General features: G+C 43.8%; 5 protein-coding genes across 6 annotated transcripts; 1 reads left to right on the top strand and 4 right to left on the bottom strand.

Annotated features, from left to right (window-relative positions):
* Positions 1-5503: 5503 nt before the first annotated feature.
* On the top strand, positions 5504-28143 carry LOC124122561 (GTP-binding protein 4-like). The gene is made up of 17 exons (XM_046485621.2): positions 5504-5612; positions 7558-7728; positions 10051-10154; positions 11119-11202; positions 12548-12701; positions 12942-13034; positions 13621-13770; positions 14022-14129; positions 20948-21037; positions 21756-21866; positions 22346-22426; positions 23669-23720; positions 23939-24039; positions 24420-24532; positions 24674-24827; positions 25470-25604; positions 26850-28143. Exons 1-17 carry the CDS (start codon positions 5565-5567, stop codon positions 27000-27002), a joined length of 1902 nt encoding a protein of 633 aa, XP_046341577.2. The 5' UTR covers positions 5504-5564; the 3' UTR covers positions 27003-28143.
* A 3048-nt stretch (positions 28144-31191) lies between these two features.
* Positions 31192-74349, bottom strand: LOC124122563 (contactin-5-like). Its single transcript, XM_048380587.1, has 26 exons — positions 74111-74349; positions 68412-68496; positions 65184-65278; positions 64267-64352; positions 63644-63810; positions 62969-63082; positions 62300-62444; positions 61570-61760; positions 60545-60640; positions 59894-60127; positions 59060-59165; positions 57024-57208; positions 56182-56454; positions 55450-55752; positions 55118-55287; positions 54531-54657; positions 53279-53440; positions 48088-48240; positions 47784-47878; positions 43357-43452; positions 42051-42201; positions 41052-41173; positions 36429-36615; positions 35620-35735; positions 32290-32464; positions 31192-31661 (listed from the first exon to the last, which is right to left on the bottom strand). Exons 2-26 carry the CDS (start codon positions 68470-68472, stop codon positions 31537-31539), a joined length of 3735 nt encoding a protein of 1244 aa, XP_048236544.1. The 5' UTR covers positions 68473-68496; positions 74111-74349; the 3' UTR covers positions 31192-31536.
* A 2437-nt stretch (positions 74350-76786) lies between these two features.
* LOC124122566 (contactin-like) lies at positions 76787-125789 on the bottom strand. Its single transcript, XM_048380618.1, has 25 exons — positions 125673-125789; positions 115229-115326; positions 110759-110853; positions 109364-109449; positions 108181-108329; positions 107903-108016; positions 104579-104914; positions 103177-103272; positions 99424-99657; positions 98920-99025; positions 97187-97383; positions 96120-96392; positions 94980-95267; positions 94122-94288; positions 93540-93666; positions 92324-92479; positions 91390-91533; positions 88391-88485; positions 88145-88234; positions 87462-87609; positions 86016-86137; positions 85179-85365; positions 83910-84028; positions 82933-83110; positions 76787-77074 (listed from the first exon to the last, which is right to left on the bottom strand). Exons 2-25 carry the CDS (start codon positions 115308-115310, stop codon positions 76962-76964), a joined length of 3702 nt encoding a protein of 1233 aa, XP_048236575.1. The 5' UTR covers positions 115311-115326; positions 125673-125789; the 3' UTR covers positions 76787-76961.
* A 29290-nt stretch (positions 125790-155079) lies between these two features.
* LOC124123731 lies at positions 155080-162466 on the bottom strand. 2 transcript variants are annotated; one of them, XM_046486918.2, is made up of 4 exons: positions 162406-162466; positions 157073-157295; positions 156627-156673; positions 155080-155166 (listed from the first exon to the last, which is right to left on the bottom strand). In XM_046486918.2, the coding sequence occupies exons 2-4, from the start codon at positions 157287-157289 to the stop codon at positions 155122-155124; spliced, it is 309 nt and encodes a 102-aa protein (XP_046342874.2). In that variant the 5' UTR covers positions 157290-157295; positions 162406-162466; the 3' UTR covers positions 155080-155121. The 2 variants fall into 2 exon arrangements, with proteins under 2 accessions (XP_046342874.2, XP_046342873.2); XM_046486917.2 differs by lacking the exon at positions 162406-162466 and adding an exon at positions 160271-160378.
* Positions 162467-174956: 12490 nt separating this feature from the next.
* LOC124123721 (probable methyltransferase-like protein 24) lies at positions 174957-220594 on the bottom strand. Its single transcript, XM_046486905.2, has 6 exons — positions 220470-220594; positions 191772-191874; positions 188787-188903; positions 185543-185614; positions 182105-182276; positions 174957-178709 (listed from the first exon to the last, which is right to left on the bottom strand). Exons 1-6 carry the CDS (start codon positions 220573-220575, stop codon positions 178413-178415), a joined length of 867 nt encoding a protein of 288 aa, XP_046342861.1. The 5' UTR covers positions 220576-220594; the 3' UTR covers positions 174957-178412.
* Between the last annotated feature and the right edge of the window lie 4460 nt (positions 220595-225054).

Below are 225054 nucleotides of genomic sequence, written 5' to 3'. Positions count from 1 at the left end.
ATCCTTGTTTTAGCCCCATAATTCCCAGCGCCAGGCAGAGGAACAACAAGTACCATCTGGTAACGTCTTTGGTGTTGTACGTATGATGAAGATTGATGATTGCTCATTGGCGTGTTTGTACCATACCCGTGCTCGTGGGTTTCACCAAAGTGGTAATTCACTTCGGGCTTTCCTCCAACATTAAGTGGTATAGCTGGAATTCTGTTTAAAGCGACGTTAAACCTAACTCACCCAAGACGCGTTGAGTCTGTCGAAACTGCCACTTCATTTTCCAGGTTAGATCAACACCTTGTAGTTAGTGCCGAGAGTGAAAGAGAGACGTTGTCTTTTAGTGAATAGGGTTGATACACGTCATCAAATTTGACGTTGAATTTGAATATCTTGAATGAAATTTGATGGTACGGCCAAATGTGCACTTAGGCTAGAGTTTATCAGGTAACGAAGTACAACCCCCATCTCAGACTTTCTTCGTTATTCTATCTCTAACTGTGAATCAATAGTTTGTTAAACTGTTACTTAAACAGACGATAGCCTGGCCTGTCCAACAAGCGTCGGCATAAACCTCGTCACGTGACCAAGCCGTGCGATGTTCATTTTATGTCCCTCCGTGAAGATATGTTCAAAAGATATGTAATAATAAACGTTTTGTTTTGGTATGTGTGGATAATATTACACTCCCAAAAAGCAGAAACTGTTCGAGTAACAAAGAGAACCAAAAACCCATGGTGGTCAGTGTAATATTCTTACGCTTTAAGAATGATTTTTAGCTGCCTCCGACGAATAAATAATGGAGAACGACATTCTGTGTTCCGTCTTGTATTTATTGCCATACATACACGGGTGGTACATCCGGTAAAACAGGGGGTAACATATAGAGAGCTCCGCGAACGGGCTATCGCTGTGGGGAGCTTGACGGCTAGGTCGCCAAGGGAGATTACTCTAATACGTTTAACACCATCACAGCCGCTAATGGCATAATGCAGTATGATAACAGTACAGTCAGAGTGTGACGGTCCGCAATACCAGTCAAAACATCTTTCAATCAACAGTATGTAAAGTCTCTGCAGTAAGTAAACACTGGATAAATAGCGAGTATGTCTTCCTCGTGCATCAATGCAAGTCACAAAACAAAGCCGCGACGATGACGTGAAGCACCGGGAGACGTTGGCGGGAATTCTTCCCATTCACACAGAAGACACCGCTGCATGGTCGCAAATCTTCATCTTGATACCTCTGTGTCTGGAACGATAACCAGAATGTTTTCAAGTCCCCACAGGTTCCTCTCAGGACCCTGACACCACGTCTGTATACATGTACACGTTGATGACAATCGGCCCCTATAAAACAGGCACAACTTGCTCTCAGAGAATAAAACTCGTCCCCAACCCGGACTTGCCAACAGCGTGTCCTACTGGCCCATCTCAGTCCGACACGTCGGTGTTATTGCGTTAACGTCACTCCTCGGTAGGGTCGACGTGCTCTGATACCGTGTTCAAACCGGATTCCAGCCTTGACAGTCTCGTCCGATATCCTCCTCAAACCAGGGATGCGTCCTGCAGTCTCCGTAGCTGTGGCATTGCAATGACGTAGGTGGAACAGTCGAATGTAGCGATCCTGTGCAGGGGTGGTAACTCTTGGTCGGCCGGTTCCAGGACGGTCTGCAATGGATATGAACTGTGTGTATCGGTCACAAAGGCCGATGGTGCTGTGGTGGGCGTTGCGATTCCCCTCTTTGGATATACGTCCTATGGCGATGTTCCGATCGGCAGCGCTGAGTTCCGGCAATTTCGAACTTGAATAATGTTGACAATTGAATGACAAATTATTGGTTTATGCTTGCCTTTTTATAACCACTACCATGAGTTACGAATGCCATAACTCGCACGTGCATTTTGCTTCACTGTTTTCCTCCATGACATGTTTTAATAAGTGTGAAAACACTGCTGTGTAAGACATTGCACATCGCAAATGGCTGCGTTTTATGCACCGTTTGTCGAATATCAGACCACCAACATTTTCCAATAACATATATCCAATTTATATACCGGATTTTTGTGTTGTCAGGTTCAATGAACTACACACTACCTGTGCGTTTCTTTTTTTGAAGAGTGTATTTGAGTAGATTAGCATATATATATATATATATATATATATATATATATATATATATATATATATATATATATATACACACACAATAATCCTTTTCATGGGTTTTAGCACTTGGTTCAAAAGACGTATGTGACCTCTATCACTTCGGCTGTCCTCCCTCATTTGGCTGACCCGCCGCGATGTGACATCGATGCTGTTTAAAACAGTGTGACACTCACTCAGCGCATGTTGCGCATGTAGCATCGTAATTGCACGTACCATACCTTATTTCAAACAAAGAACAGAATGTTGAAGAATCTTCACGATGACTTATGATCTCTGCAAATCGCCGCATGACCTTTGGTGTGTTTACAAAATCTTCCTTGACCTGACTCGCTGTTTCTCATTACTTTTGTAAGTTATGTATGTATATGTGTACAAAATGTAAAAAAATCATAAATGAACGAAGAAATGAATGTAAATGAATGAATGAAAGGAATGGATGAATGAATGAGTAAATGAAGGGAGGAAGAAGGAAGGAAGAAGTAATGAATGGATGAATGATTGAATGCATGAAGGAAGGAAAATGGAACGAATGAATACATACAATAATGAATGATTGAACGCATAAATGAATGAATAGAGGAATGAATGAAGGAGTGCATGAACAAACGCACGAATGAAGGAATGAAGAAAGACGTTTGTAGCTGTTTCCTATTAACTTGGTAAATCATGAATCATATCTGCATAGATAATTGAATGAATAAATTTACCATTATTTAGAAACGTGGATTACTATATATAGTGTTGGGAAGTCTAACACAGAGACGACACAGTGAGTGACATTGATTATCAGACCAGTACCACGTGTGTCTTACACTGATTATCAGACCAGTGTGTCTTGCTTTGATGAAATTATATCGATTATAGTTTCCTGTTGTATCGACATCCCATTCCGCCGAACTCCCTGGGTTGTTGACACCTGTAAACACCTTGCATTGAAAACACCATCAACTATGTGGCAATATAGTTTGACTCTGTTGTTATATGTCAGTGTATTTAATTGTTAAACAATGTTTGTAACTGTGTTAAATTGTTTCTGTCGAAATTCGGTAGACGCTCATTGCATTTGGTCAGTGATTAGTTGTCGGGAATGTAGTACTATATAATATAAGCAGTCGTCAGGAAGTTACTATGTTTAGATATGCTAGTGTGATATGTAAACTTCCGGTATACCGTGGAATATTCTGTAATGTTCTAGTGCCAGACTGGTGGGGGCACTGTGTAGAAATTTCCAGCAGCTAGTTGGACTATATATATAGTGAGACAAGAGCGTGTTTAGGTATCTTTCACAATTTTCTTCATATCAAGACCAGCTTTTATGTGTGGATTACTCATCACCCCTGAATCCCACCTAGGTCGCCGCTAGGTCAATATGTATTATTATCACTGACACTGACACTGCTTTCACCACTGTATTTTTGCATCTGATACTGACCACTGCCAAAATATTATATATTACCATTGAATATTGTGCCACCACTCTATTGTTTACTGCCATTGTAATTCATGTACAGTAGTTTGTATTGATTTGTAAACTTTTTTTAAACATTTTTGTAATACATTTGTTGATTGAATAACACTTGTTGATTGTTTGTTCTTTTACGCAAAGATATCTGGGATAACATATTGTTTCAATTTGGGAGTCGACATGTAACACTGTAAATAACTATATATCAATTGTATCAGGGTAACCTACAAAACAAGTTACCCAGTGGTAAAACAGGTGCTGCGTATCTTGTCGTATTTACGATGGAAAGTCTGAAAGATCCAATGCTATTCAATAGCGTTGTTCAACCAATCAGATTGTAGCACCCACTCCCATTCATTTCAGAATGATCCGCCATAATGCAGAGTAAGGGCATTATCAAATGGCTCGCACTTTGCCTTGTAACTTGTGGGCCCGCTTTTTGATAATTATGAGTGATAAATTTATGACTGGTGACAACATTAAAAGCTAGATTTTGAATTAAAGCGCATGCATATGTTTTTTTATTTGTTATTTGTGGTTTAACGCTCCAGTCATCAATACTCTGGATATATGTCGACGACGAGTCTGAACCAGACCAACCAGTGCTCGACATTATGAGCGATGTCCCACCCAGTCACTAAGCCTGACCACCCGATACATGTTGTCGCTTCCTGCTACACACATGGGAGAGCTAGGTGAAAGGTTCGAGCCTAACTACGAAGTATGTAAAGTAGGCTGTTAACTGTTTGCATGTATCAAGTACAATACTATCCATGTTTACAGGGTGCATTTAAATCAAATACACATCTAGGCAGCCTATTTCTGCAGGCATCAAAGTGACAAGGCATTCTCTGTTGATGAATGGACACAATTGGCTTCTATGCTGGCATCAAGTATCCCCCACTGAAAGTTGCTAACTCAAACAGCCAGACAGTGTGTGTGTGTGTGTGTGTGTGTGTGTGTGTGTGTGTGTGTGTGTGTTATCTGTCGGTGAAGGTATGTATCTGATGTGTGATGAGGACACAATACAGATATGGTTGAACATCAACCCCGCCCCTGTTGCAGAATGCAGGACATAATTAAATCTAAACAAACCCTAACCTTTTTTAACCGAGGTGGAACTTGTCATGGAAATTGTAAATAAAAGTTTGGAACCTAAGTACTCTTGTTGCCATGGAAACGTAAAAAATAGAAAATTCTAAAATTTCTAAATAGCAAAAGGCACCAGTTCAGCATGTACTTGACAGACCTGCAAAGTTTCATGAAACAATATTGAATTGTTTATGAGTTATGCTCCAGAAACGAACCCTACCCTCACAGAACCTAAGTCCATCTTGTTGCCATGGAAACGTAAAAAATAAAATATTTTGTACAATTTCTAAATTGCAAAAGGCACCATTTCGGCATGCCAGAAATTGAAAAATTTAGATACATAATTAGACGTGGTTTACTTTTTATTAACCGCCACTGAATAACCTTAACTTTCTGACTTTTTTCTTGAGATAATTGAGAAAATTACCAATAAACGCTGTTGTTTGGAATTCAGTGAAAAGAATAGCAAGGTTTCGAATGCTATTTGTATGTCAGTTAAGACTCAGTTCACTCTTATGATAACTTTAATTAGAATATCATCTTTAGAACGTGTCAACTTTGTAAAACCAAACGAGACCTTTTATGAGGGCTTCAAACTGTGGATAACTCTTGACTAAGTTGACCGCTTTTCAAATGTTTTCATGACGACCATAAAAAATACAGTTGCAACTACAAACACATTTTAGGGGCCACATTATAATTTAACGTACTTCACAAAATGTTACATCTTAAAAGGTTTCTAAAACTAATGGTAAACCAATACAAAAACAAACCGGAAGTGACCTCATATTTACTTCGGTACTGTCCTTTACCCAAATACACGTGAGGCTTTTGCAACCCAAACAGCAAGATGTCTCACTATAATTTCAAGAAGTTAACCGTTATTCCTTCTTCAAAGGTAAGGACCAGCTGTGTTTGATTGTAAATAAACAAAGTTATTCTTGTCATGGCAAAATCTGGTGATTGACATCTGTGATGTTGTGTTTTTGATTGACGAAGTCGATCGACAGTACACCATGAAGACTCGATTGCAAAACACAAACCTCACAGGAGTCACTGGGATGGCATTAGGGTGATAATACGTTCTGAGACTTTAGCCACATTTGTCACCGATGTATCCGTTTGGGCGTTTTTGGTTACTGACAGTATCACGATGATGACTCGTAGTCTTACCTGTCAATAAACAAACTTATTCTTATATACGACCAGACAGTCCTCATGCAAGCTTTACATATTGATTTGCATAATGATTTAAGTAATAAACTACGAGTAGTCGTTTTTATCATACAATAAAACACTATGGAAAAAATGACCCACGAGGGGCGCAACCACTCATGGTTTATTCTCCCCACAGTTTTTTATTGTGCGATAAACAACGACCACGATCGTTTATTTCTTATATGATATCTCAACATCATGTATGGTCTCTTTAAGGATGTTAAAATATTTACGCAAATTTTAATAATGATGACTCATGTATAGAATCCGACCTCGGAAATGTCAGACAAGTTCATTTTATGAACAGGTGGGTTAAGTTTGGTATTTCCCCCATATTCTAACAATCCTCACGCAGATTATTTGAGACTTTGTACCGATTGTCACATGTTTCCCACTTTATGTTGCGATTGTTTGGCCACTGCATTTATTTGCGTAGCCGAGCTACATCTATGGGGAACAACTTTGTGGACACTCTCAAAAATTATGTCAGCCAGTTTATGACGTCATCAGGTTGTGAGTGCATATTCGAATCTTCAGAAATGACGTCATGACAGAACATTTTTTAATTGTGAAGTAAACCACGCTTAGTTCTTTATTGTTCTTTGTGATTTATTTCGTAGCTATCTTACATATATGCTTTATAGGCATACTACTAACACTATGGTGAGGTGTGTTACTATACAGCTTCACACATTAAAGTGATTGTATCGCTAGCTCCCCGGAGGATAAATATATGCAAATAGAAATAGTTTTTTATGTTTTGGGGTATTTTCTCATTGAAAGTTATGTTTGTCTAAATATATGTAGACTCATCCAAAATGAAACTGATGAAAAAGACATGAATGGACAGTGTAATATGTGATGATGTCAAAGAGATACCAGGCTAACTGCATGAAAATCTGGGTAGGAGAGTGATTGGCTTCATTCAATGAGGCATATTTATGTTGTAATCACACTCAGAAAATATTTCATGCATCTAAAAACACACAGCACCGTCGACATCCTCTCCCTTCAAGGAGCTCTTGAGGTCCGAAATATATCCTTCCATGTTGTTTGAATCTGGGGACCCTCTAAGTCTTTTCCTTTCAACAGTAGGGCAGTGACAAGGACCCTTAAACTTTCCATCTTAGTTTCCAACACTGTGAGTCGGTTAAATATACTTTTATTTCACTAAAGGAAAAAGCATGGGTTACTAAAACTGGTCTTCAGCAACCCATGCTTGTCGTTATTCACAAGTAACAGAATCAGATGGCCAGACTTGCTGATGTGGTTGATGCATGCCATCGCATCCCAACTGCATAGAGTGATACTGATTATGTCAATCACTGCATTTTCTGGTCCAGACTTGATCATTTACAGTCTCTTTGTATTGCCGAAATAACACTAAAACCAAAAAAATAGGGTAACTGGCAAAGGATATGATACGCTAAAAGTGCTGGTCTAAAATATTGTGGTGACGTGATTTTAGTTCAAATTTGAGAATTTGTAGTAACGAATGCTGTTGACCCGGGATCAGATATTACCCTGACAACACCTAGATATATCCCTGTGTGAATTTACTATGCCATGTATGTTGGCAGTATGGCACTGGCTGTATTAACACATGTATTTTTTTACCTTTACAGGACTTTGTTGACATCGTCCTTTCGAAGACCCAGAGAAAGACACCAACTGTCATTCACAAGAACTACAAAATCTCACGGATACGGCAATTTTACATGCGTAAAGTAAAGTTTGCCCAACAGACTTTCCATGATAAGCTGTCGATGATCCTCACCGAATTTCCCAAACTTGAGGTAAGATACTCGTTCATAGTATTACTAATCCTGGTCATGACGATGCTACTTGCATTGAGCTCAAGGATTCATCAGCACGATGAAGACTGTATACCTACTGCTGTTGGTGGCACGATGTAGAGTATGGGATTAGTGTACTATATGGCTACTGCTGTTGGTGGCAAGATGTAGAGTATGGGATTAGTGTACTCTATGGCTACTGCTATTGGTGGCACAATGTAGAGTATGGGATTAGAGTACTCTATGGCTACTGCTATTGGTGGCACGATGTAGAGTATGGGATTAGTGTACTCTATGGCTACTGCTGTTTGTGGCACGATGTAGAGTATGGGATTAGAGTACTCTATGGCTACTGCTATTGGTGGCACGATGTAGAGTATGGGATTAGTGTACTCTATGGCTACTGCTGTTGGTGGCACGATGTAGAGTATGGGATTAGTGTACTCTATGGCTACTGCTGTTGGTGGCACGATGTAGAGTATGAGATTAGAGTACTCTATGGCTACTGCTATTGGTGGCACGATGTAGAGTATGGGATTAGTGCACTATATGGCTACTGCTGTTGGTGGCACGATGTAGAGTATGGGATTAGTGTACTATATGGCTACTGCTGTTGGTGGCACGATGTAGAGTATGGGATTAGTGTACTATAAGGCTACTGCTGTTGGTGGCACGATGTAGAGTATGGGATTAGTGTACTCTATGGCTACTGCTATTGGTGGCACGATGTAGAGTATGAGATTAGAGTACTCTATGGCTACTGCTATTGGTGGCACGATGTAGAGTATGGGATTAGTGCACTATATGGCTACTGCTGTTGGTGGCACGATGTAGAGTATGGGATTAGTGTACTATAAGGCTACTGCTGTTGGTGGCACGATGTAGAGTATGGGATTAGTGTACTCTATGGCTACTGCTATTGGTGGCACGATGTAGAGTATGGGATTAGTGTACTATAAGGCTACTGCTATTGGTGGCACGATGTAGAGTATGGGATTAGAGTACTCTATGGCTACTGCTATTGGTGGCACGATGTAGAGTATGGGATTAGTGTACTATATGGCTACTGCTGTTGGTGGCACGATGTAGAGTATGGGATTAGTGTACTATATGGCTACTGCTGTTTGTGGCACGATGTAGAGTATGGGATTAGAGTACTCTATGGCTACTGCTATTGGTGGCACGATGTAGAGTATGGGATTAGTGTACTATAAGGCTACTGCTGTTGGTGGCATGATGTAGAGTATGGGATTAGTGTACTCTATGGCTACTGCTGTTTGTGGCACGATGTAGAGTATGGGATTAGAGTACTCTATGGCTACTGCTATTGGTGGCACGATGTAGAGTATGGGATTAGTGTACTATAAGGCTACTGCTGTTGGTGGCATGATGTAGAGTATGGGATTAGAGTACTCTATGGCTACTGCTATTGGTGGCACGATGTAGAGTATGGGATTAGAGTACTCTATGGCTACTGCTATTGGTGGCACTATGTAGAGTATGGGATTAGAGTACTATATATAGTTCTGTGAACTGACTGACCCCACGCTATCAACCTTCAGTTTGTTCCAAACCCACGTCAGATTGCAAGGTTTGTTAGATATTGCTGATTGAGTTGTCTGTTTGCTGGAGGAAGTACTGTGATTAATTCTATGATTATGTGGCTGTATTTGTTGCATTAGCATGTGGGACCGGAATGACAATTGAGAATGTTTTTCTTTGCCCAAAAACATGTAACGGTTTTGTGTCAATCAATTATGCTCAAATGTTAGCCTTGTTATAAACATTTTGATAAAGGGGCATGGCATATTCTCTGGGCAATTTGAGATGTGAAATTTTGGTGGAATTTTGTAATACACTGATAAAGTACACTGGTAGTGAACTGGGACTTGGAGCACAAGATGAAGTCATGATGGAGCTAACCTGACATTTCGTGTATTGCAGAGTTCACTGCCTCGATCAACCTCTTGTCCCTCCAGACATTGTCTTTGTGTCCATGCATTGCATTGGTCACATCGTGTGTCATTAGATGTACTACCTGTATATCATGAAATGAATAGTACACAAAGCTACATGTACATTTTGAACTGAAAGACATCAGCTTTAATATAATCAGCTGATAATGCTTATGAAAATGGGTGTGTGTTTATTCCTAGCAATGGTGCTGAATTGTGTTGGTTCCATGTCAATATTGACAACTATTTGTATAGTAACATCTACTAGCAATTCATTACATTTAATTATCACCTGGACATTGTCCAAATAATGATGTTGTGTTGTAATGAGGCGACATGTAGCTGGGAGGACATTGTGTGTTTTCAGGACATCCATCCCTTCTACGCCGACTTGATGAACGTGCTGTACGACAAGGACCACTACAAGCTGGCCCTGGGACAGATGAACACAGCGCGACATCTCATCGACAAGTCAGTGGCTTCAGTTATCTCACTTTTAACGAATCATTTTTCAGTGTACGGCTGCAGTGATGTGGTATTATGTGTCAGTAAGATGTTATGGTCAGAATTGTACACAAATAACATGGTTAGGGGTCTGGTCCGGTCACTTAGACTCCAAAATTCGCTGTGCGGAGTTCAGTCCCTTTGGGGTGCAAGAATCCTATGTTACCTGTAAGTAAGGGCAAGATCGATATATGGATGAACATCTTTATATTTTTATAACTTTATATCTTGTCTGTCTCACAACTATGAGAACTCTCTAAGAGAGAGTTCTTTAGAAACTGGCTGAATTGTAACTTTTGTAGTGACAGTGTTAATAGACATCATGTTTTAACTTTAACTTAAGCATTTATACATGACATAAGCTTATGACATAAAAACATGTATGTCATACCCCAGTGACATAAGTATGCAAATTAGATATGCAAATTAGATAACCGGAAGAGCGAGCGGTTTGATTTGAAACTATATATTATAAGTGAAGTTACACCAGAGATATAATCAGATTATTCCTTAATTTGGAAGCAAAAATGTGAAAATGATAAATAGAATTCATCACTCGTGTTTTGTAATATGGGAAATATCAACCTCGTCCCGTTAATGGGTATTTGCCTCGCCAAATACCGATTAACTAAGACTCGGTTGATATTTCCCATTTTAAAAAACACTCGTGATGAATCCTCTATTTATTTTCAGATTTGTGGGTTTTATTGAGAATCCATTGTCCGGAAAGTTAACATTTGAAACCTCTGGCTAACGTCATGAGTTCCAAATGGTATTCAGGGTATCAAATACTCAATAACACCCAAAAATCTGACATTTTGTGAAATTTACAGGACATTCATGTTGAAAACGAACATGAAAACGTGTTACATTTGTGTTGAGTGCATGTGTTATATTGTGTTGAGTACGTTTTGCATTTGTGTTATTTCAGTGTTTCAAAGGACTATGTCCGACTCATGAAGTATGGCGATACTTTGTACCGATGCAAGCAACTGAAGAAGGCTGCTTTAGGAAGGTAAACTGTTGGACTGCTTGTTATCAGAGCTGAGTGTTCAGGTGTATGCAGTAGTACTGTAGTGTACACATTCAGCGTATGGATAAACACTGTATTCATATAGCCCTTGGGGATCTGACAGGGACATGTTTTCTTCCATATTGTTGTCAAGGCATTAATTAATGGGTAAGCTGTTTAGACGTTGCGGATGACGTACAAAACTTGCGATTTGATGAATATTCCCACCATGGTGATGTGACTGATCACATGTTCAGCCGTCCAGCATGTTAGGAGATAAACCAGGTTATACACAGAGAAGAATGCACAATGTCCGTCTGTCGGTAGGGACACATGGGAACAGCTGCTTTGGCTTTTGTTTCATTACTGTAGTCCATGTTTTGCAAACACCAAACATTGACTGATATTTTGGTGTTGTTAGATCTGGTAATGTACAACTTTTACAAGATTTTGGCCCAACTACAACAAACAGTAATTTTCAATTGGACATTTTTTGGACATTTTACATGCATAGTTTACAATACAAAGTTGACTTATCTTACTTCGTGAAGCTGTCTTCTAGATGTTTTACGGTGTACAGCATGTGTACAGTATACCACATGAGAACCCTCCACTACATGAGCTGCCACCGACTTCTACATGAGTCTCCAATGCCAATGACATCACTTCCACTTATCGGGGGCACGGGTGGCCCAGTCGTCTAAGGCGCCGCGATTTGCTGTGCAGAGTTGCGTCCCTTGGGCACGCCAGAAACCTAAGATTGTGGGTTCGAATCCCGGTTCACCCCAATTATGTTTCTAGGTTTGTCAGCACCATACCCGTGCTCGTGGGTTTCACCGAAGTGGTAAACGTCTGAGACCTGCATCACTTCGGGCTTTCCTCCCACATTAAGCTGACACGCCGTGATATAACTGGAATAATGTTAAAAGCGGCGTTAAACCCAACTCACTCACTCACTCACTCACTTCCACTTATCAATACCCTGCTTGTCTTCACCCATGAAGATCCGGGTTGGAAATGGTCTTCAGCAACCCATGCTTGTCTCAAGAGGCGCCCAGCGTGATCTGGTGGTCAGACTTGGTTGATGCATGCCATTGTATACCAATTGTGTAGATTGATGCTCATGTTGTCAATCACTGGATTTTCTGGCCCAGACTTAATGATTTACAGACTGTCGTTGTAGAACTGGATTAACACTAAAACCAAAAATATAGGCTAGCTGGCAAAGGTCATTTTCTATGCTGAAAGTGGTGGTCTTAAATATTGTGATGACCTGATGTCATCATGTTGCTGAAGTATTGCTGAGTGCGGCGTTAAACAACAAACTAACTAACGTGTCTGTCTGCAGGATGTGCACCATCATGAAAAGGCAGAAGCAGAGCCTGGAGTACCTGGAGCAGGTGAGGCAGCACCTGTCTCGACTCCCGTCCATAGACCCCAACACTCGCACCCTCCTCATCTGCGGCTTCCCCAACGTTGGCAAGTCCAGCTTCATCAACAAGGTGCGCAGCTCCGTCGTGATGGTTGTTGTACATGCGGTGACAACATCATCATCAGTGCAGTATTCAGTAGAACATGGATATAAACAACAGGGATGTCATGTGCTCAGATTAGTACAACTATTTCAAACGTCCAGACTGCTTTTCTGTATAATGCATTAAGTACCACTGGTCCGTTAGTCCCATTGAAGAGAAACGTGTGTGACTGTTTTCATATATATGTACGTGTGTTACTGATTCCAGATAACAAGAGCTGATGTGGAAGTCCAGCCCTACGCCTTCACGACCAAGTCCCTGTACGTTGGCCACACCGACTACAAGTACCTCCGCTGGCAGGTAGGTTTCACTGAACATCCAAACACTTTGCGAACGTTTATCACTAATTTAGAACTTATTCTAGGTCCCCAGCACTCTGTACTTGTCATAAGAGGTGACTCAATATTGATCGGGTGGTCAGGCTTAATGACTTGTTTGATTGCTTGTCATTGTGCATCTTGTGGGACTTCACACATAGTAGCTGGTTTGTCTGTTCTTTGTTACCATGGTTACCTGGAATATTAATGATCTCGGCGTTACACCACATTTACTTACTCTCTGCACACATGGTGTTTATGTGCTCACGTGATGTGGCTGAAGTGTTAAACAACAGGTCGGTGATTCAATCCCCGGCCACAAAGAAATTAAAAGATGATACTTCTTGTTACCCTGCCTGGCACTCATTAATCTGATAGAACAAGGACTGGTCAGCTCGGAGTATGTATACTATATGTCAGTGGGGTATCCACTGTGGCACGGTATATCACTGGACCAGCACCTTTAGTCTTGACTCATACAGGCAGCCGCAGCCATGTATTCACGTCTCTATAGGACTGCAATAATCTTGAACGCAGCGTTAATCCCCCCTGCCTGTCCCCCACTCCAGGTGCTGGACACGCCCGGCATCTTGGACCACTCCCTGGAGGACAGGAACACCATCGAGATGCAGGCCATCACCGCCCTCGCCCACATCCGCGCCGCCGTGCTGTACGTCATGGACCTCTCAGAGCAGTGTGGACACTCCCTACAGGAGCAGGTAACACCCCCCACCACTAGCTCCAGCATTAATAAATAAGTTCGTCTATCATGTTTGTGGCTTGAATTTTTTTTTTTAAGATCCGAATACATTTTACTGAACAATGATTCAGATCTCAAATCTTCATTTATGATTTCATAATTTTTAGAATCTAGTGTATATTTTGATTTTGATGTCATGGTTCTATTCTTCTGTACACTCCTTGTACGAACCTTGTAGTTCCGTTCTAATTAAGTAATGCTTTACTGCAGGTGTCCCTCTTCAACAACATTAAGCCTTTGTTCGCCAACAAGCCACTGCTGGTTATAGCAAATAAGATCGACGTAGTTCGACTGGAAGAGTTGGATGCGTCTAAGAAGGTGAGTTGTGCACCATCGCCTACACTAGTGAGGAAGATTTGAGCTGTAGCTGGGAATCAGGCCCCTGAGTCAATCCTAGGGCTAGAACAATGTGTGCTGTGTATGTGGTCATTTGACCTATAAAGGTAGATAATCAAATTACATTAAGTAATACGTTACCACTGTTATACCGAGGCTGTTGTCTCCCACAACTGCTGCTATAGCGAAATCTACCACAGAGATCTCAATTACCTCATGCAGCACGTGCGTAGCCACCTAGCTGCCATGTGACACCCTTCACTCTTGTCTCCTTCGTCTGCTTAGCAAGACGTGTTTTCTCCTGCTGAAGCGTTCCTTGAAGATTTGGTGATATTTATTATAGTTTATTATCTAATAAACTGTGCTTTTATGGGGCGTTGCGGTAGCTACGCTTGGTTATAATTTTCCCGCCAAAAGGGAAAATTTTTCCCGCCCTTTTTTTCTATATACTTGCGGGGTTCGCGTATGCACGTTGTGTTTTACGTTTCCCCTGTTCTTGTATGTTTTGGGGGTTAACATAACTTATTTCTTTAATAAAAGTTATATGTGTATGTTATATGTTCACATTGCTCGTTTATTTTCTTGTGAAAATGTTCGTTTGTGAATCATTGTGGTGCGTGCGTTGTAACCATGTTTTGTTCTTTGTTTATAGCAAACAATCAATGTCTGACATGGATATGTCCCCAGTATCCACCCCCTCTACCCCTGCTCCTCGGAGTTATGGGGTGTGCAGAAAGTTTTTGTCGTCCCGGGATCCCCACGTTCGTTGCCCGCGGTGCAGGGTTCCTTGCGGGGACACCCGGTGCATCCTGTGCGAAGGTCTGGGGCCTGCGGATTTTGAGCGGTACCGGCTGTACGTACAGTCCGTCTCCACCCCTGTGGTGGCCGGTTCGTCCGGTCGGGGTCCCCGTGCGGGTACCACCTCCTCGGCTGCGGCGGATCCCCTTGCGGCCCTCGGGCTGTCTGGGGATTCCGTCGCCGCATTGTTGTCGAAACTTGTGGATTCCATGCTGGCGGCCTTATCGCAAGATAGGCCGCTGGCTGTTCCGTCCCCGGCCTCTTCGGTGGCCGCGGGGTCGGACGCGGGGTCCACCAGTAAAGCGGCGGATCTCTTGGCGGCCCGTGTGCTGTCCGGGGATTCCGTCGCTGCATTACTTGCATAACTTGTGGACTCCAAGCTGGCGGCCTTATCTCAGGATAGGCCGCTGGCTGTTCCGTCCCCGGCCACTTCGGTGGCCGCGGGGTCGGACGCGGGGTCCACCGGTACGGCGGCGGCTCCCGTGGTCACCGGTCCTTCCCCCGAACCGTTGCTCCCGCTATCGGTTTAGGACCGCGTGGCCATGGTTTATGACCTCTTTGAGGACATGCCCCGGCCGGTACCGCGGGGAATCCACGACTGTGGGTTCCTCCGAGGTATACGATGAGTCTTCCGACTCGGCTTTCCCCGCATCAACCTTGCTGCGCGGTTTCAAGCCTTCCTTGGAGAACGCCTTCGCGGCGGCCTCCGGTCGGGGTCTCCCGTTGCCTCCGACGTCGTGGAGAAAGGGTTTCTTCCCGGTACATGACCTTGCCTTTCCCGAGGCTGGTCCTACCGCGGAGGCCCATGTTGAGCGGTTGGGTGTCCGTGCCCCACCGGCTGCTACGGTAACGCAAGCTACCTTGCACCAGCTGGACGCCCTCGCTCGGCACTCCATGTCTCACGGAGACACTTACTTGGCTGCAGCGGCCCGTCTGGTCGAAGGTTCTCCCACGGACCGTGACCAGCGCATTTACAACTGCCTGCTCAGCTTAAATGCTTGCCTGGAGTACGTTGCCGAGGACTCTCGGCACACACTTGCTCTTGTTGGGTCCCTGCATAGGCGCCTGGGTGCCGCTCCTAACCGGAGCGCGCCCCAGGCTGCTGCGGCCGGTAGGTCTAAGGGGTCGGGTTCTTCTTCCTCTGGGAAGTAGCCCCGCCCTGAGGGCTCCGGTATGGGCAATCAGCTGCCCTTTCGCGGGAAAACGGGGAACTGGGGGAAGCCCAAGTCGTCGACGGACGGCAAGGGCCCCTCCAGGTGACTCTCATTGGAGGGGTTCGTATGCCGACAGCGCCAACTTCGGTTGGCCCTTAGGCGAACCCGAGTCACTTGGCCCTGGACAGTTGCGCCTTCGATTCGGAAACCGATCTTCCCATCCTCGCCGATGCCATCGGCAGGTTGGTGGAGAAGGGGCAGTACGGGAGTTAGCTCTACCAGAAATAACACCGGGGTTTTACTCCAGGATATTTCTCGTTCCCAAGTAGGACAGTGCCGAACTCAGAATGATTCACACGTCCGCTCCCTGGCTGTTCACCCGGTTAACCACCCCCATAGTGGGGTTCCTCCACAGGAGGGGTGTCCGGTACTTCGCGTACCTGGACGACTCGCTAGTAGCAAATCGAATGACGGACACCCTGTCACGCCATCTCGATTTCGCACGTCGGCTCTTGGAGCAATTTGGGTGGATTATCAATCTCCCCAAGAGCGAGTTAACCCCTTCTCAGAACTTGCTGTTCATCGGAGGTCGGTTCAACACGGTGTCCCATCGCCTCTTTGTCCCCCCAGACCGGTGGCACAAAATTCAGGCGATGATTGCCAAAGTCTTAGCGGTGCAACAGACTGTTCCCTTTTGGGAACAGCTGTTAGGGCTACTTGTATCAGCCCAGGACTGCACCGCACGGGGTCGTCTCCAACTCCGCCCGCTGCAACGGTTTTTAATCCAGTTGTTAGCAACGGAGGTGAACAGTGCGACCGTCGCCCTCCCGGATCGGCTCCGACCGCATCTGGAGTGGTGGACGGTCCCTTACATTGTCTTATCAGGAGTCTCTATGCGGCCCTACCGGGCCACGTTGACCCTGTATACAGACGCCTCTCTAGTGGGCTGGGGCGCCCATCTAAAGGGGGAGGTGAGCTCGGGGCTGTGGTGCTTAGACGAACTAGGTCTTCACATCACTTGTCTCGAGTTCAAGGCAGTGATCAACGCAGTCAATCACTGGAAGCATCGTCTCGTCGACGCCCGGCTCATGCTGGCGACCGACAACACGACGGTAGTGTCCTATGTGAACAAACTGGGGGGAACCCACAGTCACTCGCTACTCGATCTCACGTTCGAGTTTTACGCTCTGGTGGACAGTGTCCCGTGCCAGATACGCGCCCGTCACATCCCAGGTGTGCGGAACGTACTGGCCGATGCTCTATCGAGGCCTCAGGATCCGAGCCCCACAGAGTGGATGCTGAACCCAGTAGTGTTTCAGTGGCTGTGCGAACGTTTGGGTCGTCCGATGGTCGACCTGTTCGCAACGCGGTTCAACAATCAACTCCCGTTGTTTGTATCACCAGTCCCGGTCCCGAGGGCCATCGATCACGATGCTCTCGCGTTAGACTGGACGGGCTTGGTCGCTTATGCTTACCCGCTGACAGCGTTGATACCACACATTCTAAGCCGGCTCCGAGGAGTTCGCTGTCGAATGTTACTGATCGCGCCCATGTGGCCGAACAGATCGTGGTACCCCGACTTGCTGACCCAGGTCACGCAGTCGCCACTTCCACTGCCTGTGAGACCGGATCTCTTGATCCACCCTCACACCCGTCAGCTTCATCCAAACGCAGGGCAGTTCAATCTGCACGCGTGGATGTTGTCACCGAGCGTCTGAGGAGTAAAGTTTTTTCTCGCCGGGCGTCTCGGGCATACGTTAGTATGCATCGTGATTCTACCCAGAAGGTGTATAATGCACGTTGGGTTATTTTCACGAAGTGGTGTTGTAAACATCACATTCATTCGCCAGATAAGGTATCTGTGCAGGATATTGCTCGTTTCATGTCTCACTTGCGAGAGACCCGGAAACTCTCCGGGGGTTCCATTGCCAACTATGTCTCGTCCGTTGCTACGGTACGGGACGTTGCTATGGGTACCAGTCTCTCCAAAGAGCCGGTGATACGGGGTATTATCAAGGGTTTCAAACAGCACGATCTTAAGAAGGGCCGCCTTCGGGCACCGGCCTGGGATCTTTCCCTAGTGTTGCAATCACTTACGGAAGCTCCGTATGAACCCTTGCATAGTGCTTCGTTCCGGCATGTGACTTGGAAAACAGCATTTCTCCTCTCCTTTGCCACGGCGGCACGTGTATCCGAAATTCATGCACTCGATGTCGCCAAGGTACGATTCGATAGGGGTGACGAAGGAGCGGTCCGCCTGGGCCTGCTCATGGGCTTCGTCGCCAAGAATCAGAGAGTCGGGCAAACGGAGAGAGAATTCACTGTAAGATCACTCAAAGAAATCTTACATCCTGCTGATACTGAGGACAGAGCGCTGTGTCCGGTTAGGGCCCTTAAGTATTATCTTAAGGCTTCGAATGAACGTAGACAAGGGCGTGACCGTCTGTTCATATCGTGTAACCCTAATCGCACGGTTGACATACCTCGCAACTCGATTGCGTTGTGGCTTCGTTCTGTCATCAATCTGGCGTACCGGTCTCGGGGGTTACCGGTAGCGGGGTCAAACCCGCACGAGATCAGGGCGCTAGCGGCAACATTTGCCCTACACTCGAATATCTCTGTTCGCAGAATATTACGAGGTTGTTACTGGCGTTCTGACTCGGTTTTTGCCAATCATTACCTCAAACAGGTCGCTGATGCCGTCGTGGAGAGTGTGCACCGTCTTGGCCCGCGGATCGCGGCGCAAGCGGGCACCTAAGGGGTGTGCCCAGCGCAATTCCGAACTCCTCAGGCGTCTGACCTTGCACGGTGGTCAATCTGGGTCTACTCCAATGTTCCCACTGCCGTGGGTACAGGAGTTGGGGTCCCGCAAACCAGCGCACTCACACCACAGGTGAGGGCGGCTTTTTGTGTGCTTTGTCCTTATTTGTATTTTGACAATTATGTCTTTAATTGTCTGTCGTGTATCCCAACCTTGTGATGCATGCTTACAAATACTGGAATTAGGTCACGCGCCTAATGCATACTTTAAGTAGGCTTGCTCTGGGATATACGGTCTGAATGAAATTAATTTCCCTCTTTTCGACTGTTTAACCTGATCTAAGATTAAGCTCACGCGGATACAGTGTTCTCATCCGCTGCGGCGATGAAATACCTATCCAGTGGGGCCGTTTGGAGTCACCAATCGTTTTGGCAATGACGATTGAGCCTTACGGTATGCGCTTGACAGTGCTTTGGTATTCCTATAGGGTAACGCCTAGCTAGGTGCATGCGCTTTGAGTGCTTCCGCCTTGGTGTTTACTTCCGCTGGTCGGAAGGAACGCTAGCAGTCAGGATTCGGGTTGTAGGTGCTCCCCACCGCCTACTGTGGTAGTCAGCCTCGGTATAACAGTGGTAACGTATTACTTAATGTAATTTGTAGAATTTTCCTATTCGGAATATTCTATAAGTAATACGTTACCACTGGGCTGCTGCCCGCCCGTCCGTCCCCCGAGCACTTGCTCTCGCAGGAGACAAGAGTGAAGGGTGTCACATGGCAGCTAGGTGGCTACGCACGTGCTGCATGAGGTAATTGAGATCTCTGTGGTAGATTTCGCTATAGCAGCAGTTGTGGGAGACAACAGCCTCGGTATAACAGTGGTAACGTATTACTTATAGAATATTCCGAATAGGAAAATTCTACAAAATTATCATCTATTGGACAAATTATTAATGATTATCGAAATGAAACTGTTGTCATCAATAATAACTAAATTTTTGTGATTAAAATAAATTTAGGTTTACTGAAACGCACTTGTCAATGTCAATTGTCAAAGACGGAAAGCAACTGTTTTTGTTATCATGGTTATGTCTCAAATGTTCACAAAGTAATCCATGCATAAATGTGTCACTGCTCACCAGTGGCGTGAAATATATTTGGTCTTTCTTGCATATTTGCTTAAAGTTACCTCTCTTTATCTATAATTGATCAATATTTAGTTATCAAAAGACCTATATCTAAATCGATAGCCCTAATGATTATGATGATCGGCTGTTTCATGTTTGTATTTCTGAACATGGTCCACCATGAGGACCTGGGTTAGAATAGCATAGCTGCCAACTGTCCTGATTGCTTCATGTTTGTTACACATTTCTTCCTCCATCTATACAATTGATATGCAAATCTACTGAAAAGAAATCACAAGGACTAAATGTTCATAGACACCAGTAAAGAAAGGTAGTTATTTAGCCCTACACTCTGCTGTGCATAAGAATTGTTTGTCGACTGATATGAAGTCTACTTATCATGCTGCATCTGTCCAGTCAAGACACTCCATTGTCATAAGTTGCTGTAGTAGAAATATAAACTGAGCTATAAAATTAGTTTCGGAATCACATGGCTGTACTGTCAGGCTTTGGTGTCCAAACAGAAGATTGTAACTAAATACTACCTGTAATTTGGGAGAGTTTGCAGCTATGGAATAGGTCCCAGCACCCTATTTCCTTCTTACCATTGTTTAGATGAAACTACATAGGCGGGTCCAGAGGGGGTCCAGGGGGTCCAGATCCCCCACCCCCCCCTTTGAAAACCAAATGTGGCATGTGTTGTGGGCAGTAAAATTATGTGAGAGAGGATTTTGATATTTTGGAACCCTCTCTTTCAAAAATGCTTGCTCTGCCCTTGAACCATGTGAACTAAGTTGGAACTGTGCGTGTTTGGTTGTGTCTTGTGTGTCACCTCTCAGGTTGGTAATGTTTCATATATCCAGTGTTGTTTGTTTGCCCCAGCTACTGGCCTAGGGGAGGGATACAGCTGGAGTGTGGCATCAGGTGTGAACATCTTGCTAGGTCTGTGTGTTTCTCTTGCAGAAATTCTTCGATGAGTTTGAGAGTGAGTCTATCCCTGTGCTGTCCATGAGCACGCTGACGGAGGAGGGGGTCATGGATGTTCGGGCAGAGGTGAGTCCACTCTTCTCCTGCAGACCATGCCGACTTCTGGAGGAATGGTTACCATGCTTACAACCATCACTTGTTTAAGCCGCCAGAATGCTGGCAGCAGTAGGATGTACTGCACCTGCCTATTCACTCTAACCATATCAGGGGGCAGGGGTGGCCCAGTCGCGTAAGGCTCCGCGATTTGCTGTGCAGAGTTGCGTCCCTTGGGCACGCCAGAAACCTATGACGGTTGGTTTGAATCACGGTTCGCCTCGATTATGTTTCTGGATTTGTCAGCACCATCTCGTGCTCGTGGGTTTCACCAAAGTGGTAACGTCGTGAGACCTGCATCACTTCGGGCTTTCCTCTCACATTAAGCGTGATATGACGGGAATTCTGTCAAAAGCGGTTTTAAACCCAACTCACTCACTCACTCTCTCTAACCATATCTAAATCTTAAGTTCAGTTTAATCTACTTAAACAGTACTGAATGACTACTGAATCATTATTCTTCCAGCCAAGGTTCTCGAGCTGGAGTTCTTTTTTCAACCAAACTTGCGTGGTTTCTCTGACATATTCACATGTGTTCAACCATGTTTTACCTAACAAAAGCTGTAGAATAAAAACTTAATGGAAATGTTGTATGAAGTCTGGTGCTGGGTGTTTGTTATGAACTGCCCGTGCTTGTACTTTGTCGATGTATTGTGTGTGTTCTCCCTGACTTACCTCCCCTTTCTGCTAGGCTTGTGAGAGACTGCTTGCTCATCGTGTTGAAACAAAACTGAAGACGAAGAAAGTTGCTGATATTGCTAACAGACTGCGGGTGGCTTTCCCCTCACAGAGAGACAAGAAGGTAGGAACACCAGAGTACCTGTGTTCTGCAACTAGTGACAACAGGGCTCACTGTTAATGTAGACATTGGTATGGTCAAGAAACTGTTAATTTTACTGCTGCCATTGTTGTAATCACTGTCACACTTTAAAATAATATTTTGCTACATCAAGTCACGATACAAACATACAACTAAAAAAATGATCTGATGTTTGTATGAACGTAGAATTGGCACTTCTGGGAATGAGAGTTATCTCCCTTGCATTGCTAGGTGAAGTTCTTGTGCCTGATGCTTTACTTGATACACACAGTATACATGAGGTTAGAGATGTAGCACTCGGCATATGTGTCTGCCTGTCAGTAATCATTTTATAGTGAGGATGACGAACACAGCTGTCTGCCTGCCTGGATCATGTTGATACGAGGGTTATATTCTCTGAAACTGACCAATGTTTAATAGTGCCCCTGTTTGTTTCATTCATACCCATGTCATTGTTTTAGGAGCGGCCTCCATTCATCCCTGAGTCGGTTTTAAAGAAGAGAGAAGAAATGGACACTGATTCTAAAAAAAAGAAAAAGCTGGTAAATATCCTATTCATGTTGTCATCCAGTTAATTCTTGAGTTGTTCTAGCTCTACTTAATAGTCAATATAGGTTTATGCCATATTTTTTTTTCTGTTAGCTGTGAAATTACTTAGCTAAAAGCTAGGGATGTCACGATTCACCAATACATCGATGCATTGATATTGATATGCGATACACACTTACATGTATTTATATTTTAGTCCTAAATTGTTTCACACATAGAGCATTCAAAACAGCAATGGCAAAATTTTACCTACATTTTGTAAACAATTTGACCATTATATATTTATGATATATCTACTTGTATAATGTACATATTTTCTGGACTTATTTCTGTTCTAGTCTTTTTCTAACAGGCGTTGACACTCTAGTTTTATCTAATATAAAGTATTGTTTGAAATGAGATGTTCTGGAGCTTTAATGATTTTCAGGATTAGCATCATATCGTAAACAAAATATTGCGATATTTATTGTGTCGGGAGAGAGCCGTATTCTGAGATTGCCACTAAAAGCTCACAACAGTAGTTTACTGTATTAACTCAGTAGGCCAAAGTCTTGAATGTACGAGTGGAATGTTTTGTTTGAATGTGTTTGGAGGTTCTTCTCATGTTTGTTCTTTGCAAAAATTATAATGATTTCAAAATGGCAGCCATGGCAGTGATCAGTGACAGTGCAGCTGAATATCTGGGTTTTTCTGCTCCAGATCCACCATACATGTCAGATACTTCATACTACTTGGACCTGTGAAGATCCGGGGTAGAATAGGTCTTCAGCAAACCATGCTTGCTGCAAAAGGCGACTATGCTTGTCGTAAGAGGCGACTAAAGGGATCGGATGGTCAGACTCGCTGACTTGGTTGATGCATGTCATCGATTGCAATTACGTGGATTGATGCTCATAATATTAATCACTGGATTGTCTGGTCCAGACTCTATTATTTACAGACTGCTGTCATATAGCTGGAATATTGCTGACTGCGGTGTTAAACAACAAACCAACCAACCAACCAAATCATACTATACTACTTGGCTGCAATTCACTGTCCCAGGATTGTGGGTTCGAATCTCAGGTTTACCTTGATTTTGGTCCATGGTTTTTCAGCATGCAGGTTTCACCACGTGGCATATGAAGCTAACATGCCGGGAGGTAACTGAGTACTGTTTATAATGGCATGAAACCCATCACACTCTTTTTCATTTGTGTCAGAATCTATTAATTATTCATTTCTTCTGTTTGCAGCTGCGCGAGATTGAACTTGAAATGGAAAATGAGTACATTGTTGATTTGAGAAGTGAGTATCAAACTCTGGTCATAACACATTATTAGTTACTCCTAGAAGCAAATATTTTCACACCTATGGGAGTTTTTAGAAAATAATACAGTTATAACATGAATGTGACCCATAGATGTTGTCTCTTACAGTGATTGCTAATATAAAGTAGTATGTTGTAGTGTTTAGAATATACCTGCACTTGTTGCCATGGTTACTAATCTTGTTGCATGTTGCAGGGGAGTGGGACTTGAAGAATGAGGAAGAGAAGTACGATGTGATGCCGGAGATCTGGGAGGGCCACAACGTTGCCGACTTCATCGACCCTGACATCATGGAGGTACGCACAAGCCCTGTTCATTGTTGTGGGATTCTGCACAGAATTATTTTTCCATGATTTTTTAAATGGATTTTTCTTTATGTTGTAGTGTAGTGTAGTGTAGATTTTCTTGCTTCATGACAGAAGAGACTATGGCTGCTCAATACTATTGTAGTGTAGTCTTGTTGTTTCAAGGAAAGCGTGGTTACTATGGTTACTCAATATTGTAGTGTAGTCTTGTCGCTGCAAGGTAGGAGTGGTAACTATGGTTACTCGATATTGTTGTGTGGTCTTGTTGCTGCAAGGTAGGAGTGGTTACTATGGTTACTGAATACTGTTGTTGTGTAGTCTTGAAGTTGCAATGCGGGAGTGGTTACTATGGTTACTCAATACTGTTGTAGAAACTGGATGCCCTGGAGAAGGAGGAGGAGCTGAGAGAGGCGGCTGGTTTCTATGCCGACGACGAGAGTGAAGAAGATGAGGAGATGATGGAAATTCGAGAGAAAGCCGGCAGGTAAGGGAGACAACTGTGTTTTGTGGGGACAACTGTTGCCATATTTGCAGAATGATAAAATCAATCAAAACAGGTTGATAACTAAGCACATGCAGATCTTGTGTACTGTCAGAATATACTGTACTGTAATGTGTCCCCCAGGATCCGAGAGAAGAAGGGCATCATGATGATGGCGTCCCTGGAACAGAAGGGGGCCAACAGGTCCCGACTGCCCCGTACAGGGAAGAAGGTGGACAAGAGTCGCCTGGAGTCTGAGATGGAGGCGCTCGGGGTCGTGATTGACAACAAGTCAGAGGTGAGTCTGTCAGGTCATAAACTGTAGTTTCAAGCATACTCGTACTGTCAAGCATACTCATACTGTCAAGCATACTCGCACTGTCCCCTAGTCAGCCACCCTAGTCCAGTAATATGCTGTGTAGTCTCGTAAGCTCATAACTAGACTAAGATGACAGGATAAGGAGTCACGCTGTTTCATCAAAGGGAATGACTGGAGACACAATCAAAGACCCGAGTAGAAGACTTGAGTAGTTAAGTATGCGGAACGACTCACCCGAGAAAGAACCTGTTGCCACTGAACGTGTTGCCAATTCTCATGTTGTTGGGACCACTGATGACCATGATGACAATGCTGTCTTGTCTTGTCTTGTGTGTTGAGAGATGCGGTCGGGTAGCCTAGTGGTTAAAGCAATTGCTCGTCAAGCCAAAGACCTGGGTTTGATTCCTGACCAGGGTACAATGGATGAAGCCCATTTTCTGGTGTCCCCCGCCGTGATATCTAATATTGCCAAAAGCGGTGTAAAACCTCACTCACTCACTCACTCACTCACTCACTCACTCACTCACTCACTCACTCACTCACTCACTCACTCACTCACTCACTCACTCACTCACTTGGGAAAGTGGAGGGAAAGACTGAGATTGTGTTTTTCTGTTTCAGACACATTATGCCCGCAACAGAACAAGAAGTGCTAGCCGTAAACCGCTCAAGAGGAAACGAGATGAATTTGAAGATCCGAGCAGAAGCAGGTCAAGGTCAAGAGCACGTGACCTGTCTGGAGTCCGAGATACAGCGGTGAGTTTGGTGATACTTGAGTTGTCCTTTTTCTGTAACTTGAAGATGGTAATAGGCAGGTTACTTGATCTGAAGGCAAAATGAGCAATGTAATTTTACACATTTCACAAGTAGGTAGACTTAGGTTTCATCTGACCTTTTTGGTGAGTCCATTGATGGGTTATCATGTTCGGCAGGAGTTTCTAGGGCTTCCGTCCTGCCCCACACTGCAGCACATGTAACATGTGGTGTCACCTAAGGCAAGTAATACGCCTCTGTTCAGCCAGCAGTGAATGGGTACCTGGTAGGATGAGATAGTAATGTCAACTTTCTAGTGCCACACAGGCAGCTTGGGTTGTATACCCCCCAGGGAGCTGAGAATGACAATCAAGTGCATCTTGATCCATGGACCGGAGTAATAAACGTATTAGCACTACTGAGCCGAACGGGTTGGATATCAGGTGCTTTTCTAATCAATTATGACTTTTAACTGATTGTTTCGGTGGTCCCTGGTGCATTCTGGATTAGAATAGGTCCCCAGCAACCCATGTTGGTTGTAAGAGCCGATCAAATGGATCTGTTGGCCAGGGCTTGGTAACTTGGTTAATTGTGTGTCCTTGACCCAAAGGTGTGGATTGCTGCACACAATATTGATCATTGGCTGATCCAGACATGATAACAGGCCACCTTTATATCTGGAATATTGCTGAGTGCAGCGTTAAGCAACAAACACACATTCAGGAACAGATGTTCTTGTGGTTGGATCCCCGGACACGTCATAGTGGAAAAAGTAAAAAGATGGTATTTGTTGTTACCCAGCCTGGCATTATAGGGGATAAAGCGAGGCGTGGTTGGCTTGAGTCAGTATGCTGTGTCTGAGTTGTTGGGTATCATGTTCATCTACTGTGTGATGGTGTCTAAGTGGGCTGGCGCTATAAAACCAGCAAAAGTCACATGGAATGCATGACACAATGAGTGCAATAATCTCCACCTCATCAGTAAGTCACTGGTGTCTCATGTGCCTCTGTTCACCCAGCAGTGAATGGGTACCCGGTAGAATGAGGTGGCAATGTGGTGGTTAACCTTCTAGCACCTAACAGGCAGCTTGGATTTTATACTCCCCAGGGAGCTGAGAATGATTGAGATGTGTGAGTGCACACTGATCCAGTGATGGGTGTAATAATAACACTTCGAGCATGCCCCAGGGGTGTGGAAATACACACAATATGAATGGCCTATCATTATTGTTATTTCAATATGTTGTAGATGGTCACCAAGATTCGCAAGATAGCCAGGAAGGCCCAGAAACCCAGGGCCCACCAGGCCAAGAAGGGAGAGGGAGACCGTGTGATCCTCAACATGATGCCCAAACATTTGTACTCCGGCAAACGCAAGATGGGGAAGACCAGCCACAGATAACCTGCCCCTGCCTCATTCACAGACACCTGGTGTCGCAGGCTGAACATCACGTTTACCTGTCATCCTTCAAAATATGATTGATCAATAATTGAAACATTGCCAGTGAACAGTGTTGCACCTAGGTGCATATTTACAGGAGTGTTATTAGATACGAACACATTTATGTTTCCCTGGGCCATTTATAAAAAAAATAAATAAAATAGCTGGTAGATGTACAGACATGTTGATGTATACTGCCTTCACTAGGATGTTAGACTCGCATGAAAATATGGACACAGGGAAGCAATCATTTGATTAATAGTCCTGGTCGACAAGGCCACCTTCAGGCAGGTCCTAGCTGCAACACTGCGAGGAACACGTCAAACCTCCCCCTGAACGTGGAGGCAGGATGATGATGATGATGATGATGGAGGTCTGCCATCCTGAAGCCCAAATCAAGACATTTCTACTGGTGCAGCCAACCAGCTGTGGGCAATCTGTACAAGCTGAACCAGGTTTGGGCTGGAGGATGGAATGGTCTCTGGTCTTCATTATGTGATATTTTTTGTTGAAGGAATGTTGTGAGATTTGTTACGGACTGGTTGATGAGTATGTTACGGAAACAAACCTTGACGTATCACACTGAGTGATGTGTGGTACATAGCGTATCACGCCATGTGATGTGTTGTACTATGTGTATCACGCCATGTGATGTGTGGTACATAGCGTATCCGCCATGCCATGTGATGTGTGGTACATAGTGTATCACGCCGTGTGATGTGTGGTACATAGTGTATCATGCCATGTGATGTGTGGTACATAGCGTATCTCACCCTGTGATGTGTGGTACAAAGTGTATCATGCCATGTGATGTGTGGTACACAGTGTATCACGCCATATGATGTGTGGTACATAGTAGTGTATCATGCCATGTGATGTGTGGTACATAGTCTGTCACACTTAGTGATGTGTGGTACTTTGTGTATCACGCCATGTGATGTGTGGTACAAAGTGTCTTCACAATGTCATTGTAGACATGGTCATATCATATACAGTAATATTGCCGGATAGTGCTGTGTTACAGCACATGCAGTGCTGTGTAATTACACCCATGTCATCTGAGCTGTTTGCTGGGTCAGGAATAAACGGTTATATGAGAACACACTATCTTCCTGTTTTATATTATTACCATTGAAACAGTGATAGATATGGCTTCAAGCTCACTCACTTTTAGCTATCTATCCCATCGTTCAGATGTGTAACCATGGCAACATATTCTCAACTTTTGCCCCATTATTTTGTTCATATTTGCGACATTCCCAAATTTGATTTTAAGATAAGAAGTAAGGGCTCAGAACATTTGGTTCTCTGTCTTTCTGAGCAGAATTATATTGAAGTAGCTGGTGCTTGTCTCCCCAGAGCAGAATGAACTGTGGATTGGTTGATGACAATGTGTGACCTTGCTGACTGTGTTTCATCCTGCTAGACAGCGATTCCCGACATGGGTACAATGTGTGAAGCCCATTTCTGGTGTCCCCTGCCGTGATATTGCTGGAATATTGCAAAAAGCAGCGTAAAACAATACTCACTCACTCACTCACTCCTGCTAGACAGTGGGAATCATTAAGGCAGTTTCCTGAGTGTAGGCTTAGACTTGAGCTCCGTTGCCATGGCAATTGGTTTCCTCAACCACCTGCTTATGACAGATGTGAGACACTTCATACTTGAAGTGGCTCCTGTCAGTCATTGTAATAAAAAAGATGGTTCAGTGTATTGTATACAAACATTTTTCTGAAGTAAGACTCTTTATTACAAAGTGTAAACATAATTTGTATGTTAGTCATTATAAGAAATGATTACCCTGACACATGGTGTGATATATGATACACAAGGGATGGAGATTATGATAAACAAAATATGATATTTACAAGAATCAGGAGATAAATATACCAGTACATCACAAACAGTATATTGTTCACCTAAAGCCAATGGTTATGCTCCGAAAGGATAATTGTGTACATCATTTGTTTTTCCAAATCAGTGTGTTCGTGATACTGAGAATGATTGAACTGACAACCTTGTGTTTTTTCTTGTCACTGTATATATCAAAATGAAATGACAGAATATGACTGATTACATTTTAACCTCAGATTTATGTTTTTCAACTGTACAATGACTCCTATCTGCCACTTGGGAGCTAACCAGCATCATCTTCCCGAGGCAAGGTAGTTAACTGACTTTAAAAGTCCAGTTTCCACCCTTGCTGAACTAGGCTGGAATTCCTGGGCTCGATCGTAGCGCCACCAGTGGCTATTACGAGTTATGTCCTTTCTATGCCTCTCCTATTGACCAATCAGATTCAACCTCTCGTATCACTTGCATTTGTTTCAAACAAAACGGTGGCGCCCAGTCAAGACGATCTGATCGATAATCAAGATCTATATTGTGATAAAACGAGTCTTACATCGCGAAGTGCATCGAATCATGTGAGCACCTTGATTAAAAACATGAAAAGATTTAGAAAATATCTGTTGACAACGAGTTAGCGGTGCACATGCTTTGCAAATCCTGCAGTCAACCGAAATCTGCATGACACTCTACGAACCGGATTTCGATTTCGGTGCGCGATTTTGATTGGACTATGCATAGACTCGTTAGTCCAGCCAAAATGTAACTCCATAATACCAGCGTGGTTCGGCAAGGGTGGAAACTGGACTTTTATAGACAGTTAACTCACTTGCGTCGGGAAGATGACCAGCATAAGCAGAGTAACCTGTTCAGGGAGGGTCTTGATGGGGTATACTGTCGCGCGTAAACCAACTGAAACACCTATTTTAACATGGCAAGTCAACATCGTAATCGTGCTGAATTAGGGTAAAAGTTACATATAACAAGATCCAACCACAGGACACATACTTATGTTTGGAAAACACAAACTGCAGTAATGAACGCACAGCAGAACCAGCTGTCCCCATGTTTCCCTACAGACTGATGCATGGAGATGATATGGCTTTTTAGATTCAACTTGACAACCTGTCATCTGTTTGAGTGGTTGTTTTGACTGACTAATCTTAAATAAATACTGACTACTGACTAAAGCCCTCAAATTTACTGACTACTGGTATGTAAACACCCCCCATCAAGACCCTCACCAGAAGGAAATCACAACAGGAACAGTATTGTTGGTCCATGAGATAGGAAGGTCTGGTGACAACGACTGAATCGACTTGCACACAACACCAACCACTGTTATATGTCTGTGTTGGAGGGTTCAGTCATGAATTGCTGAGATCGCTTGGGGTAGGAGGCCTTTTGTAAACCTGCCCCAGATTGCAGGAAAATAAAAGGATATTAGCTTAAAGGGCAAGTTCACACGGAAATGAACCTATTTTTCTTGTACTTTTCCACATTAAAAGTGTTAACCTAGAAGTGTCATAGACAAAAATATAAAAATATCACAATTAATTAACATATTTTTCGCATTAAAACGATTTATATTTTTCACATTTACCAAGTGTCCTATTTCCACCAAAAACACCATGGCTTATGCCCCTTGCAATATGACGTCATTGGTGCCAATTGATAAACATTATGACGTCATCATGCTTTGTTAGAGCCGCTTCACGTGGTGTAGGTCTGGGTGTGTGATTCTAGCGTCTCATATGCCAGCCAGCATGGTGTTATGCTGAGTCACCACTGCGCCGGAGTGTGTCGTAGGCCATGTTGTTTTACCGCAAACTGGTACTTGATATCTTTTGCGTTGAGAATAGACAGGGACCCAGTTGAATTGGCACCAATTACGTCATAATCTAAGGGGGATAACTCAGGCCTGTTTAGCTCGAAAAACGAAGGCCTCATAACGGCATATCATTTTCACACTATTGTGAGCTTCCTACTTTCACTGTGAAAAAAATGAGTGTATATTTTCAAACACAGATACTAATTAATTCTAAAATTGCGTTTTGTTTAGAAAAAGAAAGAAAGTGATTTTTGCGTGTACACTTCCCCTTTTAACAAGGTTGCTGCTAATGCTAGACAGATCTGTGGAATGGGAGGGATTGTCAGTAGATGTAGATTGTCAGTAGATGTAGGTTGTCAGTAGGTGTAGATTGTCAGTCGGTTGTCAGTAGATGTAGATTGTCAGGAGATGTAGATTGTCAGTAGATGTAGATTGTCAGTAGATGTAGATTGTTAGTCGGTTGTCAGTAGATGTAGATTGTCAGGAGATGTAGATTGTCAGTAGATGTAGATTGTCAGGAGGTGTAGATTGTCAGGAGATGTAGATTGTCAGTCGATGTAGATTGTCAGTAGATGTAGATGGTCAGTAGATGTAGATTGTCAGTCGATGTAGATTGTCAGTAGATTTAGATTGTCAGTAGATGTAGATTGTCAGTAGGTGTTGGGACACGTGACAACACTCGGGGCCACATGGTGACTTGCAGTGTGTAGATGAGCGGGTCAGGCCGATCTCGTGACAACGGAGGCAAGATGTGTAAATGAGAAGAGGTCGATCTTGTGATGAGGAATTAGGCAAAGCAGTGAGCAGATGAGCAGGTCAAGCTGATCTCGTGACATGGAGGACCGCAGCGAAGCAGGTCCCCAGAAGGAGAAGTGAGGCACTCAGTTGTTGCCCTCCAGCCCTTATTTCACTTGTGATCCGGTTATATCGAACTTGGCCACCTAGAAAAAAGCAGATATATGAGCAAACGTATTAGACAGCGTAAACCTCGCATGTGCAGCTGTGACTATCTACTCCCAGGGAAACTGCTGGGAAAACACCTGCGAGCTAATTATGGAACATGTTTAACCAATGACATAACCTCTCATATATTTTCATATACAGCAAGTTTTAAGGAATAAGAATTTAAGAAAACCTGGATGTAAAGTTACATTATAAACCATCAATTGAAATGAATTCGCTTTGCAAAGTCGCACCCCTTGATGAAACCTATGCAATATGCAATTTCATTAACACCAAGTATTAAGGAATTGGATATTGAGAAAACCTGGATGTAAAGTTACATTGTAAACCATCAATTGAAATGAATTCGCTTTGCAAAGTCGCACCCCTTGATGAAACCTATGCAATATGCAATTTCATTAACAGCAAGTTTTAAGGAATTGGATATTGAGAAAACCTGGATGTAAACCATTAATTGAAATGAATTCGCTTTGTAAGGTCGCACCCCTTGATGAAACCTATGGTCATGGGTTCAATTCCCCTGTTCACCCCGATTGTTTCTAGGTTTGTCCACTCCATACCCGAAACCATTTACCATTTAGTCCAGTACTGAGAGTGGCAGCTCACCAAGAGTGAAGTATACGGTGGGGCTCTTCTTGCCGTCCCCCCCGAAGCTGAAGCCCATCATCCTGAGGTTGTAGATGATGCCCTTCTCCACGTGGGGGATGACTGCGCTGTCCACCTTGCCCACAATCACGCTCTTGGCCGACCTGAGGTCGTCCCCAGTCTCCCAGTAGATGAGCTGCAACACCGACAACGTATTACAACAACGTCAATCACCACAGTTACTCCCCTTGGCTTTTTTACAAGAACGTGTGTTTACCCAGCCACAGAAACTAACCAATTTAATCCACTGGTCCTTATAACGATAACCAATGTCAAAACCTAAAAAATGACAAATTTCCACTTGTCCTTATGATACCCTAACTATTTTGCAGTTTGGCAGGGACAATAGGATGAGTGCCAATTTCATATGCTGTGATTTATGTGGTGGTGGGTGTGGGTGTAGGTGGTATATTGTACTGGTGAAGCTGGGTAGAGGTCAGGTGGCATAGGGAAGTGGTGAAGTGGGGTAATGTGGTGTATTGTACTGGTGAAGCTGGGTAGAGGTCAGGTGGCATAGGGAAGTGGTGTAATGTGGTGTATTGTACTGGTGAAGCTGGGTAGAGGTCAGGTGGCATAGGGAAGTGGGGTAATGTGGTGTATTGTACTGGTGAAGCTGGGTAGAGGTCAGGTGGCATAGGGAAGTTGTGAAGTGGGGTAATGTGGTGTATTGTACTGGTGAAGCTGGGTAGAGGTCAGGTGGCATAGGGAAGTGGGGTAATGTGGTGTATTGTACTGGTGAAGCTGGGTAGAGGTCAGGTGGCACAGGGAAGTGGTGTAATGTGGTGTATTGTACTGGTGAAGCTGGGTAGAGGTCAGGTGGCATAGGGAAGTGGTGCAATGTGGTGTATTGTACTGGTGAAGCTGGGTAGAGGTCAGGTGGCACAGGGAAGTGGTGAAGTGGTGTAATGTGGTGTAATGTACTGGTGAAGCTGGGTAGAGGTCAGGTGGCATAGGGAAGTGGGGTAATGTGGTGTATTGTACTGGTGAAGCTGGGTAGAGGTCAGGTGGCATAGGGAAGTGGTGTAATGTGGTGTATTGTACTGGTGAAGCTGGGTAGAGGTCAGGTGGCATAGGGAAGTGGTGAAGTGGGGTAATGTCGTGTATTGTACTGGTGAAGCTGGGTGGAGGTCAGGTGGCATAGGGAAGTGGTGTAATGTGGTGTATTGTACTGGTGAAGCTGGGTAGAGGTCAGGTGGCATAGGGAAGTGGTGTAATGTGGTGTATTGTACTGGTGAAGCTGGGTAGAGGTCAGGTGGCATAGGGAAGTGGGGTAATGTGGTGTATTGTACTGGTGAAGCTGGGTAGAGGTCAGATGGCACAGGGAAGTGGTGTAATGTGGTGTATTGTACTGGTGAAGCTGGGTAGAGGTCAGGTGGCATAGGGAAGTGGTGTAATGTGGTGTATTGTACTGGTGAAGCTGGGTAGAGGTCAGGTGGCATAGGGAAGTGGGGTAATGTGGTGTATTGTACTGGTGAAGCTGGGTAGAGGTCAGATGGCACAGGGAAGTGGTGTAATGTGGTGTATTGTACTGGTGAAGCTGGGTAGAGGTCAGGTGGCATAGGGAAGTGGTGTAATGTGGTGTATTGTACTGGTGAAGCTGGGTGGAGGTCAGGTGGCATAGGGAAGTGGTGTAATGTGGTGTATTGTACTGGTGAAGCTGGGTAGAGGTCAGGTGGCATAGGGAAGTGGTGAAGTGGGGTAATGTCGTGTATTGTACTGGTGAAGCTGGGTGGAGGTCAGGTGGCATAGGGAAGTGGTGTAATGTGGTGTATTGTACTGGTGAAGCTGGGTAGAGGTCAGGTGGCATAGGGAAGTGGTGTAATGTGGTGTATTGTACTGGTGAAGCTGGGTAGAGGTCAGGTGGCATAGGGAAGTGGGGTAATGTGGTGTATTGTACTGGTGAAGCTGGGTAGAGGTCAGATGGCACAGGGAAGTGGTGTAATGTGGTGTATTGTACTGGTGAAGCTGGGTAGAGGTCAGGTGGCATAGGGAAGTGGTGTAATGTGGTGTATTGTACTGGTGAAGCTGGGTGGAGGTCAGGTGGCATAGGGAAGTGGTGTAATGTGGTGTATTGTACTGGTGAAGCTGGGTGGAGGTCAGGTGGCACAGGGAAGTGGTGTAATGTGGTGTATTGTACTGGTGAAGCTGGGTAGAGGTCAGGTGGCATAGGGAAGTGGTGTAATGTGGTGTATTGTACTGGTGAAGCTGGGTGGAGGTCAGGTGGCATAGGGAAGTGGTGTAATGTGGTGTATTGTACTGGTGAAGCTGGGTGGAGGTCAGGTGGCATAGGGAAGTGGGGTAATGTGGTGTATTGTACTGGTGAAGCTGGGTAGAGGTCAGGTGGCATAGGGAAGTGGGGTAATGTCGTGTATTGTACTGGTGAAGCTGGGTAGAGGTCAGGTGGCACAGGGAAGTGGTGTAATGTGGTGTATTGTACTGGTGAAGCTGGGTAGAGGTCAGGTGGCATAGGGAAGTGGTGTAATGTGGTGTATTGTACTGGTAAAGCTGGGTAGAGGTCAGGTGGCATAGGGAAGTGGGGTAATGTGGTGTATTGTACTGGTGAAGCTGGGTAGAGGTCAGGTGGCACAGGGAAGTGGTGTAATGTGGTGTATTGTACTGGTGAAGCTGGGTAGAGGTCAGGTGGCATAGGGAAGTGGGGTAATGTGGTGTATTGTACTGGTGAAGCTGGGTGGAGGTGAGGTGGCACAGGGAAGTGGTGTAATGTGGTGTATTGTACTGGTGAAGCTGGGTGGAGGTCAGGTGGCACAGGGAAGTGGTGAAGTGGGGTAATGTGGTGTATTGGGATATATATGGTAGTTTGATGGGGTAATAGTGAAATGTTGGTACCTGGGCAGTGTATATTGAGGTAGTGGTATAGAGTTGGGTAGGGGTTTGGTTTGGTGTATTGTGTCTTAGTGTCTGCTTGCCTGTGCCTGCCTGTGTACATGTGCCTGTGGGTGTGTGGGTGTGGGTGTTTCTGCATGAGTGCCAGTGTGTGCCTGTATGTACGTGTGTGTGCGTGCGTGTGTGTGTGTGTTTAATTAGGGTAGTGTACCCCTGCTGACCTTGTATCCTCGGATCGACTCCTCGTCCTGTGTGTACGTGTGCGTGCGTGTTTGTGTTTGTGTGCGCTAGCGCGTGTGCGTGCGTGTGTGTGTGTTTAATAAGGGTAGTGTACCCCTGCTGACCTTGTATCCTCGGATCGACTCCTCGTCCTGTGTGTACGTGTGTGCGCGTGTGTGTGTGCGCGTGTGTGTGTGTGTTTAATTAGGGTAGTGTACCCCTGCTGACCTTGTATCCTCGGATCGACTCCTCGTCCTGTGTCGTGCTGACTCCCCTCCACGTCACGTACACGCTGTCGGGGCCGTCACTGTTGACCGTCACGTACTCCGGGTACAGGATCGGACCTGGCACACAATATACCAACTAAACAACACCCAACGCAGCATGTAAACAACTGAACAACGTTTTGGACACGAGTTACGTCAGGCAATCTATCTGTGTACTCGACATGTTTATGTAGGTCTACACTCAACTTGGACATCTAGAGGACCAATATCGCGAAATGCGATGCCAAACAGCTTCGTCACCAATCCAAGTGCCTGAACTAAATACACGCATCAGCAAACCCGGGTCCCTTTCTAATCTCTTACTGGTGAAGTGAAATTGGGTTTAACGTCGCGTCCAAGATGATCGCACTTATATAGCGACTGTGTGTGTGTGTGTGTGTGTGTGTGTGTGGCGCTGCTTGTGCTGATTTATAGTGCTAGCTCACCGAGATACCATGCGGCATTGTAACATAATACCCCACTCAGACACAGTATACTGACTCCGAGCCGACCAGTCCTTATCTTAGCCCCTTAATGCCGAGCGCCAGACAGGGTATCAACAAGTACCATCTTTTAACGTCTTTTGGTATGACGCGGCCTGTGATTGAACCCCGGACCTTCCGCTCTCCAGGCGGACGCTCCACCACCAGACCACGGAGGCGGTCTAATTTCTTATAGACCACTGGGGCCATCGTCATGACCGAGCGCCTATGAGTTGGGAGTACCATGTACAGGATGAGTTACACTAACTTCATAAGGCGAACTACGTACCTTGATAGAAAGTTGAGACCCACCAGTTCTCACTCTTCGGGCCGAGTCCGGCGCCGTTAAAGACGTTGACGTTGCACCAATAGTCAGTGTTCCCTACCAGACCAATGATCCTGCCTTGTGACCTTTGCCCATAATGGCGGACAAACCGTGCGTCGTTGTATGACTCCCCGTCCAGCCAGTAGTTGATCTGGCAGCAGGGAAGTGGTCATGTTAGGGACCCAGCTACGTCACTACAGTACCCCGATATTCTCTTTCAGTTTAAATCCTCCTTGGGGCACTTATTGCATTTTCCTGGCTCAAGAAAATCTACACATGACATAGTTGTAACCATTTTCCCTAATAAAAAATGTTACCACAAAAAAAACATCGTTTTTGTATGATATACGACCACCCTTACGGGGCCTCACCCTTCACGGCGCGTCACGCCAGGGGAAGCAACTCTCACCCAAATCACTTTCCTTATGTCATCTGACTGAGACAGACGTGGCTGTTTTTCAAGAGACAAAAGAGTATCAAAGATTATCGTTCGACAAGAACCATGACTGACCAAACTGTATGTATGGTACATTTCTTTCATTGCAAAGGCGTAATACCTCGCATTGTAAAGTTATAGAGTTGTAATTATACGCCACGTGTACGGTACCTTTGAATTCAAATGGCCGTAATGGCGTCCATATTGTGGTTCCACGGTCTGATACATGTAACACCAAGGCCATTAAAAACGGCTTGGGGTTTTGTTATATTAAACAGCATTGGTCTACAATTTTTTCCTCTACATAAACCCAAGGTAGTGTGTTAATTATTAACTACACTTACCTTTTTTACAGGGTTTTTACACCTTCGCGCGTAATACGCCCCCTTTGGTGTTATAATTATACTACGACATTGGCTATTAGTATCGCGTTACAAATCGCATTATGCCTTTGCTTCTAGTTTCACAATTGATGCACGTATCTTTCCGATCTTTATATCGCACCTGATACACTTTAATACCCTTCCCGCCCACCTCAGAAATTACGGTCTTTTTTACAGACCTTCAAACTGTGTACGGGGTGTTCGGCATCCATTCCCCCTCAAGACCGGCATGAATGCTGCCTCAAATGTCTGGCGGAGGACGGGCATGACGATGGCCCGTGCACTACCGACGCACAGTTTTCCCTAGCGGAGCCAGACGCCTCTTCCGAGGCCGAGATTTCCTCTAGTGGATACCTAGCCCAGAGCAAGGTGGGTTCCCTTGAACCCCCGGCACCTCGGGACCGGGACTCGGATTCGGGCCGGGTGCAGCCCGGGGATGCAGCCCGGGGATGCCGGGGTTACCATTAGCGCCCGAAGAGCCCCGGTAGGACCAACAGTCGCAAGTTATCGAACTGCCGACAGCCGGGGTCCACTGCCTCAAGCCGGATGTCCCCGTAGGCGGCCGACTGGCTCTATTCCTGAAGAAATGGGAGACAGTTACATCCAATCCCTAGATCCTGTCCACTCTAAGGGATGGCCATTCGCCTGGGTGGAAACATCATCCGCCCCCCCCCCCCCCCCCCCTTCTCCGGGATAAAGCACACTCCGGTGCCTGCTACCCGAGAGAAGGCGGAATTCCTCCGTGCTGAGGTCGACGCACTTCTTATGAAAGCTGCGATTGAACCGGTTCCCGTGGGTAGTCAATCTCAAGAAGTCAGATCTGAGCCCTACTCAGAATCTAGTCTGGCTAGGGGCGAATTTCAACACGGTGAGCGGACTTGTATCTCTGTCACAAGATCGCATTACCAAGGTCAGAAGTGTTACTTCCCAGTTCCTTCTGTCCGCAAGTCACACTGCTCGTACATGGCGGCGACAGTAGATGTGGTTTGGCGGGCTCGCTTCAGAATGAGACCCATTCAAAAAGCGCTCCGTCGACTTTGGGTGAACTCGGAAGATCTCGAGACTGTTCTCGAGACTCCGCAGTGGCTCATTACACAACTTCAGTGGTGGACCGAGGTCGGGAATCTGTCCCGTGGGCTCCCCCTCGACACTCCCGTTCCGTCTCTCACAGTTCAAACAGACTATGGTCCCAGCAGGAGATCAAACTGCATATCAATGTGCTAGAACTGAGAGCGGTCAGGTTGGTGTTCCAACGCTTCCTGGATCTGCTTCGTGGCCAAGTGGTTCGTCTAGAGATGGACAACCAGACGGCGATGACTTACATCCGGAAGCAGGGGGTAACGGTGTCTCAGTCGCTTCTCCAAGAGACGTGGCAGTTCCTCCTATGGTGCGACTCAAACGTTATCAGGGTGATACCTGTTTATCTCCCGGGGTTGGACAACGTCCGTGCGGACGCTCTGTCTCGCCGGATCCTCGCTCCTCATGAGTGAAGGCTCGACCCGGGGATATTCGGGATTATCTCCCAGTTATACGGGTCGTTCCAGGTGGATCTGTTTGCGTCTGGGGTGAATCACCAGACACCAACGTTCTGCTCCCGAGTCCCCGACCCGAGGTCGGTGGCACCGGACGCCTTCCAGCTAGATTGGACAGACAGAATTATGTGGGCATTCCCCCCAGTACCTCTGATTTCCAAGGTCCTGCCTCAGCTAGCCAATCAGCCTGCGCGACTACTTGTGCTTCTGGCACCCCTTTGGTCGGCGCAGAGTTGGTTTCCAGTAATACTCAGGTTTCTGGCTCAGCCTACTGTTCTATTACCTTTACGACCGGACCTCCTATCCCAGAACGAGGCCCTCCACCCAAATCCCAGGATTCAGTGGGTGGCTTGGCCACTGTCAGGAATCGCCTCCAGAAGAGCGGTATTCCTGCACGAGTTGCAGACACAATACTGGCTTCGCGGAGGGATTCCACAAACGTTCAGTACGAGGATGGATGGGCCTGCTATGCGCGCTGGTGTGTCGATAGAGGGATTGCAGATGCCTTTTCTGCAGATCTCGTAGCCGTGCTTGAGTTCCTCCATTCGCGACTAGATGACTGCCTGGCCGCATCGACAGTCCGGGGGTACTCTACAGCTATCGCAGCTTTTCACGTCCCTGTCGACGGGGCACTTCTGGGTGCGCACCCATTAGTGCAGCGCTTTTTAGCAGGTGTGGACAGGATCCGACCGCCTGTTCGGCGGATCAGTCCCCCTTGGGACTTTTCAATCGTTCTTGATTGGCTGTCCGGTCCTTCCTTTCGGGATCTGTCGTCTCTCTCTCTTCAGCTGTTGAGCTGGAAGACGGCGTTCCTTGTGGCAGTAACGTCCGGCAGACGGGTAGGCGACATTGTCTAACTGTCTTCCACCGCGACAGGGTCAGTATTCGCCTGCCGCACTCTTACCGTCCTAAGGTCGCACACACCTTCCACGTGACGGCTCCTATTGAGCTACCTGCTCTTTCACAGCCTTCCTCGTCGGGGACCACTGCAAGACATGCTCATGTATTGGATGTCCGCAGGACCCTCAAGTTCTCGAATATAAGCCACAAATAATGGCTCTTTCATTGTATATGGTCGACAACGCCCTGTCTCTAGCCCCCGCCTTTCGACGGTGGTGCCTCACGATAAGGTTGGTTCCATTTATTGAACTCTTTTTTATTCATTGAAAAAATCAAAATACGATGTATATATTTTCGCTGGTTGCTGACGGATGCCACTTCCTAGATTATCTTTAGGAGTCTATCTTGATGCAATAAGTGCCCCAAGGAGGATTTAATCTGAAAGAGAATTTTACAAACCTGTTGAGGTTATGAATTCTCTGATGAAATCCTCCTTGGGGCACGGCCACCCATCTCCCCACCTCCCCACCTCCCGTCAGCATTAGACATATGGAAAGTGATTTGGGTGAGAGTTGCTTCCCCTGGCGTGACGCGCCGTGGAGGATGAGGCCCCGTAAGGGTGGTCGTATATCATACCAAAACGAAGTTTTTTTGTGTGGTAACATTTTTTATTAAGGAAAATGGTTACAAGTATGTCATGTAGATTTTCTTGAGCCAGGAAAATGCAATAAGTGCCCCAAAGAGGATTTCATGAGAGAATTCATAACCTCTACAGGTTTGTAAAATTTATACACTATTTTCTTTGTAAGGTTATTTAAAAAAAATAAAAATATGAAACAGTGCAGGTAAGAAATAAAGTTGATAATCTGAACTTGCACCTGCATGGCCAATAGCAAACCGCAAAAAGCATGATATTGTGATCGCTGTCGTGAAAAAAGTTTTCAAGGACCGCATGTTCGCTCTGACCTGATTTCGGTAGGTGATGAAATGGTGTTTAACGTTGTGTTCAAGATTGTTTCACTTATTTCGCGACGTCCAAGCATGTGTGCATCTGCTTGTATTAGTCCAGAGTTCTACCTGTTCTATTAAGCTAGTCCACTGAGATACCATACCACTGTTTAACATGGATACCCATTCCGACACACTATACTGACTATGAGACACCCAGTCCTTGTTTTATCCCCATAATGCAGAGCGCAAGGCGGGTCAAAATTAGGTTCCATCTTTTAACGGTCGGGGGATCGAAACATTGACATTTGTCTCTGTGGGCAGTTGCTCGACCCACTACACCGCGGAGGTGGTTTGATGTCGGAAAGGAACATTTGTAAGACAACACGATCATGGCTCTGACCTGATGTCAGAATAACAACACACAGACATGATATATGACTATTACCTGGTATCCATTCACACGGCCTTTCATGTGGAGTCGGTCATCGGGTATGGGCGTCCAGAACACCAGGGCCGACGTCGAGTTCTGTTCCTGGGCGTTGACGTTTGACGGCGTTCCCACGGGCACTGGTGGCAGCAATAGCAGTGCATGCTAACAACTAGGTTTGATTGTTGTTTAACGCCACACTCAGCAATATTCCAGCTATATGACGGCTGTCTGTAAATAATCGAGTTTGAACCAGACTATCCAGTGATTGACATCATGAGCATCGATCCACGCAATTTGGATACGATGACACGCATCAACCAAGCCTGACCACCCGATCCCGTTGGTCGCCTTTTACGACAAGCATTGGTTCCTGAAGACCTATTTTACCCCGGATCTTCACGGGTCTAACAACTAGTTACACATTGACCGTGTCCCCCTGGTGATAATGCATGCTCACAACTAGACGTCCCCACGGGTGATGGCAACAGTAGTGCCATTCAATAATAATAATAGCAATAATAATAATCATATTTATAATGCCATGCCCTAAAGCGCGCTCAAAGCACTACACTATTACCCTAGTCAATGGATAAGTGTGCACTCGATTTAGCATTCTCAGCTCCCTGGGGAGTATACAACCCAAGCTTCCTTTGAGGCGCCAAAAGGTTGATAGCCACCTCATTCTACTGGGTACACATTCCCTGCTGGGTGAACAAAGTCACTTGCCTCAGGAGACACCTCGCGTGCCACATGTGCTTCAGTGTGGAGCAGTATCGAAGCCCAAAAAACCTCTCAGGATTCAAGCTGCTGAACGCGGTCACCCGAGACCGACATTGCTCATCTGATTTGTGACCAGTGAGTATTGCACAGAACCATGTGCCACCACATGGTTCATACTCGGAGATGTTCTCACTACCATTGGTAATGTGAATACTAAACCAAATGTATCTTCTCGTGTACCAACTACGTATGTACTCGTACCAAGGCTAGATGCCTGGCCCGATGGTAACTTACTGTCCTCCGCTGAATACACAATGGAGACTGACGAGTTAGGCCCTGGTCCGTAGTTATTGAGTGCTTGAACTTTGACCTCGTACTGTCTGTAGAAGTTTGTCTTGGACCCGACCACCGTCACGTTCTCAGTTTTCGTGCCTGGAACTGTGCCCTGGTGCAAACATAATTTGTGTGAATACTGCCCTGTGCCGTGGTGCAAACATGACTTGTGTGAATACTGCTCTGTGCCGTGGTACAAACACTGGTTGTGTGAATACTGCCCTGTGCCTTGGTACAAACATTACTTGTGTGAATACTGCTCTGTGCCGTGGTGCAAACATGAATTGTGTGAATACTGCCCTGTGCCCTGGTGCAAACATGACTTGTGTGAATACTGCCCTGTGCCTTGGTACAAACATGACTTGTGTGAATACTGCTCTGTGCCCTGGTGCAAACATGACTTGTGTGAATACTGCCCTGTGCCTTGGTGCAAACATGACTTGTGTGAATACTGCCCTGTGCCTTGGTGCAAACATGACTTGTGTGAATACTGCTCTGTGCCTAGGTGCAAACATTACTTGTTTGAATACTACTCTGTGCCGTGGTGCAAACATCACTTGTGTGAATACTGCCCCGTGCCTTGGTGCAAACATGACTTGTGTGAATACTACCCTGTGCCCTGGTGCAAACATAACTTGTGTGAATACTGCCCTGTGCCCTGGTGCAAACATGACTTGTGTGAATACTGCCCTGTGCCCTGGTGCAAACATGAAATGATATTGTGCCGTACAACCATTTGATTGTGTGAATACGATGTTGTGCCCAGTAACAACTATTGGCTGTGTGAATATGGTGTTGTGCTCAGTAACAACTATTGGTTGTGTGAATATGGTGTTGAGCTCAGTAACAACTATTGGTCGTGTGAATACGGTGTTGTGCCCAATAACAACTATTGGCTGTGTGAATATGGTGTTGTGCCCAGTCACAACTATTGGTTGTGTGAATACGATGTTGTGCCAAGTAACAACTATTGGTTGTGTGAATACGATGCTGTGCTCAGTAACAACTATTGGTTGTGTGAATACGGTGCCTGGTACAACCATTAATTTGTGAATCAGGAGTTGTGTTTTGTAATAATCCGGAGTTAATTTTACGCCCTAAGTATTTGCACAGTGCCGTTTATTAAATTTATCAGTCTGAATGTGTGTTCTCAAACTATATTGTAGTTTGATAAGATACAAAAAGTATCCTTACAGCTTCTTTCTATTTCACCAACAGGCCAATTAATTCTCTAGACCAGTTACCCTTTTCTCCACTGAAGACTGACCTTGATCCACGTGTCACCTTGCCCCGCGGATGAGAGAGGGCGATGGTAGACATTATATTTGAGCCCCGGGCCGCCCACCTCGTTCCTTGGAAGAGCCTGGGGAGACAAAGCGTTGTAGTGATCAGTCGTCTCTCCAGTGAGACTATTATCGACATGCACTTTCGTTACATGGATTAACATGAACCTTCCTTGAACGAGGGCCAGGAACCCATCACGACATCACATTCTTCCCCCAATCGAGGGACAGTATGAGTTTGTGAGAGTTCACACTACCCTGCAGTAAGATGGAATATCCACCTCGTCTGAAGTAGCGCCCCGTCTGATGATCAGAATCGAGGTGGGTAAGGAGAAGCTGGAAAGCTAAACAAAATCAGTCAATATTGATACTTAAAGTCAAATAAGATGTTAATGTTATGAATAATATGAAAAATGAGCCTTTGCAAAGAAACAAAGCAATTGTATTTGCTAGCGACTACACGGAGTGTAATTGGGCATAAATAGAGGCAGTATAAGTAGGGTAAGTGTCAGGAATGAGATGGACAGGTCAACACGTACGCGTCTTAGTAACATGGTACCCCTGTCGCAGTTAAATGACCAACATTGTTGTCTCCTCATGTCAGACGCCTGATCCTCAACTGAGGGATGTGTTACAAAGCCTGGGTAAATTCGTGGAGATTCTGTACTGGAGGATCCCTGGCTCTGACCCTACGTCCCAACTGATCCCATAGAGGCCCGACTGGATTCAGGTCTGGGCTTCGGGAAGGCCAAGCGAAGTCTCAAAGGCGTTGTTCTGGAGATGGTCAGTCACAGCTCGTGCTGGGTGGAGTCGGTATTGTCGTCCACGAAGACAGGAAAGTGCATAGTAATCAAAATGAGGCACAGCAAAACCGTCAATAAGGTATCTTGGTACCTTTGTCCATTTAATGTCCCCTGAACTGTGACCAAATCAAGTTGACAATCACAGGAGCAACAAACATCCCCATGACATGCATCACTGAGCCGCCACCACATGCCGCTGTTTCCTGGAAGTTGCGCTGATGATAGGATGTTTCTCTTCCTCAGACACAAGACCTCCCTCCCATCAGTGCGATGCAATACAACCCGACTCTCGTCAGACCAACGATTGCTCCTCCACGATGTCAAGTTCCAGTGTGATCGACCCTGACACCAGGCTAAACGGTCCCTGTTGGGGTGAGAGGAGTGGACGTCTAACTGGTCTTCTGGCCCTTAATCCTGCTGCTTTCAGTCGACGTCTGATGGTTTTGTTTGTTTGTTTGTTGTTGAACGCCGCACTCAGAAATATTCCAGTATATGACGGCGGTCTGTAAATAATCGAGTCTGAACCAGACAATCAAGTGATTGATGTCATGAGCATCGATCCACGCAATTGGGATCGATGACATTAGTCGCCTCTTACGACAAGCATAGTCGTCTTTATGCTGAAGACCTATTCTACCCCGGATCTTCACGGGTCACGTGCTAAGGGACACTCTGCTGTGGGAATGCCAGTGATGACGAAGAACAGAGCAAGCTGAAGTTGGCAGCCGTTGGCTGGCGTACAAGGATCCTATCCTCTCTGGCACTGGTCTCCCGTGGACGTCCTAATCTCGGTAAGCCCCACACATATCCAGACAATGTGTCTTCTTTTACAATGAGTCGACTGATTACAGTATGATTAATGTTCAACACGGTGGTAATAGCTCGACGTGACATGCCAGTTTTGCCATTTTGCCAACTTTGACTATCTGGGATAGTACGTTTTAAATTGGTAGAGCGTTCATTCATAATGAATAGCAGAAAAGACGCATTAACTTTCATCAAACGCACCCACAAGGTGGGGCAGATAAGGTGGCTACCGTTCTACGGGCAGATGATGTGTCTACACAGTGACCATTTGAAAATCTCGGCATTGAAAATGAACTCGAAATTAAATTTAAAAAAAGGAGGTGCGATACTTTTGACGAGGTTTATAGTTTGGTGTAAACAAAGGGTGGATGAGTTTGTATTGGGGCGGGGCGGGGCGGGGCGGGGCGGTGTGTGTGTGTGTGTGTGTGTGTGTGTGTGTGTGTGTGTGTGTGTGTGTGTGTGTGTGTGTGTGTGTGAAACGGGCGGTCATTTAAATGTAAAATAACTGTCGAATTGGGCTGATTTTAATTAATAGATCACTGCCTCTATCACACAAGGCGCTGACTCATTAGGATGTTTATGTCGTAGTGAAGCTATCACAGGCAATCAGTCATACACACACCTTTGGAATGTATGCAAATAGACAATATCAAAGTTGAGGTGCGACAACAAACAAGGATTAAACTCTTGATATCAGGGATAAGGGGAAAGTTGAAAGTAGTATCCCGGTAGCATTTACGTCAATTTTAGACTACATCCACCTGGAACACGTATGGAAACCAAAGTGTCGTTAACACGTTTACATTCGTCAGTTACGGGGTCATGTGAGTGACCTTTCGTCCAACTGAAATATCGTTGTTAAAGCAAGTGTTGTCAAAACGCCGCATTCAGCAAGATTCCTGCTATATCGGAGGTCTGTAAACAGTCGAATCTGGACAAACCAGTGGTTGACATGTGGCCAGCATCTAACGCCGTTGGGGTAAGATTAATCAACCAAGTACCGTGTCTCACTACCCGATCCATTTTAGTCACTTTTTCTGAAAACATAGGATACTGGGGCCAGTTTTACCCCAAATATCCAAAGAAACTGACACAACTCTCAATTGCCGAGATTACATTAGAATATGACAAGGTATCGTTATTTGCTTTTTGTTAGTAATACATCACTGATCTGTAGCCACAGGTACCCTAGGGCCGGAACAACGGAGGATTTCCGCTGTTCATATGCCAAGTATCTTTCGCTTGGATAACATTTGACAATTGAGTAGATATATATACTCAACAACAAAAGTTCCCGTGACACCAATATTTTAGTGTATTTTTCAAACAAGTAAAGTTTGGTCTTCAATATTGTAGTACATGTTTGGAATCAAGTCACAAAAACGCAACTGCTACAGAAAAGCATGCATTCCATGCAAAAGTTGACTTTTATGCAAGCCCCATGCATTTCACTACCCAAGAATGGGCATAAAAACGTGCGTTAACGGGAATCTATATGCATTGCTTAGCATCGTGCTGACAACAACCACTCAGAAAAACAACAAAATTGCGCAATTATTTAACATTACGAAATGCCACGCCTGTCCCAAAATGAGCGTCTGCGAGCCATTGGTATGCTTGAAGCATGATCGAGTCAACGTGATGTTACAAGACAATTTTACGTCCACAGAAACACCATTTGGTGTTTATGGCAACGTTGGCAACAGACGAATGCAGTCAGAGACCATCCTCGGAGTGGCAGGCCAAGCGTAACCAATAATCGACAAGACAACTGGATTCGAACAACACACCTACGAAATCGATTCCAGCCAGCAACAGTGACTGCAAGAAGCATCCCTGGCCTTCGACGAATATCTTCACAAACCGTACGTCGTCGCCTCAGATGTGCAGGGATTGTCGCCAGAATACCCGCCAGAGGCCCCATTTTGACAGGAAACCACCGTCAAGCACGTCTACAGTGGTGCAGACAGCGTCTATGCTGGACGGCCATGCAGTGAGGAAAAGTTCTATTCACTGACGGGTCTCGTTTTCATCTCAGCCACAGCGATGGACGGATTCGAGTGTACCGACGTCGAGGTGAACGTTACGTCAATCATTGTGTCATGGAAGAAGATCGGTTCGGGGGCGGCAGCGTTATTGTATGGGGTTGGATTACAGCAAGACAGAGGACCCGTTTGATAGTGATAGAGGGAAATCTCAATGGACAGCGCTACCGCGATGAGATCATCGGCCCTGGTGTTCTACCGTTTTTGCGTCGTCACGGCCCAGGCATTACCTTTCAACATGACAACGCCCGGCCTTATATTGCTCGACTTGTTCAGGATTCTCTTCAACAAAACAACGTGAATGTCATCCCCTGGCCGGCTCGCTCCCCTGATCTCTCACCAATCGAGCACATGTGAGATGAGATTGATCGGCGCCTTCGACGTCAACCACGTGTTCCACAGACACTCCAGGAACTTCGAAACATGCTCCAGCAGATATGGACAGATATCCCACAGGACTTTGTGCGACGCCTGGTCCGATCCATGAGACGAAGATGTGTTACTTGCATCGCAACCAGAGGTGGACACACACGCTATTGATTTGTTAATTGACATTTTGGCATGTTCATGTTTTTTTTTAATGAAATGGCGCATTTTCTGAAGTCAGTATGGCAAATTAAACCATTTGAACACTTACAGGAGTCTTTTATCTGTTGCAAACCGAAATTGTTTCAGATTTGTTAAAAAAACATAACTTTGCATTAAATCTTATTCAAGGTCACAGGAAGTTTTGTTGTTCAGTATATGAATGCATACCTCCCACGTCATCCTGAGCAGCCCTACAGCCCCTCCTCCCCCGCCCACAAAAGCAGGAGCCACCCTCGGAGCGGCAGAATCGATGTGGTACCAGGCTGTAACGCAAGAGGTAAAGTCTGTACCATGCTGTGAGAAAGTGAGTGAGTGAGTTTGGTTTTACGCCGTGTTTAACAATTGTGTCGTGAATGCAAACATATGTGTAAAATGTTTATGCTGAAATATAGTTTTTGAACCAAGATAGATAGAACCCTTACCCTGACCATACATCAGACAAAGTGCGTGGGTAGCACACTAGGCGACTTACTTGAAGGGATACTGGGAACCCCCCAGCCGAACCTGTTCCTGGCGGCGACTCTGAACCTGTAGCTGGTGCCCGGGGCCAGCCCGACGATGTGCGTCCCCCTCTTGCTCTGGTCCTCCTCCAGGTTCAACAGGACTGACTGACTCTCCTGCAACTCTGGAGGAACATCGCCACTCAATACACAATACATACACGCGACAAAATCCTTTCCATAATCACACGAAATGTCCACTGTACGGTTCCTACTGTCATGAGCATGTGTTTAAGAATCACCATCAATTAGTAATGATACAGGTGTTCGCGAAAAGGTGACGTGTATCCATGGGCAAGTCAAGTCCAAATAGGGATATGCAGCGGACAATTAGTTTGTCACAGATGCGTCAAATTTAGAAATGTTCTCCACATGCCAACCATTAAACGTTCTGAAAGCCTGCAACACTGTGAACACACCAGGATATCGTATCGTAATAAACACACCAGAACATGACACAGTGAACACTCCCGGATATCGCCACACAATAAACACACCAGAACATGACACAGTGAACATTCCCGGATATCGCCACACAATAAACACACCAGAACATGAAAAAGTGAACACACCAGGATATCGTATCGTAAAAACACACCAGAACATGACACAGTGAACACTCCCGGATATCGTATCGTAATAAACACACCAGAACATGACACAGTGAACACTCCCGGATATCGCCACACAATAAACACACCAGAACATGACACAGTGAACACACCAGGATATCGTATCGTAATAAACACACCAGAACATGACACAGTGAACACACGAGGATATCGTATCGTAATAAACACACCAGAACATGACACAGTGAACACACCAGGATATCGTATCGTAATAAACACACCAGAACATGACACAGTGAACACTCCCGGATATCGCCACACAATAAACACACCAGAACATGACACAGTGAACACACCAGGATATCGTAACGTAATAAACACACCAGAACATAACACAGTGAACACTCCCGGATATCGCCACACAATAAACACACCAGAACATGACACAGTGAACACTCCCGGATATCGCCACACAATAAACACACCAGAACATGACACAGTGAACACTCCCGGATATCGCCACACAATAAACACACCAGAACATGACACAGTGAACACACCAGGATATCGTATCGTAATAAACACACCAGAACATGACACAGTGAACACTCCCGGATATCGCCACACAATAAACACACCAGAACATGACACAGTGAACACTCCCGGATATCGCCACACAATAAACACACCAGAACATGACACAGTGAACACACCAGGATATCGTATTGTAATAAACACACCAGAACATGACACAGTGAACACACCAGGATATCGTAACGTAATAAACACACCAGAACATAACACAGTGAACACTCCCGGATATTGCCACACAATAAACACACCAGAACATGACACAGTGAACACACCAGGATATCGTATCGTAATAAACACACCAGAACATGACACAGTGAACACTCCCGGATATCGCCACACAATAAACACACCAGAACATGACACAGTGAACACACCAGGATATCGTAACGTAATAAACACACCAGAACATAACACAATGAACACTCCCGGATATCACCACACAATAAACACACCAGAACATGACACAGTGAACACTCCAGGATATCGCCACACAATAAACACACCAGAACATGACACAGTGAACACACCACGATATCGTAACGTAATAAACACACCAGAACATGACACAGTGAACACTCCCGGATATCGCAACACAATAAACACACCAGAACATGACACAGTGAACATACCAGGATATCGTATCGTAATAAACACACCAGAACATGACACAGTGAACACTCCCGGATATCGCCACACAATAAACACACCAGAACATGACACAGTGAACACTCCCGGATATCGCCACACAATAAACACACCAGAACATGACACAGTGAACACTCCCGGATATCGCCACACAATAAACACACCAGAACATGACACAGTGAACACACCAGGATATCGTAACGTAATAAACACACCAGAACATGACACAGTGAACACTCCCGGATATCGCCACACAATAAACACACCAGAACATGACACAGTGAACACACTCGGATATCGCCACACAATAAACACACCAGAACATGACACAGTGAACACACCAGGATATCGTATCGTAATAAACACACCAGAACATGACACAGTGAACACTCCCGGATATCGCCACACAATAAACACACCAGAACATGACACAGTGAACACACCAGGATATCGTAACGTAATAAACACACCAGAACATGACACAGTGAACACTCCCGGATATCGCCACACAATAAACACACCAGAACATGACACATTGAACACACCAGGATATCGCCACACAATAAGCACACCAGAACATGACACAGTGAACACTCCCGGATATCGTAACGTAATAAACACACAGAACATGACACAGTGAACACTCCCGGACATCGCCACACAATAGACACACGAGGACATCGCCACACAATAGACACACGAGGACATCGCCACACAATAGACACACGAGGACATCGCCACACAACAGACACACGAGGACATCGCCACAAAACAGACACAGGAATACATCGTCACACAACAGACACACGAGGACATCGCAACACAACAGACACACGAGGACATCGCCACACAACAGACACACAAGGACATCGCCACACAACAGACACACGAGGACATCGCCACACAACAGACACACCAGGACATCGCCACACAACAGACACACGAGGACATCGCCACACAACAGACACACGAATACATCGTCACACAACAGACACACGAGGACATCGCCACACAACAGACAAACGAGGACATCGCCACACAATAGACACACGAGGACATCGCCACACAACAGACAAACGAGGACCTAACCTCACAACAGACACACGAGGACATCGCCACACAACAGACACACCAGGACATCGCCACACAACAGACACACCAGGACATCGCCACACAACAGACACACGAGGACATCGCCACACAACAGACACACGAGGACATCGCCACACAACAGACACACGAGGACATCGCCACACAACAGACACACGAATACATCGTCACACAACAGACACACGAGGACATCGCCACACAACAGACAAACGAGGACATAGCCACACAATAGACACACGAGGACATCGCCACACAACAGACACACGAGGACATCGCCACACAACAGACACACGAGGACATCGCCACACAACAGACACACCAGGACATCGCCACACAACAGACACACGAGGACATCGCCACACAACAGACACACGAGGACATCGCCACACAACAGACACACGAGGACATCGCCACACAACAGACACACGAGGACATCGCCACACAATAGACACACGAGGACATCGTCACACAATAGACACACCAGGACATCGCAACACAATAGACACACCAGGACATCGCCACACAACAGACACACGAGGACATAGCCACACAACAAACACACCAGGACATCGCCACACAACAGACACACCAGGACATCGCCACACAACAGACACACGAGGACATCGCCACACAACAGACACACGAGGACATCGCCACACAACAGACACACGAGGACATCGCCACACAATAGACACACGAGGACATCGTCACACAATAGACACACCAGGACATCGCAACACAATAGACACACCAGGACATCGCCACACAACAGACACACGAGGACATAGCCACACAACAAACACACCAGGACATCGCCACACAATAAACACACCAGAACATGACACAGTGAATACACCAGGATATCGTAACGTAATTAACACACCAGAACATGACACAGTGAACACTCCCGGATATCGCCACACAATAAACACACCAGAACATGACACAGTGAACACTCCCAGATATCGCCACATAACAGACAACGCGGACATCGCCAGACAACAGACACACGAGGACATCGCCACACAACAGACACACGAGGACATCGCCACACAACAGACACACGAGGACATCGCCACACAACAGACACACAAGGACATCGCCACACAACAGACACACGAGGACATCGCCACACAAGACACACGAGGACATCGCCACACAACAGACACACGAGAACATCGCCACACAACAGACACACGGGGACATCGCCACACAACAGACACACGAGGACATCGCCACACAATAGACACACGAGGACATCGCCACACAATAGACACACCAGGACATCGCCACACAATAGACACACCAGGACATCGCCACACAACAGACACACGAGGACATAGCCACACAGTAGACACACCAGAACATGACACAGTGAACACTCCCAGATATCGCCACATAATAGACACACAAGGACATCGCCACACAACAGACACACGAGGACATCGCCACACAATAGACACACGAGGACATCGCCACACAATAGAAACACCAGGACATCGCCACACAATAGACACACCAGGACATCGCCACACAACAGACACGCGAGGACATAGCAACACAACAGACACACCAGGACATCGCCACACAATAGACACACCAGAACATGACACAGTGAACACTCCCAGATATCGCCACATAATAGACACACAAGGACATCGCCACACAACAGACACACGAGGACATCGCCACACAACAGACAAACGAGGACATCGCCACACAACAGACAACGCGGACATCGCCACACAACAGACACACGAGGACATCGCCACACAACAGACACACGAGGACATCGCCACACAACAGACACATGAGGACATCGCCACACAACAGACACACGAGGACATCGCCACACAATAGACACACGAGGACATCGCCACACAATAGACACACGAGGACATCGCCACACAATAGACACACGAGGACATCGCCACACAACAGACACACGAGGACATAGCCACACAACAGACACACCAGGACATCGCCACACAATAGACACACGAGGACATCGCCACACAATAGACACACAAAGACATCGCCACACAACAGACACACGAGGACATAGCCACACAACAGACACACCAGGACATCGCCACACAACAGACACACGAGGACATCGCTACACAACAGACACACAAGGACATCGCCACACAACAGACACACGAGGACATCGCCACACAGGTTGCCTGCCATGGCATACCCACTACAGACAGACTACGTATATCAAGTGAATGCTGTCTACCTTTGACGATCACGACCCACTCTGAGTCGAAGTCGTTTAAAGCTTCCACCCTGTAGGCCTGTATGATGTCCCCGTGATCCTCTCCCGGCGTCCACCGTAGCGTCACATCCTTCCCCGAGGATCCCAACTTAGAGTACACCCCGGCCGGCTCCCCCGGGGGACCTACAGTAGGAGAACACACGTCAGTACGATACTGAGTTAATACAGTGGGAGCCTGCGGTGTGTGAAGACACGTCAGTACGATACTGAGTTAATACAGTGGGAGCCTGCGGTGTGTGAAGACACGTCAGTACGATACTGAGTTAATACAGTGGGAGCCTGCGGTGTGTGAACACACGTCATTACGATACTGAGTTAATACAGTGGGAGCCTGCGGTGTGTGAACACACGTCATTACGATACTGAGTTAATACAGTGGGAGCCTGCAGTGTGAGAACACACGTTGTAACGACATTGAGTTCATACAGTGGGAGCCTGCAGTGTGAGAACACACATTGTTACGACATTGAGTTCATACAGTGGGAGCCTGCAGTGTGAGAACACACGCTGTTACGACATTGAGTTCATACAGTGGGAGCCTGCGATGTGAGAACACACGTTGTTACGACATTGAGTTCATACAGTGGGAGCCTGCAGTGTGAGAACACACGTTGTTACGACATTGAGTTCATACAGTGGGAGCCTGCAGTGTGAGAACACACGCTGTTACGACATTGAGTTCATACAGTGGGAGCCTGCGGTGTGAGAACACACGTTGTTACGACATTGAGTTCATACAGTGGGAGCCTGCAGTGTGAGAACACACGCTGTTACGACATTGAGTTCATACAGTGGGAGCCTGCAGTGTGAGAACACACGTTGTTACGACATTGAGTTCATACATGCGGAGCCTGCAGTGTGAGAACACACGCTGTTACGACATTGAGTTCATACAGTGGGAGCCTGCAGTGTGAGAACACACGTTGTTACGACATTGAGTTCATACATGCGGAGCCTGCAGTGTGAGAACACATGTTGTTACGACAATGGGGTCACAGAGTGTATACAATGGGGGTGACCAATACCTGTGTACGACGAACTCATGACTACTCGACGTCGTGTACCTTGTTTGTGAACAGATTAACGTTCGTCAAGTGTAAACGTAATGTGGAGGAATCAGAGATGTTTAATACCAGGTGGATCGATCCGTCCATATTTCACCCGATAAAATGAACATTCGCATCACTATATTCGATTTCAGCAAGATACGTACCCATAACTGTGAGGACGGCCTCAGCCGTAGCCGCGTCCTGCACCGTCTCCGCCATACAGGTGAATGTGCCTGCGTGTTTGAACTGGGCGTTCCTTACGTACAATCCTCTCATACCATCGCGGATACCCTGTGGGGGCAGTTCGTTAATAAATGGCAACATAATAATACGGGTTAAAGTGTCACCTGTATTTCAAAATTCCTTTTCAAATTGTGTTTGTGCTTAATGTTATTAACATCGATACACGGAATTGGGATACGATGACATGCATCAACCAAGTCGGCGAGCTTGACCACCCGATCCCGTTAGTCGCCTCCTAATACAAGCATAGTCGCCTCTTACGACAAGCACGGGTTGCTGAAGGCCTATTCTTACCCGGGTTTTCACGGGCTCACATCACATTATGTTCATAATGATAGTATGAGTGATTAGTAGTGTACGATAGGCAGAGAAACAAAGAGACTATTTAACCCATTTTGGGTTCGAAAAGACGAGCGAATGCTGGCGCCACATGGCTAGCACGTGCTAATTTGTGCCGAAGCGTACAGAACCTACAACAGTGACAGTTTAAGGTGTGACAGGCGCTCACTCGGACGTAGTCGGGGTCATTTGCAACGTCGATGACGATCTCTCTGTTGAACTTCCATACGTAAATTAGGTCCGTGGTGAGTTGGTTGAAGGATGCCTCGCAGTAAAAGAAGGCGGTATTGTTGACCACGACGGCGGTGTTCGTAGGAGGCGTTGTTATGACAGTTTGCGCTGAAATGAGATGATAAAACAAATTTCACAGAAGGTCCATCATTCTCTGCGTAAACTGCATCCGGAAGTATCAATACATAAGATACGTTCCCAAGTTCACAGAATTTAAATAAAGATCGATTAATTATCTAGTGTGGAACATCCCTGTCAAAAGATTCTTACTGACGATGTTGAGTGTGCCCTCGGATGACGCCGTGCCGAGGTCGTTGGTGGCAGTGCACCTGTAGCCTCCCGAATCCCCCGTGGTCAGTCTCGTGATGAGCAGACTTCCGCTTGGGAGCAGGGCCAGATGACCAGTCGCCATTGTCTCATCGGCTACAGTGAGACCAAGGTCACGGCCATCCTTATACCACGAGATGGTCGGGGTGGGGGCAGCTTCTGGGTGGCATTTTATGGTGATGTTGCCGCCCTCGGTGCCGAGCATGGAGTCAAGAATTGGGTGCTTGGTAAACTTTGGCTGGAAAGCTGGTGACAACAAAGTTCAAATGAGTGAAAAACAAGACCACTGACACATTACTAGATGTTGCTCCATCTGAATGCATTGATTGTGTTTGTTTGTTTGTTGTTTAACGCCGCACTCAGCATTATTCCAGATATACGATGGCGGTCTGTATATAATCGAGTCTGGACCAGACAATCCAGTGATTGACATCATCATCTGTCGTAAGAGGCGACTAACGGGATCTGGTGGTCAGGCTCGCTGACTTGGTTGATTCATGTCATCGTATCCCAATTGCGTTGATCAATGCTCATGATATTAGTCACTGGATTGTCTGGTCCAGACTCGATTATTTACCGATTAGTATATGACCGCCGTCATACAGCTGGAATACTGCCTTAGTGTGGCGTTAAACAATAAACAAACAAACACAATCAATGAGGTGGTCTCCCTACCTAGCACCGTCAGCTGCCCGCTCGTGAGGACCTTGCCGTACTTGTTCTCCGCCACACACTGGTACATGCCGTTATGTCGGCTGGGGTCAGCGTCGTGGATGGTCAGAGTGTTCCTGTAGATGTCGATGTCCCCGGGGGTGGGGAGAAGCACCTTGGTCTCCTTCAGCCAGGTGTAGGTGGCGTGGGGGACGCCCACCGCATCGCACCTCCACGTTAGCTGACTCCCCTTGTCCACAAACTTGTTCTCCAGTGGGAACAGGAAGTACGGCTTGGCTAGCGGAGGAACGTATTGTGCGTTAATCAGGACATGAAATGTGAATTTGAATTTTGAATTACTAACTCATTTTGTCCTAGAATAGGTCTTCAGCAACCCATGCTTGCCGTAAAAGGCGACTATGCTTGTCGTAAAAGGCGACTAACGGGATCGGGTGGTCAGGCTCGCTCACTTGGTTGATGCATGTCATCGATCCCAATTGAATGGATCAATGCTCATGATTATCACTGGATTGTCTGGTCCAGACTCGATTATTTACAGACTGCCGTCATATAGCTGAAGTATTGCTGAGTGCGGCGTTAAACAACAAACCAACCAACCAACCTAAGATGGGCCCTGACATTGAACCTAGGCGGTACTACTATGCATTATTGTAAATAGCTACATACGTTGGACACTGCGCATGAAGATTACATAGTCGCAACAGGAAATTGTTGGATGTAATTTTGCGATAATGCAAGTTTTGGATACAAGATATGCAAGAGTATGCTTTACACTTGTTAACGACGATACAAGAACAAAATTATTTGTTCATGAAGATCAGTGTCCCAGTGTCAAGCAAACCTACATATTATGGAGAGGTGCAGGCTCTTGGTGTCGGAGGCGTCACTGCCCCGGCGGACGAGGCACGTATAGTTGCCGCTGTGCTCCAGCTTCGCATCCTTGATGATGAGAACGCGGTTGAGGTTCTCCATGCGGGACCCGGAGGGTGGAGCCCCGCCATTCCACTCCCAGGAGTAGGTCAACGGAAGCCTGAAGTGGAGGAGCACTGATACAGAGGTGACACACGGGTGTGGGCACAGCTCCACCTTCCAGGCCATCAGGGCCTCCTGCCATGACGTGATTGTACCGTTACTTGTGTTTAAGCAATGGCGTCAATCGTAACGTCATTGCTATTTTTAAATTTGAGTTTCCTTGGGTAATACTTTAACACCATCTGTGTTTAAGTTGTTATTTACGATATTCGTAGAGTCAGTACTACTGTAATTCTGTTTTAAGTATACTTGTTGCAGCGGTCGTGCCACGAGGGTGGTTTTGTTAAACGTGGCTCAGAGGTGGTCTTTACCAAAATAGCCAACTATTCTCCCTCAACTCTGCCACATCCTCAATCAAACCCCATCCTCAGCCTGCCACAAACCCCGTCCTCAGCTCTTCCACACACCCCGTCCAAACCACACCCTCAGCCTGCCACACACCCCACCCTCAGCTTGGCACACACCCCGTCCTCAGCCTGCCACACACCCCGTCCAAACCCCACCCTCAGCCTGCCACACACCCCACCCTCAGCCCTGCCACACACCCCACCCTCAGCCTGCCACACACCCCACCCTCAGCCCTGCCACATAACCCACCCTCAGCCTGCCACACACCCCACCCTCAGCCTGCCACACACCCCACCCTCAGCCCTGCCACATACCCCACCCTCAGCCCTGGCACACACCCCGTCTTCAGCCTGCCACACACCCCGTCCAAACCCCACCCTCAGCCTGCCACACACCCCACCCTCAGCCCTGCCACATACCCCGTCCTCAGCCTGACACACACCCCGTCCAAACCCCACCCTCAGCCTGCCACACACATTCCCCTCAGCCCTGCAACACACCCCGTCCTCAGCCCTAGAACACACCCCGTCTTCAGCCCTTCCACTCACCCCGTCCAAACCCCACCCTCAGCCTGCCACACACCCCATCCTCAGCCCTGCCACATACCCCGTCCTCAGCCTGACACACACCCCGTCCAACCCCCCCCCCCTCAGCCTGCCACCCCCCCCCCCCCCCTCAGCCCTGCAACACACCCCGTCCTCAGCCCTACAACACACCCCGTCCTCAGCCCTACAACACACCCCGTCTTCAGCCCTTTCACACACCCCGTCCAAACCCCACCCTCAGCCGTATCACATACCCCGTCTAAACCCAACACTCAGCCCTACCACACACCCCGTCCAAACCCCACCCTCAGCCCTGCAACACACTCCGTTTAAACCCCAGCCTTAGCCTTGCCACCCCCCTCCCCCGTCCAAACCCCAGCCTCAGCCGTATCACATACCCCGTCTAAACCCAACACTCAGCCCTTCCACACACCCCGTCCAAACCCCACCCTCAGCCGTATCACATACCCCGTCTAAACCCAACACTCAGCCCTACCACACACCCCGTCCAAACCCCACCCTCAGCCCTGCAACACACTCCGTCCAAACCCCAGCCTTAGCCCTGCCATCCCCCTCCCCCGTCCAAACCCCAGCCTCAGCCCTGCAACACACTCCGTCCAAACCCCAGCCTTAGCCCTGCCACCCCCTCCCCCGTCCAAACCCCAGCCTCAGCCCTGCAACACACTCCGTCCAAACCCCAGCCTCAGCCCTGCCACCCCCCTCCCCCGTCCAAACTCCAGCCTCAGCCCTATCATCTCCCCAACTCCTCACACCCCACCCACAACCTCCCCGTCAACCCAAGTTACTTGGTTGTTCTGATGAAACATCAACTCATCCCCACAGCGCAAGGACCTATAGTCTATAACGTGATATTCAATGTATTGTAATCCAATTTGTATTAGAACCCATGAACAATGGAAGCTAGGGGATACATAATACGCATTCAGTCGACCCACCTTCCATAAGCTAGACACTCCAGACGGACGGTCTTGCCCCTCTGTGGGGGATTGGGGAACACGGCGGGGAAGTCGTTGTGGATGGTTGGCCCAAAGTCGTTAGCGTCTGCAAGAAGTGATGGATAGGGTCGGTTAAGTTAAGACGTGTCGGAGAAAACACGCCTCCGAGGTTTTGGTTGTAAATGTATACACGCGGGAGAGGCGTTTCCCGACTCCCGAATGTTTACAAAAACCAAAACCGAGGAGTAGTGTTTTCTCTGGCTTATAAACCGTGTAAACAGTTTAATTCAAACAAAAAATCCAATTTACATTTGGCGCGTATTAACGGGACAGCTTTCAAGCCTGTCAGGAGTTAGAAACACCAAGTAGAAATTTCATCTGCTTCTCATCTTGTTAGGAATTACGAGGAAAAAGTAAAAATCCCCGAGAGGTTATTACGAGATTGGAAGATACAAAAAGGCAAAGGTGACAGTAGGTTAACTATTGTGACATTCAGTGTTCTCTTGTAGATGTGTTGCTCTTGGCTGGGACGGTGATGGGTCAGCAGTGAATAACTGAGAGCCATTGCAGACAGATTGTACAATACTTGACGTTGCTAAGCCCCTTTTGGTACGCGGGATTCGGGGTCTATTTCAGGGGGTATACTCAGCAGTGTGGTATGCGGGATGCAAAAAAGTCGTATTTGGTACGCAGATTTACGTACTTAATGAATTCGAGATTTATGTTCAGTAGAATACGGGATTCAGGGGTAAGAGATGACAATGAAAAAATACACGTAGATGGCACACCAAAGACGTTTAATGTCGTCATCTTGGTGCCGCTTATTCTACTAACTTTGCCCAGTGACGTCGAAGCCGATGGCGAGGCTGGTCCTGCTAGGTGGCTGCGTGGTGGCGAGCATCTGGTCGAAGGGAGCGGCCAGTGTGACCACACAGTGGTAAAGTCCTTGGTCGGAGGCTTGGACCTCGGAGATATACAGCCCTCCCTTCTCCGATATAAACGTATGGGGGTTGAGGGTGGGGCGGATGAAGTGATTGGCGTGCCCCTTGTACCAGGAGAAGCTCACCCCTGGAATAATGTCGTGGTGAATATAGGATCTACCATTCTATATTTGGGAAAATTACCACAAATCTTTAAATGGGTTTGAATGTTTCGAAAGCTGATGAAGATATTACTAATAATTAATAGTTGGTGGGTAGGGTGTGTGAACGAATTATCTCCTCTCAAAGGAGGAATCAAACTTGTTTTTAACCAAGAACACAAGTTTTTCATAGTCTTGAACAACTCATTTTTTCATAAATCCCAAGTTCTCTTTGCATTCACATACGAAATTGATTATATCGACCACTATCACTAAGAACACACTGCATAGGTTACTTCAGGTTTTAGAGGGGAAGTACTATACTGGAACAGATGACGTAAATGCATACACCTGGATGGATATTGAAACAAATTTGACTGCGATGCATGGATGTCTTCACTTACTTGGGTTGAAGTTTGGCGTGTTGCACTGGAGGACCGTCCCCTGGTAGAGCGGAGCGCTCAGCGTACCCACTGGTTCGTTGACGAACTCGTTCAAGTCTGTGGGGAGTGAGTGAGTGAGGGAGTGAGTGCGTGAGTGAGTGAGAGTGAGAGTGAGTGAGTGAGTGCGTGAACGTGATGGGGTTAACGCTGCATTGAGCAGTATTTCAATTATATCACTATCTGTCATTCAGACATAGCATTGGCGTAACCTACGAGCACCGGTGTTAACAATTCCAACACTCATGATCAGGAAGTCTGAGACGTGAACCTAAAGCGAATCGTTGATCCTAAGACCATGGGGACACCCACACACCCTCAATACGCATCCGCAACACGCACCCGCAACAAGCACCCACAACACGCACGCGCAACACGCATCCGTAACATGTGCTCGCAACACGCGCTCGCAACACGCACCAGCAACACGCACCCGCTACACGCATCCGCAATACGCACACGCACACGCAACTCGTACCTGCAATACGCACATGCAACACGCACACGCAACGCGCATACGCAACTCGCACCTGCAATACGCACACGCAACATGCACACGCAACGGGCACACGCAACACGCACCAGCGGATGTTTGTGATTGGCCATAACGTTTAATTGCTCACTCTATATGTCTAAGAAATCGGAAATACTTTCTATTGTGTTTGGCAGTTTGTCGACATTGACATTATAGCGATGGGAATCGGACTCCTTGAAAAAAACCACTTTGTGCTGCAAATGTATAATGACGTCACAGCATAAAACCACGTGCCGCTTAGAGCTGAGCAGTGAATTCCCCTGAACAACTAGTGTTCGTTATATTTAAGAATTATCTTCAATATGTCTTGCCTATGTTGAGGAATAGGCGTAAAAAACACCGATGTGCACACTACGAAACCTAATTGTTTTTTAAACTCATATAAATGATTGGTTGGCCAATCAAATACCATGGAATCACTTGATAAGACAGCACTGGTTGCCGACATACTCACACCCTCCTGATATGATGACGGGGTCGCTGATGATGGACCCGATCATGTTCGTGGCGATGCACTGGTAGTCCCCGGGGTCCTTCTGCAGGTCGGGGGCAGTGATGGTCAGTCTCCCATTGGTCAATGTGTAGCGAGGGTCAGTGGTTTCCGTCACTTCCGTCTCTTTCAAAGTGCCGACGTTCCGGAGCCATCTGTCATAGTGTATTTGTTTGTTGTTTAACACCGTACTCAGAAATATACCAGCTACATGACGACGGTCTGTAAATAATCGAGTCCTGAGCAGACAGTCCAGTGATTTACACCATGAGCATCGATCCACGCAATTGGGATACAATGAGATGCATCAACCAAGTCAGCGAGCCTGACCACCCGATCAAATTAGTCGCCTTTAACGACAAGCACAGTCGCCTTTTACAGTTGAAGGCCTTTTCAACCAAGGAACTGCACGGGGCCAGAGTAAGTATAGGCCAATAGGTGTGGTGTAGGCCAGTAGATGTGGTGTAGGCCAGCAGGTGTGGTGTAGGCTAGCAGGGATGGTGTAGGCTAGCATGTGTGGTGTAGGCTAGCAGGTGTGGTGTAGGCCAGCAGGTGTGGTGTAGGCTAGCAGGTGTGGTGTAGGCCAGCAGGTGTGGTGTAGGCTAGCAGGTGTGGTGTAGGCCAGCAGGTGTGGTGTAGGCCAGTAGGTGTGGTGTAGGCCAGTAGGTGTGGTTAAGGGGTGTATCCTTGATACCTGTATGTCGGGGCCGGTATTCCATCTGCTCGGCAGTCGATATAGGTAAGTGTTTCTCTTCCAGTGAGAACAACACTCTTTGGCTCATTTGTGAATACGGGCCCTCGAAGGATTAAGTTCAGGTCAGTGGTTTCCTGTCCGTATGCTGAAAACAAAGAGTGAGTGAGTGAGTTAACACTATTCAAGTTATATCACAGAGTGCCAGCTTACTGTTGAAGGAACGCCCGAGCATGAATATGGTGCTAACAAATCTAGAAACATAATGGCGAACCAGGATTTGAACCCACAATCAATTTCCGGCGTGCCCAAGGGATGCCACTCTGCACAGCGAAATGTGGCGCCTCAGACGACTGGACCACCCGTGCCAAATGGAAATGAAGACGTGAGGTTCCATTGTGGTCAAGAAACATAGCAACAAGAAAGATGAAAGACTTCAGTTGTGAAATAGTCACACTTGCTCCACTTTTCATGTTGTCTTGTAGTCGGGGTGGTCGGGTAGCCCAGTAGTTAAAGCGTTCGCTCGTCACGCCGAAGACCCGGGTTCGATTCCCGACAATGTATGGAGCCCATTTCTGGTGTTTCCGCCACCGTGTTATTGACGGAATATTGCTGAAAGCGGCGTAAAGCCATACTCACTCACTCACTCAGCAAGATTCATGTCCGACTTACTGAAGTCTCTGGGAGGCCGGTTGATCCTAAATGCCTCCAGCTTGTCGATCTCACATATGTACATCAGCACATCAGTGTTGCGCACCTTGGCCCAGGCAAACACGCTCTTCGTTGCTGAAAGTTAAAGTATACAAATAGTCTAAAACCAGAAGGGATTTCTAATACAGGTGTCACACGTGCGCTGGTCCAGAGTGTATACTAAATTGCTTTAATAGTTTCATGTGTAGATTTGTTTGTGCATTCTTGTTGCCGACATTCTTAAGCTGCTATTATTCGCTGTCTCTCAAGTGGGATGTTTTCTTTGTGCCGATGTTGAATGCTCATTACTTGATAAAGTGCAATAATTGGACATGCTTTCCTATTATACCTTACTCTGAGCCATTATGTTATTGTTTTCTGCATTAAATTTATTTTGTAAGTTGTTTATAGTTAGGGACCAGTTCAAAAGTTAGATGTTGGATAAAAAACTTTATTTCATAAGTTATACCCATAATTACGCACTGCACCAGACGGATTTACCAATATTGCCGATAACCTAACCTAACCTAACCTAACCTAACCTAACCTAACCTAACCTAACCTAACCTAACCTAACCTAACCTAACCTAACCTAACCTAACCTAACCTAACCTAACCTAAAACCAATTCCATACAATAAAGCGTCACTCTACGAACCAGAAAACATGTAGACGAGGTTGGGTTTGTTAATGGACTGCCCGGTAATGTCGGGAATCGGGTCGATGTCGTCGTCCCAGTAGTCGCCGGTCATGATGTCGGCGCCGTCGCCTTGCCACTGCCACGTGTCGCCCATCTCCACCCCGCTCGTGTACCACTTGTCGCGCCTTGAGGTATACACAGAAAAAACGCCGTATCATAAAAGAGTGAGTGAATGAGTAATTAAAGATTTAACGTTACATCGGCAATATCTAAAAACGTCGAATATACTACGTTTAAAAGTGTGGCATGCATACAAATACTTTGAATGATGTGTAACTTACATACCCCCTTTGGAAATAATTATTTGCGGCACTTAAATTGAACCTCCCTCGAGGAATCCGTACGAGCATGAGGATGTCAAGCACATCACTGAATGGCTTTATGTATGAGGGAAAACATCTTAATTAAACATGGTTTTATTTATTGTCCTTCACGGGCTTTACTAATAACTAAACAACACTAGCCACATTTGGAACTTTGTTTTACAATTGGAGCTATTAACCCCCCCGTATATTTTATATATAGAAAATTAAAAGTCCTATTGTAAAGGTGGATATTGGACAATGTACACATTGACGCACCTGTTGACGTCGTACTGCGTTAAGTAGTTGGTGATGAATTGGTGCTCTTCGTCGTCATTGACGCTGACGAGAGTCGCTCCATCAGCCTAGAGTTAAAAATGCAGGAGAGGAATCTGCCATTCTTGCATAACTATAAACACATTGTACGCTTTACTGCAAGGCTACAATATTGCTATAAACAGTTCGCTGCTACTATCGCTTTATGAAGCTGGTGTAAGCCCTTGACATGACTTATCATTTAACTTAGGCAAAATAATCAATAGAATCTCATTTAATCCTTTACTCTATGAAATGCTATCTATCTATATCAATCTGTCTCAAACAGCATTTGGACAATAAACTGCCGGGTAAAAGTAGGAATACACTTTAAATTGGAGTTGACTAAATAATTACAAACATTATCAAAACGTTACTAAACAGAAAACATTCACTGAATGTCCAAAACACAACCCGTATGAAATTCCTCACCGTCGAAGAACCATTTCTTGATCTTTTCATCTTAGCCACCGTCAAACATGGTGTATACTTTCGTGTGCTCGGCAGTTTATCGCGATCGATAGATATGATTTTAGAAAATTAGTATTGATTGAATTATATTTTGAATTCAGTTATCGAACACACGTAGCCATTCGAACTTTGATTTAGCATTAATGCTGTTTGAACACGGCAATGACGTATGTATATTAATGGCATGATGTCACGATAGCATGACGTATATAGCGGACGTGACGTCACAATATCGTGACATCCATCTGATATGACGTCACAGTATCATGACGCATACAATTGATATTACGCCACACTATAACATGATGCATACAGCTCATATGTCGTCACGATGGCATAATGTATTCGACTAATATGATGTCAGTATTTTATGACGTACACAGTTGATTTGACGTCACATTGACACTGACCTGGCAGGCCGTCTCAGCTTCCACGTATGGTCGTGGTGGGTAGAAGACGAAGTGATAGCAGTGGTCCATGTACACAGCCCAGTTCAAGGGGCAGTCTGAAATCACCAAGCAGGGATACATATTACATGCGCTACAAGGGGCGTTGAGTATGCAGGTAAACGCCGTCGTATACAACTTAACACGTTATGTGTCTTCAGTTAGGCTGTTTGTTTCTAGAAAGGGGTGAGTGAATATAGTTTTACGCCGCTTTTAGCAATATTCCAGCAATACCACGGCGGGGGACACTAGAAATAGGCTTCACACATTTGACCCAGGGAATTGACCCCGGGTCTTCGACGTGACGAGCTAACGGTTTAACCACTACGCTGCCCCACCGCCCTGTTTCCAGGAAGGGGTCTAAAAAGTGCTTCATGTGTAATGTGATAATTTCTTAAAGACCCCTTCTCGACACGTCGTGCAAATGGGGTTTGTAACATATATACTGAGTCAAATTAAAAACTTCACTTTTTTAAAAGTAATTCCATATGTGATATAAACTCACGTGCAAAAGAAACGTCTCCAAACATTTTTCAACTAACAAACAACACAAACACAAACACGAATAGATAATGACGTTCTGTATGAATAACAAAAAGGTATTTAAAGCATGTGTGACAGAAGTACAAAGAACATGTTTACTGGAACAGCTGTAGAGTCAATGTTATCACAAGGGGGTCGATTGTCCAGTATTCGAGCACAAGCCAAAGCGGCAAATCACAAAAACACAGAGTTGAAATTGGAATGCAGACTGTCAATACCGCGTATGTCCACCCCTACCGTCGATACATGCCAGAACACGTCGTCGGGCCGAGTGTGTAAGTCTTCTGATCACGTGATTTGGGATCTGACGCCATTCTCTCTGCAGTGTCTGAGCCAGTGCATTTCTCGTAAACGGAGGATGTGGCAGTTGTCGAATCCGACGTCCAAGATGGTCCCACAAGTGGTCTTGGGATCTTGGTGGCCAAAGCAGGACGGGCACGTTGTTGGCGTTGAGAAAGGCCGTTGTGACAGCTGCGGTGTGTGGTGTGGCATTGTCTTGCTGAAACAAGGTTCCTGGATTTTGCTGGAGGAAAGGCAGGACATGGGGCTGCAGAACTTCATCAATATACCGACGGGCTGTCAGGTTGCTATCGATGATAATGAGGTCGGTCTTGGTGTTCCCAGAAATGCCTCCCCAAACCATCACACTCCCTCCACCATATGGTTCCGTTTCCTGAACGCAACAACGTGCCGTCCGTTCCCAACGCCGGCGGTAGACACGTCTTCGGCCGTCAGCTCTGTTCAACTGGAACCTACTCTCGTCGCTGAAAAGGACTCTTTGCCAGTTTCGTTGCTGCCACTGACGAACACGTCTTGCCAATCTTCGACGTCGATATTCCAGCGTTAACGTCATGCCCTTGAACGGTCTGTAGGCTCTAATTCCTCGCTCACGGAATCGTCTCGAGACTGTCCACCTGCTGACAGGTGACCAATGTTATGCGCTGATGATGACGTCACAGTGAGGAATCTGTTCCTTAAATGAAGCGTACGTAGATAACGGTCTTCTTGTGGCGTAGTGACTTTTGGTCGACCGCTCCTTGGCCTGACTGCTGTCCTGCCAGTTTGTCTGTAACGTGTGACTAGTCTGCCAATTGTTCTTTTTGCGCAGCCCATGATTCTTGCAACATGGTCGTGAGTTGCCCCCATATCCAACATTCCAATCGCTCTTTGTCTCTGTTCCCCAGTTAATCTAAGCATCTTCTGCGGGTTTTTCAGACGCTGATGATTGCAAAGAACAGTTTCCAACGGGTTTTATAACCGATCTTCATGCGGGTGATTTCCTGCACGTGCAGGGAATTTCACTGAATAAAGTCATATTTACCCGCTTCTGACATGCAGCACGTAAATTTCCTCGAGATATCATGCATTGGTGTGTTTGGGCAATGTGTTCCGAACTGTTTTTCATGTTTGTGACTATATTCAACAATTATAATGTAATTCTAGCTTACAACAGACAAATGGATTAGAGAAGGTAATTTTTAATCATTAATGTCCAAAGAAGGGTTTTAATTAACGGTGGTAACCATAATTTGTTCCTAGCACCTACGGTATTCGGTAATAACATCAACAGTTTAAATCATAAGTCCCAAGCACGAGAATCTGATGGCACACAAGTTCAGTAGCGTGTATGGCCACCATGTGCGTTGACAACTGCCACACGACGCCTCCGCATGGACCTTGTGATGCTTGTGAACACATGATTGGGAAGACGACGCCATTGTTGCTGCAAAATGGTGCCAAGATCTTGCAAATTCTGTGGTTGGTTCTGGAGAGTGCGCAGACTTCTGCTTAGAGCATCCCTAAGTGACGTTGACGTCTGTGTAATTGAATCAGAATCGTCCCGCAGTATGGCCGTCGTGCTTAAAGGTGAGCAGTTCTCAGACGGTTTCGAACAGTTTGCGCACTCAGTCTACCCCTTAACAGTTCATTTCTGGTTGATGTAGCCGTCAAAAATCGGTTACGGAGGTGACGTAAGACAATCTGATGATCCTCTGCATGTGACGTCACACGTGGTCGACCTGGCCGAGGTCGATCAGCGGTGGTACCCGTTTGCTGTAGACGCGTCTGTAAATCAGAAACAGTCCGTCGCCTACAACCCATCGTCCTTGCGACTTCAGCTACGGCCGTTCCCGTCTGCAACATGCCGATGGCACGTTCACGTTGCATATTTGAAAGGCGTGGCATGACAAATGGCCGTAAAGACTTTTTCTTGTGTTTTTCTTTTTTTGTTAATGACTGCTAACAAGTATGGCTGAAAACACGTGCGATATTATGGCCACGTGACCAGTTACACGTGAAAAAACACTTTTGTCACTATAGTGCTGTGCACATGATTTTGATCGATTTACCTGCACAAAAACGGGTGTTATCTGAAGAAAATACGTGGCCATTACTGTTTAAATACACAATAAGGGCCCACAATGATAACTGGTCAAAATGTTAAAATGTTAGGATTGTGAAGTTTTTAATTTGGTTCAGTACATATTATCATGCAAATGGGGTTTGTCACATACATATTGATGTGCAAATGGGGTTTGTCATATATATTTAGTGATGTGCAGATATTGAATGTTACGGTATTAAGAGAGAAAGTGTTGATTTGTTACGTACTTTTTGTTGCGCAAGAGTATGTTGTTACAGAAGACTTACCTTGGCCTGAACAGCTGCAGACGGTTGCCATGACAACCAGGAGCCATTTAAGTGGCACCATGGCAGTGTGTACCGTTGGCGATATCTAGGTAAAAATAGTTATATTTCAGGACTATAAATCTGGCAGTTTTATTTCCTACTTTGTATGATGTAATCTGGTATTTATCGACGTGTAAATAAATACAGTTTCAATAGCATGTGAACTTATCAATAGCCATAAAAGTGATTAGCTATTAGATCGAGTCAAGGAACATACCATTGTTTAAAGAGTATATCATTGCTTAAACTGCATACCATTGTTCAATATGTTCAATGATTTTTTTTAAAGAATATTCCGTTGTTTAAAGAACACGCCGTTGCTTACAGAACATACCATTGTTTAAAGAATATACCATTGTTTAAAGAACATACAATTGTTTAAAGAATATACCATTGTTTAAAGAATATACCATTGTTTCTAGAACATGCCACTGTATAAAAGAACATACCATTGTTTAAAGAACATATCATTGTTTAAAGAACATACCATTGTTTATAGAGCATGTCATTGTTTAAAGAACATATCATTTTCTATAGAGAATATAATTGTTTAAAGAACACACCACAGTTTAAAGAGCATACCATTGTTTTAAGAACATATTATTGTTTAAAGAACATGCCATTGCTTCAGAACATACCATTTTTTATAGAGCATATAATTGTTTAAAGAACATACCATTGTTTAAGAACATACCATTTTTATAGAGCATATCATTGTTTAAAGGACTTACCATTGTTTATAGAGCATTTCATTGTTTAAAGAACAAACCATTGTTTAAAGAACATACCATTGTTTATAGAGCATACCATTGTTTAAAGAAAAAAACATTGTTTAAAGAACACACCATTGTTTAAAGAACATACCATTGTTTATAGAGCATACCATTGTTTAAAGAGCACCGACTACATACTGCTGATACTGTAGTGCCGACACCTGTGACAGAAACAGCCTCAATCAAGTGTCCATGTACCCATGTAAGGGTAATAAGGTCTAGCCAAACTAACATTTTACAATTTGAATATATTCTGCAAAGTATTCTCAAATCTGCGTCATGTATACGTTTTGCTTTTAATAACATCGTTCCTTAAATTCGTATGTCATCAACTTCACAACGGTAAATATATATACGTATTTCATGGAATGAAACTGCACAAGTCTCACCACCAAGAACATTGCTCATTTAAGTTATTCAATGAATTGGCATGAACAATGGCCATGGCCATCCGGCTTAACCACACAAACACCTCGATATGATTGATCTGACATTCATTGGTATTTAAGGAGTATTTCGTAAAATGAAAGCGACACAACCCGTTCATATTCATAAGAAATCTCTAGCGAAAGCAGAGTCAATTGTACGATCCCGATTTAATGAATGTTTAAAAGTAAAACACTTAAGGTGCGTGTTTCCCGTTGACAGAAAGCAGGCACCTATCTTTATTTCAAAGGTCAAGCCCGATTCACATATTCAACTGGACAACGCCGAGCCCGAGTACGGTTACAGAGCTGAGTCCCTCGTTGATACGGGATGGGATTTAAGCCCCAGGTCTCGTGGACTGTAACCCTGGTGTGGGTGGTATGTTGCTGATAACGTCCTCAGTGTATGCATTGGACATACAGAGCGGCGGCCAAGTGTACATTCCGGAAAACCCTGAACAGCTATGTTTAGGCGTTACCGACGGAGAAGCAACAGCCACACCATCCGTTATAATACAGAGTGAGATGATCACGGTCGTGATGTGTACATAATCTATGTGGAGGATGAATAATAAGATACATGTGAGCTGTTATTTAGGCATCTCGCTTTATAACCTAGATTGATCTTACGTACGCGTGTTTGTCTTCATAGTGGCCAAGTAGTTCTTTCCCCACGCATATTATGTCTACATATTCATAGAGTGGTTTTTAACCATGCATAATCTGTCTACATATTCACAGAGTGGTTTTTATCCATGCATATTTTGTCTACGCATTAACACAGTGGTTTTAACCATGCGTATTCTGCCTACATAATAACGGAGTGGTTTATAACCTTCCATAATCTGTCTACTTATTAAGGGAGTGGTTTTTAACCATGCATAATCTGTCTACATGTTCATAGAGTGTTTTTATCCATGCATATTCTGTCTACACATTAACAGAGTGGTTTTAACCTTGCTTATTCTGCCTACATAATAACGGAGTGGTTTTTAACCATGTGCATTATGTCTACATAATAACGGAATGGTTTTTAATCATGCATATTCTGTCTACTTATTAACGGAGTGGTTTTAACCATGTGTGTTCTGTCTACATATTAAGGGAGTAGTTTTTAACCATGCATAATCTGTCTACACATTAACGGAGTGGTTTTAACCATGTGTATTCTGTGTACACATTAACGGAGTGGTTTTAACCATGTGTGTTCTGTCTACATATTAAGGGAGTAGTTTTTAACCATGCATAATCTGTCTACATATTCATAGAGTGTTGTTTATCCATGCGTATTTTGTCTACACATTAACGGAATGGTTTTAACCATGCGTATTCTGTCGACATAATAACGGAGTGGTTTTTATCCATGCGTATTCTGTCTATATAATAACGGAGTGGTTTTTAACAATATGTAGACAGAACAAGCATGTTGAACAACGACTCCGACAATATGTAGACAGAACATGCATGTTAAACAACCACCCCGACAATATGTAGACAGAACATGCATGTTAAACAACCACCCCGACAAAATGTAGACAGAACATGCATGTTAAACAACCACCCCGACAATATGTAGACAAAACATGCATGTTAAACAACCACCCCGACAATATGTAGACAGAACATGCAAGTTAAACAACCATCCCGACAATATGTAGACAGTACATGCATGTTAAACAACCATCCCGACAATATGTAGACAGAACATGCATGTTAAACAACCACCCCGACAATATGTAGACAGAACATGCATGTTAAACAACCACCCCGACAATATGTAGACAGAACATGCATGTTAAACAACCACCCCGACTATATGTAGACAGAAAATGAATGTTGAACAACCACCCCGACAATATGTAGACAGAACATGCATGTTGAACAACCACTCTGACAATATGTGGACAGAACACGCATGTTGAACATCCACCCCGACAATATGTAGACAGAACATGCATGTTAAACAACCACCCCGACAATATGTAGACAGAACATGCATGTTAAACAACCACCCCGACAAAATGTAGACAGAACATGCATGTTAAACAACCACCCCGACAATATGTAGACAGAACATGCATGTTAAACAACCACCCCGACAATATGTAGACAGAACATGCATGTTAAACAACCACCCCGACAATATGTAGACAGAACATGCATGTTAAACAACCACCCCGACAATATGTAGATAGAACATGCATGTTAAACAACCATCCCGACAATATGTAGACAGAACATGCATGTTAAACAACCACCCCGACAATATGTAGACAGAACATGCATGTTGAACAACCACTCCGACAAAATGTAGACAGAACATGCATGTTAAACAACCACCCCGACAAAATGTAGACAGAACATGCATGTTAAACAACCACCCCGACAATATGTAGACAGAACATGCATGTTAAACAACCACCCCGACAATATGTAGACAGAACATGCATGTTGAACAACCACCCCGACAATATGTAGACAGAACATGCATGTTAAACAACCACCCCGACAAAATGTAGACAGAACATGCATGTTAAACAACCACCCCGACAATATGTAGACAGAACATGCATGTTAAACAACCACCCCGACAATATGTAGACAGAACATGCATGTTAAACAACCACCCCGACAATATGTAGACAGAACATGCATGTTAAACAACCACCCCGACAATATGTAGATAGAACATGCATGTTAAACAACCATCCCGACAATATGTAGACAGAACATGCATGTTAAACAACCACCCCGACAATATGTAGACAGAACATGCATGTTGAACAACCACTCCGACAATATGTAGACAGAACATGCATGTTAAACAACCACCCCGACAATATGTAGACAGAACATGCATGTTAAACAACCACCCCGACAATATGTAGACAGAACATGCATGTTAAACAACCACCCCGACAATATGTAGACAGAACATGCATGTTGAACAACCACCCCGACAATATGTAGACAGAACATGCATGTTAAACAACCACCCCGACAATATGTAGACAGAACATGCATGTTAAACAACCACCCCGACAATATATAGACAGAACATGCATGTTAAACAACCATTCCGACAATATGTAGACAGAACATGCATGTTAAACAACCATTCCGACAATATGTAGACAGAATATGCATGTTAAACAACCATTCCGACAATATGTAGACAGAACATGCATGTTAAACAACCACCCCGACAATATATAGACAGAACATGCATGATAAACAACCACTCCGACAATATGTAGACAGAACATGCATGTTAAAGAACCACCCCGACAATATATAGACAGAACATGCATGTTAAACAACCACCCCGACAATATGTAGACAGAACATGCATGTTAAACAACCACTCCGACAAAATGTAGACAGAACATGCATGTTAAACAACCATTCCGACAATATGTAGACAGAACATGCATGTTGAACAACCACCTCGACAATATATAGACAGAACATGCATGTTAAACAACCACCCCGACAATATATTAGACAGAACATGCATGTTGAACAACCACCCCGACAATATGTAGACAGAATATGCATGTTAAAAACCACGCGGTCCATGTGAAGTCAGAGCATGCATATTTATACAACCACTAGTGTAATATTTAGACAGAATGTACAATGTTAAAAAGTCACAAAGCTAATACGTAGACAGAACGTTGATGTTAAAAAAAACATAGGTCAATCTGAAGTCAGAGCGTGCATGTTTATACACAAATAATGTAATATTGAAACAGAAAGTGCATGATTAAATAAACAGCAGGTCAATATGTTGATAGATCGTGCGATGTGAGGTGCAAATGCCAACAGATGCTCTGTGCTCTCTGTGCACCTCTCACGGATATGAATCGATGTGTGTCCAGCTGTCCCTGTCCGTGTTTACAGAAAGTACTATCGCTCTGTCTGTGTGGTCAGTGTCGGTCAGTGTCGGTCAGTGCAGCCTGCGTGGTCTGTGCAAAGAAAGTCGAATGAAGCTCTATGGTTTACGTCGCCATGACACTGTCTTCTTCAACACAGGTATTCTAGCACACAAAAGTAAAGTTCTCCTGTCATACGATAGTGGTATTACAACAAATTTGCCCAATACCAACACAAACAGATACGCAACGATGGAATCAGATAATACGTTGTTTTACTGTAGATACTGTTTTATAATCGTTTAAAATCCTTTCCTTTCAATGTCTATGCAAGTAGAGAATTCTCATAACCTACGTAATATTATTGTCCACTTACATAAACAGCCATCTTACTTCCGGAAGTGACTCACAAAACAGAAGAACCAATGTGCCATTTCTGGATGGGAATTTGAACGAAATCGTTGCTCTATTCCTCCTCAAATTGTAATTCAGTTGTTGTTAGGTGATATCTTTGTCATCTATCCAAAGATATTACATTAGACATGTATATTATCAATTCGGGGTGTAATTATTAAATCCTCCTGTACCTTGTCACGTGAGTCAGCAGTTGGTGGAAAGTCCTCTGGGTGAAGCTACTAAAATCTTCGTCACGCTAGATCACTCCTGGGAGGGATCCTGTCCGGGTAATAACTTACAAATTTGAATATTTCTAACCAAAATGGCGTCGCTACAATGCGATCATACCCGCCAATAGGTTTATCAGTGTTAGACAAGCTCTTATCAGCACCGACCAGAGTTACTGGACTTACAAGCGGTCGGTGTGGGAGGTTGGGAGTGACTGGTGGCATGTGTGTTAGACAGCATTACGTGTAATAACGTGAGGTGTGTTGCACTGCATGTTTCTTGTGTAGATGTAATATAAGCATCCTTTCGTTGTTGTTGAAAGTCTCCATTGGTATATGTGTTTTCCAGGGAAGTTGCTTGTGTTTTTCTAGTTGCTGTTAGTATAGGATGAGGATGCTGTTGGCTGTTTCCCAGTCCGTTGAATTCATTGTTATGAAGAAAGGGTTTGAGTGAATAATGTTTTACGCCGCAGTCAGCAATATTACAGCTATATTTTTATCCTGTAAATGATAAAGTCTGGACAAATCAGTGGTTTATATCATAAGGAAAGATCCACTCCATCAATCCGCCAAGTTACCGGCCACCCAGTATTCTGTAGTCGGTTCTCACGACAAGCAATATAAATATAGGACCTGTTCTATCCTGGAACCGCATCCTGTCCCCCCGCTGTCCACAGCTGGCACGTCGACATATAAAGAAAATAGTTTGTACGATCATCATACGATCACTGAATCAATAGTACAAACCTTCTCCTCTTTCCGCAAAATGGTAACAGACAGCGAGTAATTCAAAAAGCTTGCAGAAAGCTTTCTAAAAAATACATTTAATCACATAAATATGAACAGCCATGACAATGTATACACGGATTTCTGTGAAACCATGAATATGTATAACGAATGACTTGCTGGTCTAATGTAATGTAAGCCAAATATATTTTATTGATTGTTGTAAATATTTAACGTCAATAATCAATCTCGATTATCTGACGAAACAGATTTCATTGGGCGTAAAGGACAGAATAGCGGTAAAAATTATCTAAAACGATCATTGAAAATCAGTGATGACACCAGGTGTTCGCTAAAAGCACTGGGGATTGAAACTAACGCCAGACTATAGACGTAGACGAAGACGTATATCCGGCGTTGGAGACAGACAGGAGTCTCCGCCAGTCTTCACAGGGTGCTTTGTTTGACGCTCTCCCTTACAGCACTGGGAGTGAGTGAGTATCATTTTACGCCGCTTTTAGCAGCATTCCACGGCGGGGGACACCCGAAACTGCGTTCACACATTGGACCCATGTAGGGAATCGAACCCAGGTCTTCAGCGTGACGAGCGAACGCTTTAACCAGTAGGCTACCCCACCAACCACCCCCCTCCCTCAGCACTGGGAGTCACCATCCATATTCTAACCGTACCTCATGCTTAGTACAGATTCATGTCCTGATGGTGCAGATCTCTCTACACCAAAATTGTCCTCTTTTCCTTGACCCTCAACGTAGATACGCAGGGTGTTTGGTCCGTGGCATGAAGATATATTGCTCACAAGAAGTAAAGGAACACCATTTTCATTCATATTATTATCGTTAATCTGTCATGGCATTACATATTAGATAAAGTATGTTGTTCTTTAACTTCTTTTGAGTTGTGTATATCAAAAGGGAAATATAAGCTAAATAGGTTGGAATATAACATGCGGACGCTATGAAACACTGACAATAGTTGATAGAATATTCCTCCTACTGCTATATACTTTGAAACGTGTCTAGCTGTAATAGTGTTGTAGATGGCAATGCAGCAGAAAATGCTGTAGATGAGGGTGCAGATAAATACTCTCAAATGACAGTTGTCACAAATATGTTTGTTAGAACCTCCAGATATATGTTATTTGGTGAAACAACACCCTTCCTACTACACGGGACGATACACGTGCACTGAAATAACACAACTGAACGGTAATGATTTAATCTGATGAAATGAACGAAAAATGCCTTATTAATGAACACATTCCCGTATAACCCTTCTATCTCACACCGAGATAACCCCCAATACCTTCATCCCTCACCCCCAATACCCCCTCACCCCAATACCCTCACCCACTCACCCTCAATACCCCCTCACCCCAATACCTTCACCCCCTCACCCCCAATAACCCCCTTACCCCAATACCCTCACCCATTCATCCCCAAAACGCCCACCAACTCATCTCCAACTCACCCTCAATACCCCCACCAACATCCCCCTCCCCGCAAATACCCTCATCAACTCACCTCAAACTTACCTCAAATACACTCACCAACTCACCCCCAAAACCCTCCCCCACTCACCCCCCCCCCTCCTCCCACTACCCCAATACCCTCACCCACATACATCCCACACACCTCCAATACCCCACCAACCCCATACACTTACTAACTCATCCCCCACTCACCCCAATAATATTGTCCACTCACCCCTAGATAATGAACTAAACTAAAGGAATCCAACACAATGTTCTAAAATATACTAACGTATATCATGTGACACTCTATAAATCGAAGCAAATAATTATGAAAAGTGGCAATGCAAGAAGAAATCTAAGAAATGAAGCATGGATTATGCTTATAAAATATCCTGCGAAGTTTGGCGTTTTTTTCACCAACTGTTCTGGTGGTGCTTTATCAGTAGCATCACTCAAGGTGGTATCCGTCTCTGGTTGATGCAGGTATCCGAGGTCACGCTATTCACAGGTCACACTATTCACGTTATTCACACAACGTATCCATCTCCATCCTCTAGGCGTCAGAACATTAAGCAGCACTATATCGACCATGACAGTTACGTCAGAATCCACATCAATGCGCATGACAGCAAACATAGGACAGATGAAGACATGTGACTTCCAGTGGCGAGGATTTCACTTGTTGTGGGATCAGCAACGATTTGTCCTCCTGCAAGGAAACAGAGAACATACATACTGGCATGACACTCAATGGGGAAATAGAATATACATACTGGCATGTCACTCACTGAGGAAACAGAGAATCTACGTGATGGCATGTCACTCACTGGGGAAACAGAATCTAAATACTGGCATGTCACTCACTGGGGAAACAGAATCTAAATACTGGCATGTCACTCACTGGGGAAACAGAATCTAAATACTGGCATGTCACTCACTGAGGAAACTGAGAATATACCTTCTGACATGTCACTTACAGGGGAAACAGAATTTACATACTGGCATGTCACTAACTGGGGAAACAGAGAATATACATACTGGCATGTCACTTACAGGGGAAACAGAGACTATACATACTGGCATGTCACTCACTGGGGAAACAGAGAATATACCTTCTGACATGTCACTTACAGGGGAAACAGAATATACATACTGGCATGTCACTCACTGAGGAAACTGAGAATATACCTTCTGACATGTCACTTACAGGGGAAACAGAATATACATACTGGCATGTCACTCACTGGGGAAACAGAGAATATACCTTCTGGCATATCACTTACTGGGGAAACAGAGAATATACCTTCTGACATGTCACTTACAGGGGAAACAGAGAATATACATACTGGCATGTCACTCACTGAGGAAACAGAGAATATACCTTCTGACATGTCACTTACAGGGGAAACAGAATATACATACTGGCATGTCACTCACTGAGGAAACAGAGAATATACCTTCTGACATGTCACTTACAGGGGAAACAGAATATACATACTGGCATGTCACTCACTGAGGAAACAGAGAATATACCTTCTGACATGTCACTTACAGGGGAAACAGAATATACATACTGGCATGTCACTCACTGAGGAAACAGAGAATATACCTTCTGACATGTCACTTACAGGGGAAACAGAATATACATACTGGCATGTCACTCACTGAGGAAACAGAGACTATACATACTGGCATGTCACACACTGGGGAAACAGAGACTATACATACTGGCATGTCACTTACAGGGGAAACAGAGAATATACATACTGGCATGTCACTTACAGGGGAAACAGAATATACATACTGGCATGTCACTTACAGGGGAAACAGAATATACATACTGGCATGTCACTCACTGAGGAAACAGAGACTATACATACTGGCATGTCACACACTGGGGAAACAGAGACTATACATACTGGCATGTCACTTACAGGGGAAACAGAGACTATACATACTGGCATGTCACTTACAGGGGAAACAGAATATACATACTGGCATGTCACTCACTGAGGAAACAGAGAATATACCTTCTGACATGTCACTTACAGGGGAAACAGAATATACATACTGGTATGTCACTCACTGAGGAAACAGAGACTATACATACTGGCATGTCACTAACTGGGGAAACAGAGAATATACATACTGGCATGTCACTTACAGGGGAAACAGAGAATATACATACTGGCATGTCACTCACTGAGGAAACAGAGACTATACATACTGGCATGTCACACACTGGGGATACAGAGACTATACATACTGGCATGTCACTTACAGGGGAAACAGAATATACATACTGGCATGTCACTCACTGAGGAAACAGAGACTATACATACTGGCATGTCACTTACAGGGGAAACAGAATATACATACTGGCATGTCACTCACTGAGGAAACAGAGACTATACATACTGGCATGTCACACACTGGGGATACAGACACTATACATACTGGCATGTCACTTACAGGGGAAACAGAATATACATACTGGCATGTCACTCACTGAGGAAACAGAGACTATACATACTGGCATGTCACTTACAGGGGAAACAGAATATACATACTGGCATGTCACTCACTGAGGAAACAGAGACTATACATACTGGCATGTCACACACTGGGGATACAGACACTATACATACTGGCATGTCACTTACAGGGGAAACAGAATATACATACTGGCATGTCACTCACTGAGGAAACAGAGACTATACATACTGGCATGTCACTTACAGGGGAAACAGAATATACATACTGGCATGTCACTTACAGGGGAAACAGAATTTACATACTGGCATGTCACTCACTGAGGAAACAGAGACTATACATACTGGCATGTCACACACTGGGGATACAGAGACTATACATACTGGCATGTCACTTACAGGGGAAACAGAATATACATACTGGCATGTCACTCACTGAGGAAACAGAGACTATACATACTGGCATGTCACTTACAGGGGAAACAGAATATACATACTGGCATGTCACTCACTGAGGAAACAGAGACTATACATACTGGCATGTCACTTACAGGGGAAACAGAATATACAAACTGGCATGTCACTCACTGAGGAAACAGAGACTATACATACTGGCATGTCACTTACAGGGGAAACAGAATATACATACTGGCATGTCACTCACTGAGGAAACAGAGACTATACATACTGGCATGTCACTTACAGGGGAAACAGAATATACATACTGGCATGTCACTCACTGAGGAAACAGAGACTATACATACTGGCATGTCACTCACTGAGGAAACACGGAAACACGGAACATACCTTTTGGCATATCACTTACTGGGAAACAGAATATACATACTGGTATGTCACTTACAGGGGAAACAGAATATACATACTGGTATGTCACTCACTGAGGAAACAGAGAATATACCTTCTGGCATATCACTTACAGGGGAAACAGAATATACATACTGGTATGTCACTTACAGGGGAAACAGAATATACATACTGGTATGTCACTCACTGAGGAAACAGAGAATATACATACTGGCATGTCACTCACTGGGGAAACTGAGAATATACCTTCTGACATGTCACTTACAGGGGAAACAGAGAATATACATACTGACATGTCACTCACTGAGGAAACAGAGAATATACATACTGGCATGTCACTCACTGGGGAAACAGAGAATATACCTTCTGGCATATCACTTACAGGGGAAACAGAGAATATACATACTGGCATGTCACTCACTGAGGAAACAGAGAATATACATACTGGCATGTCACTCACTGGGGAAACAGAGAATATACCTTCTGGCATATCACTTACAGGGGAAACAGAGAATATACATACTGGCATGTCACTCACTGGGGAAACAGAGAATATACCTTCTGGCATATCACTTACAGGGGAAACAGAGAATATACATACTGGCATGTCACTCACTGAGGAAACAGAGAATATACATACTGGCATGTCACTTACAGGGGAAACAGAGAATATACCTTCTGGCATATCACTTACAGGGGAAACAGAGAATATACATACTGGCATGTCACTTACAGGGGAAACAGAGAATATACCTTCTGGCATATCACTTACAGGGGAAACAGAGAATATACATACTGGCATGTCACTAACTGGGGAAACAGAGAATATACATACTGGCATGTCACACACTGGGGAAACAGAGAATATACCTTCTGGCATATCACTCACTGAGGAAACAGAGAATATACATACTGGCATGTCACACACTGGGGAAACAGAGAATATACCTTCTGGCATATCACTCACTGAGGAAACAGAGAATATACATACTGGCATGTCACACACTGGGGAAACAGAGAATATACCTTCTGGCATATCACTTACTGGGGAAACAGAGAATATACCTTCTGGCATGTCACTTACTGGGGAAACAGAGAATATACCTTCTGGCATATCACTTACAGGGGAAACAGAGAATATACATACTGGCATGTCACTAACTGGGGAAACAGAGAATATACATACTGGCATGTCACACACTGGGGAAACAGAGAATATACCTTCTGGCATATCACTCACTGAGGAAACAGAGAATATACATACTGGCATGTCACACACTGGGGAAACAGAGAATATACCTTCTGGCATATCACTCACTGAGGAAACAGAGAATATACATACTGGCATGTCACACACTGGGGAAACAGAGAATATACCTTCTGGCATATCACTTACTGGGGAAACAGAGAATATACCTTCTGACATGTCACTTACTGGGGAAACAGAGAATATACCTTCTGGCATGTCACTCACTGAGGAAACAGAGAATATACATACTGGCATATCACTTACAGGGGAAACAGAATATACATACTGGCATGTCACTCACTACACGATGTGTTGTCAATATCATGAAAACATAAAGATAAATGCACATTGTACATTCAAACGGTTTTCTGTTTTATGAATCTACTATTATCAAATAATCTCACAACTGGCATGGGTATCTGCAGTATCAGAGATCTAGTTAATGTCCTCAATGTTGCGTTTTTCTTCCGGATCTAAAATAGGTTATTATTTCCTTTTTTTAATTAATCGATTAAAATTAAAAGGCTGGGGAGGCATGGTGTTAACCGCAGATCTGAGACCTGGATTTACGCCCTTTTACCAGAGACCTGGATTCGCCCTCAAAATGTTTCTAGGTTTGTCAGGCCATAACCATGCGTGTAGGTATAAGGGTCGTAAACACACAGAACCTGCACCACTTCAGACTTTCCTGCCAGATCAAGCTGACATTCCGTGATTTGACAGAAATACCGCTCAAAGCGGCGTTAACCCCAACTACACTTGTAATTCACAAACTGAGAGCAAATCAATGAACAATTCAATGAAAATACCCATGAAGTAACTATGCTGCTGAATAGTAAAAGGAATTATATAATTAGATGTTGACAATTCTGAAGAAGATACCAAAATGTATTGACAAAAAATGTCGCCCACAATTTCACTAGACACCATGGACAACCGAATTGTCTACTGGGAGCTGCAGTCTCATTTTAGAGACATGGCTGCTTATGGCTATCGTCATTATATACGTATAAACCATTTAAACTAGACATGAAAGCACCGTGTACATATTCGTCACCAGTCACATCTCAACCTAGAAGAAATCTCGTCAAGAGGGCCGCCTGTGAACCGGCGTAAGCCAATCAGAATGAGCATCAGGATTTGGGTACTTCGATAAATATAAGATATGATTAAATTATGCATTCTTGTAAACTTTTGGAAAGAAATGTAGATTGTAAGCTTCACACCGTAACATATACGAACAACAGAATCGTGTTGCATAAATTTAATAAACAGAGGTTGTAACTTGTTACTACTGCTTCTACTACGAGAGTTATCGTATTTGTTTGAAGACCGCCTCCGTGGTCTAGTTCGATCCCATCAGACGTTAAAAGATGGTACTTGTTGTTACCCTGTCTGGCGCTCGGCATAAAGGGGCTAAAACAAGGACTAGTGGACTCGGAAGTAATGTTAAACTGCGGCATCTTGTCTCAGTGAGCTAGCACTATATATCGGCAGTAGTCCGGACTAGTACAAGCAGCCAGCCAGCCAGCCACAGACACAGACACAGACACACAGACACACACACAGACACACACACACACAGACACACAGACACACAGACACACAGACACACACACACACACAGACACACAGACACACAGACACACACACACACACACAGACACACAGACACACAGACACACACACACACAGACACACACACACAGACACACAGACACACAGACACACACACAGACACACACACACACACACACACACACACACACACACACACACACACAGACACACAGACACACAGACACACACACACACACACACACACACACACACACACACAGAGTTTCACCTCACCACTTGTTTGAAGTCGTTCTTGCGTTCATGTACGCCAATATGGAATCCTAGGAGCAGGAATGCGAGTGTTCATTCCCGACTTGTACACGATTAGGACACGAATGCCGTGTACCATGGACAAGCCTTGACCAACATATTACAACCTACCTAAAGTGAAAAAGATTGGCGGGGCTTTCTTCCCGTCTCCGCCGGCGTTGTAGCCTGTCAACCTCAGCTTGTAGACGATGCCCTTATCGAGGCCGGTAATCACGCCATGCGTCCTCTTTCCGTCTATAACCACATCCGTTGCATCTCGAAGGTCACTGTTGGCTGGCCAGTACCTCAGCTGAAGCAAAAACATTAGGAACATGAAGACTTGCAACAAATAGCTGCAGCGTTGTTTTTGGTATATAAGGTCTTACATACGGGTCACACAGGATCTTGGTACATCCTGGCGCCTGTACGTGTCCGGAGAGTCCTTAATATCAGTGTACTGGTATTTCTCCTTTGCGTCTGTGTACTAGCATGTTCTGAAACACCTTACGTCTGCGTACTGACATTTCCCTAGACACCTTAACGTCAGTGTACCAGCATTTCCCATTGCTACTTAGCGTCGGGTAGCCTAGTGGTTAAAGCGCACGCTCGTCACGCCTAAGACCCGGGTTCCATTCCCGACATAGGTAAAATATGTAAAGCCCATAGCTGGTGTCCCCAGCCGTGGTATTGCTAGAATAATGCTAAAAGCGGCGTAAAACCATACTCACTTACTCATGTGTACAAGCATTTCCCAAGACCCCCTAACGTCTGAGTACTAGAATTTCCAAGAATTCCTTAACGTCTGTGTACAAGCATTTCCCAAGACACCTCAGCGTCTGTGTACTGGCATTTCCCAGGACCAATTAATGTCCGTATAAGCATTTCCCGAGACACCTTAACGTGTGTTCACTAACATTTCCCGAGACACCTTAACGTGTGTTCACTAACATTTCTCAAGACACATTAACGTATATTTATAACCATTTCCCGATACATGTTAGTAAACAGACGTTAGGGAGTCTCGGCAAATGTTTTCAAACAGGCGTGAGCGAGTCTCGGAAAATGTTTGTAAACGGTAAATAAAATGCTTTCACTCGCAAGGTACTTACAATGTATCCCTGCAACGCCTCCTCCACGATGGGGACGGTGGAGATGCCCCTCCAGTGGACGTAGACGCTGTTTGGACCGTCACTGTGCACCTCCACGTACTCGGGGTAGGCGTTGGGACCTGCAGACACACAACGAACTAATACTCTATGTCTTTAATACAACATCTTGAAACGTGTTTTTGTTGTTGAGAATGGTATCATATTATAAGAAACACAAGATTTAAGCAAAGTAATGTGTAGAAACAGGAGCGTGCTTGATACGAATGTAAACAGACGAACTTTCCCCTGATGTATTTGATAGGTGCGTACTTGATACAGATGTAAACAGACTAACTTTCCCAGGATGTATTTGACATGTGCGTACTTGATACAGATGTAAACAGACTAACTTTCCCAGGATGTATCTCACATGTGCGTCCTTGATACAGATGTTAACAGACTAACTTTCCCAGGATGTATCTCACATGTGCGTACTTGATACAAATGTAAACAGACTAACATTCCCAGGATTTATTTGACAGGTGCGTACTTGGTACAAATGTAAACAGACTAACATTCCCAGGATTTATTGGACAGGTGCGTACTTGGTACAAATGTAAACAGACTAACTTTCCCAGGATGTATTTGACATGTGCGTACTTGGTACAAATGTAAACAGACTAACTTTCCAAGGATGCATTTGACAGGTGCGTACTCTGTACAGATGTAAACAGACTAACTTTCCCAGGATGTATTTGACATGTGCGTACTTGATACAGATGTAAACAGACTAACTTTCCCAGGATGTATTTGATAGGTGCGTACTTGGTACAAATGTAAACAGACTAACTTTCCCAGGATGTATTTGATAAGTGCGTACTTGATACAGATGTAAACAGACTAACTTTCCCAGGATGTATTTGACATGTGCGTACTTGGTACAAATGTAAACAGACTAACTTTCCAAGGATGTATTTGACATGTGCGTACTTGATACAGATGTAAACAGACTAACTTCCCAAGGATGCATTTGACAGGTGCGTACTCTGTACAGATGTAAACAGACTAACTTTCCCAGGATGTATTTGACATGTGCGTACTTGATACAGATGTAAACAGACTAACTTTCCAAGGATGTATTTGATAGGTGCGTACTTGATACAGATGTAAACAGACTAACTTTCCCAGGATGTATTTGATAGGTGCGTACTTGGTACAAATGTAAACAGACTAACCCTCCCCGGATGCATTTGATAAGTGCGTGCGTGACACAAATGTTAACAGACTCACCTTCCCCTGCTGTAGAGCCAAAGTTGATTTCGCTCTCGGGACCCAGACCGGCCGAATTGAACACCTGGACATTGGCCCAGTAGTCAAAGTTCGGGATAAGTCCGATGACGACGGCTTGACTCCGCTGACCATAGTGATAGGAATGTCCTATATAAAGGTCACGTTCCCCATCGACCCAGAAGTTCACCTACATCATACATGCATTTTCTATTGTCATACAAAATGTTATTATAATTATATGTGGTGAGAGTAAATAAGTTTCACTATTTTCATTTCTTTATGTCTCAGTGTGACTATTAAACACGTCGTCATTTTATCTGAGACCGCCTCCGTGGTGTAGTGGTAGAGCGTCCGCCCGGAGAGCGGAAGGTCCGGGGTTCGATCCCCGGCCACGTCATACCAAAAGACGTTAAAAGATGGTACTTGTTATTACCGTGTCTGGCGCTCGTCATTAAGAGGCTAAAACAAGAGGACAAGGACTGGTCGGCTCGGAGTATACTGTGGGTGAGTGGGGTACTCAAGTTAAACTGTGGCATGGTATCTCAGTGGGCTAGCACTATAAAATCGGCATTAATCCGGACTAGTGCAAGCACACACACACACACACACACACACACACACACACACACACACACACACACACACACACACACACACACACACACACACACACACACACACACACACACACACACACACACACACACACACACACACGTGTGCATGCATGTCGCTATAGAAGTGCAATTATCTTGGCCGCGACGTTAAACCCCATTTCACCTCACCTCTTATTATCTGAGGCAGTATTATGACGATGTGATAATGGCTTTAAAATACCTGATATCCAATAATCTTGCCCTTGACCGCTGCCCTTGTGTCGTCCACGGCGTCGAAGTAGACAACGATTGCTGTAGCGTTGTAGGTGTCGATCCAGATATTGTTGGGTGTCGCGTAGGGCACTGGGTACACAGAAAGAGGGCGAGTAACTCTTCTGAGGATATTGCAAAACACATACTCCTCTCTTCTGGGGATATTGCATAACACATACTACTCTCTTCTGGGGATATTGCATAACACATACTACTCTCTTCTGGGGATATTGCATAACACATACTACTCTCTTCTGGGGATATTGCAAAACACATACTCCTCTCTTCTGAGGATATTGCATAACACATACTCCTCTCTTCTGGGGATATTGCATAACACATACTCCTCTCTTCTGGGGATATTGCATAACACATACTACTCTCTTCTGGGGATATTGCATAACACATACTACTCTCTTCTGGGGATATTGCAAAACACATACTCCTCTCTTCTGAGGATATTGCATAACACATACTCCTCTCTTCTGGGGATATTGCATAACACATACTCCTCTCTTCTGGGGATATTGCATAACACATACTACTCTCTTCTGGGGATATTGCAAAACACATACTCCTCTCTTCTGAGGATATTGCATAACACATACTCCTCTCTTCTGAGGATATTGCATAACACATACTCCTCTCTTCTGAGGATATTGCATAACACATACTACTATCTTCTGAGGATATTGCATAACACATACTACTCTCTTCTGGGGATTTTGCATAACACATACTCCTCTCTTCTGGGGATATTGCATAACACATACTACTCTCTTCTGGGGATATTGCATAACACATACTACTCTCTTCTGGGGATATTGCAGAACACATACTCCTCTCTTCTGGGGATATTGCATAACACATACTACTCTCTTCTGGGGATATTGCATAACACATACTCCTCTCTTCTGGGGATATTGCATAACAGATATTCCTCTCTTCTGGGGATATTGCATAACACATACTCCTCTCTTCTGGGGATATTGCATAACACATACTCCTCTCTTCTGGGGATATTGCATAACACATACTCCTCTCTTCTGGGGATATTGCATAACACATACTCCTCTCTTCTGGGGATATTGCATAACACATACTACTCTCTTCTGAGGATATTGCAGAACACATACTACTCTCTTCTAAGGATATTGCAGAACACATACTACTCTCTTCTGAGGATATTGCAGAACACATACTACTCTCTTCTGAGGATATTGCATAACACATACTACTCTCTTCTGAGTATATTCTGTGATACGTTCTACTGGTTATATTCTGTGATATGTTCTACTGAGTATATTCTGTGATACGTTCTACTGAGTATATTCTGTAATATGTATATTCTGTGATACGTTCTACTGAGTATATTCTGTGATATGTTCTACTGAGTATATTCTGTGATACATACGACTTTCGGCTGAGTAGATGACGGCTACTGTGGAGTTGGGCCCCGGACCCAGTCTGTTGAACGCCTCAACCATCACCTCGTACTCCAAGTAGTAGTTCTGGTCGCCGACGACGACCGTGACGGTGCCGATACGGCCGGTGACGTTCACCTACAAAAGTACACATCTCATGATAGTCGAACACTTATTTTTGTATACTGATACAAAGTACTCGGTACATTTCAAATTTTGTACCTACATGCACTATGTATGTTACATGCACAGTTCGAGTGTTTTTTTTCTCTATAATGCATTTAGGCTAGAGTAATGATAAACAAAGTGTCACGTTGGTGTTGAAGTTACAGTCTGACATAAGTATATGCCAAACCTAATCAACGTCCATTTCGTTGGGAAATACCCTTTTGAATGCCGGAGTCGTTGTGTTTAAGTGCGTGTTAGTCTTGCCAACTTTTGATAACAGTATGGCTGTATTAAACCTTCTTTACAATTCGTCATAGGGTATAATTTTGAATAAATGCAAATATTTCCTGAATTCATGCAAATATTTCCTGAATTAATGCAAATATTTTCCAAACAGTTACTTATTCGTAACTAGAACCACTGTGCGGCGTGAAACAACAAACAAACAAACAAACAAACAAACTGACCATGAACATTATGATATCTGCCACACTGTGTAACGTACCCGCTGCCACAAGTCATCCACGTTCAGTTTCCTCCGCCAGAACACATAGTACCCGATCGCCGGCCCGCTCTCATCCTCCAGCAACAGTGGCTGGAATATAACATAGTCAATGAAGGGTTACTCCCCTTGGCAAGAGGTCATCCTTAGCGTGACGTGGTATTGCAACAATACCGATAAAAGCCCTTTTCTCTGTTTGTTTTTATGTTATGTTTTTATGATATTTTCTGTTTTCCCTGGAATACCCACCTCCCACGTGATGGTCAGCGTTCCCACTCTGCCTCCCCCACCCCCTACCTCCAGGGGGGGCACCACAGGGGCAGCACTTGGCAGCCGGTACATGCCTGCAAAGACAGGAAGACTGATATGTACATCGCTGTTGCAGTGACATGTAGGCTGTGATATGTACAACGCTGTTGCAGTGACATGTACAACGCTGTTGCAGTGACATGTAGGCTGTGATATGTACAACGCTGTTGCAGTGACATGTACAACGCTGTTGCAGTGACATGTAGGCTGTGATATGTACAACGCTGTTGCAGTGACATGTACAACGCTGTTGCAGTGACATGTAGGCTGTGATATGTACAACGCTGTTGCAGTGACATGTACAACGCTGTTGCAGTGACATGTAGGCTGTGATATGTACAACGCTGTTGCAGTGACATGTACAACGCTGTTGCAGTGACATGAAGGCTGTGATATGTACAACGCTGTTGCAGTGACATGTAGGCTGTGATATTTACAACGCTGTTGCAGTGACATGTAGGCTGTGATATGTACAACGCTGTTGCAGTGACATGTAGGCTGTGATATGTACAACCCTGTTGCAGTGACATGTAGGCTGTGATATGTACAGCGCTGTTGCAGTGACATGTAGGCTGTGATATGTACAACGCTGTTGCAGTGACATGTAGGCTGTGATATGTACATCGCTGTTGCAGTGACATGTAGGCTGTGATATGTACAACGTTGTTGCAGTGACATGTAGGCTGTGATATGTACAATGCTGTTGCAGTGACATGTAGGCTGTGATATGGACAGCGTTGTTGCAGTGACATGTAGGCTATGATATGTACAACGCTGTTGCAGTGACATGTAGGCTGTGATATGTACAACGCTGTTGCAGTGACACGTAGGCTGTGATATGTACAATGCTGTTGCAGTGACACGTAGGCTGTGATATGTACAGCGCTGTTGCAGTGACATGTAGGCTGTGATGTGTACAGTACTATTGCAGTGACATGTAGGCTGTGATATGTACAACGCTGTTGCAGTGACATGTAGGCCGTGATATGTACAACGCTGTTGCAGTGACATGTAGGCTGTGATATGTACAACGCTGTTGCAGTGACATGTAGGCTGTTATATGTACAACGCTGTTGCAGTGACATGTAGGCTGTGATATGTACAATGCTGTTGCAGTGACATGTAGGCTGTGATATGTACCCGTTGTTGCAGTCACATGTAGGCTGTGATATGTACAATGCTGTTGCAGTGACATGTAGGCTGTGATATGTACAACGCTGTTGCAGTGACATGTAGGCTGTGATATGTACCCCGTTGTTGCAGTCACATGTAGGCTGTGAAATGTACAACGCTGTTGCAGTGACATGTAGGCTGTGATATGTACAACGCTGTTGCAGTGACATGTAGGCTTTGATATGTACAACGCTGTTGCAGTGACATGTAGGTTGTGATATGTACAGCGCTGTTGCAGTGACATGTAGGCTGTGATATATACAACGTTGTTGCAGTGGCATGTAGGCTGTGATATGTACATCGCTGTTGCAGTGACATGTAGGCTGTGATATATACAACGTTGTTGCAGTGGCATGTAGGCTGTGATATGTACATCGCTGTTGCAGTGACATGTAGGCTGTGATATGTACAACTCTGTTGCAGTGACATATAGGCTGTGATATGTACAACGCTGTTGCAGTGACATGTTTAATCTTCTGCTGACTGATTTCAAGCAAATACCCCTTGAGCTTTGTCTTCAAATCAGCAGATTGTTTCAATATTTACATCAGTTTCCCATGAGAGGATCAATCATGTCCAAAGTATCATAGTACGTTCCATCAGACCCATGAAGATCCGGGGTAGAATAGGTCTTCAGCAACCCATGCTTGCCGTAGTAAAAGGCAAACTTGCTTGTCGTTAGAGGCGACTAACGGAATCGGGTGATCAGGCTCGCTGACGTGGTTGATGCATGACATCTTATCCCAATTGCATGGATCGATGCTCATGATGTCATTCACTGGATTGTCTGGTCCAGACTCGATTATTTACAAACCGCCGTCATATAGCTTGAATATTGCTGAGTGCGACGTTAAACAACAAACAAACGTTCCATCAATGGACGTGAAATGGACAGAAACAATAACACTAAAGCTACGTATTGCAGCATATTTGAATTTTATTGACTGGCCTGAACAATGTACACTATCACGGTACTAGATACCAACTTCGTGTAGTGTTCCCTGACGTACTGTACTAAACACTGCACCTACAACCTACTGAGTGTTCCCTGACGTACTGTACTAATCACTGCACCTACAACCTCCTGTAGTGTTCCCTGACGTACTGTACTAAACACTGCACCTACGACCTACTGTAGTGTTCTCTGACGTACTGCACTAAACACTGCACCTACAACCTCCTGTAGTGTGCCCTGACGTACTGCACTAAATACTGCACCTACGACCTCCTGTAGTGTTCCCTGACGTACTGTACTAAACACTGCACCTACAACCTCCTGTAGTGTATTCTGACGTACTGCACTAAACACTGCACCTACAACCTGCTGAGTGTTCCCTGACACACTGTACTAGACACTGCACCTACAACCTACTGAGTGTTCCCTGACGTACTGTACTAAACACTGCACCTACAACCTCCTGTAGTGTTCCCTGACGTACTGTACTAAACATTGCACCTACAACCTCCTGTAGTGTATTCTGACGTACTGCACTAAACACTGCACCTACAACCTGCTGAGTGTTCCCTGACGTACTGCACTAAACACTGCACCTACAACCTCCTGTAGTGTATTCTGACGTACTGCACTAAACACTGCACCTACAACCTGCTGAGTGTTCCTTGACACACTGTACTAGACACTGAACCTACAACCTACTGAGTGTTCCCTGACGTACTGCACTAAACACTGCACCTACAACCTCCTGAGTTCCCGGACTTACTGCGCTAAACACTTCACCTACGACCTACTGAGTTCCCGGACTTACTGGAGTGAATGCTGGGGTCTCCGTGGCCGAACATGTTAGCTGCGAGGACCCGGAACCTGTAGGCGGTGCCTGGACGGAGGGACGCCAGCTTCGTTATCTTCCTGTCGGGGTTCTCGTCGTCCAGCGTCTCTGTGACACCCAGACCTGGAGAGGACACACCTTGGAGTAAGTTAGCGATTATTCAAGCAGCTCCAGACTTTGGTGTTTACATTTCACAACTTTTGAGATACAATGGGCAATCTCTTTCCACCATGTTTTCATACGACTCTTGCTTATAAGTTGTTTGGTAGACACCTTTTTATACCGAAACGTCGCTTTTTACAGTATTAAAGAAGTTGTTGTCCATAAAATTGTGTCGACCTTGTCACCCGTCAACTTCTAAGTAATGCCTATCAAACAAGTTGTTTGATCAAGGTTACAACATTCAAATCCTCAATAAAGCTTTCAAAACGTTTTATGGTAGACATGTGCAGGACATTAACACATTTGACGCATCAGTGACAAAAATAATTTTTCAGATGAATATTTCACTTTCCTTTGCATGTGTTTGTGATGGGTGCCACCGGAGGGTAAGGATACACTCACCGTTTCGCGAACACCTGGTATCATCACTAATTGATTCATAAACACGTGCTCGTGATGTAGTCGGAATCTTACTGCCGACTGTTTTATGCAGGGATGTCTATTGGATATGAAAAGGGTTTTGTCGCTTTATTTACACGACTTACCAAAACGTAAACTGCCCTATTTCACTATATAACGGCAAAAGGTACAACATAGAATAGTCAGAAATAGAATATTTCTCTTCGTACAGATCTGCAACGCCCACGTAATCAGAAACTAATATATATTAGAGGTTGTGTTAGGTACACACCAACACGTTAGATCAAAACTTGTGTAGTGCTTCAATGTCTTAAGCGTTAAGTGTACGCACGTTGTATCATAACTCTCCAGTTGCTGTTGAAGTTGGTGTTGAACTCAACGATGTAGTAGATAATGGGGCTGCCCCTGTCGGTGCCGTCTGTCCAGTGCAAATTGAGCGCCATGCCCTCCTGGTCACAGTACACCCCCGCGGGCTCCCCCGGAGGACCTGGCCACACAGTCAACAGTTGTACAGGCATGGTTTACATGTTTTCCATAGACATTAACTATATTCCCCTGAGTCCCTCTCCTTTAATGAGTGAGTGAGTGAGTATGGTTTTACGCCGCTTTTAGCAATATTCCACGGCGGGGACACCAGAAATGGGCTCCACATACTGTACCCATTTCGGGAATCGAACCCGGGTCTTCGGCGTGATGAGCGAACGTTTTAACCAGTAGGCTACCCGACCGCCCCTCTCCTTAAATGAGGACCGTGCTGAATATACGACTTAGGTTATCGTCAAGTTCCCTACGAATTATATCTCTGGAGTATGATTGTAACGTGGAGCGCAGAACTCCCCCCCCCCCCCCCCCCCCCAACCCCTCAAAAAAGAAAAGACCTAAAGAAAGAACAAAAAACGAAAAGAAACCAAAAACACACACAAGGTAAACAACAACATCATCAACAACAAACAAACAACAAATAATAAAAATATATTAATAAGAAACGAAACTAATCAGATTGTTATTAATCCGTGTTTTATATGAACGAGAACATGTATAATGTGTTAAGATAATCGATGTTAGGCACGCGGAACGTGTTTTGAGGCTAAAATACCACGTGTCTTGATATATTTAGAGTTGTCTAACATCAAAACATGGGCCATCGAGATGGGCCATACTGAGTAAGTGAGTGAGTGAACAGTCAGTATTTCGGATAAGATGATCTTTATGAAATGTCAGGAAATACACACGTATGGTCAAAAACGTTTGAAGTGATACACATAAATAAGAGAAAGTATGGATGTCAACGTCTTTATTGTGATGAAGATGTTGACATCCATCAATTCTCTTCCTCGTTGTGTGATAGTATTTTTTAAAGCTAATTTTCATTTTTGAAGCTAATACTGGTTTTGTCATCAATCACTTGATCGACTAGTCCGATTATTTAGATCTACATTTGTTTATGTTCAAGAATTTGGTACAGTAAATATTACTGTGCGTCGGGGACGCAATATATATTTTTCACACACACACACACACACCCCTCACACACACGCGTCACACACCTTGCACGGTGAGCGTGGCTGATGCTGACGCTGTGTCTTCAACTGTCTCTGCTAAACACGTATATTCTCCTGAATGAATGAACTGCGCATTCCGGATGTAGAGACCCCGGATGTTGTCTCGTATTCCCTGGAAGAGACCATGTGTATACGGGTAGCGTCATGCATATATGGGTAGCTACATTCAAACACACAGTGAGTGAGTTTGGTTTAACGTCGAATATCAGTTACATGTACATGACGTCGTGCTGGCTTGATGTGGAAGGAAACACACGAGCATAGGTTCCTGGTGCGCCTGAGGGACGCAACTCTGCACACCGAGTTCCGACATTAAGACGACTGGGCCCCCTGTGCACCGTGCAAGATAATAACAAACTTACTCTCATTTGGCCAATGTTAAAAAAAACCCAGAGGAGTGAGATATACCGTTATAGAACAAACTTGTCCAGTCTTCATCACTAAACACTCGTTACATTGTAAATAAGATAACTTGTCGAAAACCAACATTGACCTACGTTCACATCTCAACTAAGTAGATAAAATATGTCTCTCCAGACCACGGTTAGTGAATATTTATGTACATACCTGGACAAAATAGGAATTATGACTGATGTCAATAGGGTGGCCATTAAACCTCCAGGCGTAAACGAGGTCGTAACGTGAGTTGTCGAAGGAGGCCTCGCAGTAGAGGAAGGCGGTGTTGTTGACGATGACCCTGGTGTCGACAGGAACTTGGCTGATCTCAGTCCGCGCTGTCGCAATGCACAGGGTTTACCGTTATAAGCAATTAAACCGTTAACAACTATCTCACAAATTGTTACACTGACTACTAGTATATATAACATTTAAAGTATGGAGTGGCTTCGAGGGCATAATCGGTTTAGTGTTCACAATTGCTTAAAGATGAAGACGATCCCAAATACTACAGCTCATTGTCTTGACGGTGTAAATAGCGACTTGTGTGAAACTAAGACAGTTTCTGTCCTCATGTATTGCTAGATTGGCCAGGTTACTCAGTGTGAGAAGAAGTATATATAGTAACCACTCGAGTAACACTTGCCAGTACCGGACCCCAAGGCACCAGAAATGAGCTTCATAATTGTACCAATGTTGGGAATTGAACCCGGGCCTTCGGCGAGACGAGCGAACGCGTTAACCACTAGGCTACCCCATCGCTGCGAAGGGACGAGGGTTTGTTTGTTGTTTAACGCCGCAATATTCCAGCTATATGACCGCGGTCTGTACATATTCGAGACTGGACCAGACAATCCAGTGATTGACATCATGTGCATCAATCTACGCAGTTGGGATACGATAACATGTATCAAGCAAGTAAACGCGCCTGACCACCCGATCCCGTTAGTCGCCTCTTACTACAAGCATGGGTTGGTAAAGACGTATTCTACCCCGTATCTTCACGGGTCAAAGGGGCAAGGGACTCACCCGACACTAACAGGGTGGCTTGACTGGAGTCTGACCCCTCGGTGTTGGTGGCGGTACACGTGTACTGCCCGGCATCCCCTGACGTTACCGAGGTGATGAGCAGGTTCCCGTTGTGCAGCAGCTGCAGCCGTCCCATGACCCCTTCGGTGAGGCCAAGGTCACGGCCGTCGCGGGACCACTTGAAGTCGGGTTTAGGTGCTGCCTCAGGGTTGCAGATCATGGTGACGTTGCCGCCGATGCTGGCGACCTTGTCAGTGACGGGCTGTTTGGAGAAGATGGGGGCGAACGCTGAAAGACAACAGGGCACTGCATGGAAGAAACAGTCTTCTGGTTTCCTTAACATTTCCAACCCAGTTAGTGTGTCCTCAGATAGCTTTTAAATGTAATCCAGTCAGGGTGGAACTCTTTCTGTGAGTTAGGAAACAACTTCTTTGAGTGGCATTTAGAAGTTGGAATGGTAACTAAGACAAAATTGTTTTGGATGAGCAACTTCTTTATTTCAATTGGGCGACGTTTCGGTGTAGATTCTAACACCGTTATCAAGCAAATGATGTACAAACTACGAAACCGAAACGTCGCCCAAGTGTAATAAAGAAGTTGCTCATCCATAACAATTTTGTCTTAGTTAGGAAACAGTTTGTTTCACAATGTATGTTGACGCATTGTAGCTGAAAAGCTACGAAACAATTCGACACAGGAATGTCTGTTCCGTGAGAAATAGTTCCTAGAGTTACAATACCTGCTGACAGACAGATTTAACGGTGTTCCTCATAATGCTAAACACATTTATTTGTTCCAATGATTAGGGTGCCGTTGTACAAAGCGATCTTAGCGCTAAGCTAATCGTAACGCCTTCACCCTAACATAGGCTTACAACCGCCTTAGCGCTTGTTTTGAAATAAAGCAGCCTGATCTTCGATTCGTCCACAGAACGCCGTGATATAACTGGAATAATGTTAAAAGCGGCGTTAAACCCAACTCACTCACTCGATTCGTCCACAGAACAAAAGATCGTAGATTAAAACACGCACCCAAGCACGCACGCACGAACGCACGCACACGCACACTCAAAAGATACATTTTGTACGCACGCAAGCTCATACTTTGTAATACACACACGCACATACATTTGGTACGTACACAAAACCTTCAGCTCGGCAGTACTGAACGATTCCCCATGCATGTTTTTCGCTGAACACTGGTACATGCCGTTGTGTTTGTCGGCGTTAGCATTCTTGATGGTGAGGACGTTACCGGAGATCTCAACGTCGCCAGGAGTTGATGTCAGCAGTACCGTGTCTTTGTACCAGGTATACTCTGCTGACGGAATAGCGGTAGCCTGGCAACGCCATGTCGTCTGACTCCCTACGTCCAGGAATTGGTCTTGCAGTGGAAACATGAAATATGGCCTCGCTGAAACGTTGAAAGGAACAGTTATCATTGTCTGTTTTGGCACATATTCTGCTATAGGAATAGGTAGGGGCAAGTATCCGACCTGACATGAATGTCGAACATGCTAGGACCCATTTTACTACTTTCAACGGACCCCGCTAACATGGAATAGACTAGAACTATTGGCACTACATTTGCGACATACCATAGACGCAATTCTCCGGATACCTACGAACATTTTCGAATGCAATTGATCTGGGGGAACTCTATGTTTGTTTTCTGTTTGCTATAAATGCTTTAGCGTGGAATCAAATTTTAAGCATGCACGTAAAAGACGTATCTGGTATATAATTAGGTGGGATACATTCGTTGTCGACCGCCTCCGTGGTCTAGTGGTAGACCGTCCGCCCGGAGAGCGGAAGGTCGGGCGTTCGGGGCCCGGCCGCGCCATACCAAAGGGCGCTCGGCATTAAGGGGCTAATACAAGGACTGGTCGGCTCGGAGTCAGTATACTGTGTCTGAGTGGGGTATTAATGTTAAACTGGTATGGTATCTCAGTGGACGAGCACTATAAATCGGCAGACTAGTACCAGCAGCCACACATACACATACCGCACGTGGATGCACGTCGCTATATAAGTGCAATAATTTTGGACGCGACGTTAAACCCCATTTCACCTCACTTATCATTCGTTGTCCATTGGTCACTTCTGACTTGGGGAACATGAAACTAACATGGAGAGTACATGCACCCCCACCAACCACACCCCCCAAACAACACCACTGTCCAGAGCAATGCCCGCGTCAAGACTCACATTCAATCGTGACGAAGAGGGGCTTTATGTCCGCTGCGCTGGCGCCTCTGTTGACGTGGCAGGTGTAGTTGCCGCCGTCCTCCACCCTGACGTCGTCAATCAGCAGCACCCGGTTGTGGTCTGCGAGGTGGGAGTTGTGGGGTAGGCCGATGTTGGTGATGCCGTCACCGCGGGTCCACGAGTAGTACATGGGGAGCCTAGGTAAGTAAGATAGTTTGTTTGTTTATTTGTTGTTTAACACCGCACTCATCAATATTTCAGCTGTATGACGGCGGTCGGTATATAATCGAGTATGGACCAGACAATCCTGTGATTGACATCATGCGCATCGATGCACGCAATACGATGACATTCATCAACCAAGTCAGATCCCGTTAGTCGCCTCTTACGACAAGCATAGTCGGCTTTTACGGCAAGTATGGACATAAAGGCGTGTTTCGCACACGGCGTTTGCACTATTTTACTGGGGGATATATGAAAAAAGGTTATTAATTAGGTTAAAGTGCAAACCTCCCAAAACGTCAAGATAAGTGGGACCTACAAACTAAAGGTTTGGTTGGGCTTGGACTGGGTGGGGGGAGGGTAGTTAAAGAATAATAGTTGATAATATAAGACAGCTGCGCGATAAATCGCAAAGATTAATGAAGATAGATAATTTCACCATAAAACATTGTTATTCCGTCATTTCTGGAGAAGCGGACATGCGCTCGCAACTTGATGACGCCGTACATTGGACGTAAAACAGATTTGTCCGACATTTCCGAGGTCGGATTCAATTGAGGGAGTCATTATTACAATTTTGGTAAATATTTTTAAATGTTATTAACATCCTTAAAGAGGCTGTACATTAAGTTGATATCTGCGCCCTTCATGGTTTATTCTCCCTGCGGTCTTTTATTGTACGATAAACAACGATAACAACAATACCACGAACCGTATATCCTATATACTTACAGCACAAGCTTCACTGTGTACATTACATCTGCAGGTTTTAATGTGAATAATACATATTTCAGACGTTTTACGGTTCATACTGTATTCTTTTGGCACAGCATATAACTTATAGGACTCGTTCTTCTGTATAAAGTGTACATGAACACATTAAACATGCTGTTGATCCGTGAAGATCCGGGGTAGGATAGGTCTTCAGCAACCCATGCTTTCTGTAAAAGGTGACTATGCTTGTTGTTAGAGGCGACTAACGGGATCGGGTGGTCAGGTTCGCTGACGTGGTTGATGCATGTCATGGTATCCCAATTGGGTGGATCGATGCTCATGATGTCAGTCACGGGGTTGTCTGGTCCAGAGTCTATTATCTACAGACCGCCATCATATAGCTGGATTATTGCTGCGTGCGGCGTTAAATAACAAATAAACAAACAAACTGAACACAGTGTACATGTTCTCCTGTGTATCGTAAACATGCTGTACTGTGTTTAATTTGTAGAGTGCGATTCGCTGTGCAGAGTTGCGTCCCTTGGGCACGCCAGAAACCTATGATTGTGGGTTCGAATCCCCGTCCGACACGATTATGTTTCTAGGTTTGTCAGCACCATACCTGTGCTCGTGGTAAACGTCTGGGACCTGCATCACTTCGGGCTTTCCTCCCACATTAAGCTGACACACCGTGATATAACTGCAATACTGTTAAAAGCGGCGTTAAACCCAACTCACTCACTCACTCGTGTGTATAGCGTTCATATGTACTGTGTATATGACTAGTGCGCCCTTACTTTCCGTATGCCAGACACTCCAGTCGGATGTTCTGTCCCCTCAGGGGGGGACTGGGGAAAACTGCTGGGAAGTCGTTGTGGATGGTGGGCCCGAAGTCCATGGCGGCTGAAACGGTCATGTTTAATTTACAGATACTTCATATTGACAAGGGGCTGTCGGGGAACCTGTTGGTTAAAGCATTCGCGCGTCACACCGAAGACCCGGGTTCGATTCCCCACATGGGTACAATGTGTGAAGCCCATTTCTGGTGTCCCCCGCCGTGATATTGCTGGAATATTGCTAAAAGCGGCGTAAAACCACACTCACTCGCTGTTATTGACAATGAGCGACCTGAAGCTCAATGTACTCCTCGTTTCTCACCTAGCGGAAAAATAAAGTTGTGTGTCTACAGATTGATACAAGTAAACAAGAACACGTTACTGATGGCCCTTTCTAACAGTCCCTTGAACTCGGTTACCACTCAACAATGAACAGTTCGAAGAATACAATATTCTGGCTCTTACTTTCTCCTCCCACTTTGAGCTCTATGCCGAGGCTGGTTCTCGAGGGGGGTTGGGACGTGGCCATCACCTGCCCCGAGGGCACGGACAGTGTGACCACACAGTGGTAGAAGCCAGCGTCCGACTGCTGGGCCTCAGACAGGTACAGGTTCCCGTTATGGGAGATGAACTGGTAATCATTCAGCTCAGGCCGGACGAAGTGCGCAGCATCCTTCTTGTACCACTGGTACGTCAGTGCTAGATACACACACAAAGATGTATAACCTTGGTACGTCAGTGCTAGATACACAGACACAGATAACCCTGGTACGTCAGTGCTAGATACAAACACAAAGATGTATAAACTTGGTACGTCAGTGCTAGATACACACACAAAGATGTATAACCTTGGTACGTCACTGCTAGATACGCACACAAAGATGTATAACCTTTGTACGTCTGTGCTAGATACACACACAAACACAGATAACTATGGTACGTCAGTGCTAGATACACACACAAACATTTATAACCCTGGTACGTCAGTGCTAGATACACACAAACACTTATAACCCGAGTTCCTCAGTGCTATTTACAACTCACAAGCCTCTTATAACCCCGGTTCGTCAGTGCTAGATACACACAAACACTTATAACCCCGGTTCGTCAGTGCTAGATACAACTCACAAACATTTATATCCCCGGTTCGTCAGTGCTAGATACACACAAGCCTCTCATAACCCCGGTTCGTCAGTGCTAGATATAACTCACAAACATTTATAAACCCGGTTCGTCACTGCTAGATACAACTCACAAACACTAATAACCCCGGTTCGTCAGTGCTAGATACAACTCACAAACACCTATACCGCTGGTTCGTCAGTGCTAGATACACACAAACACTTATAACCCCGGTTCGTCAGTGCTAGATACAACTCACAAGCCTCTTATAACCCTGGTTTGTCAGTGATAGATACAACTCACAAGCCTCCTATAACCCTGGTTCGTCAGTGCTAGATACAACTCACAAGCCTCCTATAACCCTGGTTTGTCAGTGCTAGATACAACTCACAAACATTTATAACCCCGGTTCGTCAGTGCTAGATACAACTCATAAGCCTCTTATAACCCTGGTTTGTCAGTGCTAGATACAACTCACAAACATTTATAACCTGGTTCGTCAGTGCTAGATACAACTCACAAGCATTTATTACCCCGGTTCGTCAGCGCTAGATACACAAACATTTATTACCCCGGTTCGTCAGTGCTAGATACAACTCACAAACATTTATAACCCTGGTTCGTCAGTGCTAGAAATAACTCACAAATACTTATACCGCTGGTTCGTCAGTGCTAGATACAACTCACACGCCTCTTATAACCCTGGTACGTCAGTGCTAGATACAACTCACAAACATTTATAACCCTGGTTCGTCGGTGCTAGATACACACAAACACTTATAACCCCGGTTCGTCAGTGCTAGATACAACTCACAAGCCTCTTATAACCCTGGTTCGTCAGTGCTAGATATAACTCACAAACATTTATAAACCCGGTTCGTCACTGCTAGATACAACTCACAAACATTTATAACCCCGGTTCGTCAGTGATAGATACAACTCAGAAACCTCTTATAACCCTTGTTCGTCAGTGCTAGATACAACCCACAAGCCTCTTATAACCCTGGTTCGTCAGTGCTAGATACAACTCACAAACATTTATTACCCTGGTTCGTCAGTGCTAGATACACACACAAACACTTATACACTAGTACGTCAGTGCTAGATACACACACAAACACTTATACCGCTGGTTCGTCAGTGCTAGATACACACACAAACACTTATACCGCTGGTTCGTCAGTGCTAGATGCACACACAAACACTTATACCGCTGGTTCGTCAGTGCTAGATACACACACAAACACTTATTACCCTGGTTCGTCAGTGCTAGATACACACACAAACACTTATAACCCTGGTTCGTCAGTGCTAGATACACACACAAACACTTATACACTAGTACGTCAGTGCTAGATACATACACAAACACTTATACCGCTGGTACGTCAGTGCTAGATATACACACAAACACTTATTACCCTGGTTCGTCAGTGCTAGATACACACACAAACACTTATACACTAGTACGTCAGTGCTAGATACACACACAAACACTTATTACCCTGGTTCGTCAGTGCTAGATACACACACAAACACTCATACCGCTGGTTCGTCAGTGCTAGATACACACACAAACACTTATTACCCTGGTTCGTCAGTGCTAGATACACACACAAACACTTATACACTAGTACGTCAGTGCTAGATACACACACAAACACTTATACCGCTGGTACGTCAGTGCTAGATACACACACAAACACTTATACCGCTGGTTCGTCAGTGCTAGATACACACACAAACACTTATACCGCTGGTTCGTCAGTGCTAGATACACACACAAACACTTATTACCCTGGTTCGTCAGTGCTAGATACACACACAAACACTCATACCGCTGGTTCGTCAGTGCTAGATACACACACAAACACTTATACCGCTGGTACGTCAGTGCTAGATACATACACAAACACTTATACCGCTGGTTCGTCAGTGCTAGATGCACACACAAACACTTATACCGCTGGTTCGTCAGTGCTAGATACACACACAAACACTTATTACCCTGGTTCGTCAGTGCTAGATACACACACAAACACTTATACCGCTGGTACGTCAGTGCTAGATACACACACAAACACTTATACCGCTGGTTCGTCAGTGCTAGATACACACACAAACACTTATTACCCTGGTTCGTCAGTGCTAGATACACACACAAACACTTATTACCCTGGTTCGTCAGTGCTAGATACACACACAAACACTTATACACTAGTACGTCAGTGCTAGATACACACACAAACACTTATACCGCTGGTTCGTCAGTGCTAGATACACACACAAACACTTATTACCGCTGGTTCGTCAGTGCTAGATACACACACAAACACTTATACCGCTGGTTCGTCAGTGCTAGATACACACACAAACACTTATACCGCTGGTTCGTCAGTGCTAGATACATACACAAACACTTATTACCCTGGTTCGTCAGTGCTAGATACACACACAAACACTTATACCGCTGGTTCGTCAGTGCTAGATACACACACAAACACTTATACCGCTGGTTCGTCAGTGCTAGATACACACACAAACACTTATTACCCTGGTTCGTCAGTGCTAGATACACACACAAACACTTATTACCCTGGTTCGTCAGTGCTAGATACACACACAAACACTTATTACCCTGGTTCGTCAGTGCTAGATACACACACAAACACTTATACACTAGTACGTCAGTGCTAGATACATACACAAACACTTATACCGCTGGTACGTCAGTGCTAGATATACACACAAACACTTATACCGCTGGTTCGTCAGTGCTAGATACACAAACACTTATACCGCTGGTTCGTCAGTGCTAGATACACACACAAACACTTATACCGCTGGTTCGTCAGTGCTAGATACACACACAAACACTTATACCGCTGGTACGTCAGTGCTAGATACACACACAAACACTTATACCGCTGGTTCGTCAGATACAACTCACAAAGACGTGTAAGTTCTGCGAGATTCTCTTTAAATAGCTATTAACAGTTGTGTTAGTCGTGAGATTCACCGGAGTAAATATATACTTCTAGATTTCATAAGAACCATTATCTGTCTCAGGAGTGATATGTCGCCTGCGTGTTTTACCTGGGTTATATGCGGGGACTTTACACATGATGTCCGCTCCCTGGTAGAGTGCGGCGTACAGGGAGCCGGGGGGATCGTTGGAGAACTCGTACAGATCTGCAACAGGCACGGCAAACACGTCCACGCTCACCATAATCTCTGTACGGTAACGTCGCACATCACCATTCATTCATTCATTCATTCAACCCCACAAAACAACATTCAGCTTGATTTCTGTAATGTGACGTCACACGTAATCATTCACCTTCAGCTTGACCTCTGCAATGTGACGTAACATGTCAACACTCAGCATCTCTGTAATGTGACGTCACATGTCAACATTCAGCATCTCTGTAATGTGACGTAACATGTCAACACTCAGCATCTCTGTAATGTGACGTCACATGTCAACATTCAGCATCTCTGTAATGTGACGTCACATGTCAGCATTCAGCATCTCTGTAATGTGACGTCACATGTCAACATTCAGCATCTCTGTAATGTGACGTCACATGTCAACATTCAGCATCTCTGTAATGTGACGTCACATGTCAACATTCAGCATCTCTGTAAAGTGACGTCACATGTCAACACCCCCTCACTACCCCCTCCATCAGTAATAATGTTAAACAAACTCTTGCACGTTTTGGGGATGCTTAAATACTTGTGCATATGTACAATGCATAAACACGTGATCTTTTGCAAAGCAGTAAACATTTAGCTCCCTCCCCGCCCTTTGGATCTGTGTCAAGGAACATGGTTTAACATTTCATTACTTTTATAACATATAGGTGAGGTGAAATGGGGTTTAGTCAAGGTTATTGTACTTGTACAGCGACGTGCATGAACGTGTGTGTGTGTGTGTGTGTGTGTGTGTGTGTGTGAGTGAGAGAGACTGCCTGGACTAGTCCGGACTGATGCCTATTTTGTAATGCTAGCCCACTGAGGTACCGTGTCGCGGTTTACCATGAATACCCCACTCAGACACAGTATCCTAACTCCGAGCCGACCAGTTAATCTCCTTAATGCTGAGCGCCATACTGGGAAGCAACAAGTACCATCTTTTAACATCTTTTGGTATGACGCGACCGGTGATCGAACCCCTGACCTTACGCTCTCCGGGCGGACGCTCATAGCATATACGTGTGAGTGAGTGAGTTAACAGTTCTCACGTTATATCACGGCGTGTCAGCTTAATGTGGGAGGAAAGCCCGAAGTGATGCAGGTCAAAGACGGTACCCACGAGCACGGGCATGGTGCTGACAAACATTGAAACATAACGGAGGCAAACCAGGATTCGAACCACAATCATAGATTTCTGGCGTATCCATAGGACGCAACTCTGCATAACGAATTGCGGCGCTTACACGACTGGACCACCCTTGCCCCCCCTAAGTAATAAGAAGATTGTGAAACACCGTACATCCAAATGACACCTGAATTGGGTCGCTGATGATCCTCCCGACAGAGTTGGTAGCAGTGCACTGGTAGCTCCCCAGGTCCAGTGTTGAATCCGGGGCCTGGATAGTCAGTCTGCCATTGGTTAACGTGTAACGTTCATCTACCGATGACGTCACTTCCGTTTGCTTGGCGGTGCCATAACTCTTGTACCATTTGAATGTCGGCTGAGGAGTTCCGGACGCTCTGCACTCGATGGAAGCGGTGGGGTTGCGGCCGGCGATGACGATGTCGGGGTGACGGTTGAGAAACTTTGGGCCACGCGGAATGCGGCTTGGGTCTGTGACGTCTTGGCCATACGCTGACAGGACGGAAAGAAGTGATTGAGTGAGTAAGTGAATTAGGAGATAAACCTACTGTGTTTTGAAATTTGATGTTGTACCACTGTAGATTACATACCTCTTATGTAAATTAGGAACCGGGCGCTTCAGCAAAGTAGTTATAAATTGAGCAAGTATTACTAAAGTTCAAAGTTCAAATAATCACTTGACTATTTCGAATCATGGTTAAAGAACCTCACAGTTTTTCAAAATGAAGTTGCCAAATAACCCTCTAAAGATATTAATTTAATTTTACCGCAATCTGTTGTATATTTGTACTGTTTGGACTCAACCAAACCACTTCTTGGAAATCGACACCGCACGTGATTTCTTGGAAGTCAGCGCGACAGGTAATTTCGTAGAGGAGACTGTTCTCGTAACTCTCCATTCCTTAAAAGTAATAGGCCCCTACTTAAAACACAAACCTACTTTTACACTTTTACTCTCTTTTGGAAAATATTTGAAAAATATATCTATATATAACTCTTTGTAGACTGTATTTATTCTGTGTGAGTCGTCCTTGCAGTAATGCACGAGGAATTCGTTCTCTGTCGCTGTTGCACGTGCACCAAGCACCGTCGCGAGCTGACATTTACAATGCATAGTACACGGCTCTTCATAACTTTGTGAGGGTCCTATACCAGTATTTTATTACTCGCTTGCACGTTATAAATACATGCTGACAGGCATTATAGAAAATCTAGAGCCCTTAACAAGCATATGTATGTTTACCTGATTATTCTTTTCGTCAAAAGTTTATCTGATTGCTTTTATATATGAACATGGTTTTAGGTAACCTGCTGCAATCCAACATTATCTACATATTTTTCTAGCTTTTAAGGATAATGCAAATATTTGAAAATATTTAATAGTTAATTTCACAAGCGATGCGGGGGCTGGCGACACATGTGTTCCGTCATTATTTTATATCATTCACATGTAAAAATATATAAAGAACAGTTCAGTCTATTCAAAGTGTAAACTACTTGAAATGTTGGTTCAAGATAACGTATAATTAACAAACACCTGCAAAACATTCCTGCAAAATAATGGAGGGTTTAACCAATAGAACGACATCACAGTTGTGTTTTAATTGGGAATCAGCATGACATGACATGCTGAAGGAAATGCTGAACAAATTTATTTCTCCAACGAACTTGATTAAATAACCGGAATTTAGTTATTTTGAAGTTGTTCTCAGGTAGCAGTTGGGTTGAAACATTCCCTCAACAATAATACACATTACGGAGGACTAGTTCTCCACCCCGAGCTTGGGGCGGTCGGGTAGCCTAGTGGTTAAAGCGTTCGCTCGTCACGCTGAAGACCCGGGTTCGATTCCCGACATGGGTATTATATGTGAAGCTCATTTCTGGTGTCCCCCGCCGTGATATTGCTGGATATGGTGTTAAACCAGACTCAGTCAATCAGTAACATCGAAGCCATTTTTTCAGACCACAATGAAGATAGCCTGTTGTCTGGTTGTGTTGGGTTTGGCCGTGGTGAGGGCGGACCTGCTGAGTCTTCTCAAGAGGGTCCACAACTCCAACACATTCGAACACATTATATGTGAAGTCCATTTCTGGTGTCCCCCGCCGTGATATTGCTGGAATATTGCTAAAAGCGGCGTAAAACCATACTCACTGACTATCTCACCACCCAGAGCCGTTGCTGAGTTTTAGCGGCAGACGATGTCACTAGAGAGACTGTATATTTGTTACCGCTGATTATGTGGCCAAGACACAGTAGTAAGTGTGTGTTCTTCTTGTGGTCATCTCAAAGTGACATTTCTGAAGGTTTTAAATGATGCTCAAATAAATATGTATTTTCAGTCCTTGAATATCACCTTAACGTAAGTTCCAGGTACTTTATATAAGCCTGTAAATATCTATCTGTCATCTCAGACAAAGAACATCGTAACATGATTATTAGACTGGGAGCAGGCCTAGGATTGTTAAAACTGCTGGGTAAAGAAGGTAGGTGGTTAGGACTAGAGTGATCACCACGTGCAGGTCCTGTATGTAAACTTGGTATAGAAGATGAATATCATAACTATTGTGATGACCTCACACAGTGTCACTTACCGACAATATACTATCAATATCCAGCCTTGAATAAGTTTAAGATGCTACTGTCTGGAAACTGTGAACATTGTTAAAGAAACTATGTAAATTCCTGTCGCAACTTATAGAGACAGAGAGTTATAATCGCAGGTTTACCATGATGTATTGAAGTTTGCTGTAATTCCTGTCCCAACTTACAGAGACAGAGAGTTATAATCGCAGGTTTACCATGTATTGAAGTTTGCTGTATAAACTTATGTAAATATCGTGTATATGGTCGAGTGGCCTTCATACGAAATACAAACTTGACTTGACTATTTAACCGTGTTTTCGGAAATAAGTTTCATCATGTGTAGTAAGCTGTTCTGATATCGAACTTTTACAATATTCTAATGGGCTACCGGCAGCCATTGTCACGCGTTGTCTGTCGACAGATCGATGTTTTGGTACGCACGGTTTTTGTGTTTGACTCTGCGAACACCTAGTGTCATCGCTGATTAGTGTTCCCTTCATATAATGTTCACCACTATTTGGCCGTTACGTCCAATGGCGTCTGTTTCACCAGATATTCGAGACTTATTATTCTGTGGCGTATATTTCATGCCAGTGAAACGTATTGCGATATGATGTGAAATGTATACTGGGGTGATTACATATTGAATGAATGAATGAATGAATGAATGAATGAATGAACAAACGAACGAATGTATGAATGAACGGATGAATGGATTATGGATGGATTAAGAATGAATGAATGAATGAATGAATGAATGAATTTTGAATGAATATCTCACTGACGTGACAGGACTTGTAAGACTGACGAGACAGCTCCCTAAGTGATAGGCAAGGCCTGGCACACCGACATGAGTATCAGGCCAGTTTCAGCCCGTGATGTCGTAATCAACTCACTGTAGTCTCGCACAGCCTGTGTTATTCTGAAGGCTTCGTTCCTACTGATCTCACAGATGTATGAGAGAACTGCTCTCTTCGGAGACCGACTCCAACCAAATTCTCCAAGTGGAACTGAAAGCGCAACACAGTTTCTTGTTACTGTATATAAGATATGTGACATGTCGACATGAAGTGTTCACGAAAACATGGTCACGGATAACTTGGGCAAATTCGTTGACCAAATACGACAGCTTAAACATTTACGAATATTTTAAATAACTGAAAACAATATTTACCGGAATATTTATAAACAACGATCTCATTGGTCAGATTATAATCGCTTGCTTCCAACCACCAGTCGTGCTCCTGTTGACTGGAGGAACCGTCGCCCTCCCACTTCAAGCTGAGCTCGCTTCCGGTTCCGCTGGTGAACCACAGATCCTGTCTAAAACAGACATGCTCCGCCTTAACACCTAATAAGATTAGGGGAAGCTAATAGCGACGCTGTACAATTCTTCAATAGTCTTTCAATTTAAACTATAATAGTACCATGACGTGTGTATGTGTCTCTGTGTGTGTGTACTATTTATGAGTGAGTGAGTGAGTTTCAACACCGCTTTAACAGAAGGTCACTTGAGGGTAGGGGAAGAACTAGGTGATGGGGTCATTGACGTTTACTACACGAATACGGATATGATGCTGGAGGAATGTAAACGGGGCGGACTGGAATTTGAACCCACTGCCAGCTTATCCTCTCCCGACTAAGGAACACAACTCCGCATCGCGACCCTTTAGACAAGTAGGTTACCCTTCCTTTGTGTCTATGACTGGGTCTTGTCAAATATAATACAGGCGACTTGACGGTAATACGAAATAAAAACTTGACTTGACTATTTAACTGTGTTTTCGGAAATAAGTTCATCATGTGTAGTAAGCTGTTCTGATATCGAACTTTTACAATATTCTAATGGCATATCGGCAGCCATTGTTACACGCATCAACGCGTTGTCTGTCGACAGATCGATGTTTTCCTACGCACGGTTTTTGTGTTGACTCTGCGAACACCTGCAGCATCGCTGATTTTTGTGTTCCCCTCATATAATGTTCACCACTATTTTTCCTTTTTACGCCCAATGGCGTCTGTTTCAGCAGATAATCGAGACTTATTATTCTATGGCGTATATTTCATGCCATGTGAAACTGTTGTGGGTTACCATGCTAGTAGGGACATACATATCTGGTATTAAGTGTACATATTTAATTAACTCATCCCCATGTCCTCGTCACACAAATCACACTTGGCCGTGACAGGGGGTATATGGAATGAATGGTACCGCTCCCCTCACTAATCACACACTCCGTCACCTCGTCAACCTTTATGACAACCATATGCCAGCCATTACTCGAGTAATAATCTTGGAGAATACTGAGTATATCACGTATCCCGATCACATGTGTACCAGCGAGAAGTAATCTAACCTGTTGCCGTCGTTCTTGGTGAGCCATTGGCTGAGAAACTGGTGCTCCCTGGCATCGTTGACACTCACCAGACTCGCCCCGTCTTCCTGGAGAGAGACACACAACGTCATAACACCAAGCAGACTGATTGACAGAGCATGATAGTGTCTGATTTCTTCAACACTTAACAACATGATAGTGTCCCTGGTTTCTGCAACACTTTACAACATGATAGTGTCTTACTTCCGGAACATTTTACAACATGATAGTGTCTGTGACTTCTGCCATACTTTACAACATAATAGTGTCTGATTTTTTCAACACTTTACAACATGATAGTGTCTAATTTCTGCAAGACTTTACAATATGATAGTGTCTGGCTTCTGGAATACTTTACAACATGATAGTGTCTCTGGCTTCTGGAATACTTTACAACATGATAGTGTCTCTGACTTCTGCAATACTTTACAACATGATAGTATCTCTGGTTTCTTCAACACTTTACAACATGATAGTATCTGATTTTTTCAACACTTTACAACTTGATAGTGTCTGATTTCTTCAACACTTTACAACACTATAGTGTCTGATTTCTTCAACACTTAACAACATGATAGTGTCTGATTTCTTCAACACTTTACAAAACTATAGTGTCTGATTTCTTCAACACTTTACAACACTATAGTGTCTGATTTCTTCAACACTTAACAACATAATAGTGTCTGATTTCTTCAACACTTTACAACATGATAGTGTCTGATTTCTTCAACACTTTACAACATGATAGTGTCTGATTTCTTCAACACTTTACAACACTATAGTGTCTGATTTCTTCAACACTTAACAACACGATAGTGTCTGATTTCTTTAACACTTTACAACACGATAGTGTCTGATTTCTTCAACACTTAACAACATGATAGTGTCTGATTTCTTAAACACTTTACAACATGATAGTGTCTCTGGTTTCTTCAACACTTTACAACATGATAGTGTCTGATTTCCTCAACACTTCACAACACGAGAGTATCTGATATCTTTAACACTTTACAACACGATAGTGTCTGATTTCTTTAACACTTCACAATATGCTAGTGCCTGATTTCATAAACATTTTGTATCATGAAAGTGTCTTATTTCTGATAATGTTCCGACAACAGTTATTATGGGTTGTTATAGGCAACCATTCTTCTTACATCGGTATGTAGGCTATCGATAGATCAATGTTATCACGCGAAAATTTTTGTATGAGAAGTGTCGTTACTTTTAATGGAATGAGATACCTGATGTTACTGTTTGACCAATCAGAATCACGCATTTTTCAGTGTTTGGGAGAATAGTGCATATACGTTTATAAATAATGCACACAACAAACAGACATTGAGAAACTGACAATTGAAGAACGTGTGACCTTACCTGGCAGGCCGCCATTGCCTCCGCATACACCCGAGGTGGGTAGACCACGAAGTGGTAACACTTCAGTTCATACTCATCCCATCCTAAAGGGCAGTCTGAAACAGCAACATCATCATCATCATCATCATCATCATCATCATCATACCAATCTTCAACATCACCACAATCATCACTATCAAACATCACCTAAACCACTGTCATCAGCATCATCATCATCATCATCATCATCATCATCATCATCATCATCATCATCATACCAATCTTCAACATCACCACAATCATCACTATCAAACCACTATCATCATCATCAACATCGTCATCATCATCATCATCATCATACCACTCTTCAACATCACCACCATCATCAGTATCAAACATCACCTTAACCACTATCATCATCATCATCATCATCATCATCATGAAAACCTCAGCATGGCATCCGTATCTGGATTTTGTCACGTGTTTGAAATGACTTCGTCGTATAAACGTATACAGGATGCAAGTAGAGAAACACTATACAATCCAAGATACATGTGACTTTCCAGTTTAATTAAAGATTGAAAGAAGAATACTATTAAGTAGGAGAGATATTGGCAGAGATTTTATTGGTTCTTCGAATTAGTTTTCAAAGCAAAGTTTTTTTTATCTGATTATATATACACTGCCATTGACATTCACGATTAACTGTTGGCCACGTGACAGTGACATGGCCGCCCGGCGGACGACGTCCCCCACCCCTACCAGCAGACAGGCCTACGTGACAGTGACATGGCCGCCCGGCGGACGACGTCCCCCACCCCTTTCAGCAGACAGGCCTACGTGACAGTGACATGGCCGCCCGGCGGACGACGTCCTCCACCCCTTTCAGCAGACAGGCCTACGTGACAGTGACATGGCCGCCCGGCGGACGACGTCCCCCACCCCTTTCAGCAGACAGGCCTACGTGACAGTGACATGGCCGCCCGGCGGACGACGTCCCCCACCCCTTTCAGCAGACAGGCCTACGTGACAGTGACATGGCCGCCCGGCGGACGACGTCCCCCACCCCTACCAGCAGACAGGCCTACGTGACAGTGACATGGCCGCCCGGCGGACGACGTCCCCCACCCCTTTCAGCAGACAGGCCTACGTGACAGTGACATGGCCGCCCGGCGGACGACGTCCTCCACCCCTTTCAGCAGACAGGCCTACGTGACAGTGACATGGCCGCCCGGCGGACGACGTCCTCCACCCCTACCAGCAGACAGGCCTACGTGACAGTGACATGGCCGCCCGGCGGACGACGTCCTCCACCCCTTTCAGCAGACAGGCCTACGTGACAGTGACATGGCCGCCCGGCGGACGACGTCCTCCATCCCTACCAGCAGACAGGCCTACGTGACAGTGACATGGCCGCCCGGCGGACGACGTCCTCCACCCCTTTCAGCAGACAGGCCTACGTGACAGTGACATGGCCGCCCGGCGGACGACGTCCCCCACCCCTACCAGCAGACAGGCCTACGTGACAGTGACATGGCCGCCCGGCGGACGACGTCCTCCACCCCTTTCAGCAGACAGGCCTACGTGACAGTGACATGGCCGCCCGGCGGACGACGTCCTCCACCCCTACCAGCAGACAGGCCTACGTGACAGTGACATGGCCGCCCGGCGGACGACGTCCTCTGCCCCTTTCAGCAGACAGGCCTACGTGACAGTGACATGGCCGCCCGGCGGACGACGTCCTCCACCCCTACCAGCAGACAGGCCTACGTGACAGTGACATGGCCGCCCGGCGGACGACGTCCCCCACCCCTACCAGCAGACAGGCCTACGTGACAGTGACATGGCCGCCCGGCGGACGACGTCCTCCACCCCTTTCAGCAGACAGGCCTACGTGACAGTGACATGGCCGCCCGGCGGACGACGTCCTCCACCCCTACCAGCAGACAGGCCTACGTGACAGTGACATGGCCGCCCGGCGGACGACGTCCCCCACCCCTTTCAGCTGACAGGCCTACGTGACAGTGACATGGCGGACGGCGGACGACGTCCCCCACCCCTACCAGCAGACAGGCCTACGTGACAGTGACATGGCCGCCCGGCGGACGACGTCCTCCACCCCTACCAGCAGACAGGCCTACGTGACAGTGACATGGCCGCCCGGCGGACGACGTCCTCCACCCCTACCAGCAGACAGGCCTACGTGACAGTGACATGGCCGCCCGGCGGACGACGTCCTCTGCCCCTACCAGCAGACAGGCCTACGTGACAGTGACATGGCCGCCCGGCGGACGACGTCCCCCACCCCTTTCAGCTGACAGGCCTACGTGACAGTGACATGGCCGCCCGGCGGACGACGTCCTCCACCCCTTTCAGCAGACAGGCCTACGTGACAGTGACATGGCCGCCCGGCGGACGACGTCCTCCACCCCTACCAGCAGACAGGCCTACGTGACAGTGACATGGCCGCCCGGCGGACGACGTCCTCCACCCCTACCAGCAGACAGGCCTACGTGACAGTGACATGGCCGCCCGGCGGACGACGTCCTCTGCCCCTACCAGCAGACAGGCCTACGTGACAGTGACATGGCCGCCCGGCGGACGACGTCCTCTGCCCCTTTCAGCAGACAGGCCTATGTGACAGTGACATGGCCGCACGGCCGACGACGTCCCCCACCCCTTTCAGCAGACAGGCATCCGTGACCTGGCGTTATCTCGCCACAAGGTTGAAGGTTCGTGGGCTACCTACAGTTCAGGAGTTCAACGGATTACATGCCTTGACAACGTCGCGTCATTGAAGTTGATGAAATACGCTAAAAGTCACATAACGCTTCTTGGCGAAATCAGTCAAATATTGCAGGAAGATCATACTTTAATAGGTCAAATAACGCTGGTTTGAAATAACTCAAATAACGCTGCTTGCTGAAATGAGTGAAAAAATGCTGCTTTTTAAAATAAGTCAAACAGTCATATGCTACTTTATTATTTGTTTGTTTGTTTGTTGTTTAACGTCGCACCCACCAATATTCCAGCAGTCTTCACATAATCGAGACGACAGGTGATTGAAGCAGTAAGCATGTACACAAAACGTTGTGTTCCTCATACTAAAGAAGGTGACATCCATATATTCTCTTCCTTTTTTCAGGTATCATCACTTGTATAAATTTTGCATAATAATGAAGACTTAAAATACTGTCACAATTAAAAATAATCAATGTTCATTTTCATGCTATAAATCTGAGAAACCATGCACTAACTGGTTTAATTTATAAGTTATCAGGGTTATTGATGGATATTCGGTTGTATAAATGTACCCTAAACTACTTTGTATATATGCACTATAATCATATAACATCGGTATTAAGAAATAAAGATTGGTGGAATAACTTTGATAAATGCATTACACAATGCAATTATATTTTTGAAAAATAATTTATGCTGTGGAATATAGTAAGCTAGACTTGCCCTTTTTATCATCTAAACTAGTTATAATTAAATAAAAGCAGATATTTTTCACATGGAACAGGACCAAGCTCATACTCCTACATACAGGGTAATGTTATGACCTAGCAATGGCCATAGTGTAAGCGTGTTACTCTACATACGAGGTGTTCTGCACAAAACGCTATCAGTCCGTGCTGCTTGCTTACAGAGGAATGTGTCGCGGCCAGGCTTAGCGTTCGTCATGTTGGGACCGACCATTTAATATTCTAGGGGAGGGTGTGTAAATTGGGAATTTTGAATGAGACGAAATGGTTTTCAGAAAACTTGTAAGACATTCATTTTATTCCCTGAGAAGAAACGCCAAACCTTTTTTTCTTACCCACAACGCATAACTTTGCAGAACGTCCAAAATGTCCGGTTTACGATCGTTATCCCTGCAAAACATTATTTTCTGAAACAGATTATTCTTCTAATGCCCCCCCCAAAAAAAACAACAACAAACAAAACAAAACAAAAAACAAACAAAAAACACAACAAAAAAAAACACAACAAAAACAACAAAAACCACAAAAAAACACATTCAAAACGCCAAAGCAAAAAAATAAGCAGTATCAATTATCTGCCGAAACAGATTCCATAGGGCGTAAAAGGCAAATTAGTGATGGAATTTAAATTAAGTGATCACTGAAAATCAGTGATGACACCAGGTGTTCGCGACAAGGGTAAGCATGCCCTGCTCTGCGGTAGCACCCGCCATTCACACAATTTCCCAATACGATTATTGAATGGTCGACCTCTAAGGGAGAGTGACTTTAGGGGCTAATCTAGGTATTCTAGCAATAGAAGATACATTATTGCGATACTGTAGCGGTAGAACTATTTCAGTATTCGTGCTATAGCCAGCCGGTGGGCGTGCCTCGAGTCTTCTACGCTGGCATTCGAGAACGTGGAGGACTTTGATAGCGGGACTCTCTGATGGGAGGGGCAGGATGGGGGAAGGGGGAAGATGGGGGGAAGGGGGAAGATGGGGGGGGAGTAGTTACTTACCGTATGTTTGACCTGCGACTTGATTCAAAGATAAGAGGATATAAAGCACACATACTTCAGCTAAGACGTGGAGTATCATCATCTCAGGACCATTGCACCTGAAAAGGACAATGACCCAGTAGATGTACAGGCTCGTTATTGCATGACATATATACATAAGTCTCGTTAATGAAATTTCATTTCAAACATAATGATTTGGCACAATAATTTATTGAGATTAACGTTTCGTATGAATCAGCTTTTATACGTATATTTTTACTTCCGGGCAGAAGAAGTGTACACTTGATTCGATCCAGAAATTACACACGTGTTCAACTGCAAACTTAAGATCCTAAACTGTCATACTCTTATCATATACATCAAATATGGGAATATTCTTTTAGTGGCTGCAGTTTAGTTTAAACACATATGTGCCGTCACTTTTCACACTTTTGCCTTATACGCCCTATTGAATCTGTTTCGGTAGTTAATTGTCACTGATTATTGTTATGCTTTGACGTTTATGAATCCGTTGTTTAAACGATCCATCGTTTTGTCCGCATGGACAATTGTTTGTCAGCCGCCCATGCCCTCGATACGTTGAACCCACATTACAATAAATACATTTAGATTTAAGGGAACGGTTTTAGCTGTGACTGAAATGAATGATTTGAAAATTTGTGCCACACTATATATGGCCAGCTGGGCGGAGGTGTAATAATCAACGGATACACATGACAGAACGGTTTGAAATTAAGAGTTATTAAATTCAAATAATTATATAATCCTTATAAGTTTCGAAACTATGATGTATAATGTTGTGTTGCATTACGTTATGATGCCCATGTTAAAGTAATCAGGTAACTCTTTGATGTGAGAAAACTAAGAAATATATCAACATATAAACTTTACCATAGTTTTAAATCACCCAGGTGTAAAGACCTGACAAGATCGATGGATAAAAAGATAGAAAAATCTCAACATAATCAACATTTAAAATTACAGGCATATAGAATCAGTCTGATAGGACAGCTTCCCTAATTGAGGCGGGGTAGCAAAATCAAGCTTTCAACGTAAGGGACAAAGGGCACACAGATCTAAAATCTAAAATCCAAAAGTATTAGCGTGTATGACCAACCCCTGCTTACAAAACACGCAAAGAAACCTCAAGAACAACGAACAGAAGAAAGGTCAGTCGTCGGATGATGTCGCGTGGGATACGTCGACATTTTTCTTGGAGGGCCTGGATGAGTTCTTCCCGGTTAGCTGGAGTCAGTGGTCACTGTGGACACGGGGACATGTCTGGGGAGCACACAGGCCACGGGAACAGGAACTCATGATACAGGAGACTTTTGTCACTAGTCATCGGGCGTAGAAACAGGAACTCATGATACAGGAGACTTTTGTCACTAGTCATCGGGCGTAGAAACAGGAGCTCACGATACAGGAGACTTTTGTCACTAAGCATCGGGCGTAGAAACAGGAGCTCACGATACAGGAGACTTTTGTCACTAGTCATCGGGCGTAGAAACAGGAACTCATGATACAGGAGACTTTTGTCACTAGTCATCGGGCGTAGAAACAGGAGCTCACGATACAGGAGACTTTTGTCACTAAGCATCGGGCGTAGAAACAGGAGCTCACGATACAGGAGACTTTTGTCACTAGTCATCGGGCGTAGAAACAGGAACTCATGATACAGGAGACTTTTGTCACTAGTCATCGGGCGTAGAAACAGGATCTCATGATACAGGAGACTTTTGTCACTAGTCATCGGGCGTAGAAACAGGAACTCACGATACAGGAGACTTTTGTCACTAGTCATCGGGCGTAGAAACAGGAGCTCACGTTACAGAAGACTTTTGTCACTAGTCATCGGGCGTAGAAACAGGAACTCATGATACAGGAGACTTTTGTCACTAGTCATCGGGCGTAGAAACAGGAACTCATGATACAGGAGACTTTTGTCACTAGTCATCGGGCGTAGAAACAGGAGCTCACGATACAGGAGACTTTTGTCACTAGTCATCGGGCGTAGAAATATGAGACATAGACTAACAAGACTGATAGCACTGCAACATATGAGGTGCTTTACATAACATAAGGTGTGCGTATAGTATGAGGTACAGATTATATAAATAATGAACACTGTGTATCATTATATTTTCCTGTTTCTACTGTACCACAGCCTTACATAATATCTAGGGCTGGGACGGGTCACTCGGGTACTCGGGTACTCGGGTTGGGTAGGTCCTGAGTAGGACCCGGGTACGCACATGACTACCCAGACCCGAGGTTAGTCACGTGATATACTGTAATGACATAACAATAAAACTCAATGGTTACACTACAAGTACAGCTAATGTTCACATTTCTTTCTCACTATGCAAGCATTCGTTCTGACTTTTATATGTTCGAGTAAGGATAAAGCGTCTATCAACTGCAGTGTATCTAAAACGTTTTTGCTAGGGCAGCGGTAAAATAATTTCCCGTCGGACATTTTGTACCCCACTCTTGAGACCTATAGCGGGTATCCAGGAAGGGCTGGGTGATAGGTGCAGGGTACCCGGGTAGTAAATTTGGACTCTCCCCAGCTCTAGTAATAGCATTCTCTTGCAAACATGTTCTGATATCAAAACGTGCAATTAGTACATGCGACGTAATCCCAATGTTAGTCCACCGAGTGTAAAATACATTGAATATGATTACATTTACATTGCTTAATGACATCTAGGAAATTAGCTTTATAGTATAAACCTGAGCCAGAGAAAGAAGTATGTTTCATTGGCGAAAGATTTAACTACATTCAGTTTCATTCCTGTTGTATCGTGTCAGTTGAACAACCAGTTGTTGCAATTGGAATTAAAAGAGACGTTTTTTCACAACTGTGTGGCAATCCCATTATTCAAATAGCGCCGGATAATTCGAAAACTTAGGAGTTTCGAATACTTTCGAGTTGATTTAGTCCCCTGGAGTTCGTCATATCGGCAATCTACAATGTAAAGACCGCTTCCATGATCAAGTGAATAGAATCTCTATCAAGAGAGCGGAAGGTCGGTGGCCCCTGGTCGCGTCATGTCCAAAACGTTAAAGGTGGTACTTGTTGTTACCCTGCCTGGCGATCGGCATCAAGAGCATGAAACAAAGACTGGTTGCCGCGGAGTATGATGTGTCTGAGTGAAGTGTCTATGCTACGCTGCCACATTGTATATTACTTGGGTAGCACTATAAATATAAGCGCATAAGCTTTTTATATATACTATTCAAAAAAAAGAAACGCATAACCCGTATTTGCTGATAAAATGTTGTATATTCAAACATGAATAACTTGGTAGGAAATGAACTTGAGTACATGAAATTTTACATCCGTTTAGGAGAGATCAATGTCTATACAGTGATGCCCATAACTTGAGGTAATGCATTCACAATATTCCTCAAACGTAAATGGAGTATCAATATCTGTTGTGCCCACCACGTGCACGAATAACAGTTCCCACACGCCTTGTCATGGACTGGATGAGACGCTTGATAACGGCCTGGGGAATCCTCCGCCACTCCACCTGCAGAAATGCAGCTAGTGCCTGGAGGGTTTGGGGTTAATGCTGACGCTGACGGTGACGGCGATCAAGTTCATCCCACAGGTGCTCTATTGGGTTAGGATCGGGGAACGGGACGGTCAGGGGAGCACGTTGACATTGTTAGCAGCGAGAACGGTCATTGTGACACGTGCCGTGCGGGGCCGGGCGTTGTCCTGCTGGACAATCTCACGTTGGACGTCAATGGCTGGCAGGAGGTGTGGTAGCAGGATGGTGTCTCTGTAGCGTACAGCCGTCAGGTTTCCCTGGACGTGGACAAGATCGGTACGATCAGTGTAGGATATTACCGCCCACATCATCAGACTCCCTCCACCAAATCTGTCCACTTGACGCACGCAGTTAGGGGCATAACGTTCATGAACACGTCTGTAGACCCGGTTCCTACCATCGCGTCTCTGCAACAGGAATCTGGACTCTTCGCTAAACCAAATGCGTCGCCAGTTGCGAAGGTTCCAGGTAGTCACGTTGTTACACCAACGGAGATGATGAGCACGATGGTGACGACGTAGCACGTTCCCGACGTAGGGTCTCCTGGCTCTCAGTCCATGTTCTCTCAGGCTGTTCCGTACAGTCTGGCCTGATATCCTCCTAAATCCTGGCACCCTGACTGCAGTGCTCTCACCCGTAGCAGTACGGTCCCGCAAATGGAGCACCCGGATGTAGCGATCCTGGGCTGGTGTGGTGACTCTAGGTCTTCCTGTACGGGGACGGTCATTTGTTGTGCCTGTTTGGTTGTAGCGAACTGCAAGCCGTGATATTGTGGTTTTGCTAACATTCAGACGTCGGGCAACAGAAGATTGGGACTCTCCAGCCTGCAGTCTTCCAATGGCGATGTTCCTTGTGGCAGCATCAATACGTGGCATGTTCATTTGGCTTGGAAACACCTTCTGGATGAATGCCTATTTCCGAAAGCAAGCTTGCTTTTTATTGCCAAACACTACATGCTTTTCCTGCCCAATTTCAACGTGCAAGATGCCCCTTTTTGTGTTGTGGCGATGCATATCTTACTCATTCTCAAAACATCACATCAAAGTCAATATTTTCAAGAAAAATCGATTTGTTGCAAACGGAATTGTGTCAATTGATGCTCTTACCAATATTGATACATATTTTGACATTAATATGAATACAATAGGTATTATTTTCGTTTTGACATATCAGTAACACCTATGCGTTTCTTTTTTTGGATAGTATATTTTGACGCAGCAGTGACCAAAAAGAAGTCTGATGCTTTTCCCTATTTTGACTTGTACCGTATGTTCGTGTGTTTTTCTCAGGTGAAAATTGACTTGCCTTTGAATGTGTTTGTGACATTAGTCGGGACTAGAAGTCTTCATACACACACGTGCATACACGTCCCCATATACGTGAACTACTACCGATTTCACCTCACCTCACCTCACCTCTAAAACACGAGGCGATGATTTAGCCACGTCGCCTATATGGAACAGACAGATCATTAAGTGGGACCGTCCTTTGCCATGTCCTTGTGCCCTTTCTAATCTGCTGATTGGACACAAGACAATTGGAGGAGCTGATAACATCTACAAGACTGCAGGTAACCGTGCACGGCGACTGAGGTATCTGCTCGAGCACCATCGCTTAGTTGAAGGAGGTGTAATCAGTAGCTACGATGTAGGCTAAAACAAATACGACACGAAGTAGGTTAAGTAGTGTTGCATTCTGTCTTCATTTTCATCAGTAGAGTGAGTGAGTGAGTGAGTGAGTGAGTGAGTGAGTGGTTTGTTGTTTAACGCCGCACTCAGCAATATTCCAGCTATATGACGGCGGTCTGTAAATAATCGAGTCAGGACCAGACAATCCAGTGATTAATATCATGAGCATCGATCCACGCAATTGGGATCGATGACATGCATTAACCAAGTCTGCAGGTCTGACCACCCGATCCCGTTAGTCGCCTTTTACAACAAGCATAGTCACCTTTTACGGCAAGTATGAGACCTATTCTATCCCGGCGTCTTCACGGGCCGAGTGAGTGAGTGAGTGAGTGAGTGAGTGAGTGAGTGAGTGAGTGAGTGAGTGAGTGAGTGAGTTGGATTCAGCATTCCAGTAAAATAAAATAAAATAAAAATAAATAAATTATGTGAGGTGAGGTGTGGTGAGGTGAGGTGTGGTGAGGTGAGGGTGCGGTGCGGTGCGGTGCGGTTCGGCGTAGAACCAGTCTGTAATACCCTGTTGTATTTTCATGGTCTTTATATTTAAACATGGGTCTTGGTTTGCTTTTCATCTCCGTCTGAGAGTGAAAATGTCATGGGACATCATCCTTGGATAGTCTTCTTCTCTGTCAGAGTTTGAAGTTGTCTTGGAACACGTGACTTGAATTGTCTTCAGGATAGTCCTTCCTTGATAACCCTGTCGTCTGATGCAATGTGGTTCCTTTTGTCATGCCTTGATCTCATGATCGTGGGTTCGAATCCCAGATTCGCCCTATTTGTGTTCATTGGTTTGTTAGCACCATACCCGTGTTCGGCGGGTTCACCAAAGTGGTAAACGTCAAAGACCAGAATCGCGTCGGGCTTTCATTCTACGTTAGGGTGCTGACAATACATTATTGAGTATAGTAAAGATTTATAGGTATATATGTTGACAATAAATATTATAAATGATGTATATATGTAAATACAGATATATCAAATATAATACAAGAACATATGAATTTTGTTACAGAGAGAGAAAGTTTTAAATATAGGTAAAATTAAGGCCTAATATATTAGTAATGTATAGCTTTGTTAGATGTAAAGCATAGCAGGACATAGTAATATGAACAGTTAGGCTGTTTTTCAGTATGAGGGGCTTGCTAAAAACTGGAAAACTGAAGTGAAGCCCAGCTTCAACATTCATATATTTTTATGTTAACATGTTTTATAGCGCGTGTCCAAGAAACACATTCTCCAGCAAAAGTAATTAAGCAGATTCAGATTCAGATTCAGATTCAGGTTCAGTTTATTTCTCAAAGAAACCACCACCGGTGGTACATGAGCGTTTACACCTATATATATGTATATACATATGAAATTACAAAAAGATATCAACATGACAAGTGACAGGGTCAACGGTTCTTTCTTAATAACTTACATAGACATACAATATATCTGGACAAATTTCTTATATCTTTTAGCCTTTTGGGTGAAACAGTTTTACAGAGTTTAAAAATATTTGGCCACAAGTAGTATTTTTTGGGAATATATCGAATTCTTTGTTGGAGTAGAGCTTCGCATCTGAAGAGATAGTGAAACTCATCTCCAACCGAGAGTGAATCACAAAGTTGACAAAGTCTATCTTCTCTTGGTATATTCTGCCATCGGCCAGTCTCAACGGGCAAATCGTGATTTGAGGTACGAAATTTTAATATCGGCATATAGTTGCCTTTAGTAGCATTAAGAAACCTGACAGACACTTTTGACGTTCAACCCCTAATCTGTAGGTTTGTTCATAGGGACAGGACGTCGATCTTTCTGAAGCATTGTTTTTACACAACAGCCGATAATCTCTAAGCTTACTCTGCTCCATTCGCCTTATTCAAAAACAAATCCGCGAGTAGTTTCAGCACTAGTGACCAACTGCGAGACTAGGCTTCTTTCCCGGGAATACCTCTGCCTTCTGGCTTCAAACGACCGAAGCATTTATTATGTAATCTAGGCTTACATACATTTACACATACGCACGCACACACATACATACACATACATAATTTACATACATTTAATCATACACACAGTCATACATACCATGCATACACACGGCCATGTAATCATACGTGCATACTGAATAGGAAGCGTGTGTATTGATCTGTTGTCTTAATCACTGACCCATCAAGAGTGTCAGTCGGCATTTATCAAATCTTTATAACCGGTGAGATTGTGATAACTGTCACACCTGACTTATTTGACTGAATGACACGTATGAAAACAAGGGGGGAACTGTTACACAGTAACTCGGGGTAACGATTTTCTGTGCTATAGAATCAAAGTCCCGTTGTGCTGCATGTGTATGGAGTACATATATCTCACGATGATGTGTCATTCCTTAATCAGTACGATGTATGGCATAAGTATATACACTTAAAAGTAGACACATGTTAACGATAATAATGACAGATAGGTAAATAAACGCAGGTTGGGTAAGTATTATTACCTTGGTTAATTATAAGTTGCCATTTTTTAAATGAAAGAAATGATGGTGCAGAAAAAAGACGAGCAATTAACACTATAACCGTGATGCAATCGGATTACTTAATACAATCCACAAAGAACAATGTATAGGGCGCTTTTTTACTATTTATTCGTTATATGATATCAATAATTCATTTATGGATACTAAAGAATGAATTTATATCACACATTTGATTTTGTTTTATCATGAAATGTTTATTAATATGGCAAATCGGTTTTTAGATATCAATAACTGAATTTATTATCAAATGATGTACTTTATCATCTAAAAAATCAAATATAGTATTGTATCTATAGCCTTCGTCTCCGTGAACTTTATGCCCATTTTTAAATAATTCGTGAAGATAGGTACAGTATCGTAACATTTGCATATATAGTCACATTCAGATGATGTCTCTACATATATGTAAGGCAAGCTTCTTCATTTTGTTTAATCAGGAGCTTTCCTCCTGGCTATGGATGTGGAACACATGCTTCGGGGTTACAAATGAATCTTGTTATCATTGTATTTTAATGCGATTTGAATTTTATTATTTACTATCGTACTTACTTCATGTTTTAAATGAGACGTTTTATATTTATATGTCACCACAAATTACAATTATTGCTTGTAAGCTCAACACAATTGACAAATACTCCAAAAGATATGACTAGTAAACCATTAATGTACGTTGAAAAATATATATTGTAAATGCCAGAATGATGTATCTAGGATCAAGTAGAAGATACATGGACAGCAGCGCTGGGAATTTATTCAACAAGCCCGTGAAAACAACGCTACTTCAGCTCAATGTTTACCACTCCTGGCGGCCATTATGCAACGGCCATCTTACACACAACCCCGCGCTCTCACGTCTACAGGTCTTTTCCTGTGGTACGGTAATTAGTAGAACTCCCTCCCTCAAATGTATCCTCCATGATATAACCTACTCTCATTAATCAAATGCTGCCCTTTCCCAGCGTCACGGCTATGGAGCTGAGACAAAGATACCCAACCATCATAAAGTAATTAGGGTCCAATAAAAGCAATATCCACCAAACCTCATAGACATGATCACTGGAAGTCGTACTACAGACGTTTAATGTCAAATCACTAAAAAACATTTGAATAGCAATAACATTTAACAGGATCATGTATTCTCTTAACACTATCGCAAAACATCATGTAGAAGCCACAACGGTACTCATATTTTCCAACAAAATCACATCTAAAAATGAGACATCAGCAAGTACATAAAATAAAATGTGTATTAACATTTTACGTCAGGAAATCAAAAGGTTATCTCCTTGTTACCACCTCCAGGTTCAGCTAAACATGGGTCCTCCCTTGGTCAAAAGTGTGTTCCCCCTGTAATGTAATGAGTGTGTCACGCGCTCCACACTAGTGACGAACGGGGTGCACACGGGTTGCGTAACGCGTTGCCCATGCGTGTAAGGGGAATGAACTTCCAGGCAGTAGTGGTACGTCATGATATAGATAAAATACTGTTCAAAGGAGCATAGAAATACAACCCATTTACACTACCTGATTTTCCATTCTCGAAGTTCCCCTCGAGTACTAAGTATGGCACGTTGTTGTCAACATGCGCGATACTATTCCATGCTATGACCCTTTTCTGTGAGTTTTCACATTTCCTCATTGGCTACCGGTACACCACGACGTGCGTACCATTCTACGGTAGCACTTTGTATCACCACTGATTTCAATAATTATTTCACATAAGTTTCATCAGTATCTTACAATAACTTCTTTAAGTGGCATTTAGAAGTTGGTGTGATGAAGTAAGACAAGTTCTATGGATGAACAATTTCTTTATAACAATTTGTGCGACGTTTCGGTGTAGATCCTAACACCTTCCTTGATAAAGGTGTTAGGATATACACCGAAACGTCGCACAAATTGTAATAAAGAAGTTGTTCATCCATAGAACTTGTCTTACTTCAGTATCTTACAATTTCCGAACTGTGGAATTTATTTCACATCATTTCAGTTAAATGTCGTTGTTTACGTATATAATATTCGTACAGGATTTTCTCTTTGATTCTTCAGTAGTTTGAAAAACAACTTCAATCATTCAAACAGAGAAATTTCACTTTAACGCAGCTTTTAATCTTGAAATGGTTTACCGGAATAATATAATACCGAAGGTATATGGTCGGAAAGTTAAAGTATCACAAATAAGTGGTGGGTTTAGCTGGGAATGAAACACACTGTGGTGTGGTTTAACATACAAGGAGTCAATAACCACCATGCGGAGTCCGTATGCCCGAGAAATACAAGCCAAAATCTTCCCTCAAAACAGTTGAAGGGTTTTGTTAAAACTTACTCATTGGTTAATCATAAGTCAATCGGGGGAACTACGTTTATACGGACCCGAATGACAGGAGACATCTATATACATCTGGTTCATTCACAAAGGAAGTCGACCCTTGACTCTCGACCAGATTACACAATAGAAAAAGTTCGTCAATAAAACGTTTGGACATAACAAAAATGTTATTATGAGTTTAGAACACCAATTCCGTTTAAAAATAAGACAAAAATAACGGTAATTAATGGTAATGGTCACCTTAGAGTCACATTTAAGCGTTATAAAACGTTCAACTTCTTAATTTTGTATTGGGATTAAAATCTGCTATAATTAAGATACTTTGTCCAAATAGATAATCACTTACCAGGAAGATGAAACTATAAGGCATGGTCGTTCTCTAGAAGGAGATATCCAACGCGCTACCTTACAGATTCAAGTGTGTTTAAAGTTCACGTTGGGCTTGTGCTTCCGATAGGGCTGGCCAATCGCAGCGTGGCTTGATGTTCCAGATAGTATTGTTGTCACTCGTGATATCAGCGCACCAAGCTTTGGTCCACTATTGCCAAACTCGTATGTTGGCCAAGTTACTATGTAAGTACTAACTCCATCAACACAGGTCCACATCTGATTGTAATGTGTAGTTAGCATGGTTTGATGCAGTTGTCATTACACATACGAATTCCTCTTTCAAATGTTTTTTTCCCCAAACAAACAAACAAACAAACAAACAAACAAACAAACAAACAAATAAATTGGGATATCTTGGTCAGGCTTGGTGAATTGTTGATTGCATGTCATTGTATGCCGATGATGCTCATCATATCAACCACTGGTTTGTCAGGTCAAGATTCGATTATTTACTGATCACAGTGAAGTAGCCGGTATGATGTTGCATGTAGCGTAAAAAACACACACTTCAGACACATTGTTACCATTGTTACACACATCAGACACATTGTTACCATTGTTGCACACATCAGACACATTGTTACAATTGTTTCAGACATCAGACACATTGTTACTCTTGTTACACACTTTCGACATTGTTACAAATGTTACACACATCAGACATATTGTAAACATTGTTACATACATCAGACACACTGTTGCCATTGTTACACACATCAGACATATTGTTACTCTTGTTACACACTTTCGACATTGTTACAAATGTTACACACATCAGACATATTGTAAACATTGTTACATACATCAGACACACTGTTACCATTGTTACACACATCAGACATATTGTAAACATTGTTACACACATCAGACACATTGTTACCTTTGTTACACACACCAGACAAATTGTTACCATTGTTACACACTTTAGACACATTGTAACCATTGCTACACACATCAGACACATCGTTTCCATTGTTACACATATACGACACATTGTTACCATTGTTCCACACATCAGACACATTGTTACCATTGTTACACATATACGACACATTGTTACCATTGTTCCACATATCAGACACATCGTTACCATTGTTACACATATACGACACATTGTTACCATTGTTCCACACATCAGACACATTGTTACCATTGTTCCATATATCAGACACATCATTACCATTGTTCCACATATACGACACATTGTTACCATTGCTCCACACATCAGACACAGTGTTACCATTGTTCCACATATACGACGCATCGTTACCATTGTTCCACATATACGACACATTGTTACCATTGTTCCACACATCAGACATATTGTAAACATTGTTACACACATCAGACACATTGTTACCTTTGTTACACACACCAGACAAATTGTTACCATTGTTACACACTTTAGACACATTGTAACCATTGCTACACACATCAGACACATCGTTTCCATTGTTACACATATACGACACATTGTTACCATTGTTCCACACATCAGACACATTGTTACCATTGTTACACATATACGACACATCGTTACCATTGTTACACATATACGACACATTGTTACCATTGTTCCACACATCAGACACATTGTTACCATTGTTCCATATATCAGACACATCATTACCATTGTTCCACATATACGACACATTGTTACCATTGCTCCACACATCAGACACAGTGTTACCATTGTTCCACATATACGACGCATCGTTACCATTGTTCCACATATACGACACATTGTTACCATTGTTCCACACATCAGACACATCGTTACCATTGTTCCACATATACGACGCATTGTTACAATTGTTCCACATATACGACACATTGTTACCATTGTGCCACATAACCAGACATACATGTATTGTAATCATTGTTCCACACATCAGACACATTGGTACCATCGTTCCTCACGCCAGACACATTGTTTCAATCATTGTTCCACACATTAGACACATCGTTACCATTATTCCATACATTAGACACACCGTTACCATTGTTACACCCAGCAGACACGTTGTTTTCATTATTCCACATATCAGACACATCGCTACTATTGCTTCACATATCAGACACATTGTTACTATTGTTATACACATCAGACACAGTGTTACCATTGTTACACACATCAGACACATTGTTACCATTGTTCCAACATCAGACATATTTAATCATTGTTCCACACATCAGACACCTTGTTACCATTGTTCCACACATCAGACACCTTGTTACCATTGTTCCACACATCAGACACCTTGTTACCATTGTTACACACATCAGACACCTTGTTACCATTGTTCCACACATCAGACACCTTGTTACCATTGTTCCACACATCAGACACCTTTTTACCATTGTTACACACATCAGACACATTGTTACCATTGTTTCACACATCAGACACATTGTTACCATTGTTACACACATCAGACACCTTGTTACCATTGTTCCACACATCAGACACAGTGTTACCAATGTTCCAACATCAGACATATTTAATCATTGTTCCACACATCAGACACCTTGTTACCATTGTTCCACACATCAGACACCTTGTTACCATTGTTCCACACATCAGACACCTTGTTACCATTGTTCCACACATCAGACACCTTGTTACCATTGTTACACACATCAGACACCTTGTTACCATTGTTCCACACATCAGACACCTTGTTACCATTGTTCCACACATTAGACACCTTGTTACCATTGTTACACACATCAGACACATTGTTACCATTGTTACACACATCAGACACATTGTTACCATTGTTACACACATCAGACACATTGTTACCATTGTTTCACACATCAGACACATTGTTACCATTGTTCCACACATCAGACACAGTGTTACCATTGTTCCACATATACGACGCATCGTTACCATTGTTCCACATATACGACACATTGTTACCATTGTTTCACACATCAGACACATTGTTACCATTGTTACACACATCAGACACCTTGTTACCATTGTTCCACACATCAGACACCTTTTTACCATTGTTCCACACATTAGACACCTTGTTACCATTGTTCCACACATCAGACACCTTTTTACCATTGTTACACACATCAGACACATTGTTACCATTGTTACACACATCAGACACATTGTTACCATTGTTACACACATCAGACACATTGTTACCATTGTTTCACACATCAGACACATTGTTACCATTGTTCCACACATCAGACACAGTGTTACCATTGTTCCACATATACGACGCATCGTTACCATTGTTCCACATATACGACACATTGTTACCATTGTTTCACACATCAGACACATTGTTACCATTGTTACACACATCAGACACATTATTACCATTGTACCAGACTTCAGACACATCGTTACCATTGTTCCACACATCAGACACATCGTTACCATTGTGCCACAGATTAGACACCTTGTTACCATTGTTTAATACATCGTATAGCTTGTTACCACCAGGTTACCATTATGTCCCACATCTGACTCATCTGACTTACACAATGCATGTGTTAAAGTGAAAGTTGATAATTTCAATCAGTTTTGTGTTTGTCCGTTCTCCGGGCAAAATATTTAGGAATTATTTAATTGTATGGCTATCACGTTATCACAGTCAGAGATACCCTCTCGGTGTTTGACACCAAGCAAGCAGAGGAATTCGGTGGGCCAGCCCTGATAACACCCTGCGGGCTAATAATGGCGTGTAAACCCACTGGTCAGTGGCCGTGGCTTGGAGGTCAATGTATGTTGGATACAGACAACCGTGGAATGACCGAGGTATGTCGTGGTAGTCAGGGTGATAGGGGTAGTGATTTACATGCCAAACACAAACACAGATATTGTTACAAGTTGTGGCACACCACATATGTATTGAAACGTTTATATCGCGACACAAGAAGTCAGCAATATCACAGACAGAACGTATAATATTTAAGCTACCAGTTTTACAAGGAGGATTATTTTCGATTTTTCGATTGACATTGACAAAATAAATATAATTTGAATGTAAGAATTGACATTGAATAGAAATTCAATTCAAGCAGTATCTTGATAAGAAAATCAGTTTCCTGTCGAGACTTAGCTGTCCAAACATGGCAACAAAAACATTACCTTTCTCAACATATTACGAACTCAAAGTATTTGAACCATTGATAAAAAACATATGGTAGCCACAATAGCTTCTTTATAAGTGATGCAATGTGAGGCAAAAGTGGGCAATGGTGGTCCAGTCGGCTAAGGTGCCGCAATTTGCTGTGCAGAGTTGCGCCCCTTAGGAGAGCCAGAATTCAATGGCCGTAGGTTCTGATAATGTTTCTAGTTTGTCATCAGAAGCCTATGCTAGTGTGTTTCACCAATGTGGTTAACGTGTAAACCTGCTCCACGTAGGGCTTACGTAACACATCAAGACAACAAGTGGTGATATAACTATCATGATGTTTAGATAAATACAAACGAAACAAATTAGTCACAAGCAATCTCTGCTAAAAACAGAGTCCATTTTACGATTTCGACTAGATAAAAAATATGTGTTTATGAATCACTAACAAATAGTGATGACACCAGGTGTTCACAAAAAGTGAACCTATCCTGCCTAACAGGTGGCATCCGTCACAAACACATGCAAAGGTATGCAATCGCCGTTAAACAAGCTCGCACAAAGCTACAGGAAAAGAGGTTATTGCCATTTCACTTTTAAATAAACGTTAAGGAAACTGTTTTCTGTTGTACATTATCAATTTTAAAATTCCATTTTTGATTTATCTGTCAGCTGGTCTTAATAACATGTTATTATTATTATATATAATATATTTGTTCACGTAGGTGTATCACTCTGATGTAAAAAATATATTTTGCGAATGGGTAGATTATATGATAGATATACATGTAGAAGTGGATATATAACGGGACTAAGGATGAAAACTGACCGCCATAGTTACAACTTCTTCCCCATCTCGAGCCCCGTAAGTCGTGGTTGCAATTTCTTCCCCACCCCATCCCTATCGGAACGTAGTGTCAAATTCTTGTAGAAGAAGTTTCAACTACGGCTGATGGTGTGAGATATGGTAAAGAAGATGTAGCTATGGTAAATGGTGTTGAAGACAGGCCGGAAGTTGCAACTGGAACTGATGATGTCAGAGACATGTAAGATGTTCTCACAACGATTGGTGGTGTTAGCGATGGGCTGAAGTTGCAACTACGGATGATGGTGTTAGGGGTGGGAAGAAGATGCAACTACGGATGATGGTGTTAGGGGTGGGAAGAAGATGCAACTACGGATGATGGTGTTAGGGGTGGGTAGAAGTTGCAACTACGGATGATGGTGTTAGGGGTGGGTAGAAGATGCAACTACGGATGATGGAGTTAGGGGTGGGAAGAAGATGCAACTACGGATGATGGTGTTAGGGGTGGGTAGAAGATGCAACTACGGATGATGGTGTTAGGGGTGGGAAGAAGATGCAACTACGGATGATGGTGTTAGGGGTGGGTAGAAGTTGCAACTACGGATGATGGTGTTAGGGGTGGGAAGAAGATGCAACTACGGATGATGGTGTTAGGGGTGGGAAGAAGATGCAACTACGGATGATGGTGTTAGGGGTGGGAAGAAGATGCAACTACGGATGATGGTGTTAGGGGTGGGAAGAAGTTGCAACTACGGATGATGGTGTTAGGGGTGGGAAGAAGTTGCAACTACGGATGATGGTGTTAGGGGTGGGAAGAAGATGCAACTACGACGAATGGTGCAAGAGTTGGGGAGAAGTTATAACTCTTATCGGTGGTGTTGGAAGAGGGACCGGAAGTTGCAACTGGGACTGATGTCAGACATACAGAAGAAGTTGCAACAACGATTGACGCTCTTAAGTTGAAACTACGAATAATAAAGGTTAAGGGTGGGGAATAAGTTGAAACTACGAATAATAAAGGTCAGGGGTGGGGAATAAGTTGTAACTACGAATAATAAAGGTCAGGGGCGGGGAATAAGTTGAAACTACGAATAATAAAGGTTAGGGGTGGGGAATAAGTTGAAACTACGCATAATAAAGGTCAGGGGTGGGGAATTAGTTGAAACTACGAATAATAAAGGTTAGGGGTGAGGAATAAGTTGAAACTACGAACAATAAAGGTTAGGGGTGGGGAATAAGTTGTAACTACGTATAATAGTGAGTTGGGTTTAACGCCGCTTTTAACAGTATTCCAGTTATATCACGGCGTGTCAGCTTAATGTGGGAGGAAAGCCCGAAATGATGCAGGTCTCAGACGTTTACCACTTCGGTGAAACCCACGAGCATGGGTATGGTGCTGACAAACCTAGAAACATAATTGGGGCGAACCGGGATTCGAACCCACAATCATAGTTTTCTGGCGTGCCCAAGGGACGCAACTCTGCACAGCGAATTGTGGCGCCTTAGACGACTGGGCCACCCGTGCCCCCAACTACGTATAATAAAGGTTAGGGGTGGGGAATAGGTTGAAACTACGAATAATAAAGGTTAGGGGTGGGAAATAAATTGCAAGTGCAAGAATGATGATGTTAGGGGTGAGGTAGATGTTAGGTAACAATGCAGTTTACCGGGCGCAGCATACTATACTTACTATACTTACTATACTGCTCTCGCGTGCTTCTTCGATCATCAGGGTTAGTTGTGTTGGGGCTAGGGTAGGTTACCCCAAACTTTATCTTTAGCCCTTGGATCCCCTTTCCGACTAAGCACCTCTATTCGATTATAAGGGTAATGTACCCCTTTTTGATCAGAGTCACCTTCACGATTCTTATGGTTGGGCACTACTTGCCAATGTGACAATCCTTTACGATCCTTAGGGTTTGTTGTGAGGTAGGGTACAGATTAGCTAACTCTTAGAAAGAATTAATCCAATGTTATTTGAGGAAACTCCGTTCAATTGTGCGGAGGAAATGGCTACTGCGCATGCGCCTAAGGTAATGGCGGCTGATGACTTGGTAAACAAGCCCTAATTATTAGTGTGGTAGCGTGTTGACTGATCAGATTAACTCATTAGCCTAGGTAAGGTGAGTTCGATCTTCTCAAACTTAAATTCGAAAAAGTGCTGGTCATTGAGAAGGCGGCCGTTTCCAATGACATGGTCAGCTACCGATTCAAACACTAGCTTCCTGAGAACTGGTAGACACAGGTGGAAAAATGCGAGTTACAAAACCGAAACCGAAGATATGGAATTTGTGGAATTTTAATTGCGCGAAGAGGGTGTTTGTGCAGTGAGTGCGAAAGACGGCGGTGATGGTTTGTTGTTGCATGTTTCGTACCGAATTTGACTAAAATGGTACCAGGACTGATAACGTCACGATGATAACAGACACAGGTGAGCAGAAAGAGAATTCCCCTGACTGTAATACTGAGAGAGTCCCGAACATTCTACAATGATTGAAGTTCTCCCCTTCGGTGGGTCTGGCTTAATGTTTTACATTTTGGAAAATGAATGTAGTGACACGTGACCAATTCAGGTAATTAGAATGCACGAATTACAATGGTTCAATCACATTGTGCCTACATTCCAATTTGCCGACAGAAATTACTGCAGGCACATTGGGAACTCAGTTACATCCCTATTTATGTAAATGGACTGAACCACTATTGTTTGACAGACTCCTGTATAAAAGTAACTAAAAAAATCTGGGTTGAGGAATTAAATACTTATTACTGCATGAACGCTAACAACAAAAGAATACATTTGACTGTATAAACTTTATATTATGTGGAGACCAATGCAATTAGACTGAGTATATACTTATTACTGTATAAACAATAACAAAATATAAACAACGAAATATCGAACAAATCACATCAATTACCTATGTTTGAGATCAATGCAATTTTAATCTATTGTTTTTTAAACAAGCCAGATCTTCAGCTGAGCAGATATGTTAATAAATATGCTCGTATAAACTTTATTTTCTTTAGATATCAGTGGAATAAACATTAGACTGAGTAAAGTGTGTCAATTTATATCACATTCTTCTTACCATATCAAAGTGAAAAGTATAAAACTAGATGTTGGCAAGACTCTATATCACATCATGGCAAATATTCAGCGAGCAGAGTTTGTGACATCCCAAACAGGCGGCCAGCAAGTGTTCCATGGAGGTGGCCGTTACCGGCTCCACGTGAGACGTCAGGCTGCAATACACGGGAGGTGTGTGCATTCAGGGCGTAAAGTCATGCGTATCACTGTTGGTGATTTCAACATTTCAGCGTCAGAACATAACCATCCACTAGTTGAGTCAGAAGAGCAGCTACGTCTCCTCAACAGCCTGAGACAACGTGTACCAGTGGATGTAACACCCATCCAGCAGCCTGAGACAACGTGTGCCAGTGGATGTAACACCCATCCAGCATCCCGAGACAACGTGTGCCAGTGGATGTAACACCCATCCAGCATCCCGAGACAACGTGTGCCAGTGGATGTAACACCCATCCAGCATCCCGAGACAACGTGTGCCAGTGGATGTAACACCCATCCAGCAGCCCGAGACAACGTGTGCCAGTGGATGTAACACCCATCCAGCAGCCCAAGACAACGTGTGCCAGTGGATGTAACACCCATCCAGCATCCCGAGACAACGTGTGCCAGTGGATGTAACACCCATCCAGCAGCCCGAGACAACGTGTGCCAGTGGATGTAACACCCATCGAGCAGCCCGAGACAACGTGTACCAGTGGATATATAACACCCTTCCAGCAGCCCAAGACAACGTGTACCAGTGGATATATAACACCCTTCCAGCAGCCCGAGACAACGTGTACCAGTGGATGTAACACCCATCCAGCAGCCTGAGACAACGTGTGCCAGTGGATGTAACACCCATCCAGCAGCCTGTGACAACGTGTACCAGTGGATGTAACACCCATCCAGCAGTCTGAGACAACGTGTGCCAGTGGATGTAACACCCATCCAGCAGCCTGTGACAACGTGTACCAGTGGATGTAACACCCATCCAGCAGCCTGAGACAACGTGTGCCAGTGGATGTAACACCCATCCAGCAGCCTGAGACAACGTGTGCCAGTGGATGTAACGCCCATCCAGCAGCCTGAGACAACGTGTGCCAGTGGATGTAACACCCATCCAGCAGCCCGAGACAACGTGTGCAAGCAGATGTAACACCCATCCAGCAGCCTGTGACAACGTGTGCCAGTGGATGTAACACCCATCCAGCAGCCCGAGACAACGTGTGCAAGCAGATGTAACACCCATCCAGCAGCCTGTGACAACGTGTGCCAGTGGATGTAACACCCATCCAGGTGCCTGTGACAACGTGTGCCAGTGGATGTAACACCCATCCAGGTGCCTGTGACAACGTGTGCCAGTGGATGTAAAACCAACCCAGCAGCCTGAAACAACGTGTGCCAGTGGATGTAACGCCCATCCAGCAGCCTGAAACAACGTGTGCCAGTGGATGTAACACCCATCCAGCAGCCTGAGACAACGTGTACCAGTGGATGTAACACCCATCCAGCAGCCCGAGACAACGTGTACCAGTGGATGTAACACCCATCGAGCAGCCCGAGACAACGTGTACCAGTGGATATATAACACCCTTCCAGCAGCCCAAGACAACGTGTACCAGTGGATATATAACACCCTTCCAGCAGCCCGAGACAACGTGTACCAGTGGATGTAACACCCATCCAGCAGCCTGAGACAACGTATGCCAGTGGATGTAACACCCATCCAGCAGCCCGAGACAACGTGTGCCAGTGGATATATAACACCCTTCCAGCAGCCCAAGACAACGTGTACCAGTGGATATATAACACCCTTCCAGCAGCCCGAGACAACGTGTACCAGTGGATGTAACACCCATCCAGCAGCCTGAGACAACGTATGCCAGTGGATGTAACACCCATCCAGCAGCCCGAGACAACGTGTGTCAGTGGATGTAACGCCCATCCAGCAGCCTGAGACAACGTGTACCAGTGGATGTAACACCCATCCAGCAGCCTGAGACAACGTGTGCCAGTGGATGTAACACCCATCCAGCAGCAAGCAATTTACAAATGGGATATTAAGAAAGGCCCCAGCTTGAAGATGATAATTCTAAGACCTTACGATTTCGGCATAACTTTTCCTTAGAGGCAAAGACTAACTATTTTTGCGAACACCTGGTGTAATTACTTATATTTTAGTGATACATTAATATTATTTACACCGCTGTTTTGTATTTTACGCCCACTGGAATTTGTTTTGTCGGTATACACGTACACCTACCGACTGAATATACATAATGTGCATGGTCGACAATTGAACAATCAGCTACCGCATTCTCAGGTAAGAAGAAGGTCACGCGAACTTAATATTTAGAATTGTATGTCAGAACTGAACAGGAGAAGATAAACGCTGTAAAATGCAGGGGGTTGATCTGAACCCAAAGCGGAGTGATCTGATCCTTGAGTGAGTGTTCTGGGCCACGTAGGAGGAATTAGCCTGAGCCATTACTGAAAGTACTGGAGAGTGAATTATCAGGCATTGATTTGAGCCTGCTTCATCGGATCCACGTCCTCTAAGCTCTACTTAATTTAGCTACACACTGTTATGCACCGTGATATCTAAGAAGATCTTCCCAAAACACAATATAAAGAAATCGCTCTATGTATGTTTTTATTGTGTGGAAAAAACCGGAGATGTATTTGTTATTTCCAACTTACAGAAGGGAGATAACCCTGCTTACTCGCCTGCCTCTGTACTTCATTCGTCAATATCCAGCAACTGACAAGGATCGTAACAATCCGAAAGTCCTGATTTAAAAAAAATAATGTTACACAACTGGCTCAATTACAAAATATTCTGGGACAAGCGTACGTAGTTCTGATATACGGCTTGAAAGATGGCGAAACATTAAAGTCATTAATCCCCTCAGGCTAGGACCATATACACTCAGGTTACGAGGGCTTCAAACATTTACTCTCCCTCTTGATAGCCAACAATTCCTATTGTAAATATAGTACAGTGAATATTTTTTTAACGTCGCAGTGAGCAAATCCCCACGACATCTTGTGAATAATAAGCTGTTGAAAGTATGAATATCGATCACGTCAACTGGCGCTCGATGATAGACACTCAGCATGATTTTATTCCATTCTCAAAAGTCATTCTCTCACGTCAGATATGTTTCGTTCACAGCAATATACACTCTTCAAATTTATTGTACCTAATATAGTCGATATATTTAATTTAATATCGAGCTCCATAGTCACATGTTGTAGTTGAAAAAGGCATTGAAAACTGTTCTTTGTCATATCACATAAGGCCACAAGTTTGCGCTGAACTCAGTATCTCGTGTGACCGCCCCGGGCAGCAATCACGGCTCTGCATCTCCTAGGCACTGCCTGGATAAGTGTACGAATTCTGTCCTGCGGAATTCTGCGCCATTCTGCTTGTAACGCGTTGGCCAGTTGTGGGTGTGTCTGCGGCGTGTTCTGACGTTGAGGTACACGTCGATCGAGTTCATCCCAGAGGTATTCGATTCGGTTGAGACCTGGAGATCTCGACGACCAGGGCCTGACGTTGATGTTGGCATTATAAGGGTAGTCTACCATGACACGAGCTGTGTGCGGTGGAGCGTTGTCCTGTTGAAACAGCTCCCTCTGGCGGTCAATGATTTGAAGAAGGTGAGGTTGAAGAAATTGATTCATGTCAAATTTCGCTGAACCACAACCAAGTCAGATCTCGTGGTGAAGGATATGCCCCCCCCCCCCCCCCCCCCCCCCCCAAACACCCACCCCCCACCACCCCCGACACCATGACCCTACAGCCACCAAATTTGTCAAATTCACGTTCTCAATGTGGGACAAAACACTCATTTCGACGACGATTAACACGTTGTCTTCCATCTCGCCGGTGAAGAAGAAATCGTGATTCAGCGGTAAAACACACACGTCATCAGTTTCTCAAATCACAAGGCTGTAAGGTATGGCACCAACGCAAGCATCGCTGTCGATGGATCTGTTGCAAAACAGGGACGATAAGTGGTCTTCTGGGTCGGATCACAGCCTCGCGAAGATGGTTCGTAACAGTCTCCTCCTCACAAAGGGATGCGTCCTGCAGTCTCCGTAGCTGTGGCATTGCGATGACGTAGGTGGAACAGTCGAATGTAGCGATACTGTGCAGGGATGGTAACTCTTGGTCGGTAACTGCATCGGTGTATCGGTCATAAAGGCGGCAAATGGTGCTGTGGTGGACGTTGAAGTTGCGTGCAACAGAAGCTTGCGAATCCCCTCTTTGGATACGTCCTATGGCGATGTTCAGATCGGCAGCGCTGAGTCTCGGCATTTTCGACTTGAAAAATGTTGACAATTGAATGACAAATCTTTGGCTTATGCTTGCCTTTTTAAAGCCAGTACCACGAGTTACGAATGCCATAACTTGCACGTGCATTTTGCTTTACTGTTTTCCTCCATGACATGTTTGAACAAGTGTGAAAACAATGCCGTTTAAGACACTGCAAATCGACAATGGCTGCGTTTTCACGCACCGTTTGTCGAATATCAGGCCACCAACATTTTATATACCGTATAGTTTGTGTAGTCAGGTTCAATGAACAACATACTATCTGTGCGTTTCTTATTTTGAAGAGTGTACATTCAGCCATTTTGAAACTCACTGTACGTTATCCCTAACCTTGAAAGCATGGTAATCGTGTATAATTGATGAATACCGCCAGTTAAAGTAAACATGTGCACCCCGATTTTAGAACAGCTGTATCTATCTGCCCCTTCTGTGTTCTGGGTGCCACAGTTTGAATTATTCCTGAAAAATGTAATGACCGCTCGCAGATATACAAAGTGTAGTGAAATATAAACCCGTCTCCATGTTCAACACACGACACTGTCATGATCAAGCGGTGACAATTCAGACACAATCGCGGCCACATGTCAATGTGTATATTGATGTCATACACGAAAAAGGCATCGAGACAGTAGCCGTTCTTGAAATATATATCAGTAAATTAAGTATACTCATCAACAAAAGTTCCTGTGACCTTGAATAAGATTTAATGCAAAGTAATGTTTTTTACCAAATCTGAAACAATTTCGGTTTGCAACAGATAAAAGACTCTTGTCCGTGTTCAAGTGGTTTCATTTGCCATACTGACTTCGGAATGCGTGATTTCATAAAAAAAAACATGAACATGCCAAAATGTTAGCGTGTGTGTCCACCTCTGGTTGCCATGCAAGCAACACATAATCGTCTCATGGAATGGACCAGGCGTCGCACAAAGTCCTGTGGGATATCTGTCCATATCTGCTGGAGCATGTTTCGAAGTTCCTGGAGTGTCTGTGGAACACGTGGTTGACGTCAAGGGCGCCGATCCATCTCATCCCACATATGCCCGATCTTCTCCCATGACACAATGATTGACGTGACGTTCACCTCGACGTCGGTACACTCGAATCCATCCATCGCTGTGGCTGAGGTGAAAACGAGACTCGTCAGTGAATAGAACTTGTCCCCACTGCATGGCCGTCTAGCGTAGACGCTGTCTGCACCACTGTAGACGTGCTTGACGGTGGTTTCCTGTCAAAATGGGACGTCTGGCGGGTATTCTGGCGACAATCCCTGCACATCTGAGGCGACGACGTACGGTTTGTGAATATATTCGTCAGGGATGCTTCTCGCAGTCACTGTTGCTGGCTGGAATTCAATTCGTAGGTGAGTTGTTCGAATCCAGTTGTCTTGTCGATTATTGGAAACGCGTGGCCTGCCACTCCGAGGATGGTCTCTGACTGCATTCGTCTGTTGCCACCGTTGCCATAAACACCAAATGGTGTTTCTGTGGACGTTAAATTGTCTTGCAACATCACGTTGACTCGATCCTGCTTCAAGCACACCAATGGCTCGCAGACTCTCATTTTCGTACAGGCGTGGCATTTCATAATGTTGAATAATTTTTATACCCATTCTTGGGTAGTGAAATACATTGGGCTTGCATAAAAGTCAACTTTTGCATGGAATGCATGCTTTTCTGTAGCAGTAACTTGATTCCACACATGTACTACAATATTGAAAACCAAACTTTACTTGTTTGAAAAATACACTAAAATATTGGTGTCACAGGAACTTTTGTTGTTGAGTATATATGTTCGACTAGACTTCAAGTATGATGATGTACAGCGGGCACGCCATGCTGACAGTGAGCTGAGTGTAACTTGTTTGTTTGTTTCTTTGTTTGTTGTTAAACGCCGCACTCAGCAATATTCCAGCGGCGGTCTATAAGTAATCGAGTGTGGACCAGACAATCCAGTGATTGACATCATGAGCATCGATCCACGCAATTGGGATACGATGACATGCATCAAGCAAGTCAGTGAGCCTGACCACCAGATCCTGTCAGTCATCTCTTACGACAAGCATGACTACTTTAGTGGACGGCTAGATGTTCTCGTTGAATGTAGATTTCTAATTTCGTGACGGATTATGCTGTTATTAACATGTTTTGAGAAATTACTACACTTGTCTAAATTAGATACCGTATTTATTACAACTGGTATATTTCAAAACGTATCTGACGAGCGAAGGCGTTCACGTGTAATAACAACGGCATCTAACGGACATTCGTGTAGTAATCTATATGTGAGTCGGTGAATCATTTTTATATGTTAACCCATGGCAGTTTTAGAAAGTTAGTGAATATCTTATCCACTTTCTTTCAAATCGACTGCCCGCTCTGATTAGAGCCAGAAAATAGCTGCGAGTGTGGAGGAAGCTTTGCAAAATGTTCTCACTTTTCAAACTCTATTTCGCCATACAAATAGTCGCGACAATTCCCTAGCCTGCAGTGATCTGTGATACACGATACAGCGTCTTAAGTTTGATGTAACAGAACATTTTATTTCTTTTTAATGGACACAACCTCCGGCATAACATACAAATCAACGAAAAGGAGATTGTTTCATTGTTGATGTCCTGATATTTATCATTTCTGTAATATGCAAAGCTCTTCATTTGAGTGACAGAGTGAGTGGGTTGGTGAGTGAGTGAGTGATGTTTAACGCCGCTTTGAAAAAAATTTAAGTCATGTCCGCATTGTGGAGAAAAGCCCTAGGTGAGGCATGTCTCAGTATTATACCACTTTGGTGAAACCCAATCTCACGGGTATGGTGCCAACAAACCTAACGAGGGCGATCCGGGATTCGTCCCAACAATAAGAGGTTTCTGTCTACATGTAGAAGATGCTCCCGGTTTCTCGCTTTCCTTCCAGACATATTATACACATAGTCTAACCAGGAGATACTGGTGGTGATGTTCCTGGTTTCAGGGTTTCCTTCAAGACATGTTATACACATAGTCTAACCAGGAGATACTAGAGGTGATGTTCCTGGTTTCAGGGTTTCCTTCCACACATGTTATACACATAGTCTAACCAGGAGATACTGGTGGTGATGTTCCTGGTTTCAGGGTTTCCTTCCAGACATGTTATACACTTAGTCTAAACAGGAGATACTGGTGGTGATGTTCCTGGTTTCAGGGTTTCTTCCAGACATGTTATACACATAGTCTAACCAGGAGATACTAGTGGTGATGTTCCTGGTTTCAGGGTCTCCTTCCAGACATGTTATACACATAGTCTAACCAGGAGATACTGGTTGTGATGTTCCTGGTTTCAGGGTTTCTTCCAGACATGTTATACACATAGTTTAACCAGGAGATACTGGTGGTGATGTTCCTGGTTTCAGGGTTTCCTTCAAGACATGTTATACACATAGTCTAACCAGGAGATACTGGTGGTGATGTTCCTGGTTTCAGGGTTTCTTCAAGACATGTTATACACATAGTCTAACCAGGAGATACTGGTGATGATGTTCCTGGTTTCAGGGTCTCCTTCCAGACATGTTATACACTTAGTCTAAACAGGAGATACTGGTGGTGATGTTCCTGGTTTCAGGGTTACCTTCCAGACATGTTATACACATAGTCTAACCAGGAGATACTGGTTGTGATGTTCGTGGTTTCAGGGTTTCTTCCAGACATGTTATACACATAGTCTAACCAGGATATACTGGTGGTGATGTTCCTGGTTTCAGGGTTTCCTTCCACACATGTTATACACATAGTCTAACCAGGAGATACTAGTGATGATGTTCCTGGTTTCAGGGTTTCTTCCAGACATGTTATACACATTGTCTAACCAGGAGATACTGGTGGTGATGTTCCTGGTTTCAGGGTTTCCTTCAAGACATGTTATACACATAGTCTAACCAGGAGATACTGGTGGTGATGTTCCTGGTTTCAGGGTTTCTTCCAGACATGTTATACACATAGTCTAACCAGGAGATACTGGTGGTGATGTTCCTGGTTTCAGGTTTTTTTTCCAGACATGTTATACACATAGTCTAACCAGGAGATACTGGTGGTGATGTTCCTGGTTTCAGGGTTTCCTTCAAGACATGTTATACACATAGTCTAACCAGGAGATACTGGTGGTGATGTTCCTGGTTTCAGGGTTTCCTTCCACACATGTTATACACATAGTCTAACCAGGAGATACTGGTGGTGATGTTCCTGGTTTCAGGGTTTCCTTCCACACATGTTATACACATAGTCTAACCAGGAGATACTGGTGGTGATGTTCCTGGTTTCAGGGTTTCCTTCAAGACATGTTATACACATAATCTAACCAGGAGATACTGGTGGTGATGTTCCTGGTTTCAGGGTTTCCTTCCACACATGTTATACACATAGTCTAACCAGGAGATACTGGTGGTGATGTTCCTGGTTTCAGGGTTTTCTTCCACACATGTTATACACATAGTCTAACCAGGAGATACTGGTGGTGATGTTCCTGGTTTCAGGGTTTCCTTCCAGACATGTTATACACATAATCTAACCAGGAGATACTGGTGGTGACGTTCCTGGTTTCAGGGTTTCCTTCCAGACATGTTATACACATAGTCTAACCAGGAGATACTGGTGGTGATGTTCCTGGTTTCAAGGTTTCCTTGAAGACATGTTATACACATAATCTAACCAGGAGATACTGGTGGTGATGTTCCTGGTTTCAGGGTTTCCTTCCACACATGTTATACACATAGTCTAACCAGGAGATACTGGTGGTGATGTTCCTGGTTTCAGGGTTTTCTTCAAGACATGTTATACACATAGTCTAACCAGGAGATACTGGTGGTGATGTTCCTGGTTTCAGGGTTTCCTTCCAGACATGTTATACACATAGTCTAACCAGGAGATACTGGTGGTGATGTTCCTGGTTTCAGGGTTTCTTCCAGACATGTTATACACATAGTCTAACCAGGAGATACTGGTGGTGATGTTCCTGGTTTCAGGGTTTCCTTCCACACATGTTATACACATAGTCTAACCAGGAGATACTGGTGGTGATGTTCCTGGTTTCAGGTTTTTTTTCCTGACATGTTATACACATAGTCTAACCAGGAGATACTGGTCGTGATGTTCCTGGTTTCAGGGTTTCCTTCAAGACATGTTATACACATAGTCTAACCAGGAGATACTGGTGGTGATGTTCCTGGTTTCAGGGTTTCCTTCAAGTCATGTTATACACATAGTCTAACCAGGAGATACTGGTGGTGATGTTCCTGGTTTCAGGGTTTCCTTCAAGACATGTTATACACACCGCTAACCAGGAGATACTAGTGGTGATGTTCCTGGTTTCAGGGTTTCCTTCCACACATGTTATACACATAGTCTAACCAGGAGATACTGGTGGTGATGTTCCTGGTTTCAGGGTTTCTTCCAGAGATGTTATACACATAGTCTAACCAGGAGATACTGGTGGTGATGTTCCTGGTTTCAGGGTTTCCTTCCAGACATGTTATACACATAGTCTAACCAGGAGATACTGGTGGTGATGTTCCTGGTTTCAGGGTTCCTTCGAGACATGTTATACACATAGTCTAACCAGGAGATACTGGTGGTGATGTTCCTGGTTTCAGGGTTTCTTTCCAGACATGTTATACACATAGTCTAACCAGGAGATACTGGTGGTGATGTTCCTGGTTTCAGGGTTTCCTTCCAGACATGTTATACACATAGTCTAACCAGGAGATACTGGTGGTGATGTTCCTGGTTTCAGGGTTTTCTTCAAGACATGTTATACACATAGTTTAACCAGGAGATACTGGTGGTGATGTTCCTGGTTTCAGGGTTTCCTTCCAGACATGTTATACACATAATCTAACCAGGAGATACTGGTGGTGACGTTCCTGGTTTCAGGGTTTCCTTCCAGACATGTTATACACATAGTCTAACCAGGAGATACTGGTGGTGATGTTCCTGGTTTGAAGGTTTCCTTGAAGACATGTTATACACATAATCTAACCAGGAGATACTGGTGGTGATGTTCCTGGTTTCAGGGTTTCCTTCCACACATGTTATACACATAGTCTAACCAGGAGATACTGGTGGTGATGTTCCTGGTTTCAGGGTTTTTTTCCAGACATGTTATACACATAGTCTAACCAGGAGATACTGGTGGTGATGTTCCTGGTTTCAGGGTTTCCTTCCAGACATGTTATACACATAGTCTAACCAGGAGATACTGGTGGTGATGTTCCTGGTTTCAGGGTTTCCTTCAAGATATGTTATACACATAGTCTAACCAGGAGATACTAGTGGTGATGTTCCTGGTTTCAGGGTTTCCTTCCACACATGTTATACACATAGTCTAACCAGGAGATACTGGTGGTGATGTTCCTGGTTTCAGGGTTTCTTCCAGACATGTTATACACATAGTCTAACCAGGAGATACTGGTGGTGATGTTCCTGGTTTCAGGGTTTCCTTCAAGACATGTTATACACATAGTCTAACCAGGAGATACTGGTCGTGATGTTCCTGGTTTCAGGGTTTCCTTCCACACATGTTATACACATAGTCTAACCAGGAGATACTGGTGGTGATGTTCCTGGTTTCAGGGTTTCCTTCCAGACATGTTATACACATAGTCTAACCAGGAGATACTGGTGGTGATGTTCCTGGTTTCAGGGTTTCCTTTAAGATATGTTATACACATAGTCTAACCAGGAGATACTAGTGGTGATGTTCCTGGTTTCAGGGTTTCCTTCCAGACATGTTATACACATAGTCTAACCAGGAGATACTGGTGGTGATGTTCCTGGTTTCAGGGTTTCTTCCAGACATGTTATACACATAGTCTAACCAGGAGATACTGGTGGTGATGTTCCTGGTTTCAGGGTTTCCTTCAAGACATGTTATACACATAGTCTAACCAGGAGAATCTAGTGGTGATGTTCCTGGTTTCAGGGTTTCCTTCCACACATGTTATACACATAGTCTAACCAGGAGATACTGGTGGTGATGTTCCTGGTTTCAGGGTTTTTTTGCAGACATGTTATACACATAGTCTAACCAGGAGATACTGGTGGTGATGTTCCTGGTTTCAGGGTTTCCTTCCAGACATGTTATACAGATAGTCTAACCAGGAGATACTAGTGGTGATGTTCCTGGTTTCAGGGTTTCCTTCAAGATATGTTATACACATAATCTAACCAGGAGATACTAGTGGTGATGTTCCTGGGTTCAGGGTTTCCTTCAAGACATGTTATACACATAGTCTAACCAGGAGATACTGGTGGTGATGTTCCTGGTTTCAGGGTTTCTTCCAGACATGTTATACACATAGTCTAACCAGGAGATACTGGTGGTGATGTTCCTGGTTTAAGGGTTTTCTTCCACACATGTTATTCACATAGTCTAACCAGGAGAATCTAGTGGTGATGTTCCTGGTTTCAGGGTTTCCTTCAAGACATGTTATACACATAATCTAACCAGGAGATACTGGTGGTGATGTTCCTGGTTTCAGGGTTTCCTTCCACACATGTTATACACATAGTCTAACCAGAAGATACTGGTGGTGATGTTCTTGGTTTCAGGGTTTCTTCCAGAGATGTTATACACATAGTCTAACCAGGAGATACTGGTGGTGATGTTCCTGGTTTCAGGGTTTCCTTCAAGACATGTTATACACATAATCTAACCAGGAGATACTGGTGGTGATGTTCCTGGTTTCAGGGTTTCCTTCCACACATGTTATACACATAGTCTAACCAGAAGATACTGGTGGTGATGTTCTTGGTTTCAGGGTTTCTTCAAGAGATGTTATACACATAGTCTAACCAGGAGATACTGGTGGTGATGTTCCTGGTTTCAGGGTTTCCTTCCACACATGTTATACACATAGTCTAACCAGGAGATACTGGTGGTGATGTTCCTGGTTTCAGGGTTTTCTTCAAGACATGTTATACACATAGTCTAACCAGGAGATACTGGTGGTGATGTTCCTGGTTTCAGGGTTTCCTTCCAGACATGTTATACACATAATCTAACCAGGAGATACTGGTGGTGACGTTCCTGGTTTCAGGGTTTCCTTCCAGACATGTTATACACATAGTCTAACCAGGAGATACTGGTGGTGATGTTCCTGGTTTCAAGGTTTCCTTGAAGACATGTTATACACATAATCTAACCAGGAGATACTGGTGGTGATGTTCCTGGTTTCAGGGTTTCCTTCCACACATGTTATACACATAGTCTAACCAGGAGATACTGGTGGTGATGTTCCTGGTTTCAGGGTTTTCTTCAAGACATGTTATACACATAGTCTAACCAGGAGATACTGGTGGTGATGTTCCTGGTTTCAGGGTTTCTTTCCAGACATGTTATACACATAGTCTAACCAGGAGATACTGGTGGTGATGTTCCTGGTTTCAGGGTTTCTTCCAGACATGTTATACACATAGTCTAACCAGGAGATACTGGTGGTGATGTTCCTGGTTTCAGGGTTTCCTTCCAGACATGTTATACACATAGTCTAACCAGGAGATACTGGTGGTGATGTTCCTGGTTTCAGGTTTTTTTTCCTGACATGTTATACACATAGTCTAACCAGGAGATACTGGTCGTGATGTTCCTGGTTTCAGGGTTTCCTTCAAGACATGTTATACACATAGTCTAACCAGGAGATACTGGTGGTGATGTTCCTGGTTTCAGGGTTTCCTTCAAGTCATGTTATACACATAGTCTAACCAGGAGATACTGGTGGTGATGTTCCTGGTTTCAGGGTTTCCTTCAAGACATGTTATGCACACCGCTAACCAGGAGATACTAGTGGTGATGTTCCTGGTTTCAGGGTTTCCTTCCACACATGTTATACACATAGTCTAACCAGGAGATACTGGTGGTGATGTTCTTGGTTTTAGGGTTTCTTCCAGAGATGTTATACACATCTTCTAACCAGGAGATACTGGTGGTGATGTTCCTGGTTTCAGGGTTTCCTTCCAGACATGTTATACACATAGTCTAACCAGGAGATACTGGTGGTGATGTTCCTGGTTTCAGGGTTCCTTCGAGACATGTTATACACATAGTCTAACCAGGAGATACTGGTGGTGATGTTCCTGGTTTCAGGGTTTCTTTCCAGACATGTTATACACATAGTCTAACCAGGAGATACTGGTGGTGATGTTCCTGGTTTCAGGGTTTCCTTCCAGACATGTTATACACATAGTCTAACCAGGAGATACTGGTGGTGATGTTCCTGGTTTCAGGGTTTTCTTCAAGACATGTTATACACATAGTTTAACCAGGAGATACTGGTGGTGATGTTCCTGGTTTCAGGGTTTCCTTCCAGACATGTTATACACATAATCTAACCAGGAGATACTGGTGGTGACGTTCCTGGTTTCAGGGTTTCCTTCCAGACATGTTATACACATAGTCTAACCAGGAGATACTGGTGGTGATGTTCCTGGTTTCAAGGTTTCCTTGAAGACATGTTATACACATAATCTAACCAGGAGATACTGGTGGTGATGTTCCTGGTTTCAGGGTTTCCTTCCACACATGTTATACACATAGTCTAACCAGGAGATACTGGTGGTGATGTTCCTGGTTTCAGGGTTTTTTTGCAGACATGTTATACACATAGTCTAACCAGGAGATACTGGTGGTGATGTTCCTGGTTTCAGGGTTTCCTTCCAGACATGTTATACAAATAGTCTAACCAGGAGATACTGGTGGTGATGTTCCTGGTTTCAGGGTTTCCTTCAAGATATGTTATACACATAATCTAACCAGGAGATACTAGTGGTGATGTTCCTGGTTTCAGGGTTTCCTTCCACACATGTTATACACATAGTCTAACCAGGAGATACTGGTGGTGATGTTCCTGGTTTCAGGGTTTCTTCCAGACATGTTATACACATAGTCTAACCAGGAGATACTGGTGGTGATGTTCCTGGTTTCAGGGTTTCCTTCAAGACATGTTATACACATAGTCTAACCAGGAGAATCTAGAGGTGATGTTCCTGGTTTCAGGGTTTCCTTCCAGACATGTTATACACATAGTCTAACCAGGAGATACTGGTGGTGATGTTCCTGGTTTCAGGGTTTCCTTCCAGACATGTTATACACATAGTCTAACCAGGAGATACTGGTGGTGATGTTCCTGGTTTCAGGGTTTCCTTCAAGATATGTTATACACATAGTCTAACCAGGAGATACTAGTGGTGATGTTCCTGGTTTCAGGGTTTCCTTCCACACATGTTATACACATAGTCTAACCAGGAGATACTGGTGGTGATGTTCCTGGTTTCAGGGTTTCTTCCAGACATGTTATACACATAGTCTAACCAGGAGATACTGGTGGTGATGTTCCTGGTTTCAGGGTTTCCTTCAAGACATGTTATACACATAGTCTAATCAGGAGAATCTAGTGGTGATGTTCCTGGTTTCAGGGTTTCCTTCCACACATGTTTTACACATAGTCTAACCAGGAGATACTGGTGGTGATGTTCCTGGTTTCAGGTTTTTTTTGCATACATGTTATACACATAGTCTAACCAGGAGATACTGGTGGTGATGTTCCTGGTTTCAGGGTTTCCTTCCAGACATGTTATACACATAGTCTAACCAGGAGATACTAGTGGTGATGTTCCTGGTTTCAGGGTTTCCTTCAAGATATGTTATACACATAATCTAACCAGGAGATACTAGTGGTGATGTTCCTGGTTTCAGGGTTTCCTTCAAGACATGTTATACACATAGTCTAACCAGGAGATACTGGTGGTGATGTTCCTGGTTTCAGGGTTTCCTTCAAGACATGTTATACACATAGTCTAACCAGGAGAATCTAGTGGTGATGTTCCTGGTTTCAGGGTTTTCTTCCAGACATGTTATTCACATAGTCTAACCAGGAGAATCTAGTGGTGATGTTCCTGGTTTCAAGGTTCCTTCCAGACATGTAATACACATAGTCTAACCAGGAGATACCACTGGTGATGTTCCTGGTTTCAGGGTTTCCTTCCAGACATGTTATACACATAGTCTAACCAGGAGATACTGGTGGTGATGTTCCTGGTTTCAGGTTTTTTTTGCAGACATGTTATACACATAGTCTAAACAGGAGAATCTGGTGGTGATGTTCCTGGTTTCAGGGTTTTCTACCAGACATGTTATACACATAGTCTAACCAGGAGATACTGGTGGTGATGTTCCTGGTTTCAAGGTTCCTTCGAGACATGTTATACACATAGTCTAACCAGGAGAATCTAGTGGTGATGTTCCTGGTTTCAGGGTTCCTTCGAGACATGTTATACACATAGTCTAACCAGGAGATACTGGTGGTGATGTTACTGGTTTCAGGGTTTCTTTCCAGACATGTTATACACATAGTCTAACCAGGAGATACTGGTGGTGATGTTCCTGGTTTCAGGGTTTCCTTCCAGACATGTTATACACATAGTCTAACCAGGAGATACTGGTGGTGATGTTCCTGGTTTCAGGGTTTTCTTCAAGACATGTTATACACATAGTCTAACCAGGAGATACTGGTGGTGATGTTCCTGGTTTCAGGGTTTCCTTCAAGACATGTTATACACATAGTCTAACCAGGAGAATCTAGAGGTGATGTTCCTGGTTTCAGGGTTTCCTTCCACACATGTTATACACATAGTCTAACCAGGAGATACTGGTGGTGATGTTCCTGGTTTCAGGGTTTCCTTCCAGACATGTTATACACATAGTCTAACCAGGAGATACTGGTGGTGATGTTCCTGGTTTCAGGGTTTCCTTCAAGATATGTTATACACATAGTCTAACCAGGAGATACTAGTGGTGATGTTCCTGGTTTCAGGGTTTCCTTCCACACATGTTATACACATAGTCTAACCAGGAGATACTGGTTGTGATGTTCCTGGTTTCAGGGTTTCTTCCAGACATGTTATACACATAGTCTAACCAGGAGATACTGGTGGTGATGTTCCTGGTTTCAGGGTTTCCTTCAAGACATGTTATACACATAGTCTAACCAGGAGAATCTAGTGGTGATGTTCCTGGTTTCAGGGTTTCCTTCCACACATGTTATACACATAGTCTAACCAGGAGATACTGGTGGTGATGTTCCTGGTTTCAGGTTTTTTTTGCAGACATGTTATACACATAGTCTAACCAGGAGATACTGGTGGTGATGTTCCTGGTTTCAGGGTTTCCTTCCAGACATGTTATACACATAGTCTAACCAGGAGATACTAGTGGTGATGTTCCTGGTTTCAGGGTTTCCTTCAAGATATGTTATACACATAATCTAACCAGGAGATACTGGTGGTGATGTTCCTGGTTTCAGGGTTTCCTTCCACACATGTTATACACATAGTCTAACCAGGAGATACTGGTGGTGATGTTCCTGGTTTCAGGGTTTTTTTCCAGACATGTTATACACATAGTCTAACCAGGAGATACTGGTGGTGATGTTCCTGGTTTCAGGGTTTCTTCGAGACATGTTATACACATAGTCTAACCAGGAGATACTGGTCGTGATGTTCCTGGTTTCAGGGTTTCCTTCCAGACATGTTATACACATAGTCTAACCAGGAGATACTGGTGGTGATGTTCCTGGTTTGAAGGTTTCCTTGAAGACATGTTATACACATAATCTAACCAGGAGATACTGGTGGTGATGTTCCTGGTTTCAGGGTTTCCTTCAACACATGTTATACACATAGTCTAACCAGGAGATACTGGTGGTGATGTTCCTGGTTTCAGGGTTTCCTTCCAGACATGTTATACACATAGTCTAACCAGGAGATACTGGTGGTGATGTTCCTGGTTTCAGGGTTTCTTCCAGACATGTTATACACATAGTCTAACCAGGAGATACTTGTGGTGATGTTCCTGGTTTCAGGGTTTCCTTCAAGACATGTTATACACATAGTCTAACCAGGAGAATCTAGTGGTGATGTTCCTGGTTTCAGGGTTTCCTTCCAGACATGTTATACACATAGTCTAACCAGGAGATACTGGTGGTGATGTTCCTGGTTTCAGGGTTTCCTTCCAGACATGTTATACACATAGTCTAACCAGGAGATACTGGTGGTGATGTTCCTGGTTTCAGGGTTTCCTTCAAGAAATGTTATACACATAGTCTAACCAGGAGATACTAGTGGTGATGTTCCTGGTTTCAGGGTTTCCTTCCACACATGTTATTTACATAGTCTAACCAGGAGATACTGGTGGTGATGTTCCTGGTTTCAGGGTTTCTTCCAGACATGTTATACACATAGTCTAACCAGGAGATACTGGTGGTGATGTTCCTGGTTTCAGGGTTTCCTTCCACACATGTTATACACATAGTCTAACCAGGAGATACTGGTGGTGATGTTCCTGGTTTCAGGGTTTCCTTCCAGACATGTTATACACATAGTCTAACCAGGAGATATCAGTGGTGATGTTCCTGGTTTCAGGGTTTCCTTCCAGACATGTTATACACATAGTCTAACCAGGAGATACTGGTGGTGATGTTCCTGGTTTCAGGGTTTCCTTCAAGATATGTTATACACATAATCTAACCAGGAGATACTAGTGGTGATGTTCCTGGTTTCAGGGTTTCCTTCAAGACATGTTATACACATAGTCTAACCAGGAGATACTGGTGGTGATGTTCCTGGTTTCAGGGTTTTTTTCCAGACATGTTATACACATAGTCTAACCAGGAGATACTGGTGGTGATGTTCCTGGTTTCAGGGTTTCCTTCCAGACATGTTATACACATAGTCTAACCAGGAGATACTGGTGGTGATGTTCCTTGTTTCAGGGTTTCCTTCAAGATATGTTATACACATAGTCTAACCAGGAGATACTGGAGGTGATGTTCCTGGTTTCAGGGTTTCTTTCCAGACATGTTATACACATAGTCTAACCAGGAGATACTGGTGGTGATGTTCCTGGTTTCAGGGTTTCTTCAAGACATGTTATACACATAGTCTAACCAGGAGATACTGGTGGTGATGTTCCTGGTTTCAGGGTTTCCTTCAAGACATGTTATACACATAGTCTAACCAGGAGAATCTAGTGGTGATGTTCCTGGTTTCAGGGTTTCCTTCCAGACATGTTATACACATAGTCTAACCAGGAGATACTGGTGGTGATGTTCCTGGTTTCAGGGTTTCCTTCCAGACATGTTATACACATAGTCTAACCAGGAGATACTGGTGGTGATGTTCCTGGTTTCAGGGTTTCCTTCAAGAAATGTTATACACATAGTCTAACCAGGAGATACTAGTGGTGATGTTCCTGGTTTCAGGGTTTCCTTCCACACATGTTATTTACATAGTCTAACCAGGAGATACTGGTGGTGATGTTCCTGGTTTCAGGGTTTCTTCCAGACATGTTATACACATAGTCTAACCAGGAGATACTGGTGGTGATGTTCCTGGTTTCAGGGTTTCCTTCAAGACATGTTATACACATAGTCTAACCAGGAGAATCTAGTGGTGATGTTCCTGGTTTCAGGGTTTCCTTCCACACATGTTATACACATAGTCTAACCAGGAGATACTGGTGGTGATGTTCCTGGTTTCAGGGTTTCCTTCCAGACATGTTATACACATAGTCTAACCAGGAGATATCAGTGGTGATGTTCCTGGTTTCAGGGTTTCCTTCCAGACATGTTATACACATAGTCTAACCAGGAGATACTAGTGGTGATGTTCCTGGTTTCAGGGTTTCCTTCAAGATATGTTATACACATAATCTAACCAGGAGATACTAGTGGTGATGTTCCTGGTTTCAGGGTTTCCTTCAAGACATGTTATACACATAGTCTAACCAGGAGATACTGGTGGTGATGTTCCTGGTTTCAGGGTTTCTTCCAGACATGTTATACACATAGTCTAACCAGGAGATACTGGTGGTGATGTTCCTGGTTTCAGGGTTTCCTTCAAGACATGTTATACACATAGTCTAACCAGGAGAATCTAGTGGTGATGTTCCTGGTTTCAGGGTTTCCTTCCAGACATGTTATACACATAGTCTAACCAGGAGATACTAGTGGTGATGTTCCTGGTTTCAGGGTTTCCTTCAAGATATGTTATACACATAATCTAACCAGGAGATACTAGTGGTGATGTTCCTGGTTTCAGGGTTTCCTTCAAGACATGTTATACACATAGTCTAACCAGGAGATACTGGTGGTGATGTTCCTGGTTTCAGGGTTTCTTCCAGACATGTTATACACATAGTCTAACCAGGAGATACTGGTGGTGATGTTCCTGGTTTCAGGGTTTCCTTGCAGACATGTTATACACATAGTCTAACCAGGAGAATCTAGTGGTGATGTTCCTGGTTTCAAGGTTCCTTCCAGACATGTAATACACATAGTCTAACCAGGAGATACCACTGGTGATGTTCCTGGTTTCAGGGTTTCCTTCCAGACATGTTATACACATAGTCTAACCAGGAGATACTGGTGGTGATGTTCCTGGTTTCAGGGTTTTCTTCCAGACATGTTATACACATAGTCTAAACAGGAGAATCTAGTGGTGATGTTCCTGGTTTCAGGGTTTTCTACCAGACATGTTATACACATAGTCTAACCAGGAGATACTGGTGGTGATGTTCCTGGTTTCAGGGTTCCTTCGAGACATGTTATACACATAGTCTAACCAGGAGAATCTAGTGGTGATGTTGCTGGTTTCAAGGTTCCTTCCAGACATGTTATACACATAGTCTAACCAGGTGATACTAGTGATGATGTTCCTGGTTTCAGGGTTTCCTTCCAGACATGTTATACACATAGTCTAACCAGGAGATACTGTTGGTGACGTTCCTGGTTTCAGGGTTTCTTCCAGACATGTTTTATACATAGTCTAACCAGGAGATATCAGTGGTGATGTTCCTGGTTTCAGGGTTTCCCTTCCAGACATGTTATACACATAGTCTAACCAGGAGAATCTAGTGGTGATGTTCCTGGTTTCAAGGTTCCTTCCAGACATGTAATACACATAGTCTAACCAGGAGATACCACTGGTGATGTTCCTGGTTTCAGGGTTTCCTTCCAGACATGTTATACACATAGTCTAACCAGGAGATAGTGGTGGTGATGTTCCTGGTTTCAGGGTTTTCTTCCAGACATGTTATACACATAGTCTAAACAGGAGAATCTAGTGGTGATGTTCCTGGTTTCAGGGTTTTCTACCAGACATGTTATACACATAGTCTAACCAGGAGATACTGGTGGTGATGTTCCTGGTTTCAGGGTTCCTTCGAGACATGTTATACACATAGTCTAACCAGGAGAATCTAGTGGTGATGTTCCTGGTTTCAAGGTTCCTTCCAGACATGTTATACACATAGTCTAACCAGGTGATACTAGTGATGATGTTCCTGGTTTCAGGGTTTCCTTCCACACATGTTATACACATAGTCTAACCAGGAGATACTGGTGGTGACGTTCCTGGTTTCAGGGTTTCTTCCAGACATGTTTTATACATAGTCTAACCAGGAGATATCAGTGGTGATGTTCCTGGTTTCAGGGTTTCCTTTCCAGACATGTTATACACATAGTCTAACCAGGAGATACTGGTGGTGATGTTCCTGGTTTCAGGGTTTCTTCCAGACATGTTATACACATAGTCTAACCAGGAGATACTAGTGGTGATGTTCCTGGTTTCAGGGTTTCTTCCAGACATGTTATACACATAGTCTTACCAGGAGATACAGCTTCTGGTTTAAGAGTTCTCCTTACGGGAATTAATTTAAAGTCGGTTCAAAAACGTACTTAGAAAATATTACAGTTTTGGTTTAAGTGTATGTTGCGTCTGCAGTCTGTACGTACGGCCAAGAGTAGGATTGATAAAGTATGTTCTTAAATGGACTGACAAAGGTAAATATTATCATGATGATAACAGTTATTATCACCACCTTGACCCATGGGGACCTGGAGGACGCTGAAATCAGACATTGACACAAATCGGTGAAAAGCAGTGACCTGGTTTCCGAGCACACTTTTAACAGTTGGTCATTTCGATCAAACGGAAGGGAATAAGTAAAACGGACACACATTGTTTGTAAGAGAATGTTTATTTTTGTAGGAGAAGCCGGTTTCACTGTGAGGGTGTTGATCCTGGGTGAGCTTCCCCCGTCATGTGCTGGAAACAGAATAGTGAGCGAGTGAGTGAGTTGGGTTTAACGCCGCTTTTAACAGTATTCCAGTTGTATGGGAGGAAAGACCCAAGTGATGCAGGTCTCAGACGTTTACCACTTCGGTGAAACCCACGATCACGGTATGGTGATGACAAACCTAGAAACATAATCGGGGTAAACCGGGATTCGAACCCACAATCATAGGTTTCTGGCGTGACCAAGGGACGCAACTCTGCACAACGAATCGCGGCGACGTAGACGACTGGGCCAACCGTGCCCCCGAAACAGAATAGGCTGTTAGACTGTAGCCGTTCGGCGTACACACTTGTGAGTTATTTAAGCTTTAACATTGCATCGGCATTGCTTCAGTCTCATTGAGGTACTGTACACTTGCAACCGACATCTACATCTGTTGTCCTCTGTATCCTCACTGGGTGTGGTCAGTGGTCTGTAAGCACCATGCCCGTGCTGTTGGCCTCACCACAGTCGTAAACAGCTACAAACTGCATCACTACTGGCTTGCCTCCGACAGCATGTTTCAGGTCGTGATATAACTGAAATACTGTTCACAGCTGTGTTAAACTCCACCCATTCACTCACACATACATGTTAGTTTGTTTCTTGTTTACATGTATCTGGCGGCGGTCTTACATAATCAAGTCAGGGCCAGACAATCCAGTGAGTGACAACATGAGCTCCGATCTACACAACTGGGATACGAAGACATGCATCCTGAAAGTCAACGAGTCTAACCTCTCGATCCCGATGGTCGCCTCTTACGACAAGCATGGGTTGATGAATATCAATTCTAACCCGGATCTTCACGGGGCCACACATACATGATTTCCACGTTCGACATGTTACTCGATGTTTTGGCATCAGAGAAAACACCACTTTTCCCCAATGTCCTACCTTTATAATACCCATAGTTTTATTGTAAATAAAACTTTTATTTAACAGTATTCCAGTTATTTCGCGGCGTGTCACAGTTTTATGGTAAATCACACGAAGCTATCCGGAGTTCTGTGTGTTTGGGACCTTTGTGATCTGGTGGTAGAGCGTCCGCCCGGAGAGCGGAAGGTCCGGGGTTCGATCCCCGGGCGCGTGATACCAAAAGACGTTAAAAGATGGTTCTTGTTGTTACCCTGTCTGACGCTAGGCATTAAGGGACTAAAACAAGGACTGGTCGGCTCGGAGTCAGGTATAGTGAGGTATTCATGTTAAACTTCGGCATGGTATCTCAGTGGGCTAGCACTATTAATCGGCATCAGTCCGGACTAGTACAAGCAGCCACACACACACACACACACACACGTGCATGCACGTCGCTATTTAAGTGCAATATTCTTGGACGCGACGTTAAACTTCATTTCACTTCACCTCACCTGTGTGTTTGGTATATTCATTGATGCGAAGCAGTTGTGGCTTCGTGAAGGACAGTGGTCACAGGAAGTGACGAACTCACCTCTTTCAGGTACTGGGTCAAAAGGTCCGCCTCGTGCTGGGGGATATCTGAGGACAAAGTACAGCGTAATAAATACTATACACATGGACATTTAAAACAGTTACACCAATTCATCGTATCAACGACGTGCTAAATTAACATTTTTTTCAAACGGTTACGAACATTAAATGACTCCGTTCAATCCGAATAAGCAAATAGTGCTCACTGTTTATGCTGGTTTAATCAGATGGAGCCTTGTTCCAGGGGAAGGGCGGTGTACTAGGGATCCCTGGTGTAATCAACCAAGCGTATCGGGTGTCTTCACCGTTACGTCTTACCCAGGCTGTTCCCGGGAGGGGTATTGACTAGGGACCCCTGATTTAATCAGAAGCCAATCGTGTCCGGCGTCTTCACCGTTACGTCTTACCCAGGCTGTACCCGGGTCGCCCCCCCGCCCCCCTACTCACGCTGCATCATCGTGGAGATCCTGCTCATGCCCACGGTGTGGATGTACTGGGTCAGCTGGCCCATCTCAGCCTCCGCCATCAGTTCCACCAGAAGCAGCTGTTCATAGTGAGGCATGTGTACGAATGTGTTGGAGTTGTGGACCCTCTTGAGGAGACTCAGCAGGTCCGCGCTCACCACGGCCAAACCAAACACAACCAGACAACAGGCTATCTTCATTGTGGTCTGAAAAAATGTCTTCAATGTTACTGATTTATTGAGTCTGGTTTAACACCATATCCAGCAATATCACGGCGGGGGACACCAGAAATGAGCTTAACAGATTGTAACCATGTTGGGAAGCGAACCCGGGCCTTCGGCGTGACGAGCGAACGATTTAACCACTAGGCTACCCACTAATGTAAGGATTATCTTGGGTTAAATATGATTGTAAACAAGGGTCAATTGCAGAGTAAGGGGTCATTCTGTGCTATGTCCTCCATTAACTCCATGTATTCATAGAACGGTAGTATGTTCTATGCCATGTCCTATTTAGTGTACGACACATTGTACCAGTGGGATACCGGGTTAGAATTTGTACTTAACAACCTTTGCTGGTCGTACGAGGCAACTCGGTTGGTCTGGCTCGATGTCTTGGTTGATGACGTGTCTTCGTACGCCGACGTCGTGAATAGTTACTCACAACATCAAACACTGCATTGTTTGGTCCAGACTCGAATGTTTACAGGTCTCCGTTATATGTTTGTTTGTTTGTGTGTGTTGTTTAACGTCGCACTCAGCACTTCCAGCTGAATGACGGCGGCCTGTTACTTATCGAGTCTGGACTAGACAATCCAGTGATTGATATCATGAGAATCGATCTACGCAATTGGGATAGTATGACATGGATCAACCAATTCAGCGAGCCTGACCACCCGATCCTGTTAGTCGCCTCTTACGACAAGCATGGGTTGCTGAAGACCTACATGTATTCTAGCCCGGATCTTCGCGGGTCTCTCCGTCATATCGATAGACTATTGAAATGTTGCTGCGTGTGGCGTTAGACATACACGAAAAACACATACTACACTGTGTACAAACCAATATTTATGAAATTAAAGTGTACAAATGACTTTCACCGAAACCTACAATAGATAATGTTATAGTCGATATTTGGTATTTTGTTGGACATTCAAAGTTAAAAATGTTGTTTTCAGATCAGTATTATAATATTAATTATGGCAATGACAAAATTCGAGTACAAATTTCACTGGATAATCATACTCCTAAACAAACGCAAAACGCAAAACGCACTACTTGCACCTTAACATCTGCCAGATCAAATTGAAACGGATATGTACTCTGCAAAAGAAGAAACGCAAAAGTAGTAAAATCGTAAACATTTGGCAGACAAATTAACATAAAAAATGAATTGATCATTTCTGCATGGATTGGGCCTTATTTGTGCAGAAAGAATGAGGAACTGTAGAAATTTAGTGAAAAGATGGAAAAATCGCAAAAACCTAACCACGTGAGAGCCTGGAGCCGAAACACACCAACATGACTTGCACGTGCAACATCACTTGTTGGGCTTTACAAACGTTGGGTTTTCATTTGCTTGACATCGCAAGTGAACAGCGAAAACATGCCACGACTGACTGAAGCCGAGTGCAACAATGCCGCCGGCCGACTTCAAACAATGGAATCACTTCAGCTGTAGCCAATTTATTATAAACTGACGTCCAAAAGAAACTTTACCAAAGTTTGAAGCACTCTTGTTTAATAACAACAAATCATACATGCATGAAGTAAAGTGTATTGAGAAGATCAATATATCAACATAATCAACACTGAAAATGACAATCATACCGCGACCGAGAATGACGTCAGAGCCCCCCAAAGGTGGGTGTGGTACAAAACTCGAGCTTTCAGAATCATGGACAATAGCGAAGTAAATAAACAATCGCTCACGTTCAATAACAAGTCATTAGTAGCGTTTGTGACCACCAAATGCCTCAATACACGCAAAAATTCTTCGACGCACAGAAAAAGTCAGTCATCTGATGAGGTCACGTGGGATTTGACGCCATTCTACTTGGAGGGCCAAGATCAGTTCTTGCCGGTTGGCTGGAGAGTGTGGTCGTTGTCGAACACGACGATCCATCAAGTCCCAGAGGTGTTTCTATGGGGGACATGTCGGGTGAGCGTGCAGGCCACGGCAGGACGTTGATGTTGTTGGCTGCGAGGAAGTTAGTGACAATTCTCGCTGTATGGGCTCTAGCGTTGTCATAGTGATAAATGACACCACGTGGCTGCTGTTGGAGAAATGGTAGGACATCTCGACGAAGAATGTTATCCATGTAACGCTGAGCTGTCAAGTTTCCGTCAACGATGACCAGCGGTGTCCTCTCCTGTCCACAGATCCCTCCCCACACCATTAACTCCCTCCACCATATGGTACGACCTCCTGCACGCAACACGCCGCCGTTCGTTCACCCCTTCGGCGGTAAACACGTTGTCTTCCATCAGCCCTAAACATACAGAATCGACTTTCGTCAGTGAAGACAACCCTCTGCCAGTCACGTCGTTGCCAACGTCGTACAGTCCGGGCCCATGTCCTCTGTATGGTCTAAAAGCCCTGATTCCATGAACCCTGAGTCCCCTGGCCACTGTCTGTCGACTAACCCTGTGACCTAAGGCATTTGTCGCCGATGACGTCACTGTCAGGAAGCGATTTCGGAGGTGCAAGGTACGCAAGTACCGGTCATCATGGGGCGTGGTCACCCTGGGTCTGCCTCTTCTTGGCCTGTCAGCGGTCTGCCTTGTCTGTCTGTAACGTTGTATCAAGTTGGTGACGGCAACACGGGAGCAACCGAAGGTTCGTGCAATATGGGCGTGGGTGGCTCCCATCTGTACCATACCCAAGGCTCGTTCACGTTGTACGACTGTGAGTCGTGGCATTTCTTTTGTGTTTTTTTTATCACTGTGGATGTCTGACTTGCCGTTGCAATGTAACAGACGAATAACATTTTCTGCATACACTATTGTTTTATTTAGGTTATGTGTTTTAGATAGACTTCATCAAAAAAAAAAAATACTTTGTCTGAAATTTATATTTTCAGTTGGTAAAGTTTCTTTTGGACGTCAGTTTATGATAACCCTTGAAAGTCACGATATAACTGAAATATTGCCGATGTGACTTTAAATTTGAACTCACTCACCCACTCAGCTGTAGCCAGGTTATTCCACGTAGCACCAAGCACCATTACAAGGCTGTGGAACCGTTATCAGACACACAGGACAACACGTGGCCAGATTCCGGTCGCCCACGTATCACAACTGGAGCACAGGACAGATTCATACGGCGACGCCACTTACGTGAAAGAATCACCACAGCCACCTCTACAACAACGGCAATACCAGGATTGCGTAGGATATAAGCCCAGACAATGACGTGTGCCAATTTTGAACAATCGATTATCATCTGTTTATATTATGTATATGATATATGACATATACATCTAAAAAACACCTTTGCGTTTCTTTTTTGTAGAGTATATTTGTATATATATGAATTTTGTAGACTGATTTTAAAGGAGATTTACAGTGAACTATAAATATGGGATTAAATCATTCATTACGCATATTAAAACAAGTATCTGGATGGAAAATCTTCAAAAGGCAATATTTGTGACAAAAAACGTTAAACCCTACTCGTATTCCGGAAACTACCGAGAGTTAATGAGCAGATATGTCATCACGGGACGTGTCGACATAGTGGAAAGGGGTCATGGGTGGCCCAGTCGTCTAAGGCGCCGCGATTCGCTCTGCACAGTTGCGTCCCTTGGGCACGCCAGAAACCTATGATTGTTGGTTCGAATTCCGGTTCGCCCCGATTATGTTTCTAGGTTTGTCAGCACCTTACCCGTGCTCGTGGGTTTCACCGAAGTGGTATACGTCTGAGACCTGATCACTTTGGGCTTTCCTCCCACATTAAGCTGACACGCCGCGATATAAATGGAATAATGTTAAAAGCGGCGTTAAACACAACTCACTCACTTATAGTGGGGAGTTGACTTACAGACGATCACTGTTTCTGTACATTTTGCTAGAGTACTGCGTTCGCCATGGCTTCACCTGACAATGTCATCGGTCATTGAATTTTCGCTCAGTGACCTTACGTATCTATATGAGCCAGTGTTTGGTCAAAATAGTCTTGACAGCAGCGAGGAAGATCTACCGAGTGAAGACGATCAGTGTGATGAAAACGAGGAAAGACTATGGTACACGATCTGTTGTTGAACGCTATCCTGACATTTCTAAATTCAAATTGGTGTTTATCAGTAAAGCATAATTCGTGAGACAGCTATTCTTATGTAAAATGTGCCAGTGGTAGACTGACGCTTAGCATTGTCAACACATTGTTAGTTCTGTTGTCTTTATGCGTAACAATTAGCACAGGCTATTTAAGCTAAATTTGTTTTCTATACAAATGAACGTTTTGTATTAAAATAATCTTGTCTCGTGGTGATTGGTCCAGTTAATACTGCCGTGTAAACAGTAATTATAATATGTACTTCACTGATCAAGAGAGGGATCTTGGTGGCAGGCATTTAGCTTACTACTTGCACAGTGACTCCTGTTCTCATAAACATCAATCATTATAACATCGACTATCATATATTAGAGAGACACAAACAAAGAATGAACTAAATTTATTTTCGTAACCAAGTTCGTTTAGTTTGTGAGGATCAATCCTGTAGAGAGATGCCTCAAAATGCAAGATACACAAAACGGTATGTCAAGTCGGTTTCCTTTTTCCTCCTCGCCGACATCGCTTTATCCAAACTTTCCTCCTCCCGAATCGGCCCTTTCGCTTGGAAATTTCAAGAATTAACACTTGGTGCTTGTGTTTGATGAACTAGTAGACCCCATGTCCACATAATACCCAGTTTTGCTCTTCAAAACGACGAGAATAATGGAAAATCACTTCACTGTCAAGGCGATTATTGCGCTGTAAACGAAACAAAATGGCGGACGTCTCTCCACTGTGACGTCACACCTACAGCTCGGCTTCCAGCTGGGATTTCAATATGCATACGCACTGGTTGTGGGGTCAGGAAAGTTGTTTGTTGCTTTTTAGAAAACAATGAAGTCACATATGACTCTTCTTTTGGTATAACTATGTACTTTATAAGACTTTTTAACCTTTTTTAAAAAGCTTTTTTTTCGGGCGAGAACCTGGTTAATTATGATGTGAGGTTTTACGTGTAACACATTGTTAGGTTTTTTAATAAATAATTAGTCGTCTGTGGTATTTTATGTACTATTCGTAACTTAACATAACATAACCTACCTTCAGACTTGAGAACAGAAGTGTGACAGATGGACACGGTCAATCCTGGTATTATCTGTACAAGATAAGATAAGGAATAAATACCGAATGTACTTATGATTGCTGAATATAAAGTAGGTCACTGGGAACGTGGTTAAAGCTCCCTTCATATAGTTTTTCACCTCTACATTGTCTTTTATGCCCGATGGTATCTGCTTCGTCGGATAATAGAGACTGGTTATTATATGGTGTTTGTGTTTTATACTTATATCAATATTAACTTAATAACATAATCACACTGTATGTCAATGTACGTTGGATCATATGATAAGAGCTCGGAGTAACCGTGATCCTGTCTTAGGGGCACACAGCTCATAAGTGAATTTATTATCCTGAGGAATTAAACTGTAGCGGTGTTATTTAACTGAGCTGAATGCGGACTCGATGAACTTTCCAAAGATTTGCATTTGTGTTTAGTTAGTTTCCACACTGTGCGTGCGTGTTTGTGTGTGTGTGTGTGTGCATTTGTGTGTGTGTTCGTGCGTGTGTGTAGAGTATGCGTGCATGTGTATGTTCGCGCGTATGTGTTTGTGCGCGCGTGTGTGTGCGTGTGTGTTCGGGCGTGTGCTTGTCGGTGTGTACCTCTGTGTGTATGCGTGTGTGCGTATGTGTGTGAGGGTGTGTGCGTGTGTGCGTGTGTGCGTGTATGTGCTTGCCTGTTTGTGATTGCGCATATGTGTGTGCATATGTGTGTGGGAGTTTCTGTGAGTGTATTTGTGTGTGCTTGTGTGCGTGTATGTGAGTGACTAGGTGTGTCTGTGTATGAGTGTGCCTGTGTATGTGCGTGTGAGTGACTAGGTGTGTCTGTGTATGTGCGTGTGAGTGAGTGTCTATGTGTGCGTGTATGTGAGTGACTAGGAGGGTCTGTAAGTGAGTGTGCCTGTGTGCGTGAATGTGAGTGAGTGTCTTTGTGTGCGTGTGAGTGACTAGGTGTGCGTGTGAGTGAGTGTCTATGTGTGCGTGTGAGTGACTAGGTGTGTCTGTGAGTGAGTGTGCCTGTGTATGTGCGTGTGAGTGAGTGTCTATGTGTGCGTGTATGTGAGTGTCTATGTGTGCGTGTATGTGAGTGACTAGGTGTGTCTGTGAGTGAGTGTGCCTGTGTATGTGCGTGTGAGTGAGTGTCTATGTGTGCGTGTGAGTGAGTGTCTATGTGTGCGTGTATGTGAGTGACTAGGTGTGTCTGTGAGTGAGTGTGCCTGTGTATGTGCGTGTGAGTGAGTGTCTATGTGTGCGTGTATGTGAGTGACTAGGTGTGTCTGTGAGTGAGTGTGCCTGTGTATGTGCGTGTGAGTGAGTGACTAGGTGTGCCTGTGTATGTGAGTGACTAGGTGTGCCTGTGTATGTGCGTGTGAGTGAGTGTCTATGTATGTGCGTATGTGCTTTCATCCAGGATTTGAGCGCGTCATACGACTCTTGCTCAGAAGTTGTTTGGTCAAGGTTACAACATTTAACGCCTCAGTAAAACTTTCAAACCGTTTTAATGTAGAAGTGTGGAGGACATTTCCAAATTTAATGCATCATTGACAAAAATATGTCCGATGCAATTCTTTAGTATAACTTATGTACCATATGTTCCCGTGTTGTTTTTAGGTGAACAATTGACCTGCCTTTGCATGTGTTTGTGGCCGGCGACACCGGTGGGGCAGGATACCCTCACCTTTTCACGAAACCCTAGTAGCATCACTATGTGATCGTGTGATTCATAAACAGATGCTAATGATATAGTCGGGATCGTACAACGGACTCTGCTTTCTGTGGAAATAGTTTAGTCGTTATTATTCAGTGTGCGTATCTCAGTTAATACATCTTGATGGTGTAAGTCTGAAATAGGTAGACAGGTTGTCAGACAGATGTACACAGACAGGTGTACAAAGTCAGTCGGAGTCAGAATAGTCGACTCTGCTTCAGCACAGACTACTGATGAATATGGAAATAGTTTTGTCGCTATTATTTCAGTGTAGTTATCGCATCTTGACGGTGTAAGTCAACTGTCATAACTTTCATTGCCATTGACAGACCGATCAATATAACATGGGAGGCATGCACTTAGACACACAGAAATGTTCATAGCAGGTTGATGAGTAGCCATACAGACATGCATTGGCCACCCGGGTGGTCAGGCAGTCAGATTCACACAGAACATCACCTGATGGTCTGGTTTGTTGACAGGCCGCTGTCGCATGGCAGTAGGACTGCCGTACGGTGTCAGGCACATAGTTTTTATACACATTTTGTGAGTGGGGGCTTCCGATAGTGCCGGACATGGACTATGAACACGGGACACGAACACCTGGTGTCATCACTGATTTTCAGTCATCCAGTCATATATGTTTCACCGCTATTTCACCGTTTACGACCAATTGAATCTGTGTCTTCGGATGTTATGTATTGAAATTATATATATGTTCATGATTTGAGTAGAATGTCGTTTTCGATTCGGACCGCATCACCTTTTGATATTCGACATTTCATTATGAGCCTGGTGTTCGAATTTCAGTGCTAAACAGTCAAATCAATATTATAGAAACAAGATATTTCATTACAGATTATTATTCCCCAATGTTTATATTTTGCCCTTGGGATATATTGCTCGGATCTCAATCGGAAAGGTAATCTGAGCAAATCGAACACAAATAGTTGTCATATAATGATGATTGAACTGGTCAGCGCACAGACCTGTAGCTAGTATTGCTGCAATATATACAATAAAACATCATGATCACTTTGAACGTGACTAATTACGCGTGGTACTTACTAGCTTAAGCCATCCCACTACATTCCCTGGGGCATACAAATCCCATACATAGTGATAGTTATTGATGGGAGTCTCGTATTGCAATTTTATTGCAATGATGATTCATGGATTACGATACGTACCACAATAAAGTGCATGTGTTCTTTCATCTGTAATTTGTTATGAACCTGAATAAAAATGGACATAAATATTGGACTTTCCCCGCACATGTCTGACAACTTCCTCACGAGGTCACACGGCATGTGTCATAGACATATTATCTGCAGATGGTCGCGAATATAGAAAAATATGCATGATTTTGATATAGCGACAAACGCAGTGTTTTCCAAACGTATAGTGATACATATTATTTATGTTATACATGTATTTAGCATTTTAAGTCGTGGTATACACTTATACCGGTAACACCGCTCTCCTCTGCAATTTATATATACGGGTTCAGACAAAAGTCCTGTTTGAACAGACACAAACTACTTCATGAAATATCATGGCAGCCAGATCGAATTGACACTGGGCAACCTTTAATCTCGGTGATTGATTAGAAAGTGTTTTGAAGCAGGTCAGAACCTGGATAACCAGGAAGTGAGATAAGCATTCCGAATGTATAAGTATGACCGTAGGTGGTCCTCAAGACGTAGCACAACATGTAAGTTGCACAGCCATACGCAGCCATACACAGCCATACACAGCAATACACAGCCACACACAGCCATACACAGCCATACACAGCCATACAAGCCATACACAGCAACACACAGCCACACACAGCCATACACAGCCATACAAAGCCACAAACAGCCATACACAGCCCTACACAGCCATACAAGCCATACACAGCCATACACAGCCATACAAGCCATACACAGCAACACACAGCCATACACAGCCACACACAGCCATACAAGCCATACACAGCCATACACAGCCATACACACCCACACACAGCCAAACAGCCACACACAGCCATACACAGCCATACACAGCCATACACAGCCACAAACAGCCATACACAGCCATACACAGCCATACACAGCCATACACAGCCATACACAGCCACACACAGCCACACAGCGATACACAGCCACACAGCCACATACAGCCACATACAGCCATACACAGCCACACACAGCCATACACAGCCACACACAGCCATACACAGCCATACACAGCCATACACAGCCACACACAGCCACACACAGCCACACACAGCCATACACAGCCATACACAGTCACACACAGCCATACAAGCCATACACAGTCACACACAGCCACACACAGCCATACACAACCATACACAGCCACACACAGCCACATACAGCCATACACAGCCATACACAGCCATACACAGCCACACACAGCCATACACAGCCATACACAGCCATACACAGCCACACACAGCCACACACAGCCATACACAGCCATACACAGCCACACACAGCCATACACAGCCATACAGAGCCACACACAGCCACACACAGCCACACACAGCCATACACAGCCATACACAGACATACACAGCCATACACAGCCATACAGAGCCACACACAGCCACACACAGCCACACACAGCCATACACAGCCATACACAGTCACACACAGCCATACAAGCCATACACAGCCATACAAGCCATACACAGCCATACACAGACACACACAGCCATACACAGCCATACAGAGCCACACACAGCCATACACAGCCATACACAGTCACACACAGCCACACACAACCATACACAGCCATACACAGCCATACACAGCCATACAGAGCCACACACAGCCACACACAGCCACACACAGCCATACACAGCCACACACAGCCATACACAGCCACACACAGCCATACACAGCCATACACAGCCACACACAGCTATACACAGCCACACACAGCCACACACAGCCACACACAGCCACACACAGCCATACAAGCCATACACAGCCATACACAGTCACACAGCCACACACAGCCATACACAACCATACACAGCCATACACAGCCACACACAGCCATACACAGCCATGCACAGCCATACACAGCCACACACAGCCACATACAGCCATACACAGCCATACACAGCCACACACAGCCACACAGCCATACACAGCCACACAGCCATACAGCCATACACAACCACACACAGCCACAAAGCCATACACAACCATACACAGACATACACAGCCATACACAGCCACACACAGGCACACACAGCCATACACAGCCACACACAGCCACACACAGCCATACACAGCCATACACAGTCACACACAGCAATACACAGCCACACACAGCCATACACAGCCATACACAGCCATACACAGTCACACACAGCCATACACAGCCACGCACAGCCATACACAGCCATACACAGTCACACACAGCCACACACAGCCACACACAGCCATACACAGCCACACACAGCCATACACAGCCATACACAGTCACACACAGCCACACACAGCCACACACAGCCATACACAGCCACACAGCCACATACAGCCACACACAGCCACACACAGCCATACACAGCCATACACAGTCACACACAGCCACACACAGCCATACACAGCCACACACAGCCATACACATACATACACAGCCACACACAGCCACACATAGCAACACACAGCCATACACAGCCACACACAGCCATACACTGCCATACACATACATACACAGCCACACACAGCCACACATAGCAACACACAGCCATACACAGCCACACACAGCCATACACAGCCACACACAGCCACACACAGCCACACACAGCCATACACAGCCACACACAGCTATACACATACATACACAGCCACACACAGCCACACATAGCAACACACAGCCATACACAGCCACACACTGCCATACACAGCCACACACAGCCACATACAGCCATACACAGCCATACACAGCCACACACAGCCACACAGCCATACACAGCCACACAGCCATACAGCCATACACAACCACACACAGCCACAAAGCCATACACAACCATACACAGACATACACAGCCATACACAGCCACACACAGGCACACACAGCCATACACAGCCACACACAGCCACACACAGCCATACACAGCCATACACAGTCACACACAGCAATACACAGCCACACACAGCCATACACAGCCATACACAGCCATACACAGTCACACACAGCCATACACAGCCACGCACAGCCATACACAGCCATACACAGTCACACACAGCCACACACAGCCACACACAGCCATACACAGCCACACACAGCCATACACAGCCATACACAGTCACACACAGCCACACACAGCCACACACAGCCATACACAGCCACACAGCCACATACAGCCACACACAGCCACACACAGCCATACACAGCCATACACAGTCACACACAGCCACACACAGCCATACACAGCCACACACAGCCATACACATACATACACAGCCACACACAGCCACACATAGCAACACACAGCCATACACAGCCACACACAGCCATACACTGCCATACACATACATACACAGCCACACACAGCCACACATAGCAACACACAGCCATACACAGCCACACACAGCCATACACAGCCACACACAGCCACACACAGCCACACACAGCCATACACAGCCACACACAGCCATACACATACATACACAGCCACACACAGCCACACATAGCAACACACAGCCATACACAGCCACACACAGCCACACACAGCCACACACAGCCACACACAACCATACACAGCCACACACAGCCATACACAGCCATACACAGCCATACACAGCCATACACAGCCACACACAGCCATACACAGCCACACACAGCCATACACAGCCATACAAGCCATACACAGCCACACACAGCCATACACAGCCATACACAGCCATACACAGCCATACAGCCACACACAGCCACACACAGCCATACAGAGCCACACACAGCCACACACAGCCACACACAGCCACACACAACCATACACAGCCACACACAGCCATACACAGCCATACACAGCCATACACAGCCACACACAGCCATACACAGCCACACACAGCCATACACAGCCATACAAGCCATACACAGCCACACACAGCCATACACAGCCATACACAGCCATACAGAGCCACACACAGCCATACACAGCCATACACAGCCACATACAGCCACACACAGCCATACAGAGCCATACACATCCACACACAGCCACACACAGCCACACACAGCCATACAAGCCATACACAGCCATACACAACCACACACAGCCACACACAGCCATACACAGCCATACACAGCCACACACAGCCACACACAGCCATACACAGCCACACCCAGCCATACAAGCCATACAAGCCATACACAGCCATACACAGCCATACACAGCCACACACAGCCACACACAGCCACACACAGCCATACAAGCCATACACAGCCATACAAGCCATACACAGCCACACACAGCCACACACAGCCACACACAGCCATACACAGCCACACACAGCCATACAAAGCCATACACAGCCACACACAGCCACACACAGCCATACAGAGCCACACACAGCCATACACAGCGACACACAGCCACACACAGCCACACACAACCATAGACAACCACAGCCACACACAGCCACACACAGCCACACACAGCCACACACAGCCATACACAGCCACACACAGCCACACACAGCCATACAAGCTATACAGAGTCACACAGCCACACACAGCCATACACAGCCACACACAGCCACACACAGCCATACAAGCTATACAGAGCCACACACAGCCACACACAGCCATACACAGCCATACAAGCTATACAGAGTCACACAGCCACACACAGCCACACACAGCCACACACAGCCATACACAGCCACACACAGCCACACACAGCCATACACAGCCATACACAGCCACACACAGCCACACACAGCCACACACAGCCATACACAGCCACACACAGCCACACACAGCCACACACAGCCATACACAGCAATACACAGCCATACAAGCCATACACAGCCATACACAGCAATACACAGCCATACACAGCCATACACAGCCATACACAGCCATACACAGCCACACAGCCATACACAGCCATACACAGCCATACACAGCCAATTCCAAATTGCACACATATATAATATGTGCTAGTATATACCTGCTGATTTTTGTTCATACATTCATTATCACTCAGGGCATACCTTATGCTTTGTGCAGAGAGGTCTTTACAAATGTCTGACAAAAGTACAAAACCGATGTGCAAACTTTTGTAAGAATGCGCTACGCGGATTCATACAGTTTGCACGTCGCTTTTTCGATTCATACCCCAATGAACCGAAAAAATACAGTCAATCCTTAAGTTAATCCTCAAAGGAACAATGTCATAATGTGTGTTTTCATAATTTTATATTGTTTCAGAAGTACATTTTCTACTTTTCTACGAGAGTTAACCCGTACACATGTTACTTAAGTGGACTCGGGATGGACTCATTTGGGCTACATTTGAAACCTAGATTTCAACAAAATCAACATTTAATATTTGAATTCAAATCTGAGGGGCCCATGTGTTCTTTTCACGCGTTATGGCGACATGTTTTTTTTTTCACAATACATAAGAGGAGGTGATCACACGTAGGTTGATGATGCTTCGCAGAGCTTAAATGAGATTAGAAAAGAAAAACGACAGGTGAGTGAACAGTGAGAACAACCAAGTTTACATACAAGATGTTTACGCTTCAAGAATTGACATCTGTTCTGTATTTTCGTACAATCTATCAAGGAGGGAGATTGTCCAGTCGCGGTTGACATTGACATGAGTGAGTGAGTGAGTATGGTTTTACGCCGCTTTTAGCAATATTCCAGCAATATCACGGCGGGGGACACCAGAAATGGGCTTCACACATTGTTCCCATGTCGGGTATCGAACCCGGGTCTTCGGCGTGACGAGCGAACGCTTTAACAACTAGGCTACCCGACCGCCCGACATTGACATGAACCCTTCGGCCAACTATAGCAACTTGGAGCATAACGTTCCACGTTCATAAGAGACATGAGAATACAGCTAGTGGTCGTCAAGGATTCCTATGATGTTAATAAACAGTCATAGCCGAAATTAACACAAATGACGGCAATGTTTGTTTTTTCACATTAAAACTGTTCTGCTTGATACGTGTAACGTGCTCTGACCAACCCATTGATCTCACCGTGAACTGTATGAGTACGTGTGGCTGGGATATCTCTCCCAGTCGACAGTTACCTCTATATCATGGCGAAGGGCGAACCTGTCCTTTGTCATATCCAGGCAACTAACAGAGAGCGATAAAACTCGGTAAGCTAGATAAATCGGGGTGTATAGCAAGGATGCTATTTTCCTTTACCAAACTGGGGTAACTATTGTTTATTGTTTGGTATCCACGCAACCTATGTGTACCGGACACAAAGGGACTGTCTGTTAAGCTGAATGTGTGTATGTATGTGTGTGTTTGTATTTGTTTCGGCTGTTTAGAGGAAGGAACGTACATACAATATATTAATTTGTCTCCTCTAGGTGTATTATATTATCTTGTACCAGCTCGGTATGTTTGGCCACTCTTGCAAATTCATCATAAATTGATATTTGCATTCGCATCTGAATGCTGTCATTAAAATGCTAATATGCTTTATTGTCGTCAATATTTATGAGAGAAATTGCTGCGCGCTCATTGTTTTCATGATGAGAAACATGTGTCGCATGTGCAAAATGTATTAATCGACGCCGGTCGAGTCCACCTCTGTATAGCGGGGACAAACCAGCCAATGTTTGTTTTTCCTCGATATTTGTCAGATCGCCTCAATTTAGTGTGACGTACGAGGGCTGTTCATTAAAGATTTCCCCTGACCCACTTCCGATGGACCTAGTGGAATGAAACTTGGCATAGGTATTAGTCTTTCTCCACATAGGAACCACCAAGAGTTACACACTTCTCCCATTGTTTTATGCAACTATGGAGACCTCGCTTGTAAAAGCCCTTATTTTGCGTCTCAAACCAGGACTTGACTTCAAAAATCAGTGTTTCACCATCTGTGAAACGTTTTCCCTTCAAAAATGACTCCATGGTTGGAAAGAGGTGGAAGTCAGATGGTGCAAGGTCAGGAGAGTAAGGAGGATGTGGAAGGATTTCATAGCCACAGGACCGCGCTTCTGCCTGGGCAACATGAGAGTTGTGTACTGGATCATTGTCTTGCAGGAGACGGACACCCTTGGTCAGCATGCCACGCCTCTTAAGCTTGATAGCGTCCCGCAATTTCCGCAGCAGTGAAGCATAATAAGCTCCTGTAATTGTGGTACCCTTTGCCAAGAAATCCATCATCACTACTCCGTGCTGGTCCCAAAACACCGTGAGCATTACCTTGCCTGCAGAGGGTTGGACACGTGCCTTCTTTGGGGGTGGTGACTCCACATGCTTCCATTGCATCGACTGAACTTTAGTCTCAGGATCATAGTGATGGACCCATGTTTCATCCTGTGTGATAAGTCTGTCAAAAGAGATTGCCTGTTTTTTTTGGCACATGTCCAAAAGATCCTTTGAGCAATTGACTCGTTCCTGCTTTTGGAAAGGTGTGAGCAACCTGGGAATCCATCGTGCAGACATCTTATGCATGTTCAAATTGTCATGGATGATTTTTTCCACAGACCCTACACTGATCTTGACATCTTGTGCTAACTGGCGAACAGTTATACGTCGGTCTGCCAAAATTGCGGTCTCCACTTGGATAGTGTCCTCATCAATGGCTGAATGGGGGCGACCAGGAATGGCAGCTGTTTCCACAGATGTCCGACCACACTTGAACTGGCGATGCCAGTGTTTAACAACGTCATATGATGGGGCATCTTCCCCATAAGTTGCTTTCATTTCATCGAAAGTTTCTTTTTGTGTGCGACCTTTCAAATATAAAAACCTAATCACTGCTCGGTATTCTACTGGCTCCATTGTCACACCCTACTCGATCATAACACCTGTAAAAGTGGTAAGATTAATAGTTCGGTGCTGCAAATTCAGACATAACCCATAGATACATGTATCATTACACATGTGAAATTTCAACAAAATATGATAACCCTAAGTGGTTTAGGGGAAATCTTTAATGAACACCCCTCGTATATGTCAGTTTTGCCACGGTTTCTAAGCTAAGTAAAGTAAATCTCGGTTATGCGTGGGGATATAAACACTTGGCGATCGGCTTCACGCTCGAGTGTGCATTAGCTCGCCCCAGCAAGGTGTGTGTGGGTATGTGTATGTGTGTACGTGTATCTACGTGTGTGTATGTGCGAGTATGTGTATGTGTGTGAGTATGTGTAAATATGTGTGCGTATCCTTGTGTGAGTATGTGTAAATATGTGTGTGTATGCTTGTGTATGTGTGAGTATGTGTGTGTGAGTATCTGTATGCATGTGTGTGTATGTGTAAGTATGTGTAAATACGTGTGCGTATGCTTGTGTGAGTATGTGTATGTATGTGTGTATGTGCCTGTATGTGTGTGTGAGTATGTGTAAATACGTGTGCGTATGCTTGTGTGAGTATGTGTGTGTATGTGTCTGTATGTGTGTGTGAGTATGTGTATGTATGTGTGTGAGAGTATGTGTATGTATATGCGTGTGAGTATGTGTATGTGTGTGAGTATGTGTATGTGAGTATATGTGTGTGTGAGTATGTGTATGTATGTGTGTGTATGTGTGTGTGAGTATGTATGTGTTTATGTATGTGTGTGTATGTGTGTTTGTGTATGTGTGTGTGAGTATACGTATGTATGTGTGTGTATGTGTATGTATTTGTGTATGTGTATGTGTGTATGTGTATAAGTGTATGTGCATGTGTATGTATGTGAGTATGTGTGTATATGTGTATTTGTGCATGTGTATGTGAGTATGTGTGTATGTGTATGTGTGTGTACATGTTTATGTGTGTATGTACGTGAGTATATGTGTATGTGTATGTGAGTATATGTGTATGTGTATGTGAGTATATGTGTATGTATATAAGTATGTGTGTGTATGTAAGTATGTGGGTATGTCTGTGTACTTTTGCCTGGTACATGCCCATGGTACGGTGCCATCCAGAGTATGTAAGTGTATTGGGTTTTGTGTGTGTGTATGTGTATGTATGTGTGTGTGTGTATGTGTGTGTATGTTTGTGTATGTGTGTATGAGAGTGAGTATGTGTATGTGTATATGTGTGTGTGTGAGTATGTGTGTATGTACGTGTGTACGTGTATGTGTGTGTATGCATGTGTGAGTGTGTGTATGTGTGTGTATATGTATGTGTGAGTATGTGTGTGTGTGTGTGAGTATGTGTGTACGTACGTGTGTACGTGTATCTGTGTGTATGCATGTGTGTGTGTGTATGTGTGTGTATATGTGTGTATATGTATGTGTGAGTATGTGTATGTGTGAGAGAGTGTGTTTGTGTGTGTGTGTGAGAGAGAGAGAGAGAGAGAGAGAGAGAGAGTGTGTGTGTGTGTGTGTGTGTGTATGTGATTAAGATAGAATTCTTACAGCTCTATGTTATCTGACAGGGAAAAACTGACACTTGAGGAAGAAAGATCTTACGTCATCACTTTGTGTGTCAGGGCCCCGTTCCACTAAGAGATCTCAGTGCTACGCTGATCGTAAGCCTATGATAAAGTATGGGAGTTACGACCAACTTAGCATTAAGATCGCTATGTGGAACGGGTTCCTGGTCTCGCTACGGACGTCGTGGACGATAGTCGCAACACCACCATTAACAAAGTAGCACGATACATGTTTGAAGTCAACAACCGTTTATTTACATGAGGCATGTACACCAACATTCAAGGTACTGACATGCGTTAACGCTTCCCTCACACTTCAACATTGTACATTTAAATTACGTAAAATTGTTTTCATAAAAAAATATATCCATCAACTCTGAAGCAGACCGTATGTTAAAAGAGTTCACAATACCCCTCATTCAACACAAGGCATATTGCCCCCAAAATGATTTCAATAACACGGAAGGGAACTCAAGTAATAAATCGTACCTCCATTCAAGTTGGACCCATATGATATATGTTATATCTGTTTACCGAAGATCTAGCCAACTACTTAACATTCTGGAAGCACGTGTGTAGTATCACAACATATATTAAAGACATATTATTTTCCAGTGTGTCTGTTCTCACTAATTTGTCATATTGAAATGCATTGAGCAAATATATACATAAACATGGTCATTATACAAGATCGTAGTATACACAAGGCTTCTGATGACTGTGTTTGGTTTTGACTGGTCCTTGTAACAACGTGAGGCTGGCATGGGATGAACGAGAGAACAATCCATGAAAAGTGACCAAGACGGTACAGAAAGACAATACAAACTACACGCGTATTCACTTTAGCAAACGGTTGCATAGTCATGATTCCACTCCTATAAACAATGTCAAATTTGGATGGGCAATGATAATCGACTTTACACCATGGCAAGGGGCGGTTAGATTGGCAATGATCATCGACTTTACACCATGTCAACGGGCGGTTAGATTGGCAATGATCACCGACTTTACACCATGGCAACGGGCGGTTAAATTGGCAATAACCATCGACTTTACACCATGGCAAGGGGCGGTTAGATTGGCAATGATCACCGACTTACACCATGGCAACGGGCGGTTAGATTGGCAATAACCATCGACTTTACACCATGGCAAGGGGCGGTTAGATTGGCAATGATCATCGACTTTACACCATGGCAAGGGGCGGTTAGATTGGCAATGATCATCGACTTTACACCATGGCAAGGGGCGGTTAGATTGGCAATAACCATCGACTTTACACCATGGCAAGGGGCGGTTAGATTGGCAATAACCATCGACTTTACACCATGGCAAGGGGCGGTTAGATTGGCAATGATCACCGACTTTACACCATGGCAAGGGGCGGTTAGATTGGCAATGATCATCGACTTTACAAGATGACAAGGGGCGGTTAGATTGTCTATGATCATCGACTTTACGCCAAGGCAAGGGGCGGTTAGATTGGCAATGATCATCGACTTTACAAGATGACAAGGGGCGGTTAGATTGGCAATGATCACCGACTTTACACCATGGCAAGGGGCGGTTAGATTGGCAATGATCATCGACTTTACAAGATGACAAGGGGCGGTTAGATTGGCAATGATCACCGACTTTACACCATGGCAAGGGGCGGTTAGATTGGCAATGATCATCGACTTTACAAGATGACAAGGGGCGGTTAGATTGGCAATGATCACCGACTTACACCATGGCAAGGGGCGGTTAGATTGGCAATGATCACCGACTTACACCGGGGCAAGGGGCGGTTAGATTGGCAATGATCATCGACTTTACAAGATGACAAGGGGCGGTTAGATTGGCTATGATCACCGACTTTACACCATGGCAACGGGCGGTTAGATTGGCAATGATCATCGACTTTACAAGATGACAAGGGGCGGTTAGATTGGCAATGATCATCGACTTTACACCATGGCAAGGGGCGGTTAGATTGGCAATGATCATCGACTTTACAAGATGACAAGGGGCGGTTAGATTGGCAATGATCACCGACTTACACCGGGGCAAGGGGCGGTTAGATTGGCAATGATCACCGACTTACACCATGGCAAGGGGCGGTTAGATTGGCAATGATCATCGACTTTACACCATGGCAAGGGGCGGTTAGATTGGCTATGATCACCGACTTTACACCATGACAAGGGGTGGGTGGGTGGGTGAATGTGTGTGTGTGTGTGTGTGTGTGTGTGTGTGCGTGCGTGCGTGCGTGCGTGCGTGCGTGCGTGCGTGTGTGTGTGTGTGTGTGTGTGTGTGTGGTGGGGGTAGGAAGGGCAGTGATTATCGACTTACACCATGGCAAGGGGTGGATGGGTGAATGTGTATTTGTGCGTGCGTGTGTGTGTGTGTGTGTGTGTGGTGGGGGTAGGAAGGGCAGTGATTATCGACTTACACCATGCCAAGGGTGGTTGGATGGACAATAACCATCGACTTCACAAAATGCCAAGAGTGGTAATTGGGCACTGATCACCGACTTTACACCATGCCAAAGGGTGGCTGGATGGACAATGACCATCGACTTTACACCATGCCAAGGGTGGTTATATGGGCAATGGCTTTCGACTTTACACCATGCCAAGGGTGGTTAGATTGGCAATAACCATAGACTTTACGCAATGTCAAAGGGTGGTTGGATGGGAGATGTTCTTAGGAACTTTACATCACTTTATAATAATGCAACTCTTAACTTTACAGAAAAGGACGTGTTTTGAATGAGTGTAACTCACATTCATGTTGGTATGTAGACACCTCGGGGACAAACAGCAAAATTGTGTCTAGGGTAACTTGGAATTTATTAGACATGTTTGAAATCAAATTGATTTGAAATCAGTTGAGATAAATTTAGAAATGGTGATAGTTGCCTTGTATGGAATGTTATAAAGTAACGAAAGAAGTCTAACATTTGTTGATAAACCCAATAACTGATTACAGGGCTCAAAAGAACCGATATCAACAGGTGTCCGCATTAGAGGGATCTTGGTATGTACAAGTATAGACTTGGTTCTAATGTAAATCAGAAGAAGTCTGAATGAGAGGAAACGTGAAAACATTAGGTAGCTGTGGTATGCCAGTACCTATCTTACATCAACATGCCATTCACGTGTTGCCTATGTTTAGTTATACTTCATCAGTCTACCTGACTAGTTGTGAAATGGTTATCACAGGTATTTTTAAAAGAAAAGACATCACAACACTTCTTGCACACATCCAAGGAACTCTCTCTGGGCGTGGGCCTTGTAGGTACATGGGAACTGTATGTATGTCGCTGTTCGCTCTGAACCTCATAGAAACATATAGAGATGGTAACACCAGGTACCGTTAGTTGAACATCTACGAGTGAATAACCCCCGGAAACCCAATAAACTTTCACGAAAGAGATTCATTCGCCAAAAGAAATAAACTTAAGTAATCTTAAATAATTTCAAAGTCCTCTTGTCGTCCCTTGATGTACAAACATGTTAGGTTAACAAGTACCCTAGATGTCCACAAGAATCGAAATGGCGATCTCATCTTGAGTTGAAATACTCCAGCCTTGTACACGAGGATGGTCCGATTGTCAGCAGATTGTCCAAAGTTAGCATTAAATACACATAGAAAGTATTCCGTATTGCCAGATCCTCCCACAAATGCACTTTACAATGTCCTGTTATGCAGTTCTGGTGAAATTGAGATTTATATAATTATTGTCTCCTTGTATATTGAAACGACCTGGATTAAAGTTATGTGGATGTGGACTTTTCCTGAAGGCTGTCAGTCCAAGCCGAGTTAGCTTTGCATACAGCTCGTATAAACTAACGTATGCACTTTTGGAAGGCCAGTCAGGGAAGAGATGCCACTCTAAGTAGAACTGTCTAATGTTCTTGAAAAGTCCATCGTCCATGATGTTTTTCACGACTGCCCACTCATGTCCTTCGACATCAATTTTTAAAACATCCAGCACTCTCTGAAATGATAGACAGGAGAAACATTTTAGGCACTTACATTAGTGTTTGTGTGTTGTTTAACGCCGCACTCAGCAATATCCAAGCTATATGACGGCGGTTCTTACATCAGTAAATACGCAATGTTACGTGCAAGCAATATCAGTCGCAAGTATATTTGTAGTAAATCAATGGCACCAAAATAGTTAACTGCTTAAAAATAAAGTGCTGTCGTGGTCAGATTTGAACTGCAGGCAACGGCAGCCAGTGGAACGTTCCTAAATGGTTTGGACAATAATTAGAGTTATCCGCCCTATACATGAATCGAACATAGCATGTTTCACGTTTCGAAAATAGGGATGGGTCACTTTCAAAAAGGCTGTCTGTACCTATATACGAGGACAAGAGGGCGATTCGGGGCTTGTTTCTTATATCTACTTGCCAAGTGGGGTTTGGATACCTATCTGGAAACACCGAATTCCCCCCAGCTTCCAAGACCTTTCTGGAGACTAGAGATTCTGGTATCTTTTAGGATGTCCATCAGTGACAATATTTTGAACGCCATTGAGTGCACTTCCATTAATTCTAAGCCCTGACGTTTATTGTTGCTGCTGCCACCTATAAGACCCAGTGTATGTACAATGTCGTTTGGATTGTGAACCTAAAGCTGAGTATTCATTGACTTTGTGTAGTCATTTGCTGAGTTCACAATATAGGTCTGTGTTCTCCGATGTTTTGCTGAACCTCTGTGTTCCAGTTGGAAAATCACACAGAGGTTAGAAATGGAGATAAACGCACGGTAGGTAATAAAGAAGTACACATATGTGAGAATTTATTCAAAAGCATACGCTTTCTGAATTTTCGTTTACATTTCTAAATTATTCATGTTAACATTTGGTAAGATACATCAGCGATTGTCGATTGATGCAGAACCTAGACGTGAGTATATGATATGTAATATATGTGTGATAGCGCTTGCGATATAATATGATTCATATATTATGTGTGTGATATGTGTATATATTTATATACCATAATCTATGAGGTGAGGTGAAATTGGGTTTAACGTCGCGTCCAAGATTATTGCACTTATATAGCGACGTGCATGTACGTGTGTGTGTTTGTGTGGCTGCTTGTACTAGTCCGGACTTATGCCGATTTATAGTGCTAGCTCACTGAGATACTATGCCGCAGTTTAACATGAATACCCCACTCAGACACAGTATACTGACTCCGAGCCGACCAGTCCTTGTTCTAGCCCCTTAATGCCGAGCGCCAGACAGGGTAACAACAAGTACCATCTTTTAACGTCTTTTGGTATGGCGCGGCCGGGGATCGAACCCCGGACCTTCCGCTCTCCGGGCGGACGCTCTACCACAAGACCACGGAGGCGGTCCCATAATCTATGAATGTGCAATGTTATATAGTGTGTTTAAAGTAACAGGTGTGTATAATGTAGTGCAATGCGGTATGGTATTTGTGTGTAATATTCTGATATAATAGAGTAAGTTGGGTTTAACGCACCTTTGAACAACTACACTAAACGTATATAATAAATAGGATATTCCATGTGTCTCGCGACGGGGAAAAGACACCTCCTTTCCTCCAGTCACTGGATGAGAGAAACATGACATTTCACCTGACACATGAAATATCCTCGATTTATCGCTACTAGAGCAGTTCACATACTGTCTGAACATAACATATCTTTTAACCTTTATATGGTACTTACAAACAAATATATATTATTCTACCATAAGCATGTCGATTCTGAGTGGTCATTTACAGCTGTACTAACAGACTGTCCACTAATGGCTAACTAATTGTACATGTATCTTGGCACCCTAACAATGCGCGTGGCATGGTCAAACTGACAAGGTACAGATCCAAACATTCTCTTCGTACAATCGAGTGAACAAATAAACAGTTCTGCCTCTAGTAGCACACCACGCGAGATTAGAATTCATGGAATGTTTCAAAGAAAGAATGTCTGTCTCATGCCAAAGTTGGTCGGATGATTGTGAACAACGTGTCGGTTACTGTGAACGAAGATATGTAGGTTGTAGGCTGTCTGTATTGCAAAGTGGCTGTCTGTATTGCAATGTGACTGTCTGTATTGCAAAGTGGCTGTCTGTATTGCAAAGTGGCTGTCTGTATTGCAAATTGGCTGTCTGTATTGCAAAGTGGCTGTCTGTATTGCAAAGTGACTGTCTGTATTGCAATGTGACTGTCTGTATTGCAAAGTGACTGTCTGTATTGCAAAGTGAATGTCTGTTTTGCAAAGTGACTGTCTGTATTGCAAAGTGACTTTCTGTATTGCAAAGAGACTGTCTGTATTGCAAAGTGGCTGTCTGAACTATGAAGCGTCCACACAATGAGGGAAGTGATTTTTTAAGCCTTTATATTGAGAATATATGTGGCAATTGACTCTGTAAAGATATGTGGCTGTGTGCATGTGGATGGTATCCGGCTGTATGAATACAGCTGGTAACTGTCTGTCTGAATAAAGGCGATATAACCTGCGGATGTACTACTTGTCTCAACACTGTATGACATTAAGCAGCAAAATGTTAGAGCAATTATCAAGTAACTATCAAGTAATTATCCTTATTGCTTTGTTATAGACAAATTATGGGACAGAGAGAGGGGGGTTAAAGGACAATTATTGGTTTAATTAGACCCTTTTGGTCCATCTAATATTCACTAATCATAAATAATTTTGATAGTTAGTTGTCGGCCGAAACAAACAAACAAACGTAGCTTGACCTATTACTTATTCACGCTGCTTGTATTTGGCAATTGGCCCAGACGCGTGTATGCAGCCGACTACGCGGAAAGGAATGTAGCACACGTACACACGATGTTTATGCTACATCTAGATGTTGTCAATTGTTTACAAATCTGGATCGTTTCTCAAAGTAAACAAATTTCGTTATCCATATTGCTACACACAATGAAGTACCATCGAGCTGTACAAACACAAATTGTTTAACTAAATAATCTACATGCCTTTAAGTATGGACTTAGCTATACATGCCTTTACAGATATTTAAGTGGCATATTACAAACTGTAGTAGCAGCAGCAGCGAGACAGGGGGACTTCAGGGTTCCAACTTCGTTACTCTTTTCATTGTCGATGTTTCATCTAAGTATAGTTCAATGGATATAAAAGCGACAAAACCCTTTCCATATTCATAAGAACTCTGGATTGTACGATTCCGAGTGTATGATGAGCCAGTGTTTTCGAGTCACTTTCAAACAGCGATGATAATAAGTGTTTGCAAAAAGATGAGCGTATGCCGCCCCTCCGTTTGCATCCGTCACAAACACATGCAAAGGCAAGTCAATTATTCACCTGAATTTTGCATTCATACATTCTAAGTTGTTTAAAGGTGGATGTTGTCAGATCAGTACGTACATGCTCGTGTCCAAGCTCTTTCATGATCGTCTTTAGGGTCCTTATTTTCCACAGCTGCTTATTGCTGACATACATGTCCTTCCGTGCTTCGAATGTGTCACTGTCCACCCCGCTCAACCCCATGGCGTGGAACGTCACTTTCTTATTACGCCTGTGGTCTTCCTTGTGCATGCTGAAATGATAATGTGATTTCTCGGGAATGCATAACCCTTGTTATAAACTTCTGAACTGAAACAAAGTTTGTCGTTTATATTAATGCATGACTCACACTACGTCATACATGTTTTAAAGGCACAGTCTCTCAATCAAAGACTGGCTCTCATTACAGCGACATCATCATCAAGACATCAGTGTCATCATGGCGGCAAGCCTCTACGGTGAAGGGGGTGGGGTAGCCTAGTGGTTGAAGCGTTCGCTCGTCACGCCTAAGACCTTGGTTCGATTCCCGTCATAGGTACAATGTGTGAAGCCCATTTCTGGTGTCCCAGAATGTGTCTAAAATATTGCTAAAAGCATAGATGGCGACATCCCTTTCGTCTCAACACATTTTTATTTGTTTGGTAAAAGCATACCAGTCAATTCCGGCTTATGTTACTGCTTCTCCATGATACAATATTCAGGTTTGGTATATACATGTACGTATTAACCAGGTCCAGTGTACAGGGCGTCTCTGTGCTCAATCACTGGTTATTTAGTACAGTATATCTATATGCAATTAATTCTGGTGTCCCCAACGTGGTATTGCTGTAATATTGCTAAAAGCGGCGTAAAACCAAACGCACTCATTCACTCACTATATAGTATTATAGCTAAAATGGATAGAATTATCATTAAACCGCCCGCATGTTATCAGAAATGAGCGGGCCACTGTAACTTGATAATGCCCTCATATTACTTGACGACGGGCTATTATCACGCCCGTTGTTAGGTGACGTCATAGGATAGGATCGGTGACGTCACGTTCAATAGTGACGTCATCTGATTTGTTCTATGACGTTTCCATAGTTGTAAAAGTGGGTCAGTGACATTCGTGTTGATTGCAGTAAATGTTTCAAACACGATATTGTTGTTTCTTTCTATTTGATAAAAAATTCCATCCATTGTAGCTATAATAACGGTAACGCTATATTTGTGGGCATTATCATTTGCAGAAGCCCTCGGTCTTTTCAACTGCCCTCCTTCGTCGGGCAGTTAATGGAAGACCTCGGGCTTCTGCAAATGATAATGCCCTGAAAAATAGCGTTACCCTCATATTAAGACATGGTCATTTATCATCCAAAACTGGCTCCCACAGGAGATATCGCTTGGATGAGATCAAGCGATATCTACACTGTAGATATCGCTGCAATGACATTACATCACAATGCTTTACAGACCATTGTGATGTCACTGGTTACCATGACGTCACAATCAAATGACATCACTAATGGCTCTGCTACTGAAGCTGTTTGCAGTACTTTTTACACTGAAGACACTGCTAATTAATGTCTACAAATTGAAAAAGTTGAAAGAATGATGTTGGATGATAAATAAAATCTCACCCTCGAGTCTTTTGATATCAAATATATCAATACTTGTTGATAAAAGTGGCAAAAATCCTCGGCAAGCCTCGGAATTTTTCCACTTTTATCAACTCGTGTTGATATATTTGATATCAAAAGACACTCGGGTGAGATTCTCTATATAATTTTGTGGCCAGTTCAAATATCAACATTGCTATTAGTTTCGACTACATCAATCTGTAAACAAGCTTAATAGGGGGTACAGATGGCCAGATTGTCTGAGGCGTCACAATTCATTGAACAGCGTGGCGTCCGTCAGACATGCGGGAATACTAAGATGGATGCAGGTTCGAATCCCAGGTTTGGCTTGATTCTGATGCCTGGTTTTCAGACTTTCCTTTCACATGCCTGACACGCTGTAAAATGTTGTTTAAAGCGGCATAAAACCATATTCACTCATTTTCTTACATGCATGAATTGTATGAATTGCACCAGAGCGTGACGGTACACACATTTGTTCAAAATAAATATGTACTCGAGAGGTAACTATTTGTTATGAAACTGATAATTTAGTAAAATCACATGGACGAATGTTTGAGCATCAACTAAATCAGAACATTTTGTGAATCACCACAAAACCCCCTCCCACAGATACTAGTTTAAAACCAATTACATTATATTTTGTTAATCTCAAATTGCAACTTTAAATCGAGGTAATTTTGTAAAACGGGTTAAGATTCTTAGAGAACCGGTGAGGGCCCTATGTTATCAGGGCCTTGCCTGACTCATCACCCTGGGTCATTCTGTACTTGTATATGTCCATGATCCTTATCGAGTCTTATCAACATGGTTTGAACTCCGCATCTAAACAATGCCTGCCACTGACGGTTTTAAGCTCCTCGGTTCACGATACACTAATGTGAATAATGATCATGCGCATTTATTTGATTTTGAAAATAGGACACATGTCGTAACTGTCATGACGTTCAGTACATCCTGAACATGTCAAAAGATAACCTCCAATCGACCTTTGTTACATAAGGGTACACAGCGCCTTGTACGGGCTTGATAGGCTCAGTCTCCGTACACGGTAGCAGTTGACCCGAAATACGTAAATATAGAATAGTTTATCATATTGACGAGTCCGTACGCGTGTGGCCGCCTATCACCCATACGTCGGACCCTTTAACAGCTATGAAGGATAATGATATGCTGATAAACGAAACAATGTCTCGACAAATATTGAGATATATTCCTTGTCATTGCTGTTCTTCTGGGTTTCAAATATGGCGCGACACATGTTTCAGTGTTTTCAGAGAATAAGATATTTAAAACATGAATGTTTTTCGAATGCTATTTCATAACCACGATTATTATTTTCATTAAGAGAGCGTTCACTACTTGGCATGTCTTAGAGGTATTTCCTTCATGCACGTCTTAATTAATTGCCCCATTTGGATCTGCGTTTTAATCTTGAATGTTTAGCTTGTTTTACAAATACTCATATTTCTCATTTATCTGACATACAGAAATTCGGCTTTTTAATGTCAAACAAGGAGATGTGTTTTAAGGTTGCCAAAACCCTATATTATATTCCATCTCGCTGTCAGGCGCTATTGTACTATTAATGGAATTTGATGTGTCCTGTGCCTTATATTTGGTGATTTATATCCGTACATAATTTAAACATATTTATATTGTTACTTGCATGTGACTAAAGGTACTGTATATACCACAGTCTCCCATAATTCTGCAAGAAAAACTTGTGTACATATAACCTGTTCAACTATTGCTGTACATAAGGGGAGATTTAGATAAACTATCTGTCTCTCTGTCTGGTAAAGAGAACAAAGACGCACTCTGCTGTTGTTGAATCACTGCTGAGATATTCATTTAAATACATTTCATATAATACCTGAAATAATACAAAATTTACCTCGGATCAAAGGAGTGCACTTCACAGCCAATCTTTCCCATTGCATCGTCAAAACTGAAATCGTTTGCAATTCTGAAATGGAACCAAATTTAATAGTTACAGCTGAGCAAAATGTGTCAGTCTTCTTGGCCAACAACACGATTATTACATAATTGCCGATAAGAGCCACAAGATGGTTAGCAGGGCGCCACACACTGGCATAAGTTGGCAGCAGTCTATCGCATGGAAAAAGACTAACTATAACGAAAAGAACATTCTGCACAACGCAACCGCATACATTTAACAGCGATGTGTGAAAACATGTTCAATTCTACCACTACGCTGTACTGATTGGTGTATTCAAAGTGTATGGTTATGAATATGAAAACAGGAAATAGATTATTATATTCACACGTCTTCTTACAAATGAGAAAGCTGACTTCTAAGAGTTTGTTCTGCTTTCATCAAGGTTAACTATTACAACAAAGAACTTGGGCTCTTCGAACAAGGATGTTGTGTTGAATAGAGAGTGAGCCCAGAGACATGGTGTCCGTGTCAGTCTAGACGCTGTAGCCGGTGTGAAGTTGAAAGTCGGGAACGCCTGCTTGCTGGACTTGACTTGTACCAGTAGAGTCTGAATCACCGCTCGAAATAGTCATTGTATTTGAATAACCGACTAAAGAAGTTAGGACTCAACTTATTCTTCGTCTTCAACCCAAGAGTTAATTCCTCCGTCTATATACACGTTGTATAATAAGCAGCTGGCCTTTATATGGATCTAACGATCTATAATATGGAGCTTATGGTATATATAACTGAGGCAAAATTATATGATGATGCATTATAATGTATAGTTTATGTTCCATTGTTGAATTATAATGTGTAGATCACGTTCCATTGGTTTTATAATGTGTAGATTATGTTCCATTGTTTAATTATGATGTGTAGGTCACGTTCCATTGTTTAATTATGATGTGTAGGTCACGTTCCATTGTTTTTTATAATGTGTAGATTATGTTCCATTGTTTAATTATGATGTGTAGATCACGTTCCATTGTTTTTATAATGTGTGATTATGTTCCATTGTTTAATTATGATGTGTAGATCACGTTCCATTGTTTTTTATAATGTGTAGATTATGTTCCATTGTTTAGTTATGATGTGTAGGTCACGTTCCATTGTTTTTTATAATGTGTAGATCACATTCCATTGTTTTTCATGATGTGTAGATTATGTTCCATTGTTTAATTATGATATGTAGGTCACGTTCCATTGTTTTTTTATAATGTGTAGGTCACGTTCCATTGTTTTTTATAATGTGTAGGTCACGTTCCATTGTTTCTTATAATGTGTAGATCACGTTCCATTGTTTTATTACAATGTGTAGAAAATGTTCCAAGTCATCGAGAGGTATGATTTATACTATCATGAAAGATATCAAGACCCCCAGTACCTTTAAATCAACGTCTTTGTTCCAATTGTGACATAAGTGACGGTGAAAAACACCATATATATTACACTATACGAAACATAATCATCCAAGCTTTCTTCTATATAAAGAGCTGGAGAAAGATTGTAAAAAGATTAGGCACATTGACGAAAATGAATTGTTCTTATACATTTTAACAAATAATGAAATCAACACCATAAAAGATATCTGTCACCATGTGTACAACTTCAGGCAATACTGTGCCAAATTAAGTATCCGACACGAGATATATATGTATATGTATGTATGTACATATATATTATATATACATACATTTTATATTTTGTTTCTTTAACTTCTGTAAATAATCTCTACATGTGACATGTATGTTTATTTCAATTGAATATGAGGGGCGGTCGGGTAGCCTAGTGGTTAAAGCGTTCGCTCGTCACGCCGAAGACCCGGGTTCGATTCCCGACATGGGTACAATGTGTGAAGCCCATTTCTGGTGTCCCCCGCCGTGATATTGCTGGAATATTGCTAAAAGCGGCGTAAAACCATACTCAGTCAGTCAATTGAATATGTGTATGTCTGCAACATTGCCTCTTTTCTGTAATGGAATGTTTCTTGCAATAAATATATCTGTATCTATATGTTTTATACTATAAGTGTAATGTTTCAAAACGTAAAAGGATTATTTTATACCATTGTGGTAATGTTCTATGATGAGGATGGTATGATCTACAGTAAGTGGGCTGAGGTCTCTAGGAAGGAGGCATTCGTCTTTCAGAAATAGAAAATGTCAGCGCCAAAGAATAACCAGTCCGGTCTGGCGAAACAGATTCTATTGGGCGTAAAAGGCAAAAACTGGGAAAAAAACATGAACAGGCTATTGAAAATCAGACGGCAATGAGGTAATGATCTTCAAAACAACCTGAGTAACTCCGGCAAACAAACGAACAAACAAACAAACCTACGCGATCTTCAGTCTTGCCCAGATATCACACATTCATCACCTAATCAGACACGTGTTTACACGGTGGTCGGTTCCTGCCCACTACACCCTTCCCCTTAGACTTGCACCAGTCTCTAAGGCATTACTTATTATTTTAAATCATAAGTTCTATATTATGTAAATAATCGCAAGTTGTCCCTATAAGAGACTATAGTCCTTCCACATATCTAGACTTGACTATTAGGAGGATAGAATTACTACACATCCATGGACTTTTCTTTCAGTACAGCCTTTGAGCAATGGTAGTGTCCCCTCGGTGCTCGTGAGGGAGTCGATATCAGATGCAAAGAACCTTGGCAACGTATCGGGTTTTCCTCGTCAAGACGAACAAGGAATGCCTTTGTTACGAACGCGTTTATCAACATTTTGACAGTGACAAAACAGTGCGTATATAATATCTTACGTTCATGATAACATTAACCGGCTTTTGTCCTATTGGCAAGGGCGTCAGTGGTTACTTGAGGCGTTATATGACACCTGTCCAGAATAAAGATTTCGAAACCTCTTAATGATAAGCTATGTAGGTTTATCGCCTGTGGCCCTTTGGGGACACTGGGTCAGAAGAGTGAGTGAGTGAGTCAGTATGGTTTTACTCTTTTGTTAAGCAATATTCCAGCAATATGAAGGCGAGGTACAGCAGAAATGGGCTTCACGCATTGTACCATGCGGGGAATCGAACCCGGGCCTTTGGCGTGACGAGCGAACACTAAACCACCAGACTCACTACTTGAATTTGACAAGCAACATTTCATTGTACACAACTTTGGGATATAAAACCAATGTTTATCTACATGCTGTGTCAGCTGTTTCAATATACTCACCCAAATGAATAAACAAGGCATGGCGGTTTCACAGCATAGGGATCATCTTGGCACAAATGCCAATTCCCCACCGATATCATATTCTTACAGGAATACTCTACTGGGGACACGAAACTCCTGCGAAAAAAAGTAAAACATAAATATGTGTCAGATTATTAACGCTGCATTTCATGAACAAAACATACATTGTGCATAATTCCACTCACATACCAGACACCATGTGTTGCAGGGTGAAGGCGGTGACATTTCAGACAGGTGGATTTACACGCCGCAAGCGAAAATACAGACACGTTCATTTATACTCCACGAAAGGATTGGCTATTATTTCAAATTTCTCAACCAAGCGGTTTGTTAAACACCATTTCGTGACGTCATGATGTTTGTTGACGTCATTCAAATTACGTGTCATCACAGTGTTATCAGTACCAATGATACTGTGATTCAGGTTGAGGGTATGTAATCTGTTATAGTTGTCTGCTGAAAGTTCATTCTCCCATATTACCCGTGAAGATCCGTGGTAGAATAGGTCTTCTGCAACCCATGCTTGCCGTAAAAAGCGACTATGCTTGTCGTAAGCGGCGACTAACGGGATCGGGTGGTCAGGCTCGCTTATTTGGTTGATGCATGTCATCGTACCCCAAATTCGTGGATCGATGCTCATGACATCAATTACTGGATTGTCTTGTCCAGACTCGACAAACAAACATTCTCCCATATCTTTCAGCATCGTGAAAAATGTTTAAATGATCATAAATTTATTGCAATTGATTCCTTGGCATTTGCATAATTCCTTATGCTTGTGTTCCATTAACCGAAACAAATTCGGTTACGCCCGCTAGCGAAATACTGTTTACTGATTGGCTAATAATACAGTGGGCGGGGCTTGTGTTGTTATTATTACGCTGAACGATGTCACTGAGTTCTCATCGTTGACCACATTCAGTTTTGTATCACAGATTAAATCAGCTTTGAAGCATTACTGTTTGATTATTTCTTTATAAGAATTGACTTCATTATTTGTTTTGCATTTATTGAAGTAGTACATTCCGGTGTGCACACCATGCGGAGTTTTACAGTGTGCAAATCGGTTTTAACGTTTATTCCTTCATAGACCCCATTAATATTGAAATCAACTCTTAGATACCTAACTATCATGATAACATACACCCTATTGTTAAGGAGCAACTCTGGTGTATGAAAAAGACATTAAGATGCTAGACATCACAGTGTATATATGTCCAACCCCGACAGGAACTTGAGGTAGAAGGTCACCATAGGTATGACGCCCAAGAGGTGAGGTGAGGTAAAATGGGGTTTAACGTCGCGTCCAAGATTATTGCACTTATATAGCGACGTGCATGTACGTGTGTGTGTTTGTGTGGCTGCTTGTACTAGTCCGGACTTATGCCAATTTATAGTGCTAGCTCACTGAGATACCATGCCGCAGTTTAACATGAATACCCAACTCAGACACAGTATACTGACTCCGAGCCGACCAGTCCTTGTTTTAGCCCCTTAATGCCGAGCGCCAGACAGGGTAACAACAAGTACCATCTTTTAACGTCTTTTGTTATCACGCGGTCGGGGATCGAACCCCGGACCTTCCGCTCTCCGGGCGGAGGCTCTACCACTAGACCACGGAGGCGGTCCGCCGCCCAAGATGGCGCCAAGCGAGTACGTCATCATAAATACATAGCTTATTGTTGATTGAAACATCTTTATGAGTATGGGATCAGGCCTTTCAGATCCACCCCATGGATACAGCGCCCACCCCTATATGGTGCCATGTTTCCTTATATACTGAGTGGGTGAGTGAGTATGGTTTTACGCCGCTTTTAGCAATATTCTAGCAATATCACGGTGAGGGACACCGGAAAATGGGTTTAACACATTGTACCCATGTCGGGAATCGAACCCTGGTCTTCGGCGTGACGAGCAACGCTTTAACCACTGGGCTTCCCGACCGCCCCTTCCTTATATACTGAACAATAACAGGGCTCATGCAACATTTGGTATACAACTGTTCAGTCTTCACTACAAAAAATATCCCCAAATATATTGATGAACTATATTTCACTATATTTGACTCAAATATAATAACTCTCCTGGCACGATCTATGAATATCGATGATTATGCAAGCGCATCCATGACATGCGATAATGCACATATTGGTCGAATATGAGTATGCCATCTGACAACAGTCGGCATGTTTGCACACATGTCAGTGCTGATGCGAAGAATAGTTTTTACTCACTCACTACGTCATTCACGCCCGTCGGGATATGTATTCAGAGTGATGGACATCCGAAATTCAATAACTTCTCACGAAAGTCAACACGATATATGTGTAATGATACCAAGAGCGAGACAATATTCCAGTTGCATGCATATCGACTAGTCCATGTGTGTTCAGAAAACACCTGTTTACTCCTGAAAGCATTTGAAAGTGGGTAACCAAATTCGAACTCCCGATAACTCTTGCTATATCCCACTAACTACTGCACCTACTGACCCCTGCAATCTCACAGTAACTCCAACTATGTCCCACTAACACTTTATGTTTTAGGAACTATGTACTTGTACTCTTTGTCCTATACGAATATTTACTAGTTTCGCCAAGATATAGTTCCCCTTTCACCATTGATGATTATGCCAGCAATGAAAGTAGTGAGTGAGTGAGTATTGTTTTACGCCGCTTTTAGCAATATTCCAGCAATATAACGGTGGGGGACAACAGAAATGGGTTTCCCACATTGTAACCATGTCGGGAATCCCGGGTCTTCGGCGTGACGAGCGAACGCTTTAACCACTAAGGCTACCCGACCGCCCGCAATGAAAGTAAATACATTTGATAATGTTAGTAAATCTTCATGTGGTTACATTTAATGACAATGTAAGAACAGTTCATATAATTTATACATAAAATGATATAATAGCAGCTTATGTGACAACGTTTAAATGATAATATCGGTTCGTTTGATTACCAGTAGATGAGAGCCGCTGCTTGCCACCATTCCGTAACTTCCGGTGTCGTCCCATTAATGACCTGGTCGCTTCTGATCTCCTTCAGCAGGCTGCGACATAAACCTGCAACAGAGGACCGGAGAATATATATTCTCTATATATACTGGTGGTGGGCGCGGTGGAGTTGACTGTCGGCTGCAACGACCTCGGGACGGAGATGTGTATAGGTGAGTGAGTGTGTGTGTGTGTGTTGGGAGGGAGAAGAGGGGTGTAGGGACATTGAGTTTATAGGGTAATAAAAGCTATAAAACCTAACCATAATCGTTAGACATCTCCCACTGTACGATTCCGACTAAGCATGTGTTTGTCAATGACCATCAAATAGTGATGACACCAGGTGTTCGCGAAGAGGTGAGCGTATCCTGGCAAGACACGTCATTTGTTCACCTTAAAACAATAGAACAAGTCAAAATAGGGAATTGCTTCGCACATCAAAGGCTAGACTTGCTGGTACATCGCTCGACATAAAGGGTAATTTGGCTTTTGGAAAGTTGAAATCAAAGTCACCACTCTTGTCACACAAGGTCTAAATATGAAACAGATGAAGTGGTTTCACAAGTCTCTTACTTTCTAAAGAAACATGCCAATGTGGTATGAGTTGCTATGTTTATCGACTGACGTTATGATAACTAGCGTTCGGATGGATGATAACATATATATTAATAATGTTGCTGTTCAGACCAGATACTAGAGCATGTATCCGTATGTTTCGTAACGGTTCGACTATTGAATCGTTGCAATGTTCTCAGTTAATTAATCTTGATGTCTCAAGACAACTGTATCTTTCTACAATACGCAACTTCTACTATGCCAATCAAAGAATACAGTGTCATAATTATTTGATATAAAGGACATGAGTCTTGAAATTCTGTATCATATAATTCTTTTAATTTATTATGCGAACAAAGAACTTCAAATTTGAAATTAAACCCAAAGTTCATCCTTTCATCGGATCAATTTGTCTCCACAGTTTACAACTGGGATTTCAGTGAGTGTCAAAGTTAGTGGTCGTGTCCCTGTCTCGCGGATACTGAGGACGTTATCCCTGTCATTGCGCTAACCAACACAATTCGCTAACCAACATAATACGCTGACTATCACAATACGCTTACCATCACAATACTCTTACCGACACAATACGCTGATCATCACAATACGCTAACAATCACAATACTCTGACCATCACAATACGCTAACCAACACAATATGCTGACCAATACAATTCGCTAACCATTACAATACGCTAATCCCAATACGCTAACCAACACAATACGCTCACCATCACAAAACGATCACCATCACAATACACCAACCAACACAATACGCTAACCAACACAATACGCTAATCACAATACGCTAAGCAACACAATACGTTAACCATCACAATAGGCTAACCATCACAATGCTCTAACCATAACAAGACGCTAACCATCACAATACACTAAACATAGCAATAAGCTAATCCCAATACGCTAATCAACACAATACGCAAACCATCACAAAACGCTATCCCAGACAATACGCCACAGATCCGCTGACGCCGTTGATAACTAAACCTGGCTCAACAGGGAGGCTTGTATCAGTGCCTAAACACAGCTGCTTGGAAAATTAGTGAAACAAAACACAGCGTTCATAAATGTTTACGTGAAGTACGGGAAGGGAGAGATATGAAAACGCGGTTAGAGTGCCCCAGACTATACACAGACCCAATACGAGGGCCCCAGACTATACACAGACCCAATATGAGGGTTCCCGCTGTATCAGCCAATGACAAGCCTGGGTGTTTAGATACGTACGTCTGACCCTTCCACGCTCGTTTGTATATACGTACATGTGACCCTCCCACACCGGTATCCTTGTACACGTGCGTGTATTAACGCAATCATGCACCCTTCAAAACCGGACTTATTTATACCTTCATGTACGAGGCGACTAACGGGATCGGGTGGTCAGGCTCGCTGACTTGGTTGAAGCATGTCCTCGATACCAATTGCATGGATCGATGCTCATGATATCAATCACTTGATTGTCTGGTCCAGTATTTACAGACCGCTGTCATATAGCTGGAATATTGCTTAGTGTAGCGTTAAACAACAAAAGAACAAACCTACATGTGATCCTTCCACAGTGGTATCCTTCTACACGTGCGTGTATTTACGCAATCATGCACCCTTCAAACCCGGACTTATTTATACCTACGTGTGACCCGTCAACACTGGACTACACGTGCACCTTTCTACATTAGTGTGTAAATGTATGAGTGCATGTATAATAATGACGAATTTGTTGATAACATTTGCAACAGGAAGAAAAATGTCCTTGTTGTGCGGAAATGCACGTGACTAGTGCGATAAACAGTCTGACAGGAAAGATATTAGAATTGCGATTGCACATTTTGACAAAACCGATCTGGGTCAGGAGCTGAACGTCTTCTTGAAACAGGGCAGTTGACTGACGTAATTATCAGACATCACCATTGACATGACGTTTTTATAAAATACTCTAAGGCCAGTAGCAGTTAGAGATAAATTCGCAACAACTAAACGACTATCGCCCTGTCTCCCGGTGAAGTCGTGAGAAGACCGAGTGTTCTGCTTTGTGTTAAGTCCAGCTGTACAGAAGTTCTTGTTGAAATTGCAAAGTAGTTGGCACATGGACAGGCCATTAAAAATTACAGACAACTATTGCCACGCATGTCCAAGTGTTTTGACATAAATACAAACATCTTTATTCGTGGTATAGAACAGGCCACTTTTCACAAGGAAAGCATGTGTTTCAAAGGCGTTTTTGACACAGCTTCACCGAACATATATCGCTCTTGCCATGACAGTGTTTTGCCTTGTGTGCAGGGGAGTATAGTCTTACAGACCCTGATACAAATATATATCAAATACAGCCCATGCAAGTCTATAATGTTTGGCAAGTCTAGATCACTGCAGTATCTGAAAATGAAGAGAGTCACTGGGCTCCTTTTTATTATATTTTTATTAAGATAACTAAACAACTGTTTTTTTATGTACGACATGTTCATTTCAGAGACTAGATTTTAGTCTAAGGGGAGTATAGTGGTACGTATATTTTTGTTGCAAGGCTCTACATCTTTGGCAGTGTTACCAAATTAAGGGGAAACGAAACTATACCTCTAAGCTGATTTTATATGTTTGATTTTCAGTTATCGATATTATGTATAAACAATGCTTAGTCAGTACTCAAAGTATACTTCTAAATAATTTACTTTTCAAAACACCTTTAAAAATTTGAAAAGAAATCGCATAGTGCGCAGCTGCTGATAGGTTAATTAGACATCTTAACTTTGAAAAATCAATAAATTTGCTTTTTTCGGCACAAATGTACAACATTTCAAATATGCTGGAGGTCATATGGTTGGTTGCAAATACATTTCTTATCCCAGTCTTCAATCAACCAATATATTTTTAAGCATAATCGCCCAGCCACAGAATAATTTTTACAAACTGTTGCAGGCATGAGTGGTGGTTAAATAGACATGATCAAATAACAGTTCTTTCAATTTTTCAGTCATCTGTTGACTGTTATGTCACATGAACAAAACACTTTACAGGTACTGTTAGGCAATTAAGTGCTACAAGTAGAGCAGGACATCCTTTCAGTATAATTAATTGAGCCCGTTTGCTTTACATGTAATGCATTACATAACTTCCTTCTCAAACAGACCTCAACCCAATCTCGTAAACGGAAATAAGGTTTCCTTTGAAATGAAAACAGGGAAGTCAAAAGGGACATGGCATGAAGTAAATATTAAAACAGCGCAATATACGATTCGCACATGCCACTCCCAGTTTCTGTTCCCGATAGCTGGAATGTCAATATGATTATCCCATTGTATATAAAGGGGGATGTTGGTGATCCCAAAGATTACCGTGGTATTTCTTGAAATGGGAAAAATATTCACATCTATCCTTGAATCTAGAATAAAGATTTGGCTACATGAAGTAGGCTTCAGACATGACTATGCTATAATTGATAATGTCTTTGTCCTTCAATCTTTATGTCAAATGTATTTGAGTAAACCAAAACACAGATTCTATGCATTTGACTTTGTTGACAGAAATAAACTGGTGTATGTATTTCTTATGAAATGTGTACATGGGAATTCTTTTAGAATTCTGAAAGATATGTATGGTGTCAGCTTGTGGTAGGATCGGAAGTTCGAAAACTGAAATATTCACATCATATGGATAACACCAAGGATGTATGTTGAGTTCTGTTTATTTGCATTAAATATCTTTATGAGTTTGTAGATGACATGACGAAATGTGGACTAAGAGGTGCATTTGTCAGATATGGACTGAACGATTACATTGCGTTTCACATTCTTACCTTATTAAAGGATTATCCAAATATTTCTCTAAAGGTAGCGTCCACAATATTTGACAGTAAAATAGAAACCTATGATTGTGGGTTCGAATCCCGGTTCGCCCCGATTATATTTCTAGTTTTATCAGCACCATACCCGTGCTCGTGGGTTTCGCCGAAGTGGTAAACGTCGGAGACCTGCATCACTTCGGGCTTTCCTCCCACATTAAGCTGACACGCCGCGATATAACTGGAATACTGTTAAAAGCGGCGTTAAACCCAACTCACTCACTATAAATAGGATTCAGTCTATCTATTCCCAGTCACAGTTTTATTCAAGTGTGAGTGGTGGGTGCTACCGGCACGTGTCATCACGGATTTCCGAGGATCTATTCATATAAGTTTCACAGTCATTTTGCATTTCTTGCCAAATGGAATCTGTTTCGGAGGATAATCAAGGCTGGTTATTCTCTGGTGCTGACGTTTCATGTCTATGTAATTTGCACTGATCTACATGAGTCAACACAGCTTAGTAGTGACACCTGACGAAAACAATATAGACAATGTAATGACGTGGTACCTTGTACCTTAAGCGTCATGCAGCAGACATCTTCTTCCCCAAACAGACCTCCCGATCCCGTAAGCTGCCGCCGCATATGCAATGTTTGTGTACCTACTTCTCATACACGTCATTAGACTATCATTTAGCCTACGAAATCTTATATTACACAATACCCTTCTCAACTCTAAAATCAAACAAATAACATCCCCCCGATGCTGATAATTCAGTCTGTGAAATCTTATATTACACAATACCCTTCTCGACTCTAAAATCAAACAAATAACTTCCCCCCGATGCTGATAATTCAGTCTGTGAAATCTTATATTACACAATACCCTTCTCGACTCTAAAATCAAACAAATAACTTCCCCCCGATGCTAATAATTCAGTCTGTGAAATCTTATATTACACAATACCCTTCTCGACTCTAAAATCAAACAAATAACTTCCCCCCGATGCTGATAATTTAGTCTGTGAAATCTTATATTACACAATACCCTTCTCGACTCTAAAATCAAACAAATAACTTCCCCCCGATGCTGATAATTCAGTCTGTGAAATCTTATATTACACAATACCCTTCTCGACTCTAAAATCAAACAAATAACTTCCCCCCGATGCTGATAATTCAGTCTGTGAAATCTTATATTACACAATACCCTTCTCGACTAAAATCAAACAAAAAACTTCCCCCGATGCTGATAATTTAGTCTGTGAAATTTTATATTACACAATACCCTTCTCGACTCTAAAATTAAACAAATATTTTTCCCCGATTCTGATAATTTAGTCTGTGAAATTTTATATTACACAATACCCTTCTCGACTCTAAAATCAAACAAATAACTTCCCCCCGATGCTGATAATTCAGTCTGTGAAATCTAATATTACACAATACCCTTCTCGACTCTAAAATCAAACAAATATTCCCCCCCCCCCCCCCCCCCCCGATGCTGATATTTCAGTCTGTGAAATCTTATATTACACAATACCCTTCTCGACTCTAAAATTAAAGAAATATTTTTCCCCGATTCTGATAATTTAGTCTGTGAAATTTTATATTACACAATACCCTTCTCGACTCTAAAATCAAACAAATAACTTCCCCCCGATGCTGATAATTTAGTCTGTGAAATCTTATATTACACAATACCCTTCTCGACTCTAAAATCAAACATATATTTTTCCCCGATGCTGATAATTTAGTCTGTGAAATCTTATATGACACAATACCCTTCTCGACTCTAAAATCAAACAAATAACTTCCCCCGATGCTGATAATTCAGTCTGTGAAATTTTATATTACACAATACCCTTCTCGACTCTAAAATTAAACAAATATTTTTCCCCGATGTTGATTATTTAGTCTGTGAAATCTTATATGACACAATATCCTTCTCTACTCTAAAATTAAACAAATAACTTCCCCCTGATGCTGAATTTTTGTGGAATAGAGCTGGCTAGAGCTATTGTATACATATCTAGATTTGTTTTTTCATAAAATAAATATATTCCACAGTCATGGTGCAAGACGTCACATGCATGCCACTTAGATGTCTCTTTACAAACCTCGTGGACGCCTTGTTACCATAGTTACCATAGATGAGGGACTAAAAGGTCAGGATATTACGAGTGACATGTTTTTCCAGATGACGACAAGCTTCATACATGAGAGACACTGTTGCAGTAAGGCTGACGCAATTCCCCACCAGGTATTGATAAGGACGTCCGATTCACAATGAGATATTTACACGTACAAGGCATGCCCCATGTCAAACGAAGAACAAGTCCGTTGCACATAGTTCATACATAATTACTTGACAGTAACATGATAACCACGAAACTTCCACACCGTTACACATACATGCAGATTGAAATAAATAGGACACAGGCAGTATGATAAAACATAACATTTTCAGTCCCACGGGTTTCAATCCGTCCTCATTAAACTGACGTTCAGAGGGAGTGAACATTGCCCCATGGAATGGAATGTAGAGTATGTGTAATACCCTAATGTGCCCTCTCTGGCTACGTGTTTACATGACGAACGTTTGTTTGAGGTTGAACACATTAACACCCATTGATTATAAATATATGCGTAGCCGTAGATTCTGAGGAAGAATAGAAAATAGTTGATTTTGCCCATTAGTCTATTGCCCTGAATAACACTCATGATTAAAAAAACTCAGCGGATAAAGTGTTGCTCAAGTAATCCGATACAAGGAAAAACCTGACACTGTTCCTGGACAAGGGGGACCAGCCCGACAGAGGAAATCACAGACACCGTTTCTATGATAAAGGGAACCACACTGACACAAGGCATCCCAGACACTGTTTCTAGATAAAGGGAACCACACTGACACAAGGCATCCCAGACACCGTTTCTAGATAAAGGGAACCACACTGACACAAGGCATCCCAGACACTGTTTCTAGATAAAGGGAACCACACTGACACAAGGCATCCCAGACACTGTTTCTAGATAAAGGGAACCACACTGACACAAGGCATCCCAGACACTGTTTCTAGATAAAGGGAACCACACTGACACAAGGCATCTCATACACTGTTTCTAGATAAAGGGAACCACACTGACACAAGGCATCTCAGACATTGTTTCTAGATAAAGGGAACCACACTGACACAAGGCATCCCAGACATTGTTTCTCGATAAAGGGAACCACACTGACACAAGGCATCCCAGGCACTGTTTCTAGATAAAGGGAACCACACTGACACGAGGCATCTCAGACACTGTTTCTAGATAAAGGGAACCACACTGACACAAGGCATCTCAGACATTGTTTCTCGATAAAGGGAACCACACTGACACAAGGCATCCCAGACACTGTTTCTAGATAAAGGGAACCACACTGACACGAGGCATCCCAGACACTGTTTCTAGAAAAAGGGAACCACACTGACACAAGGCATCTCAGACATTGTTTCTAGATAAAGGGAACCACACTGACACAAGGCATCTCAGACATTGTTTCTAGATAAAGGGAGCCACACTGACACAAGGCATCCCAGACACTGTTTCTAGATAAAGGGAACCACACTGACACAAGGCATCTCAGACATTGTTTCTAGATAAAGGGAACCACACTGACACAAGGCATCTCAGACACTGTTTCTAGATAAAGGGAACCACACTGACACAAGGCATCCCAGACATTGTTTCTAGATAAAGGGAACCACACTGACACAAGGCATCTCAGACACTGTTTCTAGATAAAGGGAACCACACTGACACAAGGCATCCCAGACACTGTTTCTAGATAAAGGGAACCACACTGACACAAGGCATCCCAGACACTGTTTCTAGATAAAGGGATCCACACTGACACAAGGCATCCCAGACACCGTTTCTATGATAAAGGGAACCACACTCACACAAGGCATCTCAGACACCGTTTCTATGATAAAGGGATCCACACTGACACAAGGCATCCCAGACACCGTTTCTATGATAAAGGGAACCACACTGACACAAGGCATCCCAGACACTGTTTCTAGATAAAGGGAACCACACTGACACAAGGCATCCAAGACACTGTTTCTAGATAAAGGGAACCACACTGACACAAGGCATCTCAGACACCGTTTCTATGATAAAGGGAGCCACACTAACACAAGGCATCCCAGACACTGTTTCTAGATAAAGGGAGCCACACTAACACAAGGCATCTCAGACATTGTTTCTAGATAAAGGGAGCCACACTGACACAAGGCATCCCAGACACTGTTTCTAGATAAAGGGAGCCACACTGACACAAGGCATCCCAGACACTGTTTCTAGATAAAGGGAACCACACTGACACTAGGCATCCCGGACACTGTTTCTAGATAAAGGGAACCACACTGACACAAGGCATCCCAGACATTGTTTCTAGATAAAGGGAGCCACACTGACACAAGGCATCCCAGACATTGTTTCTAGATAAAGGGAACCACACTGACACAAGGCATCTCAGACATTGTTTCTAGATAAAGGGAACCACACTGACACAAGGCATCTCAGACATTGTTTCTAGATAAAGGGAACCACACTGACACAAGGCATCTCAGACATTGTTTCTAGATAAAGGGAGCCACACTGACACAAGGCATCCCAGACATTGTTTCTAGATAAAGGGAACCACACTAACACAAGGCATCTCAGACATTGTTTCTAGATAAAGGGAACCACACTGACACAAGGCATCTCAGACATTGTTTCTAGATAAAGGGAACCACACTAACACAAGGCATCTCAGACATTGTTTCTAGATAAAGGGAGCCACACTGACACAAGGCATCCCAGACATTGTTTCTAGATAAAGGGAACCACACTGACACAAGGCATCCCAGACACTGTTTCTAGATAAAGGGAACCACACTGACACAAGGCATCCCAGACACCGTTTCTATGATAAAGGGAACCACACTGACACAAGGCATCCAAGACACCGTTTCTAGATAAAGGGAGCCACACTGACACAAGGCATCCCAGACACTGTTTCTAGATAAAGGGAACCACACTGACACAAGGCATCCCAGACACTGTTTCTAGATAAAGGGAACCACACTGACACAAGGCATCCAAGACACTGTTTCTAGATAAAGGGAACCACACTGACACAAGGCATCCCAGACACTGTTTCTAGATAAAGGGAGCCACACTAACACAAGGCATCTCAGACATCGTTTCTATGATAAAGGGAGCCACACTAACACAAGGCATCTCAGACACTGTTTCTAGATAAAGGGAACCACACTGACACAAGGCATCTCAGACATCGTTTCTATGATAAAGGGAGCCACACTAACACAAGGCAACTCAGACACTGTTTCTAGATAAAGGGAGCCACACTGACACAAGGCATCCCAGACACCGTTTCTAGATAAAGGGAACCACACTGACACAAGGCATCCCAGACACCGTTTCTAGATAAAGGGAGTACATGGACACAAGGCATCTCAGACATTGTTTCTAGATAAAGGGAGCCACACTGTCACAAGGCATCTCAGACATTGTTTCTAGATAAAGGGAGCCACACTGACACAAGGCATCTCAGACACTGTTTCTAGATAAAGGGAGCCGCACTAACACAAGGCATCCCAGACACTGTTTCTAGATAAAGGGAACCACACTAACACAAGGCATCTCAAACACTGTTTCTAGATAAAGGGAGCCACACTGACACAAGGCATCTCATACACTGTTTCTAGATAAAGGGAGCCACACTGACACAAGGCATCCCAGACATTGTTTCTAGATAAAGGGAACCACACTAACACAAGGCATCTCAAACACTGTTTCTAGATAAAGGGAGCCACACTGACACAAGGCATCTCAGACACTGTTTCTAGATAAAGGGAAGCACACTGACACAAGGCATCTCAGACATTGTTTCTAGATAAAGGGAGCCACACTAACACAAGGCATCTCAGACACTGTTTCTAGATAAAGGGAGCCACACTGACACAAGGCATCTCAGACACTGTTTCTATGATAAAGGGAGCCACACTGACACAAGGCATCTCAGACACTGTTTCTATGATAAAGGGAGCCACACTGACACAAGGCATCTCAGACATTGTTTCTATGATAAAGGGATCCACACTGACACAAGGCATCCCAGACACCGTTTCTATGATAAAGGGAACCACACTGACACAAGGCATCTCAGACACTGTTTCTAGATAAAGGGAGCCACACTGACACAAGGCATCTCAGACATTGTTTCCAGATAAAGGGATCCACACTGACACAAGGCATCCAAGACACTGTTTCTATGATAAAGGGAACCACACTGACACAAGACATCCCAGACACTGTTTCTATGATAAAGGGAACCACACTGACACAAGGCATCTCAAACATTGTTTCTAGATAAAGGGAGCCACACTGACACAAGGCATCCCAGACACCGTTTCTATGATAAAGGGAACCACACTGACACAAGGCATCCCAGACATTGTTTCTAAATAAAGGGAGCCACACTGACACAAGGCATCTCAGACACTGTTTCTAGATAAAGGGAGCCACACTGACACAAGGCATCCCAGACACCGTTTCTATGATAAAGGGAACCACACTGACACAAGGGATCCCAGACATTGTTTCTAAATAAAGGGAGCCACACTAACACAAGGCATCCAAGACACTGTTTCTAGATAAAGGTAACCACACTGACACAAGGCATCCCAGACACTGTTTCTAGATAAAGGGAGCCACACTGACACAAGGCATCCCAGACACTGTTTCTAGATAAAGGGAACCACACTGACACTAGGCATCCCGGACACTGTTTCTAGATAAAGGGAACCACACTGACACAAGGCATCCCAGACATTGTTTCTCGATAAAGGGAACCACACTGACACAAGGCATCCCAGACATTGTTTCTAGATAAAGGGAGCCACACTGACACAAGGCATCTCAGACATTGTTTCTATGATAAAGGGAACCACACTGACACAAGGCATCTCAGACATTGTTTCTAGATAAAGGGAGCCACACTAACACAAGGCATCCAAGACACTGTTTCTAGATAAAGGGAACCACACTGACACAAGGCATCCCAGACACTGTTTCTAGATAAAGGGAACCACACTGACACAAGGCATCCCAGACATTGTTTCTAAATAAAGGGAGCCACACTGACACAAGGCATCTCAGACACTGTTTCTAGATAAAGGGAGCCACACTGACACAAGGCATCCCAGACACCGTTTCTATGATAAAGGGAACCACACTGACACAAGGGATCCCAGACATTGTTTCTAAATAAAGGGAGCCACACTAACACAAGGCATCCAAGACACTGTTTCTAGATAAAGGTAACCACACTGACACAAGGCATCCCAGACACTGTTTCTAGATAAAGGGAGCCACACTGACACAAGGCATCCCAGACACTGTTTCTAGATAAAGGGAACCACACTGACACTAGGCATCCCGGACACTGTTTCTAGATAAAGGGAACCACACTGACACAAGGCATCCCAGACATTGTTTCTCGATAAAGGGAACCACACTGACACAAGGTATCCCAGACATTGTTTCTAGATAAAGGGAGCCACACTGACACAAGGCATCTCAGACATTGTTTCTATGATAAAGGGAACCACACTGACACAAGGCATCTCAGACATTGTTTCTAGATAAAGGGAGCCACACTAACACAAGGCATCCAAGACACTGTTTCTAGATAAAGGGAACCACACTGACACAAGGCATCCCAGACACTGTTTCTAGATAAAGGGAGCCATACTGACACAAGGCATCCCAGACACTGTTTCTAGATAAAGGGAACCACACTGACACTAGGCATCCCGGACACTGTTTCTAGATAAAGGGAACCACACTGACACAAGGCATCCCAGACATTGTTTCTCGATAAAGGGAACCACACTGACACAAGGCATCCCAGACATTGTTTCTAGATAAAGGGAACCACACTGACACAAGGCATCTCAGACACTGTTTCTAGATAAAGGGAGCCACACTGACACAAGGCATCTCAGACACTGTTTCTAGATAAAGGGAACCACACTGACACAAGGCATCCCAAACACTGTTTCTAGATAAAGGGAACCACACTGACACAAGGCATCCCAGACACTGTTTCTAGATAAAGGGAACCACACTGACATAAGGCATCCCAGACACTGTTTCTAGATAAAGGGAACCACACTGACACAAGGCATCCCAGACACTGTTTCTTGATAAAGGGAGCCACACTGACACAAGGCATCTCAGACATTGTTTCCAGACAAAGGGAGTACATGGACACAATTAAGGCATCTCAGACACTGTGTCTAGATAAAGGAGCCACACTGACACAAGGCATCCCAGACATTGTTTCTAGATAAAGGAAGTAAATGGACACAATTAAGGCATCTCAGACACTGTGTTTAGATAAAGGAGCCACACTGCTACAAGGCATCCCAGACATTGTTTCTAGATAAAGGAAGTAAATGGACACAATTAAGGCATCTCAGACACTGTTTCTTGATAAAGGGGGAGATGGACACAATTAAGGCATCTGAGACACTGTTTCTAGATAAAGGGAGCCACACTGACACAAGGCATCCCAGACATTGTTTCCAGATGAAGGGAGCCACACTGACACAAGGCATCATAGACATTGTTTCTAGATAAAGGGAGTACATGGACACAATTAAGGCATCTCAGACACTGTTTCTTGATAAAGACAACCCCGTTCAAAATGACATTCCATGTGGCAAAACATTACTGCAGTGGAAGCACAATTCCGTGTCCCGATCATATAAGATATATATAGAATACTGAACGAGCTCCCGTGTAATACCAATTTTATGAAACTCTTGAATAGTTGTGGTATCTGACTCGTTTTCGCTCGTCAGATACCACAACTATTCACGAGTTTCATAAAATTGGTTTTACACGGGAGCTCGTTTAGTATTTTATTTATTACTTGCCATTTATAACGTTTTTAGAATTATACTGTTGAGTATGAATAGGCTGACACCTACACGATCTACGGCATAGTCCAACTGAGTTAACAGAATGATACTTCAAACACGTCAAAAGTTGAAACGTATGAATTTAAAACCATACAACGGTCCACCTTTAGAATTCACAAAATTATCGTAGGGCTAAGACTATCGCAACTCACATACTGTAACTTAGACTAACGACTGTCGTTGCGCTACAATACGATCGCCTTGTGGAACGGGCCTTGCACCTCAAAGTTTACAATAGCGTCACAATAGCGTCACAATACCCGATGACGTAATTTGTGGAATAGTGTTGCAAGATCCATCGACGAAACAATGCCATGTGACGTCGGCCTAGCAACAAGGTTGCTGGGGTCATTGAGTGTGCAAAAGTTCCTCTCCGTGATCTGTCAACTCCACACGCAATATCGTTGAATAAGCCAAGGGATGTTGAGAGCTTTCAATATTTGTTTGTGAAACGTGTTCCGAGAGTACATAAGCACGTTTTGGTATTACACAATGTGTAATACAGCTGTATGTTTATTAAAAGGGTGATCTCTTCACGGGCAAGTAATAAAGTCAGTTACATTCCAGGAATAAAGGATAACAAAAAACATACTTTGTAATTAAATTGTAAAATGCAATGTGACGCAGATTTATGACGCTCATAAATAAAAACCAAGGATCATAGTCAGAACGAATCACGATCACCAGATCCTGTTGCCATCCTTCGAGGAACAACTAGCATTCGCAAACAGGATCTGCATGAGCAAGGCCCACCTCCTACCTTCACATCCACTGGCCACACCCTCCTCCTACCTTCACATCCACTGGCCACACCCTCCTCCTACCTTCACATCCACTGGCCACACCCTCCTCCTACCTTCACATCCACTGGCCACACCCTCCTCCTACCTTCACATCCACTGGCCACACCCTCCTCCTACCTTCACATCCACTGGCCACACCCTCCTCCTACCTTCACATCCACTGGCCACACCCTCCTCCTACCTTCACATCCACTGGCCACACCCTCCTCCTACCTTCACATCCACTGGCCACACCCTCCTCCTACCTTCACATCCACAGGCCACACCCTCCTCCTACCTTCACATCCACTGGCCACACCCTCCTCCTACCTTCACATCCACTGGCCACACCCTCCTCCTACCTTCACATCCACTGGCCACACCCTCCTCCTACCTTCACATCCACTGGCCACACCCTCCTCCTACCTTTACATCCACTGGCCACACCCTCCTCCTACCTTTACATCCACTGGCCACACCCTCCTCCTACCTTCACATCCACTGGCCACACCCTCCTCCTACCTTCACATCCACTGGCCACACCCTCCTCCTACCTTCACATCCACTGGCCACACCCTCCTCCTACCTTCACATCCACTGGCCACACCCTCCTCCTACCTTCACATCCACTGGCCACACCCTCCTCCTACCTTTACATCCACTGGCCACACCCTCCTCCTACCTTCACATCCACTGGCCACACCCTCCTCCTACCTTCACATCCACTGGCCACACCCTCCTCCTACCTTCACATCCACTGGCCACACCCTCCTCCTACCTTTACATCCACTGGCCACACCCTCCTCCTACCTTCACATCCACTGGCCACACCCTCCTCCTACCTTCACATCCACTGGCCCTATATCCGTGAATTAGCATTCCGCCAACATACGGACATAAATTGTTGTGGGTGTGTCAGCAAAATGCTGCAGTGTATCTAGCCACAACAGTAGAGTGTTTTCCCAGGGCGTCTTCCGCAAAGGTCAAATGGTTACCACGTGGCGTCCCTATCACCAGAACCACATTATTCCGCTTCATCAAAGGTCGGTGCCAAGTAGCATCGTGTAAATTACAAAGGCTGAATACCCATCAACGATATGATGGGCACATCCTTAAGAAAGTTGTGACTCTGACTAATTTACACAAATAAATACAGAGTGGATCGGGATCGACTCGTCGTATAAGTCGATTTGGTAAGGACCAAAGTATTGTCGAAAGTGAAAGTCAAGAGAACTCGTTTACCTGGCGTTTAATTCTACGTGAACATATTTTTTTATACGTAGCGCACAGAGCACTTATGCACAGTGAATGCTGCGCTATACAAATGCATAAATTATTATTGAATAATTATTATTATTACTTCAGCGCCGTGCCCTGGCTATGAGTGAGTCCACAGGTGTCACTCTTTCCATCAACGTTGTGGTGGCTCACATTAAACACCCATCACGTGTTTCGTCAACCCTGTAAAAACACCTGCAGAGTGCACCCGCCACATCTTCCTGCAATCCTATTTCAGCCGACGATTCACACCTGCCACACCCTCCTGCAAACCTATTTCAGCCGACGATTCACACCTGCCACACCTCCCTTCAATCCTATTTCAGCCGACGATTCACACCTGCCACACCTTCCTGAAATCTTGTGTGAACCTGCTGTATTTATCATAAAACTTTACCCTTTGTCTTAATCAACTCGATTGATGATAACGTTATATCCTCACCGTGAATTGCTTACATCGTACAAAAGAAGAATTTTACATAATATCCAATTTGAATTTTGATAGCTGGAATATTGCTGAGTGCGGCGTTAAAAAACAAACCAAACCAAACCAAACCAAACCATGGGGAGGCCAAACTGTGTGAAAAACATTACAAGCCTTTGGCCAGTCTTAAACAGGCCGGATACTGTTTCGCCACCTCACGACCCTCCATCGCGTATCAGCGCGAACATATGAGGTTCATATATACATTGTATTTGGTATCTGGTCACATCAGGGTTCCCCTCGAAAAGGGCATGCTATTACGTAAACTAAACACCCAATTTGATAATGTCTACACAATGCGTCCATTCGATGATTGATGCATCGACCTATGAATATATCAGCATAATTTTGATTATTTATTGTGCTGCAGCATATTGCATGTCAGACAGCTTGCTGTTGAAGTCCACTTATACACACATAGGTACATTCTCGGTGGAACCTGAATACTCTATAGTCAGGATATTTGTAGCAATCAAATTTAAGATTTAAAGTTTGGTTGCAGTGTTTAAGATATATATATATAAGCTATATATGTAATTTATATATATATATAAATGTAAGATATGTATTATATGTAAGATATATATTATATGTAAGATATATATTATATGTAAGATATATATTTGTATGTAAGATATCTCTTATATGTAATATATATATATATATATATATATATATATATATATATATATATATATATATATATATATATTTATATATATATATATATATATATATATATATAGAGAGAGAGAGAGAGAGAGAGAGAGAGAGAGAGAGAGAGAGAGAGAGAGCAGACTCAGAGTTACACACACACACTTTTACTTATTTGGGCGTAACAATTAATCATCCAATATCGTATTTATGCATAACCAACAGATATACATGCTAATGTTGTTGCTTTAATAAATTCTGAGCAAACTTTCTTACAAACTGGCATCAAAACTTAAGATCTTCAATTTGGTGGTCCCGAATGTTATGATCTGTGAGCTGGTCCCCCCAACTACCTCTTCGACACGCTGCTGTCGATCATATAATCAGGTAGGTAGAATGTTGATAACATGTCACGCATGTTCCAGCCTTAGGCCGAGTCAACGCACCATGGGGAGGTTTTATTTTACAGGATATATTATGTACATCCACGCATGTGTGGGCATAAATTGAATTTGTCTATTTATCGATGTTAAATGAAAGGGAAATGTGGTATCTTACACCGATTAGCTGACTACAATACCGAACAAAAAAGTATACACTTGAAAACTGGATTTGACCAGATAATTGCAAAGTTATCAAAACGTTACTCGGCCGACAGCAGTCACCGAAACATGGTAAACATAAGGTCAAAGACACAGCTATGATACCCGTACCACACACATCGCCATCTCAGGCCCATTTCTCGTTTGTTTTGTTTTTAGCTATTATCTGGTCCTGCGCTACGACTGTGGAATTAATATATATATATATATATATATATATATATATATATATATATATATATATATATAGGTCCTTTCGAACAAATATATATTTATTTTAAAGAAATGTTTTCATTGACCAAGTGTTAGTCTAGTTATTAAGCATTGGTGTATAATTTCTTTTCCCCGTCTGTTTACTTCCTTATCATAATATCTGATCTCTTTATAATAGTATATAATGTTACGACTGACATGCTTTCGGATTTATAATATAATATTAACGATATACGCTGTGATATTTCCACCTTTTAGGACTTCGTGTGTGCATTATAGCGAGAGTCTGTGGGTAAGGATTCCTTATTGGTGTAAGAACGGTCGAAAAACGTCACCGTAGTATTTCATTAGGAGCAGGGAAACACGCAATTCGTTTACTTACCAGAAATCTGTAAAGTTGATGTAACTGGACTCAAGTTCAAATCCATATATGTAAACACGAGGTATAAATTCCCTGGAATAGCAACGGCTAGAACAAAGCCAAGCACATATTTGCAGCGTACTGGCATGTCGGCAGACAGCATGGAACTAGCACACTGAACTGTATATAACTGGTACGCTAATCGTAACGCTCTCCGTCTACTGTGTCACAACCCCGCCATGGCAGCCAGCAGAGCAGGATGTGTAGACCTCACCCACATCGGCCTACATTGACTGCTGACATCGGGGTCAGAGGTTAGAGGTCGGCACCGTATCTGGCTGCGACATATCAGCGTAATTCAGATGTTCTGACATTCTCACGAGTTGATAAGCTGTGATATTAGGTGTGGGTGGTGTCCCTGAGTATTGTCGACAACTTGTGAGTAATGTGTTAGATGGATAGTGTTTGAAGAATAATAATGTCTCACACGATCTCCTAGCACGTATTTAATAAAATACAGCATTTAGGTATGTATGTCATGAAGAAAGAACAAAAATGCATGTATTCGTGAAAGTTTCACACGAGGGCACGAATGTACGTTTTTAGGGTCATTTTTGACATAAATATTCAACGCTGATGAAGACCCATAGCTCGAACACAACCAACCACTTATACATCGAAATGAAACGTGTTATTGCACGTGCATTTCGAGATGTCGTTGGGAACATTACTTGATGCACGTGGTGAACAATTCACTCGGAGATGCGCGATGGCAATGGGACAGTTAATGGTGATCGAGGTGTTCAGCCATTTCGCTGAAATTGTTCGTGGGAAATAATACACGGTAAAACAAGGAAGTGACGTAACATTAATTATTCATGAGAGACTAAAGTGAGTGTGTTAAAATTTAACGTCGCATCGGCATTATTTCAGCCATAGAGCGCCGAGACCAAGTTGATATATTCAAAAGTGAGTCATGGATGCAAGGTTATATTTTAAAACAATTTGTTCAATCACATTTGTGCATGACTATATTATTTATACAGTTTAATATGAGAGACTAGGAACTAAATCGACAACATACTAAGAGAACGCCCATATATCTCCCATTACTTTCCTGAAAGTGTAAGCATGGTGGAGGGGATTTCCTTACTCCTGTGAAAGTGTAAAACGCTGGAGGGGATTTCCTGATTCCTGTGAATGTGTAAAACGCTGGAGGGGATTTCCTGATTCCTGTGAATGTGTAAACACGCTGGAGGGGATTTCCTGATTCCTGTGAAAGTGTAAAACGCTGGAGGGGATTTCCTGATTCCTGTGAAAGTGTAAACACGCTGGAGGGGATTTCCTGACTCCTGTGAAGGTCTAAGCACAGTAGAGGGAATTTTCTCACTCCCGTGAAAGTGTAAACCCGATGGAGGGAATTTCCTCACTCGTGTGAAAGTGTAAACACGGTGGAGGGGATTTCCTGGCTAATGGGAGAGTGTAAACCCGATGGAGGGGATTTCCTCACTCGTGTGAAAGTGTTAACACGGTGGAGGGGATTTCCTGGCTAATGGGAGAGTGTAAACCCGATGGAGGGGATTTCCTCACTCGTGTGAAAGTGTTAACACGGTGGAGGGGATTTCCTGGCTAATGGGAGAGTGTAAACCCGATGGAGGGGATTTCCTCACTCGTGTGAAAGTGTAAACACGGTGGAGGGGATTTCCTGCCTCCCGTCAAAGCGTAAGCATGGTGGAGGGGGATTTCCTGACTCCTGTGAAAGTGTTAACACGGTGGAGGGATTTCCTGACTCCTGTGAAAGTGTAAACACGGTGGAGGAGATTTCCTGCCTCCCGTCAAAGCGTAAGCATGGTGGAGGGGGATTTCCTGACTCCTGTGAAAGTGTTAACACGGTGGAGGGATTTCCTGACTCCTGTGAAAGTGTAAACACGGTGGAGGGGATTTCCTGGCTAATGTGAGAGTGTAAACCCGATGGAGGGGATTCCCTCACTTATCGTGTTTACAATTTCTACCATGCCGAGGAGTGTTTTGATCCAACTTATCGACAGTCTCAAGTAAAAGGAAAATGAGAACAAAATGACTGAAATCAGTAATAACTAGTCGTGAAGCATTACGGTACTCGTAGTACAATGAACTTGGTGTGTCATATGTCTGCTCGAGGTGATAACAAGGTACAGCATGCAGAGAAATAAACGCCAGTCACGTGAGAGTGAACATCGAAGGAGACAAGATGTCAGACGACGAGTGTGTCTTTAGACAGTCGAACTGTACCACTGATGATCCGTGTTAATGATGACGACGAACAAATTTCGCTTTTGCGACCCTCTCTCTGAAGAAGTACAAGTCGTTCTGATGAGTCAAGAAATAACGTGGGCTATGGCAGCGTTCGACATTGACGGTAGCCTGAGTGTCCGACGCCAGTTGAAATACTCGTGTTATCAGGCACTTGAGTTAATAACGGAGGCTGGAAGTTTGTTTCTCAGATAGATATAAATATATATATATATACTACTCAAAAGAAGTTAAGGATCACCTGATTCTTTCATATTACTATAGTTAATCTCTCATGTCATGACAGATGAACTTTACCATTATGAAAGAATCGGGTGATCCTTAACTTCTTTTGAGTAGTATATATATATATATAGGTGGTGAGGTGAAATTGGGTTTAACGTCGCGTCCAAGATTATTGCACCTATATAGCGACGTGCATGTACGTGTGTGTGTTTTTGTGGCTGCTTGTACTAGTCCGGACTGATGCCGATTTATAGTGCTAGCCCACTGAGATACCATGCCGCAGTTTAACATGAATACCCCACTCAGACACAGTATACTGACTCCGAGCCGACCAGTCCTTGTTTTAGCCCCTTAATGCCGTGCGCCAGACAGGGTAACAACAAGTACCATATCTTAACGTCTTTTGACGCGGCCGGGGATCGAACGGGCGGACGCTCTACCACTAGACCACGGAGGCGGTCTATTTCAGTCCAAGTTGTGTTGCGTTCTGTTACACCGGTCTGAGTGAGTGAGTGAGTGAATAAGGTTTTACGCCGCTTTTAGCAATATTTCAGCAATATCACGGCGGGGGACACCAGAAATCGGCTTCACACATTGTACCCATGTCGGGAATCGAACCCGGATCTTCGGCGTGACGAGTGAACGCTTTAACCACTAGGCTACCCCACCGCCCCTACACCGGTCTGACGAAACCAGAGTCCCAGTGGTTTTACAGTACGCCAACTGGTAGACGTAAGAACACATTGCAAGACACTGCTTGGAGAGTCTATAGTAGGCTTGGATAGAGGAACGGAAGACAAACCATACTATTATTTTGAATTCATATTTACAACGTGTCGTATAAATTACAATTATTATGTTAAAAGGTTCTTTCACGTTGGAAATATCCCATTATACTTGATTGTGATTGTTTTCTCCCAGGTCATAAGTTTTGTTTGTTGTTTGTTGTTTAACGCCGCACTCAGCAATATTCCAGCTATACGAAAGCGTTCTGTTAATACTCGATTCTGGACCAGACAGTCCAGTGATTAACATCATGAGCATCGATCCACGCAATTGGTATCGATGACATGCATCAACCAAGTCGGCAGGTCTGACAACCAGATCCTGCAAGTCGCCTCTTACGACAAGCATAGTCGCATTTTATGGCAAGCATGGGTTGCTGAAGACATATTCCAACCCGGATCTTCACTGGTCTCAGGTAACAAGTAAGGGAGTTAGTGTGGAGATGGAAAGAGTCCCCATAAAAGTGGTGGTGCGCAGAAATTGATAGTTTTTGGTCTCTTGTCCAAGACGTGAAAGGTTCACACTTGGAATACAGCTACGTCGGTCACTCCAAGTCGAAACGACATTTGGATCACAGGCCCAGGCGCCAGTCGGATCACAGGCAGGTGATCCATTCGGATCACAGGCCCTGGCGGCAGTCGGATCTTAGGCCCTGGCACCAGTCGGATCACAGGCCCTGGCACCAGTCGGATCACAGGCAGGTGATCCATTCGGATCACAGGCCCTGGCGGCAGTCGGATCTTAGGCCCAGGCGCCAGTCGGATCACAGGCAGGTGATCCATTCGGATCACAGGCCCTGGCGCCAGTCGGATCAAGGCCCCGGCGACAGTCGGATCACAGGCCCTGACGGCAGTCGGATCACAGGCCCAGGCGGCACTCGGATCAAGATCCTGGCGCCAGTCGGATCACAGGCCAAGGCGCCAGTCGGATCTTAGGCCAAGGCGCCAGTCGGATCACAGGCCCAGGCGCCAGTCGGATCACAGGCCCTGGCGCCAGTCGGATCACAGGCCCAGGCGCCAGTCGGATCTTAGGCCAAGGCGCCAGTCGGATCACAGGCCCTGGCGCCAGTCGGATCACAGGCCAAGGCGCCAGTCGGATCACAGGCCCTGGCGGCAGTCGGTCTTGGGTCGGGGGTGATGGTAGGAGGAACTGTCCATCAACCTCGGTCAGATTTGTTCGCCTTCAGTCGTGTCAAAACGATTTGAAGGAGATTTTATGTCGCTTCCACAAATGGGCTTTGAACGCGTGTGAATAAAATTGTTCTCTTTCCACATACTTGTCGCCTGATAGAATTAAACTAACATAGTTCATGTCTGGGGACGGAAGCACAAAGCCTCTACACAGGCTTATCAATTGGTGCGAGAGTTGCAAGTTCAAATGTTTTGATATCATTAATGGATTTTAAAAGATGTTCAAACTTGAATCAAGTCCATTTTTGCAAGTTTTAGCAGATTGTACATGTATGTTTTTGAGCTTGCTCAAACGCCTTTACAATTAATTACTCGTGGCATTTAAAGGGCTAAAAGGACTGGCTGACTCGGTGTTAGTGCTCACGTTTGATTTCACACCCCTGGGAACAGCGCTGACCAAAGAATGTTACATGGATGGATCCGTTCTTATAAGAGGCAACTCAAAGTGTCAGATGGTCAGAATCGCTGACGTGGTTGATGCATGTCATAGTATCCCAATTTAATAGAGCAATGCTCACGATGTCAATCACTGGATTACCTGCTCCTGACCGCCGTCATACAGCTGGAATATTGGTGAGAGCGGCGTTAGACAACAAACAAACAAAACCATGCCCTTACCTAACGAACCCCTGGGGTGTGGTACCTCCTACGCCATCGTTAAAGCTAATTAGTATAATAATTAGTCATCATAACAGAGAAGATAATAAAACATGTTAACCGCTCAAAGTTGTGTGTAAAAATATCTGTCGTGTTTCTCCTGGCCGTCGACGTGTAATTTATCTAAGGTTATATTTTTATAGGGTTTATTTCGGGTACAACACGACTAATAGTGTTATTCTTTGTCCACTGTGGTTACCTCCGCTTGACTCAGGTTGAAATGTAACCCCAGCTGACTCATGTCACTCAAATTGTAATAGTGAGAGTGTATGGTTTTACACCGCTTATAGCAATATTCCAGCAATATGGCGGCGGGGGGCACCGGAAATGAGCTTCACCCATAGTACACATGTCGGGAATCGAACCCGGGTCTTCAGCGTGACGAGCCAACGCTTTAACCACAAGGCTACCCTACCGCCCCCTGACTAACTTGTGTCACGTGCGTCAACTCCACTGTGACTGCTGTTGAAGAGTATGTGTCACGTGATGTCCAACAATGAACAGTGGTCTCCTATCCATCAACTTCCAGCGTGTAAACACCTCCAATGCAGAATCGTCATCCGATTTAAGTCGAAAATGGAGGTTATTAATGTTGCTGTCAGCGATGGAGATGACCACGCCCCCGGCGACGTTCTGAGTGATATATCGCCTTGTGCGTCCTACAGCACGGGACATTAGGAGGTGATGTCACAGATCGGTCGTTGTTGTGTATTTACCGATGATTTATTTTGATTGATTATGGCAATCACATATTGCAAGGGTACGATTCGTGCGACATAGGTCGATATCCCAGACAGTATTATCCGGGCCAATTACTAGACAATATTTGCCGGGCCAGTATCCCAGTGTTTACCGGGCCAGTCTCCTAGACAATGTTTGCCGGGCCAATATCCCAGTGTTTGCCGGGCCATTACCCTAGACAATGTTTGCCGGCCAGTATCCCAGTGTTTGCCGGCCAGTCTCCTAGACAATGTTTGCCGGCCAGTATCCTAGACAATGTTTGCCGGGCCAGTATCCCAGTGTTTGCCGGGCCATTACCCTAGACAATGTTTGCCGGGCCAGTAGCCCAGTGTTTGCCGGCCATTACCCTAGACAATGTTTGCCGGGCCAGTCTCCTAGACAATGTTTGCCGGGCCAGTATCCCAGTGTTTGCCGGGCCATTACCCTAGACAATGTTTGCCGGGCCAGTATCCCAGTGTTTGCCGGGTCATTACCCTAGACAATGTTTGCCGGGCCAGTATCCCAGTGTTTGCCGGCCAGTCTCCTAGACAATGTTTGCCGGGCCAGTATCCAAGACAATGTTTGCCGGCCAGTCTCCTAGACAATGATTGTCGTGCCAATATCCCAGAAACCCTTTGCCGGGCCAGTATCCCAGTGTTTGCCGGGCCATTACCCTAGACAATGTTTGCCGGGCCAGTATCCCAGTGTTTGCCGGCCAGTCTCCTAGACAATGTTTGCCGGGCCATTATCCAAGACAATGTTTGCCGGCCAGTCTCCTAGACAATGATTGTCGTGCCAATATCCCAGAAACCCTTTGCCGGGCCAATATCTCAGACCATGCTAGCCGGCGAGTCTCCTAGACAATGTTAGTCGGGCCATGCTGGGGTCACATCCCAGACAATGTTGACAGGGCTAATATCCCAGACAATGTTTGCAGGGTTCATATCTCAGACAGTGTTTTTTCTATCCCCAGCTGTGATCGGTCCAGAGTGACTAGGGCCTCGCTTGAGATCACTCTAGGGTGGCTTGGGGTAAGGCTGAGATCACTCTAGGGTGACTTGAGCTAAGGCTGAGATCACTCTAGGGTGATTGAGCTAAGGCTGAGATCACACTAGGGTGACTTGAGCTTAGGCTGAGATCACTCTAGGGTGACTTGGGCTAAGGCTGAGATCACTCTAGGGTGGCTTGGGGTAAGGCTGAGATCACTCTAGGGTGACTTGAGCTAAGGCTGAGATCACTCTAGGGTGATTGAGCTAAGGCTGAGATCACACTAGGGTGACTTGAGCTTAGGCTGAGATCACTCTAGGGTGACTTGGGCTAAGGCTGAGATCACTTTAGGGTGACTTGAGCTAAGGCTGAGATCACACTAGGGTGACTTGAGCTTAGGCTGAGATCACTCTAGGGTGACTTGAGCTAAGGCTGAGATTACTCTAGGGTGACTTGAGCTAAGGCTGAGATCACTCTAAGGTGACTTGAGCTAAGGCTGAGATCACTCTAGGGTGACTTGAGCTAAGGCTGAGATCACTCTACTGTGACTTGAGCTAAGGCTGAGATCACTCTGGGGTGACTTGGGCCTAGGCTCACATCACTCATCCTAGACTCAGAGCACTCGTAGGTTGAAATGACTCCTCGGTCTTCAATCACTCTATTTCAAATATCCATGTTTGATTGTATGTTCTGGTACCTTTGTGCAGATGGTTGATGTTGTGGGGTGTACGTGTTGCTTGAATGACCCATATGTCCACCCCATGTTGTTGCGTCGCTGTCTCAGACACATACATCCTGAACGTCCTGTAATGTGGTCACGACTTCGAGGATCCGCATCTCTACATACTTAGTGGTCCACTCTTTACTTACTTACGAAAAAGCGAATACGTTTACGCTAAAAATATCTCAATTCGGACTGATGAAACATATTTGATAGTGATCCGTAGACACATGCTCGATACAGTCGGAATTGAACAACGGACTTAATTTACATTAAGCAGTGATTTCTTATGATTATTTAAAGGGTTTTGTCGTTTATATTTAAGAAATTGTATTACAAATTGTTAAACCAGAAATGTTTTTGTGTACTTTTTAACGTTTATAGATTATCTTATTAAATTTATATTTCTACATGGAAATGAATTTATGATATATGGTACCTTTCCTAGCGCGTCTGTATATGTTGGGTTGGTAATAGGTGGTAAAAGTGCATGTTCCCCTCAAACAACATTTACGCAAAGAAACAACTTCGTGTACATAATTGGAATCCCAAATAGCATAGTACATTCCAAACAGTACTGGACAGAATCTGTACCTATTTTACATGTACACGATGGCTATATGGGCTACGTTAATTCGCGTCTGACTTCAAGGCATGTGTACCGGTATGATAATGCTCTAGAGTGAATTATTAAGGGATATATTTGAGCATGCTACACCAGGCTTGTGTCAAGGACAGTGTTTTCTGACCAGTATCCCAGATAGTGTTAGCCGGGCCAAAATCCCAGTGTCAGATGGACAGAGTGGTCATGTCACGATATAGCCAGACACAAATAGGGTTGTAGGGGGATATGATTGTATAATTATTGAACAAATGTAAACCTTTCTCAAACTTTGTATTGTGTGCTATTGTCCTTTACAGGAAAGTTTCTTTGACAGCAAATGTTAAAAAGTCGTGGATTAACAATGATCGTATGCTTGACTGTGAAATATATTGCTTGCTTGCTCAGTTTTCGTTAAACTATATCAAAATATTGTTCAGAATTTTCGTTAGAATAAACGCACAATACAAAGGCGACACTAACTTACACCCCCCTAAAAATAAACTAAATAAAGATAACAATAATATGTATTCATTTACAATTAGCTAAATTGGTGAGACCTCTCCTTTTGATAAACTAGAACACAATGAGGCCATGAGCCACGGTTGTATGTGAACGCAACTGGTGGCTGCAGGGTGCATCGCGTTGTTGTGTCGACCCTGCATGTGAGTGAGTGAGTGAGTGAGTATGGTTTTACACCGCTTTTAGCAATATTCCAGCAATATCACGGCGGGGGACACCAGAAATGGGCTTCACACAATGTACCCATGTTGGGAATCGTACCCGGGTTTTCGGCGTGAAGAGCGAACGCTTTAACCACTTGGCTACCCGACCGCCCCTGACCCTGCATGTAATGCATGTACACTGCACATAATATGTCACAGATGTAATTGATTATTGCCTGTGAAATACATTACAATTTGTTTGTGTTCTTAATTTCTCGTGTATGCAATCATATTGCAATTGATCTCTAATACTGTTACTTCCCCTGTCTGGTTGTCCTTTCGTTTGCCTACGCAGTGATTTAAACGGCCGGTACGCAATGCTGTACTGTGACATAGCCTACCGATCTACCATTACGTCAGCACGTTGATGATTTCTTACAATCGTATTGGTATGTCATGCACATTAGCAGGCTTCTAGCGAGTGGCAGATTCGTTAAAGGGGGACTCCGTTCCACGTCATGGAACCTAATTGCTATCTAGATCTTCACGTTCTAATAAGTGTTCGCTGTGAAATTTAGACATCGTCTTCATGCAATAAGGCTAACCATTACCTACGAGCTTGCTGTAAAATGCGACTATGCTTGTCGTAAGAGGCGACTAACGGGATCGGGTGGTCAGGCTTGCTGACTTGGTTGATGTACGTCACCGTCTCCAAGTTGCGTGGATCGATGCTCATGATGTCAATAACTGGATTGTCTGGTCCTGACTCGATTATTTACAGACTGCTGTCATATGGCTGGAATATTGCTGAGTGCGGCGTTAAACAACAAACCAACCAAACCAAACATTACATACGAAGCTGCGAAACATCAACAATTATATACGTAATCACCGCTTTAAATCAGCTTGAAATTACCACAGCAGAAAAGTTGGAAGATCTTCCTGTTTGGCAGAACGTTCACATATCATAAAAACAAGGATGGGTTATTAGAAAGTTCGAATGGATTGTTTTCATAAATCACACGTGTGACATCCGCGACATGCCCCAGGCCAAATCCCATCTAGTCGGCAACAAAAGACATGTCACGTCCATCAAGCACTAGCTCGTAGCAACTTTGTGCCTGACAAGCGGACGCTTGTAGGTTAGCTTTCAGTGCGGCCTAACAAACTGTCTAGCCGAAGAGAAGCAACATGTCACTGTCGTCTTAAGGAAGTTGTCATCAAAGGTTTAGCACAGTGTTGCTCTATTTATAATAATGGGAGGGGTGAGAGAGCGTTCCATTGATAGTATAGACGGAAGTGAAATGACGTTTGTTTTCACATGTATGAAACAAGCAAGTGTCAAGTAAGATAATGTTCTTAATGTTCACTACAGAAATGTTCCCGTTAATGTCCTTTTCAATTTAATGATTTGTACCTGTGTAGATAAAAAGATTCATCCAAGTAATATTTAAAAAATAAAATGTAATGCACTGCTAAAATATTCAGCTTGTATTCAAGACAAGCGGTCCAGACAGAAGTCTGTAGCTGGAGTCAGCATCCATGTCTAAACCATTGTACAACGAACTGGTTCACGTGGAACTGCCCATACCATCATACCACTCGCATACAGTAGTACTGTGGCAGTTGTTACAAAGACTATATTCTTTAATTCGCAAACTAAGGATGCCAACTTCTTCCTTCCCTGAAACCGAAATACATCAAAATTTCCACTCTGAATCTCATTTTATATCCCTGAATCCCGACCACTACTAAACACAAATCTCAAAAAACATTGAAATAAAAGGTGCGATTTGAAGTTAAATTACTGAAACAAATACATAAAAAAATATATTTAGGAGATATTTAAGCTTGCAATGTTTGTTTTTTAAATGTTAAATGGAGGAACCAAATATGACTGTAGTACCACATTGAGTACACCTGATAGACCCCCGACTCTCGCGTACCAAGAAGGGTTGGCAGCCTCCGAACTATGCTACTGAAACTAAAACCCGATCATTTCTTGTATTAACTCACTCCTGAATCAGAATATGAAATCAGTACTTACCCAATGATGACACATTACTGGTGCTCCTGAAGGCGTAAACAAACAACACCATCAAAGCTGCCGACCCCACCAGGAGGTACCGTGCGGAAAACATCGTTCGTGTCATGACTGGGTGAAAGGTGTGTCCGAAGTAAGTCGTTGAACAACGCTGTGACCACTTACAAAGCCAGCCTGTGCAGTCACGTGACTAACATGTCATACATGAAGGCTGTGCCCCATCATAAAGACGTCTGCTGCCTTCCGGACAAACAATCCGTCTTTCTGTCAACCTCTGCTTTTATTGTCACTCTAATATGCCAAATACATAATTCTAAATAATTAGAAAAATAATTTCTGAAAATGTGCTAACATTTAGATACAAGGCATAGTGGTGAGGTGAAATGGGGTTTAACGTCGCGTCCGAGATTATTGCACTTATATAACGACTTGCATGCACGTGTGTATGTGTGTGGCCGCTTGTACTAGTCCGGTCTGATGCCGATTTATAGTGCTAGCCCACTGAGATACCATGCCGCAGTTTAACATGAATACCCCACTCAAACACAGTGTACTAACTCCGGGCCCACCAGGCCTCGTTTTGCCCTTAAATGCCTAGCGCAAGACAGGTTAACAACAAGTACCGTCTTTCGGTATGACGCGGCCGGGGATCGAACCTCGGACCATCAACTCTCCAGGCGGACGCTCTACCACTAGACCACGGATGCGGTCCCAAGGCATGGAGCCGTAAAGATTCAGGTTAGAGTACGTTTTCAGCAAACCATATTAACGGCAGTCTGTAAACAATCGAGTCTGGACAAGACAATCCAGTGATTGATATCATGAGCATCGACCCACCCAAGCATAGGTTGCTGACCTATTCTACCCATGATGTTCACGGGTGTCGATACTGGTGTCAACGGGGCGCGAGTGGTCCAGTCATCTGAGTTACGCAATTCTCTTCACAGAATGCTCTTGGTCTATCAGCACCATACCCGTGCTCGTGGGTTTCCACGAAGTTGTAAACGTCGGAGACCTTGCAACACTCTTGGCTCATCTTACATTACGCTGACACGCCGTGATTTGACAGGGAAACTGTTCAGGGTGGCGTTAGGCCCAACTTACATATTCACTAGGGTCAACAGTTGCCTGTGGGTTTAAATGCCCTAAGATCCCAATTGCGTGGATCGATGCTCATGATATCAATCCCTGGATTGTCTAGTCCAGACGCGATTATTTACAGACCGCTGTCACATAGCTGGAATATTGCGTTAAACAACAAACAAACAAACAAACATTACATTCCCTAAAAAAACTGATAGCAGTCAAATGTGCGTCGAAAAAGTCCGCGTTAACAAATACGCAGCATATTTAGGAAACATCATTGGTTTGTGCTTGTTGTTTAATGTCGCACTCAACAATATTCCACCTTAATATTGAGAGGCAGTAAATAAATGCACGTTGCAGCTGTGGTCGGCTTTTGGTTAGGGCATTCACCCTTTTGGAAAAATGTATTATTGTGCTAATTCCCAGCCTTCTGTGAGTTTAAGAGGTGAGTGCTATTCTAACGGTAGAAAATCATTACCTTGTATTGTTGTCGCCGTGTGCACATCTGAAGTACTACTACTAATAATAAGAATGTTATTACTAAAATTATATTAATTGATTATATTAAAGATACTGATATCGAAAGGGAATTCGCTAACAGGGTAATGAAGTTAGTGTTTGAGACAGCTGTTTCTTCACAATTCTTATATAGGAATTATTCAATTTTGTATAAGTGTGATGTAGACTGGTAAATAGCTTGTGTGAAGGTGGCCAATACAAACACATTCTGGACCTAAGAGTAAGAACAGGTTGCCAGTTGAAGCCAGCAATCGATGGGTTATCACATAGGAAACACAATAGCATCATTCAGGTCAATGCCCTATTGTCATACAGCGTAGAGCAAGTAGCAGTGACAAGTTCTATTTGTCCAAAATAACAATAATTTACGCAAAAACAAGAATGCCTATTGTCAAAAAGCAAATGGGCAGAGAAATAAATTCGCATTTCTGGCTATAGATACATGTTCGTGCAGTAAATATACATATTTTATTATATCGGAAAACTTTTTAGGGGAAGGTCATGTTGGTGTCTTAAAATTGTATGAAGGGTGAAATCAACCAATCGTTATTGGAAATATATACCCCCCCCCCCACCAACCCCCCCACCCCCCCCCCCCCCCCCCCCCACCCCCTGTGTATAATGATATGGACATTTGTAATGTATATAATGCCCAATACTCGTCTATAATCGAACACCATTGGTAATCCATAAGATATTCCAAATGTGTATTGTAATCAAATGTAGTATATTTGAAACTCGAAGACGCATGCCTTTGAGGACTTCGACGTTATAATAGTTCAGGGCAAGGCTATACTTTCTTACACTTCACACGGGTGTTGAGAAACGTTATTACTTTTTTAATATAGGACGAACCCTATGTATTTTTCGAGATGGGTTCAACATATAAGCTATACACATTAGCGTCGTAAATTGAACATTCTCAGAACACGTCAAACTGACAGGTTGTTCTATTTAATTGCGTGCACCCTTACGTTAAGAGACACAATACGTTTTAAACACACTAAAACATCCCACAAATGTTTGTTTGAGGGTACTTTAATCAGATTTCATGATCCCTTCAGTGCTTGATTATCCAAAATCCAGGCAGCAATAATTGGCATTTATATTTATTAAGTAAGGGTAAGATATATGGATGAACAACTTCTTTATTACAAGTAGGACCGACGTTTCGTTGTAGGTTCTAACACCGTTATCAAGCTAGTCATCACAAGCTTCTAAATGCCTCTCAGAGTTATTTATATTTATGTTTATACATATATTTCGTTCAGTTTAAACACGTGACTCGAAACATTCCACAAGTGCAAGTGAGTGACTATTGTTTTACAGCGCTTTTAGCAATATTCAAGCAATGTCAACGCGGGGGAAACTAGAAATGGGCTTCACACATTGTACCCATGTCGGGATTCCAACCCGGGTCTTCGGCGTGACGAGCGAACGCTTTAACCACTTGGCTACCCGACCGCCCCTCCACAAATGCAAGTGCTAACACACGTTAACATTGACCGAAGTTCACGTGGTGCACGTGAGTTGAGGTATTGCAACTTCTGCCTGCAACAGTCATATTTTTTTGTTAGTTGTTTAACGCCGCACTAAGCAATATTCCAGCTGTATGACGGCGGTCTGTAAATATTAAAGTCTGGCACATTTAGTCCAGTAATTGACATCATGAGCCTCGATCCACGCAATTGGGATACGATGACATGCATCAACCACGTAAGCGAGCCTGACTGACCACCCGATCCCGTTAGTCGCCTTTTGCGGCAAGCATGGTTTGGTGAAGACCTATTCTACCCCGGATCTTCACGGGTCGCAACACTCACGTGAGCAGTCTGACTGTGGTGCATGTACTACACAATGTCATAACAAAGCAAACTGCAACTGACGTAAATTAAAGGGCATCGCACCGGTGCAGGCTGAAACGGCACCTCACCAAAACGTCACCGATTTCTCGGGCGAAAACGGCTACTATTTGTCGGGCGAAAACGGCACCTCTATTTTTAATAACGATAAGAACAATTTATGTAGTAGAATGAATGCTTTATTGACATGCTTTATTATGATGGGTCCACTGGTCACAGTTGTCACACGATACAGCATGTTGATTTTTTTCCGACATTCTTCTCGTATGCCATTGTGAATATTTGTGATCTGACAACACTTACTTAGTTTATGTTTTAACGTGCGCTTTCCGACATATGTGTATTTCGCGCACGGCCTGACAGCACCATGTTAGGCCTCTTAAATACAGTTTCAGCTTGACATTGAGTTAATTTGAGTAAAGGTACTTTCAACTTCAAAGCATATAATGGTTTTACAATAAATTTAGTTGCGCCTCCCAATCAAAGTCATTGGAGAAGAGGCTAATATCTACTGTAAACTTGTTTTAACATTTCACAATTATTGGTGTTTATTATTGCTGAATGCGGCGTTAAACAACAAATAAACATCAAACATGTGGCCATAAAAGTTTTAATCCCTGTGGCCATGCAGATTGATTCAGAGATACTTTATAGAGCACAAACGCCCGCCTCGGAGAACCTTGTGCCTCCTATGGCACGGCCTGCGTGGTGTGTATATGCTTCGGCTAACCTCATGAAAGATGGTCTACGTCATCTTGCCATGTCCCCTCAAATCTTGAGAAATATGAGATGTTGCTTATAGCGATTAGAAAGGACTGTATCCCGGGCTGTTACGTTTGGGATATCTGTCCTTCAAACACAGGAGTCCATCCGCGGGTCCACAACACTTTATTTGTGATATAATAATTACAGCATCTGTATAATCACGATTGTGGTAACGAGACAGACATGGCGAGGCAGCATATCAGAGGCGTCAGAGAACCTACCTGCCTAGCCGCTGTCAAGCCCCGACCAACAGAAAGTATTCTAATTTTAACCAGTGAAATCACTGACCAGCTGCTCGAATACGATACCTCTCTGGTCAGCCTCCAGTATCCCGCACCTCATCCTCTTCCTCATCC

The sequence above is a fragment of the Haliotis rufescens genome, unplaced genomic scaffold (assembly GCF_023055435.1).
Source record: "Haliotis rufescens isolate VD_foot unplaced genomic scaffold, xgHalRufe1.0.p SCAF_31, whole genome shotgun sequence".
NCBI classification, from domain to species: domain Eukaryota; kingdom Metazoa; phylum Mollusca; class Gastropoda; order Lepetellida; family Haliotidae; genus Haliotis; species Haliotis rufescens.
Note: the sequence above shows the minus strand (reverse complement) of the source record. Positions and strands in the feature narration are given on the sequence as shown.

Coding starts and splice junctions, on each gene's coding strand:
- LOC124122561 (XM_046485621.2), top strand. CDS start 5,565: ATGTCTCACTATAATTTCAAGAAGTTAACCGTTATTCCTTCTTCAAAG. Junction 22,427..23,668: donor CTAAAAAAAAGAAAAAGCTG/GTAAATATCCTA, acceptor TTCTGTTTGCAG/CTGCGCGAGATTGAACTTGA. Junction 24,828..25,469: donor TGATTGACAACAAGTCAGAG/GTGAGTCTGTCA, acceptor TTTCTGTTTCAG/ACACATTATGCCCGCAACAG.
- LOC124122563 (XM_048380587.1), bottom strand. CDS start 68,472: ATGGTGCCACTTAAATGGCTCCTGGTTGTCATGGCAACCGTCTGCAGC. Junction 63,083..63,643: donor CCTCGTCTACATGTTTTCTG/GTTCGTAGAGTG, acceptor TTTAACTTTCAG/CAACGAAGAGCGTGTTTGCC. Junction 60,128..60,544: donor CACGCCAAACTTCAACCCAA/GTAAGTGAAGAC, acceptor ACATTATTCCAG/GGGTGAGCTTCTCCTGGTAC.
- LOC124123731 (XM_046486917.2), bottom strand. CDS start 160,315: ATGGTGCTTGGTGCTACGTGGAATAACCTGGCTACAGCTGAGTGG. Junction 156,674..157,072: donor GATCTCCACGATGATGCAGC/GTGAGTAGGGGG, acceptor CTTTGTCCTCAG/ATATCCCCCAGCACGAGGCG. Junction 155,167..156,626: donor TGACCCAGTACCTGAAAGAG/GTGAGTTCGTCA, acceptor TTCTGTTTCCAG/CACATGACGGGGGAAGCTCA.
- LOC124123721 (XM_046486905.2), bottom strand. CDS start 220,575: ATGACACGAACGATGTTTTCCGCACGGTACCTCCTGGTGGGGTCGGCA. Junction 188,904..191,771: donor GCAGCGGCTCTCATCTACTG/GTAATCAAACGA, acceptor TTTTTTTCGCAG/GAGTTTCGTGTCCCCAGTAG. Junction 178,710..182,104: donor AAGAGCTTGGACACGAGCAT/GTACGTACTGAT, acceptor CTATCATTTCAG/AGAGTGCTGGATGTTTTAAA.
- LOC124122566 (XM_048380618.1), bottom strand. CDS start 115,310: ATGATGATACTCCACGTCTTAGCTGAAGTATGTGTGCTTTATATCCTC. Junction 97,384..98,919: donor GAGTGTCTGGCATACGGAAA/GTAAGGGCGCAC, acceptor TTACTTACCTAG/GCTCCCCATGTACTACTCGT. Junction 91,534..92,323: donor CTGGAGAGTTATGATACAAC/GTGCGTACACTT, acceptor TGTCCTCTCCAG/GTCTGGGTGTCACAGAGACG.